Raw genomic sequence first — 260,854 nt, 5'->3', positions numbered from 1 at the left:
TGCTGTATTAGTGTGTCCCTAGTTCTAGATGGTACTGATACTGTATTTGTGTGTCCCTAGTTCTAGATGATACTGATACTGTATTTGTGTGTCCCTAGTTCTAGATAGTACTGATGCTGTATGTGTGTGTCCCTAGTTCTAGATGGTACTGATGCTGTATTTGTGTGTCCCTAGTTCTAGATAGTACTGATACTGTATTTGTGTGTCCCTAGTTCTAGATAGTACTTATACTGTATTTGTGTGTCCCTAGTTCTAGATGGTACTGATACTGTATTTGTGTGTCCCTAGTTCTAGATAGTACTGATACTGTATTTTGTGTCCCTAGTCCTAGATAGTACTGATGCTGTATCTGTGTGTCCCTAGTTCTAGATGGTACTGATGCTGTATTAGTGTGTCCCTAGTTCTAGATGGTACTGATGCTGTATCTGTGTGTCCCTAGTTCTAGATAGTACTGATACTGTATTTGTGTGTCCCTAGTTCTAGATAGTACTGATGCTGTATATGTGTGTTCCTAGTTCTAGATGGTACTGATGCTGTATATGTGTGTCCCTAATTCTAGATAGTACTGATACTGTATTTGTGGGTCCCTAGTTCTAGATAGTACTGATGCTGTATATGTGTGTTCCTAGTTCTAGATGGTACTGATGCTGTATATGTGTGTTCCTAGTTCTAGATAGTACTGATACTGTATCTGTGTGTCCCTAGTTCTAGATAGTACTGATGCTGTCTTTCTGATTATTCTGGTATCTTTGTTTTAGTCATTTCGCTGTTTTCTCATTTTTCCGTCGTACCCTTCTGATTCTCGTCAAATTAGGCTGAATATTGATCCCAGTAAATGTTGTTCCTTGACGGGAAATATGCAATGGAGTGACGTCCTGCTCGTTAAATACCTTGCAACGTGGTAAATCAAGTACTAATTGCCACAATTAATCTAACTATACAGGATTGTCGGAAAAAGGACAGTTTGGCATTCTCTACTGCCAAAGAGACACGCGGTGTTTATTGATAGCAAACATTGTTTCAAGCAGCGATGATAAGCAAATAACACCGACTTTACATGGACATTTAGCATTCAAAATGTGTAATCTGGTCGCATAAGATGCTAGAAACGAGAACAGAAAACCTCTCGGGCGATTCCATTGATATATACGTGTTTTATCAGACACTGGAATTTCGCTGACGTGCGTTTACATAAATCAATCGTGTCCAGTTAGCAAGATACACTGAATGTCTCCGGGATATGTTCTAATAGATCAGATTTAGATTGTAAAGTGTATATGTCTTCGCATTAGCCGTAAAATCACATGGTTTCAAAAAGATCCAAGAGGCCTGGTCATATATCCATTCGTCGAATAGTTCTGATCCACATTCTGTGGAGAAAGAAGTCTTACAAAAAAGTATGAAAGTATGATGTATTTCATCATCGTTCATGAATATTTTCATGGACTGGCAAATAATTTTTGTCGTGCCTTTTATTTTTACTTACATATATGTACATAGGTACCGAGAAGACTTGTGCTATATATCATTAACCTGGTTCCTCTGACACATAAGATGTGAACTGTGATGATTCTAAAAGGAAACAACAGGGTCTTCAAGCAAGGGAAGCAGTGTAAAAAATATCAAAGAGATGACGGTCATAGCTACCAACGCATCTGGTCATTTTCCGGTTGATATTGATTATATAGAGTGTACAAGTAACCGTTCATTATATATCACATTGTCTCCGCTTGGATTCGAACCCGTGAAAACCAGTTATAGTTGTCTTACGCTTAACCTTTCAAGCTAAAGAGAAATTCATCCTCGGCTTGTATTTACCAGGGTTACATACAAGATACATATGAAAGAGCTGGACTTCCAATCATACATGTAAGTCATATACAATGTTGTCCACCTTTAAGACTCGTCACTAATGAAAAGGGCCTAAATTGATTAAGATTCTAGAGGTAAACGGAAAAAAATAGAAAATTTGCATGAAAAATTCCACTAGCCCTATAATTCAACAAATTTCACAATTTTCAAATATCGGATGGTATCAAACGAATGATGCAAATATCATGCTTGATTCTATATGTCATCCAATATTCAAATTAATTGTATTAAATGATTTCATTAGTTCGGGTTGTTTTCAGTTATTTCTGATGCCCTAGCATTGCTACATTGGAATTTGATTAATTCCGGTTGCTGTAGCAGTGAAATTTGCAAACATGTCTGCCATTCAAATGTATCTTTAAATTATGAGCTACTGAAACTCTATATTTATCTTACAGGTTCAATCAAACTGTAATGGAATTGTCAGATTTCTAATGTCAGCCAAAATATCACATTGTAAACGAGCGACAGTGTAACGCGAGTTCGATTTAATATCAATGAAACACTGAATATACATGAACAAAAGAAAAAAATCACAATACCGAAAACCTCTCATTAAAATAATGTCTTTCCATTTAAAAGTAGAGAAGGAAAATATTGGAATTTCAGAAAGAAAACTTTTGGAAAAACGATTAAACAAATGGAAAAAAAAGATCAATTTTGATATACGGTAGCCAGCACAAATGGTTTTAAAGACTAATACTTAACAAATGTGAAATAAAAACAATACTTTTATCAAAAGTTTGATACGTAAGTCAGAATTAGGCTGAGAATATTGAAATATTAATGGCATGTTAAGACGGTTAAGTATGATATTAAGTTGGGATATGTAAAGGGAAAACCTAGCTAGATCCATCTTAAAATGGACGACAATGTAAAACAAAATATAACATTTATGAAGTATCAATTTTGCAAAGAATCATAACAAAGATCAAAATAACAAAAACAAATTGTAAACAGAATCATAACAAAGCTATAATTCAATTAAACCAAGGCAAAATTTTGCCTGATGACAGATTAATACAATGATTCCTTAAAACATACAATGAGAATAAGAACAGGTGTTCCGGAAGAGTAACCGTTTTCTGATTCATCGACGAAACCCTTTCATAAATCTTTTTCGTTCCACCTAAGTAATGTCACGTTTCGAATGAGAACAAGGTTAACAAAAAAGTAATTATTACAATAAGTATATCTTAGACATTACTATTCCATCACTTTGCTGGTTCGCTGACTAAAGAAGGACACGAAGATGTCGTGTGATTACTTGTTTGCAAGTAGTAATTGATGTACAACATGCAAAAGATGAGATGATGGTTTTCATCGAAATTTGATCTAAAAGTGCAATAAAGTACTTCATCATCAATTACGTCCTGAACATAACCTATACATCTACAACAAATCTCTACAGAATATGTATTACAAAATTTTTAATCTCAACGCTCAAAAGCATGTGTATTTGTTTGCCATTTCAACTGGTTCGTCTATTCCATGAGTTTGGGAGTACACGTAATGTTAGTTTGGTAAAACCGCAACACGTTCAATATAAACATTATTTCGAATAATTCCGAATTTCCTTTAACTTTTCATATCGCCTGGCGTTCATCGAATATAAACATCAATATGTTTTTCGGACTACAATATTCTAGGGAAAGGTAGACGACAACGTCTTCGAATGTAACGTGAAGATTTTTATTTCCCTGCCGTAAAATATCCATAGTGTACAGGTTGATAAAACTTATGAGGGAGTTTTACGGTCGACATAGTTATCTTATTGGGAAATATTCCATTTTTTATATGAAATTGGAAATGTTTGGTGCTTGTTAGTATGCCTGCTTGTTCCGTTGTTGTTTAAGTCGATGAAGCGGAAGACGTTTACCTTTACGGAACACCTTGTCCTATTCTCCTTGAACATTTTATCATGGATTCCTGCATAAATCTGTCTTTATTTTAAAGTTGACCATAGTTTCATCATTCTTTCTTTTTTTTCTATTTTTGGCCATATGATATCTGGAACTACTCGATAAGATAACTTGTATTGATTTAAAACCGAAAAAAAAAATCATTTGACCTGTCTTTTAACGTAGATTGTTAAAACATGAAGAGGGATGGTTTTTGTTATACATCTGATTTGTCTTGAGTTATGCTTCCATATTTGTTGATATTTATTTTTAAAATCTTTAACTTACACTTCAATCTCGACCATCTCCAGAGGTAATTTCGTACAAATAAACACGAAGAAATTGAATTCTCGATTGACTCTCCTCACATATTAACGCGAAAATAAATTCGATGCTAAATGGAAGTGATTTAACGTACTATATGATTCCATGACACATGCTTGTCTGCCATGCTGGTTATTTCCGTTGGACGATAATATTGATTATAAATATATAGAGAACACCGAAAATAAATACAGTAGGTTATATAAGATTTTCAATTTCAGCGTGGACTATAGAAATTTTGTGGTATTTTTTGTTTTTACTTACAAAACAACATTTACCGGTTGTGTTTTACGCTATTGTTTATCTGTCATACCTAATAACAATGACGTCAGCACGTGGGCCACGATCTTTCCAATGAACAGCCGTTCCCACGCTCCTGCATTCTGATGTACGTTGTTGACGGCTATACTTGTTATATCATCATCGTTCAATGTTTATTTTTGTTAGTCCGAAGTTCTATATTTAGCTGTTTATGACAATCCAAAATAGAAATATTCTAAAAGAAGATTTGTCTCCAAAAGCACTAAATTATACGAATTTATATAACGTCAAAATACCAACCTAAACGTTGGAATTACGAGTTCAAGAAATGTCAATTATGTCTTGTTTGTTTATATAAGGGAAACATCATGCATACGCCAAATATAAAATTGTTATAAGATATAGTGTTTGAAACAACTGATAGATATTGAAGAGCAAACAAAGCAACATAAACCATACAACAGGGAATACCTACGGATACTTACAGAGTATGTACTACAATAGTGTATCATTGAACGCAAACGTTCTTCATTTCAATACAAGGCAGTTTGTCCTTCTTAATTTACACAAAATACGTCTTCTTAAATAAAATGGGGATAGATTCTGCATTTTACTCAAAGCATCACATACAATGAATGTTCAATTCAAATTCTGACCATTGAATGTTTTTTAAGACCTAATAACTTGATACAATATATTAAATGCATTATTCCAAAATGCCAATGGAAACATTATAAAACAACTAGAAATAGCCATTGGCCCCTGTTATTAGAAAGAGAATATGTCCACAGGTCAGCAGTGTTTACGGCGGTAGTTGTGTCGGCCGGACTAGTTTACACTATATACGACGACACTTGTTTGGTCGGAACAATTTACTTAACCCGGTTATTAGAAAGTGAATACATCATCACGTCAGCATTATATACGACGAGACTTGTGTGGTCGGAACAATTTACTTAACCCGGTTATTAGAAAGTGATAAACAGATTAGTGATTTGTAAGGTATTTGCAGCGATTCGTTATCAAATACATGAATAGGGCAGCAGTATTAGGTACGATGGCACCCCATCTTTAGATATAGACTTTCATCATGTCAAGAGAGAAGCCAGACCATTCAATCTATTGTAGATTAAGTAATATGACTTACGACAAGAAAAATAGATGACTGTTTATTATTTCTATATATATATATTCTTATTTTGAGTGATATCTCTCTTTATATTTTTGCATGATTTCTATGTCTATTTTCGAATTTCTATATATATTCCATTTTTAAATAATGTCTATGTTTATGTTTTTGTATGATTTCTTTGTCTATTTTCTAATTTCTATATATATTCCATTTTTAAATAATGTCTATGTTTATGTTTTTGTATGATTTCTATGTCTATTTTCTAATTTCTATATATATTCCATTTTTAAATAATGTCTATGTTTATGTTTTTGTATGATTTCTATGTCTATTTTCTAATTTCTATATATATTCCATTTTTAAATAATGTCTATGTTTATGTTTTTGTATGACTTCTTTGTCTATTTTCTAATTTCTATATATATTCCATTTTTAAATAATGTCTATGTTTATGTTTTTGTATGACTTCTTTGTCTATTTTCTAATTTCTATATGCATTCCATTTTTAAATAATGTCTATGTTTATGTTTTTGTATGATTTCTTTGTCTATTTTCGAATTTCTATATATATTCCATTTTTAAATGATGTTTATGTTTATGTTTTTGTATGATTTCTGTTTCTCAAGTTCTTAAACTGTTCTTGCAATGCTTTAATTCAATCTATGTTTTGATGATGATTATGTTGGCATGTTGGTATTTTCTTGTTTTTTTTCCAACAGACTATCGGCATACTTATAGAAACTACAAGTGTCTGTGACCGCAATAGATCGTTAAGAAATGTTCTATTTCTCTTTGTGAAATGATGCTGAACATGTGTCATGCTCGTTAGTTTGTCAATTGGTTCCGTTGTTGTATACCTTTTTTCCCATTTGAGAAAGATTTACAAGGCAAGTATGGTCGATAAAACAGATTTTATCCTCCTTGTACATTTTCATGAGTCTCCGTGTAAATCTTTCTTTGGTTCGTATTTTACCATACCTTTATTGAATTTGTGTTGTGATTGTGATCAAGTTGGCATTTACTTGAACATTAGAAAGACAAGGAATGAATTCTTTTAAATATCCATGATCGTGATGTCAGAACACTAATTCCGTCTAGGTCTATATATTCGCAATTGATTCGCGCCGCTATGGGAATCTACTGTGTCTTTATGGACAAGTTATAGAGACTAACAGACGAAACGTTAATTAAGATGAGAAGCTTAAAATGCTAAGTTGATTGTGAATCTCTCAAAAAATAATGAATAGCAAACGAAAATAGCGATTCCATCATATTAGCAATACTACAAGGCATCGTTATGGAACTTTGTCTGCGTAAAAAGTCTCAAAAATTGATAAGCTCTCTAATGGTTTGTTGGTTCTGTAGTACCCCAGCATAACTGTCAGCGTGTATCCTGAAGATTTGCAAACCCAAACCCCAGCTTTCAGTACATAATCAAACAAGTAAAGCTGTACCCAGAACGTTTGATGACACAAATCTCAGCTTTCAGTACATCACCAAACAGGTAAAGCAGTATCCTGGACGTTTGATGACACAAACATCGGTGTCAGTACCTCACGAAATCAAATTAACGTGTAGCATGAAAGATAGTTGATAACAATATAGGTCTGTACTCATAAAGAGTCACAATTTTCTGGCCTCATTACGGCTGACTTAGTTTTGTTCTTTATGTAATGTCGTACATGACATTTTTTTATTCCTTGCAACCTTATTATGATTTAGTGATAAAAATGTATAAATAATTAATACAGACATAATGCTAATAGTTCTGTATTTCCTACAATATATATGCTATTTTAGTGATATTTATATTGTTATGAAAGCAGACAGTTCAACAAATGTTCATCCTGTTGCCCAAATTCAATTTCAGTGAATTAACTATCAGCCCCAGACGGTACAGAGTAGTGTCAATAAGCTATCTAAATTAAGATTATTTTAATCTAATCTAAACTAAAGTACTTGAAGCTAGCGGAGCACATCTTGGTGTCCATTTCACACATAAAACAATCGCATTTTCAACTCATCTTTTTTCCTGATTTGATCGATAAACAATCATCTACAGATACTGTCGTACACTTGAATTATTGACGGTATAATGCAGATTTAATGCGGACACTAGACACGAGGCCTCTGTTATAGATGTCTAGCCGCCCACCTTATGTTATCGGATACACATTACACGCGACTACCAGAAAACCTAGAATTATCACTACAGAAAAAAATTAGGCATCTTTGTTTTGTGAACCTACAGACGGAATTTGAATTGAAATTTTGATTATATTTCTTAAATAACCCAACCTCAGATGGGAACAACAAAACACATGAAGACTGTGTACATGTTTACAACGCAATGCTCTGATTTTTTAAACGTAACGAAACGACTGTTCACAACGTAACGAACTGACTTTGGTATTGTAACGGATTGACTGTTCACAACGTAACGGGCTGACTGTTCACAACGTAACGGAAAAAACTATTCACAACGCAAAGATCTGAGGTTGTTAACATAACGGACTGGCAGTTCCCTCAGTGAACTGTTTTGAACAATTGCACTATTTCTGGTCATCAGCAATGGTCGACCCTCGATTTAACTTCCACTTCTTGCATGTTCGCACATTACTGTACTGAGTTTCAACAAAACTTGGACAGACTGCAGGAGTGGAAAGTGGCAAATGAGCTTCAAATCGGAGATATGTGAAGTCATTCGGATAACCAGAAAGAGGAATTCATTGGTCACAACTTACTCCACCCACTGTCAAGACTTCCAGACAGTGCCGTTGGCAAATTTTGTAGGTATCAACATCCAAAACACCTCTGCTGGTACAAACACATTGATGCTGCTTGCAAGAGAGTCACTTCTATTAATGCGTTCATACAGGGGATTCTGCAGAAATGACGAAGTGATGAAAAGGTCGCCTGCTACATCACCTTAGTCCACCCTATTATCAAGTATGGATCTGTCGTCTGGAATCCACATACTCAATTCCACATCAGTAAGCTGGAAGAGGTCCAGCAGACAGCAGCATGGTACTTTACAGACGATCCTAACAGATACAGCAGTGTCACAATCACATCTAGACGCTCGGTTGGCACCCCTTGCAGGAGCAAAAACCCAGGTCAAGCAGATGATGAAGTATAAGATCGCTCATGGTCGTATCGACACACGTCCGTATCAAAACCTGCTTGCAAAATCAACAGCAAGGACTAGAGGACACGTCCACCGGTATGTCTATCCAATATCAAGGAAACAAACGTAACAATACAGTGATGACCTGGAACCAGCTACTAACGTCAACTGTGGAAGAACCATTTGCTGATGTCTTCCTCCACAGCAAGATCTAGATCATCGAAGAAGAAGCTTTTAACCTGTTTTATTTGAACATAGGCTATTATGAATAACTTGTACATGTACTTTCCGCTATGCGCAAACAGTGCAACAGTATTTCATCAGGAATGATGCGCGTGACTCTAGATAATAAGACCAATAAAAAAGTCAAATACTTAATGATCCTTTGCGTGTAATTTCCTAGCATTAATGATTCGTATGTAAATGTAGCGGATCATTTTATGAAATGTCGGAATCCGTTCAGTGTTATCAGCGAATATGATTTTTATGGATATTTTGTCTACTCTTAATATTGGGAGATCTGATGGGCTAGACAAAATTGGTTATCAGATGATAAAAGCCACAGCGAGAGCACTATTTCTTCTATTATCCGTATTATTTAATCATTCCATCTATGAATATTTTTCCTGGTGGATGAAAGAAAGGTCATATTTGACTGTTTGACAACGTCTTCGTCTACTTTTGTGGTGGTAAGATCATTCAACAGCTTATTGTCAGCCCTATGAGAATTAAATGTGCCCTTCTGTTGGATGACATCTTTTTCTTTCCATACGAAGCTGAATTTATCGAAGAGCTTATCAAAAACAGGTCACAAAGACCTTGCAGTCGTTAGATTTCATTTTTGTATATTGATGACGTCTTGTCCTTGAATTAAAAAGATATATTGAACAAATCCATCGTGAATTAAAGGCACGACGGAGTCTTCTACATCTGCCGCTAAACTCGATCTTTTCCAACGACGAATCCGACATTGCCAACTTTCCTTTCACCACGCTACATGAAAAGCGTGACGATGATATTGAATAATCAATCATCGTGACGCGAGAAGTTTGAACTCTCCACTTTATTTTATAATATTCATAATGGACAAGTATCATAAACATAAAAAAAGAAAAAAAATACCAGTAAAGCAACATTATTATAATTCAAACTCAGATTCAATAAAATTAGAGTATAAAACGAACGAAAGAAAGATTTACATGGAAACTTATGAAAAAAAATACAACGAGATAAAGGCCAGATGTTCCGGAAGAGTACGCGTTTCCTGTTTCATTGACGACATATGCCAAGTAAACCATGGTAAATCCTCGTAAATAATGTCACAACAACGGAACCAACAGGCAAACAAACGAGCATCAAACCCGTCCTGCTCCATTAAGACATAGAATATTTTCTCAATGATATTCCTATGCCGACCATGAAACTTCTCCATAATTTCCATCAACTTACATATTTTGAAACCCTGTATTACAAGTTTGTCGGTCAGTTGATAATTTCTTGCGAGAAAATCGTGATAATGGGATCAAGTATTCAACTATCAAATCAAATGTGATATGTAAATACCATAGGTTAGGGATGCAGGTATGTTTCTATCCAGAAATGGTACATTCACAATAGGGAAATTGAATCACGTTTGTCATCCAGCTTGAAGAAAGCTGTCCATGTCGGTTCCGTTGTAGGAAAAGATCGCGATAAGTATCTGATGTAAAAGAGTCTGTCGTCTTTTTTATTTCAAATTCTGGTACATACGAAGGATGTTGTCAATACATTTCCTGATGTTTAAAGACAAGACGTCATTAATTATCTGAGAGTGAAATTAAACGACTTTGAAGGGTCTTTGTGACTTGTTTTAATCTTCAATAAAACAAATCGCTCAACAACGGCTGTTCCCATAGGTATGATAACAGTAACAAGTTTTCTTTAATACAAGACTAGTCTGATGGCGTTTAAAATCACACCGTGTACATAAAATTATTTTACTTCAGTATAAAGTTTAAAAAAAATTTAAAAAGCTTGAAAAACGGAATAGTTTAGAAATTAGAAGAAATCCCATCTAGTAGTAATTATTGGAACTCGAATCTGTTCGTCACCATGTATGATTATTATGTTAAAGCATCTTGTGGTTTTATATTTGAACGAGGGAAACATTATTCATCTCAAGATATTGAATGTCCTTAAAGCTATAATTCGTATTGCCTTAATTGTAGTAAAGTAAGATTTTCTTTGTTCATGTGTACAGGAAGCCTGGCATACCTCATTTTGTTCCTAAAAGTTGTTGGCATTGCAGTTGTCGATAACAATTAATTATTTTCCCATTACAAAAATTAAGTTATTTGCAAAGCAATATGACAATATCATAGTATTTAGGTTATAGGAACTTTTCATCAGCTATCAATACTTGTATTTTTTGGGTGACGGGAGTGTACCAGAGAGATTGCTCTTCTTGATCCATCCTTGTACATGCAATCACGATATGTCTCCGTTCTTCACTAAATGTTATCAAAAGACGTTTCATTTTCTTAATTCTATTACAGGATCGTCTGTATTCAATTACTATCTGAGTTGGTTCTGAGCGGCTTGTACATAATCCTGCAGGCGAAGCGACTGATACAGATTGCTGTAGACAAAGATACTGACATATGCCCCTGAGGACAAGATGACTGATATAGGCCCGTGAAGACGTAGTGACTTAAATATAGGTCCCTGAGGACGATACTGATACAGATCCTTGTAAAGGTTATCATACTTTTTTGAGGACTTTGTTTAAACTATTTTTACCTATTTATTTCATTTTTGGGACGTTTTTTAGCTATCAACTTGATTTGAGTTTGGATGTTGTGCCGATGTAAAGTAAAGCATCCTGTCGAAGAGTTAAAGGTGGCTAACCCTACCTAATTATAGTACAGGCGAGCTTTGGATTTTCTAAACCAAATCGAATGATCGAGTGTCCAATTTGATGTGAAGTATGCTTTCCTGAAAAATGCGCGATTTCACGATTTATTCTAAACAGCAAATTGAAGAGTGGACCAAAATACAGGGGGAGTAATGACAGAGTGAGTTTGTGTTTAATTTTATCAGGGAATTCATGGACTATACGGTGCATATTTTCGTACAACTAGATTAAACACTTCAGTGCGATAATCAGTACACCAGTTCTTAACCATTAATCCAGCATTTGCTATGATATGCTGAAACATAATAGGGTTCGCATGCTAAATACAACTTCCCTAATTTGCATGTCATTGAGTCTGTCTGTAAAGGTCGACCGGATCATTGGACTTGGCATGAATTCCCAGTCTACTGATTTTGTGATTTCTGCATAATTATTTAGGTACCAACTAGTGACAAGAGAGTGTTTTAACCAGACAGGGAAATATCTACGAAGTGATTTCTACATCTATTTCCAAATACGTCAAGTCATGACTTTACCAATACCTGGTCAAATTAGTTAATCAATAACTCATCGGAAAAATTTATGTAACTAAATGTCATAAACCTTCATTTAAAAAACAAACAAAAAAAAACAAAAAAAAACAAAAAACAAAAAAAATTCTCTTCTAGAAAACCCTTGTCACTATAATACATGAATATGGACCGTTGATTAGGAATTTGTGCCAAGTCCCTGCAGATTGTGTAAGGGTTTTCGTCTTTAGTTATGTAATTAGGCATTTTATATTGGAATATAACATACAGTCAAGGACATAGGCAAACACATGTTTGTTTTTTGATCACCTTTTTACGGAAATTGACGCGTTCGTCGGAGATGACCACCATCCACTTGGTACTATCTACTATCTGTATATAGGACTTGGTAATAACATAAGTATGTATACAATAATATTATTTTTCATGTTCACGACCGTAGCAACTAAATACCTGTTCTGAATACAGTCGGCCATAATGGCAGATATTATGCCTATTTGAACTTAAGAAAGTTTGGTTATTTTTCGTTTTATTTCTTTACATCGACACCACCTACACAAAAACTTGTCAGTTCGGTAATTTCACTAGGTACAATATCATATAAATGATGATTATTTCAACGATGTTAACACTCTTAAACATTCTATTCGTTTAGATGGCCCCTACATGTGGTCAGCGTCACAAAAATAAGAAAGCTCCTGATTAGTTCTCAAATCAGTAAACCCCCGGCAGCATTGGGCACTAGGAGAACGATAACGTCAAAATTCAACAAGAAGCTAACGACATTTGTCTGTTGGTACATGAGTACCAAACGTCGCATGAAGAGGAACCTGTCAAATGAAATTTGTCATCCATTAAGTACAAACCCTGTTATATAGGTTGAGTCTGATAGCGAAAACTCGGAACTAGATTCTTGAAACAGATCTCCACAAACTTAACTTAAAATAATAATATCATTTCTCGAAACTGCATGACAGTGACACTAGCCTTGTCAAACAGACACAGCATCGTCTGTATTACCCATTTACAACTGGTATTTTTCGTTTTCGTAAATCGAAGATGCCGATATTAATCGTGTGTTTAAATATAGTATATATACAGGTCCATAAGTGAGGGACCATCCATATCTTAAATTGGGTCGAATTTTGTTCGTTGTATATTAGAAAATAAATATTCATGACAATTTAAGAGGACACATAGGTACAAGAAGTAAACACAGCCGATATGACGAGAAATTTGCAGAACCAGAACGCTGTATCATTCTGAAGACACAAACTGAAAACAAAACTTCCCATTTCCCAAAGTTTGGGATACGTCAGATACGTCATCAAATCACCAAAGCATATTACTTGATCAGGAAGATTAACTTACTCGATAATATCAATTGTTCTTGGAAAAGAAAAAAACTCTCATAGCAAGAAAGCAAATGCCTTCTTTCAGTTAAGAATGGGGTATAGTGCTGAACACAGCGGACAAATCAAATGTTCTTATAGACAAAATGTTTAAGAAGAGGTTGTTGAAGATTAACCAGAATGTCTCTGACAGATACTATTATCATATCGCCTGCCTATGTGTCCTTATTACTACTATACAAGCACTATAATTAGTCTTACAATTGTCCTTGTGATAATAATTTTTTTGAAATATAAATCAGATGGTAATTTGAAGATTTTGTGAGAAACATTTTAAAACAATAAAGAACTACTTGAAATAGAGTATCAATATTTTCTATAATCGTTGATTATCAAGAATTGTCATATCGTTAGTAAAACGTTATGTATTGACAGAGACTCCACTGATGCAATGTACCATCCACTAATGCAATGTATCAGTGAATGGTTGAATATCTCTTTCACATATTGATTTTTTGACATATCATTAAACATTTAGACTTAAAAAACGAAGCACATCTAAAATCTGCAATTCTACCAGTTTTTTTTTATGTGTAGAATTCCGATAGTGAGACTTATTCTGATTCCAGATTCTATATACCAAGATGTGACAATCTAAAAGGATTAAATAAAACGCGAGGAATTTAAGTATTTCTTCCTTGTAAGAAAATAAAGATTAGTCCCCGACGATCTCCATATATCCATGTTGTGTTTATATAAAGCAAACACGCATGTCAAATTCACGATTTCCGAAGTCAAACAAACTCGTAACTCGTGGATTCATTCGGGATTACAGGATCTGAGTAAGCTGGAATCTGTATTAGTGCCCCGATTGTAGGAAAGCCAAAATGCAAACTGAATAATTGCGCGTACAAACAGCGGAAAAATAATGAAAACGTAATGAAAAACCAATTCCATTCAATTTATCTTTTAATATAAAAATAGGTTAATTTCAAACATTGACAAAACATCTAAATATATGGTCGTGTGCCAGTATGACCATGGGCGACATAGAATCAATGCATACATTGGTCTATTTATATCCTGTCACAAAATGTTTGATTACTACACGGAGCCTTTTTCGGTGTATATAGGATGATTTCTCGTTACAGGAAACATATTTCAATCTCACTATCAATTGGGCGTTATCAATCCCTTTTTACTTGAAAAAACCATGAATCACCATTACAGGTCAGCTCTCTACCCTAACTAGTATACAAACACAGGTATAGAAACACAGGTATACAAACACATGTATAGAAACACAGGTATACAAACACATATATACAAACACAGATATACAATCATATGTATACAAATACTGGTATATAAGCACATGTTTACAAACGCAGGTATATAAATACAGGTAAACAAATATAGGTATACAAACACTAGTATACAAATACTTGTATAAAAATACAGGTGTATCCAAAAACAGATATTCCTAAATCAAAGTGTAAACATACCATGCACCACATGACAGATGCACACTATAGAACACGAAGACGGACTAGTTTCGAGGCGGATCTGCTATCTTTGAGCTCAATTTATAACTTGAGTCCACGCCGCAGGATCTTGTTAAGCATGTAATTAGTGTTTTAATTAGAACGAAAATGATAATTAAGACAAAGAAAAAAATCTGTCAGTATAATTTAGTGATAATTAGGCAAAAATATTAGTTGACAGATGGTTACGGTTTTTTCTCTTTTCCAAGAAGTGATAAACTCCGTGAACCTGGGATTTGAACGGAATAACATAAAACCAGATAAATCAAAGATAAAACAAAAGATAAAACTCGATGAAATCTCTGAAATTGTTTATAACAAAAACATGTGAACCTGAGGGAGTTTGTACGACTCACATTAATATTGGTCGTATCTTACTTTAATAGTAAACAATCAGCAGTACTACTATTGTATCGTTAAAGGCAACGACACAAGATAATATCTCATCGATTCGTGTTGTGTTCGAAGTAAAATGTTGACGAACAGGCACTATCCAGTTACGTTTGCATCTACCACCCCCGGTTTACTGGCATAGAGTGACTTGATCACCAAGAAAATGTCTTAAAATGTAATTAGTATAACAATAAGGCTATTTAAATTGAATGAATACAAAAATCATGTCGCTCTTCAGTCATAATCTGGAGAGAGGCAATCTCAGAAATGGGTCGCCGATAGACCCGTTAGTTATCATTATTAATTTTGCCAGCTTTATATACCCAAAATACTCTCTAACCAGGAGATCCCACTAACACAATTCTGCAAAATGAACGATTGGTTCATCCTCGAATGGGCAACCAACATGGCGACGATATATGGCACGAAAAAGGTACAGGGCACTCTTTAGCAAAACAATGCAGTTATAAACTTACCTAAACATATACATTATTATAAAATGAAACCTGGAGGTAACAAACTTTCTTAGTTAGCCATGTGACAATGTCACTTGATGCAAAGGGTACTTATAACCCTAACTTTTGTATTGCGAAATCTGACTCTGCCACAAAACAGTTGATTTCGGAATCGGTCAAGTACTGATTACGACTGTATGGCAGACCTAATTAAGGATGTACTGATCTGATGCTTTGACCGGAAGTAAGACATAATTCAGTATAAAATGAATTCCAACATAATATCTTGGACTAGTACACTTTGATATCTTAACCTTAAAATAACTAAAAACTTAAAAAGAGCGATTATTATGACATTTTGAAGAGATTTCGCCTGTCGACTACTTTTTTTGACAATATACTTAACGGGCGTGATTGGTTTAAAAGCATCAACAATATCAACGTTTTCTGGTTGTTAAGGCATTTCTCTTGACTTTAACTCTGGAAATCTTGGGTAGATCTCAATTTTATGTTGTATGGATTATCACCACAAATTACAGATTCAAAATTCCTGATTACCGACTTCGTGGGTCACTGTCCCGGATTTTTAGGACCTGGGAACAAATAATTCAGCTTATATCTTGATCTTTCAAAAACTGCTCTTTGGGCAAATTTTGCAACATTAATGCACAGTGACTCTTTCTAATCTTGAAAGGGAGCATTCTCTATTCAAAAATAAAGTATTAAGAAGGATTTGATACGAGAAGATGGTCAAATAAAGGATTTAAATCTTTTGAAACATATCCCTGTTTGGTACCCGTACAGTTTAAAGCTCATTATAGCAAATGAAAACTTTTGAATTATTTTTTCTTAATATCCAATTATCATACCCTTATCTTGAAATGAAAGACAAAAACGTATTTAAAAAAACAATCGCGAAAATAATTGGGGATGCCTGTTATTCTGGAAAAAACTAAAGAATAATTGATGAAAATGAATACTCTCCTGATAAATGGTGTTTTGATGCCTATACTGGAAACGTAGTTCATCGACATATATATTTTAACCATTTTTCTAAGATAAAAACTCATTAAAAGTTCATCATCATAAAAAAAAATAATACTGGATTTTTTTTTTACTTCTCAGAGTGTGGGCACTATGTTCAGTTTCATATCATAGGAAAACCGAAAATATTTTGATTACGCCAAAAAAAGGAAGACGGGGAATAGTTTCCGTTACGTCAAAAACAGGGAATAGTTGTTTTCATGCTATGTCCTTCACATATGGAAAGTATTAGAATACATAACCGTTTATATAACTTTGACTACCAATCGCTCTTCGGTTGCAACTGGTCTCATTGCGCAAATCACATTGGTGAACAAATCAACATGCATACAACCGACCATTCGCAAACTCATCACACCCAATTGTTTGTTTAATTTTTACGTGGTTTAACGTCGTTGCGCCAGTCAAACGCTATGAGAACGGGTGTCAAGGGGGAGGGGGAACCACAAGTGTAAGAAAAGAAAGAACGAAATAGGGCAGATATCAAGGTTCAAAGCGTTACAACGGGGAAACCCCTGTCATTTTATATACTCCTACCCTTATGCAGTAGAAGAGAGCAAACTTCTTGGGTTCTGCGATGTCACCTCAACAGAGGACATTATAAGAAACCACCTCTTACCTGCAAGGGATGTCCTAAAATTACTCACTTCTTATCACATGCAGTTGTATACAACATAGTTCTCTCGTATTCGGCACGGGTTAACATAATAGAAGATGTCTATATCCATATGGTTCAGTACATAGGGATATTGAAAATATTCAAACTTTACGAAGTTCTGTGTTTACGCGTGGATTTGCTTTAATATAAAATGACAACATTTGTAGGACCGAATGTCACTAACGTGTCTCAGACCCACAGTAAGTTCATACCGGTATTTATTATATCCCTTTGTATAGTTGTATTAATATCACATATCAAACTATTCACGACCTGACAGGAGGAAAATAATTCAAATTTAAGTTTTTCTAATACGGTATGTACTAAAGATAGTTATAAATCTAATAACAATTATTTCACATGGACACGTGTATATCAACGTCATAGATTACGTGTTATTCAGCGGACACGTGCAGAGACCTATTGTAGTTTTAAGCTGGATTTACATTGTAAAATTGAGTTATTGTTTTATCGGACAAGTTTTACGTACTGAATAAAACACGGACATGTGTCTATTTATTTTCCAGAAAGTTTACGACAATTTTATAGTCAGTATTTTGTACATTTTAAAGCCAACCCATACTTTTTTGACCCGGAGATAATTGAGTGACATTAAACATCAATGACATTATTCAAGTGTTGTGACATATGGTACTGATGACCTGGAATGTTTCATTTGTTTAATAAACAAACAATTACTCTAAATAACACATCAGATAACAAAACTAAACAGTACAAAGAGAACTTACCTTAATCAAAAATAGATGGCGGTCGTCGATGTTGTTGATCGATGAAGAGAATTTTCCAGAGAAATACCCTCTGGTAATGTTCCGTGTAAAGTTGTTCAGTGACCAGAACAGGTATGTGGTAAAATGAGAATGACATCAGTTGTGTTGGAAACTATCGATCGGACTACAGGCTCTCCTAACAGTCCGCGGTAGATGGAATGAGCTAGAAGATCTATGTTATTTACTAATTGCTGTTGAGGCTAGAGATAGCAATTTGTCACATCTATACAAAATATATTATCTGACGTTACACTGCGTGTTGTTGTATGGCCCTACGGCCTCTTTATGATTACTGACAGCCGTCTTTAGACCTATCTGTATATCGACAATATCGGATTAATCAGTTAGAAATAAGCCAAAGCCAAACTACCTAATTTAACACTCAGCAAACATCAGTCAGCTTAACCTTTTCGTTTCTTCAACAGATATCTAATACAAAGTATAATAAAATAGGTATGTTAACAGTATAGCGGTTTTCCGACATATTATAGTAAATTTCAAGCCATTACATACATGGAAATAAGAATCAAATTCTTCACACTGTTTTGTCAAAGTCAGGATTTTCACAGAATTTTTTATACATGAAGTTAAACAAGAAAATGATATAAATAAAATTCAAATATATCTATAAATGCAGAGTCATCACAGCATCATGAAATATTATGAGTTAGAACTGAGAAAACTGTTCCCATGTACATGCAGTAGAAAAATAAAAGACAGATAATATCACGGCTACCAAGGTATGACCAACAGAGTGTTATATGGACATGGAGGTTATCACAAAAAAATATAACGCATGAAGTTTAACAAGAACGTATGTATCAAAGTTAGACATATATAAATAAATGCATGAAGTAACTACATCATCTCGAAATTTTTCAATACGGATAATATCACGGCTACCAAGGCATTATCAACAGAGTGTAATATGAATATCTTAATAGAAAAAAACAAAAGACGGATAATATCACGGCTACCAAGGCATGATCAACAGAGTGTAATATGAATATCTTAATAGAAAAAAACAAAAGACGGATAATATCACGGCTACCAAGGCATGATCAACAGAATGTAATATGACCAACTTAATAAAATGATCAACAGAGTGTAATATGAATATCTTAATAGAAAAAACAAAAGACGGATAATATCACGGCTACCAAGGCATGATCAACAGACTGTTATTAACTAGCTAAACAAGCACATGATGACAAGGGATTTGGACAAATTAATAGATAATTTCCGGGTTTAGTATTAACCACAAAAACATACATATTGATTAGGAGTGTTATGTGTACATGCATGACTGAGGAACCAAACAGGCACGAGCTAATGGATATTACGATGTAGGAGGAGAACCCCAAGTCAATGGAAGAATTCAACAAACGGCTGTTTCTTTGTTTGTTTGTTTGTTTTCATGGATTTTTTTTTGATATGTAAACCACCAGGGCTATATGAAGGAGGTGTCGTCTTGTAGTAGCTGGTGTTAACCTAACGTGAGACCCGCCATATTCCATCTAGAGCAATTAGGTTGAAGTCTCTTGACCAAGGATTCAACCACACTTTTTTCACTAATAGAAAGAATTTCGCATTAGACAAAATCTGGATAGATGTTTTATTGACATTTCAAAATTAAAAAATATAAAATATGTTACGAGTGCATATACGTGTAATGTTTATTTTACATTATTGATAATACTGAAATGTTCAAGTTGGAGTGGTCAGATTATTTCATCATGATCTGCAACACCAATAACAAGACATGATAATCGTTAATGAAATAGTTGTAGCTAACTATGCTGTATGATTCTGGTATCAAAACGTGACGAGCTAGTCGCATGAACAAGTCCAATACAGACCACTGATGCCGTAAGGATGAAGGCTTCGTCAGGTGTAGTCTAGGAACTACATGTACATGTTTGAACCTTACACGTGGTAGGCAAAGGCCAACTATTTTGCACAACAAAACAATGACATATTGCAACGCATTCATACACTTGTATAACATTCATGGTTTGGTATAAACCACTGCTACCGACGCCATAAAAAAAGCATGACGTTGAACCAAGGAATAATTATCACAATTTTCTATTACCGAAATCGTAAAATATGTTCTATATAGTGCCTCTTGGCATACAATGACTTCCTATCTGTTTAAAAGTACGAGTTTGTATCATCCGAATTTGATTCGTTTCTGCAAACCTGTTAGAAATGCTTTGCTGTTTAACAAGTCCATTTACCATCATACTCAAGAAATTACTTTTAGAGTTGTTTTGTGTCTCATCACAACATTATGCCAAACCATAATATAAACAAAATCTTTTTTTATTGAATTTGTTTTGTAAAGTGTTGTACCCACGTGCCATGTTTTGCGTTGCTGACGTGTGTCATATAACACGTTTGCGTTTTGTCAGACATGAATCACTGAAGGAAGACACCCACGTCAATCTTCGATCAGGGCAGGCATATTATTTAATACTCCTGACTACTCAATTCTTATAATTCAAAATAGCACAATTTCAGATAATTAGAGATAATGCAGTAGAAACCATAGCCATACGCTGGCCAGGAACCCTGGGACAGCTGTTGTAAAAGATACTGAAATATGTTTAAATTTCTTATTCTTTTATGGATCCGTTTAACTTGTGAGATTTTGAACATCTCTAATGAGGAATGATGGAACAGGTTGAAAGAGGTTGGCAAGTTTGTACAGAATTACGAGTCAAATGTGGGACTGATGGTCTCTTCTCTATATGCAACTATAATAAATAATGCACTATTTTAAAGAAATATTTGACATATAAGACGATTAACTACGAGCAAGACTTATAACGGTCCCCGATTTATCTCTTGATAAAACACTAAGCTTGTGAGAATTGTCGAGGACTAATAACACTGAAGACTACAACTAACAACGTGTAGAAAACACTCGAAACATTGTCAAAAATTCCTCAATCCACAGCAAAAAGCTTTTATATTAGATCACAACAGGCTGTTTAGGGTATTGAACAGAATAACAAGTCACTCAAAAGAGGAACTCCGTTTTATAAACAAAAATGCAACACTCTCAATCATTTTCCTTTAAGTTGTAACACTATAAAAACATCGTTAAAGTTATGTCTTATCTTGGAGGTCGGATTTTATCGAAATGCTTGTGTACGTTTGGTTCAGGAAGACATTGATACGTCTGTACAAAATGTCTGGTAAGACATGAACGACTTTTTTGAATTCTCAAGTGCTTAGTGACGCATTGTGTTATGTTATCGCGACAGAATGAGATACTGTAGACTGGCAAAAACATATTGGAGACATTTCCATCACGTTAAAGGGAACCTTAAGACTGACACAACACTACATACAATACATGTACACAAAGGATTCTGTACTGGATGCGATCTGTATGTTTTTCACGGGAATCAATCTGATGCAGGAAATGAATTGGCTATTCTGTATCTAAGCCCTCTTAAGCCCTCTTAAGCCCTCTTGAAATTGAAATGTAATAATAATGTTTAAGACTTCAGCAAAACAGAAACTTTGAAGGCAATTTTAGACAGCCTGATGGACGCTTTATCCCGCCAAAGAGTCAAAACACCAGTTCAAATAAAATAATCTAGCTGTAATATAATTTCCTGGACGGATATATATAGATCTCATTAAAAGTGTTGTGTGATGCATAACAGAAATATCAACGTGATATATCACAGCCATTTACAAGATTGTACAAAACAAAACATGCATGAAAATAGTACTATTCAAAACAAATTTAGAATTATAAACAGAAGAGCCATTCAATTATTTAAACTGAATCCTAATGCTAATTTTGACCTACTAGGAGTGTCAGTGATGATATGGACCTGAATATTGAACAGAAAAGGTAACAAAGGGAAATTTTAAGTGGTTGGAAGAAAAATTGGAAATCTATATAGTAGGTGCGCCAACCCCATAGTTTTGAAGAACCCCAAAGAGCATTTGACCAATCGTCAACACCCTCTTCTAAAAAAACACTTCGTCAATAAGAACATTTGATTTTTCCGCAAGGAAAGGGCTTATCAGAGCAGGTCATGATGACCTTGCCAAGCCGTTTCAACTTAAGGTATATTGATGACGACTTGTCTTTGAATAACAAGAAATGTATTGACAAGGTCTATCGTATACATCCAGCAGAACTTTTATCTCGATCTTTTCCTACAAGGAAACCAACATGGACAACTTTCCATCAAGCTGTATGATAAACGTGATGACTTCAATATCCCTATTGTGGTTTTCCATTTCTTGTAGCAATATCCCTGCATCTCCAAACTATGGCATTTACATATCAAAGTTGATTCATTATTCAAGGGCCTGCTCCCAATATCACGATTTTGGTGCAAGAAGTCGTCAACTGGCTGACAAATTCGTCACACAAGGGTACACCAGATGCAGGTTGATGGAAATTTTGGAGATGTTTGATGGTCGCCATAGTGATCTCATTGAAAAATACTCTATTTCTTTTTTTTGACATGGAGCTGGACGTATTTGATTTTCGGAAGTTTGCCTGTTGGTTTGGTTGTTGTATACCTTGCTCTCATTTAAGAACGTGACATTACTAACTTGTCTATATCAAGGTTTACATAACGGGTGTCGTCGATGGAGCAGAAGACGCTTACTCTTCCGCAACATCCGGTCTTATTCTCCTTGTACCTTTTCAGGAATATCCGTGTAAATCTTTCGTTTGGTCATATGTTGCCCTAGATTTATAGAATTTGAATATGAATTATGATTATGTAGCCATGTTGGTGTTTTCTTGATGCTTTTTTACAAGAGTACAATTCTGAGAACCGCTGTGTCATCACATTTAACTCCAACATGTAACTATATTCTCTACTTCATTTGCAAAGTGTCTCTCAGGCATGATTGGACCCGTATGCCTTTTCATACTTGTTAAAGAAATCAATGAATGCATTTGCAGTGGACACAAAACCATGTGGGTGTACACAGTAATGATACTCCTTCATTGTGGTTTTCATATACCTAAGTTTCATGTTCATTGTTATGTCGTATAGGGCGTCCGGAATCACGGGATCTGGCATGGAATAAGTCCATCCCCATCCTAAAAACTGGTCAGTCTGTCAGATGTTGCAGACAAAAAACAAAAACAAAAAAACAAAAAACAAAAACAAAAAAAAACAAAAAATGAAAAAAGTGAATATAATAGTTACAATTTCTTAACGATAAGTGATGTACCGAATCTGTTGAAATACATTTTAAATAATTGATGATGAAATGCATTTTTGCATGACTGAACGTTTATTTTATCTGTGACTTTGTAAAGTAATACGTTGGCTTTTCCACCATTTATTTTATGCAAGAAGGATTTCGGGGATGGGCAGTACTGATTTCTTGTGAATTCGATGTCGGTTGTGAAGCTTCTATAACACTTAAGGGCTGAATACATAGAAACCTCAATGATATGTGTGTAGGTGTTCCACACGGCAAGGTCCAACAACATCCTTCACTGAAAATAGCCAGCAGGGTGTACCTTCTGGACACAATTAATTAATATGGATCTGACTGTGGCTTCCGTAATAATCAACCTCTCAATCTAAACACCAGCTGCAACAAACAAGACACCGACAAGTCAAAGGAATCTTTATACTAACTCAAATTCTAATCAAATAGGGGGAAAACAATGCAGGTAATATCTATATGTCAACGGAATTATTTGAACTCAAATTCAATAACACTAACAAAACAGAAATTTACATTGAGAACCCAGAAAAAAGTATAATAAACCAAAGGTTTCGGAAGAGTAAGCGTTTTCTACTTTTTAGACGACACTCGCAATGTAAAGCTTGGTTAATCCAAATTAGTAATGTCAAGTTCTCAAAGGACAACAAGGTAAAAAGAATCAAATCCATAAGGTATACTAACGAGCACGAGGCACGTCCAATTTTATATCGAATATGGATATTTCAAAATAAGATCATAATGACAAATGTGAACAAAAGTAAGATTTACACAGAGATTCATGAAAAGAACAATTGGACCAAGTATTCGGAAGAGTAAGCGTCTTCTGTTTCATCGATTATACGACGAGGACACTTTTAAATCTTGGTCAACTAATGCCACATTTCAACACTTTCAAAATACATGTATCTCTATCATAAGCTTGAATGCCAAGATACTTCTGTGACCATAGTGTGAGGGTTATCGACCATGGTTGCGTTAACTGTAGTTAACGTAGTAATATGGCCGGAAGGTCAGCGCTACAGTATGGTAGGGCCAGATAAAAGGTTTTGAACCTAATACAGTCAGGTACGTGCGTGGTCGTAAGACGTGACCGCGGCTGAGTATATGTACTTGCAGGACGAGTTTTAAAGTTTGATTAGCCATACTACACTGGTATGGTTTTGATAAAACGTGATAAAAGACTGTTATATGATAAATTTGATATCACACTCCTTATCAGCCCTTTGGCTTTCGGCCCTCTGACTAATATCAGGACTCGAGGGTTGACTAGGTGTGTGATATCAAAGTGGTCATATATATGCAACGGCCTTTTATCCTGTTTTTGTCTCTAAAAAGTAAATATGAAAACAATTAATAAATAATCATAACATTTTGGCAATTTGACAATTTTGAATTTTGAAAAAGAATAAAAAAGAAAAAAAAAAACGAAAAAGAAAAAAATATTCATGTTGAATTCAGACAGCGATAAGCCGAAGATGCAAAATAAAATGAATAAAAAAAATAAGAGAGATGTGATATAATTTTTTAAACGATATGATATCACTTTCTAGTGGGTATGATATCACTTTCTAGTGGGTGTGATATCACTTTCTAGTGGGTGTGATATCACTTTCTAGTGGGTTTGATATAACTTTCTAGTGGGTGTGATATATATCATTTTCTAGGGGAGGGTGATATCACTTTCTAGGGGTGGGTGATATCACTTTCTAGTGGGTATGATATCACTTTCTAAGGGTGTGATATCACTTTCTAGGGGTATGATATCACTTTCTAGTAGGTGTGATATCACTTTCCAGGGGAGGGTGATATCACTTTCTAGTGGGTTTGATATCACTTTCTAGTGGGTGTTATATCACTTTCTAGTGGGTGTGATATCACTTTTTAGGGGTGTGATATCACTTTCTAGTAGGTGTGATATCACTTTCTAGTAGGTATGATATCACTTTCTAGGGGAGGGTGATATCACTTTCTAGTAGGTGTGATATCACTTTCTAGGGGTATGATATCACTTTCTAGTAGGTGTGATATCACTTTCTAGGGGTATGATATCACTTTCTAGGGGTATGATATCACTTTCTAGTAGGTGTGATATCACTTTCTAGGGGTATGATATCACTTTCTAGTAGGTGTGATATCACTTTCTAGTAGGTGTGATATCACTTTCTAGGGGTGTGATATCACTTTCTAGTAGGTATGATATCACTTTCTAGTAGGTGTGATATCACTTTCTAGATATTACTTTCTAGGGGTTGTGATATCACTTTCTAGGGGGTGTGATATCACTTTCTAGTAGGTGTGATATCACTTTCTAGGGGTGTGATATCACTTTCTAGTAGGTATGATATCACTTTCTAGTAGGTGTGATATCACTTTCTAGGGGTATGATATCACTTTCTAGGGGTATGATATCACTTTCCAGGGGAGGGTGATATCACTTTCTAGTAGGTATGATATCACTTTCTAGTGGGTATGATATCACTTTCTAGTAGGTGTGATATCACTTTCTAGGGGAGGGTGATATCACTTTCTAGGGGAGGGTGATATCACTTTCTAGTGGGTATGATATCACTTTCTAGTGGGTGTGATATCATTTTCTAGGGGTGTGATATCACTTTCTAGGGGAGGGTGATATCACTTTCTAGTGGGTATGATATCACTTTCTAGTGGGTGTGATATCACTTTCTAGTGGGTGTGATATCACTTTCTAGTGGGTGTGATATCACTTTCTAGGGGTATGATATCACTTTCTAGGGGTGTGTTATCACTTTCTAGTAGGTATGATATCACTTTCTAGTGGGTATGATATCACTTTCTAGTAGGTGTGATATCACTTTCTAGGGGTATGATATCACTTTCTAGTAGGTGTGATATCACTTTCTAGGGGTGTGATATCACTTTCTAGTAGGTGTGATATCACTTTCTAGGGGGTGTGATATCACTTTCTAGGGGGCGTGATATCACTTTCTAGGGGGTGTCATATCACTTTCTAGGGATGTGATATCACTTTATAGGAGGTGTGATATCACTTTCGAGGGAGTGTGACATCACTTTCTAGTAGGTGTAATATCACTTTCTAGTTATCACTTTCTAGGGGTGTGATATCACTTTCTGAGTACTTTCTAGTGGTGTGATATCACTTTCTAGGGGTGTGTATCATTTTCTAGGGGTATGATATCACTTTCTAGTGGGTGTGATATCACTTTCCAGGGGAGGGTGATATCACTTTCTAGTGGGTGTGATATCATTTTCTAGGAGTGTGATATCACTTTCTAGTAGAGGGTATAATATCACTTTCTAAGGGTGTGATATCACTTTCTAGTGGGTATAATATCACTTTCTAGGGGAGGGTGATATCACTTTCTAGTGGGTATGATATCACTTTCTAGTGGGTATGATATCACTTTCTAGTGGGTGTGATATCACTTTCTAGTGGGTGTGATATCACTTTCTAGGGGAGGGTGATATCACTTTCTAGTGGGTATAATATCACTTTCTAGGGGAGGGTGATATCACTTTCTAGTGGGTATGATATCACTTTCTAGTGGGTGTGATATCATTTTCTAGGGGTGTGATATCACTTTCTAGGGGAGGGTGATATCACTTTCTAGTGGGTGTTATATCACTTTCTAGTGGGTGTGATATCACTTTTTAGGGGTGTGATATCACTTTCTAGTAGAGGGTATAATATCACATTCTAGGGGTATGATATCACTTTCTAGTAGGTGTGATATCACTTTCTAGGGGTATGATATCACTTTCTAGTGGGTGTGATATCACTTTCTAGTGGGTGTGATATCACTTTCTAGGGGAGGGTGATATCACTTTCTAGTGGGTATGATATCACTTTCTAGTGGGTATGATATCATTTTCTAGGGGTATGATATCACTTTCTAGTAGGTGTGATATCACTTTCCAGGGGAGGGTGATATCACTTTCTAGTGGGTGTGATATCATTTTCTAGGAGTGTGATATCACTTTCTAGTGGGTATGATATCACTTTCTAGTGGGTGTGATATCACTTTTTAGGGGTGTGATATCACTTTCTAGTAGAGGGTATAATATCACTTTCTAGTGGGTATGATATCACTTTCTAGTGGGTGTGATATCATTTTCTAGGGGTGTGATATCACTTTCTAGGGGAGGGTGATATCACTTTCTAGGGGAGGGTGATATCACTTTCTAGGGGAGGGTGATATCACTTTCTAGTGGGTATGATATCACTTTCTAGTGGGTGTGATATCACTTTCTAGTGGATGTGATATCACTTTCTAGTGGGTTTGATATCACTTTCTAGGGGTGTGATATCACTTTCTAGTGGGTGTGATATCACTTTCTAGGGGTATGATATCACTTTCTAGGGGTATGATATCACTTTCCAGGGGAGGGTGATATCACTTTCTAGTAGGTGTGATATCACTTTCTAGGGGTGTGATATCACTTTCTAGTAGAGGGTATAATATCACATTCTAGGGGTATGATATCACTTTCTAGTGGGTATGATATCACTTTCTAGTAGGTGTGATATCACTTTCTAGGGGAGGGTGATATCACTTTCTAGGGGAGGGTGATATCACTCGAACCGTAGGACATAACAGCTGTATAATGTAACATCACTGACGAACCGTAGGACATAACAGTTGTATAATGTAACATCACTGACGAACCGTAGGACATAACAGTTGTATAATGTAACTTCACTGACGAACCGTAGGACATAACAGTTGTATAATGTAACTTCACTGACGAACCGTAGGACATAACAGTTGTATAATGTAACATCACTGACGAACCGTAGGACATAACAGTTGTATAATGTAACATCCCTGACGCCTTTAAGGTCGTATCAGCTGTATAATGTATAATGTAACATCACTGACGAACCGTAGGACATAACAGCTGTATAATGTAACATCACTGACGAACCGTAGGACATAACAGTTGTATAATGTAACTTCACTGACGAACCGTAGGACATAACAGTTGTATAATGTAACATCACTGACGAACCGTAGGACATAACAGCTGTATAATGTAACATCACTTACGAACCGTAGGACATAACAGCTGTATAATGTAACATAACAGCTGTATAATGTAACATCACTTACGAACCGTAGGACATAACAGCTGTATAATGTAACATCACTTACGAACCGTAGGACATAACAGCTGTATAATGTAACATCACTTACGAACCTTAGGACATAACAGTTGTATAATGTAACATCACTGACGAACCGTAGGACATAACAGTTGTATAATGTAACTTCACTGACGAACCGTAGGACATAACAGTTGTATAATGTAACATCACTGACGAACCGTAGGACATAACAGTTGTATAATGTAACATCACTTACGAACCGTAGGACATAACAGTTGTATAATGTAACATCACTGACGAACCGTAGGACATAACAGCTGTATAATGTAACATCACTGACGAACCGTAGGACATAACAGCTGTATAATGTAACATCACTGACGAACCGTAGGACATAACAGTTGTATAATGTAACATCACTGACGAACCGTAGGACATAACAGATGTATAATGAAACATCACTGACGAACCGTAGGACATAACAGATGTATAATGTAAAATCACTTACGAACCGTAGGACATAACAGTTGTATAATGTAACATCACTTACGAACCGTAGGACATAACAGTTGTATAATGTAACATCACTGACGAACCGTAGGACATAACAGCTGTATAATGTAACATCACTGACGAACCGTAGGACATAACAGTTGTATAATGTAACATCACTGACGAACCGTAGGACATAACAGCTGTATAATGTAACATCACTGACGAACCGTAGGACATAACAGCTGTATAATGTAACATCACTGACGAACCGTAGGACATAACAGTTGTATAATGTAACATCACTGACGAACCGTAGGACATAACAGTTGTATAATGTAACTTCACTGACGAACCGTAGGACATAACAGTTGTATAATGTAACATCACTGACGAACCGTAGGACATAACAGTTGTATAATGTAACATCACTGACGAACCGTAGGACATAACAGTTGTATAATGTAACATCACTGACGAACCGTAGGACATAACAGATGTATAATGTAACATCACTGACGAACCGTAGGACATAACAGCTGTATAATGTAACATCACTGAACACTGATAATGTAACTTCACTGACGAACCGTAGGACATAACAGTTGTATAATGTAACATCACTGACGAACCTTAGGACATAACAGCTGTATAATGTAACTTCACTGACGAACCTTAGGACATAACAGTTGTATAATGTAACATCACTGACGAACCTTAGGACATAACAGTTGTATAATGTAACATCACTGACGAACCGTAGGACATAACAGTTGTATAATGTAACATCACTGACGAACCGTAGGACATAACAGCTGTATAATGTAACATCACTGACGAACCTTAGGACATCATCACTGACGAACCTTACGAACCGTAGGACATAACAGTTGTATAATGTAACATCACTGACGAACCGTAGGACATAACAGTTGTATAATGTAACTTCACTGACGAACCGTAGGACATAACAGTTGTATAATGTAACTTCACTGACGAACCTCACATAACAGTTGTATAATGTAACATCACTGACGAACCGTAGGACATAACAGTTGTATAATGTAACATCACTGACGAACCGTAGGACATAACAGCTGTATAATGTAACTTCACTGACGAACCGTAGGACATAACAGCTGTATAATGTAACATCACTGACGAACCGTAGGACATAACAGCTGTATAATGTAACATCACTGACGAACCGTAGGACATAACAGCTGTATAATGTAACTTCACTGACGAACCGTAGGACATAACAGTTGTATAATGTAACTTCACTGACGAACCGTAGGACATAACAGTTGTATAATGTAACATCACTGACGAACCGTAGGACATAACAGCTGTATAATGTAACTTCACTGACGAACCGTAGGACATAACAGCTGTATAATGTAACATCACTGACGAACCGTAGGACATAACAGCTGTATAATGTAACATCACTGACGAACCGTAGGACATAACAGCTGTATAATGTAACATCACTGACGAACCGTAGGACATAACAGCTGTATAATGTAACATCACTGACGAACCGTAGGACATAACAGCTGTATAATGTAACTTCACTGACGAACCTTAGGACATAACAGCTGTATAATGTAACTTCACTGACGAACCTTAGGACATAACAGTTGTATAATGTAACTTCACTGACGAACCGTAGGACATAACAGTTGTATAATGTAACATCACTTACGAACCGTAGGACATAACAGTTGTATAATGTAACATCACTGACGAACCGTAGGACATAACAGCTGTATAATGTAACATCACTGACGAACCTTAGGACATAACAGCTGTATAATGTAACTTCACTGACGAACCGTAGGACATAACAGCTGTATAATGTAACATCACTGACGAACCTTAGGACATAACAGCTGTATAATGTAACTTCACTGACGAACCTTAGGACATAACAGCTGTATAATGTAACTTCACTGACGAACCTTAGGACATAACAGCTGTATAATGTAACTTCACTGACGAACCTTAGGACATAACAGCTGTATAATGTAACTTCACTGACGAACCTTAGGACATAACAGCTGTATAATGTAACTTCACTGACGAACCGTAGGACATAACAGCTGTATAATGTAACTTCACTGACGAACCTTAGGTCTCAAATCTTGGATGATGCAGTTTAATTCTCATTTTGACGATGTATTTATAAAACTCGAAAACGTTATTAAATGGTGTTTTTTTTCCCTTAAGATTTCTGTGAAACTTAAGAACCTCCTTGGTTTGTCCATCATTTATTTGGTCTTGATAATTCTTTTCATTTGCAATCTTTAAAAATTTATAGTTGTCTATAACAGCAAATATATAGGTAAATAACACATTCGAGCCAGCGATAGTAAAATCATATTTACTTGCTGAATTCTAGCCCAACCAAACAGCTCACCAGGTCACAAACGAAATTTAAAAGATAGATATTGTATGGTAGAAGAATGACATCATATTCAGGTACAAAAGTGCATACCATTAAGTACATTGGACAGTAATATAAACGACATCATGTTGTTAAGTTTTATCATAAGAAAACTATTGGAAGATAGAAATTGACCTATAATACCTTGACAAGATTCACCAGTCATGTGATGAGAGAGGGGATACATTTCTTCATATGTAAAATGTACGAGATGGTATAATTTCACAATTGGTTGTTAATAGTTGTTAAAAAACCGATCTATGACAAGAGGACGTCTATTCTGCTGCGATTTGTTTCATACCTGTTCAGAAATATAGGAAACTCTCACAACAAAGTCACCTTGATTTAAAACTAGCGACCGAAGGCATAACAATTGCTGACATGTCCTTGAACACATTGTTTTTTTCTTTTTATCGAACATCCCTTATACATTTCTCGTTATACTATGATTGTGTATTTAAAATCTAATTTATTTACATGGTTTTGTTCAATTGTTATCTATTGAATGTCTTGCCTGCTTGCGATTTCTCATCTTTCTGGTGGATTCAGAATTGAATTTCAGCTTCTCCAATGTACGAATCAGAATAATTCTTGTATCCTCAAGTTTTTTTTTTTTATTTTCGTTTTCAACAATTCTTACCCATGACACAAGATAAAACACCAGAAGAGAAATGATATCTAAAAATAACTAGTGATTAGTCTACTGAGTGCGAAGGTAGAGATCAAAACTGGCCTGATCCACAACTTTTGGAAATAATATAACGAACTCATACAGGATCTTCTACATAAAATGAATACCTCTTTGCTTGATTTTTTCAGACAGGGAGACAAAAACAATTTCTGAAAAAAAATTTACAATTCTAAAATGTCTTGTCACATTGTTCTGCATTTTGAATTAATAAATGAAAATATGTTTATCGAAACTATCGCTGTATAATAATTGATAATAAACATTTGTTCTAAATTTAATTTCAAATGGAAGCGAATGTATCTAATATAATGAACCTCAAAAAATAATATTCGAAATATTCAGCTTAATTAGAGCACATAAGCTTACGGAGGGATATTTATCCAGATGGATAAAGGATTTGCTTAACGCCAAATATGACCCAGAAGGTTGGAATATATTGTAGTGTAGTTTTGGAACACTGACGACGTTCCTGGCCTAAATTTGACTTTCTCCTATAATTATCTACAGTTAATCAGCTCGTGCTATAGTTGTCAATTTGTAGTATGTAAAATAATAGATTGCTGAGTTTAGCTCTCATTTGTTCAATATCACAGTTGGAGTATCTAGAGAAACTATAAATACAAAATCAAAGTCGATGAAAAAACTGAAGCAAATAATTGATTCTGAGACATTTATGTAATTAGACCAGGGCCCGTATTCATGAAACCATTCTCATGCTCAAGCATAAATTTTGTGCTCAAGCGAACGTTTTTATAATTCACCTAAATAATTTAGATAATACAAATGTCAAATTTAAACCTTGAATATAGCTTTGACTTGAAGTCCTTTCAAAATTGTTTTCAAATCTTCAGCAAAATCAGCCTTATTTATTAATATTCAACTTAAACAAGACATATGGCTTGAGTACAAAATTCATGCTTGAGCATGAGAATGGTCAGATATTCTTGGATGGTAAACATCTAATGATTCTTTGACGACAACCGCAATGCATTTCCTGAACAATCGAAAACGACACACGACATTGTGATCATCCCCGATGGTTGGTATATATAAATACAATTCCTCCCCAGAACGTCTACCATACATTTGCACGAGACTCCTGCCTTTGTACTTGTAATGTGGGCGAGAAGCTGTCAGCTCGATGTTGGTCACATGATCTGACATCCATCTTTCTTTCTGATAATGCGCGTACTTCACGATGGTTATCGCATCACGTTGAAGGAAGTGTTGGGAATGTAATCTGTCGGCTCTCAGATAAAACACTTAATCGATAAAATGTCTTACCTCGTCCGTATAAAGAACTCTGGAACACAATCATTTCTGATCCTCTCTACTTAAATTTCGTTTACTACACATGTCAAACATTGTCCAACCTGTTGATCAAGATTGATGTTTGTAATAGTTGCAAGCTTTACATTTATTGATTAACATTTTTCGAGAAAGAACTGGTATTGAGAAAAAACTCATAAATGTAATCACGTGACCAGCAGGTCAGTATTGTTCCTATAGAAGCGGCGGAGGTAACCATAAAGATGAAAAGATAATGCTTTTTGTTGAAAAAATATTCTGAATCGTGTGATGATATTAATGGATTGAGAACCACAGGATCTTAAGGGATTTCTTTATTTCATTACAGATATTATGATACAAGTTGACGAATTGTTCATTTTTTAAGCACTGGGGAAACTTGACGGTGAATTTAATGAATTACCACATCAAATGACAACACATTTAATATACATTCTATTGCATAACTTGGAAAAGTTACATTTTCAAAATGTGGATGTCAAACTTAAATAGAGACAGCCACTTAAATGCGACATTTTCAATTCATGGCTTAATGTTATTTTCCATATAATCAAATCACAATTGAACATCCTGTCTATTGAAGCCAGTGCAGAATGCTTTAAGGTGCATCACATTCGCGACATAAACATTATGCAAAAATGCTATAAATGCACTTGAAAATCGACCAATTGTATAGCAACTTTGAATATTTGCTTGCAAACTTTTATTTTAACGACCTGTGCAATCATAACCTTAACATGTTAATGTTGATATCAACACTCACTGTGCATGCTACTTGAATATCACAAAAGTTGGGTTTTTACATGTAACACTTGATTTGATATTCAAAGGATTGTTCCTATTACGTTTTTCGTGCAAGATGCGGCAACTGACAGATAAACTCACAAACCGGGATTTCGAGAGATGCAGGATAATGAAATTACAGGGGAAGTTTAAAGTTGTGACAATGATCTCATTCTGTATTGAACAATTCGATTTCCTTGTACAACATGAGGTTGGACATATTTGAGGCCTGTCAATATCATGCCTGGTGGTTCCTTTGTTGTCTACATTGTTCCTAGATGAGAACATGACGTTAACTACTTGGGTTAACCAAGATTTACATGGCGGGTGTCGTCGGAACAAGACACGCTTTCTCCTGGTCTTATTATCCGTGTACTTTTTCAGTAGTCTATGTTTAGATATATCATTAGTTAATAGTTTGCCAGAATTTCATTGAATTTGTGTTTGTTTGTGCCGCTCAAAATTCCATTGAATTTTTGTTTGGGTTATGATTCTGTTTTCTTTCTTGTTCTCAATCTGAATTCAAATAAAATGCCTATTCTCAGCAGTGCAATCCGTCAGGACGAACAATCATATCGGTCATGAACCGTTGCTGTTTGTGTGTCCACGATACTGACGTAATAGTGGTCAAGCGTTTTATGTCATTTATAACACCTTATGAAACACTTTCTTTTCGTTATTTAAATCTAAACCAATCACTTTTATTTTAGAATATTCTATATTAATTCTATTGGATACCGTCCCTTACATGTATGTAAGGTTAGTGTTTCATACGAAATTCTTGCTTTGGTAAAGACACGACCACAACAGGGATTCAGGTAAAGGTTGGATCCTAATGAGAACGGTTTGGCATACCGTTCGTTGCCGATAATACCTACAGGCATAAGTATTTATCACAAATATTTACCGTTGACCAACGGGAAATGGAGAGACAGTTATCATTAGCATGTGATGATAAGGAATTGGTCATGGTCATTTAGATTAGCCAGTAGAATGGAAAAATAACGATGCACATATAGGTTTAGCTTCCCACGACGGCAAGCCGAAATCCTGTATAAGCTATACGGTCTGGGTATATATATGTGTGTGTGTGTGTGTGTGTGTGTGTATGTATGTGTGTGTAGGGAGGTGGGAGGGGGGCTTCAAACATAGAACAGCGGCTTACATTGTCAAAGAAGCCACGCAGTAACAGACTTCTGTCACTCGGCCTGTAACTTGTCAAACATAATATAGAGATATGATCCATAATTAGATGGCCTACCATCTAAATCCGGTAGATATCTGACAGCAAGTCTATTGTTGATTACACGGCTCAGTAAGATGTTTTCTGAAAATAGCAAAGACCTGTCGACAACGGCTTGTACACGAACACAGAAAACAGCAAGATAATACATGCCTGTCAACAACGGCTTGTACACAAACACAGAAAACAACAAGAAAATTCTTACCTGTCAATAACGACTTGTACACAAACACAGAAAACAGCAAGAAAATTCTTACCTGTCAACAACGATTTGTAAATAAACACAGAAAACAACAAGAAAATACATACCTGTTAACAACGGTTTATCTACAAACACAGAAAACATCCCCACGAGCTCAACAGAATAACCATGTTTACAATATATTGGAATTCAGAATCTTACAATTGTGTGATATATTAGATATTGTTAGATATGAACCATCTTCTACCCACTATTACAATATTGTTCTGACTTTGAAAATTTGTGTTACAATTGTGAGAATGGAAAATGATCAGAAAAAATGTCATCAGCAGCTTACATGTATGGAAGTGATGGTGAGTAAAAATCAATTATCTTCAATATAACGTGTCACGCCATTGATCTCTTTAGAGATAGAGTTCCCGTTCTTCATCTTTAAATCGAACTCACACAAATGGAACAAATCTTTTCAATAAAAAATAATATTGATTGAATGTATATTTAAACTACGAGTAAGGCCGATTCAAGAATAAAATATCTTTAAGTGGAAAATGGTCATTTCTTTAGAATTCAGAAAATTAAGAGAGATGTTGAAAATAAATGAGCAGGGATCAATATAGAAAACACGAAGCATTCTCTCGTTTTAATGTTGAAAGGATGTCTTATCGTGCTGCCTACGTGTCAGTCTGGTGCTGTAGGCTACAACTATACCTCCTCATTAATGCTTGTTTCATCTGGGATTAAAAGTAAATACGATTTCAGTGTCTACCTGGTATACTGACTGTCTAGTGTCGTACTTATGCTTAGTGATATAGATTTGCCCATGCTCTATTGTTAAAATTGTATAATACTAACGCTTTCGAGTTAGAATTGTATAATACTAACGCTTTCGAGTTAGAATTGTATAATACTAACGCTTTCGAGTTAGAATTGTATAATACGAACGCTTTCGAGTTAGAATTGTATAATACTAACGCTTTCGAGTTAGAATTGTATAATACTAACGCTTTCGAGTTAGAATTGTATAATACCAACGCTTTCGAGTTAGAATTGTATAATACGAACGCTTTCGAGTTAGAATTGTATAATACGAACGCTTTCGAGTTAGAATTGTATAATACTAACGCTTTCGATTTAGACTTGTATAATAATAACGCTTTCGTGTTAAAATTGTATAATACTAACGCTTTCGAGTTAGAATTGTATAATACGAACGCTTTCGAGTTAGAATTGTATAATACTAACGCTTTCGATTTAGACTTGTATAATAATAACGCTTTCGTGTTAAAATTGTATAATACCAACGCTTTCGAGTTAGAATTGTATAATACTAGACGTTAGTGTTTAAATCATACAATAATAGAATTTAGTGATAATGTTTTTGCATTACTAGAGCTTAAGAGATAAAATTGTTCGATGTTGGTGTTTAGTGATATAATTGTAATATACTTACATTGCAGTGATATAAATGTGCCATTTTATAGTAAAAATAAGGCATTCCATTATATTACATATTATATCATATTATGATATGATATTATCGGTTTTTGAATTGCATAATAACATGAAATAAAATTCCAATATGAAAAATCATCCAAAAGCACTGGAAATGACCTTTAATATTCGATCCCGTTTACATGATATGCGCACACAAAACAACTTAAACCCATTGTATAAGTTTTCCCCTATGATCGTTATTTATACATTCATAATATCAAAAAACACTAGCACGATTGAATACCAAGGATACCATTAGCCATTTTATTGGATTGGATCAAATGTTGTAAAAAGCAAAATTGCCTAGGTGTATTTTAAATTTAGATTTTAAAATCTTATAAAACATTGCATGACTGCTGTGATGAAATAAACATTGAACCAGATAGATCAATTTTAATATGATTGTGTTTGTCTCTAGACAGCTCGTAAAATGAAATCAATGATCGCATGACGTTTGTGCACACCTCACACAATTGTTTATTCTGTAGATACAATCAATAACATATCAGCATATTAGTATAATTTAGCGTTGATCTAATCGTTTTTCAAGTGCAGCCTTTGAGCCTAATTTTACAAGGTGTTTAGTGATCTGAATTTTTCACATTAATTACTTAGGGATAGGTCCAATGAATCCAAATTACATATTTGAATCTAATGTATGGTTTAGATTTTTCAAATACAAAAATATTAAAGTATAGAGGTGTCAAAATTATCCTGTAATACGACTACAAACAACGTCAATATTTTAGTTCACCACAGCATTGCCAGACTTGTTGCGGTGGGAACCTTCAAATTACACGCGGAGCGTTTCTCTCCCAATCAAATGCTCAACTTCTGGTTTTACATGTCCTCCTTCAATTCTCGACACGGTATGTTCGATGCTGGCAAGAATACCTGGTAAGTATTACCTCGGTTCTACTTTTAGGAACGTTATATGAGTTTATATGCTTTAAATTGGAGTTGCTGGCGATGCATGGAAGCTGTTTACACACCTGTTTACAATTATCTTGACAATATGAGTAATCTTGTTTGTTTACATGCATGCAAAACGAAGTGAAAGACTGTTAACATATATAATGTACCTGTTCTAAAGGTTTTCAAAATATAAAGTCAAAATGATATTAATAACATTATGTATATGATTTGGAGCATGATAATGAAACATAATGATCTGAGAAATATTCTTACGGTGATATTCTTTATCTTAACATTGCATGAACTCTAAAGAAAACCCTACTTCGGTCGATATAACTATATATTGTGTAGATAATATTGCGTCGTTGTAAGTTGGGCTGAAAAATAATGTGATATAATGTAGATAAACTATTGTATGATCAGCGTTGACAACATATAACGTCATGTGATGTTATCTCATTTACATATATCAATCGTGCTTGGGGTTGATGATGCTGGTGACCACACAATCGATCTATTTAAGCCTGTCTTCTTTTGATGTGCGAAACCATTTAAACTGAACATGTAGTATAAAGATTGAAAATTAACAGAAAATATATTGTTTTCAAATGAAAGTTAAAGCTATTGTTATCTTCATTAGATATACTTTGAGACATCTAAACAAGGGTATCGTTTGGCGAGCCCAGATATAGCATCAGTCGATAAGTACTACATATCCAGACAGAATATATTCTTATATCAAGGTTGTTATAAAAATGCCAACACCACCAAGAAAGAAACAGAAAGCCTTTATCTCACCGCCGGAAACAAGGTTTTTAATGATGGTTTTGTAAATTGACCATCCTGCGTAATGAAGCACTTGGTTAATATATTGATCACTAGGCACTCGCCTACATATAATCCACCGAAAGCATATATTGCTTAATCAGAGAAAAAATTGTTTCTGTATAGATAAGCTATAGATATGATGACCACATATATTCTTATTATCATCAACTAAGTCTACAAATGACCATTAATTCGTCCGCTGACCATCCCTTATCTTATTCCCCCTGAAGTAATGAGCTGCTCTCGTCTGTTTCCAATCATTTTTGATACTCTGACGACATTCCACCTTCCTCCCCTCAAAACTCTTATATCCCCTTTTGCAGAATTCGATATAAAACGAACGCAGATGTGTCGTCTACAATTTGATGCGTTTCCCTTCAAACTCCCATTGTACAATAATCAAATTTGCATTTCGTCTTCACTGACGTGAGGATGGATCTAGATTAGAATCCAATCAAGATCAACAGTGTACAAATTGCTAACTGAGCCAGTTCGGATGTTGACTGGAGAATGACAAACGCCTTACAAAAAACTGTCTTTGATAAAAAAAGGAAAAACAAACTGATCATGTCGTGAACAGTTCCTAATCAATAGAAACATTGGGTTCGGCTAATGATGTAACCGAGTCTTAATTAAAGAACCATGGCGCATGTTCAGCATAACGAACAAGTAATATTGAATCAGCGCCCTTCTTACCGGATAGACCAGTGTCTGACGTTTTACTCGTTTTAAGTTATTAAATGAGTTTTTCTTTATGGTTCAGATTTTCAAACGTTTTAAACAAAATGATTGTAGCACCAAGGGATGTTTTCTATTTATTTCAATGGATTTATCAGTTTTATTACAACTCGAAAACAGGTGACGAATGAACAAGCCCTCGAAAATAACAGAATTATCATATCCATCGAGAGAGAAGCTTTCACTGGGGATTATTGGACTTTGTTTCGGATCATTACCATAGTATTACAGCCATTGGCTTTGTGAATTTATGATACCTTCCTCGTTAACATGGGATTCATAAAACTTCCGAACGCCGTTTTATCGCTGGATCGTCTAATCATTCAATTCAACATTATCAAAACTACTCGCGATCGTTCATAGTGGTACCAAATCAGGGTTTGTTTTTTATTGTCTTAATATGCCTAGTGGTATCGTTGATCGCGACAATACGTCATCATATACATATACAGCGTGTCGTTCTGAACAACCAATAAGAAATCATGTGGTTCCCTAATGAACTGGTTGTACCTAATCCTTATGCAACTATGGACCAAATTTGAAAATGAAGGTCCCAACATACATGTAATGACCAGCTAATGTTACTGTCATTTTGTCCAAACAAAAAGGAGGGGGGACGTTTAAAATTTTAAATATGTCCATTTTCTTCAGTTGAAAAAAAAGTTTACCACCTAAATTCCGAACGCCATATAAGCTTGTAGAATGACGTAGGTCATTTCATATTGAAGACTGTCCTGCCCAACAGCATCCATTAAGAGTGTAATATACCAAACATCTCCGGTCTGATGTGTACATATCCTCTGTGTCGTTGTCCTCCTTATTGTTTGCTCCTGCTCAATACATACATGTAAACTATCCCGTTCAGTGAAATAACATTTAGCCAACAGTGATTACCGTGCCAGAAAATGATGTGCTAAACATGCAATCAGTTAATAACAACATAATCTGATGCCTAGTTAATTAGCGAAAGCTAAATTGCATCCCGATAATTAACATTAACCTCCAGCTCTATATCATATATGATTTTATCTAATCACATCTTGCTGTGTTTTTTTAAGTGCAACGATCTAAATTCCTCACTGGTATAACATTAAACGATAGCATGTCCGTAAAATGAAGAGTAAATTAAGCTGTCACAAAAAATATGATGATCTCGTGCCACGAATTAGAAAAAAGATTTACGTGAATGCTTCAACACATCTCAAAGAGTAACTCTTACACATCATAAATCTACATTAACTCTAGTATACATCACATATTTATCTTAACTCTAACACAAATGACAGATTTACCTTAACTTACAACAGATAACATATTTGCCTTAACTCTAACATTGAACAAAGATTAATATTCACTCTTACACAAGTTTACCTAGACTCTAACACGGATGACAGATTTATTTCGTTATAGATCACATATTTATCTTTACTCTTACACTGATCACAAATTTATATGAACTCAAAAACAGATCACGCATTTACCTTAACTCTAACACATATCGTGGATTTACCTTAACTCTAACACATATCGTGGATTTACCTTAACTCTAACACATATCGTGGATTTACCTTAACTCTAACATAGAAAACAGATTTATCATAACTCTAACATTGATCACAACTTTATCTTAACTCATACACAGGACAATTATATACATAACATCCAAAGCTCTTGATAATACCACAAACTCGCTTGAAAAAAAAAACATCGGAAATACATAATTCTATACATTAATGCAAAAATAATTCCAAAATGTACAAAGACATATCTCATATCTAAGATAATTGTCCCATCATTTAACTTTAATTGGTTCTTTTGTAGCGATTCCCCCCCCCCCCCCCCCCCCCCCCCCCCCCCCTTATGGAGTCTGTTATCAGGGTTAAGTATGTCAACAGGTAAAATACTTCGGCGTACGATTTTATGTACACCAGAGGATCCTAATTACTATGAGTTTTTCCCGACAAGTACATCAAGTGAAAACTTCGGAATAATACAGGTTCATGTACACCAGAGGATCCTATTTATTATGAGTTTTTCCCGACAAGTACATCAAGTGAAAACTTCGGAATAATACAGGTTCATGTACACCAGAGTCCTTGATGGGTATGTATGATGACGGAAATGGTATATAATGTGTTACAAGTAGGTAAGTGTATGTCGGTAAAATGAAAGTAAATACCAGCATGGCAACACAATACTAATTCAAACTCAAATTCCATAAAACTAGGGCAAATATGAACAAAAATGTACAGGTAGACTCATGAAAAAGAGCAAGAAAAATAAGACCGAGTGTTCCAGAAGAGTAAGCGTTTTCTGCTTCACCGACAACACCCGTCATGTAAAACTAACGAGCATCAATATTAGTATTGCAGTATGATATTAGGGGTCGTTATTTTAGATGAAAAACACTACGCCCCAGAAACGGTGCATTTTTAACTGGTTACCGCCTATCACATACCTAGACATATTTAGCAGAGCTTCAAAAAAATTATGTCGATAAACATATGATATTCAAAAATGGTGTTGAATATACAATAGCTACAAATACTAATTAATTCAACATAGTCGACATACTTTTAGAAATAGTTACAGATATTAGATAAACATACTTTTGAATATATGACAGCAATCATTAGCATTGATATAAAAAAGTCACACATGCTATTGAACATATGTTGGTAACCCTTAACGTGAAATAGGAAAATGTCACATTATATATTGTGAACGATGTGATTGATATGACATTATACCTTAACTCTTAAACCGAAAACAAGAAAACAGACTTACCATACCTCATACATAGATCACAAATTTATCTTGACTCTAGCAGAGATCACAGAATTATCTTACCTCAAACATAGATCACAGATTTATCTTACCTCATACATAGAGCACATATTTATCTTAACTCTGTCAAAGATCACAGATTAAACTTACCTCTAGCACAGATCACAGATTTATCCTTACTCTTACTCTGACATGGATCACAGACTTATCCTTACTCTAACTCTGACATGGATCACAGATTTATCCTTACTCTAACTCTGACACGGATAACATATTTATCCTTACTCTAACTCTGACCCGGATCACAGATGTATCCTTACTCTAACTCTGACACGGATCACAGATTTATCCTTACTCTAACTCTGACACAGATCATATATCTATTTTTACTCTAACTCTGACACAGATTTACCTTAACTCTATCACAGATCACATATTAATCTTACCTCTAAAACAGGTCACAGATTTATTTCATCTCTGACACAGGTCACAGATTTACTTTAACTCTAACAGAAATCGCAGATTTGTCTGAACTCTAACTCAAATCTTCAACTACAGTTTATAGGAATCTTAGTACTGCTATGTATTTGGCAAGAAGGTACATGTACATTTATTGCACGATTGCCTAACTCATTTGTAAAATCGAAAGGGTGTGTATTTTACAGGATATTAAGCGAAAGTAAACATTGTCCATTACAAACGTTCAAGCATACTAAATATGTCCTTTGGTATATTCTATTAATTTTTATCCCATAAATACGTACAATCTAATCACTCGTTAATATTAATAGGAAAAATTTGACTTTTTTTTCATTAAATGTCACATCGCATTGAAGCGATACACATCATCAAAAACATTGAGGCAGCACAAGTTTTTGTGGCAGCAGAGGATGCGGTGCTGTATATTGAGAAGTATGTGAGCTAAAGTTGATTTTGGAGATGTGCAGAGCGGCGAGGCAACATATGGGATTAAGCTTCTAAACCGCCATCTGTTCGGATTCATGAATCATGATCAAATTTGGTCTAGAATATTCTGAATAATGGGTTGTTTAGATGGAACAAACTTATACTTTACAAGTGATCTGGATATTTATATGATAATGTATAAAAGATGGACCAGCTATATGCCTTGCTGCTAATAAGTTTAATCGAAAATCATTCTTTACAAATGACAGCAGTGAATTTTTCCAAGTTCCCTCACCCCTTTCCCCTAAAATACTTCCTTTTCGGTATAACTTAACAGGAAATCAAGACACAAAATCACTCTTCCGAACAGGCACGCATCTTCTTGTGAATATGCTACACATGTAGCTCCTTGCCGCAAACAGAGAACTTGTGCGGGATATGCGGCAAATTATAAATATTAAATATTTTCGGAAAAAGAAATCTATGCAAAGTTGTTTTTTTTTTTTTTTTTTTTTTTTTTTTTTGGGGGGGGGGGGGGGGATTTTAACTCACCAACAATAGACAGCTCAGCTTAATCAACTTCGATAGCCGTTTCAAACCGGGTTGCGTGGTTGGAATAAAACACAACATCGACACAACAATCCGAACCAATTGCTTTCGCGGAAAGTCTGGATAGTTACGACCTCAAACTCTGTCCTGCATGTAAAAAGATATAAATCCTAGAGAGTATTTTTTTCATTTACACCATTTTGAATTGAAATATGATAATACAAGAGTTAGTTTCATTAAATTTTAGCTTATCTTATGAAAATGAATATAACAGTTTCGGCTTTCAAAACTACATGTCTATACTTGTGGAATGCCATATTGGCAACAAGTGCTGAGTTACACAGCGAGTTTTTAAAGATTCGACCAATAATTTGAATAAAATAATACATTTATTTTACTTCTGAAACCTGAATGAACGAAAGTCTGACCATTATAGTGAAAAGTATGCATAGTAGATATAATGATTACATTGTTTTCTCCTGGGGGTTTTCAAGGTAATATTGATAGTTCCGTTTAATATTGAACTCTGCCCTTTCATAAAACCATCAGCATGACATTGATAAAATGACATCCAATCCATGACAAAGTATGAAGTCATGATAACTATTGGTAAACATAAACAATTGGTCCACATGACAGATAACACTGCTGGTAGTGTTTTCAAAGAAAAGGTCATGGTGTTTGTCTTAAAGGATTCTTAATGGTGCTGTTACTTGTGACGACTACTCAAGCTCAAACTGTGACAAAAGCACAGGTATCTGATGTGTACTTTAAGAAAAAAACTTTATCTTGCGCGTTGATATAAAAATCTATGTTGAATTGACAAAGGTAAAAAAGCATAAATAATTTTACTCATAGAAGTATGTATTGTTTCCAAAGAGTCCTTATCACACGCCGAAATTAAATGTGATCGGGTCCCGAAATCCCACCATATCTTTTTCACAGCTTCAATTTGTTAATTTCCCTTCTGTTTCCTGTGATATTTTGTTTTATTAAATGCCAAAACGTATTATTGTAAATTGGTAAAATAATTTATAATAGTTCTGTCCTCATGAATATATTTTAAGCACGCCTACAGTTGCAGTAATTCCATTCTGATACATGGGACTTTATCCCGGTATCATAAAATGTCAAACTGAGCGTTATTTTACAATTATGTACCGATTTACATCAGTACGTTTGTATATGTTCAGATTTTTCCTCACTAAATCATAAAATTAAGGATTTTGCCAGAAGGTAGCAGCATTACATCGTGTGGTATCTTGGAGCCTCACCCTGTTTTGTGGTAAATGAATTAGCGCTAGTGTAAACCTGGGCGGTGTTAATATTTAAACATGAATTATAATCGTCTAGTCACATTACACATTTACTAAGAAAAACCGTGGTGGATATAGAAAAATAAGCATTTTTTAAATAAAACCTATGACATATATCTCAAAATGTGCTGGATTGTGTGGGATTACTTGTAAATGGTTTGAATCAGCAGCATAATTTATCTTTTACAGGAAGAGAGTATATGTAAGATGTGGATACATGGGTGTTGACGATCGCAACACACTGGGTTGCTGTAAAAGTGATTTGTGAGTAATTAACACCAAAACGTTAAAGATTAATAACAGGAATTACGGGTTTAGCGTCACAGTGTAATTCATATTCATGATGAAATTTGTAGAAAGTTCATGGTCAGCGTGAACGAGTTATAATTGCAACAAAAACAGAATTCGATCAATCCGGATATATCATCCCTTGGTAGTATTCCTTCGTAAACACGTCAAGGAGTGGAAATACACTTCTAAGTTCATGGCTATCAATTAAACTAGTATATTTTGCAAACAAAACTGCACATAACAAATAGAAGCCGGAATTAGAATTATTCTGTTATTTAAATAAAACTAAGTCAGAACTAGTATTATGAGTTTCCCTCTAATTTTATTCGAACAAAGCGCATTTAAACAATAACTATGCTTTTTGTTAACTTCCTGTTGAAGACCATAATTGATTTATATTTTATACAAATATAACGTAATTTTATTTATCTCGTGTCATATCAATACCGTATTTCTACTAAAATAATCTAATTTACATATATACTAGATGGACGATCCAACTATGCCATTTACTAAAGGGAGATTTGTGTTAACAAGTGCACGTTTCCATGCTGTCCCTCTCGGGGAGAGTTTATGTAGGGAAGTACGTTATTTTGTAGGCGAGTATTGACTAGCGCTGCTTGAGAAAACCATGGCGGGCAAAACGATGACCACGGTGATGGTCATTTTAGTAGTGACCATTGGGATACAAAGTGAGGTAAGTAATATGATTATTTACATATAAATTCAAATATCACAATGTGAAGTGTGAAACTTTGGGTTGTTAACAAAATGGAAAAGAAAATATATTCAAAGCAGTAATAAATAGTATAGTATTATGAGAGAATTTGAATAAATTATAATAAATATTTACAAATCGTTAATGTTATTTCCCTTATCAACATCAAACAGGTATCTTTATCGTATATTGTAGCAAAATAGACATTTGGCAATGACCACACACGATAACAAGAAACACAACTTACGATTTTTATACTGGAGTATCAGGCCAGTTTTTTTATGTGTAGTGACGTTCGTGACGTCACCATTAGACATATTTATGTCCGAAGCGGTGATACATGACAAATTACCATCACCGAAACATCTTTGATGTCAGTTTTACGATATTTCCCCTTTGTGAGATAAAATAATTATATATACTTACAATTTTTAGAGTTCAATATTTGTGTAGTACGCCCACACAAGAAAAAAATGGTGGATTGTGAAGGAATCCTTTTGAACCAGTTCAGCTAAAGATGTGTATTTCTACTTTGCCATGATATGAAAAAGAGAAGATCAGATATTCTTATTGTAGAGCTTCCTAACGTTTTTTCACGTAGGGGCCCCGATATCTCAGTAGATAGAGCTAAGAAGAGTTGTGCAGTTCGATCCATAAGCTGCATCTACCATAGTTGTATCATTTGGCAAGACATTTCCCCCATATTTCGCTCTAGAAAATAAGCCGTGGACACCAGCTTCTAGAAAGGGGCACTACCTCAGTATGATCCTGGCTGTTCAAGAGAATAAAAGTAACTAAATCAATTAAAGAATATGTTGATTGTATGTAAATTGAAAAATACATTCAAATTATACAGCATTAATGGTTTACTCTCCTCTTTCAGGATATCCCCGATGGCCCTTACAGGGATATAGTGAATGACCTTGGCTTTGTAATGAACAAGGGGCTGATAACGCCGTCATCTCAACGAATAGTGGACACAGCATTGGTAAATTAACATAAAGTTATCGAGACATATAACGTAAAAAACACATGACAGTTCAATGTTATTTTCATTGAGTAACAAAAGATAAATATGTTTCGTAAATGGAATTTGTCTTACTCAACATAATTTGCTTGTTTCGTTTATTGTGATATATTGGCCCGTAAAATGTACCTATGTATCTTTAAAACACCAGGAGAAACTTGACGAGGAATGGGTAGATGATGATATCGATGAAATGAAGAACGATTTTCTTGACGATGACTCGGACTTGGTAAGTGTGATGTTATTTTGATGCCGCTTACGTCATGATTTTTATATAGACTGGATTACCTGCCTTAGTGCCATTTTTCTCCGCTAGATTACGCTCGTTGAAACTCGTTTTTTTTCTAAGCGAAAACTAGAGAGTAAAATTAGCTACAGTAGGCAATCTAGTCTAGATGTTGTATTACCGTAACCGGAGATGAGACTGGGTTCACTTTCCTATCGAATAAGGGGTGTTATGCTGGCGCTTGCCATTCTAATGGACGTCCAGGTTCGATCTTCTGTACGGACTGGGAAAGGTGTGGAGTCACCTGTCCGACAACTTGGGTTATCCTCAGGCACTCCAACCAAAGTAAGATCTTTTGTGCGGTTTCCTCCCGGCGAACAAGAGTGTTTAGAATAAGTTGGAAAAGCTTGTTTGCAATTGCTGTAAAATAGATAAAGTTTAAAATCAATAAAAAAGTGTCAAATACAAAAATTAATGAAAATATTCATACACAATATTCAATATTAATTTGATAATTGCATTTGTAAATAAATACACTATGTGTATTCATGTAGAACATTAATGAGGAAGAGTCACATGTGGGATCACGTACCAAGAGGTTTCTACTGAACAAAACCAGTCGACTATGGCCAAAGTGTGTAATCCCTTACACATTGAATATGACAACACTAGGTATGTAACACCTCGTGTTAACTTCGACCTGCAAACATATATATCTATATCATATGTAACCCAACCCAAAAATTATCCACGAAGAATACTTCATCGACAGATACTTCCAAATTTCTATTTGTCATTATCTCACATGTATTTGTTTCCCTTTCTGACGTCGTATGACCATTAATTTTGAAGTTTGATGATTTTAATCGGAAAGAGGATATGATGCAGGACTTGATATGAAATAAAATGTTTCATTCGGTGTTTGCTAACAGAACCGGATAAGATCAGTGCGATTCATGCAGCCATGGCGATGTTTGAATATTGGACTTGTTTTCGATTTGTTCCTTGGACGACGACAACAGGTTATGACCTTGGTTTGGGACACGACAACCATCTGAACTTCGGTAAACACTCAGGGTAACGTTTTTATTTCCCTTACATTTCAGTTACCAGACTATAAATCAGATTATGTAACCTAGTAAAGATAGGGTTATGGTATGGCAATAGTGATTCCAAAGTACAGAACCCTTTGAAAAAACACTATCGCAATATTTCACCCGCGTGTCAGTTTTGTCCTGTTAAGAGTCGTCGATATTTAAAGAATAAACTACTGGACATGCAATGGAGTTAATATGTTTGTTAATCACTTTCTTGGAAATAGAAGGAAACTTGTTTTCATATCGAACTTTTATTTCGAATAGAAACTCAAATCAATCCATATTGTAGTAATATAGATTTCTTCAAACTTCAGTTTTGGATGGTTATAAAATGAAAACAAAATATAATAGAATTAGTTTAATGATTTTTTAAATGTCTCTCCTGTTCTGTTAGATGCTGGTCTCATGTTGGTATGATGTCAACAGGGAAATCAGGGCAGAATATTTCCTGCTGTAAAGGGGTATGTATAAATTGAATTGGCAATGGGTCAAAGGGCATTTAACAGTGTATTGTCTTATGGTCAAAGGGTATTTAGTATTGTATCGTCTTATTGTCATAGGGTATTTAGCATTGTATTGTCTTATGTTCATACGACATTTAGCATTGTATTGTCTTATGGTCAAATGACATTTAACAATGTATTGTCTTATGGTCATATGGCATTTAACATTATATTGCCTTTTGGTCAAAGGACATTTAGCAGTGTGTTGTCTTATGTTCATAGGACATTTAGCATTGTATAGTCTTTTGGTCAAATGACATTTAACATTTTATTGTCTTATAGTCAAAGGTCATTTAGCAATTTGTTGTCTTATGGTCAAAGGCCATTTAGCATTGTATTGTCTTATAGTCAAAGAGCATTAAGGATTTTAGTCTTATGCTCAAAGAGCATTTAACAGTGTATTGTCTTATGGTCAAAGGGCATTTAGCAATTTGTTGTCTTATGGTCAAACGGTTATTAGCATTGTATTGTCTTATGATCATAGAGCATTTAGTATTGTATTGTCTTATTGTCATAGAGCATTTAGCATTGTATTGTCTTATGGTCAAAAGACATTAAGTATTGTTTTGTAGGAACAAGGTAGGCTTGTCAAGGGGTAAATGCATATTTTGCATTGTATTGTCTAATGTTCATAGGGCATTTTCCATTGCATTGTCTTATGGTCAAAGGGCATTTAGCATTGTATTGTCTTTTGGTCAAAGGGCATTTAGCATTGTGTTGTCTTATGGTCATAGGGCATTTAGCATTGTATTGTCTTATGGTCAAAGGGCATTAGCATGTATTGCCTTATGATCATAGAGCATTTAGTATTGTTCCTACAAAACAATACTTAATGTCTTTTGACCATAAGACATTAAGTATTGTTTTGTAGGATCAAGGTAGGCTTGTCAAGGGGTAAAGGGACATTTCGCATTGTATTGTCTGATAGGTCAAGCCAGGTTTGTGACATGGCAAAAGATATTCAGCTTTGTATTTTCTTTTAAAATGAAGACAAGCTGGTACCCATAGGCATTAACTACTTGTACTTTGTACATTTACATATTGCCAACATTTCAAAAGACGATGTAAGGTAACATTTTCTCATAGGATCACGAAAGAGATGTCAAATGACCGTGACCAGGTAGAGTCAAAGAAAACCCTGCAATCTTGTGTTCTCGGTTTTCAGTCGATACAACGAGGAAGCGACAAGGCATGGCAGGGACAGCGAGTTGGCGACATTTAGATTCTAGCTCTAACCTTTCCCATAAGCTACACATATAAAGATCGTGGTATCATTTGTAAATGGATTGTAATTATTCGGCTGTGTCAGAATAAATTGTTGTTAACTTGGCCACACAGATAATGTATATTGCTATATTGCCTATTATCGTTTATATGACTAAAATCATCATTTATAAAGTCCTCCAATCCCTCCAATAATCTTTCTTTTGTATTTCACAGAACACATGTATACACGAGATCGGACACGCACTTGGCTTCAGTCACGAACAGCAGAATCCATATAGAGATGATTACGTCCGAATTAACTATGAAAACATCAAACCAGGTCTGTTCTCGCTTCCATTAGGAGCTATTAGGTCATATAAATAAAGGCTAATTTTAGAATAAAACGGATTACTTAATGGCTTAAATTTCGGTTTTGTTTCGTGTTAATCTCAGCCAGATTACATTGACGTAGTGTGATTAATAAGGAACGACAACTCTGGTTGAGATTGATAGTATTCTACGTACAATGTACACGTATCTTAAGAAACAGTCTTCTAAGCATACATAATGTATTTGGCGTTGTTCACCGTTCAATGATAATATGAATTCTGTCTCTGAATGAATTATCAGAAATGCACTTAACACCAGAATAAGATTTTATAAATGTGCTTGGATAAGAAAAACGACCATTGCGATAACACGAATGTTTATATTTCTAGAAGTCTGTAACACATCTACGTTTTCAAAACTGTGATTACAGGATCTGACGTGTGTAGAGATATAATGTACATGAATACATTTACAGCAAACCTTATCACTTTATTAGAATATACATGTAGGTATTGTAATGATTCATATCTATGCTAATAACTGTAATTTATTTTTTTTTATTTTTTACTTATCAATAATTTTTACCATTCCCCTGATTTTGTGTCCAATTTTGCAATGTAGATAACGCATACGCCTTTCACAAAGTGAAACCACATAAGAGGGCGTTGTTTCCATGGAGATACGATTATACTTCCGTGATGCACTATGGTTTAAAGGTGAGATCACATCAACATAAATCTTATTTCAGTTTTGTGTGTCTAACCAAGTTTTGTTTTATAAGTAAACAATTTCTTACAGTAATACGTTCTCACGTGCTACTGATAATGAATAATTTTCCATCGGACACAGTACATTATGTCCGAACAATGTCTGGAAATCATACAATTTAGGTCATAAACGCCCGCAACATACATTTTATGCACAATGTTGAGAAGGTGTTGCTTTTCAAACATTCACCAAACTAAGTGATAACTGACTACATTATAAGGTTGCAAACCTGTAATCTTACAAGTCATGGGTTAACAAGACTGTAACTAACCTGTATAACATAGAATTGGTTTCGGGTAAGAGATGGACACATTTCAAATCAAAGTGTTGTGGATATAGGATCAAATGAACGCAAACTACTCAATGCTAAAACCGCTTAGCAGCAGTCTAGGTAAAACTGATCAGCACTGTATATGTTTTTTAACGATACTGTTTGGTATACTAGAGTTTATTTAAGTCGTCTTGTGGTGTTTTGTATACATAATTCATAACGCTGTATATATTTACTGGCGATTTTATATGCCATTATATAGGCTTTCAGCAAGAACGGACGACCAGTAATAACTCTGCTTGATCCACATATGAAGTACCTTGTGGGAGAAAAGGATTCGCAGTTCTATTACTTTCTACGAGAAGCTGAGCATGTATATAAATGCACAGGTAGGAAAAGCGGTCATCTGTACAGGTAACTGTAGGATCGGAGGTCATGTACAAAGGTATAAAGGTAAGTAGGTTTTACATCGAAACGAAAGCCATCTGATGGCATGGATGGAAAGTGACGTGTTTAGATTAAGTGGCATGGCTAAGTATATAATGTGTACATGTGATGTTTTTATTTTCTAACATCTTTCATGTAATAAGATGACCCTAAGATTAGTATTGTGAAAACCGTCACCTAAATGTAGCACTTTGTTCACTGTGTTATCTGAACTACAATTCGTCAATATCAGTCCTCCATTATCCTCTTGCTGTTTTTCTCCTTACTTTAAAATATGAGTTTATTCCTGCATATGTTTTTTTTTCAGATGAAAAGTGTCCTAACTTTGACGCCACTTGTGCCTATGATGGTTACCTAACCTTCAGAGAAGGTCGGTGTGTATGTCGCTGTATCGCTGGACTAAATCCCGATACCAACTGCACAAGTATTGAAGGCGTAGGTGCGCAATTTCTTTGTTCTTCCTAATCGTTCTTCTTTCTTCCCTTCTGAACTCTCTCTTTCTCATTCCCATTTATTTGTTCCGCTCGTCCAAACTTGTTTTTATATGTTCATTTATTTTCTGTTTTCCCGTCATGTCAGGTGACTTACTCAGACTTGGTTCAAGTTGTTATGACTGTGCATTTTCTCTTCTTCTATAAGTGAAAGAAAAAAGGGATACCATTTAATATTAGCAAATGTACTTGCCTACTTGCTTTCGAAAATGATGGTAATAACCATTTGTTATAGACAAAACACTGAAAAACATGCTGTGGCCTTCGGGAGGTTTCGCCATCTTGAAGGTTAAGGACGTAGATTGTCCGGAGGGTTCCGAAGTAGGCTCCGTTACCCACTTCGGACAAGGAGAGCGATCATTTGACTACAATGTGGCCGGAAGTGTATCGGCAGAAGCTACTGAACTTGAATTCTGTACGTTCAGTTCTATACATTCTGAGAAGTCGACCGATTGGTCTCCTGGAGAGTACTGTGTGTCACGTGCGGGAGGATCATGTCCGGAAGGTAACGAAGTTTTTTTTATCTAAAACTTGTTATTTTGTCGTTCATTATACCATAGCTTGACATACGCTTTGCTTCTTAAAGTACATTTTTAAAATATAACACTTCATTGATTCCGTATAGGGTTTACGAATGGGTTCTTGCAGTATGCAGATGCGAGACCTCCCATTACATCCGGGACTTTACCCGACGGAAATTTCACACTCCATGCAAGGTTTGAGTTCTGCTGCAGAAGTGACGGAAATAAAGACAGTCCTATAGAACTTCCGGTGAGCCAACCGTTTCTGTTGTGGAAAAAGAATAGACAGGGTTGCCAGAAAGTGAAAGGTAACTACAATTCTGACAACCTGGTGTATTAAGCGACTGGATAATGTAGACAGCGTGGATCTGTTATATTTCTTAATTTGAATTAGAAATGACGACGTCATACGATTTTGAAATATGCAATGTACAATAATTAAACAAAGCTAAAAGTGTATGTCATATAAATGTTCCATTATACAAACATCCTTTTAGTCTTGATGAAGAATGGCATCAGGGATTGATGCGAACCAAAGTGCATTCCGAAAATGAATTCAACGTTTTATGATTTATAAAAAACGGATGATATACTTTTAATGATACACAACTTCATTAAAAAATCGTCATATTCAAGGCTTCTAATATTTTTTCAGGTACGGTTAGCTTTCCACAATATTTTGAATTCGTAAATCGGCGAATGAGACGACTAGCCACACTACAGAAACCATTACCTTTGTTAAACAGACGATACAGAAAGCTGAAGCTTCATGTTTGTCTATACTGGCCGATACAGAAAGGTAAAGGACTCGTGCAAAAGGGATATGTAGCCAGCCTATCATGGTGATATTGCATGTTGTCATCCAATCGTGGTGATATTTTATGTTGTCAGTTAATCGTGGTGCTATTTTTGTTGTCAGTGAATTGTGGTAACATTTTATGTTGTCAGTGAATCGTGGTGATATTTTATGTAGTCAGTGAATCGTGGTGATATTTTATGTTGTCATCCAATTGTGGTGACATTTTATGTTGTCAGTTAATCGTGGTGACATTTTATGTTGTCAGTGAATCGTGGTGGCATTATGTTGGCAACGTTGTATGTTGTCAACAAATCGTGGTGAATTTGTTTGTAGCCTTGAATTAGTGGTCATGCTTTATGTGGTAAGGAAGTCGTGATTGATTCTGCTAGTAATCCCCTGCGCAGTATTACCAATAACTTCAGTGCATGATTTAGTAAGAGTATTGTGTTTTTACTGAAAAAAACTCAACTGATTATGATACTACATATCATACGTGCAAAAACATATTTGTTAAGAGGATTGGTAAAGTATAGATGTTAAATACCAATCATGCACACAAAAACAAAAATGAAAAACGATTCCCTTGTTTTTCACAAATATAGTTTATAACATAGTGGCAGAGTGTGACAGTTGAATAGTTTGTCGTGTTCTGTACCTGAGACAAAGCCTTGTGACCTATAGTGACCCCTTTTTGTCCGGCGTCGACCTCCGTCCGTTGTCCGTCCGTAAACTTTTTATTTTTCAACATCTGGAAAATCCGGATATGGTGGATCGAATACTCTACATGGATAGAAGGACCTAGCCATGCTGTATCGACCTGGCCATGACCCCAGGATCTCATATTCCCCACGCTGGCTGTATCCAATGGCTCATGAACTGTGGTCTAAAAGGGTCACATTCACTCCGAGAATCTTCTCAACTACCAGATATAATAGAATCTATTTAATACTCTTCACAGATGGAAGAGTTTATATTGAAAAATTACATTTCTGAATGAAATGTCTTTTAATTCTGACAAAAGCCGCAGTATGGGATGGCAGTTGCTGATATGCACAGTTTATATTAGCATTACATGTACAATGAAGTATTTTCCATGTGAATAATATTTCTTAGATAATGGTATTGGATGATGCAAATTGTTTGGTAAATCTTATTTCGCATATATATCATCTTATTTTTAAATGTAAGTTCAGGTTGCGGTGACATCATCCATTTGACGGAATCTAACGCTGTCCAGGAACTGACGTCACCAGACTACCCCGCCTCCTACCAGCCGTTCTCCGTGTGTACCTGGGTAATACAGGTATATATATAAATACAATTTATTTACCTTTCATAATGAAATCAGACAGGTGTGCTTTATCAATTTCCTCGAAAGGAGAGCATATAGTCGCCGCTTTGTCCGTACATCCTTTCGTCCGTGCGTGCGTCCGTCATAATTTTGTCCGGAGCATAACACAAAAACCTATAACAGATATTAACATAAAGCTTCATAGGGTACTTATGTGGATAGATCTCAGCAAGGAGAAGTGCAGTGCATCAGAACCATCTCTCTCTTTTGTATGATTAAGGAGTTATTGCCCTTTTTTTATTCTTTAATAATCTAGACGGAATAACACTAAAGAGGTATCAATATGATACATAAGGTAAATATATCTTAATGAGAAGGAAGGTAGTACGCAAGAATCATAACTCTCTTATTTCCCTTGGTTATTTATCATATTTCAATTTTGTCCCATTCAGGTGGCATAACCCGTCACTGACGGTCCTTGTTTTCCATGTTCCATTAAAACTTTTAAAGGAAAATATTTAGAATTGATAAAGGTAAAGATCAGACATCCTGTTATGGAATTTGAAAGGAAAACGATATTTAAGTTTTTTTTACACACTCGGAAGACGCGATATCTATCATAAGATCTACCTTTCTGATAAATGTCCTTTCCTAAACATAAACAAGTTGTTTTCCTTCCTAATACGCATGCGTTGATGACGTCATTTCAGGGTCCTCCTAATTCAACGATACTACTAAAATTTCCGGAGTTCGAGATTCCAGCTTCGACTGTCGATCCCTCTCTTTGTCTGGATAAAATGGAGATTCGATCTTTTCTGCCTGGGCAGCCAGGGATATCGTATGTGTACACGTATATTTAAATATTTATATGTTAACGCCTTGCGCACATTATGAAGTTTGAATGCAAAGCTTTGTCATTTACAATGGATATAAATGTCATAGGAAGACAATCGCTTTGTTTACATTTTTAAATTAAGTTATCGAAATATACTGCTACTATAACTATGACACCATGGTGTTAATGCGGCTGTAGTGGTATCAACGTCACCATATTAACCTCTGAAAAGCCGATAATGTAGATAACATATAAGAAGAACTTTTCTTGTGCAATTTTTAAAACTATGTATTGAGGATGTTGTGTATCGCCTGACAGATACTGTGGTAGCGGTTTCCGGTCTTCAATCGTGTCCCAGTCAAACATCATGTCTCTCATTCTACACTCGCAGACTCCACAGGCTGGGAAACGTCATTTCCGGGCTAGCATATCCATTTCGCCTGAAGGTAAATACATACTTTCTTGTAGCACATCAAACTTTGCGAAGTCTCAAACACAAGGTTTGTGACTGGAGAGGCATTGTGGTTGGCAAGTTCAAAATGCCGTGGAAGTGAAATCGTTCATAAGACTGTGATTTACTGCTAAACGTACGAGGGACATGTATATTATATAGATACAATCGTACTGTCAGTGTTTAAAATTGCTTTAACGGAGAGATAAAAATAAACGGTAATAATTGTTGAAAATATACTTTTAGTTGGTTTATCGGTTTATTTTCAGTCGTCTTATCAAGAACAATATTGCTACAGTTTGTGAAATATTATCGACATTCTGAATTCCCGTCAATGGAACTTTGATAAAGTTCAATGATCATGTTCCTAACATACCTATATATACTGTAGATAAGGAGATGTGCTACCACCCAAGTGACAAGGGCTGGACCTACAGAGGAGATGTTAACTTCACGCATGATTTCCAGAGTTGTCTCCCCTGGCGGAACGTCACCCACTGCCATCACCACGAGTTTAGGGAAGGGTAATATTAAAATAAAATCGACTCAGATTTTTCTTATTCTACTTAATTGTTCACGTTAGTCGTGATCGCCTTAATTGGCTATGTATTTAATATGTGAAAAAGTGTTCATTAAAAAAACCTGATCAATGATTTGCGCGAAATGTAAGTAAATAGGTTTCAGTAATGTTCAAGTTTGACATCATAACGAATGTGATTAATCTGCAATACTGCAACAACGAACATACATATTTTAAAGATAAACCTGAGATCATCGTTGTTTTTTGTTTTTGTTTTTTTTTACTTACTTTTAACATTGTATATTGAAGCCAAATTGATATTTACCAACACTGAGACGAGATATGTACATATCTTATAATACAAGTGATTGGAGGCCATGCCTATTCTCTATTTGCTTGAATATTCAAACTTAAGGCAAAAAAAACGAAGGCAATATCAAGACAGAGAGTAGGAAGAAGAACTTTAGAAAAGTAAAAAAAAAAAAGATTCAATGTTTAGTCGTCTCTTGTGTTTATTCAATAACATAGCTGGTACAGTCCTCACGCTCTATCAGCAGAACAGCACGATACCTCAGTCGGAAAACCGATCCGAGGCGTATAGTCCGATGGTCTTTACACGTGATGGTTTATCGTGGTGTGGTGAATGAGTCTGTGCAATACATGTATCAGATTTGCTGTGGGTGTTATGCAGCTGACCAACTTTATGTTGTTCAGTGTCGTAGCCAATGGTTACAAGTCAAAGTCAACCCTAGCAGATGACGGGATAGTAAAAAAATCCAATAGCTACACATTTTTTTTTTATATTATTGTGTATTTTATATAGAGACCGTTTTGCTGGCCTAGACGGAAACAAATGTCGGAGTCCAGGATCAGGTACACGACCTTGGTGTTATACAAATGTTGAAGACTGTCAACGAGACTACTGTGATGTATGTGGTATAGGTAAGTAATAATGGTGTACCATGCGACGCATGTTAAAAATATTAATCTTTAAAAAGAACGTATCATTGATATACGAACCTCTATCTAATAAATGCAAAGAGAATGTTTTACGTGTGGCATATTTGATTATATCTGTAGACATTTATTTTTTTCAAATTTAAAGGTAGTGTCACCTAGGATATAGTGTGTTTGGTTGGTAGATTTCTTTCTGGTTCGATATGTCATTCGTTTGTTTCGTCTGCTTGTACAGGTATTTAAGCTTTTCAGTGAGTTTCAATTCGAGACTCATTTCATACAATCCCAATTGAAGTAAAAAACAAATTCGTAATAATTTTGAATCGCACATATCAGAAAAGTACATTTCGAGGATTTTTAATTCAAAATGTGGAGAACAATATCAAAAGGAGACCGCCGTTGTAATGACGTCACAATCGATTTCTTACTGATGAAGCCAATGGAAAGCGCTCCAGCTTATATTACAATAATGACATATACAAAGATATAGCATCAGTATTATTGAAGAGCATGCGGATTGCGTGATCAACGACTTTAATGTTTCAGATCTTTCCTTTATCTTTTTTTTTTAATGACATTGCGAAAACACGTGACAGTGGTCCGGCTAATTCGTAAATGTGTAAGTAGCGCACAACTGATATTCAGTTAAACAGACTGTTCCAGTATAACAAAACTCAAATTTGTTTCTGTTTTTTTTTTTTTTTTTTTCTTCTTTAACTTTAGGTGGATGTTTCGATATCCTTGACGACTGCACGTCTTCCCTGTCTGTTGATTCCATGTACTGCTCTCTCGGCCGTCATATAAAGGAAGGGGTAGTCGGCTGTGCACGGACATGTGGTCTTTGTGACACTCAAAACAGTGTCCCAGGTATGGATGTGTTGTGGTAATGCATAACGCAACAAATACTTTGCATACAAGCATCATAAGAACTCACGTACGATACAGTATCGTGCACAAAACTGTGCGATAGGATCGCATATTTTGTGCGGTTGGGGAAACAATGGTTGGCTGATATTACGGATTTAATATTAAACGGAAAACTCGTGCAGTTATTTATGAATAGCGATCAAAAGTTTCCAAAAGACAAATTTCAAAATAGTACTTGACATTGTATTAATTGGTCTTATTATGTATGATTTTACACCCGAGAGGGTGGCGGTGTTGTGTCTCCGGCAACAAAATATGCTCGGAAATGGGTATATACGTGTCAGATCCACATCAGTAACAACTAAATCCCAAAGCTAAGTAACAAACGATATATTTAAGATAATATATTTTTTGTTCATAAAATGATTAAAAAATGAGGGTAATACAAAAACAATGTAATTTCCTTTTTGACGGTATGAAATTTTAGATTATTCATTGCCGACAAAAAAAAAGAGACATTCATTCAATGTTTACATATAAAATGTATATAATGTGTGTCCGTACACTGGTCACATGTGACCCTTTGTAAGCATAACACTTTAAATTACAAGTTTATCTAACTATTCAGTCTGTACCTGATAAATCTACAGACGTCCAACCTATATATCAATGGCTGAATTTGGAAATATACTTAGTTATACTCTAATGTATTGAGAAAATATACGATATCAAACTCTATAAGTAATTTCTAAATTTATATTATCCACGGGAACTTCGCACATTTGTGCGATAAAACCACAAAAAAGTGCGATATCTTGTTTCGTCTAATTTTCCAATCGTGCATACACCGTTCGCATATTGTGCGTACATTGTGCAGACATCGTGCAGATATCGCACGTCGTGTAACGTTACACTGTACATGAATAAGGGTTAGTTTTGTTGTTATTTCTTAGCCAAACGACATCTTTTCCTGTTTTACTTTAAACACAACATAGAAGGAAACCCAAAAATAACCCTGGAATTTTCTTGGGATGAGAAACCTAGCTTAACACCAAATGAACAAAGAGATTGACATATATTCTTATATTGTAACAGCATCGGCCAAGCGATGTCTTAGTCCAGCACTTCCTGTTGACGCAGAGTGTAAGGATTCACTAAAGGCATCCTTCAAGGTCGGTGAGAACGTCCATTTCCGGTGTATTGATGGTGGAAACATCCGGAGCCTTACTTGTTTGACCGATGGCACATGGGCGGGCAAAGGACGTGTTTGTCAGGGTATGGCAATATTTTCGTCAATGAAGATTTGTATAACTCACATGCGCATTTATTGTTGTCTTTTATTCAGTTTGGCTCTTAGTCTTCTTAAATATAAAACAACTTTGGGCAGTCATCAATTCCTCTTTCATAACCAATAAGGTGATATTTAACTACCAAGATGACTATAAGTTGATAATATATCGTTACAGTTTGCCCTGATGACTGGAGAATATTGGGCGACCACTGTTACAAGTTTTTTCCTGACCCCGTTAAAGAACCGGAAGCTGTCACACGATGTAAAAAAGAGGGAGGACAGGTCGCCATGGTAAAAATGCCATCCGAAAAAAAATTCATTCACAATTTGTTGTAAGTAAACTAATGATAGGGTTATATTTGTACCCACGTTATCGAAACAAATGCTTGTTGCCATAAATTGACTGGTTAAATCCCACTTTTGACTAATTTTGAAAATTTCAGTTATAAAAATACAAAAAAAAAAAAACCGATTCGTTGAAACGGGAATAAAACATAAACAAAAGAAATATGGATACCTAGGTAGTGCAAGGGAAATAAGACCATGTGTTCCGAAAGAGTTAGCGTTATTTTACGACTTCCGCTATGTAGAGTTTGGTCAATCCAGGTGAGTAATGCCACCTTCTCGAACAGGAGTCGGGTTTTTAACAAGGAAACCTTCCAGTATGATTACGATTTCACGTCAAAAGCGTTAACATATTGTTTTTAGTGTCATCCTCAGGTTCTCTTTGTTTTTGCTTTCGATCTCGAAATCGCTTTCCTAAAATACACAACAGTTTTAAAAATATTTTTCTTTTTATATTCTTAATGGCATTTTTCTTTAGTGTATCAGGAACAAAGATAAAAGTGCTGTCATTGTTTACAGATTAAAGAGCCCTTCAGATGTTTGGTTAGGACTAAACGACAAACAATCAGAAGGAAGGCTAGTATGGACAGACGATACTCCACTTGATAATGAAAAATCGGATCTATACTGGAATAAAGGTACATTAGTGTAAATCAGGGGCGTGTTTCTTTAGTGTTTAAAATTGTTATCAGACAAAATCCCGCGGGATATGTTATTTAAAATTTCAGGTTGTAGGATATCTCGAGAAACAGTAGGAGAGCAGTGTGACATGGGAAGGTCGGAATGGTTAGCGTCAATATACGATGTTTGGCTCTGCTGGTATAGCCGTGGATTATTATGTCAAGAAAGGAACGTGATCTGTTTAATACATTGCTTGTGTTCCAATACATTGTGTTAAGATGGTGCATTCTTGAGCAGTAATTTCACAGGCGAAACCTTCATTTTTGTAGTGATATGGCCCCTCCAAAACATTTCTACTTCCCCTTCAGCACTTAGTTTATAGGGGATCTAGTAATCACTTTATGCGTCTAATCTTCCGCCCAAAGCTTGCGCACATACATCACGTGAGTTCATGGACAAATAAGATTAATATTTTCACCATAGTTCAATTCTACACCTGTTTTACTCTTAGCGGCCATTAGTCAAATCTAAAAATTAAACGAAAAGGTTACTTTTGACCTCGTTTTAAAGAAAAGATTAAAGTTTGTGTGCGTGATATTTCATGGAAACATATTTTACTGAAACTTAAAAAATAGGATCCGGAAGAGGTGATTTATCTGTGTGAGTCATTGATCACTTCAGTTTTATCTTTCCAGATAAAATGACGAACAGAAGAGGAAGAGATTGTGCCAAAATGAACAAGAGCGGTTATTTGGTGATGCGAAGATGTTCGGCTAGAGAAGCCTACATCTGTCAAATCCCCATTACCTGTAAGTAAACAACACTTCATTAAAATGAAAAAAAGTTTAAATGTTGATTATGATAAACAATCCTACGAAAGGCTAGAATGATGGCGTTACTCTCTCTCTCCAAAAACAACTTGCATCATTTTTTTTTTCTGTTTCATGATATTGATAATTTTATTTTACTTTATGCAATAAAGAGAAAAAGATGTTTTCAGTTGAGAGGTCAGTTGAATATATAGAAGTCCCCTGAGCAAGTCTATAAGTGAAAAAACCTTACCACAAGACGATGCATATATAAGCTGGCTTCCGTTCTTATATTTACTGTCGTATGTACGATAGACATCAGATATACAACAGAAAGTGGTATGTATGTTGACAGGATAACAAATGTGGTTAAAGTTGTTGTCGAATCAATTGTGATACGTTATTGAGAAATCCTCATCATTGATTGATATACTTTTAAAATCATTAATGTTGAACAAGTTAAGTTAAAATGATTCCGAACCATTCAGAAAACCCAAATATGTAATTTACCTGAAAACAGAATGGATTTCGATAAGAAAAATCGTACTAATCTAAAAAGACACACAGCACCTTTCATTAGAATTATTGTACAATAGAATCACAAGTGCTTTAGAAAACAGAAAATATGCTTTTGTGGAAAAAAGGCCTAACTTTAATCATAAGGCTAGTTCACCTCATCTACATTTTGACATTTCCTTCGATCAAATTTGATTTTCGCCAATCACCTCCTTGGTTTAAAAAATTAGGCGTCTATCTGTTTATTAGTCTGTCCGTCTGTCTGTCTGTCTGTTTAATTTATTATTTGCCTTTTCTGTAATACTGCATTGATGGCTTTTGAACATTCTTCATGTGAATTTCTCCTTTAAACTTTTTTAAACTTCTTCCTAATATTGTACTTATATTAACTGATCTGTTCTGTTCCTACAGTTCCGTCTAAGTGTCTCGACGATCGTTCAGACTGTGCATCACTTCTGGAAGATCAACCTGATTTTTGTAACAAATTTCGTGGATTTGCGATTAGATCATGTGCTGCCACCTGTCGGGTTTGTGAAAACTCAACAAAAAGGTAAAGAGGTAAAATATGGTGGCAGTAGTGAAGAAATGGATCTATGTAAATTTAAGATTGTTAGTTATGAACATTTCAGATATATTATCTAGATATACTGATATGAGACTATGTACTTTTCATTGTTGTTTTAATGTTATACATTAATCCAATGATTGCCTTGTTACTTGTAAATATACAATGTATCTATATCATATTTTTGCGTATTACACAAATGTGATATATACCTTGTTTTTACGTCAGATCTAGAGAGGGACATGACATCATACTTATTTTACGTAACAACTGAGACCATAGATACAGTGCGAAATTGCTTCCAGTCTGGTGTGGAAACCATGCTTTCCAAAATATTTCTTCAATTCATCGATCATTCTGGCATTTGAAAATATTCTAAGATCGATTTCCATATTGTATATCATCAAAAAATAACTTGCTGTCACAAGATCATATGTATGTGTGATACTTAGTTTGAGTAGAAGGGATGTCATTGTACTGTCGTAAATATTGCCCTGTGAAATATTCGATGTTTTGTTTTCAAAAATGATGATTTTGTCATTTGTATGTACATTATAAATATAATAAATTGTATTTTTGTACAAATATGCAGGCATGACCTATACCCATTCATTAAGAGAGAATAAAATAATGCTCTGTGAACTTTTCCCCTTAGAATGATGTTAGGTACACTTATTTGTTGCCAGTTTTCACTAATTCATTGCCCGTCTCTCATGTAAATGTAACAATACTTTACAATATGTACACTTTTGTATGCTAGCAGTAGATCTATATAAATGCTATTATATAACTTCAAAAGAAAATCTGCTTCGTGCCAACGGCGCGAATATATTTATGAGATGGGTAATGCATTTTGCAAATTTATTGCATACATTTGTAACTGTATTTTATAGGTGAATTATTATTTCATGTTTTGTGCCCTGAGAAAGTAATGGGCAGCCTAACTACTTTTCGCTGTTTGACAGAAAAAACGGTGGCTATGCCGTTGACATGCTGAATTATCATTTTTATGTAAGCGGTTGTAAGATTGTACAAAGAACACTTTGGCGAATATAATGAAATGTATGTTTTGATAATGAACTATTATTCATACTGGACTATAATACTAAATTGCAGTGTTTTATTAAAGTCTCAGGAAATACACACTCGAAAGGTATATTACCTGTTTGATGTCTTTGCAACTGTTTACTTAACTCTATTAATTTATCCACAAAATGTGCACTGTGTAGAAATCTGAAGATTTACAGAACATTAAACATAAAAGGAGCACATAAACAATTGGATATGACAACGAGACATGTTTATATCAGTCATCCCCGCCCCCTTGAAAAAAAAGATACAAACGGACTTAAACTGCTTTCACTCACTATGTTCTCGCTTACTTTCTGTTGATATACCATTTTGTATTGGAGGAATGAAATTTACCCTTAAAGTTAGATGTTATTTTCGTTAAATGTAAACAGAGTTTTACGAAGTAGTAAACAAGGTGTTCCGGAAGGAAAAACGTCTTCAGCTTCAATGACTACACCATGTTAGTTAGAAATTAAACAAGGTAAGCAACTACAGAACAACAGGCATACTTAAGGGCACCTAAATGATTTGAACTAAAATCGTAATGATCTGTTTAAATTTGATGAAGACCAAATCAAAGTTGTGCATTAATAGAAAAAAAACCCTTATTAATGTTGGAAATTCTAAAGGGATGACGTTTAAATACTATTAATTCATGCCAAATCTACAATTCGATCTTGGTACATTCACGATTAGCATCCTATCTGATTATTGATTAGTGAAGCTGACCCGGAAATGTATTAATTTGGCACGATATTATTAGTAATAAATGTAGATATAGAATGTGACTGATAATTTCTTCTGATTAACCTCACATACCCTTTAAACAATTTAATCTTTATTAGTTTTCAAACAGTTCAAAAACAAATTATATTGGTCTGGATGAAAGCAAACAAGGGAAGCGAACTAAAATAATAGGCTGAAAACCCACGTGGGCAGATGACCTCCATTGCTTTTCACGTCTGTTCGGGAATCGAACCTCGGTCTTGTAAATGGTATCTCGAGTACGTAACTACATGTTATTGAATATACGATCAATATAGACTAGTACCATATCATAGTCTTCCTTCAATAGAACACAAATCCGTGTTTTGTAATGACTTTATTGACAATTACATATAAGTGCATTTTATGCAGCAAAATAACAATGGAAGAACGAGAGTATATGCTTATGTTTGAAGACCGAGTTTAGATATATTTGTTATTGTCACCATTTCTTAATACTTGGACATACTACAAACCCATTCTCTAGTACAATTAAGTTGAAGGTGCTAGTCAGTGTAATTTGCGGAAATGTATTAATTGCTTTGTAGTTGATATAAACATGTGAATAAACTAGAGTCAAAGGAAGATCGGATTAGATTTGTATAAACAAAAGCAGTATATAATTATTAAAGTTTGATATTAATTTATCAGTCTGGTTTTATTTATATTTCATCTTAATAACAGTTCCACCATTGTATCAGAAAAAATACGCACACAAATATGTGTGACTTTACCATGCGAGGAATGTATGTGATATTCCATAAGAAAACACACATACTGGAGGCAGGTAATCAATTTCTCCAAAATTCTATTTATAGTCTTTCGGTTTTTTAAATCGTGTTAAAATGGCTCCAATGCCGGAGACGATGACAAGAGCTCCTCCGATGTAGAATGTGAACCTCCAAGGGTCTCTTTCGTCGATATCCAATATATCCTCTGAAAAGAGATGAAGTTAAACTTAATTTAATTTAGTTATCGTTGAAGGACGAAACAGCTGTAAGATGCAGTTTAATTCATTGTTTGATTCTTCTTTATCAATGTGTAAATAAAATTAAAAGGTGCTATTCATTTGTGTCTCTTTTGTACAATCTCAAACCATCAGAATATCAGAACATGCGTTACTTATTTTGTTATATGCCAGAAAAAAACTTCTCTGTAATTTGCCAAAAGGTCTCCAACAGGTTTCGACAAATGCAATAAAGGTAATGATTGCGATATCCTAGAATAAAAATGGTAACAGGAAAATTCGATAATTTAGGTTATCCTCTCAAAATTAGACAAACATATTTTACTTCTAAACATCATAAGTTATAACAAGGTAAATGTTAATGTCGTATCATATAACAAAATTGTTGGAAACACATATCTACATATTGCACCTTCTACAAATGTCATAAAGAAAGATTGTCCCAAGTCACTAAGGAGATGAAGTTTAAAGGATGTATTTCACTAAACTACATGTAAAGGTGACACTTGATCAAAGGTTCATAACATCGTTTTAAATCTCCACATATAACAGTTTCCAACTAAAATCGGAAAAAAGATTATGTTGAAATCGTTGAACGGCATCAACCAGCAATTTGGAAGTTGTGATAATGCTTGATTGTTTGTAGAGTTGCCCAAATGACATGTCTAAAGTCGCCTTCATTTCAAAAGAGTACCTAATCGAGATAGATTCAATTGTGATGATAACAAACGTATTTATTCTTAGCCGCTCGTTATTATTTGTACATTGTAGTGTTGAAATAAATGCTACGCAAAATAATCTAATCAGTTTAAACTATTATGTTTGATCACAGTATTTTAAATATCTCCAGAACGTCTATGCATTTCATCTGCTTTTTACAAAATAGATGAATTGATCTTCTGAAGATTGATAAATACTGGATACGTCAAACAAGTTTCATCTTGTTTTTTTTTCAGTTTTTAATGTCTAATCGCTATCTTTTCAACTTTGTTTTGTGTTTATCGTGTTATTTGAAAAATAAATCGATCACCCTTACCTGTTGCAGGTGTGACCACCAATTCCGCGATACCAACCATCAAACCAAACATTCCCTCCACGATACGAACGCTTCCTTTACCGAATGTATCCGGTATGGTATTGTCAAGAAGCGAGTTGAACACTCCTGTAAACAATTAACAAAAATAAGTAGGTTAGAAATCTCTTCACACCGAATGGTCTAAACCCATGTAGCATCATACGTTGAAACGGTATCATGAATGGAAATCTTTAAAATGGGACGAATTAATTGTAAAATTATAACATGTTTAAAAGGATTGTCATGTTTAAAATCGAAACATCCGTTCAGCAGCGTATATATGTAAATAGTGGACTATCATACTTCATAGGGATAATAAAAAATAATCCACACACACAAAATGTGTTTTTCAATATTGTATATCAAACTGAGAAAGAGACGGATACAATTTAAGTATATGATTATTGTTTTGTTCGTCGTCGATATCGTTAATTACAAAACATGTGTAACCTTTGCTTAGTCCAAACAATGCTCCAAATGCAGCAATCAGTCCAAAAGACTCGAGGGAGGGTGCGACGCAGCTGGTTATCCCGGCAACAATGTTGACGATACCAATAACAATTAGGACAGTTCCTGTTTCTCGATTCGTCCAACAGCAACACAAAATCATCAGTATCAGGCCTGCCAGCTCACCAATGTTGGGTATCACAGGGGCAACTATCGCAGCATTTATGTCTTCAATCTCGACTGTATTCAGCAGCTCACTGTATTGGTCAATGGGCAAAGGCTTACCTGTTGATAAAGAAAGCAGCTGCCTTATCAAATATCCAGCATATAGATTAAAGCCTTCAGAGTATTGTTTGTATCAAGTGAGAATCTTAAGGACATTGCAGAAAATTGAGCCTTGCTCTGAAGTTTTCAAAACACTGAACCTCCTTGACGACGAAATTCCAACCTTTTTTCTGATTCTAACTGGAAATGAATACAAATACTCATACAATTTACATCTGTGACCTTGAAGATTTGAAGATACTAGAAAGTGGGTAAAGGTCATTCATTTGATCTCACACTGCAGTCCCTACATTCGAACTCTGGGTCCTGAGAAATCAAAAATTAAATATAAAACGGATGATGCATGACGACGGATAACTGGCAATAGCAACTGGTCAGTTGAGACTTTGTCTCGGGTGACCTTACAATATTTTTTTTTTTAAATAGAATGTTCAAACTGAGCTTCCAACCCCCAACTTTAACCGAGTTCCCTGTTTAAAATGACATATCAATTAAGAGATAAATATTTGGAGTAACTTCCGAGTCGTTTAGAAGTTTTGCAATACTGACTCTCGCAAACGCACATATGATTTATTACATGATGTAGCATTTTGAACAAAATGGAGGCCATAATAATACTTAATACAAGCTCGCTGGTAATAAGTAATTATAAATTATAACTGTATCTAAAATGTTGCTGAGTCTATCACCGGTGTTCATTCACGATTTAGAAAAAAAACATATATGTTAGCTGCGTTTTAGCCTATGTTAGTTGTTGCAAATTTAGCCAAAATATTATACATTTTTCTATAATTTGCTGGAATGCAGATGTGTTCGTAATCATCATGTATATTCTACCACGCCGTCTATATGCATACTTACACTATTTAAATATACAATATACTTACGATATAATGTCAATGTCCTTTTGAACTGATTACTCGTATATTCTGGTATCAATTTGTTGTATTCAATAAAACACGTTGTAAAAGGGAGATAACTCCAGACAGCTTGGATTGAAATTTAATAGTGTATATTTCTGCAAGTAAATCTTGGTCAATGTCCCATTGCCTGCGTGTTGTAGGATCATCCCATTTAGTTTAGTTATACTGAGATCAGGTTTTGCATGGTCGTTTCGGTCATTGACATACTTTTTCGTATCATTATATAAATACTAAATACTAATTATCATTAGAACTGTTCGAAATACTGCTATTATGTCACGGCTAATATCATGCAGTCCTTATATATAAACCATGCTAATGTTTGTTTTCTATTCCAAATGAATTTACAAAATAACAATAGAGATATTTAAGGTCTTATGTGTTCAATTTCCTCTGACATTGGTTGATATCGGGATATGAATTAATTTGATTCCATTTGACTGTAAACATGCAAATATCTAGTACCTAATGACATCTTTATTCATCTTAAAAACTCCTTTTAAATTTTACATTTCCAATGAAGTTGGAGTCAGTGAAACTACAGAGCTTAGAATGTTTCATTTGTCAATTAATTTGACCACGCTAACACTGATTTGTACGTATGACAACTTCCTTTACAGATTCTGTAAGGGGAAAGAAATGTCACACTTTGGTGCTAAACTCTGAATGAAATTAATTAAATTTTGCTCTAGGTTTGCAGAATACAAATAGATATGGATAGGTATATGTAATAGAATACGTATATAATGATACAATGTAAATCATCAAAGCAAGATCCAATCCTTAACTATATATTCTTTACAATTGCGGCATTGCTGGAAATCTGTCGCACTTCGAAATATAATAGTCTACTATATTTAGGAGTTAACTCGGCTGTCTTACGTGACTGGCCGTGAAAATAATTGTGCTAAAGATACAAGAGAACGGCACCGTTCAGTAGCTTAGCAGCTGATGCAGAAGGGACAAAAACGAGTTAAACTTTAAAAAGCAAACAGACGTACCAAACTGATCGAGGAAGATGATAATAAGAATGAAGTAAAGCACCAAATCCTTGAACAGCTTCCAATCCACGAGTCCAACCACCTGGCCAATGTAGTTTGTATTGCTGCTGGAGCTCTTCAGTTCCAACGGTGTGAGGGTGATACTACAAACCAACGCGATACCTATCGGGATTAATTGATAGCGGAAATTATGTTCCCATTTAAAATCCAATTCAATGTCCTTGTCTAAATTAGGTGCAAAAGATAAAAGAAGCATTCCTATGACAGCGATCACCTCTCCAGCTCTAACAATTCCAATTGCACGCAGTCTCTTTGACGAAAAGTATTCCAAAGGAGGAACGATCGCTGTGAGTAAGAGAAATGCTGATCCAAGACCTATCAAAACAGATTAAGGACAAACAGAGCAATTGTGATATTTCTTCTGCTAAAGTCTTTGCACAAACATATGCAGATTTGTTAAAAGTATGTGTTTAGATTTTTCTTATGCAATATTTACACTTAATTTGTGTACATAACTGCAATTGTGTTCATTTCGAGTGAGAACCACTGTATTTTTAATAATAGTTGTTTCTAGGATTTTGAATGAAAAAATGCATATCATATTTTTTCTTTGTAGCCAAACTACTGCAGGTAATCAAGGCCATTGACCTGACATGGTAACGCTACATTATTATAATATTCGCCCTCTTACATATATTGATATCAGAATGGCCTGGGTACCTGAAACTCCTCCCAACAGAAAGGCAGCAAAGTCTTCCTGATCTTTTTCGAGCCAGGACGCCACAAATAACCCTCCGCCATACATAACACAGCCAATGATTCCTACAATGCGATATCCCAACGGCACCATTAAGATAGCAGCCACCACAACTGAAAAATAAACAAAACAGATAACAAACTGTATAATTCGTTTAATGTATCATAGGTCAAGTGCTTTAGTTGTCTGACCTGTTTGTTTTCACACAAGGCTGAACTTATCGATGAGCTAATCAGATCAGGCCACCAAAATCTTTCAAAATCGTTTAATTTCATTTCAGATATATTGATGACGTTTTGTTTTTTGACTAAATGGTCACGTCGTATAATCTTGATCTTTTCTTACAACGAAACCAATATGGACAGCTTTCCACGTAATGCTTTTATTTCCGTATTGCGAACTTTTCGTCTCTGGATAGCAACGTTCCAGCTTTTCCAACCTAGAGTGTATACCGTGCATTTTTTCCAATATATTTTTCTTTCTTAATTTTCAAGAGATCGTCAACTGACGGAAAACCACCGTGGATATAAATGTTGAAGGAAATTATGAAGTAGTATATGGCCGTCATTGTGATGTCATGGAGAAATTTTCCATTTTCTTGTGTGATATGAAGCTGGACGTGTTTGATGCTCGTTAACTTATCCGTTGGTTCCTTTGTTGTATATCCTGTTTGAGAACATAACATTATTAACTTGGACTGACCGATATTAATGGATGTCTTCGATGAAGCGGAAGACGCTTACTTTTCCGGAACATCTGGTCTTATTCTCCTTTACGTTTCACATTAATCATTATCCGTCATAACTCTTTCTTGTGTTCATATTTTGGCCTAGTAACAAAATGGTCAACAGTTGGCCATCTTGGATTTTTAACAACCAACACTATGAAGGCTGTGATTTTGTGGGGACATATTTCTTCGCTTGCTTCGGTGATAAATGGACGCCGTAAAAAAACTAATGAAGAGAATCATAGATTGTTTCATGAAATAAGTGAAAAATAAATTCTTTTGTATCTAAACTTTTGAAGGGAACTGGAAAATGAACACTCGGGGTAAAAGTTACAATAGATCGTTACAATATTTATTTCTGTAACAAATTAGTACGTATTCTGTAGGCTTGATGAAGAAGCTCTTATTTGATCTATTTTATATTCCTCGGTCATTCGCGGTTAAAACACTATGGAGACTAGTGTACTAGACTTGAGTGTACATTTGGTACATAAAAAATTGCTCTATGTTCACTATTGGGTCCTCCTCCCGCTTCAGGGGCCAATACCTACTGTTCATATTAAATTAATTTCCATTCACCGGAGCGTTTAGCACACCAAATTGGGACAGATTCCAAACATTCTTACGTTAGAACAACGTTTTTAGATAATTTACCCTATTTCCCCTATTGGACCTAACTCCACCCTCCTCCCTCTGTAGTGGGCTGAGATCCACCGTTTATACAAAATTAATTCACATCCAGCCATGCGCGATTAAGCCAAACTAGGTCGACATCCTGGTATTCCTACAGCAAAAGGATTTAATGGAATTTGCTCTATTTCCCATATTTGACCTGTACCTCCTACCCATAAAGGCCGAATCCCAAAGTTTACAGAAAACGGATTCCTATACTCTATAGGATACTTGTGACTAAATATGAGCAAATCATTCCCACAGGAGGAGTAAGATTTGAACCAATTTGCTCTATTTCCCGTATTAGGCCACGTCCCATCCCAATAGCCCAAGGGGGCGGAGACCAACCTATTAGACACACATGAATGTTTCAGACCAAATTTTAACAATATTCTGTAATTCCTGAAGAACAAGATATTTTTTTCTGAAATTGTCAGATTTTCCCCCACTGGGCACCACAGGGCAAGCGAACAGTTAATACAATTTTAAATTCATTATGCACACTCTGAAGTAAATTTTAACATTTTGGCATATTGATTATGATAGTTGAAGTCAAAACAAATGATTTTGTTTGATTTTGACAATATCTTACCTCCTAACTTTCGAACAGCAATAAATGCTTCCAAGATGTCGGTACTTTTTTCTCTTCCAAATTCAGAGGCGAAATCTTGTGATAAAACAGTTACCAGCATGAACACAGAAGAATTGCACATATGGATGATGAAGCATGCCAGGACAATCATCCACGCCCGACAGCCACCATCGGGGGGTCTATACACAGATCCTACGGGACCAGAGGTGTCCAGCTCCATGTCACCAACCTGCATGGCCTCTGCCGGCTAAACAAAAACAAAATAAATGATCAGGAATAATACCTGGATTTCAGTTCCCAGCCAGTTCTGTAAAATAGTATCTAATCTTCGACCACCTTGCGTGGTAATGGTTCTATTGATACATGCACAGCAACAGACAATAACAACATACAGTCGTTATGTTGACTGCCCCTGTCAATCATTAGTGACTACACTTTAACGATCTATAACATATAGCCAACGTTTAGTTTCGTATACAGACCATGGTTTCACTTCTAGATCAATTAGTGCTACTTCTCCGCGTGCAACAAATCAACAAATATATACATGAGATAAAGATCTGGGTACTATCACTGCCCAAAAAGGATGTCCTTATATGGCGACAACCGGCAACGTGATTCCGGGAAAGGTGTTGCAAATGTATTCATTGAATCCTCTTAAACGCAGTGGCATCGTTGAATCTGGCTGGATGTATCAGTTGGCAAAACTGCCTAGAGAACGATGAAATCTTTCCTGATCAGACTTTTTATTGGCTGTGTAATTCCTGGTAATCACACAATATTATCAACTGTACTGTGTTCACGCATGGAAAAAGAGTTTTCCTTTATTGTGTTAATGATACTCTCTAGCTCCAGCAATGTTGTTTAGACACAACTGATGTGCATTGGACCGGAAATATTGTAAATTGGTGGTAGCACATATACACAACAAATCCTTTTAAGGCATATGTAGGCCAATCAAAATTAGCGTGTTGTTATACTGGAAACCAAAGTCGAATAAGCAACCCCATGTTTAAAATCTGTCGATATGGATAGCTTAAAAAGAAACCAAGTCATGCCAAATATAAGTATTTTATTTAAATACAAGTGTTCAGGTGTAAAGAAAAACGTGCATTTATTCGACAAATTAGGTATAAAACATTCCTCGTGTACACTGTAGTTAATTTCTTGTAATAAAGGAGAAATTTCAGCGACGTCTAGTATGCCTGAATCTAGTGAGAATTCAGAAGTAAAAGTAAGTAGGAATCACCTTATAAGTGATTGCTTATTTTCACGAGACACCAGATTTAATCAACCAAAATAGACCTAAAAGGATATCGGATAATAATAACTATATATATAAAGAAAGAAAATATCTTTATCAAGCTTTTTGTTTCTGTTTTGAAGGAACATGTCTATGATGAACACAAAATATCACGTGTTATATTGGAAATAATCTGGTGACAAATATTCCCGTTCACCAGTAACTAAGTGAACTACAGATGGCTTCTTGATATCTTAAATATCCATCGATTGTTTTGTTATTTATTGTACATAACAAGATAACATTTTGACGTAACAATGTACCGGGGGAAAACTCAAATGATTGGGTAAATGACACCATAATCTTTTTCATATCCGTACAAGATTCGAACCCCGGACGTCTAGCGTTACCGCTGCGCCAACCGACCACTTGTTTCGTTAATTAGTATCAATTTGAAACTCAAATAAAATCCCAAATACATTAATTGTTTACATCATTGCTACTATAACCAAGGTAACATATCCAAGCTGTTAAATGCTATCATCAAATTTTAAAAAAATCAGTTTCTGGTCTCCTACATTAGAAGTTTAAATCATTTTTGTCATAAAAACATATTTTCATCTTGTATCAATAATATTCCAAATACTTTTGTCTAAATTATTAAAAAAAAGTTGAAGCTTGTTTTTGTTTGTCACAATTTTCCACGTTCTAAATTTCTGATAACGGAATAACACCACTGCTACAAATGTCCTACTGATCCCTTGTTTACACAATAAAATCTTTTCTTTATACATGTCACGAATGGTAACTGAGATGAGACGGTCGTTCCGTATGAGCTATTTCTGCAGAGGAATTTGATAACAGAGACATTCATAATAATGAACAAGCTATAATGTATTTCAATGAATAGAACTGGACGTTTTTGGGGATTTTCAATTTTTGTTAAAGTGGCCATCCTGAAACTAGTAATTATAATGAAATGAGCTCAGTATTTACTATGTAAAGGAGATATCTTAAGACGTGATACGCTTTTACAAGTTTCATAAATTCGGGAAATAGGTGTAATGCATGCAGTAAGTATGAGTTGGTTATACAGGTTTTGCACAACGATTTCTAAATTCATCAGTTGATATTCATTGGTATGATGAACTGACTATTCTTCTTGGCTCTTTAAATTATATGAGAACATTTATATAACAAAAATTACGTTCAGCTTGATTTTTGATATGTGGTATGAGCCTGCATAAATGTCACACTAATTCGTAAGGTGCTTCCACAAAGGCATATTTTATCGTTCAAATCAGAAACAGATGATACGTACCCTTTTGAAATTTGAAATATTTAATTACTCTTTTTAAATAGCACCACCTCTCTCTCTCTCCCTCTCTCTCCCTCTCTCTCTCTCCCCGTCTCTCTCCCCCCTTTCTCCCCCCCCTCTCTCTCCCTCCCCCCTCTCTCTCTCATTACTTACTACATTTATCCAATTTAACGCTTAATTTCATTTAAGTTCAAACGCTGCTTGGTTTCGGTATTGTTTATTCTTAGTGACTCCTGCGTATTTCTCATTATTTAGCAATCATAAAAAACTACTGGTAAAGACGGAAATGTCCATTAATTCTTCTTTATTTAAGGTGTAATCATATTTGGCATTCCAGCAATCGCTTGAAATGAAAACATCGTATTCAATGATATTCGAACAAGCAATGAAAATGTAGAAATTAATTTTTTAAAATCATATTCATTAGATGTTATAAAAAGGTATTTTTCTAGATTAAAAATCTCTTCTAAAAATTCAACAGCCAAGTGGAGTAAGAAATGAAACAACAGCCTCATTCTCGACGAAGTTTAATGTTTACTTAAGCGTTTAATTTCCTGGTGTATATATTTTTAAGAATAGCGAAGATATCTCTATTATAACTTTAATCTGTTTTCAGCTTTGAGTTTTCCTATAACATACACAGGTAGAAGGTGCAGAATTGCTTTTCTTTTATATTTATTGTGCTTCTAGATAATGTGTACCTAGGAATTGCATTGTAAACCTATCCCCCCCCCCCCCCGCCTATTATCCTCCCATCCTTCCCTACCCTCTCTTTTGGAACATTTCAAACAGTCATGATTTATACAATGAGTGATAATGGGGAAGTTAGGGTTTAGCTCTCTGCTAGTCTAATGTATATTACCTTCAAATATTCCTCTATAGGGTCGGCTTCGGAAACAAAACTTTTTTTCAATTCACGTGTTTAATAGTTTTTTTTTTTTTCTTTTTTTTTTTTGACTTATAACTGAATATGAATGGTAGATATGCATTCGAAAATTAGAAAGAAAAAAGAAAACGAAAACAATGCTTACGTTTATTTAGGTATACATGCAAATGTCTTTCTAGAGCCTACATACATTTAAATGACATGACCTGGTATATCTAACGATCTACAAAACACCTGTGGATATAGGTCATTGATCTTTGTTAATCATGTATGCATGTAGATCTATATATAGAACGCATTCATCACCACCGATATTGTGTGGCCATCTCTCTTATTACCATATTAGTACACATAGCCAGGTCACGTGCAATACCTATTTCTAGGTACTGTGATTTTTTGTTCATTTTAATTAACATGCAAGGAAATGAATCAATGTTCTACTTACTTGGTTGTTGGGTTGGGCTGGCGGTAAGTAGCTGGGAGGAGCCTGCTGGGGATACCCATATTGAAAGGCCGGGTTGGATTGTCCCTGGTGTCCATGTGTAGGGTATGCATACTTATACCTGGGTGCCGCCATGTTTGATTGTCAGCTCGTGTTTGCTAATGGTATTTCCACTGTCCAGTAACGTAACCTCTTCTTGGTAGAATTGATTTCGTTGAAATCGACCTACTTAACTGTAAACATGATTAATATATACATGTAGCTACGAACGGGTAGGGTGTATACGGTTTACTGCACGCCAGTGTGGAAAGGAATTTAATACAGCCCCGGTAACGTCAGTGGCGCGTGTCCACCCTATCACAGAAACCAGTAAATGTTTCCTCGTAATCGCTTTTTATTGAATTTGTAAATATTGTACAAAGGACGGACATGAACGACATATTTTTTTTTACAAAATGTCACAGGAACAAGATGCATTGAATAATGAATAAAACTACGAGCAATATTGTTCTTGTTGAAATGGATATCGAAAGCTAGAGAATATAAAGGCATCATTTATCATGTCATGGTCACCACGTCCCACTTTCGGGCTTAAGTCTAAACCATGGTACGTACATTCTTATATTGATTAAAATCTTTCACTGCACAATTGCTATATATCTTTGTTTCTTACTGCTGATTTTATCACTGTTTGAAATCATCTGTCAATTGAAAAAAACATATCGTTATCTGAAAATGCGAAAAACTCGGGTACTGAAACGTGTACAAAATTTGGCAGAGGTGAAAGGGTAAATAAGTTGAACAGTTTCTCGATCGTTGCCCATGAAAACATATGTATATTCATTATGGCTATATTTGTGTCCATTATGACCGAAAACATGTCGAAATATCTCGCTTACAAATACGTTTAGAGCAGTAGGCGTCCACAGAGATCTGCGGAGGTTGCACGGGCTTGTAGCTGTAGCTCGGGAGATGTCTCACCTTTACATTGTCTATGTTAAATAATTATTAAATCTTAGACTTGTACGATTAGATCTGTACCCATAGTTAGGAATGTTGATAAATTTACATTTTATTTAAGATCACTCTACTATTATAGCAGATGAATCTGGACATGCTATATCCGTCATACTGTTGTATTATGATCCTTTCACGGAGAAACTGTTCCCCGGTAGCGATATTGTCTGGCGGTCCCCACGTCGAAAACGGCACAGCCTTCAAGAATGACGGGGAACTGACTAAATACTCCATGGCTAATATCCACCAACTACCACGATGTACTGAAATAAAAAAATTCTAAATGTACCAAACAAATTTATGCCTTTTCCAGAGACGTGGAAGTATTCTTTTAAAAACGTGATGCCTTGAGACCTGTTTAGATTCTCTAGCTTTCTATATCCATTTTATTGTCTATTGCTATTTTCGTGTAGTTTTATTCGATATTTAACGCATCTTGTTCCCGTGACATATTGTAAAAAACAATATGTCAGTTATGTTTGTCTTCTGAGCAATATTTGCAAATTTAGTAAATAGCGTTAACGAGGAAACATTTACTTGTTTCTCCGAAGAAAATCGATCATGCAAATGTAGGTCAGAGGTCTATACTTGAAAGGGTGAATGCGCGCGACTGGTTTTACCGGGACTGCTTTAAGTTTCTTTCCACGCTGGCGTGCAGTTAATCGTATTGCGGGCACGTCTCAACGCAGTTTTTTTCATTTCCGAGAAATGCACCAGATTGTGAGAAATGTCATAAAGGATTTCACCTTTTTGAAACTGATGCTCTGCATTATACATTTCTAGTTATCGACTATATTTACCTTATATGTAACATCTGGATTAATGGGTTATTAGACTGCGCAGCACAATGAATCAAGATTGAAATTCTCGACATAAAATGTAATTTGATTAAAGATGGTTTGCAGTTACATACAGCATACCTCTTAATAAAGATTCCTATAGTACATAGGTACCATATGCATTTAGCATACCAAAGGAAAAGCGAGCAGGTTTGAGATGTACTCGACTTTCACGAAAGGAAAAAAGTGTATATATTATGTACAGTTTGTATATATATTGGTAAACCTAGTCAGGGGCGTCCATGCACTGATGATTTACATGAAAACAAAATGAAGCCTCAGTAATGTTTAAGGTAAAAAAGGCTTGATAAATATCTCGCCAGACATTTATATATAACTATTGCTGTCGCTATCTGGCAGGGAAAGTAGCTGGTGAAAAACACAGTTGTAGACAGATAAATGTGCACAAAATTACGCTGTGTTTTGTTCATCAGAATATGTATCTCTATAACGATGTGATTCATGTCGACTTCTGAAGTAAACCATTGAACTTTCTGAAGGTTTGGTATTGAATATCTATTTACGTTTTTGTGTGTGAGAATGTGCATACTTACCAAGTAGTGATATGTACATAGTCCATAAAGAAAGCAGCTAGTCCATTGTTGTATGCAAATCAAAATTTGTCAAATGATAATAAAATATGAAATTTGATTTTGTGCTTGAGTGGTGAAGTCGTAACACATCCACCTTTCAACTGTACAACAATGGTACGTTCCACACACCTTACAGTAAAATGACCGTTTTTTAAAATTCAATTTATTAGATTTTATGTTTAAGGTTTTCTTTGAAAATCCAAACTTCACCTCAGTTCTTAAAGCTAATGAAAGTTTGACCGTCATGGTCATTCGATGGTTGTGATATTCAAACACGGATTTTGGGGTATAAGAGATAGCCTACATCTTCAAACGATGGGTTTAACATTAAATTAAACCTATTACCTATGATACTTTTGCACCGTTATAATGAAATATATTATATGTAACTTTGTTAGCACTGGCTGTTATTTCTTTTGTCACTGTTAATGTCGATAAACATATTTGTTTACTTGGCTGTGTCAAAGATAAATGATAAACACTATGGAAGGTATTGTCCCATTTCACCGGATCTGGTTTCATTGGAATATCGATATCAACTGTATTGATTTTTCGATGTTTGAATGTTGTCTCGTAAGCAGCCATAGCTATTAATCTGAGTGGAAAAAAATGGGGGGGGGGGGGGGAATGGAGATCTTCTGATGTCTACAAAATGAATAAACTACCTCAAATCCGTCTCATTATATCGAGAGTATAAAGTATGTCGTGCCCAAGGCCCACATCAATGCACACCGCTGCATTTCTCCGCTTTCTGAGAAACACATAACACCCACCTCAAATTATTTGGGTTTGTGAGTATTTAAAAAATATCGTTTTACACGCATATGTTTTAAATTCAGAAGTATAAAGGCAACGCTTGATTCAACATGAATCAAAAATGGTTGTTTATGATAAAGGATCGTGTGAATTGAAATATCCCTTTAGGAATATTAAGCGTTGACCAGTATTTAAATGTCCAATTGTGGTTATAATCCCACCTCTGTGTCTGATATGTTTTATATTCTCTATTGACTGTTTAGAACATTCTATATAGACATATACGATATAAGCTCGACTGTCGAAATACTAGAACACCCTTTTGTGAGCCCAAATATTTAACCCTAGTTTAATTCGAAGCAAAAATACATTGACCCAATGACGAATAATTTCCACTGAAGTTTATTGCAAAGACAATGATGGACATTAAAAAAACAATGAAGTTACACAGGGTCATTAAAATAAAGAAAAAGTTATAAATTAAGTGATTTGATTTACTGTATTTCGAGAAATATAAACTTTTTTTCTCAGTATTAATAAACATCTGACACTTTCTGAAACGGGAGCACAGAAATACACATGTTCACTAATTACAGGGGAGGTAATCGATTTCTCTTGTAAGACTTTTCGTCTTTTGATGTATCAAACAAATAAACAAAATATTTTAGCATGACTGGAAATAGAGGGGAGGCCAGAGGGAGGGTGAAACTCATGTAGTACATACAATGCATTATTATTCATATATTGTCCAATAGCTTTTGTTCGACAAACATTTAAATATGGCTGGTGTATAAGTATGTAAGATGACACTGAAAATAAGTTGAGCGTGAGTTCAATGTGAAATTATTCGACTGGTTTAGAAGCTTCCGTGCGTAACTAATGACTATTTTAAAGATATTTATGAAAGTGACTTGATACTGAAATTTACATCAAATGAAAGTGATTTGATATCGACATTAACATCAAATGAAAGTGACTTGATACTGAGATTTACATAAAATGAAAGTGATTTGATATATATCAAATGAAAGTGACTTGATATCTAGATTTACATAAAATGACAGTGATTTGATATCGACATTAACATCAAATGAAAGTGACTTGATTATGAGATTTACATAAAATGAAAGTGATTTGATATATATCAAATGAAAGTGACTTGATATCTAGATTTACATAAAATGACAGTGATTTGATATCTAGATTTACATAAAATGACAGTGATTTGATATCGACATTAACATCAAATGAAAATGACTTGATATCGACATTAACATTAAATGAAAGTGACTTGATACCGACATTTACATAAAATGAAAAAAAATGACTTGGCATTAATATTTACACATGAACGACATTACTTGGCTTTACGAATGTACGTTTACCAGTTATTAAGAGATGGTGAGTAATAGAAATGAAAGCACTTAGTTCCAAATTTACACGTCTTACATTGGGATCAATATATTGATTTATACCATTTACATCACCATAAAAAACTTTATCTAAGGTGTTGACACATTGATTTACTCACATCAACGCAGTCGCTTATATACCACGTCAAATACAAAATTCGAACTAAATCATAACTTAATGCGCTCGGGTATAAACAGATTTTTTAACATTTAGAATTGATCACGGTAGCTTTAAAGTGATATTTTAATACACACGATTCTATAAATAGATCTGTGTTTGGTTACCTTTTGAACAGGGTTTTGAAACAGATATCTGATGAAGGTCACGGATTAAGGTCCCGGAGAAACCTGCACACTGAGAGGATTTTTCCGGTTAACCGCTCTCTTTAAAACTAGCCGAATAGTCTTTACTTCTCCTCCATGAATCCTTGTACAAAATTGAGTGAGAATAACCCAACAATGACGATGATGTCAGATATTTCTTGAAGCGCCCTAATGACTACATATTCATTCTCAATAATGAGTAACATCAGTCTTTATTCACCTGCCATATGAGATAAAATTGTAAAACATGTCGTTCACTTCACTATTAGCAAATATTATGCTTACTTCGGAATCATATTACAGTTTACCAAAATAGCAGAGGTAATAAAAGAAAAAAACACTTAAAAGCAATATATGGGATGATGTGTGTAAACACAACACACAAAGAAAAGACGACGACAAAATTAAATGACCACAATGACAACATCAGCAAAAAGATGACGACATCATGTAAACAAATCAACAACAATGACGACGACAGCTATATACAAACAACAAACCAACGAAAACAATACAAATAACGACAACGATGATAACGACAATGACAACAATAAAATCTAACGACGGTAATGATTATGAAAACAAAAATAAACAACAGCAGCAGCGTTTTCAGCATTACATTTTAACGATATAATAAAATGACCAACCATACAAGAAAAAGATGCACACTCGCTTCCGGCTTGACGTTGAAAACATCGTCTTTGCTTTTTCCGTATATATATATTATGTGACTATATTTAGATCTGTACGTCACGCCATTGTCTTTGCTTATTTTAAATACTCTAGATTGTTATCAATATTCTTGTTTAATCAGCATTGTTCTCTGTGTTGGTATTGTTAGGTCACCAGACCATGCCGTCGTGAGGTATACACATATACACAAAACTACATAGTTCATTCCATGTGTTAAGGAATATACATAATATAATATATGGAATTTCGGATACTTGCTAAATCAGGTGAGGATGCGCCGAGCACAAATATCATTTTCAGGAGCTGTTGACTTAAATACATTTGATCTTCCTGCTGCTGTTAGGAGAAACAACGGGAACCCATTTGCCTTAGAGAAAGAAGCGTACGCCCTCGGCAGTTTACCACACAGGAGGGTGTCCCCTATATTCGATGAAAGGAACCGCCCCCCTCCCCTACCTCCAGAGGAAGAGGACCCCGACTTTCTCCCGATCACAGAACAACCAAAACCACGCAGAGGAATCAGAGGAGTGATGTCTAGCCCCTCTCCCGATGACGAGTCACAGTCAGGGCGGGGGACCGAGAAGAGGGGTCTTCTGAAACTAAGACCGGGGATGAAAGTAGCCAAGTCTGTTAAGGAAGAGGAGGAGGAGGAAGAAGAAGAGAAGGGAGGGACAGCTCGGACGGGATCTAAATTAAACCCATTCGCATTGGCTCAAATGGTAGCGAAGGCTAAGAGGAAACTAAAACCCGGAGAGGTTATTCCGATTCCGGAGAAACCGGGAAAGGTTCAGGTACGTTTTTTTTTTTTTAATTTAAACATATGGGGTACAGATATTAAAACCACATTCTGTTTTGTATCTAAACTTTCAATGAAATGTATTCATTATTTTGACGTTTATTGTGCTCATTAAAAAATAATGGAAAGGGAAAAACACAAATAATACCGAGTTACAGAAGGCACTGGGGCAAACTTATAAAGGAAATTTACACTTAACTGTTTAATAATGTTCGAGTTAGCTCCCTTAGGATTGATTAAAAAGACTCAAGCTGTGTCAAACGCCACACAAACAAACAATATACACACACAAATTTTACATAAATGTTCTTGAACAGACAAAAACTTACTGATTGTTTTTTTTAAAGGAGCTATCATTGGCTATACTGGTAAACGGATTCATGGTCATATTTAATGTCTGCGACCTTGTGATTATCTGCCATTTTTTAAATCATATATTTTTTTCTGTTCATACAAATATGTCGAGAATGTTAATGTATCAGAAAATTTCTTCCTTTCTCATTTATTTTACAATTTTATTTCTGAATGTTATCATTCCGATTGAATAACAACCTTACCGAAATTGTTATAAAATTTTAAGAAATATACATATATCATTTTAAGTTCATGGTGCGAATTTTAGTAAAATTTCATTGTTGTCGGTTGTCAAGAAAGAGTGAGTCAAGAGAGGTAACTCTTGTACATCGGAATGATAATCAAGAGATAGAAAAATATCTTTCACTTATACGGCTAAATTGGATTTTTTTAAAAGACAAAAGAAAAGAAAATACATTTCCATGAATTTAGATTAGAAACAACACACAAACAAGTATTTTTTAAAGAGATTTTTTTTAGCTAGAGTTGCTCTGTTTCATGCAACAGTCTAAGTGAAGATATCACAAGGGCTTCCAGTGTTGACGAAATACATTGAAATGTTTAACAACCAGTAGGCTTTATGAAGCAGTACCTGTTTGTCTGTGATACTTCTCATTGTATATACTTTACACGTACATTGCTCTATGAATTGTTGACTTGTAACTATTTATGTCTTAATAAACTTGTACATAAATAGGTCGACAATCGACAGCAGGGCCATATTGTAAACTAAATTTTATCTAAACATGTCACCTTGTCTAAATAAAATGTTATTATTATCATAACACAGTCGAATATTGAACTAACCTTCACCACACATCTGCATTGTCCTTAGTAACATAAGTAACTTATATCACAGCAACGAAAAATAAAATAAATAAAAAATATCCTTTAAAAATCTATATCTTTATTTTAAAAGTCTTCGTGTCAAATCCCCGTGGTTGTAGGAAGGGACGTATAACATATCTTTATTATAAATAGCCTCTGTTGGTTGGTTGACAGGTTTTCTGTCTCCGTGACGTCTCCCGTGTCCGGGTATCGTCTCACCGACGAACGTCAGCGTTATGGCGACTTAAACGTCCCTGTCCTAAGACTCGTTTCGATGTTAAAGGACTTAAATTTTGAAACATACGAGGCGGCTGAGCAAAGTTATCAAATCAAATGTCAGATTTAGAGTGGGATGTTCATAAGACACGTAACTTAACAAATTTATCGTTTTTGAGACATAGAATAATAATAGAATTTTACAATCTTCACTTCTATTTGACAGCCGGTGAGTGTTTCCTGGCCGGGTCCAGATGACCAGTGTGCACAGAGCTGTATCCTTTGGTGCTGTTGTTGTGTCGGTCAGACGAAATGGCCACCCAAACGAACCTGCTTTCCTGACAAAACGTGCCGTGAATACTTTTGTCCGTGTTGTCGTGTGGACCTTTGCTGTCCCTGCTGCGTGGAATGCTGTGAAAAGAATTCTTGCAGGACGTGTTGTGCAAGCTTCGGAAAATACACTCGGAAAGAATGTTGTAGCGTTTGTGTGGACACCGTAGATGACGAAGAAGAAGCGAAAAATGAAGACGAGAAAAAGAAAAAAGACGAAAAGGGTAAAAAAGACGAAAAAACAAAAGTTGAGACAAAAGGCAAATCATGAGAGATATTGTTACATAACTCCCATGCTATCATTGTAATAATATATATAACATATTGCTATGATAATGGTGATTATTACGTCATCATCTTAAATTCATGGCTTCACATGCGCTATGACGTCATCATAAAGAGATAAAGGAGTTTGTATCCGTCTATCAGAATGTTTGTTTCAAGGAGTTTGCTAAAGTATCAAAGTTGCATCGAATGTATGTGATAAACACAATATCAGTTTCGTTACAGATTTAAATCTATATGCTATTTACTTAATTTTCATTTAATCAGGTCAGATTGTGGTCAAGATAAAAGCTGGCCAGACTCGTCTCCTAAATCTTACATATGGTTATGAATCGTAACGTTTCAGATCCGCTATACAATTTGATAAGTAACCAAACAAACGCCAAATAATGTCAACCTTGTAATCAGACACATTGCCTATTAACCCTATTTACTGACCTAAAGTATATTTCAACAATATAATTGAACCCATTGTTGCACGGTTCAAAAATTCTGACGTCGCTTGACATCTTCGCTGTATCTCAGTAGTTGGTTGGGTTGGATGTCTTTTTACGAGTCATCTCCTTTGTACCTGGAACCACCAACAGAGATTTTTTCAAAATGTTAAACTGATGCATGTTCGTTTTATTCACACACAGATTCATTTCTGTGAATTTCAATATTTGCTTATCCCATTCTAATAGCGAGCAAAGCGAATGCTTTGTGGTTGTGTGTGGTAATTCAAAACCGATACACCTTATGGTGGCGATGAAGCAATGATGATGCAATGATGTCTGGAAGAAGAAGAAAAAGAAGACAGCGACGACGTCGATGATAGTGTAACACTATCTATTACTGCGGTAACACATTGTATGTCGGCGTGTTTCTTGTTAAAATCTTGCAAAATTTAAGCAGATTTTGAAAACCACACACTTCAGTGAAGCCATGAATCGGCAGATCAAAATGTGCAGGTTATTGATCAGCTTGCGCTCGCGTTTAATCGCTGTCTATTTTATATCAAATAATTTTGTTAAAGCCTCGATCTAACAAAGATATTAGTTAATACAGTGTGTATATATACCACAAATCGATTAACTTAAGCAGAAGCAATATACATGTCTAACCAGGGACTTATACAGATATGTCTGCACCTTAATTCCAGATGGACAATTTACGTTACGTCAGTATATCCATTCCTTATGATCTAATTTACACTTAGGAAATCTTGATTTCAAATTAACGAGAATAATAACAAGACATGTGATTTAAGAAATAAAATAGTTCAGAAAACGTCAAATTTATATCATTTTGAGAACTAAGTAATAATACATGTATGAATATTTCAGTGTCGAATTCCGAACTAAGCAAATTAGAATAAGAGGTAGAAGTTAACAAAATCAAGTCTACAAAAAGATTCTTTTACGTCTAATGCATGGATATATCTAAAGGCAATACAGAAAATAACAAAGGTAAGAGGTCACATGAGGTCACAAAGTCACGAGTTCGTTGAGGACGCCTTTGATCTGACGGTGTCAGCTACGTGTATGTAGGTGTGACTTGTTACATTCCTGCTCATTAACATGGACGCTTGTATCGCCCTTCAGGACTCCGCCTTTACAAACTCAAGTGGGAGTCGTTTGTCACCATGATTTAGTTATTTTGTCATTCATTTTTACGCCTTATTTTTAACACAGCATTTGAACTTGTTTTTGTTATTTCAAAAAATGTTTCATCTGTCATAACCATAGAAAAATGGAATAGAAGTAATGAAATATATGAAAGACAGTTAAACAGTTAAACTGTGCTGTGTCATCCTTTAACTACACCTTCCACAATGAATCAAAACATTTGAAAAATACCCAGGTCTATAGTACATGTAAATAAGTATTTCTGAAAAAAACGAACTCAACACGAAAGCTACTGAACTACAATCTAAACTAAGGGTTCTGTGAGAAATGACTTTAGCTTCAGCTGCAAAGAAGCTTGCCGATACAGATATGTTTTGTATCGGAAAATGCCGTTTAATTAGTTCTTAGACATGAAACAATTTTTTAACTTGCATTTACTCTTCCCTGTCAAAGCGTTCAACTCCGAAAAAGAAACATCGGTAAAGAAGTAAATATACAGTGTTACTAATTATTTTTCATATTCATTGATTGATTAGATTTGCTTTGAAATCGAATACTTTCCGAGCAACCATGAATTATTTTATTCAATTACTCGATGTTATAGATAGGTTGTGTCCTTGAGTAAATGTATGCACTTATTTACCCTAATTGTTCATTGTTTCATGTGACTGGCCTTCCGTATTGCTTCAGAGAGGAAGCCACTTACTATATGTATTACAGGGAATCTCCGCCTCAAAATGACACTGGCTGTTCATTGGTCAATACACAAAAAATTATGATTCTGTGTATTTGTCTAGAAGATGAGCATGCATATTTTCATGGCAATTTTGAGATATAAAGAAAACTAACATGAAAAAACATGTTGTGCAACAGGTTACTCCGTCAATTTGTTTGTGTTATATTTGTTAAGAATGTACATTATGACTGACAGGCTCAAATAATGCTTGCCTGATTCTGAACGTTCTCCATTTACAAATGAAAGATAACAGAAAACATGCCTTTGTGTATACCATATTCACAATACAAATGAGGTTTTCGCTATAGTCTACAACACGACACTGTTTCCGGGGTGAAAATGTAGTTGTTCACATGCCAAATGCAATCTACAGCAGAAAAGACTGCTTAAAAAATAAAAAAAGATGTGCTATTTTCTGATGTTTTGTTAAAGATTTGGAATGTTCTTACATACCAACCGACTTTTGCCTTATTTACTTTTAGGGTAAACACAAACATTCCAGCTTTCTTTCACAAACGAGACAAAGGCACTGAGAGAGGTTCACATAAAGTGCATTTGTTCTTCTTTTTTATATATATTATCTTTTAATGTGTTAGGGTTATATTACCGAATATTGTTCAATATAAATGAAATCCTTAAACATTACGTCAGCATCGATTAAAACAAAACAAAAAAACTAAACTTTATACCACATTGTTAACATCAACGGACCAAATCACAATTACATACCACAGCCTCAACACGTACAGACAACATTACAGCTACATACCACAGCCTCAACACGTACAGACAAAATTACAGCTACATACCACAGCCTCAACACGTACAGACAAAATTACAGCTACATACCACAGCCTCAACACGTACAAACAAAATCACAACTACATACCACAGCATTAACACGTACAGACAAAATTACAGCTACATACCACAGCTCCAACACGTACAGACAAAATTACAGCTACATACCACAGCGTCAACACGTACAGACACAATTACAGCTACATACCACAGCGTCAACACGTACAGACAAAATTACAGCTATATACCATAGCCTTATCGAGTACAGATAAAATTACAGCTACATACCACAGCCTCAACACGTACAGACAAAATTAAAGCTACATACCACAGCTCCAACACGTACAGACACAATTACAGCTACATACCACAGCGTCAACACGTACAAACAAAATCACAACTACATACCACAGCATCAACACGTACAGACAAAATTACAGCTACATACCACAGCGTCAACACGTAGAGATGAAATTACAGCTACATACCACAGCGTCAACACGTACAGAAAAAATCACAACTATATGCCACAGCAAAAAAGACAAAATTACACACATACCACAGCGTATATGAAATTACAGCACACAACTATATGCCACAGCCTCAACACGTATAGACAAAGTTACAGCTACATACCACAGCTCCAACACGTACAGACAAAATTACAGCTACGTACCACAACCTCAATATGTATAGAAAAAATTACAGCTACATACCACAGCGTCAACACGTACAGACAAACTAACAGCTACATACCGCAGCTCCAACACGTACAGACAAAATTACAGCTACATACCACAGCCTCAACACGTACAGACAAAATTACAGCTACATACCACAGCCTCAACACGTACAGACAAAATTACAGCTACATACCACAGCCTCAACACGTACAGACAACATTATAGCTACATACCACAGTATCAACACGTACAGACAAAATTACAGCTACATACCACAGCCTCAACACGTACAGACAACATTACAGCTACATACCACAGCCTCAACACGTACAGACAACATTACAGCTACATACCACAGTATCAACACGTACAGACAACATTACAGCTACATACCACAGCCTCAACACGTACAGACAACATTACAACTACATACCACAGTCTCAACACGTACAAACAACATTACAGCTACATACCATGGCGTTAAGATTACAATTGTCAAGCATTGTGTCGACACTATCAGACCAAATCAGATACTTCAATCACAGTAGTATCTTCATCAATTAAGAATTAGTAGTGATTAAGTGAGGAAATGTAGAAATATATGATAACATTTTTCTGTTGATATGCTTAACAAGATAAATCATAATTGATCTATCTATGCATGTGCTTTGAAGGTCTCACATGTACAGCACGTGATGACTTTCCAATATTTTACTAATGTAACAGATGTAATGTTGATTGGTTCATTGAAATCTGTATAATCCCATATGACTGATATATTTATGTACACGATACTTCTTTCTATAGTTATTGTCTGGAAAAATGCAGGAATCATTACGCACGCACACACACACACACACACACACACACACACACACACACACACACACACACACACACACACACACACACACACACACACACACACACACACACACACACACACACATATATATATATATATATAGTAAGTACGATCGATGGTATGGTCCATGTGCAGCTATTTCCACGGGATACCATGGGTTACGTCCCTTTAGCGCTTATCGAGTCATAGGCATGAGAGTCCACAGGTAGAATGGGACCAGGCATGGATGAGTGATTTTTCCGACTTAGTAGGTACCATTTTACTCGGGAACCTCTTACAGCCATATTTATATAAGTTTGTGTGGTAGCCTACATAGAGGTTACACACAGCGGATCATAACAAACAAATGTTCGTTGGATGTGTATTACTAGAATACATATATGAACAAGGTGTCCCGATAATCTCTTCGGCCAATGGACGCCGAAGGCCCCTTATAACGGACAAGAAAAAAACCATCCCAAGTTGTTGTATGAAAGATGGTGATTAAAATATCAAAACTGTACCAACCTCGGTATGCTTTGCACTCTAGACACAGAGCGTATATTTGATCGCAACGGAAACAATTGCATATCACACTCCGAGGAAAGTAGTCTACTGGTATATCTCGGTCAAGTTACATATATAATGTGCTAGTATTTCAGCGTACGCACGGACCCTCGTTCTAGCACAAAATTAAAGTTTTTAACGTTCGGGAATAGAAAATCTTCCTGTTAGAAGTATCTACTTGAATGAATCATTCGCAAATGAAATTTAACATGTCCGGTGTCGATTTCAGTTTGCTTTGAAGAGACGCCTCACACGTGCATCATCTTGAAGCAGACACTTGTATCTGGAAATAAACTTTTGTCCAAGGGAAAAGTTTGACTACAAATAATACTTCTATCAAATAAATGAAATATAGAAAAAAAATCTCATTTAAAATTTAATATAATAATAAAAAAAAAAAAAACAAAAAACAAAAAACAAAAACAATTTTTTTTTCTGAAACATTTGCACTTGAAGTATTAAGTTGATGTTATTCTAGATGAAATTGTAAAAGGAAACAAAAAGAAAAAAAGATCTAGTAATGTCATGAAAAAATCTTTGTTATCATTTATCTCGATTCCAAATTACACAGAACGTATGTACAGAAAATAACTACAAACAAACAATATCGATTAAGTTTTCAAATGATACAATTAAGAATTAGAGCCTACGTTTTAAGTTTTAGAGACTACGTTTTAAGTTTTAAATAAACCGAAGTGTTTTCCCCGAGTTAATAAGTCTAAAACTACAAGATATATATTTTTTGTTAAAGATAGTACCGATCCATGTTTTTGTGTTAATCATCTCAAGAAATTTACACGTAACAAACTCAATCAAGGCGTGCCATGGCAAAAAAGTCTACTCCTCCCAAAGTGCTTGTTTCGATATATATCTACAAACGGCATTTCACGGGTTGGACGGTTTATAGATGAGCGCTGGCTCTAGATAGGCACCAATGCCAGGAAATGGTAAGGAGTACTTGGCGCAGCTCCTTGTAAATACCATTATTTAACAAATAGGCAGTTTAAAGGACATTCTTTCCGATTAGTCTAAGTAGTATGCACCAGATTTGCCCCTTTAGATTTCAATTAAAACCTCTGTATCGTGTGCAGCGGTTGGTGCAGAGGAAATACCTCAAAACCTTGACAAGATGTATTTTTTAAAAATAACATTCTGCTAAGGTGCAATTAGAAATCTCAATTTGCAATGTATTGTCCGTTTTCTATTCCTGTCAAATCCATAGTCAATTTTCTTATTTTATACCGCCTGGGGATTTATCATCAACGTGACGTTCCGTCCTTCGAGCGACGTCACGGATTTATTTATACAATATGACGTCATCAGCTCCAAGAGTACACTTGTGTATCCGTGAGAAGAAAAAAAGCTTTCTCTCTTTTTTCTTTGGTTTGAATAAAGAGATTCTGACCAAATGTTGCCCTTGCGTGAAAGGGGCTCTTATTTAGCCGATGTTCGGAGGTTCTGACTTTCTAAGGTATATCAGTGGGACCCAGTACGGAATTAAGGGGTAATTTTTTTCTGTTACCCTTGTTCTTGTGGTCGTGTTGATTATAGGAAAGAATCTAATGAAAGTTCAGTAAAACTACAAAGAAATGTGAAATATGAACCAAAGAAAAAAATTTTACACCGGAGACTACAGAGAAAAAAACAATCAGAATATGGCCAAGCATTTCTGAAGCGTAAGTGGCTTCTGCTTCAACGATGATACCCGCCATGTAAACTTTGGTCAATGCAAGTAATGTAACATTCCTATACAAGAACACCGTAAACAGCAACGGAACCAAAAGGTATACTAATGAGCTTCAACATGTCCAACTTCCTATCGTAAAAGGAAAATAAATATTTCGCAATGAAATCTATACGACAACCGTAAAACTTTATTAACCTTCATCTCTCGTTACTCTGTGTTGTGAGTTAGTCTACCAGTCTGCGAAAATCATTATATTGAGAACAACCCATTGCATATCGAATCAAATATGATATGTTAACACTATTGGTGGGAGATGCAGGTATGTTGCTGTCCAGAAATGGAATATCTGCAGCAGGGAAATGGAAATTTTCACGTTGATCATACAGCTTGGCTGCCACTGTTGATCCAAGATTGGAAATTCTGTGTAATATACACAAGTATACGTAATATGCATATTTGTTCATAATTGCCGAAAGAACAGAGTATCTATGCAGGCCAAACGAACCTCTCTTATGATCATGAATGTGTTAACATATTACTGTCGAATTGTATCCATGCTGTCAAACTGACAATACAGACCACGTCCCCAATATAATTCAGATTCGGATCGCCCGATTCAACAGCAGGTACTCAATATACATGAAATATTATACTGTAGGTTTTATAAACAAGTTTTCAAACAAAATTGAAGATACAGACCCTTTCTATTATATATTGACATGATTATAATGTTACGCATGCGTTATCAGAGCAGCTGGTAAAATTGAAATAAATCTGAATAAATTAACTATTTAATCTTGTCTCTCAAGCGTACACGATATATTTTTCCGTCGTAGTTATGCAGTTGAAAATCACTTACATGAGACATAAACCTGCCTTGTCAGTTTCACAAGTAAATTTCATTTAAGTCAATACAAATTGTTCTTTACCACCTTAAGCCTGTTTAAATTCCGCTACTAAATTTAAGAATGTGAAACCGTGGCCACCGAAAAAGCATTTTGATGTAAAAAATAAATTTCGTTGCACTGTTTTTTTTTAATTTGAAGATTACTGTGGTATGGATTTTTATATAGAAATGCTCCATCGTACACAATCAGGGAAAGATATTATCAGTGTCAGATGAGAAAATATCACATCATGTTGTCTGCTTTCCTCCTCGGTGTGAGAATGATTTTCATTCATAACAAACGTTTCTTTCAATAGAGTACATACATGTTAAAGTTTACAATGAAAATTGATTACAGGTGTTTATTTCACTTATAAAGCTTAGCTATATTTGTTTGAAAGTCTCATATTTCTGTTCAAGTGGAAAAGGCGTCACATTTGTCTAAATGGATAAAAAATAAACATCTTAGATAATTTGCATTCTTACACAGAGCTGTCTTGAAGATGTGGACATTTCGAAAATCTGTTTACAATTACCCATTGATTCAGGCACGATTCACTCAATCTAATCGCAAAATTAAGGTGGTTTTATTCTCAGTTTTAAAGATTATAAGTATGTGAACTGTTTATAACCGCTTTGAGGTTTTTCCTTTGTCAAGCAAAATGACTGTCAAATGACTGTTCTTTTGTCTTCAACGAGGTGGAAAAGAGCATGTTTAAAATCTTGACACTTGTACTATGTGCAGTAAAAGATAGGGGCGCGTTTTAAATGGATTTGCATCTATGCGAGACGATATAGACATGGTAGTAGATGTCTGCTTATATATATGCTCACATATATGTTTAGTTCATAACAAATTATATGTATATAGCAGTCGGTCAGGGATATATATATATGTTAGCTATAACATATAGTTGATGGAGTTTTAATCCTTTACGCAGAAAATCACAGTCTATTTCACTTTACAAGCAGCTCGGTGACTTTTAAGAGTATTGCTATACACATGTGATTTCAGCGGTGCATTGGTGAAATGCGACGAGTGTGTGTTCATTTCTATTCGCGCGCTGCTAATAGACCACGCGGTATTAGAGACCGCTCTCAACATCTAAGTTTACTGTGTAACATATATGTGTGACCACACATTATACAAAATGTTTTTCATGTTTTACCTGGGATCATCTGCCGAGGGTATTTAAATTGGAAGCATTACAGGTTTGACTTGACTTTGTAAACAATTTCTCTTTAAACTTTTCATTTGTACGGGAAAACCTGCACTACTAAGTGTGCGATGTGAAAGAGAAAGTCAGATGTTTGGCTTTTAGTATAGAATAACAGTCTACAACACCTGTGAACAGAAACATATTACTACCTGTAAACATTTCAGCTCCTGACTGGGATTAGTGTTTTAAGTGATTCAAGAAAAATCTATTCCTTTAATATTTTTTTCGATAATAGCTTTGCCCTGTTTGGAAATTTCCCGTGGAGATGATACTAAAGGATTAAACAGTGTGCATTTTCATCGACACAAGAAATATTCCGGACTACAGATGAAGTTGATTTCACAGTGAGTATGTCATCTTTGCAATGTACTGAAGTAATATTGAAAAGTTTGACAAATTTAAGATATTTGGATCTGGAATATTCGTGAAAACAAATACAGTTATCACGTACATTTATGATTTCAAATATGTATCAAACATGTTCATTTTCATCGGCTCAGCATGTTGGGAGCATTTTGATTGTCTGGATCCGTCGATATGGCTGTCCTTGTAATGGTATTTAAAATGTCGATTTGTATGGTTGTCTCTTGAAAATGTGCATTTTACAGTATATTCTTCTGTTTTGTGGACAGTTGGAAAAGATAAGGATACCTAACCGATTGTATCTGTTTGAAAATTATAGTTTACTAGGTAGCTGAACACTGACTATCGTAGCACGCTTCAGAATTCTATTAGGTCGTCTGTCTTTGAACTGTCGTAAAACGTTGAAAGATGACTGTAAGAATGACAGACTGTAGTTTTGCCAGATTGGAAAATTGGGAACGAAAACGCATGTCGAAGTTTCCATATTATGCATATTTATTTTCGTCTGATAATCAATTCTGTCCAACCGTCACACACTATAACCAATTTTGCCTAATTACGTATCAGAAACTAAAGCTAATTTTGTATCAGAAACTAGAAGTAATTACATTTCAGAAACTGAAACTGATTACATATCAGAAGTTAAAATTATTTACATATCAGAAACTGAAACTGATTACATATCAGAAACTAAAATTATTTACATATCAGAAACTGAAACTGATTACATATCAGAAACTAAAATTATTTACATATCAGAAACTAAAGAAAATTACTTATCAGAAACTAAAACGAGTTGCACATCAGAAACAAAAACTAATTACATATCAGAAAATATTACAAAGCATTTGCTATTAACGAGTAAAAGTGCTACCCAACTCCCCCTAATCAATAAAGAATAGGATGGTATCTTATCTTTTCATAAAGACTGCTAACGATCTAACTTAGAAAAAACGTGCCCTGGAAGATGGTCTGTTAAACGTTCCTGCCAAAAAGTTAATGGTCTTTGAAATGAGCATCTATTTCACTGCAGCACAAAAGTCTGATAAAAAAGTGTCCTCTTCACGTTATGTTGTATCTCAGTAATTACCAATTGACATAAAAACTCTAAATTAACATTATGAAGCATAGATAACGTTCACACAATTACCATGAAAAAATATATAATTCTAGGTCTGAACAAAATATTTCGTTTTGATGTCTATGGACATGTATAGATCTAGTATTGGACTAACTTGTGTCAATAAACATGTATGTTCAGTATAGTATTGGGATAGATTCAGTATTGTGGTGGGTTTAGTATTGTGATGGGTTTAGTATTGTGGTGGGTAAAGTATTGTGGTGGGTAAAGTATTGTAATGGGTAAAGTATTGTGGTGGGTAAAGTATTTCGATGGGTTTAGTATTGTGGTGGGTAAAGTATTTTGATGGGTTCAGTATTGTGGTGGGTAAAGTATTTTGGTGGGTAAAGTATTTTGATGGGTTCAGTATTGTGGTGGGTAAAGTATTTTGATGGGTTCAGTATTGTAATGGGTTTAGTATTGTGGTGGGTAAAGTATTTTGATGGGTTTAGTATTGTAATGGGTTTAGTATTGTGGTGGGTTTAGTATTTTGATGGGTTCAGTATTGTGGTGGGTAAAGTATTTTGGTGGGTTTAGTATTGTAATGGGTTTAGTATTGTGGTGGGTTTAGTATTGTGGTGGGTTTAGTATTGTGGTGGGTAAAGTATTGTGGTGGGTTTAGTATTGTGGTGGGTTTAGTATTGTGGTGGGTAAAGTATTTTGATGGGTTCAGTATTGTAATGGGTTTAGTATTGTGGTGGGTTTAGTATTTTGATGGGTTCAGTATTTTGATGGGTTCAGTATTGTGGTGGGTAAAGTATTTCGATGGGTTTAGTATTGTAATGGGTTCAGTATTGTGATGTGTTTAGTATTGTAATGGATTCAGTATTGTGGTGGGTTAAGTATTTTGATGGGTTTAGTATTGTGGTGGGTTTAGTATTGTAATGGTTTAGTATTGTAATGGGTTTAGTATTGTGGTGGGTTTAGTATTGTAATGGGTTTAGTATTGTAATGGGTTCAGTATTGTGATGTGTTTGGTATTGTGATGGGTTCAGTATTGTAATGGGTTTAGTATTGTGGTGGGTTTAGTATTTTGATGGGTTCAGTATTGTGGTGGGTTAAGTATTTTGATGGGTTTAGTATTTTGATGGGTTTAGTATTGTGGTGGGTTTAGTATTTTGATGGGTTCAGTATTGTGGTGGGTTTAGTATTTTGATGGGTTTAGTATTGTAATGGGTTTAGTATTGTAATGGGTTTAGTATTGTGGTGGGTTTAGTATTTTGATGAGTTCTGTATTGTGATGGGTTCAGTATTGTGATGGAGGGTTTAGTATTGTAATAGGTTTAGTATTGTGATGGGTTCAGTATTGTAATGGGTTTAGTATTGTGATGGGTTTAGTATTGTAATGGGTTTAGTATTGTGGTGGGTTTAGTATTTTGATGGGTTCAGTATTGTGGTGGGTAAAGTATTTTGATGGGTTTAGTATTGTAATGGGTTTAGTATTGTGGTGGGTTTAGTATTTTGATGGGTTCAGTATTGTGGTGGGTTAAGTATTTTGATGGGTTTAGTATTTTGATGGGTTTAGTATTGTGGTGGGTTTAGTATTTTGATGGGTTCAGTATTGTGGTGGGTTAAGTATTTTGATTGGTTTAGTATTGTAATGGGTTTAGTATTGTGGTGGGTTTAGTATTTTGATGGGTTTAGTATTGTAATGGGTTTAGTATTGTGGTGGGTTTAGTATTTTGATGGGTTCAGTATTGTGATGGGTTTGGTATTGTAATGGGTTAAGTATTGTGATTGGTTCAGAATTGTAATGGGTTTAATATTGTGGTGGGTTTAGTATTTTGATGGGTTTAGTATTGTAATGGGTTTAGTATTGTGGTGGGTTTAGTATTTTGATGGGTTCAGTATTGTGGTGGGTTAAGTATTTTGATGGGTTTAGTATTGTAATGGGTTTAGTATTGTGGTGGGTTTAGTATTGTGGTGGGTAAAGTATTGTGGTGGGTTTAGTATTGTGGTGGGTTTAGTATTGTGGTGGGTTTAGTATTTTGATGGGTTCAGTATTGTGGTGGGTTAAGTATTTTGATGGGTTTAGTATTGTAATGGGTTTAGTATTGTGGTGGGTTTAGTATTTTGATGGGTTTAGTATTGTAATGGGTTTAGTATTGTGGTGGGTTTAGTATTTTGATGGGTTCAGTATTGTGATGGGTTTGGTATTGTAATGGGTTAAGTATTGTGATTGGTTTAGTATTGTAATGGGTTTAGTATTGTGGTGGGTTTAGTATTGTAATGGGTTCAGTATTGTGATGTGTTTGGTATTGTGATGGGTTAAGTATTGTAATGGGTTTAGTATTGTGATGGGTTCAGCATTGTAATGGGTTTAATATTGTTATGGGTTCAGAATTGTGATTTGTTTGGTATTGTGTTGGGTAAAGTATTGTGGTGGGTTTAGTATTGTGGTGGGTTTACTGTTGTAATGGGTTAAGTATTGTAATGTGTTTAGTATTGTAATGGATTCAGTATTGTAATGGGTTCAGTATTGTAATGGGTTTAATATTGTGGTGGGTTTAGTATTGTAATGGGTTCAGTATTGTAATGGGTTTAGTATTGTAATGGGTTTAGTATTGTGGTGGGTTAGCATTGTGATGGGTTTACTGTTGTAATGGGTTAAGTATTGTAATGGGTTTAGTATTGTGATGGGTTTAGTATTGTAATGGGTTTAATATTGTGGCGGGTTTAGTATTGTAATAGGTTTAGTCTTGTAGTGGGTTTAGTATTGTGATAGGTTTAGTATTGTGGTGGGTTTAGTATTGTGATGACTTCAGTATTGCAGTGAGTAGTTAGTATTGCTATGCATTAAGTATTTAATTATATTAGTATTGTAATGGGTTGAGACAAACCTTACCTCATTTGTTACATGAAATAAAGAACCGAGGTTCGAGGTTCGACGCTCTCAACCCGTGGCGGTTTTGTGTTTCTCAGGAAGTTGATTCTCAGGTATCTGTGTTTATGTGGTTGTGTTCTTGGCAACTTTACGCTAATTGCTAATGATATCATGCGGCTGGCCTCCAGTATGTTGTTCAGTGAGGTAGTCACACAAATCGACTCCTTATCAAAATGGTTTAGCTGATCACGAAACGACAATCATAGCAAAAACATTCATAAGTAACTATCAATTATGCTATTTTTGATACTCAGACAAAAATATCAGTTTGAAATAACAAAGTGATTATAGAGAGTGCAGTGTATGTAGAACACATGACACATAATGCACCTCTAGTGACTAGGTTAAGCTCTTGAACTATATAGAGGACCTACAAGTGTGATAACCTAACATTGTTTGTTACACATTTAGAAACAAGATACAGTCCAATAGTGTTATTGCATCATACAACTGTTTGATCCTTTTAGAAATCGTCTATAAATCACATGTAATATTTGAAGCTCCTTCACCTGAGAACGGAGTGCATGTTCGTTTCTGGTCATTTTTGAATGTATCAACTTATCATGATATTTGATAGTCCGCCAAAGTGAAATACATGAAAAAACATTTACGATCGCCCGCATCCCGTTCATCCTCAAAACGTCATACTTATGGGTCACATAAAGAAGATGTCCACAGGCGGCATGGTCACTTATACTGAAATGTTGAAACCTAGACATACTGTCAATAAGCAAACCATTAAATCATAACTGTTATTCAGGTAGTCGAATAGGTGGGTACTTAATGTCTCCCAGCTTGGCTACAGCTCAACCTAACGCCGAGAGCGAACTGCTGCCAGAACAAAGCAAAAAGTGCAGGAAATGTGAAGATTACAGATGTTGTACTCAGTGTCATAGATTTGTTCTGATTGTTTCAGTATCTTTATGTTGATGTACAAGATGGAACAAAAACAATATTTACTAAGAAGTTATTTAAAGTGGCTTACCTTACATCTTTGCGAGAAATTGAATTAGTTCCAGCTCGAACATGATAACAAATAACGACCTGTCAATGAAGACAAATGTTGTTTAACAATACACAAAGCCATGCGAGACACTCATAGAAGCTTGGCTGTTGCAAGAACGTTAAATGCCGTAAAAATAGGAATAAAAAAGCACAAACAACCATGTTACAAGGTTAGATCATTTGACTGTGTAGATTCTAAAGAAGATATCTGTGCGAATGAATTAGAATTAACAAGTAGGCTTATTAAAAATTCGATGGTGTATACATGATGCAATAGGCATGCTTTTATTACCAGATGTACTTGTATATCGTATATATGTATCTGGTTGGAGCTTAATGAGGTATCGTGTCCGTTTTAATGTATAACATTTCGAGTCGTGTATGCAGAACGTCTATCTATTTGTATTAACGTTAAGATGAGGGCACATATGTACTGGTTAGATGCTGTCATAACGTAGCATGTAGGGATTCGTTCGTTTGCTGGGATTTTCGAGTAGTTGGTCTCTACCTCGCTAAACACTATGCCCTCAAATCCTGTCCAATGACATACATAACCACGGCAGTCCGGGACACTTTGATTATAAGCTTCATGGGAAAATCACATTGTCTCTGGTTGGGAGAACCGTACACCTAGAATATCTACAGTATTTTTTTAAATGCAGGTTGATGAAAATTCTGAGGAAAAAATTATTGTATACAGTTCGATGTAATGAACAACCAATATATTGGCTTTTAGCAAGTAAGTTGATTTGATACGTTGTAACTACTACCCCGTTGGTTACTTTGAGACCACGACCTTACTTTAAGTGGTTGATATTTCTATTGAGATTTCGTTATCGAAGAAGATAGCTTATTCTTCCGGAACACATTGTCTTAGATTCTGCTAGCATTTCACATTTCGTCGTGACTAGGACTTTCTTGTTTCCACCACAAAGTCGACGTTAGGCGTGAATATCGATCTTAAGAAGGAGGGGAAGAGAGGAACTATTATGTCTTTTAGCATACAATACAAATATACGTACAGAATGTGTACGAGTAAGATGTTTCTGTGAAATGAAGTACAAAATCAGAAATTGGCATGCGGTTGCTTTTTAGTCTCAATTAATTATCATTTCCATAAATACTATTTTAGAAATACAAGAAAGCGTCTATTTCCTTTTAGGAATCCCTATTGAACCTCGTTTTTGCAATTGTGTGGTCGTGTTTGTTTTGTAAATTAGGAAGACTGATGTTTGTTTCTGACGAATGTTTGATGAGATACACGCCACACCATCTTCCTCTTTAATATTGTGTTATGACTATGCATCAGTATCTATCATTAAATGATTACATTTGTTCGCACTTTGTACGACATTGACCTCAATTCGGTGCTAAATGAACATTCTTGATGAAGAACAAATGGTGTGAAATTATGTTAAGCACAGAGCGCACGTGTTACTATCTAGCAGTATAACAATTAGGACAGCCCACTATAAAAAAAGGTATGATGCTCCTTTCTTCATACGCAGTACGCTGCAGAGCCCTGTTCTCCTCGGTGATTTTAGCTCTCCCCTTTGGGTACCGTGTAAAGATGAAAAGACAGACAGGAGAATACTGTTTAACTCAGGTGCATTCTATCGTAAACAGTAAGACCTAGTAAGATGTGGTCGTATGTACATGATGAAACCAATGAGTCACTGCGACGTTCTTTTTTTTAAACAAGCAATAAGTAGATAGTGAAGATAACAAGACTTAAAATAAAATTTAATTAATGTGTTAATGGAGACCTTGTAGTAGTCGATTTATTAGTAAATTCTGTAGACATTTACCGTATAATAATCGAGAAAACATATTCTATATATTCAAAACCCAAAGGGTTTAAGTTACTATAGAGTGATAAGAGCGCAGAATTTATTTTACAAAGGAGCTAAGCTAACCTACATATATGTATTGTTTTGTTCTCTTTGTTATCTTTTACTAATAGGTGATAGTCGCATAACGCCACCTTCTTCGCGAAGGGAACTATTTCGGACTACCAATTAGTGTTACATCATATACGTCATTTTCCCAGACGTATATCTCCCAGTTTTATAAAACGTAAATTAAGATATGCTACAGGAGAGATACCTTCGGTAGGAAGCACCAGAATCAAATTCATTGGAAGAACCGCAGAACACAGAGCAGCTAAGTTTCCTTTTACCTGTATAAACATCCACTTACGCCAGTTTCTTATATCACATACCCCCGAGTATTATATATCATTTACGTACGAATGTTTCTTGTTAATGTAAAACAATCCTTGTTACCGTGTTGTTATTTTTTGTTTACGTAAAAGTACTCCTGGTTTAAATATGGTTATTCCACATTTACAAAGTGGTGTTCCTGGTTTAGATACGGTTATTTTATGTTGACAAAGGGTATGGTTTGTTAGAATAGAATACTATCTCGTTTACATATTGATATATGTTGTATATATCTGTCTATTCGTTTTCGGAAGGTTATTCCTCGTTTACATTTTTGTATTCCTCGCTTGAAATGTCTTTCCTCGTTTTAGATAAGGGTATTTCTTGTTTTCGTCGTTGTTCACTCCTGATTTGCTCGTCCAATCACAGTTATTACTTGCTTACATCAGAGTATTTCTTAAGTATGAGTATAACTCTTTAATAAAAAGTAAATTGAAATTTTATCACATTACAAAATCCCAGTCAGGTATGCGTTTTCGTTTTCACAATGTTGAATACACAGGGTTTACACCTTGGTACTTTCAGTGTTACTAAAATGTTTGACATTAGGATGGTGCAAGTGAATGTTTCAAGATGCGGTAATATATATACATAACATGGTTAATATCTTCTTTTGTGTAAGTGATAATTAGTATTCGTCTCAGTTCTATGCTAGACTTTAAAGATGTATCAAGTTACACCATAGCGAGTTTTTTTAATGAATCCCTTCCGTCTATAAATTGCTACTTACCTTTGCAAAAAGTAATTACGTTTTTAAGCATAACATCAATGTTGCAAGGTTAGCGCTTTCAGATGACGACCATAATATCCATGTACGGTGTCATTGATAATGCTTTTATCAAATCATTCTGGTACAGGGCTAATTTCGTAAATATCCACATCAGAGTGTCTGCAACGGTTCATATATTAGAGAGCTTAAGTGTTAGCAGTTCAACAGAAACTCCATTACTAAAGACAAAATAATTACCTCAAAATATGTAGTTTTTATTTCCTGTTCCTATTCTTTCACAAATAATCAATATACTTGTCGTTATTTCTACATTTCTATACAGATTGTATCTGTATTCATTGTTGTCTTGTTGGTTTAAATTGTTTTGCGTGTTTAAGATAAACACTTCTTTTTGAAACAATAAATCTTTTACTTCGAAGTGGCGAATCTTCAAGCCTATAAAATATAACTTTGAAATAAGATTCAATACCTGTTTGATCAACTCGTGACTATATTTGAATATACTTGGTTTAGTCCCAGAGGTTTTAAGTAACCTACATACCGCATTTTAATTAAATAGAAAGTTGCACGGTTCAGGATATACACATATACTTGGCATATAAATATTGCGAAATATAGGGAATCATGGGGCTGGAACACCTTTCTGTCTAGGTTTTGACTTTTGTTGTCGATTCTCTCTTGATTTCCTTCATCAGCCTACAAGGCTTAGAAATTTAGGGCATTATTTTTACTGACGAGTCTTTTAATGACAAGACAACTTATGCAGTTTCTAACCCATGTATTAAGAGGTGCTGTTCACATGTGTACCTTTTATACAATCTTCAAGATTGTATTTTCATGATTAAAGCATTGACATTATCTGCAGACCAAATTAAGCGACTCTCTTTTGTCATCGTTCTTAAACAAGGAGACGTTTTATAATGAGAGACTGATGATTGCATTGATTAATACACCTAGATGTTTAATGATGTGTTGATGTGATATTAATATCATTCTCAATACAGATATACACATGAAATTTACGTCCTTTTGAAATTATCTAATATATGAAAATTTACAAATGTATTAAATTACGGGGGCTAATGCAGCTTCCTTCCAAAATTCTTTTGTTCAATTTCGTTTTTTTTCTCTGGTGTCTCGAATGACTCAGAAGTCCTTAGAATCACTGATGAACCCTTGAGCACATATGTATTCTCAGCTGTATATATGATTGCATTAAAACATCACTTCGTATTTTCGATTAAGAAATAGAATTAGGATAGACTAGCAAAGCTAAACAATATCTTTAAATTTCGAAATTATTATCAACCAAATAAAAATATATTTATATATAAACAAATCGGTATTGGCATGAAGTATGGATACGTCACAACAGATCAGAACAGATGGCAAAGGCAACAGACACAATCATTATGTGGCCTAGAACAGGCTAAATTTCCGCTTTGACCTTTACAATTCATTTGGAATTTGACTGTCCAATCCTAATATGCATCAGTCGTTGATGCGATATGCTATCATATGAAAAACGATTGAATGATATCCATTACTTTCCTGATGAAAATTAACTATCGGTATCTTCAAATTAGCCTTCCACTGGACATGATGGAACGGAATGTATCCATTATACATCATCAAATTTCAACCTCCCATCATGATAATACGCAGGTGCTTCATTTTCCTATTTTCATCAAAGCTAACTTCGCAGGTTATCTTCGCCGTGGCGTTACGTAAGAACCACAACAGAGCATTTGCCTTAGATACAATCACCCTATTAAATGGGCCGTGCATAATTCCAAAAATCTTAAGATAATTATTTTTTCCCAATATGCAAATCATCATCAAAGGTATCTGATAGCAATATCAACATTATTTCAGTCTACATAAATATAAAACATTGCCATGTTCAGAGCGTACAACACATTGACCGATTTATCTATGCTATAAAAGTAAGCCTCATTTAGCATGGGATATTCATCACTGTTTAATTGACTGTAAAGGTAAACAGAAAAAATAGCATACATATTGCAAGCAATTGCAAAAAAAAAAATGCAAATTGTCGGAGACATCTTAGTGATATATTTACATGTTGAACATTCATCTTGCTTCATTATGCACAGCATGTAATCAACACGTGCTCAGCAGGATTATCTTCAGTACGTATCTCAATTAGTACACGATATTATCTCGTCGTATCAACCTGTAAGAAGGTTTAAAAAATACTTAAGATGTTAGTCTCGCCCTTGACGAATTCTTAAATATGACCCCATGTTCACAGTCTGGTAATTAGCAAACGTTCATTAGCGGTAAACAAACACAGCAGGTTTGATGATGGTATCACGTATCTTATCGTCGAGTATTTCTGGCGAAAAAATGTACAAACAACAATAAATCAACAAGTATGATCGTGACCTCTTCATTGACCTTGACTAGGTAGGCGTTGTACTTTAAAAAGTAATTTTGTGGCAGATTAAGTGAGAGAGCACGAGTGATTAGACGTCTGGTGCTGTATAACACGTGCTTGCCGCGGTTTGAGGGAGAATGTTCGGAAGGCAGGCAGACACTTTCTGAAGTCTGGTATTAGAGTCGAGGTTATCAAATTTACATCATACACAATATAATATTACATTATTTTTGCTGCCAACGATGAAGAAGTGAAAAAAGATAATGGGACAAATTGCTAATAACGTATAAAATAATAAACGTGGTTTAACCTAAGCACTATTAATTTATGACACTGTGGCTGTTATATACAAGTAGGGTAGTATTCGGAGTTTGATGAGTATAAAGATATCGTAATTCAAGCATTTAATCAGTTATTGCCTCTTGTTGAAATCGCCATAACGACAGTGAATAAGGTAATCAGTCTCACAAACCACTGCCATTTGCTGTACGATTGACTGGTGTAGTAAACACTAGTAATATCTTTATCTTTCATTTTGCTTATGTAAGGGAAAAAGATTTGGATATACATTACTAATAAAAAATAAGTTAAGAATAATTTCCGTGGCAAGATTTTGTCATCTTATCTCTTAAGCCTGAAATAGGACTACTTCCTACAAACATACATTCATTGCACGACTGCACATGCTAGGCTAGCACATTTTACAGAAGGATGTAAAATTGACATTCATTATCTATCGTTATAAACATTAATATGAGTTCATTTTACATAATCATACACATTAGTTTCTCAACTTTGTCACTATCTTCCATGCATGTATTTGCCGTCAAAACCGAGTACACTATTATATTTCAATCGAATGAATATTACAACATCGCCCTCAATGATTTATGCTATCCTTTAAAATATATCAAAATCACTGTATGCTATCACAAAACATGAAATATATATAAATAGATAAATATATAATGTTTTTATATAATCACTTCAAAAAATTATGATTAATATCATTTGTGTAAAATATATGGGGGTAGTTTGCTTAATTTGAATAGATGTCCCTCTGCAGTCACCGTGACCTTAGACAGCCTAACGTGATCCATCGCAACAGACAGGATATCAAGTATAGGAAGGCTTCATTAGGTGTTGTAGATTTTGTTACTTCGTTACTCTCTACACTGTGAATGATACCTGGTTACATTGATTGGTTGTTGCTTTTTGAGTTGGAATAAATTGTCGAAGGTTTGGGAGTGGTTACAACTCGTATTGTGTTATTCTCTTAGCTATCCCATACAACCAAGAGCAGATGACAAAATCATGAGCAGTTTTTATTTCTAAAGATATATACAAATTACATAGAAATATTCACATGGCTTAAAATACAATTATAACAACACATACTGTGACTTTCACCAGTGATAATTAAGGCATAGTTGACGATAAGACGACTGAATGCTCTTTGTTTTACACTTGTGCTGTTCAGTAACATGATCGTAACATATGATCGGGGAGTTGCTCTAGTACCAAGATAAAGCATAATTTATCTGCTCTTTTGCATTCTTTAATGATATGACCATGTGAGGTACCATGCTACTACAAGCAGGTTAGTCTGACTGTTGTCTGTTTGTTAGAAAATATTTGATCACTGAGATGCACGCTAAGGGTGTCCAGCATCTTATTAATGGAACTCGTGGTAAACATGTCCTTTTCATTATCTATGAAAAAGTCAAGTATTCCCTAAACGTGGCATTGCTTGTAGTGCATGGTCGTGTTGACCACTGGATACTGGTCATAGCATACTTGATAGTCAACACAAGAATGTTATATTGAGTATGACAGTATGTAGAAAACTGTAAATCTAATGTAACGATAAAGGTGTTCAAAGTTGCAGGTCAGATCATCGTGACATTGCATTACTACTGTTTAGAAAAAGTTATCTGTACGAATATTGTATAGAACAACAGGCCATCAATGGTTCTCAGTCTGTGGCAGCGGTTCCCGGATAACGTTTTAACGTGGTCTGCTGGGTATTTTGGTAAATTGTATAAAAAACGATACCTTTATTGTACTCAGATAATCAAATTAAAATTCATCATTATTTGGTATTTCTTTAATTTTTAAATACCAAAATATGCCTGCTGTGATCCACCAATCATGACTGTTGCAAGGAAACTTTTCAAATACGCTACCCGATATCATAATCTGAGATCTGAAATAATAAAAAATACAAGTTGACGTTAAGAGAGGTGCATCTAACATAATGATAATAAATAATATATGTTGCATCAGCGGTGAAACATAATTGCGAGTAGCTGTTGGATAGTTCGCAATTCAACAAACTAGAATCACTTTACTTTAACTTCTTTTCGAGTTTGTGTATCACACTTCCGACGATTTATGAAGCGACTATTTCTATCGTTGAGTACAAATGACACCCTTTTTAACCATTGACTTCCCAATAGTCTGCGTTCTTAGTTTTTGGCAATAATGACTTTCAATATAATTTTGAACAAATGTATAAATTTCCGACATGGCCTTTTAGGTATGAAGATATCAAACATGTACACTTTAAAGAGAAGAAAAACATTTTAGAACGGAGGATAACATTTTTTAGAATTATTTGATAGATCTGCACAATCTTATATTTGTTTGGAAGTTAGGCTACAGCAACAACTACAGACTTAAAGTTAAAACTCCACATGAAACTTCAAGAACGACCATCTATCAAAATGTTAATTGGGATGCCTAAACGTCAAGTTATGCGTGGAGAAGACGGAATGTAACCCAAACTGGACTCTAGTGTACCAACAAGTACAACGTAGATAATTGCCTGACGAAAGCAGCTGCCAATTAATAGTCATACTCCTACGTCTCTGCTGCTCGGGTTTGATACAGATACAGTACCAGTAATATTATATCGGTGAATTACATTGCCAGGTAATTGGTCTGTAAGAAACAGTACCAACTCGGTGAGCATTTTTTTTCTATCCCGATTTTCCAAGAGCAAGATAACTTAGACTGCGTACTCAATAACGGAGTGGCAGGGAATGGTATTTAGAGAATTGGTACAGCGTGTTTTCTTGAAGTGTTTTGAAGTGCGACTCTTCAACAGTAACTATTTATTGTATTTACAAAGTATGACTCTGCTACAAAAACAGCCTCAGATATAAATTAAGATTGCTATGTTTCTTGCATTTTTGTACAAGGATCATGGCTTCAGTGGCCGATAGGTTTAAGGGGTAAATAACCAGCAGGTGTATTCGCGTTCTTGCGCCTTTGCAACATCCTTGATCTGTAGGCTTAATCGTGTATGCAGTATTTCCCATCTCATGCACCTATGTTAAAAAGCAATATTCAAAATGCCGCGAGATTTCGGGGCAAATGGCATAATGCATCAGCTGAATGCCATGTATGTGTCTGAAAAAAGCAAAATAAAGTCTTACAGCTGAAACAAAGAGTCTCAAGAAAAGAACCAATTCCAAACTGATATTTGATTGAATGAATTGGTCATTTCGTTGATATTTCTGATACTTCGTTAGCCAAGGCTTTCGACTTAAAATCCCCTTAAATCTAAACGTTCCCTGCTTAACACAGAGGAAGTAGAAATGATAAAGTTGAACCATTGCACAGCAACAATTAGTGGATTGATATTTCCCGTCATGCTAGCTTGTTTAAAGAGTTACCACAATAACACGTCTACAATTGTCTTCATTTCTAAAGAGTTCCTTATCTCCATAACTATCATTGAAAGCTGTAATAAAACGTCACTTTCTAACTGAAATACATATCTTACTGTGTATTTGAAACAGCAACTTATATTGACCTAGTCATGTTTATCATCATTATCATCATAATTAGGAGTTTTCAGATAAAGGCAAACTTATTTTTTTACTTTATTTTCCTTTGTTATTGATGCGGTTATCACTTGGAGAACATGACATTTCTATGTATCAATCAAAATTACACAACGAGTTACTTACTTTCAGCATAGGACGATCGACCTTCAAGACACCCTCTGAATACATTTTCTTTAACTATAATAGTTCGTTATCATGTAGACAGATATTCATTGTTCATATCTTGCCCTCTTTATATCGAACGGGAAATTTGTTTAATTGTCCGAATGCTGTTGTTTTACAATTTTATACCAACTCCTTTCTTATTAGCTCAAGAGGGTGCCTATCAACCGCCCCGACAACAATTTGTATACCACTGATACTTAAAGGTGTGGCCGTTTTCCGCAAAACTTATGGCATGGCTGTGAATGTAAATCGTATTTTGGTGTAGTCACATAAAATTATATTGCTGGCGTTCAATTCAGCCAATTTGTTCATGCATGTTTACTGTTGCAAATTATACAACTATGAGCCAAATTGCTTCTTGAACAGATTAACCTGTCTAAAGTAAGACTTATTTCGAAAAACACACACCTTACTGCTTCAGAGGATATTCCTGTAGTCTATAGCAAGTATGTTTTGAAGAGAGGCAACTTTGAAAGTTGAAATCGAGTTGAAAAAGAAAATATAAGAAAAAAGAAAAAGAATATATGCCATTTTGTGATTTTGATTTTATCACGTGACCATCTGATAAGAGTTTAAACAAAAATATTGTAAGTTTTTCCTAATAGTAAGACCCCTCGATCGTATACACGCTATATCACTTTGCAATTAATTTGTGGTTAAAAACACGTACAGTTCAGTGATTTAATGGTTTTTGTGAGACCTAGTCTTAATTCTTAAACATACAATGTACAAATAAGAATAACAAAAATGAAATGGTATTTCAGCAAAGTAGTGTCGATTTTGAAATGGTCTTTAAGTAAAGTGATCTTGGTTTTGAAATGTCCGTACAGATATTGATAAACGATTTGTTAAACACTATTACTGGCTTTCATTGTTTTAGCTACCAAAGCTCCAAAAAGATATGCGTAGTGCCTTCATTTTTCAAAATTTTCAAAGCTTTAACAAGTTTCAGTCACACCAGACGATTGGGGAAGGAATGAAACAATAAACGGAAACAGGACTTGAAATGAAATTATAGTATTTGAAAATGTAATTTGGTAATCAACCGTATGTTTTTCTGATGGTGAACATACGTATGTGACGTGATTGACAAGAAGATGGCTCACACTTGTTTCATTCATTAGTACGATAGATTAATCACAATTGACAATAAATTATTTGACAATCTCAAATGTTGATGATTGGCATTCTTGAATGAGGAACAGTGATTTGAACGAAACAAACGTGCATGCTGTGCCAATCTTGAAGTGTTTGAAGATGACACTTCAGTGATGAGAACAGTGGGAAGTGTACAGCCAATAGGTTATGCAGTTATCATTAAGTTGTTACTTGACTGCCAACACTACAAGTGCCGTGTCTCATCTGTAGCTTGTTGAGGCGTTGTTACATAGATGATGCTTATCGTGAACATCAAACGTCGACATCTGACAGAGACTTAAAATCGTAAATGTCGATTGCCTTGCGACGTCGCAGTTAAGGCAATTGATGACATAGATATGAATGTTTACGGGATTCTTCAAGAGTCAAAACTCAATTGTCGGATTTTTACTTAACTTCTTTTTCTACAACAAAGACTGGAGATTATTTGTAGAAACAACTTTTGAAAATAAAAGCTGAGAAACCATCCGTATTCATAATGCTGATGCGTTGTGTTTTATTTCGTTGTCGTATTGTTTACTTTATGCAGTTTTGATATAATATGTACATTGTAAATAAGATGTTTCTTTCAAAAGCGTCGGAATTGACGTATCGGGCACTTTTTAAATAATATTAGAATGAGGACATTGAATTACAAACACGTTATTTTAGGATATTATTTTAACCAGATGATGCTTGTAAAACTGACAAATATTCTTCTTTTTGGCTGACGTAACTCTTCTCAACTCTCCTGATATATCTGTGAAGACCATCTGTGCACGTTTAAGCTTATCTTGATTATAAATACTTAGGATATGCCCTGACATGACAGTGTTACTAACATTTCTCAACATATCCACATGTATTATATGACAATTGTTTGGGTGGTATGCATGACTGTTTGCCTTAAAAACCAATAAATGTACAAGTATATATATAATATCCAGATCGTTTAGCAAGTCTGGTTAGGCTTCGTGTATTTTAAAGACATCCTTCGGGAATAATGTGAGAACATTGCCTTGATATCTGTGTTTTTAATTTTATCGTTACGTAAAAGAGATGATTCATAAGATTTCTCAACGCAATTTCGCCATAAAAATAGTGATTCATGATTTGTCCAAAACCTTTCGTCCTGTCACAGTTTTTGTTTAATGGCCATTCGCAAAAAACTTCGTTTAAAGCAATTTTCGGGCTGTGATATATATATATTTTCACTTTCGACCTTGTCCTAGTTTTATTCATTATAGATGACTGACCGATGGACAGAGATACAGATACATTGTAAATACCAAAATACCGAACAAATTATCAGAAAATGATATTAGAAAAAGTCCCACTTTCTTCCTTGACAAAAACGAAACATCAACTAGATATGTGCTCGTGATGTTGTAAATAACATTTAAGCAAACCATGCTTTTCAAAACAGTAAACAATTGAATATACGTCCGTCTAAACCTTAAGTTATGTGCACAGTTTATGTTCTAACTGAAAACACATTCACCATGCAGGGATTTCCATACTTTGCAAAAAAAAAAAAAAAAAAAAATGCCGCAGAATTGATGTAAGAGGAAAACCCACGCATGTATTTTAGACATGTCGCAGACATAATTTAAAAGAACAAAATAATATGAAAAAAGTTCACAACTTGTCAGTTTTACTTTCAAAAATGTAAATTATGAGAGCAAAAAACAAAGGGAAAGTGCTTCAAAGTAATTGAAACATGTTTGTCGAAATGTGATATCAAGAGTTAGTCCCACACTTTTCAAAACGAATTGAGTTGCGTGCAATTGTAGTTTGACAGTGTTAAGATGTTCCCACACAGATAGCTTAATCTTAGTTGAAGTTACTTGTTGTGGTTGACGGCAAACCTTCAGGTGTTTACATATCCTCGACCGGAAGGTGTTAAAAATCACACACCCCATTAAAACTTCACATAAGGGAAATAATAACATGTTTCATATCGTGATTGACATATGAGTACTGATTACATCATCTCTGCGTGTTTATTTCAATATCAAATTATCCAAGCGCATCCATGCTATTAGACCAATGTCAAAGTGTATTTAATTTTGATGCACTGTACCTAATTTCCTAATGTGTATTCATGTAAACATTTATTTCTAAGTAAACTAAACGATTGAGAAGAAAAAAACAATATTGAGATAATTTTAAAGTAATTTCGTGTGTTTAACGACTTAACAAGTTTGTGTGTAGTTACATTTTAGGTGCTTGAGTGGGGAGACTAGTCGGCTGGATTTGATTATCATTTTCTCAAGTAAAACTGTTATCAGTTAATCGTGTGGGCTATTTGTACTTGCCAGACACGAAATGAATCTGATAAAGAAACACGGTGATAAAAATATGAATGGGGCGATTAGACCGTAAAAGATTTATGTTTAGAAGTATTTCATGTTTGGCGTTCAACATCAGTATCATAACCGGTGCGAATGACTTGGCTTTTTAAGTAGAACTATGGTCATCATATTCATAAGGACGTTTTAGAAATATAAATATGTTATCATAAAGATAAGGCGACATCAGTATATAAATTGTATTTGCATCCGACATCGCAAGATCAGCGAAACACTGAATGCACATGTAGTTATTTAAAACATTTTCAACAATCGTCCAACTGTATCTCCTGGCGCATAAATGCATATCGAGACATTGCCTTGTTTGTTTTTTTAATTTTTGTAGGGTAACGAAACGACATGTCAACATGTTTCCATAAGGTCTTCAATGTTTCGGAATTCTTGTTAAGCATTTGAAGCACAAGAATAAAAGCTCTAATCCTAATGTGTGTCGTTATTTTCATTCTACATTGAAATCAGAAAGCGATGAAATTATACTCTTTATTTCTACATAAGTACACTGAATGTGTCTTTTGGTTTAACATCAGTTGTCTTCTTTCAGTCAATCATGTTTAATTGTATGTCAAATCTTCATTCGTTCTTAAACGTTGACTGTGATCAGAGTATATTGACTGTTCAATACTGCGATCTATTGACTATACAAGACTATGATCTATTGACTGTACAATACTATGATCTATTGACTGTACAATACTGCGATCTATTAACTGTACAATAATGTGATCTATTGACTGTACAATACTGTGATCTATTGACTGTACAATACTGTGATCTATTGACTGTACAATACTGTGATCTATTGACTGTTCAATACTGCGATCTATTGACTATACAAGACTATGATCTATTGACTGTACAATACTGTGATCTATTGACTGTACAATAATGTGATCTATTGACTGTACAATACTGTGATCTATTGACTGTACAATACTGTGATCTATTGACTGTACAATACTGTGATCTATTGACTGTACAATACTGTGATCTATTGACTGTACAATACTGTGATCTATTGACTGTACAATACTGTGATCTATTGACTGTACAATACTGTGATCAGAGTATATTGACTGTACAATACTGTGATCTATCGACTGTACAATACTGTGATCTATTGACTGTACAATACTGTGATCTATTGACTGTGCAATACTGTGATCTATTGACTGTTCAATATTGTGACCTATTGACTGTACAATACTGTGATCAATTGAGTGTACAATACTGTGATCAGAGTATATTGACTGTACAATACTGTGATCTATTGACTGTACAATACTGTGATCTATTGACTGTTCAATACTGTGATCTATTGACTGTTCAATACTGTGATCTATTGACTGTTCAATACTGTGAGCTATCGACTGTACAATACTGTGATCTATTGACTGTACAATACTGTGATCTATTGACTGTATAATACTGTGATCTATTGACTGTACAATACTGCGATCTATTGACTGTGCAATACTGTGATCTATTGATTGTACAATACTGTGATCAGAGTATATTGACTGTACAATACTGTGATCTATTGACTGTACAATACTATGATCAGAGTGTATTGACTGTTCAGTACTATGATCCAAGTGTATTGACTGTACAATACTGTGATCTATTGACTGTACAATACTGTGATCTATTGACTGTAGAATACTGTGATCTATTGACTGTACAATTCTGTGATCAAAGTACATTGACCGTACAATACTGTGATCCAAGTGCATTGACTGTACAATACTGTGATCAAGTGTATTAGATTGAAAGTACATGTATTAAGGAGGGGTGCTATGGATCACAGACAATAAAGAGTTCGAAAAGTAGCCGGCCGGAATACAGGAACTGTGAAAACGTTAGTCAGCCTGGCTGAAATGTAGGAACGGTGAAAGTATTGGTAAGATTGGATTGAGTGTAAAAAAAGGTGAAAACGTTGGTCAGCATGAATGAATGCACGAATAGTGATAGAACTGGTCAACCTGTATGGAATGCAGGAAAAGTGACAGCGTTGTTTGTCCGGGATGGAATGTAGAAACAGTAAAAACGTTGGTCAGTTTGAAATGGAATGTGGTAAAGATGAAAGCACTGGTTCGTAAGAATGGATGTAAGAACGGTAAAGGGTTTGTTAGCTTGGATCGACTGTAGGTACAGTGAAAGAAGCGGTCAGCTTCAAAATGAAAGATTTGTAAATTTGGATGTAGTGTTGGAATGGTGAAAGTTGCGCTTCGTATGAATGGAATGCAGGAACGGTGAAAGCGTTGGTTAGCTTGGATGAAGTGTGAAAATTTTGGTTGGCCTGGATTGAATGTAGGAACGATGAAAGAGTTGGTTGGCCTGAATGAAATATGTTAACAGTGAAAGCTTTCGTTGTCCTGGATAAATTGTGTGAACAGTGAAGACGTTTGTTGGCCTGAATGGAATTGAAACGGTGATGTTTTGATAAGTCTGGTTGGAACACAGGACCAGTTATAGTGTTGGTTGGGCTGGATGGAATACAGGATAAGTTAAAGTGTTGTTTGGCCTGGATGGAATACAGGACAAGTTAAAATGTTGGTTGGCCTGGATGGAATACAGGACCAGTTAAAGTGTTGGTTGGCCTGGATGGAATACAGGATCAGTTAAAGTGTTGGTTGGCCTGGATGGAATACAAGACCAGTTAAAGTGTTGGTTGGCCTGGATGGAATACAGGACCAGTTAAAGTGTTGGTTGGCCTGGATTGAATACAGGACCAGTTAAAGTGTAAGTTGGCCTGGATGGAATACAGGATTAGTTAAAGTGTTGGTTGGCCTGGATGGAATACAGGACCAGTTAAAGTGTTGGTTGGCCTGGATTGAATACAGGACCAGTTAAAGTGTAAGTTGGCCTGGATGGAATACAGGATTAGTTAAAGTGTTGGTTGGCCTGGATGGAATACATGAACACTGAAAGCAGTTATAGAACAGTGAAAGCGTTTGCCAGCTGTTCATATATAGAGTGTATATATTCAAAACACTGAATACATGGATCTATGGTTTACATCTTACCTCTTCATATATTCTGTATCGGTGTTATAGCTCTTCACTCGTCGCGGGCACGTTTTTTTTTTTTTTTTTTCGTTTTTTGTTTGTTTTGTTTTTGTTTTTGTTTTGTCGCCTGATGCATGTCAAATGTATATTTAACATGACTTAATGCGAGGATAAAATAGTTGATATCAATCCTTTTGATAAAAAAAAGTACAATCAAATATGCAAATATGCTTTTGCCAATCCAACACTGAGAAATTTAGCGTAAACAGATGTTTCCTTTAAACTTTCGAAATTCTAGGTCCATAACTCTAGAAACTGTTCTTGAATCTTTTCTATATAACATCTACATACAAAACTTCAGTTCAGTTTATTTAAATAAATGTGCGGGAACAATTTCAGGGCGAAATGAACAGCAAATAGTCGCCAGGGAAATGAAATATAGTGATATATCAATTTATGTCCCGTCCGTACGGATATCTTATTTCTAATATACATAATACGATGTACACAATGTATGTAAATTACTTTCGTTTCTGTTCCTTTTGTTTATCTGTCTTAAGTTAGTTTAGTTTTTCTCTTTCTCATCGCATGTGGTATTCAAATGTTGAGAGAAATGATAGCGAAGATGAATGCTCGATTACATGTAGGAAAGCTTTTTATGATAGATTTAATAACCCTTGGCTTGAATATTACTTTTGACAATCAAACGAGTTCAACACAATTTGCCTTATAAAACCATTCGTATCGACAGACGAGACCGCTAGACAGGAGTTTTGCATACTTTGGGAAAAATGAATTATGGACGTATGCGTCTTTATAATGTTTTCAAAATCAGTCGCTCGACAAATAGCTATGATAAAAAGTGACCTTGTTTGAAATACCAAAGACTCGTCACCGCGGTATAGAAAATTTAATTTATCATCTACCATAAATGATTTTGCAAACCACGATCAAGATAATTTTTATAACCCTATAATTGGGAAACTTTTAAACGATCACGCCAGATAAAACCTTTAATCGTGTTTTAACTTCAAACATTAAATGTATAAATATCCTCGATTTGGCCGACGTGATAAACTGTATGCACTTATTTGTGTATACTCAAGGAAATAAGCTACATGTATTTCCACTTATTCTCGTCTTCATTATAAATTATAAGCTCATATTGTCTCAGTCAGGTGATCCCATAACTTCCCATGTGCGATCAGGAATTTGAACCACAGTCGTTTTAGTGAGAGGGGAATGCGTTATTATTGCGCGACCCGCCCACCATCCCCTCCCTGATGTTCACTGATGAAGTATTTCTGCTGATAATACTTTATAATTAAGTTCATCTAATAATTTTATTTCTATGTTTTAGGATCAATGTTTATTTCATACACAGACATGTTGTTCATTACAAAATATATTCAGGGATATAGACGAATAATGGGTTGAGTGCCCAGACCTTGTGCCGAAGTTAAACAGCATCGAGCTTAGTAAGCACTTTGATGGGAGATCGTCCTGTTGTACCTACAATGCACGTTATACAAACAATCCTTCACTGAAGATTGAATAGTTAAATTTAATTACCTTCATTCATGATTTATCTTCTAAATATGTGTATATATAGAAATAAAAACCAACAACTGCCTTTTGATGTTGTTGATATGCCTCCACATCCACAAACGTATCGTATAAATTACATGTACATCCTAGCAGAGCTGAATTACAACGACCTAACAAAGTCAGCCGACTTATCCTTATTGAACGTATGTGCTATTTTATTGATTTCGGATCTTTCCTACAGGAAAAAACCAGCGAAAATAGCGATCAATCATCCCGTTTTATGTTTGTTTTCAAACTTTTAAAAAATACATTTCTTTACGTTTCAATACGAGGATAGGATTTTATTATCGCGTCGCATTTATAGTTTCTGTAATAAAAATCTTCATAATGCAATATTTAGTTGAGATGAAAAGATAAAAATCCAGATTGTCACCTTTTATAACGTTGAAATATGATTTCCTTTTTTTTCTTTAAAATACGATGATAAAAAACACGGTTGGTGCAATCACATAGTGAGCTTGAAATATCTTATGTTTGAATTGGAAATAGGATTTTGAAAATTGAATTCATAATCAAATATGTGCGACTATATATGTGTGCCTCCTGTGTTCTAGTTAGTGGTATAGAACTGTTAGTACATTTGTGTGTGTTGATTTAAACTCCGATATTGCTATTTAATGGCATAAGGTGTTTACCATAAATATACGGATTATAAAAATATTGAACTAGCGTTTGAGAGGCAAAGTGATACATGTTTCTCCTAAGGTATCGGAATGTTACTACAAGTGATTTTAGGGTACGTATAAAATCTCATGGGAGGCGACATGGCGTGAATGGATTCATCCAGGCGTGCAAACATGGATCGGTGAACCAGAAAATACGCCCAGGAGTATACGTGTGTAATATAACATGCATTTATTTGTTAACTTTAACAAACGTCTCTACTAATCAGAATTTAATTGTTTTTATATTTTGACGGGGCTTTATTTCCTTGGGTTTTTTTTTCAAATCACTTTTTCGTGGACATTTGATTTCATGGATAAATTTCACTCAATAAATATACTTACATTGATTCTACCAGTTTTCCTGAAATTAATCTAAATAAATTCCCCCGCGAAAATTACTTACTTTACAGTATATATTCGTCAATATAGAACTGATATATCACTGAAGGTTACGCTGTCGAACATGTACATGGACTTGGATTTTCAAGGGACTGAATTCTCACAATTTTGTAAGAGAGAATAAAATCGAAAAAAAATACCTTGTAAATAAAATGCATAAAAAGCACAATTCGCAGCATGATATTCGCGAAAAAATCATTATACCTTCTGTAACTGCTTCTAAATTTCGGTTTGATAGTGAAAAAATGTCATTCCTTTCAAACCAACTCTTGAATGTTGCTGTTGCAGTTCTTCACATGATCGTCAGGGCCGACTTCTATTGGATTCTCTGCCCGATCATGGATTTTCGCCCTCGTCGTTGTTGACAGAGACAAAAGTACTGTAATATTGATTGTTATGCTGATTCCTTTGTATTTTCTAATGGTGTTTCTTATTTGTTTTTGTTTTGTTGTAGTTTTGTATGGATCTATACTCTTGTGTCAACATATTTTATTTGAATCAAATATATGCAATTAGATTGGGCACACGTTTTCAAACTTATACAATATTGCGTCCATGCGCTTCCCCTTCTTCGCCTAAGATCCGTCTAACTTCAAGTTAAATCCCAGTAAAAAACCGATGAAGTATTATAGAAATATGTACGCATGTATGTTACAACTGTAAGTCAAACATAACAAGAAAAAATATGCATTTTACATTTTCATTAATTAATCTTAAAATCGATGAAACGACGGCTGGTTGTGAACTACTCGCGCTGTGACCCTCGGACAAGTACAAGAAGAATAAGATCAAGAGTGCCGGGAGGGTGAGCGTCTTCTGGTTCAACGACGGCGCCTAATATAATTGGAATCTATATTTGGTTGTGCAGTCGTTGACACAGTAAAGTTCAAAAAGACATGCTATGCAATTTACCGACTGACACAATTATTGATGCAAATTACGGTCAGAAAATTCATCACGATAAAGTATACAAGCTATCAAGCTTTGAAGAAATACGTACATCTGAAACGTTTCCGTGTTTGAACTTCAGATCATTCTCAACAGTATATTCTAAATCATCCGAAGTAGTCTGTGAGCCCAGTATGTGGGACTCACATCACTCAGTTAAATGAGAGCACACCGACAGAGTTTCCTTTAGATTTTCTATCCTATCACCTGTCAAGCATTTAAAACCTTGAAATACAGATGCAATGCCCCGCTTGCAATAATCCAATTAGATTTCCATTATTTGGAACTAATTTTACATACGTGATAACGTACATATTTAAACGGTTACCAAATCGTTTGATAGATTTGCACGTTTTAACTTTTAACTTGGGTGTTTAAATGCAGCTCCGAGCAGTCAACACAAGCGATCTTTTCAGAGCTTGAAGCTCGTTACATTTTGACAGACACTTCGGTAGGTATCCAATGTTTGAATGAGGGATAATATAGCCTCACTGTGCAACATTCATATGTCACTTGTATACTTTTTACACAAGAGTCGTGTATGAGAGCGCAAGTCAACTGGAAGCTCTGATCAACCGGAAGTATTGTACCCAGTATTTGCAATCTAATATGATTTTGATTGTATGTCTATTGATTAAATCTAAAGTTTATTTCGATAAAATTACATTTTCAGAATACGTTTTTATGTTAAATCTCCTATTTCTTTTTCATCGTTGTTTCAAGTTAATTTTTTTGTATATATTTTTAGAGGTTAGATACACATGCATGCATTATTTTAATCATATGATCCATATTGCGATATCTTATCGAGTAAATCGAACGTTTTTCTAGTGCCTCAAAAGTCTAAATTGAAGTGGCAAAGTTTTACAATATAAAAGACATGAACATCTTCAAGTTGGACAAAACGAAATCCAGTCAGTAAGACAAATACGGTGCACTTTTTTGACTGGAAGTTTCATTCTCAAACAATCCCGTTCAGTAATGCGGTTTATTCAAAGCTACTCTTTCCATTGTTCGAAGCGAACTTTCAAGTATATCACCGGAAGTATTAGGCTTAACACAATACACATTTTTTCTATCAGATTCATGTAGCAGACATACATTGTGTGATGAAGGAAACGGATATATCCACGCGAGAAATATGTGTTTTACCATTAAGATGCAATGACTGGAAAAAGAGAAATTAGATCACAACTGCTGGTCACATCATTCTGGAGTAATTAACGTCTTAACTGGAAAAGTCATTAAAAGTAAAGTAGAAAAGACGGATTCTCAGCACTAACTTTAAAAAAAGCACTCTGCTAAACCATTTGTTGTCAGGTTTTGGAAGAGTTGTTCTTAACACGGTAATATTTGTTACTTTAGATGGCAGAATCTACCAAAAGCTCGACACAAAACAGATATATTTTACACGGTAGTCTTGAAATGTATCACTTAAGTAATAATTTCTTGATGTAAGTAACTTAACTGTATCGGTTTTCTACAGTTTTAATCCAAAGTAATCAAAAATAAAGTCTATTCTAAAATAACAACTACTTCTTATTTTTCATCCTCGGAACAGAGCACGTGTTATTAATCAGACATATCAGTGCTTAATCACCTCCTATTTTACTTACAATGAACCAGCTTACTGTCATCAATTCAAACCTTACCGTGCAGGCAAGGGGACAAGAATGAAAGCAACAAATCAAATCTCTGTCGCTTTAGTGAACACAAGTACTGCAAGAAAAGCAAATACCGAGCATGTCGTGTGGTGAACGAGAATCATTTCACGGACCTCTTAAAAATATCAGGATTACTGTGTCAATTCTACTCTTACTAAAAGTGTACCCTTACTCTTTCTGTTATACCTCTGTGAAATAGGTAGGCTCTATCAGAAATTGGAAAGTTCACAAAAGTACACGCCAAGTAGGAAATGTCTTTTCCGGAATATGAAATTACGTTTATTGCATAGTAAGCTGTTTATGTTTGAGGCATCTTGCTTCTTGTAGTGTTGGCCTAGATGTCATTATCACTTATGGTACCAGACAAAAATATCCAAATCGAGTTTTGAATGGTCATCGCTTGTTACAGCACAAAATGAATATAATATATCTAGTGTTTATCGGAACAAAAAAAGTGTTTAAATTTAACTGAAATTTGAGCATGACGTAAACTGCTTGGGTGGTTTTTAGCTCTCGTATTCTAGTTGCCAATTTGGGTGAATTACAGTTTCCGAACGAAACGTTCGAAAAATAACATGCATTATAAACATGATACAAGGGATCCAGAGCCGGAAATAGACAGGCTAATTTCCCAGGATGTTCGTTAATGTAAATTAAGATTTTGTGAAGTTATTTTGAAGGATTTTTTTTTTACTCAATTTATGGAACTATGTAAAACATAAGATCCAGTTCGGTTCAAAATGATAAATGGAAATATTTCATGTTTCGTTTAACAGCTGACGTAATGTGACCCATATCCATCGTTCGTTATATCGTATCGCTGTTACTTAACCTAAAACCGAACTGGATCACGTTTACAAGATCCTTCCAAACACTGAAATCTATCTCTATTTTGACGTCTAAAATATTCAAACCATGTCTAAACTGACGTCTTTAACAGGGTTAATTTCTGGTATTCCACGCCGTGTGACTTTCCTGTTTATACAGAGTGTATTTACTGAGTTTGTTACGTAATGGTACACACACGACCGAAATTCATCAAATTTTAGAAGTATTTTGTTCATTCTTTATATATATTAAGTGTTATTTTCCACGTTTTTTCAATTGCCTGTGAAATCTAAAACAGGGAGATACTAAACCAAAAACCATTTACTTGTACGTGTAAACAAAGGAAATTTCAGAATGTCGTTTTTAATTTTCTTTTCTTCCGGAAAAGATTTACACGTTAGGCGGTGTTCAATGTCATATTATTTAAACGGATATATGTCATTTTGAATGTCTATATATAGGTTATTACATGATATCATGTAACTTTGTCCGTTAATGTACGTTGTGTATATATATCTTTCATGTCATCACGTGACTGTCAATGTAAATATGCCGTATCATATATGCGTTTTAAGTGTAGACATGTATAAGTTGGAATACCTTGGTGAACAACCCTGCAATGAACTATGTTTAAGCTAAAACATCATTGTGTTTGATGGGTCCATCTTCGCTATGTTTGGGGGTGCAATAAAGTTGCAAAATAATAACTTGAAAATGATATTTCCATTGTGACGTCAAAAATTTAAGACGTCACCGACGAAAGAGTTATAGTCAGAATTAATATCGTCAAATAGAAAATTAATCTCAAGTCAAATAAAACCACGTGTTCAATTTGAAGATATCAAATTTATGTGATAAACAGAATATTAAATTTGTTTCTTGTTCATAAAAGAATAACGAAACTTGTTTCATTTTACTCTAACACTTCTCAGATTCGTTTCGTAAATTTCATATAAATGGATGTTTATATATGCTTCTTTATCTACATTGTATGTACACGATGTAATCAATGATTCTTTATCTACATTGTATGTACACGATGTAATCAATGATTCTTTATCTACATTGTATGTACACGATGTAATCAATGATTCTTTATCTACATTGTATGTACACGATGTAATCAATGATTCTTTATCTACATTGTATAAACACGGTCTAATCAATGATTCTTTATCTACATTGTATGTACACGATGTAATCAATGATTCTTTATCTACATTGTATGTACACGATGTAATCAATGATTCTTTATCTACATTGTATAAACACGGTCTAATCAATGATTCTTTATCTACATTGTATGTACACGATGTAATCAATGATTCTTTATCTACATTGTATGTACACGATGTAATCAATGATTCTGTATCTACAGTGTATGTACACGATGTAATCACGATCTAATCAATGATTCTGTATCTACATTGTATGTACACGATGTAATCAATGATTCTGTATCTACATTGTATGTACACGATGTAATCAATGATTCTTTATCTACATTGTATGTACACGATCTAATCAATGATTCTTTATCTACATTGTATGTACACGATGTAATCAATGATTCTGTATCTACATTGTATGTACACGATGTAATCAATGATTCTTTATCTACATTGTATGTACACGATGTAATCAATTATTCTGTATCTACATTGTATGTACACGATGTAATCAATGATTCTGTATCTACATTGTATGTACACGATGTAATCAATGATTCTTTATCTACATTGTATGTACACGATGTAATCAATGATTCTTTATCTACATTGTATGTACACGATGTAATCAATGATTCTTTATCTACATTGTATGTACACGATGTAATCAATGATTCTTTATCTACATTTTATGTACACGATCTAATCAATGATTCTGTATCTACATTGTATGTACACGATGTAATCAACGATTCTTTATCTACATTGTATAAACACGGTCTAATCAACGTCATGAAATATACCCTAGTGCACGTTGCACTAGTCTAGAACGTGTGTATTTAGGAATATAGATATAGATGTTCAGATATGCACTAACACCGATATACATGTACTTTCTCCTATATTAATCACAGCGACGCTGTAGTACTTGTGAAGCTACTTGACATTAGAAGTGTCGGGCGGAGAGCAACAGCGTTTGATGTAAAACTCAGATCTATTTATTGACAGGAAAATCGTGTTTTTGGCAACAAGTCAAATGCATCTACATTCAATTATCATTCAAGAAATTTCGTCAACTGTATGAAAAAGAACAAGTAGGCTGTACAATTCGTCCTAATTCTACATGTAAAGACGAGTAATTATTTAGTTAGCCGGTATTTATTTAGTTATCATATCAAAACAACGCGAATCTCATTTTGTCGTTTGTTTATTCTAAGTTATGACGTATGTGTGACGTACGTTTTGTTTATTTACGATGTGACACCTGGTCTATTTGACTTGTCCAAAAACCCACCATCTGGGCACGATTGCGGTTGCCTTAGAGACTATATTGCACGACTGTAAACCGGAAAATGTTCTTGTTAAGGCGAATATAAAAAGGTGGATTAAATTTGAATTGGAGCTGAAATGATGGTTATTAAATTTTAAAGTTGAATTCAAAACTGGGGGACGGTAAATATTTTGATGGTGGGACAAATATAACCCTGGGCGATATACTGTGTAAGAATAAATAGGATGGGGTAGGTGTTTGGTAGTGAGGGAGAAGGGGTGTTACCAACAAAGAATAAATCCTGATTCAAAAGGCGCAAACAAATAAGAATGTATTATGTATAATTGCCAAAGAAAATTGGAGTTCAAGTTTATATGAGGTTGATGTGGTCTATGAAATTCATAACTGTGTTTATCGTTAGGTCCTACCGCGAACCTGACGGGACGTAATTGCCCATGGATAGCTTTGCACGTGATTGCGCGTGAAGTGTATATTATTTTAACATTTAGATTAAAAACATCGTACTAGTATATATAAAAGTATGTTTAAGTAATCTGAATATTTTATAATAGTATATCTCATAATGTCGCAAAAGTTCCCACGGTATCATATAATCAATTTTCGATTTGTGTTTTCCGGAACCTTTTTCCACACCCAATTGTTTATTGCAGCTGGGGACAAAGATTACATTTATCATTACATTCACGCTGTTTTCAAAGTATGTAATGTGTGAAATCTTGCACGTGCGTGAAAGTTTTGTTCGTGTGATTATGAAAAAAACAAGAAATGCAAAATCCCTCTTGATGTCCATTCTACCAGATAAAATCGTAACAAGCCGTTCAAATCTCACGAAACCTACTTTCACATACATGTAATATCGTAAAAGAGCCTCTTAATAAATTGCTATAAGAAAATGCAAATTGACAAATGACAGAACAAATTTAAATAAAGCCTAGCAGGAAGTTACTTTTCGTTTCGGTCCTTGATAAAGTATCAAGGATGATTTGTTTCAATTTTAGATAATATTTCCGTGTATTCCCACTTATGTGTCCAATTAGACACACACACACAGAGAGAGAGAGAGAGAGAGAGAGAGAGAGAGAGAGAGAGAGAGAGAGAGAGAGAGAGAGAGAGAGAGAGAGAGAGAGAGAGAGAGAGAGAGAGAGAGAGAGAGAGAGAGAGAGAGAGAGAGAGAGAGAGAGAGAGAGAGAGAGAGAGAGAGAGAGAGAGAGAGAGAGAGAGAGAGATTTGTAAGAAACAGATTTTTCCACGTGCTCTTTTTCTCTATATTACGATGTTACCGTACATGATTGATGCATATTCATAAGTACTTCGAAAATTATGCATGTACTTATGGACATAAACATATGTCTTTGGTACATATTTGCCACACCTTACTGCTACAGTGTGTAGATATAATATACACAGAACACTATCTATAAATAAAACCTTATATAATGACTGACTGACTATGAACTTTTTTGGTAATAAACAAACTCTGGAGTGCTCTATTAGATGAAGCAAATTCTTGTCAACGATAAACACAAGCGCCAATTTCTTTAAACAGCTTTTCCATTAGTTCCGTTTTGCAATGAATATAGCTTAATGTTTCGTAAAGTACTGATATATCTGTTTCCCGCCCACAAGTAAATAAGATCTTGACCTATTTCAGTACCTCTTCTCATATCTGTATTTCTAATTATTTTGAAGGTTGGAGATGTTGGTGTTAGCTATTTGCCTCGCGCTATCTACGCCAATTACATCCGGGGATACTAATGTAAGTATGACTTCAGCCTGTATGTCATTAAAACTGATTTGTCGATGCTTGTCATGAAAGTGTAAATAGTTTGGATAACTCTTGCAGAAAACGTGAACACCAAGATCAGTGAGCTATATCGTTTTCTAATGTCAGCGCGTCACAGCTAAATCGCTCTCTAATAACAACTCGTCACAGCTAAATCGCTCTCTAATGTCGACTCGTCACAGCTAAATCGCTCTCTAATGACAACTCGTCATAGCGATATCGCCCTTTAATGACAACTCGTCACAGCGATATCTCCCTTTAATGACAACCCGTCACAGCTGAATCGCTCTCTAATGACAAATCGTCACAACAATCGCTCTCTAATGACAAATCGTCACAGCTGTATCGTTTTCTAATGCCAACTCGTCACAGCTAAATCGCTCTCTAATGTCAACTCGTCACAGCTAAATCGCTTTCTAATGACAACTCGTCACAGCTAAATCGCTCTCTAATGTCAACTCGTCACAGCTAAATCGCTCTCTAATGACAACTCGCCATAGCGATATCGCCCTCTAATGACAACTCGCCACAGCTGTATCGCTTTCTAATGACAAATCGTCACAACAATCGCTCTCTAATGTCAAGTCGTCACAGCTGTATCGTTTTTTAATGACAAATCGTCACAACAATCGCTCTCTAATGTCAAGTCGTCACAGCTGTATCGTTTTCTAATGACAAATCGTCACAACAATCGCTCTCTAATGACAAATCGTCACAACAATCGCTCTCTAATGACAAGTCGTCACAGCTGTATCGTTTTCTAATGCCAACTCGTCACAGCGATATCGTTGTTGTCAACTCATCACACCGATAATGTTTTTGTCTACCAATGTCTTTTTAATCTTTACGTCACATGATATCGCTTTTTTGACATCTTATCACATCGACATTGCTTTCTATGGACAAATCGTCACACAGACATCGCTTTTGTGAAACCCATCATAACGACAATGCTGATGCATATATTCATGCGTTATAGAAAAATCGTCAAAGCATATGTACAGGGTCACGATTTGCGTATTATATCGACTATTTTGATTTATTGAATAAACATAACATCTGCCAAACCAATCGGGGTCTCTCTGTGTACTCCGGTTTCTGATGTTCAAATTGAAGTATCAGACCGTTTCTAATTAACGATATCGTAAAGAGTCCCTCTCTCCCGGACCGTGATTTTGTCTTCATCATAGATTTCAAATAACAAAGTTGACACATACAGGCATATATGATGACCAAGCATAGTGTTTCACGAAAGAAGAATGCCTACCTGTCTGTATCAATTAACACAAAAGTATATGATTAGCACACTCGCGATAAGACACCGGTCCATCGAATTCGTGCGCATTGTGTTGAATATTTCGCCGCCTGTTATAGCGATATAAAACAGCTGATAACAAACACACTTATTGTTTGCAAAAATATTTTTCACATAAATTGAAAATTAATGTATTTTGTATTTGCTGCAGGTAGATATGAGAATATATTCTCAAAAAGCGAATGCATCATGTGATGGTATCGGGAGGACATATGCGTGGTGAAATCACCTCCCTCGTGAATGCGCAGAGATAAAGCACCGTCTTTGCTTTGATATAAGAAAAAGGGTGATTACATTAATCAGATATAATCACAAAAAAAGTCTTTTACAAACCAGGAATGGGACGTCGTCTATACCATAGTTATTTTTAGCGGATGATTATCTCAATAAAACCGTTACATGTTTCCACTGCGCAGTAAGATGAGAAACTCTGATTGCAATTTTATGATACAGAAGTCTGTTTTTAAAAGTAAGTGAAATGTACCAATTGTTAGTGTTTGTTTCTAGGCGATGCATATATCCCAAACTTACCTGTAAGCTTCACAACAGAGCTTAACAGTCCGAAGCCCACCTGTCAGTAGACAGCAGCCGTGTCTGGAATACGCGAAACAATTCAACAGGCGCTCCATTGTTTAATTCTGTTGGCGTTCCAGGTGTTACTTGTCGTGTTTTATTGACTTTCGCGGAAGTTAATTTTCCTTGAGTTTCGACAGTAAAAAACTTACACTTTTGTTGATTTTTGTTAACCGGATACTTCAAACCAATAGAAAATCGAAAATTTGGACTGGACAGAGATTTGTTTGATGATGATACTGCAGGAAGTATATTTCGTATTTTGATTCTTTAAATTGAATTCGAAATGAGCTGAACCTCTTGTTAAACATTTGTGTTTTTATTCATATTTTTTCGAATTATGAATTGATTAAAAGCGTCTCTTTATTCTGAATGTTGGTACAAGCAATCTTTCATCAACGATAACATGTTTTCAAATAGAACCAGAATAAAATCTATAGGGCCAGTCCATGTATTACTTCATTAAGTACAGACGTACATGTATACTTATGATATAGTCAGGCAGATACTATGCTAACTAGATAAAGGAGGAAAGGGGAGGAGTACTGCTAACCAGGGGGTGAATGATTGATGGGGCGAGTGATACACGAAGGCCATGATGTCTCGTCACAGACTCGTGTTTCTGTTAGTGTTAAGGAAACAGTAGACGCAAATACATGGATCGGGTGGCCGAAACATCGACCTGGCATTGAACCGTACAAAATCCCGTCTTGTATTTTAGTGCAAGGGGAAGGACGCTCGCATCATTATTAACTTATCAAAGCTTATCAAATAAGACAATAAGATATACCAGAAATAATCTACTAACAAAAGGTAAATAAACGTCATCATTTACTAAACAGACTGAAGCCACATCACAGAATACTTAATAACTTAACAAGTAACTAGATAGACGGAGGCTGCAACAGAACGAAACTTAATTACGTCACAAGTAACTAAATAGACAGAGGCTGCTACAGAACGAAACTAAATTACGTCACAAGTAACTAAATAGACGGAGGTTGCTACAGAACAAAACTTAATCACTTCACAAGTAACTAAATAGACGGAGGCTGCTACAGAACAAAACTTAATCACTTCACAAGTAACTAAATAGACGGAGGCCGCAACAGAACAAAACTTAATCACTTCACAAGTAACTAAATAGACGGAGGTTGCTACAGAACAAAACTTAATCACTTCACAAGTAACTAAATAGACACAAGTTAATCACTTCAAAGTAGACGGAGGCCGCTGCAAAACTTAATCACTTCACAAGTAACTAAAGACGGAGGTTGCTACATTCACTTCACAAAGGTTGCTACAGAACAAAACTTAATCACTTCACAAGTAACTAAATAGACGGAGGCTGCTACAGAACAAAACTTAATTACTTCACAAGTAACTAAATAGACGGAGGCCGCAACAGAACAAAACTCAATTACTTCACAAGTAACTAAATAGACAGAGGCTGCAACAGAACTAAACTCAATTACTTCACAAGTAACTAAATAGACAGAGGCCACATCAGAGAATTAATTACTTCACAAGTAACTAAATAGACGGAGGCTGCAACAGAACTAAACTTAATTACTTCACAAGTAACTAAATAGACGGAGGCCGCAACAGAACAAAACTCAATTACTTCACAAGTAACTAAATAGACAGAGGCTTCACAAGTAACTAAATAGACGGAGGCTGCTACAGAACAAAACTTAATTACTTCACAAGTAACTAAATAGACGGAGGCTGCTACAGAACAAAACTTAATCACTTCACAAGTAACTAAATAGACAGAGGCCACATCAGAGAATACTTAATAACTTAACAAGTAACTAAATAGACGGAGACCGCAACAGAACTAAACTTAATCACTTCACAAGTAACTAAACAGATTAAAGACACTGTAGACGACACTTACTTTATAGGTAACTACCAGACAACGGCGACTAGAGAGACCGCCTTATTAACAAGTAACTAAACAGACTGAGACCGCCACAGACGACATTTACTTCACACGTGACAAATAGACAGAGGCAGCTACAGAGAACGGTCGCCTATTTCACAGGTAACTATATAGATTTAGATTTCTACAGAAGTAACTAAATAGATTGGGGCCACTTAAGACGCTTATAACTTCACGGGTCACTAAATAGATTGAAGCCGTTTCAGAATACGTTTTTTTCTTCCTAAGTAAATAAACAGACTGAGAATACTGCCAAGGACACCTACTTCACAAGCAACTAAACCGTTGCTTTATAAAGAAATCACTTGCTCGATGTTAACCTACATCAAGCTTCAAAGCTTCAAAATTGTATCACCTTCCTTCAACATTTTACAAGACTCACGAGTATGATAAGATGAATATTTCAATACAGGTTTAGGAATTTACGTCATCACGACAGCTGATGTGACATCAATGACGGCAGATACAAGGTAGGATGAACACACATAGTTTGAACATATAATTGCACCGACATCTCAGCTGCTAGCTGACATGCGGTTCAAACTCTGATGTCGGTAACATTATTATTCCTTGACAAGTTGCGCTCATAAACAATATTCTTCCAAAGAATGATTTTGTTTACTTCATCTTCTTCTTGGCCCATGTCTTAAATACTGGGGAAAATATGTACAGTGCGTAAACAAAACGTACTCATAAACCTATAGAAAGCTTTGCCAAAACAGACAGCGAGAGAACAATATAACAATAACATACATTTGTACACTATATCTCTGTTAAGTGATATCGACGTTAAACATCATCACTATCTCATGTCAATGAAAAACGAATGCAGTGCGGCAAAAGCGGGAGAGAAATAGAATCAATTGGTGCATATGGAAATATTTCATTTTCCTATGCATATCAATTAATGACTAATGTGACAGACCCTTGTTTGCAGGGTTCCATAAATTAGTATATCATCACAACAGAAACGTTGTCCATTTCAATCACAATCCTTTTGTCAGTCTCTGTGGTTCATTTCAGAAACCAGTAGCACCCCCTGTCCTCCCCAACCATTCATATCATATCAGCCCGTGAAATTTTATGATCTTTACTAAGCTTTATAAGATCTAAAAAAGATATTAAACGATTAAGGTGGGAATTTTATATTTTATCAGTACAAAAAAAATTATACAAAATTATTCTGGAATGTCTATAAAGATCTAATAATACATTTTACATACCAGAAAACTCCAAGATATATATTACCGATACTGTAGTTAGGAAGCCTCGGTATTACTTTTAAGCCTCTGTAAGTAGTTTCTCTGTGATCGCTGAGGAGATTTCTAGTGAAACAGAAAAGTCTCGAGCAGATGAGTTTTATTCTAAAGCAATAGATAAACAATGAGGGATTCAAGCTGATAAGTTGTCTGCTACAAACAGGAAACTCTCAAGATGCTATAAAAACCAAGAGATTCTGGTGCTTTTTAAGATTTATATGTGTATCATTATATAAACCCCAGACATGGCTTCGGATTCTTTACTCGAAAATAAATACATAACAAACAGGAAAGAAAAAAAGTATTCTGCTGCCATCGTTTTGATTGTTGTACAAGAATGCGTCATGATATATGCCGGAGGTCGAAAGATTTGTTGTTAAAAGTGGTTTGGAGGGGTAATGTTTCCTTCATACCAATGTTCGCTGATGTAGGATAATAATTCAACAGTGCCAAATCGAATTTCGTTAAAGTAAGTTTAAAAATAGTTTTCCTTTTCTGTATTATGTCTTTATCGTCTGTAAAGTAGAGACGTTGAGGAGAGACTAGAATTCTTAGATTTAAATTTGGTTTTGTTATTGTGACTTATTTGCAGCTCAAAAAGGCATGTTTTGTCCAATTATAACAGCCATTTCACCGTCATTATCATGTGATAACCACACAAACCCGACTTTGTTGAAGATGTGTTATTAATAGGACGTGTTACAAATACAACCGATCAAAAACTTTAAAAACATGACAAAAGTTTTACAATGCATTAACCAGGAAAACCCGTTTGTTAGAGACTTTTGACCATATGCGACTCTATCTGAAGAAGAGGAAACAATGGAAGTTAACTTTAATTAAACATGTATTTAGGGTTACTTACAGAGCAATTCGAAAAATAAATGAATAAAAACAAATAAATAAATGAATAGATAAATAAATAAATAACTTAATAAATTATTGCCACAACCATTCTGTCGTTTTTATATAAAAAAAATCCAGAATGACGGCCTGGTCAGAGATTTTTTTACAGTTGCTGACGTAGTGTCTGAAATGAGGCCTACATGAACAGTGTGATATATAAACAACACCACGTTCACGTAAAGGTTTGAAGTTTCCTGAACAATACATGAGCAAAGAAACAACAATGGTGATTTTCCTGTCTGATTTATACCCATGTTTACAACTTTCGTCTGTGTTCTACTTTCTGTTTATTTCATGTAGGTGCATTCGTTAGTACATTAGGGAAGTAATTAGCCTTTTGTTGCTTATATCGAACACACGTGTTTATAAATGTGTTCCACATGTCGCCATCTTAATAGATTCTCTTATTGTCACTTGACAACTAAGTGGCGACAGTTGCGGAGTTGAGGCCAGGCTTTGCAAAGTTGCACACCATTCTCTTTGCATGTGCATTTCATCTTTTCGATAGAAAGCCAAACTAAATGCGTTTTATGTGCATCGTCTTTGTTTAGCATGTGTGCCTCTGTTGTATTGTCCTCAGAAACTGGTGTTTTCAGCACATGCAAATGCAGTTGCTATAGAGAATCTCTAACGGTACAATGCACACAGCTGATATTTTTATAAGCTAACATACTTATCACAAGAAAAAAGATGTAGGAACTACCATTTCCTTACCTTTGTTAAAATCCAGCTAACCAACATTTTGTTATTATGTGTTTTAAGACAATATTGGGTTCAACACATAAGCGCCCATTCGCGTTTCGAATCGTAACGTGGTCGAATTTCTTTATTTGATATAAACGTCACCATCCACGTGATATAAGATATTGTTTTTCAGATATTTTGATGCATTTTGATACTTTACTTTTTATTTCATGAGGTGGTGTCAATGCAAGTAGGTTTACGGACTGAAAATTTATATTACAGAACTATCGCATTGAACTGCTATGAAATATGGCGAATCCACCCTGGCCTGTCAACATCCTACCTCCATTATACAGATAACGTCACAAACCTGGACTTTCTTAGAAAAGATAATGTTGAAAAATTAGATTTATTTACTAAACGGAGTAAATTTGATTTCTTTCAGTTTTTTAGGGAATTTAATTCATATCTGTTAACTGAAACTCGCTTGATTTTACATCTTTTCGTAAATATTACATGTATATGCAAGATTCATTCACACAAATAGCTATATGTGATGACTCGGTGGTCAGAGAGGTCAATCGCCACGCCTTCCTGTGTTGGTGTGATGGTCAGGGATTGGGCATCCTGAGGGGATAGAGAGGTGTACATACAAATGTATCTCTTAGATAACGAAAGAAAGGTCACTTGAGTAAATGACCTCACTGTTCAGAAGACATTTTGATGTTATCTCATAACCACATCTGAAGTCTTCATGTAAACACGTGTCTCGTTAATTATTTATTTTCCTTCCAGGCGCGTTCCACAGTCCCGCTTATAAATCTTAACAGTGTGCACTGCAGCACTGTCAGATATATAACTTTGTGGATTCTGAAATCTGAGATATTAATAAACAATATATTAAAATGGTATATTCCTTTATTTATTTACTTGTTTTTGTTTTTTATTTACGTTGTGGTATCATATGTACTTTTGGAAACTTCAAAGTGTTAATCATTGATGTGACAAAAAAAATTACTGAGAAATTCTACTATTCGTATCAGAAATCGGACTTAACACTATTTTTTCAAACGGCAGTATATATATGAATGTAGATAACTTTTAAGACTTGAGGTAATTACTTCAATGATAACAAAGCGTGGAAATAGCACGATACGAACAGTTCCGATACCACTTAAATACAGGTTCCTTGTTGGAATGATTAGAAAATATGTTACTCTTGCAAAATTCAACCAATGTTTATTGCTAATGTTAAAAAATAGATTTTGCTGAATTATGATTCGGTTTTTAGAGGAAACTAGAGGTTTAACCATAGAAATTGTCAGGAATACACAAATTCACTAACGTGTATCATGGGAATAATTATATAGTAACATTCTCAATTATGACTTTGTTTTTACCATGGATTAATTGCTGGCTCTAACGAGATATCTGTAAGGGATCAATTTCGTTTTTGATGTTATTACGTACTATTTATAGAACAGAAGAGAACAGAAATTTAATTGTGACCCAGACCACAAACATAACACAAAATTGCTTATGTCTAAATATGGCAAGTCAAGAAACTGATAGTATTTTACCAAAGTGATAAATATCATTTCTCCATAATTTTTTTTACAACAATCTTACTGTAAAAATCCACAACAATTACTTAACGATAGGATCGTATCAAACAATCAATAAACTTGAAAAAAAACTTATAAACAGCTATAGGACCGACAAAGTCACACAACATTTCATTCCTGCCATTTGTGTATCTAAAGCCATGGACATAGATACACAGACCTATATAAATATATAAATCTATATATATCTAAGTCCGTGCTAAAACGCTTTGACTTGGTTCCACCGGACACAATTGTGAAGGATTATATTTGATATAAACGAAAATAATGACCATCCCCTCCCTCCCCCAGTTGAATCGAAATTCGGTGTTTATTAGATATTGATTGTCGGTCCTTAAGCAATTTAAAATGTGAGTGGGTGAGAAGCTTTGTGAAATGGACGACATTGTAAATTTTCACCGCTGTTGGCCAAACCTCACGTGATCACAAACTGACCACATATCTAACAGGTATAGTGCTCGAGACGTCGTTAAGATAAACTGTTGCTTCCGGCAAAAATTGTCACTAGATTAATTTCACATTTTTTCTTTAATGACACCATCTCACAGCAGCTTCCCTCTAAATATGCTGTACCTGTACGTCATGTTAGCAAAACGTATGTCGATTAAATGTATGCAAACGAAAATAAGAAAACACATGTACAAATGTAAGCGTTTAGATCAACGAAAAACGTTTGTCAGCAAAGACAGAAATAAGTTTGTCAGGTAAACACAGGTAAATTTATGTCAATTAAACATAGATAAACATGTGAGACTGATAAACACAGACAAACGTGTGTCAGGTAAACACAGATGAAAGTGTGTCAAGTAAACACAGATAAACGTGTGTCAGGTAAACACAGATAAACGTGTGTCAGGTTAACACAGATAAACGTGTGTCAGGTAAACACAGATAAACGTGTGTCAGGTAAACACAGATAAACGTGTATCAGGTAAACACATATAAACGTGTGTCAGGTTAACACAGATAAACGTGTGTCAGGTAAACACAGATAAACGTGTGTCAGGTAAACACAGATAAACGTGTATCAGGTAAACACAGATAAACGTGTGTCAGGTAAACACAGATAAACGTGTATCAGGTAAACACAGATAATGTATGTCAGGTAAACACAGATAAACGTGTATCAGGTAACCACAGATAAATGTATGTCAGGTAAACACAGATAAACATGTATCAGGTAAACACAGATAAACGAGTGTCAGGTAAACACAGATAAACGTGTGTCAGGTAAACACAGATAAACGTGTGTCAGGTAAACACAGATAAATGTATGTCAGGTAAACACAGATAAACGTGTGTCAGGTAAACACAGATAAACGTGTGTCAGGTAAACACAGATAAACGTGTGTCAGGTAAACACAGATAATGTATGTCAGGTAAACACAGATAAACGTGTGTCAGGTAAACAGGTCAGGTAAACACAGATAAAAGTGTGTCAGGTAAACACAGATAAAAGTGTGTCAGGTAAACACAGATAAACGTGTGTAAGGTAAACACAGATAAACGTGTGTCAGGTAAACACAGATAAACGTGTGGCAGGTAAACACAGATAAACGTGTGTCAGGTTAACACAGATAAACGTGTGTCAGGTAAACACAGATAAACGTGTGTCAGGTAAACACAGATAAACGTAGGTAACACAGATAAACGTGTGTCAGGTAAACACAGATAAACGTGTGTCAGGTAAACACAGATAAACATGTATCAGAGGTAAACACAGATAAACGTGTGTCAGGTAAACACAGATAAACGTGTGTCAGGTAAACACAGATAAACGTGTGTCAGGTAAACACAGATAAACGTGTGTCAGGTAAACACAGATAAACGTGTGTCAGGTAAACACAGATAAACGTGTGTGTCATGATAAACATGTGTCAGGTAAACACAGATAAACGTGTATCAGGTAAACACAGATAAATGTGCGTCAAGTAAACACAGATAAACACAGATAAACACAGTGTGTCAGGTAAACACAGATAAACGTGTATGTAAACACAGATAAATGTGTGTCAAACACAGATAAACGTGTGTCAGGTAAACACAGATAACTGTGTGTCAAGTAAACACAGATAACTGTGTGTCAGGTAAACACAGATAAACGTGTGTCAGGTATACACAGATAAACGTGTGGCAGGTAAACACAGATAAACGTGTATCAGGTAACCACAGATAAACATGTGTCAGATAAACACAGATAAACGTGTGTCAGGTAAACACAGATAAACGTGTATCAGGTAAACACAGATAAACGTGTGTCAGGTAAACACAGATAAACGTGTGTCAGGTAAACACAGATAAACGTGTGTCAGGTAAACACAGATAAATGTGTGTCAGGTAAACACAGATAAACGTGTGTCAGGTAAACACAGATAAACGTGTGTCAGGTAAACACAGATAAACATGTGTCAGGTAAACACAGATAAACGTGTGTCAGGTAAACACAGATAAACGTGTGGCAGGTAAACACAGATAAACGTGTGGCAGGTAAACACAGATAAATGTATGTCAGATAAACACAGATAAACATGTGTCAGATAAACACAGATAAGCATGTGTCAGGTAAACACAGATAAACGTGTATCAGGTAAACACAGATAAACGTGTGTCAGGTAAACACAGATAAACGTGTGTCAGGTAAACACAGATAAACGTGTGTCAGGTAAACACAGATAAACGTGTGTCAGGTAAACACAGATAAATGTGTGTCAGGTAAACACAGATAAATGTGTGTCAGGTAAACACAGATAAACGTGTGTCAGGTAAACACAGATAAACGTGTGTCAGGTAAACACAGATAAACATGTGTCAGATAAACACAGATAAACATGTGTCAGGTAAACACAGATAAACGTGTATCAGGTAAACACAGATAAATGTGTGTCAAGTAAACACAGATAAACGTGTGTCAGGTAAACACAGATAAACATGTGTCAGGTTAACACAGATAAACGTGTATCAGGTAAACACAGATAAATGTGTGTCAGGTAAACACAGATAAACGTGTGTTAGGTATACACAGATAAACGTGTGTCAAGTAAACACAGATAAACATGTGTCAGGTAAACACAGATAAACGTGTGTCAGGTATACACAGATAAACGTGTGGCAGGTAAACACAGATAAACGTGTATCAGGTAAACACAGATAAACGTGTGTCAGGTAAACAGAGAGAAACGTGTGTCAGGTATACACAGATAAATGTGTGTCAGGTAAACACAGATAAATGTGTGTCAAGTAAACACAGATAAACGTGTGTCAGGTAAACACAGATAAACGTGTGTCAAGTAAACACAGATAAATGTATGTCAGGTAAACACAGATAAACGTGTGTCAGGTAAACAAAGATAAATGCATGTCAGGTAAACACAGATAAACGTGTGTCAGGTAAACACAGATAAACGTGTGTCAGATAAACGTGTGTCAGGTAAACACAGATGAACGTGTGTCAGGTAAACACAGGTAAACGTTTGTCAGGTAAACACAGATAAACGTATGTCAAGTTAACACAGATAAACGTGTGTCAGGTGAACAGTTCAACTTATGACAGGTAAACACAGGTAATTGTATGCCAGTAAACACAATGTGACAAAAGTTGAAAATACTTAACAATGTGTGAGGTACACACGGTAAACACAGATAAACACGGTACACACGGTAAACACTAACCAAAACGATTAAAAGCTTTTGGCATTTTCAGTTCAAATGTGATGTATAATAGTTTTGATACGATAAATGAAAGAAAAAAAACAAATATTTACATTGTTGATTTTATTAGTCTGATGAAAGCTGTGTACACACGTACAGCGCGGACATGATGGTGACCTTGACATAAGGTTGACCTGCAAGTAATCTTAAAAGTTATATCGTCTTGACTTCATTGACCGCTGGACAATGGCGCGTCACAGTCGCATCTGTTGACCAATTTGTCGTTTCTCTGTCCATTCTCTCGTCAATTGATTGGTGTTGACATTCCGCATTGATCACACAGCGAGGTTCAATTTCAATGATGATTATGTCGTGCATCTTGAAGAAATATTGGTGTGTGTTTGAAGAGTTTGCGGAAGGATGGTTTCTCTGACAGAATGATAAACACGAAACATTGCTGGTCATTCTAGAAGGTCAATTTATCTCGATAAAAATGTCCATCAGTCTTTTTTTATAGAATACGGTTATGGTACACTCTTTGACCATGAGCTAGATTACTTTTGGTCAAAGGCAGAGTACGGTGATTACAGGACATTTCAGATATTTGGAGTACGATCTCCAGAAGACGAATGACAAGTCGATGTTTTGTTATTTGTTATTTTAAAAAAAGCAAAATAGTTTTTACAGGCATAGAAGTCTGCAGATTAAAGTCCCTGGTACCAGAAAGATGTATTGAATGAGTGATTTTTAGAGATATGACCGATTTCAAATACTTTTTCGAGGCTTGCATTTCAAGATCTCGCATAATTGAAATAGATAGAATTTGTATACCAGAGTTTAATGGTACATGTAACTTGAAAGTGCATTTGAAACATTTGTATCAGCAGTTGAACGTTGTACAACATAAAACAAATGTTGAAAAGGTATATGATTTTCATTTCCCGAGAAAACAGGTGCTGTAGTTCATATAACAGAAAATGAGGTGATACGTCAAACTTCTGAAATCTCGGAGGGTGTGTTGTTTATCATTACGCTATAGGGATGTGCATTTCAGTGATATATATCCCAGTGTCTGTAAACACAATATGCAGGTTTATGTGCACCGCTGCAGCGTTAGACGGTTCGACAGCCATAGAAATCTCATTATGTGATATATAAAAATTAGCGTGTTATATAGGTATCTGCGCCAAATATTACAAATATAACGAAATGATATTGGCAGAATTTCCAACTGTCAACATTAGTTAAAACATTCCTTCCGTCTTCGTTATAGCATGTTAGATCCTTCTGTTCCGTGCTGATTATCGTTTCCCCCCGAGTAATTTAGGTCTGGTTCACTCTTGTAACAGTTGAACCTGTCTGAACCGAACTCTGTAGTAACAAGACAAGTAACACGGGCGCCTCTATAAATCAGACACTGTCAAAAGCTACAGGTATCGCACACTGTATGTCTTGCCTGTTTGTGTAAACTCAGGACTTCTAATACACAATTCTTCACGTAAAATGACATAAAACAAGAACTGCTTCAGAGCGAGCACAGTTTGATTGTATTATCAGTATGTATGTCACACTTTGTAAATATAAAATGGGCTAGCGCTGACAATTCTGTATGTGAACTAGACTACCTGCCTTAGTACGACTTTCTCCGTTTTTTTTAGTGCGCTTTAAACCGGACAGTTATATATACTTTTCCGGACATTCTTTTTTTTTTGTATTCGTAGTTCCAGTTTATTATCGTGTATAAAGTTTTATAAGTTTACCCGTTTTTGGAGCATTGGGGCGTCTTATTATCGCCACATGGGCGCTTGAAGGAGTGTTTTGTAGATCTACAGGGAGTGTTTCAGTGTGCCAACTGCCCTAAACTGATCACATATGCAGCTTTGCTGGTTTTGGTTTTTTGTTGTTGGAGATTTTGTGTACTCACTTTAAATTTTCACACACAATATCTTAAAGAGCTCGCTATAAAAATGTATGTAAGTAAAAATAAAATAGATAAAAAATAAACAAAAACAAAAAAAATTAAGTGACACAAATCGACCTCACTTCAAAACATCAAATGGGAATATTTTACCATAGGTTCCAAAACCAGATGATGTCATGATGATCTTATAGGATAAGACTGTTGCATTATTCATATCTTGACATAATTTATGCACTGGTTTCAATTTCATTTTTAAATTGTCCGTGACTTAATGATATGGTGTTGATATTATGAGAATGGTGTTTTGTAATGATATAATACACAGCCATTCTAACACGAGAATATTGCATGAGTATGCAAGCAGATTTTGGGATCTAGATCGTCCGTGTCCCGCCGAGAATTAATCTATAAATTATGTAGGGGAGTTATCGGAGATATCACAACTTTGACTTGTTTCTTTTCAAGCGTGGATATGACCCAGATCCAGAATATGCTGCCTCCCTCTGGCGGGCTGTTCAGATATAACAATTTGTTTTTGCGCTGATATATATAAGTTTTTATTGAAACCTCTTCATGTGTGTGATTTTTTAAAATGGTAGTGACGGCGTTGTCTTTGAAGAGGACTGTTTTGAAAAGTATAGTTTTGTATTGAAAATGCTTTCATGTATTTCATTGCGCTTGTTTGTTGACGTTTTTGTGGTGTATCTAACACTTTGACAGGTTATCAAAATACGTTTGATACGCACGTAAATGTTTGTAAACAATATTGAATATCAAACACATGTATAGGAGTTTAAAAAATGCTCGTGCTGTTACATCATAGATCAACATTTTCTCGTGACACATGTCGAGACGCAGAAAAAAAACCATATGTAGTTAAACTACAGCAACCATTTCGTATGAGATTTATGAATTGAATCACAGATATTTCCCCCCATTTTTTGTGAGTTTTGCGACATAAAATGAAACAAAATCGTGATGATTGTATAGATTTACTAAGAAATGGAATCAAATATCAAATTATTATAAACATAACTTAGAAAAAATATTTGTAAACTGATTCTTTTCTGTTGCTGACCTATTTCATATTATGTTCATTTAACATCTCGGCCTTTCAGCCAACGAGCAATGTCTTAAATATCACCTACCATCGTATTCAAATCCATCTATTCGTTTTCTATCACTTCAACAAATCCTGCTGATCACTGACCGCTTGTTATCAACTATTTCTCCATAACAACCATCATTTATAGCGACGGCATCTGATTTAAGTTAAATTTGATTATCTTTAACAATTTAAAGAAATTATGCGAGTTTCATGTACAAGCGTAATTGTCAGTCCAGCATAAAGCAGACAGTGTGCTCTGGCATAACACTTAAAGAGTACCAAGATAAGATACCTTGTTTTGTCCGATATGAAATCGAAACCTTATCCCTTAAGTCAAAAATAAAAGTTTAAATTTTTTGATCTGAAATAAACATTGTACATGATTGAGGTTGAATATTATGGAAGTTTTTATTTTGTTTTTGCGAGAATCAACACAGACATTTCTTTCGGATGTAAAAAGAAAAAAAAAAACCCGTTTAAACAGCGACTTATCCGATACCTTTGCTTTGTCGATAGTGTCGTGTGAGAGGTATTTGAATAGGTGGAGAGAATCCGCGTTATTTCCTTATTCATGGGACATAAGACTCTAACTGAATACTACATCATATAGAGGGAACACTTTAATTAAAATTCGCTGTGTACAAAGAAAATTTGTACAGCTTTCGAGGAGAGAGATCCAGCAAGATTTCTTCTCGTATATCGTAACTAAGTCATTTTATAATTTAATGCAGTTTGCTGACTGCACTAAGGGAGATAACTGATCTATCTTATTTATCTTATGTCATTTCAGGACTACCTACATCACAACCACGGATGGGGTCCCTGGAGTGAATGGTCCGGATGTAACGCCCAGTGTGGGACTGGGTCAATGACCCGGGACAGGTCATGTATTAGGGAAAACCACGCGTAAGTGTTCAATAAATCCAGGAGGATATAAGATATTTACCATAACATATATATTTTGGGAATTATATTGATATTCAAAACACGAATATGAGGACGTTTTACTGTGCAATGGCTGTTAGGGAAAATGTCGCTCTTAGCAACATTTAAAAAAATTCACATTTACATTTATATCAGTAATGATGTATATTGTATCGGCTGTACATAGAATTACACATGTTAAATGTACTTCCTTATTTGGTTAAAGATATGCACAACAACTATCGAAATGACACTTATTTATCTCGTGACTGGTCTGCCATTACCTAATACTTGTTTATTTTTTTCTAGTTGCCATGGAAAAAGCTCACAGTTTAAAGTTTGTAACACCCAGGTATGACACAATTATTTATATATTTTTCTTTCGGTAATTTTCTCGACATATGAAGGATATGATTTCGGTTCCCTGTCTGTTCCATTTCTCTTTTAAGCAAAGAACTCAGTTGAGAATATGTACGACTTTTCGCTTCCCTGTATCTTAATCATATGACAACTCTCAATATCAATAATACTCTGCTAGGACAGCCTTCTCTATACGGTCAAACCTCGATATACCGTCAGACCTATATCTTAATCACGTGACACTTCTCATTGTCAATAATACTCTGCTAGGACAGCCTTCTCTATAAGGTCAAACCTATATCTTAATCATATGACACCTCTCTTTGTCAATAATACTCCGCTAGGACAGCCTTCTCTATACGGTCAAACCTCGATATACCGTCAGACCTATATCTTAATCATGTGACACTTCTCATTGTCAATAATACTCTGCTAGGACAGCCTTCTCTATAAGGTCAAACCTATATCTTAATCATATGACACCTCTCATTGTCAATAATACCCCGCTAGGACAGCCTTCTCTATACGGTCAAACCTCGATATACCGTCAGACCTATATCTTAATCATATGACACCTCTTATTGTCAATAATACTTTGCTATGACAGCCTTCTCTATAAGGTCAAACCTATATCTTAATCATATGACACCTCTCATTGTCAATAATACCCCGCTAGGACAGCCTTCTCTATACGGTCAAACCTCGATATACTGTCAGACCTATATCTTAATCATATGACACCTCTTATTGTCAATAATACTCTGCTATGACAACTTTCTCTATACGGTCAAACCTCGATATACCGTCAGAATTCAACAAGCATAAGCAGTTTACCAACAGTATATCAATGCCGTTTCTTTTTCTAAGCTTTATATTTCCTTTAAAGATTTCTGCTGATATAGTGTCAGTTTGCTTATGACGATATTAATATCTAAACCCAAAACGAATAGTTAAAGCGATTCGATTTTGACTGAATCTGTGGGGTCCGTTATATATCAGACTAATTATGTTAATTAGAGACAACACATTTCATATCAATGTTGCTTAGACTGTTTAATTTTGGTCATCATCACTGTAACAACCGTTTTTATCGTTGAAGGTTTGTCAACCAGGACAGAAATCACTGAGAGAAGAACTCTGTTCCTCACACGACGGAGAAGACATTGGTCACGGGCGTTATCGGTGGGCTCCATACATGTTGTGTGAGTTTCGCCCCTGATTAAGATTAAACCGCATGTTATCGGAATTATCTCCCCTGGTTAAACATATTTGTTAAAGTGTGATATCTAATGTAGTAGGCCATACTTTGTAGTACAAATATTAAGAATTTGACATGATCGGACAAGAACCTTTCAAACGGAATTATAGATGTACAGATATCGATTTCTCTTTAGTTTTAATCTTATTCATTGTAACCTTTGAACTTTGAAGTTGACGGAAGGTGTGAGCTGACATGTCACGCCCGAGGTCAAGGTTTTTATACAACATTCAAAGATCCTGTGGCGAATGGTACAGTGTGCAAAAAGGACGGGTCATCAATTTGTGTACAGGGAATGTGTAAGGTGGGTAATAAATTGTCACGAACGATGTCACAAATTGTACGTATGACGTCGCTCTCATTGTGGTACATGTAAAGTCATGCATGCTTAGAATTATAACATATGCCGTTAAAACATGTTGTTTTTAGATATATGAAGTAATTCAGTTTCCTTTGAATGTAACATCAATCAGACGATATTTCAAAGTTTGTGGTCAATTTGAAAATACATATTTTTTAAAGTATGAGAAGGCACGACGATGTAAGTGCTTTTCATCACCCAACTTCACGTCGGCAGAAAAAAATGTACCCTTAAAATTTATTATCTCAAATACTCAAAATACTATATGTACGTGGACCCAATGTATACTAAAATGCAATTAAGCCTTTACACATGGAAACTGTTGTCAACATGTCCAACTATACTTAATTCTGCAAAAATAAGAATACTTGCAGTTAGTCAAAGTTTGCTAAATTATACAAAACAGAACATCGACAATTAGGCAGATACACTTGCACATAATTTTGTGTTAAAACCCGTTTTAGCGATGACTTAATATCGGTTCATTTTGATAGGGTTTTGGGTGTGACGGGATTGTTGGATCGCACACAACAAGTGATAGGTGTGGAGTGTGTGGGGGAGATGGCACCACATGCGAAATTATGGTTGGGGTGAAGGACGAACGACAGTTGAGTTATGGGTATAGCTTTGTGCATACTCTACCCGCCGGATCCACTTACATCAACATAACACAGCTGGCCAGAAGTAGGAACTATATAGGTAAGTTATTCTAATTTGCTGGATTGTTAAATTCCTTTCATTGGCTGGACTTGTAAATTCCTTTGATTGGCTGGATTGTTAGATTCCTTTCATTGGCTGGATTGTTAGATTCCTTTCATTGGCTGGATTGTTAGATTCCTTTCATTGGCTGGATTGGTAAATTCCTTTCATTGGCTGAATTGTTGGATTCCTTTCATTGGCTGGATTGGTAAATTCCTTTCATTGGCTGGATTTGTAAATTCCTTTGATTGACTGGATTAGTAAGATTGTTTGTTTGTTTGTTTTTTCCCATTGGCAATATTCATAGCGATCAACATGCCCGATACTTCAGGGTACGATCAGTATCACTCTCTGCACCACTGGAACATGTCATGTCAAAGTTGAAGGTTTCATGTGCGACGTCTTGTAGACAAAACGAAAACAATAGTTCATTGGATGTACATTAAATTTCGAGGTCGAATAACAGGATTTTGTAATGGTTTATATGTTGGATGTCGCTCCTTTGTAACCCTCAAAAGCAGCATATCGGCCTGTTATAAGTCTTTTTTCTCTCTCCGCGAACCAATCGAATTACTTCGTATGTGCCTTCAGTTTTGTCACTTGTTCTAGGGGAGTAGAGAACGAAAGTGATCGTAACCAACAGATAGATACATTTGTCCGACAATTCATTATAAAATATACATTTGTAAAAGAAAGATAAGAAAAATGCATCTCTGTTTGGTTTCTCGATTCCCTAGAGAGAGCGCGGTGACGAAGCATTGCGCAAACCTTACATTGCTACATTTCTTATAAAACATTCGGAAAACCCCAATTGTCAAGGAAAATTTGAATTTCTTTTATAAATTATATCTATAAGACAATAATGCCTTCCCAACTTACTAGCATTTGTTTTTTTCAGCTTTAAAGGTCAAGGACGGACCCTACTTCATGAATGGTAACAGGCGCCTGTCTCGTCAGGGATCGATCACAGGGGCTGGGACTACATTTCATTACCATAGGAGGTACACGCGCAAATGCCCTGGGGAGTGCATCATTTCGGACGGTCCAACAACAGAGAATGTTGATATCATGGTAATATATTTTTATGGAGGTTATGTAATCTCCTTGAAAAAAAATATCATGAGGCTTATGAAACTCGTCATGATTTTTTTCATTTCAGTCAAAGGTTTTACTACTCGTTTCAAAAATCCACATACCAAATGGAAACACATGCATGACCCTGATATTCAGTTCATCCTAGTCTGATTGTTGTTATCCCTGATTACCCGAACAAAATAGTTAAAACAATAAATCCTTAATAAAATCGCTGATTAATACCAATAAATTGACTTCAGAAATTATTTTTTGTACAATCTATTCCTGAAAAGATTTCTCAAGGATAAAAGGCGCCGAAATACACGTTACGATTAAATTACTACATTTGTACTTTGTATATGAAATGTATTTCTTGTTTGTTTGGTTTTTCTTTTATCTTATTTTTGTTTAAACAATTTTTTTTTAATATTATCATAGGTTTTAGCATTTGGACAAAACAGTGGAATAATGTACAGATATGCCCAGCCAGTCATACAGACGGAACCCATTCCGACACTAAATTCATACGCACTGAAGGATATTACTCCGACCTTCACCGACCTATTTGATCAGTCGGACGATGACGTCGACTATGACGTCAATGATAAAGTTGTGACCGTGACTTCAAAATCGGATTTCAATTCCACTGAATACGGGAGTAATGAAACAGACGTGAAAATAGACGGCGCCGTTATTGTCCAAGACACATTTTTAGGACCGGAAGCGGAACTTGCGCCAACGATAATAACTGATAATACGGAAGAGGAAGTCAATACCGAAACTGATTCCGTCATATCGGGAGCAGATGTAGAAACAAGGACTCCAGGTTACACACAGAGTTTTGATTATATAGATAAAATGAGGGAACGACAAAATAATGGACATCAAAATAATGGACACCAAAACAATGGACACCAAAATAATGGACACCAAAACAATGGACACCAAAATAATGGATACACAAGCGGTGACGGTGAATTTGTTAATGCGCCTTTGGCAGATACGGTTGGAACAAATGACAATATTATTGTTGTAAATCCAGAAGAATCCGTATACGTTTCCGGTTCCGGAGATGCAATATCCGGACGATACCAGTGGCGAATTGTTGGATACACAGACTGTAGCAGATCCTGTGGAACAGGTGAGCAAGCTTATACATGGAGTAAGAACTCAGTTTTCAGAATTAGCGAAGATTTATATGCGTATGTCTGATTTCAAATATCACATCAAAGAGATGTTCAATAAATTCAAATAGTGCACCTGTGTCATCATTGTATTACCGGTACGTCTCGGCACTTATGATTATATTTGGCACAATTTTGTATTAATGTGTAGAATATCTCGTCATTTATTATGTAATACAATGTATACAGAGTGGATTTCGATAACTATTTACGGTTTACTACGCATGTGGAACACCTCTGTTTTGTTTGTACAATCCCTGTCTTTTGGATATATAGCGTGTCCCCTGAGCCCATTTGCCTCTTAAAATATTGATTCCAGGATACAAGAGACCAGATCTAAAATGTACTGCATTTGGTTCGCCGGTCAGACGGTCAAAGTGTCGGAATATTCCTATGCCAAACCGGGATGCCATTCCATGCAATGTTCGTCCGTGCCCGAACGACCGGTTAGTATTCATTAGAAAATAATTCGAGATGAGTGGGTTCTGAGAACCGAACATGATATCTACTTGTATGTACACAAAGTGTAGTCGAATCTATTTTCAAAAGCGGCGTCCATTTCGTTCATTATGTTTGAATTCAGTTTGAATTGACCTGTCAATTTAGTTGTCGAATAATGACATATGGCGGCAGATATGCTTTATTAGTAACTTAACACGAAGTCGAAGTTTTGTTTTACGTAGCATAAAAGTAATTAAAACTGGTACTTTAAGAAAAAATGCACTTCGATGTGCTATACATGTACACATCTATATATATATATATATATAAGAAAAGGACGCACTTACAATAGAATAAAAGTTCTTATAACACAACCAGTAGAAGATTTGAGTATAGTTTCGATAACTACAAGGTCACTGTAAACCGTAAATAAATTTCAAAGACCCTTACATCATTTCTTGGCACCATCATTCCAGGCCTGCAAGATGGGAGGCTTCTGATTGGTCATCTTGTAGCGTCACGTGCGGGTCCGGGGATCAAAGACGTCACGTCCGGTGTTTCAAGGATTTAGAATACAACAGTGCCATTGAAGTCAGACCAGAGAACTGCGCATATTCAACTAAACCGAATGTTGTCCGAAGTTGCAGACAGGATGAATGTTATCGATGGAGTACTGGACAGTGGTCTAGGGTAAGATAAGTATGTGAAGTCCTTGTGCCGGAATGATATTGAAATAAACAAGCAAGAAGGATAAAACTTCCTCGGCGCATTCCCTGACGAAAATCTGAAATGTAGAAAACGCTGTATGTTGTATCATGTATGCTTGCTTTTCATTGTGGAGATCGAAACTCTTGTACCTTTATTACCTACTTGTATATTCCGAGGCCCTATCTAAGCTGTCCAAAATATTATGAGTGATAATTTGTAAAGATGATAAAGATCAGCATCAAAGTGAAAATGTACTCAAATGCAACGTCGATTATTTCTGTTGAGTCTTTTAACATGAAGAAAAATGAGAAAAAAAAAAAAAAAGAATTTGGTGCTGAATATTGGTCCAATACGTTTTCCAGTGTTCCGTGACCTGTGGTTCCGGAACACGAACAAGGCCAGTAAATTGCATGACGACAAACGGGCGAGCTGTGGTGGAAAGCGCGTGCCGTCAAGATCCTCGGCCGGTGTCCTCGACCTCCTGCTTCGAGTCGGAATGTTACAACAATATCCCTGCTGGAGACAGCTCCGCCACCAACTGGTACTACACACAGTGGCAAAGTGGGGTATGTGCATGTATGTGCGTCGCTTAGTAATCGCTTAGAATCTCGATACGTATTCTTTTTCCTCTTGGCTTTTTCATACACTTTGTTTATATACTAGTTGTACACGAAAATCATTTTACATGCCATATATATAAATATAAGCCACCCATCCACCAATCCAATCGAGTGCGTTTACGAAATGAAGAATCCGATCTACTGTACATTCCTACACTACCAAATATTTCTCCATGTTTATTATGTTTCCTCTTGTCCAGTGTCCTGTAGACTGTGGCGAAGGAACACAGACCAGAAAGATCGCCTGTTTGAGACGGGACGGTTACGCTACCTCAGAGCAATCATGCTCTGTATCAATGAAACCTTCCGGCTCTAAACCTTGCACGAAAAGGGGAATGTGTGGAGCGTACTGGTTTACCGGTCCGTGGAACGAGGTACTGATCCAATCATGTTAATTCTAAAAATACTAAGTTGAAACTATCTTAAAGATTTCTCTTTGTAGAAGTAAGTATCGAAAAACAAAAATTCCGAAAAATGAACAAAAGCTTATCTACAGTAAGTATATTTGTCATTTTTAAATAAATGGAATGCGAACAACGCTCCTTTCATTAAATGTAGCTCACCGCCATTTTTATTTCAAAGTGCAACGTCACCTGTGGAACCGGAAGTAAAACCCGGGCAGTTGTGTGCGTGCGGAAAGACACCAATGGGATGGCGAACGTCATCTCCGACTATTATTGTGATTTGGAAAATAAGCCAGAGACTACTACTTCCTGTCTGCTGACCAGGTGTATGCCGGAATGGTTTATGTCAGAGTGGGGACAGGTAACCATATCTGTAACGTTTTCGTGTATTCAAGATTAATGATACATCACCGTGTCTGATTAGAACCATCGTTATTGATTAAATTCATAGCAAGTGAAGTCTAACCACTGTATTTTGTTACTAAGAGAAACCAATGGCTGACCTTGTCGAACGTTTTCATGGAATTTAGAACAGGTTTACTTTTGTCACTGTTGGGAATGACATATCAATGACGTCATTTTACTGACAACGTCATTTCAAATCGTATCAAAGTTGCTAAAGCAGCTTCCTTAGTTGCACTGTACGTACAATTTGGCGTCCTCGTTACTCCAGGGGTTACGATCACTTTTGCACCCTTGGAGCATGTCATGGCAAGATAAAGACACAGGCGAAGGAATTAGATTGGTTCCATGAAAAAATAAACTGACTAATCAGAGACTGAAACGCTCCTTTAAAGATTACAAAGGAGAGACATCAAAGCTGTTACAATATACTGTTATGCAACCTCAAAATTCGCTTGATGTGCATCAAAGAATCAATCTAGTCTTTTCCTTTTGTCCACAAGATGTCACACATGGAGCCTTCAATTTTGCCATGACATGTTCCAAGGGTGCAGAGAGCGACTGTGATCGTAAGCTTTGGGGTATCGAGGATGGCCGTATTAGTGGTGATAAGTTTCACATGTACCATTTTACCTTTCGCGAGATTTTTATAATGTAGATTTTTGTTCTTCTTTTCAGTGCTCTGTAACTTGCGGAAATGGCGTGCGTTCTCGAGAGGTCCGATGTCTCGACGGAAACTACAGACCTGTAGGCGGATGTGATCCGCTTCTCCAACCAGAAACAACAGAACCATGCAACACAGACGCATGCAGTGTACCTCCTCCACAGGAACAAAAACGTACGCATGCGTCAAAATCCAAGCGTTTTGTTGAATTATATTTTCAAAGCATTCTAAGGTTACACTGTATGTCATCAGATTATATTCGGAATTATATATAAACATTCTTGTATTAACTGATACAAGGGATATTTCGTATTGATTTGAAAAAATGCCACAACAGGAAATATCAATGTAAAGATGAGGTAACGAGAAATGGCCGCACTTACAAAATGTTTTGATTATTTCATGTTTTGATTCCAGATATTGTATAGCAAATGGAAAGGAATAAGATGAACATATTCAATTTTAGCCTCATATATACTTGCTTTCAAAAAGATAATACGATTATGAATAAATTTTTACACAAAGTCTTATCAAAATTTAGCATATGCAAATAAATGTTATGTTTATATTTTGACAGAATGCGTAGACAAATACAGTCATTGTATCATGGTTCTGAAGACGACGCTTTGTAAATACAGATACTACAAAGACCTGTGTTGTGAATCATGTCTGGAAGCAGGATTTGTGTGATGGTTATGGTGGCAGATGTGACGTCACCGTAGCATAAAACAAAGGCTTGTGTTGCAAAACATGTTTTGAAGCAGGAGAGGTGTGATGTAAGATATGACGTCATGGTAGAATAAAATCCAGATATGCAAATAATGTTTTGAAGCAAAATTCGCGTAAGGGAAGTGACGTCAGATTAGCATTAATGCTAAAAAGGAAGCATATGAGTGATAAAAGACAACAAATGCTCACCATATTTGACGTCATCCATTAGACAAACACTTAAAAGTGAAATTCAGCTTTTTAACAAATCAACAGTTTTGAGAAAACCGCAGTTATACTCTTAAACCTCAAATACTGAATGTGTAATATTCACAGTGACGGAGATATTGCGTTTATCCCGTGCGCCATTTCAAATATTTTCTAAAATAGAGTGCGCTGTTTAACTTTACTTGTAACATATGGTATGTAAACTCGTGACGTAATCAGCAGTCCTGGTGACATAAACTGCACTAGCGCATTCAATTTCACCGTTAACCAGTGACGTTTATTACATAAACTTGTGACGTTTATAACATGAACGTCATTGTAAAAATGAAAGCAAAATAGCTTCAACATTTCATTGAGTCGTATTTGAAGAGGAAAAATTAATTGGTTTGTGTTTGTGTGAAAATTATTTCACATTATACAGACCTTCTCTGTATATGCATTGTAGTACATTATAAATATCGTATAATTATCATCTATACAGTCCCGCACTCTTGTAGAAGATGTACAGGTGGTGACAAAACCTAAACGAGTTCAGAGACAGTGGAACAACTGGTAAAAAGTGTTGTAAATTCGCAATTTTCATTGAAATATCACGTGTTTGTTTGTGATGCTGTGTTTATAGCATAACAGTTGCAGTGAATTTCATGACACGGTGACATAATAGTTGGCTGGATCAATTTCAGATCCACTCTCCTAATGACAAAGATAACACATATATCAAATCGTTTTAAACCATGAAATAAAATGTGTTTCGTCTCCAGTTTCGAAGAATAGGTATACTTGTATATACGTATATGTTAATAATGTGAAGCTAAAAGTTACTTCGAATTGGTTAATATAACAATGATAGGGTTAACTGATACCAATGTTGACCTCAACTATGGACTATAATTGTAAAATACCAGTTTAGAGAGAAATCTTCATGAAAAAGAGATTAACAGAAAGTCGAACGGATCGACATATTTATAGTTAGTGATACAATCTTCAATACAGTTGAACCTCGTTATCTCGAAGTCGGCGGGACTGTGGGATTTCTTCGAGATATCTGAGTTTCGATTTAGGTAAGTTCGAATTTTAGTGTGAAGTTTGACCGACGCATTACTTCGAATTAAATAGGGTAATCGAGTTAGGAGAGTTCGGGTAAACAAGGTTCAACTGTATTTGTCCAAGAAATGAAAATCATAATTCAAATGATAGGTTTTCGAATTCTGAATTTTGGTATTCATCCGGAATCCAAGGAAATGTCCTTTAAAGTGAAATCAGTTGGAGTAAAAAATATAGAGGTATCACTTAAATTAAAGTGATTTTCATAATGTATTGTTGCGTTAATGACGTCATGGTATACACCGTCAATGTGACGTGACGTCATACTATCTACAGAAGTATACTGGCAGATAAAATTGAATTCTAAAAATGTACATGTGATATATGATTGTAATAACAAACCTTGTAATATTTAATGCAATTCTAATAGTAATTGTGACTTCACCCCATACTCGTTTTACACTTATTTGACTGATTTTAAAACATGTGTTTCTGTTACTCATCTTTCTGTGTGTGTATGTGTGTGTTGTATACATGTAAATAATGGCCATAATTCCAAATATAAACTATGTATCGGTATTGTTCATAATTATTGCTTACAAGACAAATAGCAGGCATTGTCTGTCCTAAAGTTCGGATGTAACAGGGTTATTTGCGGTAGTATCTTATACATTGGAATATAATTCATAGTTAGGTAATGTGAAAGGGGTAATATTTTTTGTTGCTTAATGTTTTTCATTTGACGAGCTCCTTTACCGATTGTTTAAAGTGACATATATCTTAACTGACACTTACATGTGTTTATTTATGTGGATTTTATATCGACTCGAAATAGGGAGAAAATTATCATCACTCGAACAACGACATTGCATGATATAAGATAAATTATAATCGGACCCTTCTTGAATGCTCTACCTTATCATGTCGTGTGGCATTTGGTAAGTATCTACAATTTCAATGGTGTTGATATGATCTAATCCTTTGTGTCAGACATAGATGTACTACAGAATGACATCTTTAGATAATGTATTCATCCGCTGGATTGCAAATGAAGTTCATGTAGAAATCCGCACAATAAACTAGTGCTGGTATTTTTGGACAAAACGATGTATGTGTATATTGTATTATGTCATATTCTATAATGAGTATATGCTGTTGGATAGTATCGTTCTCATGATTGGTGCTATTAAATCTGGTTTTCTAAAATCTGGACGAAAGAGAAATATCACGGAAATACGAGAGCGAGGAAATATGACGTCATGATTCAATATTGTAAGTGAACCGACGATTCGAACCGATAATGATGATAATGTGTCTAAATTTCTGCAGGTAGTGTACTGGATACACCAATATTTCTAATTTCCACAGAATGAAACTTATTGTATTATAATTTTATGATACCTAGATATGAGATAAGTCTATATGTAGACTTAGAACATGACGTCAATTGGGATACATGTATTTCCGTTTTGAAATGTCCATTCCTTAACTTACGGTACGTGTTGTACATATGTTCACCGTTGACAGACCTAAGCCTGCGCTAGCACTCAATATGATTGCACATAGCATGATGATAGAAAAACAGGCAATTAATGTATAGCTATCGTTTAGATATTGAAATAGCGTATTTGTAACACACTTACCATATCAATATATTAAAACTAGGTATTTAATAATTAAATTAAATTAAATTACTTTATTTCATTTCAATTCTGACGAGACATACGTAATTTTCATGAATATATTTCAAAATTAGATCGATAAATAAATAATAAATATAGACACAGAAGATTGAAAATCAATACATCTTATGTCTCAGAGCTAGAATACACTGTTTATTTACCTTTAAAATTTGTTTTGTTGTTGTTGATAAAATATACTTAAAACTCAAGCATGTTTTTGTATCATATTGTATAATTGTATTGTCTTGGTGACAATGAAATATCTTTGCCAGTTTTTTGTAGGTTATATTGCGATAATACGCTTTGTATTAACAGCGCCGCAAACGCAAAAGTCTGAATGTATTTGACGAAAATAAACAAAAGCATTTAAAATAATCCAATAAAAGGTTTTATTTGAAATATGCGTGATGAGTTTCATTTGTTGAATTACTTTTTCAGTATCATATTGAAAAAATTACAAGACAAATACTGAATTTATCGATTAAGAATTTCACGAGATATTGATTTGCAAAAGATTTGGTAACCACCTTCATTCCATACCTCGTCTTTAGAATACACTTGTGGGTACATCTAGACCTTTACCGTCTTGTAACTCCAAATCATTCAAAACCCATGTTTATTGCATTTTTTTGACGGGAAGTTGAATGTAATACAAACAAAACTAAGTCATCAAAGTTGGATTTTGAATTGTTATTAATTTCGTGTAAATCTGACAACGATGCCAATGTTGAAACAATGTGAAAGCGCATTTCATTTTAAACTTTGATTGTCCTAATTATGAACAATGAAGAAGTTTTTTATTTCATAATTTTGAAAATGTTGCTCTTTTAAAACCCAGACATACATTTTTTCAGGAAATAATCATCTTCATATGTATTCCGATTTCGGATGCCAAAATAATTTTCTGGTAATATACAAGGAGTAAGGGGAATTTATCCAGACGATACCACAGTAAGGGGAATTTATCCAAACTTTTTCACAGTAAGGATAATTTATCCAGACTTTATCACAGTAAGGAGAATTTATCCAGAAGATATCACAGTAAGGAGAATTTATCCAGACGATATCACAGTAAGGAGAATTTATCCAGATTTTATCACAGTAAGGAGAATTTATCCAGACGATACCACAGTAAGGGGAATTTATCCAGACTTTATCACAGTAAGGAGAATTTATGCAGACGATATCACAGTAAGGAGAATTTATGCAGACGATATCACAGTAAGGAGAATTTATCCAGACTTTATCACAGTAAGGAGAATTTATGCAGACGATATCACAGTAAGGAGAATTTATGCAGACGATATCACAGTAAGGAGAATTTATCCAAACTTTATCACAGTAAGGAGAATTTATCCAAACTTTATCACAGTAAGGAGAATTTATCCAGATTTTATCACAGTAAGGAGAATTTATCCAGATGATACCACAGTAATGGGAATTTATCCAAACATTATCACAGTAAGGAGAATTTATCCAGACTTTATCACAGTAAGGAGAATTTATGCAGACGATATCACAGTAAGGAGAATTTATCCAAACTTTATTACAGTAAGGAGAATTTATGCAGACGATATCACAGTAAGGAGAATTTATGCAAACTTTATCACATTAAGGAGAATTTATCCAAACTTTATCACAGTGAGGAGAATTTATGCAGACGATATCACAGTAAGGAGAATTTATCCAGACGATATCACAGTAAGGGGAATTTATCTAGACGATATCACAGTAAGGAGAATTTATCCAGACGATACCACAGTAAGGAGAATTTATCCAAACTTTATCACAGTAAGGAGAATTTATCTAGACGATCTCACAGTAAGGAGAATTTATGCAGACGATATCACAGTAAGGAGAATTTATGCAGACGATATCACAGTAAGGAGAATTTATGCAGACGATATCACAGTAAGGAGAATTTATGCAGACGATATCACAGGAAGGAGAATTTATGCAGACGATATCACAGTAAGGATAATTTATCTAGACGATATCACAGTAAGGAGAATTTATCCAGACGATATCACAGTAAGGAGAATTTATCCAGACGATATCACAGTAAGGAGAATTTATCTAGACGATATCACAGTAAGGAGAATTTATCCAGACGATATCACAGTAAGGAGAATTTATCTAGACGATATCACAGTAAGGGGAATTTATCTAGACGATATCACAGTAAGGAGAATTTATCAAGACGATATCACATGTAGCGTGGCAACGCTGTTGGTTTGGGGAATTATACTCAGACTTGGCTGATCGAGGACAACACGTCCCAGCTCTGTTTATCCATTTTATTCTCTCGTTGAAAAAAATTACAAAACCGGTCACAGAAATAATCCGGAAACAATAAAATCTGGAAAACTCACTATGAAGGGAGACAACTCGTACTGTCTTATAGCATGATCATCCGCCTAGCCATATCATAACCATAACACACAATACGAATTAATATAAGCGATTCCTCCCGTGCTTATTTAGTTGTTTAGTTATTTAGAAGCTGCCGAAAAATATTTCATTGACAACCTCATCAGACAATTCGTCACTGAGGTACGTGAGCCATTGTATTTAAAAATGCATTCACATTGACATTGTGCCGAAACCCGAAAAATTGAATTAGCTCGTGGCGGTTGAAGTACAAACTAAACACTATATCTCTAATATAAGGGTTCGATAATGACATTCAAAAGATATAAAGGTATTTGCGATGTTTCTGTGATTAAATGATATTGTATTTCTAAGGTTCAGTAGGTAATAGTGGTAGAGACTATCGATATGCCAAAGCGGTAACGCATGCAACACAGTGAAGATGAGACCTATAAGTTACCGTAGTTTCACACTAACGCTTCATAAATAGTTATCATGGTAGTGTCTAGTTTGACCGTTATCTTAAACGTGGACATGACATTCAAGATAAGAACCAGAAACGTGGACACAGAAATCGGAGACTAGCCGATGGTATTACTTAATACACACAAACAAGCTGCCAATTTTGTCAATGGTTCTTATCATTGTGTTTACATGTCCATTTAGTAATAGACCTTATCTATAAATATACCACGGAAAAACTGTCCTTAGCATGCAACATAATCAGGTAACTATATAGATTACTGAAATTTTCTATATACATTTTACTTATGATATGAATATAATTTTTAGGAATAATATATCATTGTTTTCTTTTTTTTTCTTAGTCACAATTAAGAGGTGTTTCGGACAGAAAATTAGTCTATCTGCATATGTCTATATATAGATTAAATCGACTTTTCCTATAAACGCATATACATATATACCCCTCTCTTTCATATCATCCACGTGGTAAACTGGTCACGACAATTACAGTAAGTCCTTATTGTTAAAAATAATTGTGGCCTTTCTGCCCTTGTATTAATTTAGTTACTTTTCTCTCTCAAATTCGTGTAAAGCGAAATAGATTGACATATTGCGAACAATAGATATGGAGTGCTCTTTACAAGGAATATAACACGATACTTGTAAGTTATAATATCAGTGTTACATGTTGCTTTCGTAAGAACTGACATTGTTGTGAAGGATTGTATATATAATAAGAACACACAGTTTCTGTACTTTTTTATATTGTTAGTATTTATCAGTTTTTGAAACCTGTTTGGTATTGACCACAACTATGTATCTTTGTACGCTATTCTTAAGTGTTGAAGTGATATACAATCAAACATGTAGCGAAAGTGATCACCAATTTGTTGACTTCTAATTATTATCATTTTACGTCTGTGGGGTCAATTTTGTTCCGTCTTCCAGTCACACTCATGCATCAATGCTTTGTATTTCGCTATTTACAAATTATCTGAGTAGTACGAGAAATGATAATTTTCTTTACATTTTCTAACACAATAAGAGACATATATACATCACTCTCCAAAATCTGTAACAGACTTCGAATACATGTTTCAGTTGGGTAATATTAAATTATGTGGCATGTATAGCTTTTACAAATGTTTCTCAGACCACACTTGCTGAAACGATAACTTGAAAGTTTTATGAATTATTTTAGATAAGCATATTTAGAATGGAGCACAGGAAACGCATAGGTCAACCTATCAAACGTCTATTCCTATAGATCTTGTGTTGATGGAAAATACTACCACCTGTAAATTTTCTGCTTCAGTGATGATTTTTCTTACTGCTTTACTGCTGATCCATACAGTATTTCCAGGTAAATGAATGCAATTCAACAAATAATTATTTATAAAACAATAGTTACCTTTTGAGTTAGTCAGATCCGGAGACGGTTCTGTTATTAGTTTCTACCTCCGAATGGTTATGCCGAATGTGTGTTATTCATGGAAAATCTTGTATTTCCTTAATGAAGTTGTAATATTACATCGCACCGTTTAAGCTAAATCGAAGCTGCCATCTTGAGGGAAAATTTTTTGGTTAAAAAGTATATTAAACAGCTTTTCACACCCACACACACACCCACACCCCCCACCTCCCCCCACACACACCACACACACCACACACACACACACACACACACACACACACACACACACACACACACACACCCTCACACACACACACACACACACACACACACACACACACACACACACACACACACACCCTCACACACACACACACACACACACACACACACACACACACACACACACACACACACACACACACACACACACACACACATCGGCCAAGTACTTCATGAATATTAGAGGTACTTAACAAACGGTGACAAAAACCTGGAACTATTGGTTTGACCACATTATCGATCTTGATAGCCAAGATCAATTAACCATCAGACTATCTCGTTTAAAATTAAACCAATGATGTAGGGGAAAATTAGTTGAATTGCCTCATATAATTATTGACCATGCTTATAACCCGATATACAGAACAATCTTCCCTGGAGCAAACATGACCGACAGGTAAAAAGACGATGGCCACCACGACATCGTGCAGAGGATCGTTAGAAGATGGTCAGTTTATATAAAGGCTAGCTGTACACAACCACATTTCGTCCAATAATGACTTGTGTATCCATGCTTCGATAAACTAATACAGGTCTAACGAAAGCCCATCGGTCTGCCTTGTCCGGTTATAACAGAAGTGTCACGGGGATGCTTCAGAAACGCAATTAGAGCAGTCTCATTGAACGCAGAATTCAGATCTAGCAAGTCATGCATTACAAATTTATCAATGGCCTCATCGACATCAGACAGTGCACTCGCCTTTTACCGAAGCGACAGGGGTTCGATTCTCCAATCGGACGTGGAAAGGCATCCTTCCCGATCACAAGGATTTTCTCCGGTACCCTAATTTCCAATGACAAGATTAGAGTAATTAATACAGACTTGTAGCTTGTTTCGGAATTGTTGTGAAATGGATACTGTTTTGACATTTATATATACATGTAAAACAGGAATGGGAATGGTGCAAGAAGAAGAAGAAGAAGAAGAAGAAGAAGAAGAAGAAGAAGAAGAAGAAGAAGAAGAAGAAGAAGAAGAAGAAGAAAAAGAAGAAGAAGAAGAAGAAGAAGAAGATAGAGGAGGAATTAAAGTATGGGTTGTTGCAAGTCCATGGTTATTCCTACATAAAAGAAACTTAATCTGATATGCGATGTTTTTATTGTAACTGCATCTTGAACTTTTCTCACTTATAAATAATGATACCACAGACCAGAAATACGGTTAGCTAATATGGAAAACAATATTTTGAATGGCGTGGCTTAAGATACAGAAAAATCTTACTCAAAAGGTAGCTATTGGGTATAATAAAATAAGATTTATGAAAAAAATGAATAAATAAATCAGGACTGAATGATGAAAATGTTAAAACCTTTACGAAATGACCTTTTCAATCTAATGCTTTTTTTATGTCATTTTCATGTTTAAACATTAATTGTTTTACTAGCCACAAACCTTTTGTTGGATATTATCAATATTGGCTGACGCGCTGCCGAAGGTTCAGCACCTTCGGGAATATGATGCTTTAAGGCGTACTTATTTTCAAATGTTAACGTTGTTGATGTACATGTTTCATTCCTAACTGAAGCCTTGCCTCTTAAACTTTTTATATGATGACAGTTTCTTCTGATGGTCCGCAGTGTTTTTCCTGCTCGTTCGTTTCACGTCTAGAGTTCTGCGACACCTACACTCAGTGTGCGGAGGGTGAGGTAAAAATAATTCTAACAAATAAAAAGTGTGGATACATGAATATCTTTATTCTCAAAAGATCATAATTAAGGGGACAACAATGGTGTCTAAGACGTGTGTGTAAAATAATCACCAATACTAAATTATCGGATTATTAGAATACAAATTAATCTAGCGAAGCTACATGATGTAATGAACTAACTGAGATACGTAGTGTAAATCATCATACTGGCATATGATGGAATACCCATGATAATAAGGGCAGTTTGTTGATGTACCTTCTCAACTTTCGAATTCAAACTACTTTACCCATAATTCTCAAGGACAATGTATATTCCAGTACTGGTAAAATGAACATTTGAAAAATTCTGAAAGAACATCACGTGAAAGTACATGTAGATGCTCATCATTTAACTTAAGATATTACTCAATGTTTGCGATGATCAGTAAAGTTTCCGAATTTAAATTCTTAATTTCCAAAAATTCTACATATTAATGAGAAATAAATAGTACAAACACAGTAAAATGCTTTTCTAGCCAGAAAAATTATGCACATGAAATATTATACGACTTTATATATCCAAATATATCCATAAAGAGGGAATTGACAATAAAACAATAGTAGAAATGCTTTAAGATAATTCTTTCAAAGACATTTCCAACAATGGATAGGGGGGAAATTGGCTTTTAGTGCACTGTTAATGGTGTCAACTCATAGATAACATGGTATGGCCTTTTCTATGGTATGTAAAAACATCTTTATTTAATGCAACGCCTTTTATGTTACAGCGATGCCTTGTTCAAAAAATACGAACGCATAACGGTCATAATCAATTCACTTCAAGCTGTGTCCATAATCAGGTAGGTAAATGTATATGAGGTACCTGCACCCTCCCCAACCCCAATTTTTGTAACAAATATCAGCTAAATTAGAGGGCGGTACAAAAACACTATTGTCTTATTTTCTGTTAACTTCGCTTTACCAATACATGGCTAGAAAGTAGCGTTTTCTTGAAAAAAAAAATCACTTAAAAATACCTAAAACTTAAAAAAGTAAACTATCGGTGTAAGAAAACGAACATGGTATTATCAGTCGATGTACCAGATACATCAGACAAACATCGATATATGTAACAATTACCTATAAATACACATATTAATTAATATGGAACTACTACAGGTGTGATGACAATGTTTACTGATTATGCATGCAACCATGTTTTTCATAACTTTTGCATTTTAACAACATTAAACATGTTCATGTTCCCTTTTTATATAACAACGCTACTTTCACTTGAAAAATGATACAAGTTTTGTGACAGCAACTTCATCATACTAAATGTAAGCAGCATGAGTCATTGATATACTTTGAAAGCATCAGGATTTAAGTAATGGATTTTGTTGGTAGAGTTGTACTTTGGACAGCAGCTCCAAACCGTCCTCCGGAGATTCGACACCCTATGGTCAGGTGACTTGTGTGGAATGTTGTGACGGAGATATGTGTAACAACAAGGGGTGCGGTGACCCAGGTTTGTACTTTTGTGGATTGTAAAGGTTGTATTTCTCACAATACGTAGGTGTATGTTAGGTCAAATATAATCGGAATGAGTTCAGGTTTCAAGCGTGAAAAACAAGAAGCAACTCTTGAGTGGTATGGAAGCCGTCAAAGCAATTGCTGTCATCTGTCCAATCGGTGGGGATCTCTGTCTACCCCCTGGTAGGCTAGTTGGTTGGTACAAGTTTGCGTCTCTTAACCTCGTCCTATTTCTTGGCATTGTCTCACCGACGAACATCACTGTTCTGGCGACGTGATCTCTAACCCTAAACTCAAAACACATTGTATCCCTATGACAACCAATGCCTTGACATGGTGAACCCTTGTTGGCTCATACTATATACGTTACCTAACTCTGGAGTTACATACTTCTGACTTGTCCGAGAACAGTGTACTTGTATCCTATATCATAAGCCTTGTAATGTTCAAAGAGAGTCAGTCTTGTTGCGAGATACACTGTAACGAAGTTTGTTTAAAGAAAGACAGGATGATGTCATAAGATAGCAGCTCTAACCACTGCAAATATAGTTGTTTAACATTCTAGATATTTTAATATAGAATAACGGTTAAAATTAACCCTGTCCCTGACCAACTAAGCTATTACGTTACTGGAAAACGCTTAAAGTATACAGTATTTTGTTAAACAAGCAAATGTGCATTTGCATATATTTGGATTTTTTCACAAACGTTTAAAACAACTATGTGTTGTTTTTTTTTCATAACATTCTTTTAAAAAAAGAACTCCGCGGCAATAACAGATCAGTTTTGTAGTATACCGTTGTAATAAGTTTCCTCCCTTTTATAGGCAAAGTTGTTAAAGCGAAATATCTGTTAAACGTGCGATTGAATTCTCAGTTATACTTTGATTACGCCAAATGATGATTCCATTTACTGCTTTAAGTGTATTTTGAATTTGATAAAAATCATTTTGATATTTTGTTAAAAAAGATGAAATAAATAGAAAAAATCAGCGATCTGTATTATGATGTGTCTTTTTTAAAATTCATTATTTTTGTTTTTGATATTATTTCTGTAGGCCCACCTGCTCGTGAATTACGTGGACCGTATTGTTACCAATGTCAACATATGGCTGATCCTACAGAGTGCGAGCGACTTACCATCTGTAACTCTAACGAGGTAAGAAAATAGTCAATCCAAAACAGATGTTAGAATAAACGCTTATTATAGTGGTGATCTTTACTTTCGTTTTTCGTATCAAATACATTTCGCAACGATATAATTGCTCTCATTGCAGTTTTTGATTGTCGCTAATATAGAATTATTCCTCATTGCAGTTTTTTGATTGCCGTTAATATAAAATTATTGCGCTTATGCTAATTTGTGATGGGGCTGTTTTGTTAACATGTAAATTATATTGCGTTACAATTTTAAAAAGTGTGTCAGTCAAAATAAGTACCATTATATTATCAACAGTAATATATACGAAAACATTGTCAGGGTCAACGTGGACAATGTCTTGTCGGAAGTCATTCGAGTATTTCCTGCAATCTGTACACGAGTCAGGAACCACCCAAAACGACAATTAAGTTCACATTACAACGGAAAATGTCCGTATTGATACAGATAATCGTTACTCCATGGAAAAATGATTGAGCAGGCTCATTCAGGACATGTTTAAACCCGGGAGTCATAAGTTATTTTTAAAATTAATGCTATCATCAAGCATACTGTCACAAAAATAAGTCGTTATCATTTTTATATAGTGTGGATACTGCTTACTGAGCTCATGAAATTAGTCAATTACATAATGTTGAAAAAAATTATCACGCAATCAAACGATCTTTTATACGTTTTCGGTTCAAGATAGTTTTTTTTTATCTTAAATAAACGCAGTGAAATTATTTTGAGACTTATTCATTAATCATAGATTATGAAATGATACAGAACTGTGTGGAATGTACACAAACTGTTTGTAGGAAGATGTAAATTTCATTACAATATGATGCTGTTTCACGTGCATATTCAGGTGTGCAGCATAGACGAATCCGTCTCTTTCGGACACCAATACACAAGTGGATGCAAGCGGAAACCGGTAAAAAACAACACGTTTTCATAATGTATAATACAAATGTCTTATTCATTTCTAACCTGAATTAATTTACATATCAAATTTGCCTCCATACAAATATTTGAATAAAAATATTACAGATGTAACTTAATTTTTGATGTGAACTTATCGGACAAAAGTAACAAAGGAATATTGTTAAATTTCTGTCTAAAACAGTTAATATACGTCGTTTGAATATTAAAAGGAATGCACTGGGGAGCATATAATTTTTGGCCGGTCTTTGGAGTTCAATCCTCGAGATTTCCAGCTCTGCCATACCTGCTGCTCCATCGACTTCTGTAACAGGGACTGCCAGCACCTGCACGAGAACGGTAACACAATCACGTGCATTTCATCAGCGATGACACTTTTTAATGTATAGGTCAATGATAATTCATGTAGAATGGTAAGGAGATACGAAAATTGTATACATATGAATATCGTACTAAAATGTATTTGTACTGAACGACAATATCGTCACAATACATAGATAAGCAGACATAATCAGATAGTAAATCCATGCTTCAAATTTGCAAGAAAATGTACCGGGGTTGCAGAGAGCAAAACGTATGTAACCCTTTAATATTCAAGGATGGCTGAACTAGCCCTGTTGGTCAAAGTTGTTACCAAGCCTGGTTTATGCTGAAGGGGTAAGTTGGAATCAAATGCTTGGTACTGTCTGTGTGTGTAGCCTTCAGTATGCCGTAGTTTTCGCCGAACTATCTGAATTCACATAAACGTGGACGTCCAACATAAGAAACTGCATTCAACTGATCTTTACATGGTAAACTCGATAGATGGATTAATGTTGTAGATGCGATGGATGCATCTACCGATTCCCCTGATATAATTTGAACAGAGGTATTATCTATCATGCGTATCTGAACCAGACAGATGGAGAAACCACAGTTATTGAGATAACTCGTAACCTCTGTGAAGAGACAGTTGATCCTATTCCGAATTCGTCGTGATGTTGATATATATTTCATTTGAACGAGAAAGAAGTGGTAGTGAGACAGAATTTCAATAAAATGGAAACCTGCTCTGCTGTCATGGCATTTCTCTTTCAAACTGTAACCTGAATCAAGTCTACTTCTAATGAATGTTTTACAAGGGTACTCTTAACTCATATCGTAAGACCAAGTCTTCCTGCATTTTATGATAGCTACTTTCATATGTAGTAAACCAAACTGAAGAGTATTAGTTTATATTTCAAATCAAGATGTGATATCATGGACTGACTGGGGTTCTTGGAGCTCGTGTTCAGCTAGGTGTTCTCAACAAGGTTCACAGAGCCGAGCCAGGTTCTGCCGAAGTCCCCAAGGAGATATATATTCCCAGGGCTGTGATGGGCTTTCTAGCGAAATCCGCAACTGTACGAATGGCCTTTGTACAGGTACCTAGCGGTTACTATCTTAGTTATATTACAAGAGTAGTCTTTCAACTGATTGGCAGTTATTTCTAAAAAATATTGCCGAACTGCGATAAATATCATTGAGATATATTTCTACAATTTGACAAAATCGATCTAGTTTTCAAATGTTTAACGTCAAACATTTAACCCTCAGAATTCAATACTGGTATACCAGAAAGTGCACCTATAACAAAAATAAATGGTGTATCATATGTTATTTTTTCAACACGATAAGACCAGTATTCCTTAAAATAAATAAAATAAAAAAAACAAAGAAAGTGCTATCATATACGAATGTTTGCAACATATCTTAGTGTACGAATATGTATATGTTTTTCTTATCCTTAAAGGATGTGATCAGTTGTATGAAAGCGGGGTTCAAAACTCCGGCCTCTATACAATAGCCCCAGCAGGAGACGATCGGACATTTCGAGTTGCCTGTGACATGAACGATACAAAAGAAAATGGCGGCTGGACAATCTTACAACATAGAAAGGAAGGCAACGTCAATTTCTCTCGAAATTGGGCTGACTACGTTGCAGGATTTGGGGATCTAGATGGGGACTTCTGGCTAGGCCTGGAATATATTCATATGTTGACATCACATGGGGTCAATCTCATCATTGACATGGTTTCAGAGGCTGGTGAACTGTACCGTTATACATATGAGGATTTCAAAGTAAATAACGCAAGCACGTCCTACCAGTTATCAGTCGGCAATGACACGTCACTGAACTGTACCAGAGGAGGATACGGTCTTCAACTCAACAATGGACATCCTTTTGCTACATATGACAGACCGGATGTAAATAACTGTTCTACTGGTTTCACAACGCACGAACCGGTTTCCGGTTGGTGGTTCTGGAGCTGCACGTTTTTTAATATAAACGGACAGATAGGTCATCCGAATTACGAATGGGGAATGGCGTTAGATTGCCAGGGAGTAACAGTCATGCTGAAAGAAACAACAATGAAAATAAAGAATACTGACATTTAAGATTCTGTTTTTCGGGTGTCGTAATAATATATCCTCCACTTTCGGTAACAAGTATTCCGTTTCCGGTATCAGCATTTCAAGCTAACACTCTCATCATTATTTTGATTCATTGATAGATAACAACAATTTCAAGGTATCGTCCTGCTTTATAGCAGACTTCATGATATCGAATTTCATATTTGTTGAACCAGTAAGAAATTTAACATAATACGCATTAAGTATTCATATAAGTAAAGACAACAAAAATTGAAAACAAGTCAAACGCTTTTATAAAGAATCACAAAGGCAAATAAATCTTCGATACTGGAAACATTTTAATACAAAAAATCAAGGCTCCTGAAAAAGTACAAGACAAATAAGACCATTAATAAATAATTATGGCCAACCCAAATTAGTAATTTCACGTTTTCGAATGAGAACAAGGCAATGTTTCTCATTGAAATAACTATATATGATGACGACAGCAAAACTTCCCCAAAATTTTCATCAACCTGAATCTTTCGAAACCCCATAATTCTCTTTGATTTTCATGGACGTATTTTTCACGAAATTGTCATAACAAAATATAGGTATCTTTGTTTACTTTACTCTCATAACATGAGAACGAAGGCTTCCTTTCAGGATAGAATGGGGAATAGTGATGTATACAGGGGAAAAAGGAACTGGTGTTTTCAAGAGGATGGTGAACATAGGTCAAAAGTTGATGAATGAGAATTATAATTTGCCAGAGGAATATGTAGATAACATAAGGAAAGTATATCAAAATCATTGGAGTGGTGAGCCATTGGTGGTACTGGACCGTGATCAAGCTCATTATCACCTGATAATAGCATTATATATAATGCAATTATAAATACAGCAATAATATTCACGATATTAGCATCTAGACCGCAGTTATGATGTTTGTTATGTTATAAGGGTTTGCTATATACGGCTTGGTGTAATTTACATGTACATGATGATTTAGATAGTGCTGTCGAACCGCTTAGTCCAGCATAAACTTGTGAATGCAATAACGGGTATCGCTGCATGATCATTCGAAAGTATTCAAAGTCTTTAAAAAGATTTTGCATTATGTAGTTATATAATAAAGTAGACAAAAAAATCGAACAAGTCTTCCATAGTATGTCCGTTATCCAGAGAAGATTTAAAGGAGTAATAGTAATTAGGGCACTTAATTACCGTGACCTACTTTTAAACAATGGCATAATTTTTGGTCATTTTTTCTAATGAAAGTTTTGAAATATATCATCAAATGACATTTAAGAGAAAAAAAATTTAAAAATTATGCAATAATTATGAATTTGATCCCCCACTCGTCCCCCCTATAACAACTGAACGGCCTTGAGGTGACCTTAGATTAATGTCATGTCATTACCGTCTGACCTCAAGTTTTTAATAGACAAAAAATAAAAAGTATTCGTCATGGCCACCAGAAGGCCCAAAATGGCACTCCTCCTTTGAAGCAATACATCTCATCTACATTTGAAAGAGAACATATAACTAAGATCAAAACTACAGGTAGCAGGAAACATTTAATTTGCATTTTTCCTGAAATTATTGATCATATTTGAGATATACAGATATAGCAGTTTGGTTATGAAAAATACATCATTACATGTATATATATTTATAAACTACATAACAATTACATTAATCGTAGAGAGCTAAAATTTGTGTAAATAAAAAAAAAATCCTCTGATTTCTGACTTGTGATTACCATGGTTACCTACTTGAAATGCTTAAAGTACAAGATACTGATAATTCCAACCTAACACTACAACTTTATAGAAGAAATTTATTTCTAGACACCTATCTTAAAATCAACAACACTGTGATGGTAACAAAGTACTTACATTTAAGCAAATTCCAACTCGGAAATCCTTCATAACATGACCACATATAAACACTATGAAAATTTCACTTCCTGTAAAGCTGATTTTTGGTGCGTAAACCACAGATTTGAGACTGCCCAAATAACAATCTCAAATGCAGAGCTTAAATATTATTCCGACAAAAAATGAAACCCCACAATTTCCTCTTCAATATGACAAGACCAATTTTAGCAAGTATTTATTTTTAGAATTTTAGTTAAAACCTTTATAATGATGTAACTAATGAACAGAGCTATCACCGATGGCCACACCTAGAAACAGTGTACAGATACCTATGGAATTAAACCAGACTCCAATTCGAAAGTCTGTGTTCCGTTCGGTAACACACATTACGAGATGGTTACAACAACGTGATGGCATAAGTTGTCTGGAAACAGGTTGTATATGGCATAGTCTTAAATCTTTGAAGAATTATCGTTTGACAGCCAACTTAAGATTACGAGAAGTCTACAGCTATATGCTTCGATAAGACATTAAGTCAAGGGGAAACTGCGTTCCGTTTGTGGACATATTTTGATATATAAACCAACATGGTGATAGCGTCAGGAACGACAATGCACCCGATCAATCCAAATATAACAATAGCGGCAACAAACTCCATGAACATACAAGATGGCCTTGACTCGTAAGCACTAATCCGTTTACGACGATAGGTCGAAGTAGCATTCTTCTGAATGTACAACTCTGTTTGTAGCTGATCAATGGTTTTGAGAAGTTCATCATAACTGAGCTGAGTTGCATTTTTGTAACACGATGCTTCGCAGAGAGCTTTTTTCTTGCGATGTCATTTTGTTGTTCGAAAGGATCCATTGGAAAGTCTAACACATTTATTAGTTTTACAAAAACATGGTTCAGAAAATGTGGAGTCCCATTTACTCCAGCTTAATTGTTCACCACTGCTCCAGACATAGTCAGTACAGTTGTTGGTAGCTGTAGACAGGCCAATATAAACATCGTCAGTTGATCTGTATAAGAGAATTCACAAAGACACATATCATTGGTGTTAGCACGTGCGTCGGACATAAAAAATGTACCAACATATGAACAGTCATTATCCGAATTCATTTTCAAATAAAACTAGGACAGTAAACAAAAGGAATATTTAGAAAGAAGCCAAATACAGTCGAAAATAGTTAGTTCAAAATTCAAAGGACTGTGGAAAACAGTTCCTCTGTTCCGAATTTCGACTCAAACGAAATGTATACATAAGGTGGACGATATCAGTTTCTTGACTTTGTATTAACAACTCCAATCAAAAAATGTGTAACCACGACGTTCCGTCCTGCACACGTGTACAATGCCCTTACCAAACACATATATATCATATATTTTACGGAATGATAATAAAACGAAATATGCTACAAGAAAAGATGCATGAAGTTATAGATCATATCAATATGACTTCATCTTGAAGAAATCAACGCATAAAAAAGCGCGGTACTAGAAAGCTTTTACCTGTTACAGAAAACATTCTACAAGCACTAGACTTAATTCAAGCACATAAACTCTATCAATGAAACAAATACTTTCAGCACTTCATTGACCATACCCTAAATCTGACAACGTGCCCGATCATGGGCCTTTAATAGAGAAGCTCAAAATTCGTTTTCGTCAAAAATTTCATTTCTGAATATGCACGCAACCAAGCTAAGTTTTTTCATGTTTTGTGTAAACGCGCTACTTTTTTAACGTACAAGTAAGTCACTGATACGGGATGGTGACACTAATTACGAAGTCAACCTTTCTTTGAAGAAGTAAACAGGCAATTAATCCCCAGATACCAAGTGTTGTGTTTACAATGGACCGATACGCTGTAATTAGCCATGTGTTACGCACAGGTGACTTTCTACGCTGTATATGTATTTATCGATTACGTCAGAAAGGAACGATGTTTTGACAAAAAATAATTTCGAGAACACGAATGACTTTTCCCTTGCTTTACAACAGAAGGGACTGAAAAATCGCTTCGACTCTACCAAATTTTCGACTCATTGGAAGGCAAAAAATCGAAACTTAAAAGTTATTTCAACTAAAACGGAATTGCGACTCAGGTGATTTCGAGACAACGAGTTTCAACTGTATATAAAACGAGATGAACAACAGGTAAAATAACGAGCATAAAACTAATTCAGCTTCATATTGCACGAAGAAACGAAATATCTATTAGTGAAATAAATATGACGACCGTAAAAATAATATAATTTTCATCAACTTTGAGAAAAGCAATCATTTCTTTGCAGAATTATCTGGTGTGAAATCAGCCCTACTGGCCTCTTGTTAGCTTGACCAATCTCGAAATGTAGATACAATAAAATTATTGATAAACCTGATAGGCATTGTCAAATATTTTCCGGAAAATCAAACAAACTTTAGCAAGGTGTATAACGTACTTACATAAAGTTACTGGGACACTGTTCATTGTTAGCCATGACTACATCGTACTTGGCCCGAGTGTCGATCGTTGCCAATCGGCCATTTTGATTTTCACAGTATGCCCTACCAGCAACCCAATTAACGATGTTGGGGCTAAGAAAGAACGACCCTTCTGTGCCTAAGATGTAAACTAAAGAATGGAAAGTTTATTGATTAAACACATAGTCTCATATAGTGTCGAGCATTTGTATTAAAATATCTCATTCCAGGCATCATACAATATGATTTAATCCTAGAAGAATATCATAATGATATATGTTTTAAGATAAGATATATTAACCGTACAACAAATATCATGCAGAATTGCCTGATGGCAATATATATATCTCCGAATTGGATATGATCAATTATAAAACTTAAAGAACTTAAAAATGTAAGACCTATCTCAGGTAAAATCAATGACCTGTAGCTATCAGCTTTGAAATCCTATACGACGAAGTAGTTTACAAAACAGTGTCCTTACAATTCATTATGATTAAACACTAACATGATAAGTTTCAGAAAGTGGTAATTTTCAGGCACATTTATTTTGCTTTAAAGGTTGTTAATAACATTTCAACTGTTATGATACATGGTAATTGATTACAGTCTGAGCGCACACTTGCATTCTCCGTTGAACACAAAGGGTGTGACACAAACTGTTCTACTGTGAAAGAAGCGGGTCGGTGTGGCTTGTATAAAGTATTAGATACAGTCTCTGTCACTGAAATGAAAGAGTTTGTTTCTTTGACACAGTTGGTAGACCCTTGGATTTTCATGTCAGAACCTGCGTTTAATTTCTGTAGGATCACTAGATAGGAATTAACATTTGTCCATGTTCTGTCACAAATGGTGGCTTATACTTGACTTGAAAAAACGGGGGAAAAACAAGAAGGCAAAAGCGCAAGTTGGCGTCCTTTCGTCCTCTCGCTTTGATGCTGTGGCTGATGATCGCTTTGGCGTTTTATATCACACTCACTAAGGAGCTCGAAATTTGGATACATGATTTTGCAAACCTGATGAATTAACTTAAAAACTATCTGTAAAATGCTCTCGTTAACACACTCACTGACGAGGGAAAACTTCATATTTACGATAGCTTTGACCAATTCTCAATCATTATTGTTTTAGACATTTTTAGAAATAAACGTTTAGATGTTTCGTTTCAGGAGCTTAGTATTAAATTTCAAATAAGAAATATAACAATCCTAAGAAAAAAGGAGTCCAAAACTTTATTTGGAAGTTTAAGATACAACCAAAGGGTTAAATACAGTATGATCAGCAATGCATTACACTGTATAACACCTCGGACGCCCCGGCGATACAAGATATAAGGCGGTAGCTGAAAAAAAAGATAAAACTGAATTTGGATGCTCTCCTCCAGCTCAGACGCCTCGGAAATACAAGATATAAGGTGGCAACTGAAGAAAAGCCGAAATTAAAATTTGATGCTCTCGTCCAGCTTGGACGCCTCGGTAAAACAAGATATAAGGCGGTAGATGATGAAAAAAATAACTTGAAATCAAGATGCAACAATTCAACCGTAAACAATTACTTCACACTTAAAAAACAAAAACCAAACCTTTGTTGAAAATAATCAATGTCCCAAAGATGATATACATGGTATCCTTGTGAAGATGCATAGCAAAACACCTGTGTCAAAATCACTGCAGTCTCGGTATTCACATTAACATCTAGAGGTAATCAGTTTAACGTTTGAAATACATTACATATGACAAGCAAAGCGTGTCTAATATGCTACAAGAACGTGTCTTGTGAAATATTAATTCTGTCTATCAGGTACAAACTATTACACCTAGGTTTTAACAGATCAGAACAAAGGGGAATACTTCCATTATCATCTATATAAGTAATCAGAGTTGCCTACGAGTTATGTTGTTTTTAATGTACTAAATCCTGTTAAATGTTGATATTTTAACATAAAGGATAAGATGTTGATACATATTATGATACAATTCATCATAGTATGTATTCTACATCTTATCAAATAAACATTCAATAAAATAAATTCTGGTTTCAGAATTTGTGTATTACACACATGTAGAACGTGTTGCTCTCCGACTGATGTTGATATCTGTTTTCGATAATGTGCATGTAATGCTGTTCTCATTTGAATGAAACATTTAACGTAAGCATCAGAGTTAGTACGTTGAATGAGTTTATAGGATATTTCATAAAATTCTGCTTTTGGAATTTTATATAGATATAAAGATACACCTAGACATGGTGTATTTGATAGACCTAGACATGGTGTGTGTTAGATAGACCTAGACATAGTGTGTGTTAGATAGACCTAGACATGGTGTGTGTTAGATAGACATAGACAGGGTGTGTGTTAGATAGACCTAGACATGATATGTGTTAGATATACCTAGACATGGTGTGTGTTACATTGACCTAGACATGGTGTCTGTTAGATAGACCTATACAATGTTTGTGTTAGAAAGACCGAGACATGATGTGTGTTAGATAGACCTGGAAATGGTGTGTGTTAGATATATCTAGATATGGTGTGTGTTAGATAGACATTGGCATGATGTGTGTAAGATAGACCTGGGCATGATGTGTGTTAGATAGACATAGCCATGATGTGTGTTAGATAGACCTATACATGATGTGTGTTAGATAGACCTAGACATGGCGTGTGTTAGATAGACCTGGACCAGGTGTGTGTTAGATAGACCTGGACCAGGTGTGTGTTAGATACACCTAGACATGATGTGTGTTAGATAGACCTAGACATGGCGTGTGTTAGATAGACCTGGACAAGGTGTGTGTTAGATAGACCTAGACATGGTGTGTGTTAGATAGACCTAGACATGATGTGTGTTAGATAGACCTAGACATGGCTTGTGTAAGATAGACCTGGACAAGGTGTGTGTTAGATAGACCTAGACATGGTGTGTGTTAGATAGACCTAGACATGACGTGTGTTAGATAGACCTGGACAAGGTGTGTGTTAGATAGACCTAGACATGATGTGTGTTAGATAGACCTAGACATGGCGTGTGTTAGATAGACCTAGACATTATGTAAGTTAGATAGACCTAGACGTCATGTGTGTTAGATAGACCTAGACATGATGTGTGTTAGATAGACCGAGACATGGTATGTGTTAGATAGACCTAGACATGATGTGTGTTAGATATATATAGATATGGTGTGTGTTAGATAGACCTAGACATGGGGTGTGTTAGATAGACATACACGTCATGTGTGTTAGATACACCTGAACATGGTGTGTATTAGAAAGATCGAGACATGGTGTATGTTAGATAGACCTAGACATGATGTGTGTTAGATATATATAGGTATGGTGTGTGTTAGATAGACCTAAATATGGTGTGTGTAAGATAGACTTGGACATGGTGTGTGTTAGATATGCCTAGACATGCCCTGTGTTATATAGCCCTAGACATGCCCTGTGTTAGATAGACCTAAATATGCCCTGTGTTAGATAAATAAGACATGTTGTGTGTTAGATTAACCTACACACAGTGTGTATTAGATAGATCTACACATGATGTGTATAAGATAGACCTAGACATGGTGTGTGTTAGATAGACCGAGACATGGTGTATGTTAGATAGACCGAGACGTGGTGTGTTAGATAGAAATAGATATGGTGTGTGTTAGATAGACCTGGACATGGTATGTGTTAGATAGACCTAGGCATAGTGTGTGTTAGATAGACCTAGACATGATGTGTATTAGATAGACCTAGACATGGTGTGTGTTAGATAGACCTAGACATGGTGTGTGTTAGATAGACCTAGATATGGTGTGTGTTAGATAGACGTACACATAGTGTGTCTTAGATAGACCGAGACTTGGCGTGTTAGATAGACCTGGACATGGTGTGTGTTAGATAAACCTAGACATGGTGTGTGTTAGATAGACCTGGACATGGTGTGTGCTAGATAGACCGAGACATTGTGTGTTAGATAGACCTATACATGGTGTGTGTTAGATAGACGTAGATATGGTGTGTGTTAGATTGTCCTAGACATGGTGCGCGTTAGATAGACTTAGACGTGATGTGTGTTAGATTGACTTAGACATGATGTGTGTTAGATATACCTAGACATAGTGTGTGTTAGATAGACCTAGACATAGTGTGTGTTAGATAGACCTAGACATAGTGTGTGTTAGATAGACCTATGCAATGTGTGTGTTAGATAGACCTAGACATTGTGTGTTAGATAGACATAGATATGGTGTGTGTTAGATTGTCCTAGACATGGTGCGCGTTAGATAGACTTAGACGTGATGTGTGTTAGATTGACTTAGACAAGGTGTGTGTTAGATAGACATAGACATAGTGTGTGTTAGATAGACCTAGACATTGTGTGTTAGATAGGCCTAGACATGGTTTGTGTTAGATACACCTAGATATGCTTTGGTTTAGATAGACCTAGACATGTCCTGTTTTAGATAGACCTAGACATGATGTGTGTTAGATATATCTAGAAATGGTATGTGTTAGATTGATCTGGACATGGTGTGCACTAGATAGACCTAGATAATACGTTTGTTAGATAGAACTAGACATGTCCTGTGTTAGATAGACCTAGAAATGGTATGTGTTAGATAGACCTAGACATGGTGTGTGTAAGATAGACCTATACGTGGTGTGTGTTAGATTGACCTAATCATTGTGTGAGTTAGATAGACCTAGACATGGTATGTGTTAGATAGACCAAGACATGGTGTGTGTTAGATAGACCTATACATGGTGTGTGTTAGATAGACCTATACATGGTGTGTGTTAGATTGACCTAATCGTTTTGTGTGTTAGATAGACCTAGACATGGTATATGTTAGATAGACCTAGATATGGTGTCTGTTAGATAGACCTATACATGATGTGTGTTAGATAGACCTATACATGGTGTGTGTTAGATTGACGTAATCGTTGTGTGTTTTAGATAGACCTAGACATTGTGTGTGTTAGATAGACCTAGACATGGTGTGTGTTTATAGACCTAGGCATCGTTTGTGTTAGATAGACCTAGACATGATGTTTGTTATATAGACCAAGACATGGTGTGTGTTAGGTGGACCTAGAGATGGTGTGTGTTAGATAGACCTAGACATGATTTGTGTTAGATAGACCTAGACATGGTGTGTGTTAGATGGACCTAGACATGGTACTGTTAGATAGACCTAGACATGATGTGGGTTTGATAGACCTAGACATGATATGTGTTTGATAGACCTATACATGTTTTGTGTAAGATAGACCTGGATATACTTGTGTTAAACAGATGAAGACCTGGTATATTTTGGTAGAGATCGAGACATGGCAGCGTATTACTTGTAGATAGACATAGACACGGAATGTGTAAGAAATACCTTATAAGTATGCTTGGACGGTTTTATGACACCCTAGATACGCTAGCACATAGTTTATATATAAATAATGGAAATAGTCTTCAGTGGAACTAAACAATCGTTCGTTATCAATGGTTCTGTTTATTTGTGGATTTGAAAACCTTAGTTGAAAGATTGGATAATCCAGATAATTTCTTTCATACAACAGCATACAAAGAAATGATCTTGTTATATCCATTTTTCTTCAGGCAGTTTGTATACGGAATACCTTATATATATATATATATATATATATATATATATATATATGTTGTCTGTATTGGTTTTTCTACAACTTTCGTACTCGACTGTCTATTGAAGTGTTTCAATCGATGTAAATTTGTTGTCATATTGCACCTGTTTACTTTTCAAACAAATCACAAGCGAATGATTCTATTAGTATATTCTTTGTAAACGTCGACACAGATAGGAAGATAGAATGTCACTAAGTGTCATCTTCCATGTCTTGTGAAGAGTAAGAATAAGATGAAATCAATTAAGATTATGACACTCTTAGGAGCTATTTTCTATTACTGCACCTTGTATATGTTAGTGAAACTCTGTAAAGTGACACTTATTTTTGTGTATCCTTAGTAGAAGTATACTTTGGAGGGAAATGGGGGAGTCTCGGTAACCTAAGCTTCGAGATAAATGTACAATGTAGCAGAACTATCATGAACAGTGATGATCATCAGTCAACTACTCACGTTACGTCTATTTACAACATTTGGATATTCTGACATTATCATCACACATCACGTTATTGACCATGCGCCAGTCAGTCCCTAAGACCATATCCGAGGTTCAACCTTATGCCATATAAACACATTAGAACATCTCACAATTCATTTCTAAATATGACTACAGAAGTCCTTAATTTATTTTACATATATCTGTATTTCACATACACTAGTATATAATACTTTTATTTCAGCACGACAAAATATTCAATGCTTTTGAAAGCAACGTTTTCCAATCATTGAGTTTCTAATGAGAACAAACTATGCTCCGCTTTTGTTGTTTCCGTGCAATGCTTTACACAGAGATATATTGAATATGCGCTTGATGTATCATATTCATTTTGTACTTTGTATGAAGATCAATATAATCGTCTTCTTTAATTTTTCACTTTGATCTATATTTACAACATACTTAACACAGACGCTTAACTCTAAACGAAAACATGATGAAACAATTAAAATCGGAAAAAAACCTAGGCTAATATCGATAACAAACACAATAGGAAAATACACCAACACGTTAACATACTCATCATCCAAACTCGAATTCAAGGTAAAAAATGAACAAAGAAAAAACGGATAATAAGACCAGAAGATCATTTGTCATCTATCATGATATATGTTATCTGTTTTATCTAAGATATGATACAGTGACACAATTTTAAACGGCAAAATCACCATGTCATCTCTTCTGAAAGTTAGTCGACAAACTGGTGTAACAGAGGTAATTATCTATTTCAACGCCTCCGCTAGGAAACGAACCCAGGTACCCTGGCTTACTAGTCTGACGCTCAACCAATCAAGCTATAGAGAAGTTCTCTCTAGCTGAGCGGTATGTTGCGGCTAGTATTTTACCAGGGTTACACTGGGTACACACAAAATGGAAAATGACTATGACCTTCGTAGTTGGTGATTAAGAAACGAAAACAACAATAGGATAATAAAAACCGTGGCTTTAAAATTTATTGCAAGAAAGTTATATTCCGTATGGTATAAATTATGAGAGCAACAATAGTTTACATTGACACCACGAGTACTACCGAAAATTAACATTTCAGAAATCGATATCATTTAAATAACACACTAGTGTCCAACTTTTGGAATTTTGAACAAGCGATTGTTTGAACTGAGCAAAACAAGAAGATGACATATCAGAAGTTCCTACTTTTCCAAGGCGAAAAATGACTTCGTTAATATTAAATATAAGTGGTTTGTTACCAAATGGCGAATTTGATGGTGACGAAGTATAATCGGTATGTAGTTTCTCAAATGTCTAAGAAATTCTGTTATATGATTGCAACACTTGATAATTACTATAAATTTATATATATATATATATATATATTTTTTTTTTAAATAATATAAATTTCTCAAAATGTACAGACAAATGGACAGATATTTTTAACATAAATCACATTTAAGAAATGATTATTTTTGAAACCAAAGATCACTAACTTTTCAAGAACACGCACGACATCGAGGCAAATCGGTTTGAAAATCACAAAAACATTCAAATGGACGTATATATGTAGTATATTATACTTTGTCTACTGCACACTACAACACGTGCCTGCGTCTACTCCATTGACCAATCATATATTCAAATGATAACAATTGGAGACCACTGTAAATTACTAATCAGTTAGACAAGATCTGATACCAAGCAATGATAAACAACTTCTATTGCCAAAAAAACCACCACAAGAATATTACGTACCATCTCAGTTTTTGAACCATGATGGTCTAGATGTTCAATATCCTTTTCAATATATATATATTTGTTATTTCTGTCGTAATTGGTTTATAAAAGAAACACTGAGCCCTCATAAAAATGCACAACAATGTAAGGAGTTCAGGACCGTTAAAACGTTGGATGCCTTCGATGAAGTACATAATGTGTACTCTTCTGGAACACATGGAATTATTCTTCTTGTATTTTTTTCACGAGACTCCTTTTAAATCTTTCTTATTTCATATATCCTTTTTTCGTCGTATTTTTATAAAGAAAATGAATAGTCATTCCGTTAGTCTTTTTAGGATCACAGAAGAATGCATCCAAACATTATGTTTTTATTAGACTATTCAAATACACTTTGATCTTTTCAAAGACTGAATTTTAGTATCTTACGGTTGCCCCTGCGGTCGAACACCGCATACGGCAAACCATTTATGCAATAATAAAATACGTTATGAAGTTATTTCTTTCTATGTTCTTTTCGGAAACTATGGATTAACGACGTTTTCCTTGATTCTGCATTTGAATAGAAATACCAACAGTGTGATAATGTCCGGTACGACAATCCCACAGATCAATACAAACATGCTTGCACAGGCCACGCCTCCCATGATCATGCTAGATGGTCTCGATTCATACACGCTGATCCGTTTACGCCGATAGGTGGAAGTGTTTTCCTTATTGACAGAGAGCTCCGCCTTCAGCTGAGTGATGATTTCGAGGAGTTCGCCATGACTGAGTTTGGTTATATTTGTATTTCTGATTATGCAAGACACGTTGGTAATGCTGGTTTCAGAGTTGGATGAGATTGTCGTAGGTTCTATTGCTGTAGCCGTTCCTATTGTTGATTTTGTCGTTGACGAATACAATAGTGACGCTGATATCGGGTTCGTTGATGTTTCCTCAGCAACTGTTGTTATCAGTGATGTCTCCATGTCCACAGGTGTCTTTGTTATTGTTGTTGACTGTAGCGATGAGAAGGAGAATGGTGAAAATGTAGTTGACGTTTCGGTAGCTGTCATTGTAAAGGTTGTCGTTTTGGTGATTTGAGTGGTTGCCATTGTTGTTGATGACGAAGGTGTTTTCGCAATAACTGAAAATGTATATAATAATGATTATCTTCTGGAACTAATAAAATCCAATACTTTAACAATACAAAAAAAAATGGATATAATACGTGTGTAACGTATGTATTTCTCGACATTTACACTAAAACTATATAACAAAGGTGAAATGCAAGAATATTCAAATAAATAAAAAAAAAAAAAAAAAAACATTAAAAACAATTCACTTGATCAGAACATTAAATACAGAAAATATTTTACTGAAATCTTACCAACACAGAGTGCGTACATGCTCATGGCACCTGTAGTTGTTGTAAACATGCCCAAACGTGATATTCCAACGCCGTTCTCCTTGCCACACGTTTTTGGGTTATCTGGTAACCAATTTGCCCAACTTAATGGACGTCCGTTAGACCAAGTGTACTCTTTACAGGTGGAGGGGTCCGTATGAAGACCGATCCATACACTGTTGATGATACTACAACATATCTATAATAGTATTAGTTATGCTCATTTGAAATTCGGACTGCTAAAAAGGACAATGATTAAAAATGCCAATTAGTGAAGCAAATGCTGACATTCTATTTCAGGTTTTATTAGAATTGTGATCATTATCATATTTTGATAATCATTTATGGTATCGTTATATCATTGAAATTTAACTAATACGTTGTTGTTACGGTTTTTTGATATTATCAAATAAACACACGATACTTGTTTTGCAATAAAAAAGGCGTGCATAAAATCATTGCTAACACGCATAGTTGTTTCACACTTAAGAAAACTTACCAGGCTCCTTGGGAAGCAAAAGCGTGAATGTATTGCTTGGTAGTTTCTAGTGAAGCCAATTCACCACCAACTTCTGCACATTCGTCATTAGCTTCTTCCCAGGTCACTTTCCCTTTGCTGCAGAAGAATCGTTCCGTTTCCTCGTAACCTTTATAGTAACAGAAAGATATATATATGGAACATTTGTATATCTGTCTACAATGAATGTAGTAGAATATTTTACTATATACATATTTTCATTGTTTCATCTTATTTCATTTTTTTTCCATCTTTTTTTGGGGAAGGTGGGGGGCGAGGGGGGGGGATATTTTTTTTCAAATTCTGATATCGTTTGTTTTGTTTTGTTTTTAAGTTGTTAATATGTATATAGTCTCGATGTAATATGCGTTTGTTCATTTTGTTGTAGCAGTTCCTTTTTTTAAACCTCCATTGACTCATGTCTTTTCGTGTCAATATTAAGGAGCGGACAATCCTGAAATGAGGATGCGAATTGGCATTCTATGTTATATATTAATTCAAGGCATTTTTCTTGAATGCTCTACATCAATTTACCATATGCAGAGCTTCTTGGAATTTTGTGCCGTTGCTACTGCCACCAGGAAGGTATTGGAATGTTAACATAACTTTAATCCTTGGAAAAAAGGAACACTGAATACAGTAAGGTCATTTGTTCCATAAGGATTGAAAAAAAAAGCATGATGTCAACCGTCATGTATCTTTGGTTAATTCACATTTCCAAATCAGATCTATGTTTATAACTTCCACCAAACCACTGTGCATATACTAACGAGCTTCAACCACATCTGACTTTATACGAAACAAGAACGCAATGCAAGACCTATATGATCCCGAGATTCACAAGGACTTACCGTTTTCGCAGAGAGCTGGGAATGCCTTTAAACAGTCAACGTTTATCCAAACATTCTTTTGGATTGACCACGCAATACATCGTCCATTTGAACAATCGAAAGGCTTATCGAAGTTTGACCAGGTCATTGCCTCGCCACTCACCCAAGTGATATTGCCACACTCTTGTGTCATCAGCCCTAGCCCGATCCAGTGCTCAATTGCCGTTCTGAATTGATAAAATCAGCATAAGCTATACGAATTAAAAAGGGTCAGTTTTAATTTGATTCAAATTGAATTAATCATCTTTCAGAAGCTAGATAGAAAGCAGGAATTTCTCTGAACATGTATTGCGTTACTTTTCTATTTAAAATATAATGAAATACACTTTAGGAAACAAACTCTCTTGTTCAATTGCATGACTACATGACGTGAGTTTACCAGTTTGTAAGTTTTTATTTGGCGATCTAGAACGCGATGAAAATTATCCAAAATCAATCTAATTCTTTGCAGTTTACTAAATCATTCTGTATAAGAGAACTTTATATGCTCCTTACTATCAGTACGTATTGTATTTTCCCAACTTTCCTTGGTTGATATTAAACACTTTGTTACACCTTATTCACTGTCCAATAGCAGGATAGTATCTCCCTTTCCCTCGAGACTAAACCTGTTTTGTCTGTAATCTTCACAATGGTTTTTCTAATGTAATTTTTTTTTCCAGGAACAAGATACCTCATAAAAAATACCGATGTTGAATTTGAGCAAAATGATGAGATTTCACCCTAGTAAGAAAGGTTATGCATTCTGTCCAAAAAGACTTAACATTATAGAAATTTAAATATGTGACTAAATCTTCTCTGTATGTCGAGTAATATTGCAATTTGTGCAGGTTGTAACATTTCAGTGAGATGACGCTATAAAAACTTTCGTCATTGATCCAAACATTTGTGAACACTGTGTTCATATGACCCGGGGATTATGTGGACAAACAGGCACTTTATTCTGTATCATATTTAATTTGATGTAATCAATGGTGACACTCGGATCATTCTCATAGAAACTCTTTGTCTGGCGATACGAAAGTTATTGTTTACATTTGAATGCTATTGGAAATTGGGCGAAACATGCTAGACGGGCCAAAGTTACTGTGTATACAGCATATATACAATGTAATACATATATGCAACATTCAAATCACATACCCGACATTAAGCTCCACTTCCGAAATAGCCTTTGTCTGTATGTCTTTGTTATTTAGAACTAGAAGACGACCGCCGATCATTGAGCAGTAAAGGAAGCTGTCATAAAAGTTCATGGGCTTGGCACTTCTGAAGAGACTGGAGTTGGGAAAGAAAGTCCCTGAAAAAATCATAAAACCAAAAAAAAGCTTTACGATTATAAGGATGCTCTGCACCGATACTCTCAAGCCTGTATTCAAAGTATTGTTTGTATTAGTATGTTTTCATTGATAATGTTTGTATTCACTGGGATGTTTTTATATGATTTTTGAGAAAAGATCTTCAAAACGTGCCGTTTGAATTTGTTGCGAAATTGATCTATTTATTTTTATGACGGAGAAGATGAAAGAATACAAATATGTGATAGTATGTGTTTTTATAGTACTAGAACACTCTTGAAAGTGTATGAACGTGGATTCAAAGAATATGTGCGAAAAATCGCCTAAAATCACGAAGTTCATTACAGATATGGTAAAGAAAATACCTATTTGTAGTATTTACACAGGTATTTAGACAAGAAATGATATCTAAAATTCTTCTTAAACATCGTTGAATAAGACCTAATTTTTTGTTTAGTTGCGTGTTGTCACTGTCCAATGTAATTGACTCAATAACTTACTTATACAGGTGTATAATAAGGTTTTATGTGTATCCACATCCCGTTAAGTTAGAGTTTGCCCATATAAGATTACTATGTCAAACAATTCTACCTTACACAGGATTTCACATCCGTGGAGTAATCTGAGTTCAGGGGAGATTACTCTTACAGCATCGTCTCTTTGTTCCCATTGATCTGTTACATTAATCTGTCAGTTGTCATGTGCTAACGTCATATCAACAAAGTCACAATACTCTGTCAACATTAAATATTGGATGAGCTACCCTATCAAAATTTCTGAGATATACCCGAGTCCCTGTACTGTTTCTTTGAAGCATATCTATCACAACACTTCTGTACATGTTACTTAAACGACCCTTTCTGCTTGGTGCAGCTGCAAAAGCCGAAATGGCTGGGAAATCTCAATAAGACAAATGTTATCCATTTGCCCATGTGGAAAAATATATGCTGGACCATATGATGGGAGTGATGGTAAAAAGGTAAAACTGCGCGGTAATGAATGATTGATCATGAACTTGATGTACCCAACACCCTGCAGGTGTAAGTTTCGGTCCAGAAAAACACAATCAACATGCTACTATAGGATCCAGAACTTTGCGTTTATTTGTCTATTAGTCCGTCGGGTTTACGGAATATCTTATCTCACCATATTTGGACCACCTGAAAGGCCTCTTTGGTTTGTATCATTCCCTTTATTCCAGGTATTATTATGAGTTAGAATTATGATTCTGTTATAAGATCTATATCTTTTTATCGTTCGATGGAGTTTTAAATGATAGTAAACCTTCGTAAACGTACCATATTCGCATAGGGATTGATATTGTTGTTTGCAGTTCGTCGTTCTGAAGAGTCCAAATGAAAGTCTGACACACTGTTCAGATGTGCACTGATCGGGTTCCGAATCGTTTCCATTCACCCGCCATTTACTCCACACCAATGGCTTGCCACTGCTCCAGATGTAGTCATTACAGTTGGTTGACGTGGTTGACAGGCCGATGAAAAATTCCTTTGATAATCTGAAATATAGCAATTAGTTCATAGATAACCACATTTATTGCATTTTTTGCCTGTAAAATATAGAGAAATATCACATAGATAAAACCATTGTCTTTCACTTAATATAACACTTTGTAGACATACGCCAATGAAAGAAGAGAACGAAAATCGTTTCATAAAATTGACAAAATATAAAGTCTGGTTAAACAAAAACAACGCACATCATCTAAATCTTCCTCTCGGTAATACTTTTCTAAACTTTTATCATCAACGATTTGGTACCAGTCAGCAGCAAGCAAGAGTTAGTTCATGATTATATTACTGACAGCAAAGACTATAGAAAGAAGTTCCGAATGGAGCAATATAGGGACAGGGCTTTATCTGCTTGTCTTAATATTGTTGCAGTTCAACTTAAATAATTAAGCTTTTCAAATTAGAAAAATAAAGGGGAGCATAGTTAGATCAAGGGCTAAATAGGACGAAGAGGGAGAGAAACCAAACAATTATTTTTTTAGACTTGAGAAAAGAAATTTTACTTCAAAAATAACTCAAAGTTACAACTTAAAGATGGTACTTTCGTTAGAAAACAAGAAAAGATATTAGTTGAAATGAAAGATTTCTATGAAAAGTTTTATGATTTCAAAATTAATTTAAAAGATATAATTCTTGAAACTTTTCTTGATTTTGAAAATGCTCCAAACTCAACTACGATGATTCTAGAAAACTAGAAGGGCTTATATCCATTGAGGAAGCAGGTAAAACTTTTTTAAAATATGAAGAATAATAAAAGTCCGGGTTCAGATGGCTATACAGTTGAATTTTTAAACACTTCTGGAAACGACTTAGTAGTTTTATTGTTCGGTCGTTAAACTTTGGATACACAAAAGAGGAACTGTCAATTACACAGAGTCATGACATTATTACTTGTATTCATAAAAAAATTAATCACGTCACTTTATAAAATACTGGAGGCCTATAACTTTATTAGATATTGTTTACAAAACAGCATCTGGGGTAATAGCTAATAGGATTAAATCTGTGCTTGGCAAAATTATAAGTAAGGATCAGACAGGCTTTCTTGCAGGTAGGTATATAGGTGAAAATATAAGACTTTTATTAAATGTTATGAGTTATACAGAAGAAAATAATATTCCAGGTATGATACCAATGGTAGACATTGAAAAAGCGTTTGATTCAGTCTCATGGAAATTTATAGAAAAGCTATTGATTTTCTTTGGCTTTGGTAAAGATATTTTAGATTGGGTGAAGCTTCTTCATAAAAATGTAGGTGCATCTGTAAATCAAGGGGGAATCTTCCTTCGTTTCTTAATATCAAAAGAGGTTGTCGACAAAGGGATCCAATAGCACCATCTATTTTTATTCTATGTGCGGAAGTTCTTGCAATTAGATTCAGAAATAACAAAATTATAAAAGGAGTAGAGGTTGATGGTGAAATGACTTTACTATCCCAATATGCAGATGACACTTATTTGACATGAGATGGTACTGAACAGTCTTTAAGAGAATCAATAAATGAGCTTCATACTTTGAAAATATCTCAGGCTTAAAGATGAATATTGATTAAACAGAAATCATATTGATTTGGAGTAAAAAATATAGCCAAGACAAAAGCCTACCAGTAATAAATTTGCAGTGGGGGAAAGAACAGTTTGTTTATTAGGGATTGAGTTTAGTGTAAATCTCCATGAAATGGTAAAGCTAAATTTGATAAAAATATAAACTAAAAAGCCTTATTAATACACGCAGCAGAGGAAAATTAACACCTATTGGGAAAGTTCATTTGATAAAATCATTAATGACCTCACAGTTTAACCACCTATTTATATCACTACCAAATCCAAACAACAAAACATTGAAGACAATTAATACAATTCTGTACGAATTTTTGTGGAACATTAAGATTGATAAAGTGAAAAGGGAGATTATAACCCAAGATTATGCTTTTGGTGGCATTAAAACGCTCAATATCAGCAATTCTATTGATTCTCTAAAATTAAGTTGTGTGAGGAGACTATATCTTTCTAGTAGTAGATGGAAAACTCTTTTGAAGAAATCATTAAATCTGAGAAGACTAATGTGTTTTGCCAGGAAAATTGTACAAATATCTTTTGGAAAGATATCTTTCAGGCATGGTCCAGACTAGAGAGCTGTGAAGATATGAAAAAAATAAAGGGAAAGTTACTTTTGTTAGTACCGGTTTGGCACAATAATGATATAACTATTGGTGGTAAAGCAGTTGTTTTATCCACACTGGCATGAAAAGGGCATTTATGTTATTGGTGACTTTGTCAAAGATTCAAGTACAAAAGATACTTATAATGAATTTATTCATAAATATGATATCAATGTTAACTTTTTTGCAGTATAATTGGTTCGTTTCAGCAATTAGAAGATGTTTATCAAACAATGAGTTACATGACCATCAACTAGACAGACCTGTTTTACCAGTGAATATTTCTTTCTTTATTTATAACAGAAGTTAAAGGGTCAAAACAATTTTATGACTTGTTAAACAGGTAAACCACTCTTGAGGCAAAGGGCAAAGAAAAGTGGGATGGTCTGTTTGATATAAGTAAAGATGAGTGGTTCTGTATTTATTCACTTCCTTATCTAGTCACTAAAAGCTCAAAACTACAGTGGTTGCAATTTAGAATCTTGCACAATATATTAACTACAAACTCTTTCTTGTTTAAAGCAAGATCAGTAAATAATCCTTTTTGTTCCTTCTGTAATTCTAATCGAGAAACTATTGTGCATTTGTGTTAGGAATGTGATGAAGTTCAAAACTTATTTCAAAATCTAGATAGAGTTTTGGAGGCTTTATTTATACCCTTTACAGTAAATCAGCAAACAATACTTTTTGACAAGATGAATAATAACAATAATACTTTAAACAAAGCAGACAATCGAGTCATTTTGGTGATAAAACAATATATACAGAACTAGGTGTCTGCACAAGTCCCTGAATATACGTGCACTTCTTTATTCTATATTTGACGGCTATAAGGTCCAGAAACATATCATACATAGTAAGGAACAGACTGCTAAAGAATGTTTTTTAATGTTTGGAAAAAATGGGAAAAATTGATTAAAATTTTAGAATGATTTTTTACGCATGTAGGAATTTCAGAAATCGCAGGTCTCTGACAAAGTTCCATGTATAGTTTTTTGGTCTCTTACTATCACACACTATATACAACTTTACAGTAACTGCCATCCTTTCCCTCCCTCCATTTTCTGATCTATACTCTCAAATCCCTTTTCTATCTATCTATCTATCTATCTATCTACCTACCTACCTACCTACCTACCTATCTATCTATATGTCTGTGTGTCTGTCTGTCTGTCTGTCTGTTGTTCCTTATTTATTTCCTTTCTAATGTATCAGTACAGTGAAATACATTTGAGTGAGGTATAAAAGTGTAAGAGTGGGAGTGAGGTGTAAGCGTGTACATGTGAGATGTGAGAGTGTATGAATGAGGTGTAAAAGTGTAAGAGTGGGAGTGAGGTGTAAGTGTGTACAAGTGACATGTAAGAGTGTATGAATGAGGTGTAAAAGTGCAAGAGTGGGAATGAGGTGTAAGTGTGTACAAGTGACATGTAAGAGTGTATGAATGGGGTGTAAAAGTGTAAGAGTGGGAGTGAGGTGTAAGCGTGTACATGTGAGATGTGAGAGTGTATGAATGAGGTGTAAAAGTGTAAGAGTGGGAGTGAGGTGTAAGCGTGTACATGTGAGGTGTAAGAGTGTATGAATGAGGTGTAAAAGTGTTAGAGTGGGAGTGAGGTGTAAGTGTGTACAAGTGACATGTAAGAGTGTATGAATGAGGTGTAAAAGTGTAAGAGTGGGAGTGAGGTGTAAGCGTGTACATGTGAGATGTAAGAGTGTATGAATGAGGTGTAAAAGTGTATCAGTGAAATGTAAGGGTGTATGAGTGAGCATAAAACGTATTTTTTATCATATGTGTACAATATATACCGAAAGCTCATGTGGATGTGTCATGTTGTGAAAGTAAATGGTGTCTAAGTGTTAAAATAAAAAATATTAATAATGATCCTGATGATGATTATGATGGTTGCAGTTATGAAAAAACATGTTCATGATGATGAGGATGATAATAATGAAGATGATGATGATGATGTTGATGTTGTCATCATCCTCATGACTTAAGTGTGTGTGTGTGTGTGTGTGTGTGTGTGTGTGTGTGTGTGTGTGTGTGTGTGTGTGTGTGTGTGTGGGTGTGTGTGTGTGTGTGTGTGTGTGTGTGTGTGAGGGTGTGAGGGTGTGTGTGTGTGTGTGTCTCTCCTATATGAAAAAACATTACAAAAAAAAATCACATTTGTGATATAAAAGCTGGATCTTTAGTAAACTAGGATTAATATTATAAAATTTTGCGATTATAACATAAGGTGTCGTTGATGAAGCCGAAGACGCTGAACCTATCTTACGGGAACGCCATTGCGATATTTTTTCTACATATAGCTCGTAGGTGGTTTCAGACTGCTAGAGATACGGCATTATCAGGATCTGGAGTATTCTTAAAAATCTAGCATAATCAAACACACACCGCTACAGGCAGTTCCACTCATCTGAGGGTGATGTAAATCAAATTCGTCGATGAGACAGTGAGACTAACTAACTAACTAACTAACTAACTAACTAACTAACTAACTAACTAACTAACTAACTAACTTACTTACTTACTAACTTACTTACTTACTTACTTACTTACTTACTTACTAACTTACTTACTTAATTACTAATTAACTAACTAACTAATTAACTAACTAACTTATTAACTAACTAACTAATCAACTTATTAAATAACTAAATAACTAACTAACTAACTAAATTTTCCAGATGCTCAATGTTAAAATTCTTTTTTTTTCCATACACCATATCCTCGTTTTATTGATTTGGAGTTAAGACTATTCGAATTCGACTCATGTTAAAATAATGCCTCATTACATTATCTCAAGTAGGTGCAGACAGCCTGTATATAACGATAATCCAAATCGTGATATGACAACAGGTATAACCTGTAATTTACATCAAACAATAAAAATTATTAAAGTGTTTGTTTTATTTATAATTTTCTATCAGGAGTATCCACGAAATTAACATAAAGAAATCCACTGCAAAAATGAATAAATTTACAGTATCACTATCGTACGAAAAGAGCATTGAAAATATACAACAGATGAAGGGAATGCAGCAATCTACAAGCTGAGGCAGATACATGCATTTTAAGTGTGTTATATTAATTTGTTTTATGACTCACAAATGCAGAATGAAACTTATAGTCTGTGTAGCATATCTGAGCTGATCAACATTGAAACAATGGTCTATAAAATGTGTTTACTTACATGCTATTCATGTTCCAATCCAAAATACGGTCATATTTTCCTTGGGTATCTATGGTCACCAATCGGCCGTTGTTTTTCAGACAATCGGATTCGCCTTCTGACCAATCGCCTGTGCTTTGGCTACGGAAGAATGGTGATTCTAATGCATATACTGTAAAAAAAGTGAAATAAAATGCTTAATTCCAAATATTTATTTTTCTTATCTTTTAGACAATATATTTCAGGAATCGTTAAGCTGCAACAAAGTTAGTCACAAAACATCTGATTTATCAGTATTTTGAAGGGTTGGATCAAAGATAAGTAAATGATCCTATTTAAATCCTGTACAGGGGATCCTGCGTACGATACTTTTCCATTTACTAATTTATTAACCTACATACCACGCTTCGATTTATTAAGATAAAAACAATACTCAGAATATACTCATTGGTTTGACTTGTTTTTAATCTATCAGATATATGAGAATTACGTCATTCTTTTTAGATTATAGAACTACTGCATTTCCCAATATCGATTTAGAAATTTCTTTCTATTAATTATAAATCACCTGACGGAAACTGTTTTCTTGTGGGTTCAGTCATTGTCATTAAATACTTTCAAGATTAATTTAAGAAAGGCTTTAGGCTGCTTTAAGCAATTGTATGTAAAAGCAAACCAGTCATGAAATTAGGTACCTGTGAAGTAATTGTCTGCTTAAGACAGTGTTGTCAACTTCCTTTAGATCTTATTGGTATTAAACAGGAATAAACTAACTACAGTTTTGACTCGAACATCTTTATCTTTCATACCTCTCCATCCGTGTACCGTTAAATAGCATGCTATACCAGCAAACGAAATAGGCTTGTAGCCGAACAAAAATAAATATGCTTGTCACTGAATGGGCGGCGTGCATAACCAAAATTGGTACTACTCCTTTAGAATGTGATTTTTAAGGAGAAGATACAATAATTGAGTTTCGTAGTGTGATAACCATGGTAACAAACTCAGATATATATGTATAGAATATGAAAACTTGAGAAGCAATTAGCTAGCTAGAAGAAATGAATCCCAAATATATTTTGTCAGGACTGATTTTTCAGATAAAAGCAAATATACAAACTTGTTTCTAAAATATCACAATGATTTCTTTTAAATATCTTTATCAAATGATATGCTAGTGTGGTGTAGAAATTTTCATGCAGCATTTCGTAATAAACGGTCACATTTAAAGTTTTGTAAACAATAATATATCATCATCATCATCATCATCATCATCATCCATACATTATATAGATGCACCTACTTCATCATTCATATATATACATTATACACGTATATCATCATCATCATACATACATGTATCATCATCACCATCATCATCATACATAGATACACATATATGAAGTTCTTCGTTAAACATGTATTACATCATCATACATACATATCATCATACATACATATATGCACATACATCATCATACATATAATGCTTCATTATACATGTATATCATCACCATCATCATTGTATAATGCATCGTTATACATGTATATCATGGCACACAGTTATATTCTGAGGTTAAATGTCTAATGATTATTACCATTCGTGACCACACACATCGCCAACATTTAATGAAACTGCAACATGTTATCAAAATAAGGAATTTGGTTTATATATCGTTTCTGTTAAAATGTTAAAATCAAGATGAATACTGATAACTTTCATTAAGCGAGGTAGAGAGGACTAAGTACTACGATGAAAATCTTGAACATTTGAAAAATGATGAGTGTTTGTAATTTGAAAAGAATTTAGTAGACACGTCAATAATTTCTGTTCATATTTTATCACAAAAGCATACAAAGGATACAAGTATTATCCAGGAAACATGTTAAATGATATAAGAATACATAATATCAAGGCTGCTAACATTTTAAGAGATCAATTGAGCCAACAATTTGCTCTCTCCTGGTCTGTATTGTGTCTGTGATCACGTGTTTGTATATTGTTATAAATAAGATAAAAATGGCGAACTGAAAAATAAACTGGATAGGGTTTGCTTCTCACATAGGCGTTATTTTGATATTAATTTCTTTTTTTCTTTGATGTTTTACTTCTTTTTCTTCGTATAAAACTGCTTAATGCATAAATCTTGGCGCACAGTATCTTCAACATTTATCTTACAATGTTTAGTCCCGACCAATATCTTGCGTGGCAGGACTCCAATAATATACAGTTATATTTATTTTTTTCTTTATCAATTATTGAAAATAATGTTGATAACAATAAATAAACAAGCCACATGTTAATAGCTCTATGATGAAGTTGACTAAATAAAACCTTTGAAATACCCAAGATGTTGCAATTACTATCCTATCAATATGAGGATTTAAACAAATCAAAATGACTTTATACATACTTCTTTATTTTGAATGTATTGCAAAGTAATAGTCCTTACTTATTATAATTATATTTGTAGTTGAGGAAAGTAGATAAGGTATACACAGCATTTCAGATAGATAAAAGTGTAAGTAATTACATTAAATGTATTTACATGCCTATCTTCCTTGAAGTATCATGGTTAGACTTTTCTTCCAGTAATTACGTCTATAAAGGCATAATTCTATGAGATTAAACCAGACTTCCATATATATACAAAATTTACAATATTTTCACTATAGCTACTACTATTTCTGATCTCCAATGCATTAGATAATGTCACCATGACACGCTAAATAAATAGATATGTTATGGAAATATTTCGTTTTAGTTAATTGAAAATTATAAACATGAATATTTTGGGGTTTTTTTATACGCACTTTGTTTGAAGGAATATTTTCATTTCAAGGAACTTTGATACAAATTAACCTTGATAAATCAGCACAATCAACCTTCATCAAATAAAACTAAAAGGTAAAAAATATAAGTTATAACAGAGTCAACATCATGATCAGTACAGTATTAAAAATATGTCATTCATAAATCATGAGCACCAAATGTACCTTGCCTGCGAAGCGCAAACTTTTTATCTTCAAAAACTTGAAAAAGTGTCATGGCGATTGGTGTGGAAATCCTGAAAAAGTATCATATCGGCGGGTGTGCGCGTAGGACAGTCCAATTTTGTGACGTCTAATGAGGTAAAGTGATGTTATATATTAAGACGATCTTGCCACAACGACTAGGATTAAAGCAAAATTGATGTTCTGTTTGTAAGTTTTGTTTTTTTTATAAGTGCAGTTAATTGATAATTCAAACCAAGCCCCTAGACTAGCTTCTTATCATGGCGCCAACTCGCACGTACAGTCCTCTGTACGCTTACGTCATGGCGAGAATTCCGTAAAATATATAGTTCAAAATTTATCAATAGTTAAACCACACCGTGCTTCTTTTTTTGAAATATATAGTAATCGTGTTGTTATTAAAAACATAAACTAATTTTAGATGCTTTTAAAATAGCGATTTGAAAAATTGCGGCATTATTTTCGCAGAAAATTGCCGCTAGAGGGTTCTATCTCTTTTCGATATTTCAGCTAATGAGAAGGCCAGGATCGGTAAATTTTGTCTGAAAGGCCGTCGCAATAGGCTATGCGTACTGAGTACGTTTAGCCTAAAAATAATAAAGAAAAGGTGAAAATGTAATAGTTTAAACGAAAATAATTTGAAATTACCTGTGTTCAGAAAGATACAAATCAATCCGATAGTGGTAGAGGTATCCATATCTACACAACCTCCATGGAAATCCCTGGAAATGTTATCCGTGTGCCTGCCATCTAAGACGAGGTGAAAGTAGCGGTATATTACGATGTTACCTTCGTTTCGTCTACTACAAAACGTATCTGTTATTGACGGTTGAACGATCTGCAGTCTACTTACTTTAAGAACACATTTTATGTTCCACGGATTGCTTGCCACTAATTGGTTTTTACACATACTACGACAAATGTTGACTTTGACTTTCAAATATATCTAGGCATCCTACAAAATTGTGTATTACATATACCAGGCCAGGTACATTGGCAATTATTCGGATGGAAAATCTTCTATAATAAAAGTTGTAACAATGGCTTAAAACTGTCGTAAACAAATAATAATTATTATAATTCGTGCAGAAAAAACACGTTTTTGTCTGTGGTCGTAAACGAAAATATAATTGCTAATACAAGTGTGATTATATGAGTTTGACAACAAGAGGAAGACACTAACAAGTTATCGTGATTTCATAACAGATGTAGGAATACAACATTTGCTATATCATATATACGAAGTCGGTTATTTTGCATATGTTACTAGGGTAAAAGTTTAGTTTAAACTTCTGCTAAAGTGACTTTTTGTAAATTAGATATGTAGCTGAAGTGAATGAAAACAATTTCTTTCCTTAAACTGATTTTTTTTCAGTTTACCTCTTTAGACATGAATTAATTCATAAAATCTATTATTGCAGAGATTAATCTCTATCACCTGTTGCTAAGGTAACTGATTTATACCATCTGTTGCTAAGTTAATTAATTCATAACATCTGTTACTAAGGTGACTAATTTATATAATCTGTTGCTAAGGTGACTGATTTATATAATCTGCTGTCTTCGTGACAGATTTGTAACATCTGCTATAACAGTAATTAATTGATATCATCTGCTGCTAAGGTGACAGATCCGTAATATTCCGTGCTAAGGTAACAAATTGATAGCATACATTGCTAAAGTTATATTACTTGTAACATCTGTGGCTTAGGTTATTGAAATTAAAAGTCACTACAACCATTTGTTATTGATGTCTAAAAGATAAAGAATGTAAACAGTGCGGTCTTGATCTAATTCATACAATACCGCTCGTAACCCTAATGCTGCGCATGCGTTTAAATCTAGAAAGAAGCAATATGGCGAACGCAAATACGAACAAGCGACGAAGACCTTACAGAAAGTAAGAGTCAGACCAGAAAAAGGACAGGCAAAAATTTATATTAGACAGGAGATCGATATATGGCGAAAGATGAAGGAGGATATTGGACTGAATATGGATTCTGACTTTGCGAAGCTGCTGCTTGACTTGTTAGCTTAATGTTAGCCCCATAATCATAACGTATCCGCGTTTAACGAATGTTATCAACAACACTACTAAAAGTGTCATCTGATAAATGTTGAATGAAAATAGTTGTAATATTCGCTTGAATTTACTATCGACTACGTGTGTTTATTGTTGACTGCAATGTGGGCCCAATTGGGGGTATCCGTTCTAAGTGTAAAAATATGACGTTTCTGATGTTACTGTAAGACTAACAACCTTGATGATAAATATAGCCTTCATAATAAACAGTGCAATATATAATAATGTGTACATACAAAGTATCAATTCCTGTGCAGTTCTGCGTAATGAGTTTTTCTTCTTTTCCGATTGTAATTACCCCCTTTGGGCCCCACTAGTTTAGCACCCGCGATTGACATGGATAATTCTCGCACGACAAATCAGCCAAAACAAAACAACTTACTATGATTGATTGTTTAAAACTATATATTATAACACTATAGAATCATTTACTGCAAACAAGAATTAGCAAAATGGCGCAAAAGCAAGAGTCATAAATAAAACGTGCGTTTGTTTACCTCGTAATCCATTTTTTCTTTGGGGCGGAAGTAAATGACATTGTCACGTGACAAGCCATGTGACCCACTCGGCTTTCTTCGTAATCAACCGAGCGTGAACATGTTTATAAACAACAGTCAAGAAAACCATGTTCCGACGCCGACAATATGTACAAAAACAACAAATTTTACGTTATAGGCGCGTGTATCGCTTTAGTATGGATATATTTTATTATTCATAAGTCGAATTCTCCATTTCCCGATGTTGAAATCTACGTTAATAGCTGCTTTAACTGATAGACAGATTGATAGCGTCCGTTGTTAATATGATTGGTTTATAATAAACAAAGTTATGTAGCTAAGATAGTTCATATAAATTATGATTTTTTGTATATATGATTTATTGAGTAGATGTTTTGTTGCTTTTAATACTGTCTATAAAAAGACCATTGTTGTAGACATTGATTTCACACAACACATGCTATTAAAGTGATAAACATAATTTCGATACAAATACTGTATTTATATTTAAACTTGTCTAAATTCGTTGTCACGAAATTTAGAAAGTTCGTATGACTCGAATTCCATTAAGTCGAAATTTCGGTTGAGTAAGCGATTTTTTAGTCAGTCCATTCAATTGTAAAGCAACGAAAACGTCATTCGTTGTCTCGAAATTATTTTTGTCAAAACATCGGCACGTCTTCTGACGAAATCGGTCAATTTATAGTTTTACCTTACACATAGTAGAAAGTTACATGTATGGGTGTAGTACACGGCTAATTACGGGTACCGGTCCATAGTACACACAACACTTGGTCTGTGACGATTAATTACCAGTTTAATTATCCAATTAAAGGTTGGCGTCTAAATAAGTGTCTCAATCCTGTAGCAGTGGCTTACCTGTACGTTAAGATATAAGCACATTTACACCAAACATACAAACATTTAGCTTGGTTTTGCGCATCTTGAGGCACGACGTATTACGTAGTAATTATGGGGAAAATGCCGAAATGGAAAAAAAGAACCTTTAACCTGAAAAGACCTGGTATACTGAATGCCCATCATACTGAATTTGAATATGTGACTTATGTCCTCTCAATTATGAATACTACCTTTTTTTTGCACCAATGAAGTATTTTTTTCGTATGCACGTTAAAAAATAAGTCTTTTCTCTTCATAGTTATAATATTGAAATACTAGAACCACCCAAGAAGATATGTAGTGATTTGATTTACAAATATATCATTTCAAAAATCATTATTCTTTATTATCTTATTATCATATTTCACTTTTTTTCCCTATTTGACAAACACGTTACCGACTTTACTCTTACTTATATAAACGGTTGGCTGGTTAAGGATTTTCTACCAACGTAACTCCAATAAAATGCACTGCGTAGACTCGCAGGTGATAGAAAGAGTACTGTCGTGATAAATTCACTATACTCTTTTTAGATTCTACATTGAAATTGTTCTCTAAATCAAAACCAAATTAACACAAAATTTATGTAAACTATAAATTTATCATTTATCAATATATGCATTGTCATTGCCGAAGTCATTTATATCTATGACCATCTATATCTCACTCCAACCCTATAACATATTCGTGATTTTTCCACATTACGTGAAATAAGGTTCGATCCTTGTTATTGATATTACTTTGTATTATTTCATTTTGTGAATTTTCGTTTGTAAGATAGTAATAAACCAGCTACCGTGACATGCATTAATAATATTTCACAATACGACGGTCTGGTACCTAACATCCCATCTTTTATGCAGCAACTGTGGAAACATTTCAGCGTTGAGTTTTGAGAGATAAAGATTAAGAGAGATTTTGAAGGAATCATATAATTGATTTTGTTTGTATGTTTGAGAGTCTGATAGATTTATGTGTTGATTGATTCTAAGCAGACATGGAATATCATCAAAAGAAACGATATTGTTTATGACCAATTTAATAGTGTGCATGTTTTTCATTTAGCTCTGAATGCATTATCCGGTACATTAACCATTTAGATAGGTGATACACATCAAACAGTTAGGAACCTTAAATAGTATTGGAAGAAGTCAGATAAAGAATTATTAACAACTTTTCTAGCGACAAATTACACAGTTATCTAATATCAGTTGTGTTTTTGACTACGACAAGAGAGAACATATGTCGTTACGCCTGTACTGAGTTACCTATGGACTTCCACTCATGTATGACAGTAATCGACTAGCTGTTCAACAAGAAAGTAGCAGCAACTACCGATTACATGGATGATATTGGTGAAATCATTTTCGAGAAATGGTCTTGAAATAACGTAAAAAGCACAACAAACATCAACAAGTGACTCCATTTATATACTCGAAGTATAGTTTTTGTTGTTCCAATTAAGTCCTTTATACAGATATAAACTGTTTCTACATATCGTCGAAGTTTGGTAGAACTTCTATTCTATATATTCTTAACAACCTGAAGAAAATGCTTCACAATGTCTGTCCCATTTCTCTCCTTCATCTGACTAGTCAGATACTGTCACCAACAAATCAATCATATATTTCCTTCAAATGCATTCATTGTCGACTTAAAACGACTTACAGTAAAATATGTATGTGAACAGATAGGGTCAGTGTGACTCGGACGTTGTGTTAAATGCAGTATCGGCTTACCAGCTGGTTAATATGCTCTTGTTAATTGCTGGGACCTTTGAATCGTGTTGGAGTCGCGGGTTCGATTCCTGTCTGAGAGCTCAGCAAGAATGTGCCATATTATGTATGCAAGTGATTGGGTATTGCTAGTATACACAGTGCATTTATATGGTCTCATTAGATGCACTTCATATACAGAAAAGGAAAGAAAATATGTTTTGAAGATCCATTTCCTCGAAAGTTTGAAAATCGCTTTTTGCAGTTGATATTTAAGTTTTCATTTTTCATCTTCTAATAATCTGTGACTAGTGTCTGTCATCTCGCTGTACATCAATATTTCACATATTGTGGCACAAATAGGTAATAGAAAACCAGGTTATCAAAATCTGTGTATGCAACCGGAAAATAAGTTTAAATTACAAACATGCATACAACCTTTCGGTGAGAATGCAGTACATTTTACAAATACGATAATCATTCCAGCCTACGAAAAAAAATTAAAACAAACAAACGACCATTCAACTACAGAGAGTGAGTTGTCAGACTGTGTTAAAAGATGTTTCCTTTGTTGACAGAAATACGTACGTCCTGATGACGTCAGGCACAACAATGCAACCATGATGACACAAGCCAACACCCCCCCCCCCCCCCCCCCCAAAAAAAAAAAAAAAAAAAAAATCATGATACTATATGGCCTATATACACGTTCTTATCGACCAACAGCTCTTCTTGAACAGGATATACTGGTAGTGGTTATGTCAGTAACCGGAAGTGGCATTGACGTTCCCATTGCCATGGTTATACCCTTTGAGCTCATCACTGTCTTTACATCTTTTACTGAGTTCTGCTGGTCTGGTTCTGTAAACATAAAAATATATCATTATATCTTTAAGATTATTTAACCATTCAATACTGGTTTTGTCACTTCCTAACTAGAAGTGTTTGACCTGAAAATTCACGATGGCCTATATCAGCCGTCAGGGCATTAAGTAAGGAATGTCTGAAAAGCCAGACGTTTGCCGATACGGCTGATATGGGACACACTGATACATGACAAAAAAGCTTTAGTAAGAAGTAATTGCAACGGAAGCAAAATTACTTTATTCTGACAAATGTTGTTTACTAAAGCAGTTGCCCTGACCATTACCTACAAATTACGGGCAACTCGATTTTACTACAGCAGCTCCTATGATGGCTGATGTGGACCATCGTAAAAATTTGTTTTGCTAACTGTCCTCTTGGCTTCCTCTTGTATATGTTGTAACGAGTAAACATTTTAAAAAGTATTGCTACGAAAGTCCGGCTTTTCGCTTTTGTCGAGCATTTGTTAAAATAACAATCATAGATATTCCTGAAAGAAATGTATTGTCCATTTCATGATTCCCGCAAAACAAGCATTAGGTTTTGGAGGAAAAACAATAGCGATTTGAACCATTTTAGAAATATAACATTAACAGTATAACAGATAGCAAATGACATCTAAAGAAAAAGCGATGGCGTGTGCAAAATGTCTATCAAAAAAATAAAATTCATCGCTAATATTACCATGCCTGCATTACTGGGTAAACAAACAGTGGTGGTGATATGGACTGTTTATGACTTATATCTGCAGTGGGAGAAGTGATGAGTGGACTAATAATTGAACTCAGACTTTTAATCTGTCCTTCTATGAAGTAATCTAGATTATGTTATCCGTATAGCTATTAAACGTCAATATATTTCATTATAATGAGTATACGCATGCATGAGTGCTTGAAGATGGTTCGGATTAGTGTGCATTTCAAGAAGATTTTTATCAAAATTTTCTTTAAAATGACTACTCAGTGCTCCTCGTCAGTGCAAGTGATTCCGTAGGGTCAAGGCTAAATAACAACTCTGTTATTGCTTGAAATTTGTGTACTCTAAGGCAGAGGTATTGTATAACATTACCTGTTGCACAATGCCGATTTACTCTTTTGATTTGATACATATTTTGAAATGAACAAAAAAAATATCTACTCTGTTTTGAAACATTCCTGGTACATAGAGAATTATTAAATCTCTGACTCTCCGGTTTCTTAATTTGTATGAAAACAGCTATTTACTTGTGTGCCTTTTGTACAACCACCGACAAGTGAATTATGTATTCAGCAAATTTGATATCTTTAAAAAATGAATAGTCCTTTAAACGTTTACAAAAACATGTAACAAGTATTGCATGTATTTCTACCGGAAATCTTTCCAACCTTACTCAAAATTAAAAGTAACTCAATCAGATTGTCTAAAACCATTAAATAAATTACAGCGAATACGTATCATTTAAAAATAATTCGTATAGAAGCGATAATATGCCAGGGAGAACAATCAATGAATGTATCGATTGACAAAGGGTCGGATGGGCAGTGACTCGTTTATGGAGTATTTTTGCTTGATTTACTTACCTTATTTACACAAGGCATATCTAGCCAAATGACAGTGAGAGGTTCTGAAAAATCCAAATCTAATTCCATCATATTTGTTCGTACGGCAACGTCTTGGCTGGTCATTTTCCAAGTCTCATTTACTCCAAGCTAATTGTTTACCACTTGTCCAAAGGTAGTTAGTACAATCTGTTGATGTGGCAGAGAGACCAACATACAGATTAAAACAAATTTGTTTGGAGTTTGCTCATTTGGAATCATGTTTGTGGAACAAATCATAACACAACCTTTACCACTTCGTACTCTTTCAACAAAACATACCATCGCTTTTTTCTCAATTTTGCCAAGATGATTTTGCTATATATACAACTTCAAAGACTTTTTTGACAAAATACTTCCCATTTTTTATCGCATTTTGCTATCTCAATATTCCTTTCGCAGCATTCTACATAATAGATGATTATAATGTTTTAGAAATATAAGATGCAAAGAAATGCATGGGAACACTTGATAAATTGATAAATGTTTAGGAGAAACAAAACTAGGCTTACTTTGGGTTGTTGAAAATATCTTCATGCATGGCTTTGACACTTTCGTACTTGATCTGAGTGTCTATGGTCACCAGTCGACCATTTTGATTCCAACAGTAAATTTCAGCAGATGACCAACGCAACGATGCATTGTCAGGAATAATGAAGAATGGCGATTCTGATGTCCATATATATTCTAGAATAGAAATAAAAATTTGTATAAAAGACTAACAAATAAACAGTATCATTCAACGACAGGGAAGTGACAAACGTATGGTATAGACTGTGTTTTAACTGGTGTGAAATATACGTTGAAACAATGTTTCTTCCTCGAATACAATAGATATATCATAGCAGGACCTTGTCATTAACTTTCGATTATTGATATGTTTTTGACTTGGTACAAAACCGACTATCACTTCATAGTAACATATCCCTTTACACTTTTTATGGTATATAAGCATTGGCTTTTTGTTGTTCCATTGTCTCTAAAATAACATTTATTTTCAAATTTGTAAAATTCGTGGCATTAGCTCTTTACTGAGTGGTTTCACTGGTATTTTGTTTCCTTACGTCGGTTTTTTTTTACTCTGACATTTGAAAATGGTTAACTTTTCAACTTCAAGGAACTACTTGACTAATCGTGAATTTACCTCTTGATAATAACAGATGTTCAAAGTAATTAAATCAATCGTCAATCATTGATCATCAGAAAATAGATACAATAAAAATGTGTAAAAATTTCGGAATTTATGATTTAACAAGGAATTACTCCATAAGTGATGTAAAATATTTATGTATACAAATATCCAACAGCTTCGTGATTCATGTGTACGTGATATATTCGGGAATATATAAGGAGCACAGGAAATTGTAGTAACAACTCATAACAATGTGATCTTGAAAATTTGTACATAGGAGAGTAAAAAGCAAATATTATCAGAAATATAGAATTGCAGGACTCATCAATGATATTAAATGTCTACATTTGAAACCAAGGAAACACTTTAATAAAAAAATGCAATTAATGTCATTATGTTTGAAGAATGCCAAATATATGTTTATACCCATCAACTGGCCCAGCCATTGTTAGAATATACCTGCCACATGTATTTTTGCCGTTTTGTGCAGTGACGGAAAACAGCTGCATTTAAGCACGTGCGGTAATTCGATAGAATTACATTATGAATTTATTTTAACATTAGTATGCGTGGTGGTGACTCTATGCCAGGCAGCCCAGTAGTAGGGAGGGGGAAAGGAGTGCCAGAAAGTTGGACAGACCTCCCCGTGTAGAGTAGGCACATCAACGTGCCGCCGGGGCTAACGAGGATGCACAGCCACCGACTGTGCCACCACAAGAGGTCCCAAAGAATACAGGCCTTCAAAGTTGGAAGCTCGGGATCGCAGATAAAAATCTGTGAAGGTATCCCTGTCCTGCCAGAAGGCTGCAGACATGTCCTCAAGGAGAACCCATTGATAAGGGCCCAGGACGTAGCGAGAGCCCTGACCTCATGAGCCCGCACTTTCATCCTCGCCCGAGCCTGATCATCACAAAGATCGTATGCATACTTAATGACCTTGCAAACCCACCTGGAAACCGAGTGGGAGGAGATATCCCGTTGTCCCCATTTGATGGGCAAAAACAGCCGGGATCCAGAGGCCAGAGCCAAAAGGAAGATTGCCTTGAAAGTTACAAACTTTAACGAGGCAAACGGCAAAGGCTCATAAGGAGTCCTAGTGAGGAAATCTGGCACGAAGGCTAGATTCCACTGTCGGGCTAGCTGTCGAACTGTGTATATCCAGAGCGAAGCCTCTGATTAGGGCAGAAAAAGAGGAGGAAGAACCTATCTCTTTCCTGTCGTAAAAAAACAAGGACACTGGCAATAGCTGTACGATAACCACATATTGTGGCAGGGGCCAGATTGCGGTCCATAAATAAAGAGTTGTAAGTCCGCAATCAACTGCACAGAGGCTTCGAATGGATCAACCCCCCTGCCGACACAGCAATCAAAAAGATCTTCCATCACGGCTGGTAGACAGCAGAGGAGGAAGTCCTGATTGATCGCGCGATGCGATCCGACACCTCTCGAGAAAATCCTGCCTTAGCGAGACTTCCCGAGATAGCCTCCACGTGTGAAGTTGGAAGATCTCTGGTCGAGAGTGTGTCGTCCTGGGCCGAGGCTGGCGAAGGAGATCCGGTCTGGTGCGGACAGCCATAAACGATAAAAGCTTCGGAAACCAAGGTTGCCTCGGCTACGGAGGGGTCTATCAGAAGTCAGGAGCAGTGATGCTCCCAGAACTTCTATAGCACCCTGCCCACCAGGTTGAAGGGAGGGAATGCAAATGCATACATCCCGTCCCAGTCTAGAGATAGGGCGTCCACAGCCCCAGCCTTCGGATCTGAGACCGGAGAGACGACGGTTGGCAGCGGATTGTTCAGGAAAGTGTCAAACGTGGCAAAGAGGTCTGTCTCACACCTTACAAATTCCCTTCAAATCAAGGGAGACAGCTACAAAAAACGGCCACACAAAACATCCGACAACGCAGAGAACAAAATATTACGTTACCGTTACGTTAACGTTACCGAAAAGGTGGAACACGTGGTCACGTACTCGAACATGAAGAGGGAAAAACGGCCGAAATATTGGCACAAATAAGCAGAAAAATGTCACAAAAGACAATATAATTGGAAGATGGGTTTCGTTAAGATAACACAAATTGATATGAAATACTCAGGCAACAATGCAAAAGTAGTTCTCGGCGACTCTGTCGTGATGGCTTATGGGATCGTAGGGAGAGCGGCATTTTTTAATTTTTTGTGTTTGGGATACAAGGATGGATGTAGGTATCAAATTTGCATACTAAAGTTATGGTAATTATTACTGAAATGAAAGTGACTTATCAATTGAAAATCTACTACACTATATTAATGGCCCTGATCTTGATAACATGAATATTTGTCCGTACAATATATGCAAAATGCACAAAAAACAGTTTATCATTTAAAAGGCATATTATTTTCCGGACCCCAGCAAAACATTAATATTTTGTTCTCTTCATGTTCTTTTGCGTTCAGGGTTTTAAATATCACATAGCGGGTTTTAGTAGGAGTCTTCAGACGGTAAAATTATTCTAGCAGTGTCAAATTTTCGTTTCATGTTAGAAATGGTTTAAATAATTTGAAATAATTTTGACCATTTAGAGCCATGATCATTTATATCGGATAGAACGTCATAGGTATCTGAGACAAGATAATGAAATATTGGGTAATCATTTCAGCAGTAAAGATAACCGTTCAATGATTTTTCTATTTCTTAACCATTTTCCAGCTTAGAATACAATCGCTATGATTGATACCTCGAATAAAAGTTAAGAGAAACCCATGATGCGTTTCATGAATTCCTTGTTTTGTAAAACCGATGTTATTTTTAACATCAATGATTAAGAAACTGTTTAAAGAAAAGCGAGTGTGATCCATACAGGTCAACTGTTTATTAGTAAATGATGAATTAGTCTGTGTACATTGTTATCAATCGCGCCAAATGCCAGTTCAATATTTGTATCTTTTTACCATATGCGTGTCGATGTCTATTGCCGATATCACTTTGTTATAAACTAAATTAATTCGTTATCGACAATTTAATCTGTCAACTGGGACCGCCACCTGACTTAAAACTGTCGCCGTTTCAATACAGACAATGATGACGTCAAGAGCTGGATATTTAAGTCGAAATTATTATCATCAACTATGTTTTATTCGCATTCATACAAATAATTGCAATTGATACTATATTTTATTTTGGACAACTTCAATGACCAGTGTTACCTCTTCTTTGTCAAAGAGAAAACTTGCCTTTAAATATATGAGTAATATCATCATGTGTTTTATATGAGGCATTCATTTATCTTTTGGTATGAAATCCATGTAGCATGCTAATCGGTTAAAAAATCAAGGTTGCTTTTCAACTTTTTGAAAATCATGACCAACAATAATATTATATACTTCAAACAACATCTCATTTTATATTACTGTTTTATGAATAATACAAGATAAGTTCCTCCATAAGTTGGGTGAGGTTACAAGTCACCGACACTTATCATCTACTCTCGATAATCACTGAATATCTGTGTTTCCGGACTGTGTCTATATCATTTTACCTCTCTCTAACCCCTTCCTGCATGCATGCTATCGACAAGAATAGGAGGCTGGTAAGTTTTCTAGACCATCCACATACAGTTTCACAAATGAGTCCGGATATCAAAGTGTTGGTGACCAGCTGAAAGCTATGATAAAAGTACTGAAAATAAATAATATATAGTCATAATAAATGTTCATTTTTGCAACCAATCAAATAAGATAGCTCTAAGGACATGTCTTGTAAGATGTTATGCAGGAATATTTCATTATGAACGTTTATTTATCCATTTACTTAAGCATCTAGGCAAAATTCTGGGAGATTTAAAGAGGGATGCACAAGGTTGGTGACTGAATCAAAGTTCCATATCAGTTGTTTTTACTTCAGTTATGATTGATAAAAAACGATTATTTGAAAGAGCTAACTACTCTCCGTGCTTGAGATATCAATCTATGCATCAGATGGTGACGGAAACAATATATTACAGGAATTGCCTGTGACATATGCCAATTTTCTGTTTACCAAGGTTACTTATGACATGCAGGTGTTATGGTTATGATATGGCTAGGCGGATGATCATGCTATAAGACAGTACGGGTTGTCTCCCTTGATAGTGAGTTTTCCGGATTTTATTTTTTCCGGATTATTTATGTGACCGGTTTTGTAACTTTTTTTTAGCGAGAGTATAAAATGGATGAACAGAGCTGGAACATGTTGTCCTCGATCAGCCAAGTCTGAGTATAATTCCCCAAACCAACACCGTTGCCACGCTACACAGGTTGATAGGAATAAAATAATACTATGCATTCTGAAAATAGAAAATGACGTTATCCCCAGTATTCCATTGTTGAAAAATAAAGGAAAACAGAAAAAAAAATATGAAAACTGACAATCCATTTAAAAATAAGACAGAAATGCTACTAGCCTTATACAAAACTGCAACTTCAATAGCAAAGTGTGATTAAAGTACTTTTTTGTAAATATGGTCAAAAAGAATGAAAAAAAAATCTTCATTCAATTCGTTTCTGAAAATGCGCTAACAGACAGCTAGCATAAGGTGTGAATTTCTTCGAGATTGGTGAAGCGAATTTTGAGCTGCACTCAAGGAAATTTTGAAATAAAACGTATGTTTTTTGTGCAGACTTATTTCGGGTATTACAAATAAGGGGAGACACTAAAAACGTTGACTTTTTGACTTCTTGACGGCGATTTAGGTGTGAAAGGTATTCTTAAGTGCATATTAAGCGGAAACGTAGACGGAAGTAAATTTCAAAAACACATTTTTATGGAGAATATTGAAATGTAGAAGAAGAATTAAAACATGTTATGTGATTCATCTTGCACTTAAGACTTCCCATAGCTCAATAGGGTACAAATCCAAGCAAATACTATTTTGACACCCAGAGTCATCATGTGTTAGACATATCAATCTGTAGATGACAATCGCTACATGTAAAGGATATTGTGTCATATATCTTGTGATTTATGTCACAAAAGAGAAACAGAGAAAATATTAAACACAAAGCAGTTTGAAACTCGTCATACTTTTGCTTCGGTTGAGTGACTACTTGATTTTAGACATGGATACCTGAAGGTGTTATAGCATGTAGATTTTACAGATATGGTGAAAATAACAAACTATGGTTTGATAAAAGCTCTCGATAGGTAAAAAGGAGTTTATTGAAGATGTTGTAACAGGTCGTTCTTTTTTCAATGCCACGTGAGCCTTTCAACAAAACCTCTTGTTTTATTTCAATTTTGTTTGTTTTTATCTTTTTATTTTTTTGTTTTTGTCTTATTCTTGTACGTTATTACTTTCGCCTTGATAATACTTGGAGTTGCTGTGTATTATTTCTAGTGTACAGTAATATTTCGCTGATTGATAACTTAATTTTATAGTCTTCATAATCATTTCTTTCGGAATATAATATTTCATCGTGAGTTTATTTTCCTTATTATTTTTCCATAATGAAATGGACTTTTTCTGTCTGTACTTAACGTGGTAGCTTTCTAGTTCTAATTGTTTTAATTTGGGACTAAGATTTACATTACTAGTGTTGTCGATGAAGCAGAAGGCGCTCGCTATTCCTGATCATATGGCCGTTTCCATCTTATATTTTTCAGGAGTCTCCACGTAAATTTGCGCCAAACTTGATCGTTAAAATATATTAATTTCAGACATAGGGACCAATAGTTTTACTATATAAATGTTACCATTAATGACATCGCTGTCCACGTTCACATACAGAAAATACATAATGTATACATCTCAATTTAAAATATATTATGACATCATAATTGCTACTTGATGCCTATTTCAGCTGGTGACGGGACGGATTTCGTAGGTGCATTTTCTTTTATATTTATTGTTAGTTTAGTTTAAAATACTAATTTGTCAAAAATCGATTAAACAGCTCTGGATACCAATTCTATTATCGCCCTCTTTTTCATATATGTCAAATCATCTCCAATCTGATGACATCAAGATGATCTAAATATATATATGTCTTCATTTCTAAGAGATAAAGCTTATGCCATTTTCGTTTCAGTGGAATTTTACTGAGCTTGAATTGAGATTTCACTATTTGATATGATCACACAAAATTTCCATGTTGCTATCCGCTGTATTGAACGGGTATACAATGGAATAAATGTTGTACTAATCTGTTTGTGAGGTTAAGTATACCCGAAATTCAGAATATAAAGCTGTGTGCTTTTAACCTTTAAACCTTACCTTGCCTTTAAAATATGTGAAGAAACATTTATTGTTTTAAATAAAAATAGATATATTTTCGTGTAAATATATGTTATTTATATGTTCCCGGTAAAAAAAATAAATAAATAACCGCCAAGCCTCGAACTCTTCCGTCAGGTTCGTCCGCGTTACGAAATTCACATGGACAGAGGGGAGGCAACTCTGATTCTTTAGCATATAAATAAAAACAACATGCCCACCAATCGAAAGTCGATTAGACTAAGGCGGTTTTCCTCGTCGAGTGGCGAGGAGTCGGGACCTTCTCGGCGCAAAATCCTGCACATACAGTCACCAAAAAAGAAGAAACGTTTGAAAACGCTTCTGGATTCGGATTCAGACGATGAAAATAATGGAAATACTGGCATGAGTCAGATGGTTGGTTCACGGATAGGGTCTGTTTACATCTCGTTTACATCCCCAGAAAGCGATGTTTAAGCAAAATATAAGTATCATTTTCAGCAAATATTGTGTTATGAATTGATGTCGTTTAATATGCATAATGCATGGAAATGTAACAGTAAACATTATGTGTTTTGCAAGGAAATCGATAAAACTGATTGTGCCGCGATGTGCGAGGTCAATTGTGAAGGGAAGTAACTCTTCGTAACTAAGACTGATATAGCATTACAACAGAGGAATATATTTAGACAACTTTGAAAAACAATTAATTAGAAGGTATTGTGTTAAAAGAGTGGAACATTTATTAACACAATTTATCGTGAAAAATCGAGAGGATAAAAAAATTAATTAATTACAATACATTTATAATTTGTGATAATGAACATTAACATGATTTAACACCCATAATAATTTCATTTCATTAAAGTCAAAACACTTATCATAATATAATATCTCAAATTATCATTACATTTTGTTGAATTCATTTCGAGATAAAATCTATTGTCGCAACTTTTTGATTAAAAATTTGTTTAATTCACATAAATACATCTTGTATCATAACAACGGTGACAGCAAGACATCAGAATGCAGAAACGCATTATCCAATGAATTAAACAAGATATAGAGTAGATTTGAATTAAGTTAATATAGCATATTTTGATGAGACTGACAACAGGTAGAGCAAACATTTCTGTCTCAAAACTGAGAAATTTTCAGTGACCAGTGACATGTGACTTGTATTGTATTTATGGTTTTTTTAATGACTAGTTGACCCATGGCTAGACATGCCAAACATTCATCTTATTGTCCTGATCATTCAGTGTTATTTGATATTGGTGCAAGACCCAGCATCAATCTTGCCTTTGGTCATGAATCTGATTCAGGGCATGTGGTTGACATTTGGAAATTTTAGAAGTCAAATCACGAATTTGAAGGTCCAGGAAAAAACATATTCGATGTAGACATCACTCATCAGACCCAAGAGACAAAATACATTTTCAGGAGTAAAAAAATAAGCTCTCAAAGGTCTACTCATTGTTTTTTTTTTTTTTTCAGGGGTCAAGAAGTTCAGAAAGAATAAGCAAAAGAAATTCACGATCATTCCAAATGCCGTCACGTGAGAGTGTGTGGAGTCACATACCTACAACTCCTCAATCCTCCAATAAGGCAATAGGTCGTTTGAAACCTAGAAAAGTTTTCGACAGATTGAATAGAGTGTAAGTCTCTACATGGAAAATGTTTGAAAAAATTGCCTATAACTGATTAACCTATTTGTTTCTGTTTTAATATTTCAGAAACTTTGGGAAAGACGCTTCATCAGGATATTTCTGTATAATATTATAGGTTGGCCTAAGGCTCTCTTACAGCTGGAGTTTTGGCCAAATATGGAGTCCATTCCAAACACAAAAAGCCTTTATATTATAGAAAATTCAAGTTCTAAAACTCTCAAAAAATGGTAGTTTGATAATTTTTTCAAAACATCAGGATGATGTTGTCAATGTACAGTGTGATGAAAGTCAGTCCTAGCTTCAGATGATTGTGTATTTGTTACAGCAAAATATAAGATTGATACAAAAAGGAGAAGACCTTTAGATTATGATTAATTATGATTATCTTTGTGTTTTATGATTTTCCTCCAATGTTGAAATTTTGCTGCACACTTTGCCAAATTCAAAGCCATTGCAAAAGTAGCAGAAAAAGCCCAAGGACCTCCCACATGACGCTTAATTAAATAGCCACCAGCTAATACAAATTGGCCTCAACTTAAAAGTAAAATTCTTTCTGATCTGAGATGATAAATCTATAGGAAACAAGCAGTCTCTATGACAAGCAAATTTATTGGTTATGCTATAACAGTTTAATGTAACATTACTGGGTTAGACAGGGTCATGGTAATAAAAAAGGAATTGAATTCAGACCATTTAATTTCCAGAATCAAATAAGAATTATCGTTTAAATGTTTCGTATATGAAGTAAGTCATAAATTTAAGACATTGCTAATTTTTCATCGCAGAACCCATCGTTACAATCAAGATGTTTATGATTCAGAAGATGAGGAGTCTGGTCTGGATGATTTCTTAGTTTCTGATGAAGAAGAAATTACATCTAGTGAGGTGGAGGGTGTGGAGAGTGTTGGATCAATTGACAGAAAAAGAAACCAGCAAAAAGTATGTATACTGACAGTTGTGTTATGTAGCAGAGGTCATTATATATTTCAATGCCTCCGCTAGGAATCAAACCCAGGACCCCTGGCTTACTAGTCTGATGGTCAACCAATCAAGCTAAAGAGAAGTTCTCTCTAGCCGAGTGGTATATTGCGGCTAGTATTTTACCAGGGTTGAATTCTCCCCCTCCAGCAAATAACTGGTCCTCAAGTTTCCAGGGATTACAGCAGTGCTAGTGGGGCATGGCTAAGTACTATTCCTGGGTTCATACATAGGCGCCAATGTAACAGAGGTCATTATTTATTTCAATGCCTCTGCAAAGAATCAAACCCGAGACCCCTGGCTTACTAGTCTGACGTTCAACGAATCAAGCTAAAGAGAAGTTCTCTCTAACCGAATGGTACAGCTAGTATTTTACCAGGGTTGCAGTTATAATGGATATTATCATGTATTGTTTACCATACATCTTTTTTGTTATAACAAAACATTTTGTAAAATGAATAAAGAAAGTCTTTCATGCTATGGATTGTTGGAAGGGACTCTTTTGTACTTTTTATGCCTTGAAAGAAATCTTTCATGCTGTAAAAGGTTTGAAAGAAACCATTGATTTTTCCAAGAAATTATTCTTATTGTAAATTTTTTAAAAGAAATCTGTCATTTTCTTAAGCTGTAAAATGTTTGGAGGAAGTTTCTTTCAAGCTGTAAATCGTTTGAATAATTTTTTTTCCGCATTACTTATTGTTTTAGGGAATTTTTTCCTTCTATGAATTTTTTATTGAACTTTTCACTGCAAGAGAGAGGATGCTATACTCCTTGGTGCAGAAAGTTTTGATATATTGTAGTATATTGTAAATAGTAAAATAAAATATTCAATCCAAATGTATTTAAAACACTGTTAGGGGTTCCATGCATACAATATGTAAGTAGGTGGAGATGTCCAGCAGAGACAGAAAGGTTTCATAAATATGATGAAATGCTAGTAAATCTGTAATATCATATTCTTTCCATATGGAGGAAAGGGTTTTTAACAAAATATGGTTAATAGCTAGTGGGATGGATTAGAATCACTGTTGTCTTCAACCCATATCACCTGAGTGAGGACAGAAAGAACATTCAAACAAGACAGATATGTATAAGAGTGTTGTGAAAACAGAAGAGTAGAGTTTGCTACCTCAGGGGCTTGAGGGAAATTGGTCTGACTCAATGGCTGGAAGAGGAGCATAAATAGAAAAGTAATGTTGGTGTGATGCTTGGGGCCTGAAGGATGGAGGCGTGCTATTAGGATAAAGTGGATGTGACTTACATGGTGCCCTATGAGTACCTCAAGTTTTCTTTTACCCCAAACACCAGATGGAAAAATGTGTGGTGCTGGGCTGGTCCTGTCAGTTGAAATGTTTATTGACTTAATTTCAGTCAAGAAAATTTTGGCTAGTAGCTACTCTATTATTGTAAAGAATCTTTTTGTCTAATTCTTAAGTCACTTGAAATGAATCTCACCACTGCAGTAATACATGTGCTGTGTATGTAAAAATGAGCACATTTGTGTAGTGTGTATGATATTGTTTGCTGGTAAAATAAAAAAAATTATGAGTTCTGAGCTTTATAAGAGGAACCGCTTTGATTCTGTCATACCTGATTATATATTATTCAATTCAAAGGCTCTTGTCTTTTACAAACTTTCCATAACTTGTCATTTTGCTGTATTTTTGAAAATTGAATCAACCACATCTGATTTTTTTATTTTAGGTTTAGAATTATTGAGTTTGTTGAGATACATTGTTGTGTCACATGATTTGTGCATGGCAACACTCTTTATTCTTATTGGTCTTGATGGTGTGTGATGAGCCTCCAGCATATTGTCCATTGAGGTAGACACCAGTTAGTTTAAAGAGCTTGTGCCCTAAAGTAACCCTAAGAATTCACGGGCAATTGACCCAGTTAAAAAACAAAACTATGTAATGAGGGATCTCATTCATTTACAACTATGTGCTATAAAACTTGGTGATTTCTTTTGGATTTGGCCTCTGAATCCTAATAGGTTCTATGCATATGGTCAATATCAATTACATTTATGTAACACCACTTGATATTTCCTTTAAGACCAAGATACAACACACAAGTACAACATAGTTTTCAAGCAAGTATATTATGATAAAATTGAATTGGAAAGTCTTTTAAGTTCTAATCATATTTATTCAAGACTGGCAAATATTCATATTTTATAATCATTGACAATGTCAGGGAAATATATTTGTTTTTCAAAAATAATCTTGATTTTTTTTTTCTTTTCAGAAACAAAGAGCACATAAATATACTACAAGACACCACCGGATCAAAGGCTATCACAGCAAATTACTTGGTCCAGCTAGCTCAAGCAGTGAATCGGAAAATGAACAGAATGGAGCCAGTGTTGAATACAGTGAAGGTGTTGCTGGATTGTTAAAGGGTGATGAAGGATGCAACAGACCTGATGTTCAGGATCCATGTGTTAAATACAATAATATGTTAAATTATCAGCACAATCATCCTGAAGAGACTATGTGTGAAGCAAGTACAATACAGGATGATCCAGAGGATAAAGAAGGCGAGTTGAAGGCTAGGTCACATCAAGGTAAAAGGCGATATTCCCGGATAGCAAGCAGTAGTGACTCAAATCAAAGTACTACTGAGCCTGCGATAACTAAAGGGACACAATTCTGTACAGGCAGTGAAGTGAAAAATCAAAATGATTCAGAAAAGCCTGAAACTGTTGGTACCACTGCCACTACTGCAGGTGGAACAGACAGCTGCAATGTTGAAAATAGTCCTGACAAAGGTTCTAGATCTAACAGTGGTACTAATAGTGACTCGGATCATCAATCTGACTCAAGCTGTGAGTCTGTCAGTACATCTGCCACCAATGGGGACAGTTATTCTGATAGCAAGAGTGATTCTGGCCATCAACTAGACAATATTAAATCCTCACGTGCTAGACATCAAATTGAAAAACAAGAAAGTGTCAAAAAGAAAAGGTTTGAAGCATTTTTAGAAGCTAGACGAAAACTAACCTCTGCTAAAAGAAATTGAAACATTAAACCTTGAGTAAACCTGATGTCTAAAGGCGAGTTGGATCACCAAATATAGTTACATGAGTTGAATAGTAACAAGATTGAACTCACTTGGGAAGCTTGTAATGCCTTTTTAGATGACTATAACTCAACTTCCAGTTTCGCTTTTATTGGATTGGAGCTACCAGCCACTGCCTGCTCATGTGTTACCATTTAGAAGCATGGCAGTGATTGGATGGTCTTATCTGCATTAATTTGATTACAAAAAATGGCCGATGACTGAACTGAACTCAACTGAAATTGATCTTTAAGCTTTATTCCAATATTACTTTATATATGTAAAGTGAACATACATGTACCTATACATCAACTGAAAGACATTACATGACACCATAGCTTACAGGTAGCATACATTTGTAGTATATTGTAAATCCAGGTGATTTCAATTATTGTTTGTGTTGTTATTTTGTTATAATTTTTTAATTTTTTTGTCATGTTTAAGGTGGGGGCAACATTTGGCCCCCACATAGATTTCTATCATTTTTTTCTCCATATGAAGATACATGAAAATAACCTACAACTGCATAAATGATTAGTCATTATAACTACTTAAAGTCATACTGGACCTCCTTGTATAACACCATGATGAGTCATTATAATTACTTATAGTCATACTGGACCTCGTTGTATAATACCAGGTTGAGTGACAAAGGTACCCTAACATAATGACAAATACTTGCTACATGAGAAATTTAAATGAAAATATTTATATACCAGCTTAAAGTACATAAAATGTCTGCTATTTTGATACCACATGTTATATTGACTTAAAAAATGTAAGCATATTGATAACTTTGCTTTTAAAAAAATGCAAAATTTTCACAAAATAAAGAATATATCAAAGTTTGTCTAATTTTGCTGCAATCTCAGTCTATATTTCATACTTCTTTAAAAACTTTTTATGTATATATGCTGTCTATTGAATAAATTTTAAGTGCTATATTTCCCAGTTTTGTGTAGTATCAAAGCACATCAGGTATTTTGTATTGTTTTAGAATTAAATTCAGTAGGTATAACTTAACATGGTGTTTTCTGCACTAGAAATCTATCCTCTAAAGAACAACTGACAGTTTAGTTTGTATCATAAAAACTTAACAATGATTAGATATTACTGATAATATGTTATCGTCATTCCACTTTTCTTCGTTTATCATTAAACATAACAATAATGGATATAAATTAGTTAGATATTCTAATTAATGATTAACAAATGGGGCCAGAAATGATAATCCTGTCTGACACGTGAATGTGCAAGTATGTTAATTTCCTGAAACATGTAAAGGTATTTCTATTAAGTATTCATACAATTTTTGCTAAGTATCTATAGACAATTACGTAGATAAAGTTACACTTAAGTCAGACATTCTGTATTAAATTCAAATTACTACAAATCTCCAATCATGTTTACTAATAATCATGTCAGACGTGTGCATAGGTCGTGGTTGCAAAACCAGGTTGAAAGATTTATTTCAAGGAGCCCGAGCTCAAGTAAGACATGTATATTTACCCCAGTATAATTGGCTGCACCAGCTGCTGACTGCTAAGATCATTAGCATAACAGTAGAAAGCATATTATGTGGAAAGTGGTACACACAGCATGATACACTTACTGCCAACGAGGACCGCCTGTGTACTAAGTCAAGATGGGTCGTGGAGAGCTACCATGGTCGACTGAAACAGTGGAAACTGTTTAGAGAACAACTCAGCTCTACCTACTTTCTTTGTGTGATAGAGGAACTGGTTATAGTAACTGCTGCTTCTTTGAATGCTGTACGTGGACCAATTTATATGTCTACACCAGAGAGGGACTTGAGGGACCATCGCCTTGCTGAGCGAATGCAATCCCGTTTGGTTCTGTCCAACACCTTGGCCTCAAGGGTCGCAGATGAACCTGACATTTCTAGGCGCAACAAGGCCAACTGGGTGAAACTTGATGCCTGTTCAATAGTGTTTCCAGTACTGGATATGGAATATTTAGAAACGGTAACCGACGGATCATACCAGTTGAAAGTAGCACCCAGATATATTGCTGAGCATCTGACTCCTGCTGGAGACTTTGAAGTTTGGGTCTATCAGTATGATGAAAATCTTCTCCCGAGGCCAAATCCACTCAAGGCACAAATCACAGATAAAATACAATGTTTGGATTGCGTTTGACAGAAATGATCAAGATGACCCCGTCAATGATTACTACTGTGTCAGTCCAGCGGGCAAGCGAACCATTGAAATGTGTGCACTTGTTGTGTGCATTTTGTATTTCTGGACCCGTGTTCAGCATCAAGATCAAACTAACCCAGTCCCCATGCAACACACAAGTTCAAACAAGCAATCATTTGGGTAGTTCTGCGTTACTAAAACGCAATGAAATGTGATGCAAACTGCAACTGTTCTTTCTCTCATTAGCTTCTCAAAGTGCCACAAATTATGGATCGGAACTGACAAAGGCAAAACCTGTCACTATTACTGTACATAATCTATCTAATAAGGTCACTTTATTGACCTTCATTAAAAGATTTGTATAAAGCTGCTAACTAAGTCTTCAAATTGTGAAACTTCTTTATTTTAACAAATTTTATTTGTGTGACATCGAACAGAAGTCAGCAATAATAACCAAACTGATACAAATTGAAAGGAACAACCACCTAGTCAAATAGCAAATAGTTTTGGTTATTAAGCTGTCACTATTTCACGAAAATGACAACATGGTTTTTTAAGCAAATGTGTAAAATGACAAATTTACCGGTTTCACTTTTTCAAAGAATCCTCCTTTTTAAATATATCATATTTGGCCAAGTATGAAAAATAGACTGATTTCGGAAGTATGAAAATTCAAATTTGAAGTGTCCAAACCAGTACTTTTTTCAAAAGTAATGGCTTTTTATATGAATTTTGGTTGCATTTTTCAACATATAAGAAAGGTTTCTCCTGCAATAGTGTGATACATTGTATGTGGTATCAAAATGTTGGTACAATGTGCACACATTAATGACACAATTTTATTGGAATTTCCTCATAATAATGCACTAGAGGGAATTACATAACAACTACTTCAACTCTCACCAAGTTGTTAGTCAATAGCTCCCATTTCAATTCCAAGACTAACTTTTCCTTATTTAAGCTTCTGATACCCATTTTATGGTTATCATATTTTGAAATTCCAAGTGGGGGCGAATGCTAATGTTAAATTCCCATATATGTTGACCCCACCTTTATATACATTGATAATGTAAAATTAAGATTTTACGTGATGAAAAATGAAAATATATATATTTTTGTTCATTTATTTGTAAGCAAACTTAATACGACTTTCATCAGATTCAGCCATGCTTGATGAAAGTATATTGATCCATTCTTGATAAATCATATCGGTCACTGACATTTTCTCACCAAGTAATGTACTAATACTTGCCAGAGTTATTGCAAACGCAGGTTTCGTCGCTATCTTTCTACACGCATATCTTTATTATCATTATTTATGAAATAATTGGCATATTATATGGGAATAAAAAATATATTCCTAGGCATTGGCAAAAATTAGGGAGAACAGGATGCCAACCAAGAAGTAATTATGAATTGGTAAAAAACTAGATATTTCTGAGCCTGATATCATAAAAACAGAAGAAGTCACATACTTTAATCAACATTTCACAACGAGTAATTCTGTTTTAAAATAGTTTTTAGTGAATGGATTTTTTATATAGCATACATAAATGCAGGTGATGTATACAGGGTGAAAAGCGGAATGAGAGCAATTTTGTTTCTACCAACCACCTAATGATTGTGAGCTACCAAATCGCCCTACTTTGATAGTCTCTCATCCATCCTTCTGTAAACAATTTTTGTTGTTGCTATAGCTGGCTGGTAATATTTACACGTCAAAATATTCATGATTTCCTTTCAAAATGATTGAATGTTATACTTTAAATGAATTCAGATTGCGCTATGTGGTTGTGAGAAGACATCTTAGACATGTGTGTCTCATTATTTCACTTACTTAATTTTTGTGATCACTTACATGAACAGAAAACGTTCATCCCTGCCAATATAATTACCTATATGGTTCCTTTTGGTCCCTGGTTGTACCCATTTGATTTGGGAGTGATCAGAGCAACAATATGGCCGATTGGCGAATAAACAAAATGACTGACAGGCGACCATCTTTGATTTCCACAATTTTTGTATCACTAGTTCTTGTGCTTGATGAATCTTTTCTCAAATTTTGTATTTAGCTCCCATTGGTCTGTAGTTGTGCCCTTTTGATATTTTCGCGTGAACAGCTAAAAAACTTGAAGTTACCGGGGGCATGTATGCTGTACCGATATGACACAGCATGAACGTCTCGGATGACTGCACTGAAGTAATTAACCTGACTATATCTGGCAAATGATTATATACTGTACATATACGTCTTATTTCAAGTCAATTTATTCATACATGCAGTATAACATGCTATATGTAGAACATAGATATACAAATGAACTGAAAGGATAAAGAAACGCATTTTAGTGTAAACTATTTTATATTGAATATACATAACTGTATAAAAAGCACAAGAATATTAGAGCACCTTATCCACCAATAAATGTTAGGGAATCAATAATTGATTTTTTATATGTGTTTGTCTGTTTTGAATATACCATGGCTATCCCAACTTGATAAAGGACATGCTCTCGCAATGTTCATGGGAGGTAGCACTCCATGGATAATTGCTACACACTACGGAGTTCACAAATCGGCTATAAGTCCACGGGAAAAGTTGATGACAGATCGCGATTCGGACGTCGGACATTCGGTACGTTGGTTTGGCTTGCAACTTAAGTGACAGATTAAGTTAAGGAATGAAGAGTATATTGCATTCATTAAAAAGTACTTCAGAAATTCATTTGACTTAGTTTTACATAAAATGTAATTCATTTAAATCGCTAAGTACTTATCAATCTATATGAAGATTGACACTTTATGAAACAAAAAGGTAATTTTAATCAAACTTTGCAAAAAAAATAGGTAATTATAATCATATATCTATATAAGCATATAGGAAGTAATAATCAAACTTTGTGAAATTTGGCAATTAACATTTTGTAAGCATGTAGGTATTAGTAATCAAATTTAATGCTTGTTTAGCAACTGAAATGAATGTAACGAAACACTGCGGTTGTAACATGGAAATAGTAAGAAAAACGTTACGGTTGATTTGGAAAAGAAAACGTTTAGGTATCTGTAAGTACAAAGCCTGGGATTTTCTTGTCTCTATTTATTGATTTTACTGGAATGTATTGAGCCATGTCAACACGTCCAATCATCTCAGAGATTTATTATCATAAGTAGCAGTGTAGGCTCATTGTCATTTAGGGTCAGTGACAACATCAGACGTGAAACTTGAAATAACACTATAACATTGTTTTATGAATTGTGATCCCGGTCTTATCAGAGACATGGTATTTTAGGCATAGCGGTAAATGTGACAATGGATATTACAACTATTGTCTTGTGGACTTGGATCCTTTTATGCAAAGGTATTGTTTAATTTGTTCAGAAATTTAAGTTTTTTTCTGAGTTACATGTCAATTATTCATCTTTACACTTTAAACTTTAACTTTTGGTGCAAACGGAACAAGGTTTTACTTTTCACGAATTTTTACTCAACATTCTTAAATTTAAAAAAAAAATTACAATTGATGATGATCGGATTTTTCATTTCGAAGCCTTCCGATACCAAAAATCCGAAAATTATCATTCGGTCCGAACGAAAAATACGGTGTTCGATGTTTTATCGTAACCGGCAGATATTTCGTTCAAGCAGATGATTGAGGTCGGTTTTATGCAGTGAATACAATTAACTTCAATCTGAAAGACTTGGCGTTCAGCATCAAACTTCCGGACAAGTAGCCATTTGTCACTATGCACATTTGTTGATTATACAGCGATGTGATCTGTTGGTCACTATGTTCACATTTACACTCATTATATTATATAAATCATTACAAAGTAAATAACATGTCAGTACTCAAGTAATACAGAAAAAAATGATTTGTTTGAATGCACGTAAAACATTGTATTGACCAAATCATGTCACTAAATGTGTTTTTAAACCACACCGTGTTGTACTGTGGTTTTATCCTCCTATACTTCGTCAGAGCCTTATTAAAAGCAAATTCTGGTTATGGTTGATATATTGTACAACTATTGACCTGGTTTCAGGTGAATATGATGATATTTTAATCCTCGAAGGTGATGTTTTTACCGATATTTCTCAAGACTTCTTTACTTCACCCGAGGGTTAATGAATATAGATTACATGATCAATGTCTTAAGCTACATTTTGGCGATGGTGAAGAAAGACAAAAGTGACGGGCCTCTGTCGAGCCACACTTGTCTCTCTGTCCTCCTGAGCCAAAATGCAGTTGATATTTTAAGACGCTAACCATGGATTCTTTTTATCCTGCAACATTAATTGAAAATGAGATCATCAGACTTCAGCAGTCATGTTGTTCAATACAGGCTAATAATTACTTGATGATATGCTGACCATTCGCGCTTCTGATTTTGTCAAAATTCAGACTCGTATTCATCACTAAGATGCCCGATGGGCTTGTGGGCCGTTATATTCTCCTCGCGTGTATGAACATTGCCAGTTTCGGTGTAACATCGCAATATATTTCGACCTACAAAAGGTGATTTGACCAATCAGCATGTTGGGAAAATAAACAACGGAAATACAAGAAATCTCGTAATACGTCTGCTGCCTGTGTTTGTACTTTCGTCTACATCCTGTAATATTGGATACGTTAGTTGTATTGTTGTCTACACTTTTTCATATCTTTTAGTCTGCATTATTTTCCTCTCTTTCTATACATATATGGAATAATCGGTGTTATACTTAATTAATCTTATGATATTTTTGTTTCCTTCTAAATTAATTTCTTCTAACCCTGTTATAGTATGTCTGTACCTCAATGACTTTGTTACATTGAAACTCAGCCTTATGTTATCTATATATCGCCGTCGTGATACGTGAAATTGCGTGGTTTTCCAATGATATACATTTTTGTTGATATTTGATTCGTTGTTAAATCTCCCCAAAGAAATCGCTAGTCCTATAATCCCGGTCATTGCTGTGATTCAGTCTACTGTATGTCAATTGCTATGGAAATGATGCTGCGGATCTCCCGGGTGTTGTTCAGTGAGATAGTCATCGACTATTTCGTGTATAATTTGCTTTAAAGCACGTTTTGCTGTTCATTAGTCTATAAACCCAACAAACATATTTTTTTCGTTTTTTTTTCCTGAACATACCACTCATGCTACAAAATTTCTAAATTTTGTTAGAAAACAATATATCTATTCTTTTAAGATGGTAAGCAATGCAAGCACACGTATGTATATAAGAATTACACTGTCGGGTGTAACCATTATTTGTTATTCTGAAACATTTACCCAAATACATCTTAGGAAATATCGGATATCCTTTCTGGGTAAGGAGAGAGGGAAATCAATGGTTTGAAATGTGTCAAGACGTGAAAAACGTTTTCCGCATGAGCCGACATAGAGGACGGTCGATGGCGTACGACTGTATGGGAAACATCTCCTCTAACCATGCTTGGCCGCACAAGAGAAAAACGTTTTCATAAAAAATGTACGACAGGATTCTGATAAGATTATTTCAAACGAGTTCTACACTGTTAATTACCCACGTTGAGCACATGTTCTCGACAATAACTTCACTTATCCCAATAACAGACATTGTACTTTATATAGCAATCATTTAGCGACAGTAGATATGTTGAGAACGTTGCTTAAGGGAGTTTATTGTATAAGAACTCAAGAATAACGGAGTAACATATTCAACATGCATATGAAATAATATAAATAAAATTGATGTTTTTTAAGAGACCGAAAAGCATTCATTCGTATCATTAAATAAATATCGTACTTTCCTCTTCAGGGTGTGTGATGGCATTTGAATCGCCGTTCTTTTTCTCTCCTGAGGGAAGTAACTTTTCCACCAGCAAAACATACTGTGAGGATAACATAGGACGACTAGTAACGTTAGATACCCAGGCAAAATATGACCGTTTCATGGAAGCAGACAAAACTCACCACAACGGTTTTATGTAAGTAAATATTCTGAGCCGCTGTTTTACCATTAATCAATTTATTTTGATTTCTATCATATTTAGTTAACTTAAGATGGCGTACAATTTTTTTGATATTTCATTTAAAGCATGAAAAAGAGAGTAACACTAACACTGTAGAACTGAAGTAAGGGGATATAAACCCGAGGATAACGGCTCTTAAACTAATAAAGGCAGGGGATTCCTGAATTTTTGTTAATTAAAAAGCCTTACTCCTATAGCTGATATCACTCAATAGAGGATGGAAAAATCTTTACCCCGTTGAACAAGAAGAAACAGTGATTAACTGACAATACAACATTCAATATAAAACAGAACTTGATATAAGTTTGGCAAATAATGGAGTGAAGTGCATCGAATTGATATCGCCTTCTTGGACCCGTTAGCGATATAGTTCTGCTGCTACAATATGTAAAATTGCACATGGGAATAATATGTAAAATTTCGAGTGACTTCACGATAACTTGAGCTATCAAATTGGTTTATTTCTTTGTGTTCATATTTGGTAAATTAACGTGACTCTGCATCAATGTATTACAGAAGACATCACGAAATGTACATTGGTCTGTCTACCACATCGACAGACTGTACTGACTATGTCTGGAGCAGTGGTAAACCATTGGTGTGGAGTAAATGGGACCTGTCCCGTAAGCAGCCAGCAGAGTGTTCAACTAAGCAGTGCGTCATGCTTAAATCAGGATCTTTCAGCACAACAGGTTGCGACACCGTCATGTCAGCTATCTGTGAATATGGTAAATATTAGTTTAGATATGTTATTTATATTTATGATTAATTGATGTAAATTGTAATTAATGTAAAATATTTAATATGCAAGCAACTAAGTCAAACAGAAAGGAATAGACATTCTATTTTTGACCCTATGAACAATAGGTAGACATATACATGGTATGATTCAAGTTAGTTCAAGGAAAATAAGTCAACTAACGAATTTGAAACTACATGTATTGAAAATATACTTCAAATGAACTGCAATGGTTATAATTGACTTGTAACTTATATAACATACAACATCGTTATCTTTGTGACCAGTTCAATTCTTGAAAAATCTGTTATAAACTTGGATTATGCCCAAATAACAGTTTCTCTGGGCTTCGTTACTCAGTGTGGGAACATACATGTACTAATCAAAATCTCGCATCGGAAATATGTTGTTGTGCATCTACAAAATTTGAATTTAAAATGCATGTAAGCATACTACATACACAGCGGGTTCCAGGTGCCCATCATATATACCCACTAAATTTGGAAATCAAGGTCAGGACAGACACTTCTCTATCAACCACTTATCTGGATATTTCTTAAAACGAATCAACATGGACAGCTTTTCACCAAGATATATGAAATAAATGACGATTTTAATTACCCTGTTTTGAATTTCCTATTTCTGTATAGCAACATCCCACTATCCAAAACCTGTGCTGTTACATGTCACAAACATTATGATATTCAAGAGCCTTTTCCCAATATCACGATTTTCAACAAGACGTTGTCAGCTTTCAGACAAAGTCCTTCCACAGGATTTCAAGAGATGCAGGTTGATGGAACTTGTTACAAATTGCAATACGGAGCTGGCAATGTGTGATGCTATTAAGATTGCCTGTTGATCCATCTTGTGTACTCTTTTTTCGTCTGAAAACGTGACATGAACCATGATTTACATGGCGGATGTCTTCATGACCACATGGTCTTACTCACTTTTTACTTTTCAGTAGTCTCAATGTAAATCTTTTTTTTTGTCGTTCATATTTTGCCCTAGTTTCAATGAATTTGAGTTTTGATCATGGTTATGATGACATTTTGTTGTTTTCTTGGCATATTATTATGATTATGAAAGGTTCAGAACCAATTTTTTAGACTAGGCTTCTCTTCTGCTAATAACGCCATGTAATCAAGGTTGGTGAACCATAACTGTTGTCGTAATGTCTTAATAGTTCAAAACCATGATCTGTCGAAAAGTGATAAAACAGAGGGAATCATTATCATCTCCTGATAAGGTTAACGCGAGGCAGTGACGCGCAGGAACATTTTCTTGGTGAAATATTTGTTGAAATTGATTTTAGAATGTCTGACAATTAAAAACAAAGATTGACAATGTAAAAAAAGGTTTTCTACTGTTACTGATGTAAGCACAAATAATAAAATGTTAAAAGTATGTTCAATAGGTGTAAACCAGGTGTTCTGCCTTATGGACGGCATCCCAATGTAATTCTTGGTCAATCAATGTATGTCATGTCACGTTTCCGAATATGAATAAGGTAATCTACATTTGATCCAACAAATAACAAACTGCATCTCTCGAAACCCTGTGTTGAGTGTGTTTTGGCGTTTGCTTACATTTTGCACAAAATTGTGATGTTCAGAACAGACTCCAGAATATCGAATCATTCGTGAAGCAAGTGTGTTGCAATCCAGAAATGGACAATTTACGATTTGGAAATTGTAATCAGCATGCTTTTCGTACAGTGCAGTGGAATGCTGTTCGTGTTGGTTTCGTTGTCCGCCCTCATTTCCAATTCTAATAGGTATATACATGTACAGTTTGCTCCTACAGGTATGACAATTGTCTTTTTGGAGTCCTTACCGCCACACCCAATGAAAATATGATCAACGAGAAATTTAGTCATATTTTATAATTTTGCTGTCTTTGTCTTGGAAAAGAAAGCTCTCTTAGCAAGAGAACGACGGTTTCCTTCAGTTTAGAATAAGGTTTGGTAGTGTACAGAGTAGGAAAATCAAATGTTCTTATAGAAGAGAGAGTTGAAGATAGGCCAATGGATTATGGAACTCTTTTAATCCACATACACTTCTAGAGTAAAAAGCATCACAATATCACAATGAGAATGTACCATATGTTTTGTAGTACAAAGAATCAATTGGAAAGCTATGTTCTACAACAGAATCGATCACTACATGCAAAATATGCAAATTTACCTAAGCTTTGTTTCGTGTGTTTTATAGGGTTGTTCGGGGATACTACAAAATACGCAAAATTGAACTCAATCATACATCTATGTGCTTCTTTCAGAACTCATCAGTGATTCTATGGGACTGTGTAACTATGTAAACAACTGAGGAAATTTAAAATGTAGATGGCAATTATTATTATTACTTTTTTGTAATTGTCAGCAATATATGGTATTGATTACATTCATAACATATAATATTCACTCAGACATCACACAGCTCACATGTTTGCTAACTTGCAACAGTTGATAAAAAATACACATATATTACCTTATCAAGAGAAACAGGAACAGAAGAAAAGTGGAGGAGAAAGGCAGAGAAAGAAAAAATAAAGACAGACAAGGATGAATAAAAAGAAAGAAAAAACAGCAAAAAAAAAAGAAGAAAAAAAACCAAACAAACAAAAAATCTTATTTTTGCACTGTAGCTCATCACTATCCTACGGAAGCGTATTGCGGCCACGTTGTGTTTTAGTTTATCTCGAAATTTTGAGATAGCAACTCAAAATGTCGAGTAAATATTCCGAAATTTTGAGTTAGTAATTCGATATTTCGAGTAAGTCGAAATTTCGAGACATTAACCCGAAATTTCGAGGTAACAACTCGAAATTTCGACTTACTAATTCAAAATTTCGGATTACTAACTCGAAATTTCGAGTGAAAATAAAACACAACGTGGCCTGAATACGCTTCCGTACTATGCATATATTTTGGTATAGAATCAGTTTTAAATAATTTAATGATTTAAGAACTGTGGTACTTTCGGCCTTAAACAGCGAATGAATAGGTCTGACACAATTTACATTTTAGGTTTAAATTGGAAAATAAAATTCGCAATTTTAGTAGATTTTAAGCGCATTTATATGTTCTGAACTGTACCGCTATTTGAATGAATGAAAAACCGGTCTCGTAAGTTACATCAACAACGCGTACTAAAGGTCTACAAGGGTGTCTCCTGCCAGCAATCACGAAGCATCGCTTCAATATACATCAATATCCTCTATTTCACCACTGGCATATAGCCGACAGCCCGAATTAACACGGCTTTAAACTTTCAAGGTATATGCGTCTACTAAGTTTAAGATTACTGAAGTCAACGTTTTGGGGGACAGCAGAAAATCATACGTCTATTTTATATTATGTTTTTACACATGTACAATTCTATAAAATGATGCTACCCCATAGCAATATCTGTCAACTTGAGTAAATTAAAGTTTCTTTGAATTTTCTTGAATTGTCTCTAGTATCTTGGTGTCGTAAAATGTATTGAACATGTGAGTGACATTTGAAGCTGTTAATGTGTTTATTTATATTTCAGGTGAATTTATCGATGGTTCTAGCCTCTTCATCAGTTCCACGGCTATGACATGGGCTGACAGTTTCCTGTACTGTTGGATGCTCGGCGGTCGCCTTGCAATGATTAAGGATACGGAAAAACAAAGAAGTGTTTTGGGAGACCTACGGCAAGAGTTTGTATACTATAACGATTATCATCTTTCAGGGATTATTTTCTCAAGATAATTAGCAAAGATTAGTTTTGAATTACCAATCTGCAATAGTAGGTTCCTCTTTTGGAACAAAGTTAGTGCCAAAATACTTACAAAGAAACTTTTATGGTAATAACATGGACACGAGCTAGATTGTTTTCTTTGGTTATCATTAAATGCTAAACCCAAGTATAAAGCATTGTTTATTTCAGTTGAAGTTTACATTGACGCCGTCATACTGTAAGTCGTATGAATATGTCTATATAAACTTCATAACTAAAAATTCCAACAACATCTGTTCTGCTTGGATCTTTTAAAAATACGGGGTTTGGTTTTTCAGCAAAAACTTCTTTTCTATTGTGCCAAACACGAAAGCACACAAATATTGACTGTTGAACACTTCAACCTTTGCCTGCGGAATATATATTCTCAGATGTACTTTTAAGGAAGAAGAGCAGGCGGGGATAACTGATTTGATTTGAATTAGAATGCTTGCCTGTCCATCTGTATTAAAAGGAACGTTTCTTGATTAGCCAATATAGTGTCAACTTCTCAAGTAGGAACATAGCATACAGCAAGAGCACCACCATTCAAAATAATGAGTATCAAACACGTGCAATTTCATATATATGTCTCGATGACGACTGTAAAACCTCCGCATTATTTCCATTAACCTGCATCTTTCAAACCTTGTGTTACGAGTTTGTCGGTTGACATCTTCGTGCACGAAATCATATAAATGGGAACAGGTCTTTCGATATAAAATAGCGACAAAGATTTGGGTGTGCAGGATTGTTTCTTTGCAGAAATGGATTATTTCCAATAGTGAAATCGAAATCCTCACGCTTATTGTAGAGCTTGGTGGCAGGCCGCCCTTTCAGTCACTAATGGTGTACGGTTTACTGTTTACTTATTTCTATATATTAATTTCATCAATATCATAGAAAAAGTTAAATCTAGGGTTTGTTTTTTTGTCATTCATGCTAATTTAACAGAGACTTTTTAAGTAACATGAAGATAGCAAGGTTGGTCCAGAACCTGTTATTCTAAAAAGATACAATGTAATATTGATTTCCATTCAACCTTATTGGTAAAAAAAACTTTTAGTTACAGCCACAGTGACAGTGACAGTGACTACTGGATCGGTCTGACGAGTGTGAAGCAGTCCTGTATTTGGATCGATAAAACAGCTATCACGTGGTCAAACTTTAACCATGGTATCAACTGTGTTCCTGGCTCTTGCGTAGCGTTGATAACAAATATATGGAGCTTTGCTGAGTGTTCTGGACACGATAAGGCACTTTGTGAATACGGTAAATCGGTCAAAAATGATCTATAATAGCAGGGAAATAAAGGCTTGAACATTCTGGTAATTTCGTAGTAAATGGACTCGCAATTTCCCGATTCTCTAATTTTATTTCTGATTTTATTATTATTATTATTATTATTTTTTTTTTCAGTTTATTATTTCAGGTATATCAATATCATTTGTAATTGCTTTTCTCCCAACCTATTGCCATTTGTAAATTTTGTGAAATTTGCAAAATCGTTCCTGCGTAAAATCTCCGTCAATTTCATAAAATGTCATTCATCATCTCTACATCGTCGTAATTGACAATTCGACGCATCAATCATCATCATCATTTGAAAATATCTGTATCACATTTGCCCTGACTTACTTTTGAAAAAAAAATATGAAATGAAAATATCCCGGTGGCTTTTAGTCTGCGCTTGGTCTCTATTAAAAAGATACAAGTTATGGTAATTATAGAGTGTTTCGTTACGGAAATAACGTACAGCAAATGAAACCCAACAGCTAGGTACACAATTCAACAATTTAATAACAAAAAATAAATTCTACAATAAAGTTACAAATATTGCGATGGTGTACAGAGCTAGCCACTAATTAATCAAGTCAGAACTTATCTTGCGATGTAAGTCCTCCAAATCCAGCAGAATTCACAAAAGATTGTCCCGAAAACAGGGTATCCGAAGACTAATCCAAGAATTGTTTCCTCGTTGTGTATATATAAGTGCAAGTCGACACGGCATTATCACTCAATCACCGTAAAAATCCACACTTCACAGACTGAAGTCTCAGAGTCAAGGCGTTAATACTTCAAAAAGGCTGCTCTAGCTCAGTTCCATCATGTTTATATACACTAAAGGTTTCTAGAAAGTTCTCTTCAAGATGATTCTAGACTAGCAGGTACCTAGCTTGTTTACATGTGTCTCTAGAATTTTCCGGAAACACCCAAGTAATTCGACAAGCCAAACTTTCTAGATTTAGAAAATTCCGGAAACACACAGGTCATTCTAGTAACAGAGCTTTCTAGAAAAATTATTCATACATATTATGACAAATAATTATCAACAGGTTTTTTTTAATGTAAACAATTAATATGATACAATGCATGTAAACTCAGCACATCTTAATTTAGATTAATACACAACATTTATACATCACAAGAGATACACATCAAAAGCGTACTTTTGTGCTTTTGTTCTACCTTTCTGACACTGAACCGATACTTGAAAGAGTTTTTTGTAATATCATTATTATCATCGATTGTTGTTGTAAAGTATATTACTTTGATTGCATCACGTAATATCTTGTTAACTCCTTAGGGTATGAAATCAAGGACAGCTTCCTATTTGACGGAACACCTTCATCATGGTTCGAAGCGGAGAAAAAATGCGAACGACAACTAGGCAAATTGGCTTCTCTGAATACTCCTGAACGATTTATCCACGCGTCTGCATCATATGCTGATTATATACAAATGTAAGTTTGATGTTTCAAGTCTTATTCATAGTCTTGCCGTCTATACACCTTATATATACATTGTGTAGGCCTACAACATACAGTATTTACTTCGAAACCCACAGCAACATTTTCTACCAAACAGTATGGTGACCATAATGATTCCAATATCCTTTTCTATTTTTCCATTTCTGGATAACAGTATCATTTCACCCCGAACCCGTGGTGTTTACATGCAGCAGTTTATCAAATTCCCATTTTTCTCATTTGGGAACTTGACTTTATTTAAGTATTAGGTTTACCATAGAGGATGACGCCAATGAAGCAGAAGACTCTTACCATTTTGTGTTATTTTATTGTATTTTAAATAAAAATTAAATCTGTCTTTTCACATTTATCAAATTAGAATTTTGTTATGTTGATATGTCGGTATTGCCGTTATTGTTTTGTAGTAAAATGAACATTCTAAATTGTTTATCCATTGTATCATAAAATAAAAGGTAAACGGTAAAATGTATCATTACACTAGAGAAGCATCTTATATTTCTGCAAATATGACCAAACATTGATTAATTCACTGTTCGCACAACTTTACATGATGGGTGATGTGCCATGATGTATGTACGATGTTCATAACTGTAATATATCGAGCGTGTTATGTGCATGTCAATTCGATGGTGCAGTGTGCGTACCCACCATTCCATTATATTTTATTCAGACTAATTCCGCGGTAATCCACTTTGGATATCCCCTTCTATAATCATTTAAATGACACTAAGTCTACGAAATGATGTTTGCGGCTGCTGAGACTATTCTGGAAAGATGTTTTTTCGTATAACTCTCCAGATGTTCACTAAAAACATTATTTTTTTTACTTACCAGCTTAAAAGAGAAAAGATAAATAACATGACAGAATCATTAATAATTGATGCACCGTGTCATCCCTGAGGCAACATGCTAATGAAGTCATGTATCATGAACTAAGCTGTTATAGAATCTACGATGTGTTTACAGGTATCCTAATGGTGTTTGGATTGGTCTTTATACGGAAACGCCTTCATGCACGCAATACACTTGGGTCAATGGTGACCAGTATGAATGGGCACCATGGACAGATAATGAACCAAATAAGTGTGAATATGACAGATGCGTGCGGTTGAGTCCTCGTGGTTTCCAAACCACTAATTGTGAAGTTGATTTACCTGCTTTCTGCCTGATTGGTAAGGTTTGAATGGTAGAATAAACACCCCGCCGATTAAATGTTTAATTTATTGACTGTTTTGTACTTTATATATCTTAAATGATATCCCGTGTTGTTTAATTATGATGAAGATTTGATTTATTCAAGATTATAAGATCATGATAATGCAGATTTCGCGCATTAGTTTTCTAGAGAACTAATAAAAATCTCTTTTCAGTGTCTTCAGAACCGCAGTCAGTATCGTTAACGAGAGAACAGACAACGGCAGATACGACTGAAGCGACGACAACCTTAACGTCAGTTCCTGTCGTTGAACCCACCTCTTCAAATACATCATGTGATTGTTGTGCAAGAAGGCAAACAAATATGACCCAGCTCAGTCACGCCGAACTACGCGATGTCATCACACAGTTGAAATCGGAGCTTTCTGTCAGTAAGAACAACACCTCCATCTATCAGCGTAAACGGATCAGCGTGTATGAATCGAGGCCCTCCAGTGTAGTGATGGGGGTCGTGGCTGGTGTCATCATGTCAGTAGTGATTGGCTGGATTGTCGTGCCTGACATCATCGTCATGTTTGTGTCTCTATACAAATTTGTCAACAAGCAAAATGTCGTCACACCCAGAGTTTGACCGCTTATTTATCTGTATATGAAGCAATACCTACTAGCAAGTAAAATTTTGAGTTTTTGTCTCGTGGTTTCAAGGTCACATGAAGAATATATCAACAGATCTGGAAGTGCATCGAAATTTCAAAAGCTGACACTAAGTTAGCTTCTATTGTTTTGTCGTTGTAAATATAATTAGCTGTCATGTGAAATAGTATGTTGTATGCTTTATTTTAATACTTCCATTCTGAATTCTATCATGTCCGGATAATAATATTTTTATGTCGTTTATTCGCAAAGTAGAAATAATGGTGAAGAAGAAGTGAAAAGGTGGCTCAAAATCCAATAGTGATGTTCATTGACTGTGTGTCTGCAGAAGTCTAAATATAAAATATATGTACAGAATAAATATTAGCTCCCGAAGTCGACACATGATGGTATTAACAGCCATAATATGGACTCCGCATTCGGAAATCGATATATGATGGTACAAACAGACTTAATATATATCCCTGTCTGTATCCGGAAATCGAAATATATGCACAATGTATATATCAGAGTGAGTATGAACCCATGTATGTGTCTGAAAATCGATCTATGATGAACAAAACGATATATGTACAGTGCAACCGGATGTCGATATATGTGTAATATTTGATTATCATTTTTCCTCATGAAATATGATGAAATCATGCATAATGTACCGTTTAATGATTTCTATACTTGATGATAATATTGTACATGTAACTATTTATATATTTTCAAAATTCAAAATTTAGACCCTTAACAACACGGACGGGATCTAGGACGAAATCGTTGTATGAAATTTGTTTTGTAGATCATATATCATTTATTTCAAATAAAAAAATACATACTAATTGTTTTAATCTTACATTCTTAAATATTTTACAGAATTTTATCATGACTAATAACTATATTCATTAAGACAACTGACCATGACTGACGTACACCTTTAAGTCACATGAATCAAATATTGATATGTATAAACACTGCTTTCAAATTACAAAAACTTATCAAAGATTTGCCTTGTCATTAATGGCGTATTTAGATGTAACAAATGCCGGTAAAATTGCATGTAAATATATGATTTATGAAATGTTTGAATTTGTCAGACGGGCTGTAATATTGATCATTTCTCTGCGATGAAAGAATTCCAGAGTGTTTTGAAATCTATCGTGGAACATGACAAAACGAAACCAAGGTGTTTGTTGACTCTGCAATATTGTTGGCCAGTACGACCTAATCGACAGCTTCTGCATCAACTCAATGTTGATGAGTAATCCCAGATATGCCGTGAACTCCAGGGAGTCCTAATGCAATTTCGTGCAAACCTTTAAGGATAAATATATGAATCTTAAGTTCGTTGCATAATAGATAATATTATCTATAAATTTCCTACCAGTGGTTCGTGGAATTATAGCGATGCTTTTGTTGTTACGTTTGCTCCATTCTTTCAACATCTTTTTCGACAGATTATATTGACGTTTAGGGCTATGAAAATGAAATGACATTTTAATAAAAAAAAAATCAAGCTTCATTCAGTCTAGATTTTCTTAACTTAATTAGGAAGCAACAAATTTATTTTAAATTATTGAATGAGAAAATACAAGTATATCATTTAAGGCATACTTGTTTATTTCAATAATGTTTTTCTTTACTAGGTTTGAAATGAGAAAAATAAAACAAAAACATCAAACTAACATGAAATATGCAGCGGAATGAGAGTTCCGGGGAGGTCTATTTCTAAGCCCAGTATCCTCATTAAGTTCAAACATACTGTCTCGCCCCTCATCCCTTTTCCAAAATCAGTCTTTTATCCATGTTTCAGGTAACGTAAAATAAGGCAATAATATGTCAAAGATGTGAAATAAATGTTTATAAACACTAGTGGACTTGGAACAATGATGCCAGTGACATCACGTTATCTATGACGTCATTGCTATTTTGAAACTGCCCTTGTCTCGGTGAGGCTCCCTGAGGCTATTTGTCGTCCATGGGAAACATTCAAGATCCTAAATTGAGGCCCTCTAGCATTCTTAGGGTTAAATGCTAGTGGATAGCCATATTCACAGAGTGTTTTATCATATTTCTGACTATCCCAGGCATGTGAACAATGAGTCCCATCCAGTAGCCCATGACACATTGACCCTCTGACCATATGTTGTTAAGTAACCATAAGGTTGAAAGCGAAATCAACATTACATTGGTTTTAACGTTAGATAACAGAGAATAAGCAGTTAAGAAAACTAAAAATTAATTCATCATCTTGTCAAATAAATATCGCCAGCGATTCATTGTTACATAACTCATGGTCGCAGACTTGATTTCTGTCAACGAAGACATAACTACAAAATATATGAAGAATTTTCAAAATTGAACTTAAGGAAATATTCGTTCATGTAGAGGACCGTAGATGTTGGGAACAGTCTTCCATTTAATGTTGTAAATGCAACGACAGTTAAGACTTTGAATATATTCTAGATGAACATTGGAAGAACTAGCCACAGAAGTATTGTTTTAAAGAAAAAATAAGCTGTGAACTTTATTTGAATATAAATTGTATAAAGAGCTGACTATCAAATGATTGTTAATCCCGTACATATTTTCTGTACCTTGTCAGAATAAATCTATATGTATCTATGTATTGTTACAGGCCTGTATACACACGTTTTTCATCGGCGTAAATCCTCTCCATATTACAACTTGGTGCTTACTTACCTGAGTAAAATATCAAAATTAAAACACAACCATATGTGAGAGCGGTTGTAATGCGATGTTAAAATTCAGAATCAATCACTATTTCAATTAGTTCCCATTTGTGACTGAATTAGCACTTATCATAAAATGATGGAGACAAGATGCAAAAAGCGAAAGTAAATGTACAATGTAAACAAATGTATTAGATATTACAAGGTACAGAAAAAGTATACAATAAGCACAACTAAAGAACAAGAAATTTCGAATAAACAACATAAGGTTAAACCAATAACAGAGCATTTAATTCAGGTTGGTAATATCATTAGAATGAAAAATTGCTAAAGCATAACCGGTAGAATAATCCGGTGTTCTTGATGACTTCATGGACACTTTCATCAGACCTATGACCAGTGAGAAGCGTTCTAGCACTGAAGTATGTAATGTACGAGATGATTAGGAATCGACTATTTTTTAACTCAGTGAAAACATATCAGACTTCTGTAAACGATGTTATGCATGGATGAATCAAGGGGAAACATTGATTATAACATATAAACAAATCCAATCCCTGTTAGTCAAAGACGTTAGGATTAGTTTTACATATGAATATATGATTGATTAAAAAGTTAAACCTATAAAACTTAGGAAATATCACAATTGTGTTGCAACTAAGAAATAAAAAAAATAATGTTTTAACACAATGGAAAATTATCGACAGCGAGATACTACCATGATTGATTGCAACCAGTAAATTTCCAATGATTTATAATATATACATCAAATTGCCTACTATGTATCCAGATACATCTTATTGAGCTTTGAAGGTATGGATACGTTTCACAATAAAGTTTAATGAATAAATGATAAATAAAAAAGTACAAAATAACTTTAAAATGGTGAAAAAAGAGGAATCTGGGTTTTTGTTTTTTGTTTTTTTTTTTTTGTAAAATGACTGAGTAAGGTAGGTTAGGATTAAATTAAATTTATTTTATGTGAACACGACATAAAAACAAAAGAGTCTTGTTATGTTATAACGTATTTCCTAAAGTTTTTTCCATTGGTAAGATTTTTTGAGAGACAAATCAAAGTGTGAAGTATCTTCTTCATGGTGAAACAAGACGTCATGTATTGCTATTTTTTGGTTCCCAAGATTTTTCATATGACAAACGTATAAAGGAACCTTAAATCCACATACCATTAATATCACATCTTGAGTAGATGGTATCGCAATAAACCTATATCCCTGATTTGATAGTATTAAGAATTGTACGGCAGGGGGATTGCCCATATTTTTTTTTTCATTTTTCTGACTGTTTAAAAGTACAACTAAATATATTTCCCAATTAAGCTATAAGTCCATAGGTTATACACATGTAGATCTATCAGATACGGATTGAACAGAGAAATACTCTCGTTATTTTGAAGTGTTTTGTATGCAAAGTGACATACGTCACCAAATTTTATGCATCATATACGTAAGTATTAAATGTCAATAGATCATATAAAATTTCATACCGCCGGATTGGAAATTCTATATTCATTTCTCTTACATTACTATACTTTTATATCATTTTGCAAATAAACAAAATACACTCGGGTTAATCGTAAGTGCTGTGCTGTTACACAGTCGACCTAGCTGGTACTGATCCGAACTTGTCCAGGTTAAACACCCGTATACAGGTAATTGTGGTTGGCCGAGGCACACCAATCGCAACTTTAGGATTGAAAGGGTAATCAGCGTTATTTTGAAAACTGTCGCATTGAAAATGACTTTAATAATCATCGATCAATTTCAATACGCTGTTTAATCACAACTACCTGAGTTTTCCGTTTAATTGCCAATCCGTGATATCAGCCAGCCATTTTATTGCATACGTTTGCAATCCTATCGCACATTTGTTTGGTAGATTCTCTAAAGTGATTTAGGAACCCAGTACAAGGGAAGAAGGTGCATATCCTTAAAAGGCAATGCAAAGAATTGGTATACTGAAGCTTCATAATTTCAAGGTAAAATTTGCCCGTTTTATATGCAGACACAGCAATAACATCTTCTGAAAATCATCTGGCTATAGGATGTCTTTGAATTAGATGCTTTTGGATCAGTAGAGTGTACGATCTATAAATCGTGACGTATGGATTTATATCAGGATCAAGTCTTGTGTTTTGTTTCCGTTTTGGATGTTAAGCTGCTAATTCTTTAAATAGTACACTGAATGGATATAACCCACCCTAAAATTTAATATCCAACCAAATATGCTCTTGTTTTGCTCTCGCTCTAGCATATGTTCCATGGAATCAATCATTTGTGTGAAATTCACACTCCAAGTAATAGACGAGGTTTCACGATATCAGACCAAATAGTTTCTGTAAAGTTCCCATCCATCTTCAAACTCAACAGTGCATCAGCTAGATTAATTGTAATGGAGTTACGATTACGTCTACGTTAGTGTTATTGCATCCGGAAAAACAGACGTTCACAGTTCAACAAAATGTGATGATACACAAGTGTCTTTCAATACAAATTTAGAAGTAGATTAAGACGATGAAGTAAACTACATCATAAAGCTCTTTTCTCCTTCTCTGACTCTGCAGTGATACTAAGGGTATCAGGACTGTTGTAATTTGTCTACTTATCTGGAACGTTCCGATGTTTTCTTTAAAAAAAAAACATGCATGCTTATGCTTATGCAACTGTGCCTGGTTATAAGTAAGGACCCATATATGTTCACAGCGCATATCTGTTCATAAATTTTCATATTAATGCCATTCTCTGATCGCTGACTGGCTAAAATGTTCGAGCGATTACGTTTGTTCTGTTAAGTAAATCATAGAAATAAAATATCACAGATATGAATTTGTGGGAAGAATGTTTGAAGTTAATTTTTAAATGGCACGAAAACACGAACAGCAAATTTGAAATAAGACATAAATAGAGCCACAGGAATCGAAGTAAACAAATTGAAACACATTAAACTATAATAAAATAAAATTACAAAGAAAACTAGAAGTTGCCGTCATAATGACTGTCTAGAAGAGGCTTCTGGTTGGTCGAGATTGAAATATTCCCTTTATGATTACTTTTTGTATCTCAGAACGGTACGACATCAGAAAACCAGTGATAACCGTTTCGGGTTAGACAAAACGACCGCTAAAAAAGTTTTCATCGGTAAAATTTAAAATGTTGCCATATATCCATGAAATTTGTTAAATAGGAGTATATGTAATGTAACCAAAGACAATGTCGTGCATTCGATTTTCAAATTATACAATATGACCACCATGAATTGGCGATTAATGTTTGAAAATTGAAACTTAGTGCTATTTCAATCAGATTTGTAAATTAATAATGAAGCGAAAAACTGACAATACTGTTAATCAAGACGCTTTTTCTGCAATACATACAAATACGATTTTGGTTCATTAAGAATACATCAATATATCAGGATTAAATACATTAAAAAACGTATACATGAACTGACTAGACCGAGGTCAACAATTTAGCACTGGTGTGAAAGGAGTCTTATTATCGATCTTACGAACTTGTATCTCGATTAATTATCGTATAGGCATCGCCTGTGTCTACATTATGTACATTTTCTGGCGCGACATTATCTCACTAGTGATTTTTTAATTAATCATGCATATACAGTTACAGAGTTGTGTCAATAGTCTATGAATGATCAATCTGTTGTGTCACATGTATCATATGATCTACGATCACGTCAGAGCCCGTTTCTAATAAAACCGGGTGGATATATATTACGCCTTCGTGAAGTACATGAACAAAATCGATACAGTGAACTAATGACCGTGTTATTTGTTTAAAGTACAAGATACAAGATCTTTGGTTTTAGGGATTGTCGACAATATTGAACTATCAATTTACGAAAAAGTTGTATTGACTTTTTGAGTAATATTTAACAACAAGAAATACAGTCTGCCTTCTTTGTGTACCTCCCCATTCTTCGGAAATCAAATAGGTCGGTATCCCTCGCCTACTCTGTAACTTGCAATGAGAAGCGTTAATTTTGCCAAACAGGAAATTCCTTTGTTCATTATCATGCACAATGGTTTTCTTGGTTTTGGCCAAGGTTCTTCACTTGAATACCTATAATTACTCCTTACTCCAGTATCTTCCTGACCACGATTCATAGCTTTAGACCTTTTAGTGCAAATTGTTCAAGGTCATTCATTAGAACAAACTTGATACATATTATTTTATGATAAACATCAAATTGGAATGTTACCACACCAATATCATGGTTCAAGACCTTTTGGCTATCTAAAAAAAAGAAATATTTTGACGTAATTGACCCTTGTGGCCTTTCATTTAAAAGGATTTCAGCGTACTACTGGCTCTTTCTCTTGACGTTTGACCTTTTGATTATTGAAAAGAAGTGGTATTAAAGAAAGCTTCCATATTGGGTATAGACAAAACAAACGACTGACGCCTCAACAAGGCATAATGGGTCTTAATCGCTCATTTGGTATTCAATGCAAATCATCAATATATTTACATCTAACATCAGTGGTTTCCAACACAGAGACCCTTGTGACCTTAAATATAGGTCAAGGGCATTACATATGCAATATGAGAAAGGACCATCTTTCACTGTCAAAATCCAAGATGGCCCCTGTTGGCCATTTTTCCCCAAACGGCACAACTAGGAACCAAGAAATGGTGATAACAAAATGTTACTGTCAAAATCCAAGAATGTCGCCAATCGGCCATATTGTTGCTCTGATCACTCCCCAAATCAAATGGGTACAACTAGGGACCAAGAGGAACCATATAGGTAATTATATTGGCAGGTATGAAAATTTTGTGTTCATGTAAGTGATCACAAAAATTAAGTAAGTGAAATAATGAGACACACATGTGTAAGATGTCTTCTTACAACCAGATAGCGTAATTTGAAATCAGTTAAAGTATAACATTCAATCATTTTAAAAGTAAATCATGAATATTTTGACGTGTGAATATTACCAGCCAGCTATAGCAACAACAAGAATTGTTTACAGAAGAATGGGTGACAGACTATCAAAGTAGGGCGATTTGGTAGCTCACAATTATTAGGTGGTTGGTTAAAAACGAAATTGCTCTCATTCCGCTTTTCACCCTGTATACATCACCTACATTTATGCATGCTATATAAAAATCCATTCACTAAAACTATTTCAAAACAGAATGACTCTCTGTGAAATGTTGATTAAAGAAGGTGATTTCTTCTGTTTTTCTGATATCAGACTCAGAAATATCTAGTTTGTTTTACCAATTCATAATTACTTCTTGGTCGGCATCCTGTTCTCCCTAATTTTTGCCAATGCCTAGGAATATAATATTTTATTCCCATATAACATGCCAATTATTTCATAAATAATAATAAAGATATGCGTGTAGAAAGATAGCGACGAAACCTGCGTTTGCAATAACTCTGGCAAGTATTAGTACATTACTTGGTGAGAAAATGTCAGTAACCGATATGATTTATCAAGAATGGATCAATATACTTTCATCAAGCATGGCTGAATCTGATGAAAGTCGGATTAAGTTTGCTTACAAATAAAAGAACAAAAAAATATATTTTTTCATTTTTCATCACGTAAAATTTTAATTTTACATTATCATATAAAGTAAAATTTTAATTTTACAAAATATCATGTATATAAAGTAGTTGTTATGTAATTCCTTCTAGTGCATTATTATGAGGCAATTCCAATACAATTTTGTCATGAATGTGTGCACCTTGTACCAACATTTTGATACCACATATCACACTATTTCAGGAGAATCATTTCTTTTATGTTGAAAAACGCAGCCGAAATATGATAACCATAAAATGGGTATCCAAATATGATATCTTTAAAGAGGATTCTTGGAAAAAGAGAAAACCGGTAAATTTGTCATTTTACTGATTTGCTTAAAAAAACCAAAAAACACGGATGTTTTTGTCATTTTCGACATTGACAGATTAATAACCAAATGTCTGTAGGTCTTGCTATTTGACTAGGTGGTTATTCATTTCAATTTGTATCAGTTGGATTAACATGACTAATTTGACCTCTCTGCAATGTCACACAAAGGAAAGGAGGAGTGCCAATTTGGGCCTTCTGGTGGCCATGACGAATACTTTTTATTTTTTGTCTATTAAAAACTTGAGGTCAGACGGTAATGACATGAAATTAATTTAAGATCAGCTCAAGGCCGTTCAATTGTTATAGGGGGGACGAGTGGGGGATCAAATTCATAATTATTGCAATAATTATCAAACTGAAATATTTTTTTTTAGTTTTTTTCTCTTAAATGTCATTTGATGATATATTTTAAAACTTTCATTAGAAAAAATGACCAAAAAATATGCCCTTGTTGAAAAGTAGGTCACGGTAATTAAGTGCCCTAATTACTAATTAAGTCACACTTGAGCACCGTTTTTTGTCTTAATGCATCTATAAACAATACGTTTGCAGCGTACGGTTGTCCTAACACTAACACGGATGGGTTGTCGATGCATGCCGTCGATAAATAAAACTGATTGTTGATTAAATAAAAGTATATTTGTTAGTTTGATATTTTGTTATTAATTCTACAATTAAACACAAAATTGATAGGCTAGCCTATGGCTTGGGCGGTCATTGGAATATTATTCCTTCGTAATCGTGAACGCCTAATACACGGAGTAGGCCTAGTCGTGAATGGGTCCCGGGAATTTTTGCCCGAGAATTTTCGTACTACTATTATATAGTATAAAATAGAATTATTAGAATTTATAGAATAGATTATGCGTGTATAAGGTGTATTTGGATTTTAGACCTTCCAGCAGACGATGTTGTTTTAGTTAATTATTAAAGAACGTTAACATGATCAATATGTTGTTTAGTTATTAATTTTGCGATCGTAAAAATAACAATAAGATCACCAGTCTTGATTTGTAAACACAGTTCACAGTGTAGAGATGTCATCTAAACTCATAATCACACCTGTGCCAGGCTAGGTAATTAGCGCCGCTGTGGCTTGAAAAAACAATGGTGACACCTGTGAGGCGATACGCCTGTCGGCTAACAACAGACGCGTACCAGTACTTGGGTAAAAAACAGTGAAATCATTGTATAAACTTCTAAAACATCACATTTTTATTATCAACACAGGGTGTTATAATTGGTTGTTGACACCCTATCTATATATATATATATCCATAGTGCTACGAAAATTCCCCTTGTACGAAAATTCTTCGGTACGAAAATTCGCGACACTTCGTGAATGTATGCATAGTCTTGCACAAACGCGATTTCCTGACGTCAGAAATTGTTGATCGAGACTTAAAGATAGTAAAATTAGTAAAAAAAAAAAAAAAAAAAAACCACCCAATTTTATTTTGTTTCTTTGAAAAGACGATTCACTGTTCGATGCATGCTTTCCCGACTACTAGTGAGACCCAGTAAAGTACGTGCCAATCTATGTTGCCCAAGCGATCGTCACTTTCCGAAGGGTTATTTTCCTCCTCACTGGATACATCGTCTTGTAATTTCGGTTCAAATCGGTAGGGCTGGATTCCGTCTTCAGAAATATCATCCACACTATAATCAGACTCCTCAAAACTCATGTTCAAATCGCTATCAGTTGCGGTGTCGTTGTCACTGTCAGTCATATTGACTGCCATTTCTGTTGAACTTATGACGTCACGAGTAGAAGCGCCTCTGTTCTGTGGAAATGACGATTACGCTGATTAGGTCTGAGCGGACAGGTGAAAATCGACAACTTTGAGCTTTGATAACTCGACACTGGGGCGACGGATTTTAACGGGATTTTGGTTATGATTATTTTTACGGCATTCTTAACATTATATCTAAATATAAAATTACACTCAGGGTACACTTTAACAATCCATCAACACCTTCACTGTATTCAACACTGACTCCATTCTGTTCATTTTCCGATTCATTTGCTGTGATAGCCTTTGATCCGATGTTGTCTTCCTCTAGTATTTTTATGTGCTCTTCGTTTCTGTAATGAAAAAATCCAGATTTTGTTTTGAAAAGCAAATATATTTCCCTGACATTGGCAATGATTATAAAATATCAATATCTGCCAGAGTCTTAAATTAAGTTAGAACTTAAAAGACTTTCCAATTCAATCATATATATCATAATATAATTGCTTGAAAACTTTTCAAGATTCCCCTGACAGAGGAAAAACCTCAACTTGATGCCATTATACTTTATGATGTAGTTGTGAGTTGTATGTTGGTCATAACGCAAATATCAAGTGGTATTTCATCAGTGTAATTGACATTAGGATAGAACCTTTTAAGATGTAGATGCCAAATCCGAAAGCAAACACAAAATTGTATAGCACATAGTTATAGATGAATGCGATGACTCCATAAAAAGTGTTTGTTCAATTGCCCTGTGAATTCTTAGGGCTACTATAGGACACAACCTCTTTGTACCAGCTGGTGTCTACCTCAATGAACAACCTGCTGGTTGCTCATCACACACCATCAAGATCAATAAGAATAAGCAGTCCGCACTTAGGTGCTATGGGTAGAAGACAACAGTAATTTTAATTCATCCCACTAGTTCTTAATAATATTTTGTTCCAAGCCCTTTCCTCCATATGGAAATAATATGATATCACAGATTTACTTGTAAATGATCATATTTAACAAACCCTTCTGTCTCTACATGACCTCACCATGGAACCCCTAACAATGCTTTAAATACATTTGAATTGAATATTTTATTTGATCAGGTAGCCTTTTCCCAAGTACAGTTGCATAAGCATGCATGTTTTTTTAAGAAAACATCGGAACGTTCCAGATAAGAAGGCAAATTACAACCGTCCTGATATCATTAGTACCACTGCAGAGTCAAATAAGGAGAAAAGATCTATATGATGTAGTTTATTTCATTGTCTGAATCTACTCTATCTTATTTTAAATTTGTTTTGAACGACACTTGTGTATCATCGCATTTGTTGAACTATGAATGTCTGTTTTTCCGGATGCAGTAAAACTAGCCTAGACGTAATCGTAACACCATTACAATAAATCTAGCTGATGCACTGTTGAGTAAAACCGCCTCCATTACTTAGAGTGTGAATTTCAAACAAATGATTGATTCCATGGAACATATGACAGCGCGAGGGCAAATCGAGAACATATTTGGTTGGATATCAAATTTAAATTTAAAAGATGAAGTTATTCATTGTATTATTTAAAGAATTTGTAGCTTAGCATTCAAAACGGAAGCAAATCACAAGACTGTGTTCCTTGACCCTGATATAAAATCCATACGTCACGATTTATAGATCGAAAATAATCTAATTCAAAGACACCGAATAGCCAGATGATTTTCTGAAGATATTATTGCCGTGTCTGCATATAAAACGGGCAAATTTTACCTGATAACGAAGAAAACCCTTACTTACACATTATCGAGTGTTTGTGAAGGAAAACTGTTGATAGGGATTGGATTTGTTAACATGTGGTAATCTATGTTTCCCCTTGATTCATTCATGCATACATATAACATCGTTTACGGAAGTCTTATATTTTTCCAATGCGCAAAAAATTAGTCGATTCCTAATAATCTCGTACACTTCATACTTCGGTGCTTGTACACTTCTCACTGGTCTGATGAAAGTGACCATGAAGTCATCAAGAACACCGGACCCTTCTACTTGTTATTCTATTGATGTTACCAACCAGAATTAAATGCTCTGTTATTGGTTTTACCTTATGTTACTTATTCCAAATATCCTGTTCTTTAGTTGTGCTTATTGTACACTTTTTCTATACCTTGTAACATCTTATACATGTTATGTTATACAAGGCACATTTTTTGAGTGGTACATTTACTTTTGCCTTTAATACAATTGTCACCATTATTAAATGTTAAGTGCTAATTCAGTCATAAATGGGAACTAATTAAAATAGTGACTGATTCTGAATTTTAACATCGCATTAAAATTGGTCTCACATATGGTTGTGTATTAATTTTGATATTTTACCAAGGCAAAAAAGCATCAAGTTGTCATGTGAAAAATTACCTGTATACCAAACTGTAACAATGTTGACGATATTTATTTGACATGATTTTTAGTTTTTAGTTTTCCAGTGGATAACGTTTTCTTAACTGATTATTCTTTGTTATCCAACGTTAAATTCAATGCAATGTTGATCTCGCTTTCAACCTTATGGTTACTTTACAACATATGTTTAGAGCGCCAGTGTGTCATGGGCTACTGGATTTGACTAAAGACCTTACTTGTGCTGTTGGCACAGATTTTTATTGGTCACATATCTGGGATAGTCACGCGACTTTGGCTCAGAAATATGATAAAACACTCTGTGAATATGGCGATCCACTAGCATTTAACCCTAAGAATGCTAGAGGGCCTCAATTTAGGATCTTGGATGTTTCACATGGACGACAAATAGCCTCAGGGAGCCTCACCGAGACAAGGACAGTTTCAAAATAGCAATGACGTCATAGATAACGTGATGTCACTGGCATCATTGTTCCAAGTCCACTAGTGCTTATAAACATTTATTTCTTTGACATATTATTACGTTATTTTACGTTACCTGAAACAAGGATAAAAGACTGATTTTGGAAAAGGGATGAGGGGCGAGACAGCATGTTTAATGAGGATCCTGGGCCTAGAAATAGACCTCCCCGGAACTCTCATTCCGCTGCATGTTTCATGTTAGTTTGATGCTTTTGTTTTATTTTTCTCACTTCAAACCTAGTAAAGAACAAAAGCATCGCTATAACACCACGAACCACTGGTAGAAAATTGACAAATAATATTATCTATTATGCAACGAACTTAAAATACATATATTTATCCTTAAAGGTTTGCACGAAATTGCATGAGGTCTCCCTGGAGTTCACGGCATATCTGGGATTACTCATCAAAACTGAGTTGATGCAGAAGCTGTCCATTAGGGCGTACTGCGTACAAAACAAACACCTAGGTTTCGTTCTGTCATGTTCCACGCTAGATTTCAAAACATTCTTGAGAAATAATCCAAATTACAGCCCGTCTGACAAATTCAAACATTTCGTAAATCATATATCAACATGCAATTTTACCGGCATTTGTTACATCTAAATACGCCATTAATGACAAGGCAAATCTTTGATAAGTTTTTGTAATTTGAAAGCAGTGTTTATACATATCAATATTTGATTCATATGACTTAAAGGTGTACGTCAGTCATGGTCAGTTGTCTTAATGAATATAGTTATTAGTCATGATAAAATTCTGTCTCAATATTTAAGAATGTAAGATTAAAACAATTAGTATGTATTTTTTTTATTTGAAATAAATGATATATGATCTACAAAACAAATTTCATACAACGATTTCGTCCTAGAACCCGTCCGTGTTGTTAAGGGTCTAAATTTTGAAGCCCTGGCGGCGACAGAAGAAAACACAAAGTGTTCGAAAAAAGTCTTAAAATCTATATAATGAGGTGCACTAACCCCATGTTCAGTAAAATTGGTAATTTTTATATATCCGATTATTTAAGAACAACGTCATGTTGATGTGTATATTCTGAACCATACCTCGACTGCAATGAATGAAAGCTGGGCATGTTGGTTATGTCAAACTTTCAAGATATAAATTAGCTTACATATCGGACAAATATGAATACAAAAATTGAAAACAAAGATGTAGAATAACTAATTCAGCAGACAATATACATGAATAGTTACATGTAGAATATTACTATCAAGTATAGAAATCATTAAACGGTACATTATGCATGATTTCAACATATTTCATGATGAAAAATGATAATCAAATATTACACATATATCGACATCCGGTTGCACTGTACATATATCGTTTTGTTCATCATAGATCGACTTTCAGACACATACATGGGTTCATACTCACTCTGATATATACATTGTGCATATATTTCGATTTCCGGATACAGACAGGGATACATATTAAGTCTGTTTGTACCATCATATATCGATTTCCGAATGCGGAGTCCATATTATAGCTGTTAATACCATCATGTGTCGACTTCGGGAGCTAATATTTATTCTGTACATATATTTTATATTTAGACTTCTGCAGACACACAGTCAATGAACATCACTATTGGAATATGAGCAAACTTTTTTATTTCTTCTTCACCATTAATTATACTTTTCGAAATAAACGACATAAAAAGATTATTATCCGGACATGATAGAACTCAGAATGGAAGTATGAAAATAAAGACAACACAAAACAAATTTCATACAACGATTTCGGAACCCGTCCGTGTTGTTAAGGGTCTAAATTTTGAAGCCCTGGCGGCGACAGAAGAAAACACAAAGTGTTCGAAAAAAGTCTTAAAATCTATATAATGAGGTGCACTAACCCCATGTTCAGTAAAATTGGTATCCGATTATTTAAGAACAACGTCATGCTATTTCATTTGACAGCTAATTATATTTACAACAATAAAACAATAGAAGCTAACTTAGCGTCAGCCTCTGAAATTTCGATGCACTTCCAGATCTGTTGATATATTCTTCATGTGACCTTGAAACCACGAGACAAAAACTCAAAATTTTACCTGCTAGTAGGTATTGCTTCATATACAGATAAATAAGCGGTCAAACTCTGGGTGTGACGACATTTTGCTTGTTGACAAATTTGTATAGAGACACAAACATGACGATGATGTCAGGCACGACAATCCAGCCAATCACTACTGACATGATGACACCAGCCACGACCCCCATCACTACACTGGAGGGCCTCGATTCATACACGCTGATCCGTTTACGCTGATAGATGGAGGTGTTGTTCTTACTGACAGAAAGCTTCGATTTCAACTGTTTGATGACATCGCGTAGTTCGGCGTGACTGAGCTGGGTCATATTTGTTTGCCTTCTTGCACAACAATCACATGATGTATTTGAAGAGGTGGGTTCAACGACAGGAACTGATGTTAAGGTTGTCGTCGCTTCAGTCGTATCTGCCGTTGTCGTTTCTCTCGTTAACGATACTGACTGCGGTTCTGAAGACACTGAAAAGAGATTTTTATTAGTTCTCTAGAAAACTAATGCGCGAAATCTGCATTATCATGATCTTATAATCTTGAATAAATCAAATCTTCATCATAATTAAACAACACGGGATATCATTTAAGATATATAAAGTACAAAACAGTCAATAAATTAAACATTTAATCGGCGGGGTGTTTATTCTACCATTCAAACCTTACCAATCAGGCAGAAAGCAGGTAAATCAACTTCACAATTAGTGGTTTGGAAACCAAGAGGACTCAACCGCACGCATCTGTCATATTCACACTTATCTGGTTCATCATCTGTCCATGGTGCCCATTCATACTGGTCACCATTGACCCAAGTGTATTGCGTGCATGAAGGCGTTTCCGTATAAAGACCAATCCAAACACCAAGAGGATACCTGTAAACACATCGTAGATTCTATAACAGCTTAGTTCATGATACATGACTTCATTAGCATGTTGCCTCAGGAATGACACGGTGCATCAATTATTAATGATTCTGTTATGTTATCTATCTTTTCTCTTTTAAGCTGGTAAGTAAAAAAAAAAATAATGTTTTTAGTGAACATCTGGAGAGTTATACGAAAAAACATCTTTCCAGAATAGTCTCAGCAGCCGCAAACATCATTTCGTAGACTTAGTGTCATTTAAATGATTATAGAAGGGGGTATCCAAAGTGGATTACCCCGGAATTACAGTCTGAACAAAATATAATGGAATGGTGGGTACGCACACTGCACCATCGAACTGACATGCACATAACACGCTCGATATATTACAGTTATCCTATCGTGCGAACATCGTACATACATCATGGCACATCACCCATCATGTAGAGTTGTGCGAACAGTGAATTAATCAATGTTTGGTCATATTTGCAGAAATATAAGATGCTTCTCTAGTGTAATGATACATTTTACCGTTTACCTTTTATTTTATGATACAATGGATAAACAATTTAGAATGTTCATTTTACTACAAAACAATAACGGCAATACCGACATATCAACATAACAAAATTCTAATTTGATAAATGTGAAAAGACAGATTTAATTTTTATTTAAAATACAATAAAATAACACAAAATGGTAAGAGTCTTCTGCTTCATTGGCGTCATCCTCTATGGTAAACCTAATACTTAAGTAAAGTCAAGTTCCCAAATGAGAAAAATGGGAATTTGATAAACTGCTGCATGTAAACACCACGGGTTCGGGGTGAAATGATACTGTTATCCAGAAATGGAAAAATAGAAAAGGATATTGGAATCATTATGGTCACCATACTGGTTGGTAGAAAATGTTCCTGTGGGTTTCGAAGTAAATACTGTATGTTGTAGGCCTACACAATGTATATATAAGGTGTATAGACGGCAAGACTATGAATAAGACTTGAAACATCAAACTTACATTTGTATATAATCAGCATATGATGCAGACGCGTGGATAAATCGTTCAGGAGTATTCAGAGAAGCCAATTTGCCTAGTTGTCGTTCGCATTTTTTCTCCGCTTCGAACCATGATGAAGGTGTTCCGTCAAATAGGAAGCTGTCCTTGATTTCATACCCTAAGGAGTTAACAAGATATTACGTGATGCAATCAAAGTAATATACTATACAACAACAATCGATGATAATAATGATATTACAAAAAACTCTTTCAAGTATCGGTTCAGTGTCAGAAAGGTAGAACAAAAGCACAAAAGTACGCTTTTGATGTGTATCTCTTGTGATGTATAAATGTTGTGTATTAATATAAATTAAAATGTGCTGAGTTTAAATGCATTGTATCATATTAATTGTTTACATTAAAAAAAAAACTGTTGATAATTATTTGTCATAATATGTATGAATAATTTTTCTAGAAAGCTCTGTTACTAGAATGACCTGTGTGTTTCCGGAATTTTCTAAATCTAGAAAGTTTGGCTTGTCGAATTACTTGGGTGTTTCCGGAAAATTCTAGAGACACATGTAAACAAGCTAGGTACCTGCTAGTCTAGAATCATCTTGAAAAGAACTTTCTAGAAACCTTTAGTGTATATAAACATGATGGAACTGAGCTAGAGCAGCCTTTTTGAAGTATTAACGCCTTGAGTGAGTTTACTCTGAGACTTCAGTCTGTGAAGTGTGGATTTTTACGGTGATTGAGTGATAATGCCGTGTCGACTTGCACTTATATATACACAACGAGGAAACAATTCTTGGATTAGTCTTCGGATACCCTGTTTTCGGGACAATCTTTTGTGAATTCTGCTGGATTTGGAGGACTTACATCGCAAGATAAGTTCTGACTTGATTAATTAGTGGCTAGCTCTGTACACCATCGCAATATTTGTAACTTTATTGTAGAATTTATTTTTTGTTATTAAATTGTTGAATTGTGTACCTAGCTGTTGGGTTTCATTTGCTGTACGTTATTTCCGTAACGAAACACTCTATAATTACCATAACTTGTATCTTTTTAATAGAGACCAAGCGCAGACTAAAAGCCACCGGGATATTTTCATTTCATTTTTTTTTCAAAAGTAAGTCAGGGCAAATGTGATACAGATATTTTCAAATGATGATGATGATTGATGCGTTGAATTGTCAATTACGACGATGTAGAGATGATGAATGACATTTTATGAAGTTGACGGAGATTTTACGCAGGAACGATTTTGCAAATTTCACAAAATTTACAAATGGCAATAGGTTGGGAGAAAAGCAATTACAAATGATATTGATATACCTGAAATAATAAACTGAAAAAAAAAAATAAAATAAAAAAAAAAAAATAATAAAATCAGAAATAAAATTAGAGAATCGGGAAATTGCGAGTCCATTTACTACGAAATTACCAGAATGTTCAAGCCTTTATTTCCCTGCTATTATAGATCATTTTTGACCGATTTACCGTATTCACAAAGTGCCTTATCGTGTCCAGAACACTCAGCAAAGCTCCATACATTTGTTATCAACGCTACGCAAGAGCCAGGAACACAGTTGAAACCATGGTTAAAGTTTGACCACGTGATAGCTGTTTTATCGATCCAAATACAGGACTGCTTCACACTCGTCAGACCGATCCAGTAGTCACTGTCACTGTCACTGTCACTGTGGCTGTAACCAAAAGTTTTTTTTACCAATAAGGTTGAATGGAAATCAATATTACATTGTATCTTTTTAGAATAACAGGTTCTGGACCAACCTTGCTATCTTCATGTTACTTAAAAAGTCTCTGTTAAATTAGCATGAATGACAAAAAAACAAACCCTAGATTTAACTTTTTCTATGATATTGATGAAATTAATATATAGAAATAAGTAAACAGTAAACCGTACACCATTAGTGACTGAAAGGGCGGCCTGCCACCAAGCTCTACAATAAGCGTGAGGATTTCGATTTCACTATTGGAAATAATCCATTTCTGCAAAGAAACAACCCTGCACACCCAAATCTTTGTCGCTATTGATTTTATATCGAAAGACCTGTTCCCATTTATATGATTTCGTGCACGAAGATGTCAACCGACAAACTCGTAACACAAGGTTTGAAAGATGCAGGTTAATGGAAATAATGCGGAGGTTTTACAGTCGTCATCGAGACATATATATGAAATTGCACGTGTTTGATACTCATTATTTTGAATGGTGGTGCTCTTGCTATTTGCTACTTGAGAAGTTGACACTATATTGGCTAATCAAGAAACGTTCCTTTTAATACAGATGGACAGGCAAGCATTCAAATTCAAATCAAATCAGTTATCCCCGCCTGCTCTTCTTCCTTAAAAGTACATCTGAGAATATATATTCCGCAGGCAAAGGTTGAAGTGTTCAACAGTCAATATTTGTGTGCTTTCGTGTTTCGCACAATAGAAAGGAAGTTTTCGCTGAAAAATCAAACCTCATATTTTTAAAAGATCCAATCAGAACAGATGTTGTTGGAATTTTTAGTTATGAAGTTTATATAGACGTATTCATACGACTTACAGTATGACGGCGTCAATGTAAACTTCAACTGAAATAAACAATGCTTTATACTTGGGTTTAGCATTTAATGATAACCAAAGAAAACAATCTAGCTCGTGTCCATGTTATTACCATAAAAGTTTCTTTGTAAGTATTTTGGCACTAACTTTGTTCCAAAAGAGGAACCTACTATTGCAGATTGGTAATTCAAAACTAATCTTTGCTAATTATCTTGAGAAAATAATCCCTGAAAGACGATAATCGTTATAGTATACAAACTGTTACCTTAGGTCTCTCCAAACACTTCTTTGTTTTTCCTTATCCTTAATCATTGCAAGGCGACCGCCGAGCATCCAACAGTACAGGAAACTGTCAGCCCATGTCATAGCCGTGGAACTGATGAAGAGGCTAGAACCATCGATAAATTCACCTGAAATATAAATAAACACATTAACAGCTTCAAATGTCACTCACATGTTCAATACATTTTACGACACCAAGATACTAGAGACAATTCTAGAAAATTCAAAGAAACTTTAATTTACTCAAGTTGACAGATATTGCTATGGGGTAGCATCATTTTATAGAATTGTACATGTGTAAAAACATAATTACAATATAAAGTCTGATAAAATAGACGTATGATTTTCTGCTGTCCCCCAAACGTTGACTTCAGTAATCTTAAACTTACTAGGCACATATGCCTTGAAAGTTGTAAGCCGTGTTGTTTCGGGCTGTCGGCTATATGCCAGTGGTGAAATAGAGGATATTGATGTATATTAAAGCGATGCTTCGTGACTGCTGGCAGTAGACACTCCTTGTAGACTTTTAGTACGCGATGCTTGTTGTAACTTACGTGACCGGTTTTTAATTCGTTCAAATAGTGGTACAGTTCAGAACATGCATATGCACGCAAATTGCGAAATTAATTTCATTTTGTGGCAATTTATCCCTCCATTTATATTTTAAATTTCCTCAGTTGTTTTCAAAGTTACAAAGCACCATATAATCACTAACGAGTTCTGAAAGATGCACATAAATTTAAGATTGAGTTTAATTATTTGCTTAAATGTGTATCTCATTCTAAATTTGTATTGCTTGCTATTCTCTTGCTAAGAGAGCTTTCTTTTCGAAGACAAAGAGAGCAAAAATGATAAAATATGGCTAAATTTCTGGAATTGGAAATAAGGGCGAACAACGAAATAAACATGAAGAGCATTCTACTGAACTGTACGAAAAGCATGTTGATTTCAATTTCCAAATTGTAAATTGTTCATTTCTGGATTGCAACACACTTGCTTCACGATTGATTCGATATTCTGGAGCCTGTTCTGAACATCACAATTTTGTGCAAAATGTAAGCAAACGCCAAAACAAACTCAACACAGGGTTTCCAGAGATGCAGTTTGGTATTTGTTGGTTCAAATGGAGATTACCTTATTCATATTCGGAAACGTGACATGACATAATTGATTGACCAATATTTACATTGAGGTGCCGTCGATCTTTTCGGTCCTGAACACCTGGTTTACATCTTTTGAATATACTTTCAACATTTTGTTATTTGCTCTTACATAAGTAACAGTAGAAACCTTTTTTGACGTTGTCAATGTTTTCTTTTCATTGAATTTTCAGTCATTCTAAACATCAAATTGAACAATTATTTCATCACGAAAATGTTCCTGCGCGTCACTGCTTCTCGTTAACTTTATCAGGAGATGATAGTGATTCCCTCTGCTTTATCACTTTTCGTCATAGTCTTGAACTATTAAGACGTTACGACAACAGTTGTGGTTCTTCAACCTTGATTACATGGCGTTATTAGCAGGAGAAGAGAAGTCATTGTCTAAAAAATGGTTATGAACCTTTCATAATCAAACTTAATAATCTACTAAGAAAACAGCATGATCAAAACTCAAATTCATTGAAACAAGGGCAAAATTTGAACGACAAAACAAAAGATTAACATTAAGACTTCTGAAAAGTAAACAGTGAGCGAGACCAGGTGTTCTTGACGAGTAAGCGTCTTCTGCGTCATCGAAGACATCCGCCATGAAAATCATGGTCCATGTCACGTTTTCAGACGAAAAAAAGAGCACACAAGACGGACCAACAGGCAAATTAAATAGCATCACACATGGCCAGCTCCGTATTGTAATTTGTTACATGTTCCATCAACCTGCATTGAAATCCTGTGGAATGACTTTGTCTGAAAATTGACAACGTCTTGCTGAATATCTTGGTAAAAGACTCTTGAATATCCTATTGTTTATGACATGTAACACCACAGGTTTTGTATAGAGGAATGTTGGTATCCAAAAATAGGAAATTCAGAACAGGGTAATTAAAATCGTCACTTATTTCATATATCTTGGTGAAAAGCTGTGCATATTGGTTTCGTTGTAAGAAATATTCAGATAAGTGGTTGAAGGAGAAATGTCTGTCCTGACCTTGATTTCCAAATTTAGTGGGTATATATTATGGGCATTGTAAATATCTTGTTACCTCTGAAAGTGAAATAAACGACTTAATGGAAGAGGTTTTTCCGTCTTTGAAAACTTTGCATAATTTACGCGGAGGGGTTCCTTCGTTATCAAGCTAGCCATTTTTTTTATTTTTGTATACAGGAAATGTAAGAACGCCTGCATTAAATTATTGGACGTCTCATCAGCAGGTACAATGACATACCTGTCTTGAAAATTCTTAAGTATGTATTAAACATCAGGATTGTCATAGTTTTTTTTTTTTTTTTTTTTCAAATTGCAAATTATTTTGAGAAATCTTTATAAGACGTTGTTTTTTATTTTACAACTTTCCTGGGTTACCATACTCCAGCACTCTAAAATAACAGTTTCATACATTATATCATTGACAAAAGTCAGTATTGGGATCAATTCATCATGCTTCATTGGTTTTTTCATGAGCCTTGAACACCGGGAACCCGCTGTGTATATAGCATGCTTACATGCATTTTAAATTCAAATTTTATAGATGCACACAAACACATTTTCGATGCGCGATTTTGATTAGGATATACCTACACTGTGTAATGAAGCCCAGAGAAACTGCTGTTTGGACATAATCCAAGTTTATAACAGATTTTTTCAAGAATTAAACTGGTCACAACGATAACGATGTTATATGTCATATAAGTTAGAAGTCAATTATAACCATTGAAGTTCATTTGAAGTATATTTTCAATACATGTAGTTTCAAATTTGTTAGTTGACTTATTTTCCTTGAACTAACTTGAATCTTACCTTGTATATGTCTAGTTATTGTTCATTTGGTGCAAAATAGAATGTCTATTTCTTTCTGTTTGACTTAGTTGCTTGCATATTAAATATTTTACATTCATTACAATTTACATCAATTAATCATAAATATAAATAACATATCTAAACTAATATTTACCATATTCACAGATAGCTGACATGACGGTGTCGCAACCTGTTGTGCTGAAAGATCCCGATTTAAGCATGACGCACTGCTTAGTTGAACACTCTGCTGGCTGCTTACGGGACAGGTCCCATTTACTCCACACCAATGGTTTACCACTGCTCCAGACATAGTCAGTACAGTCTGTCGATGTGGTAGACAGACCAATGTACATTTCGTGAAATGCTCTGTAATACATTGATGCAGAGTCACGTTAATTTACCAAATATGACTACAAAGAAATAAACCAATTTGATAGCTCAAGTTATCGTGAAGTCACTCGATTTTACATATTATTCCCATGTGAAATTTTACATTTTGTAACAGCAGTACTATATCGCTAACGAGTCCAAGAATGCGACATCAATTCGATGCAATTCACTCCAATATTTGGCAAAATTGTATCAAGTTCTGCTTTATATTGAATGTTGTATGTTGTTCAACAGGGTACAGATTTTTTCATCCTCAGCTATAGGGGTAAGGCTTTTTAATTAACAAACACTCAGGAATTTCCTGTCTTTGTTAGTTTAAGAGCCGTTATCCTCGGGTTTATATCCCCTTACTCCAGTTCTACAGTGTTAATTTTACTCTCTTTTTCATGCTTCAAATGAAATATCAAGAAAATTGTACTAAATATGATAGAAATCAAAATAAAAAAAGTCACGAGATCCAGTTGATTAATGGTAAAACACCGGCTCAGAATATTTACTTACATAGAACCGTTGTGGTGAGTTTTGTCTGCTTCCATGAAACGGTCATACTTTGCCTGGGTATCTAACGTTACTAGTCGTCCTATGTTATCCTCACAGTATGTTTTGCTGGTGGAAAAGTTACTTCCCTCAGGAGAGAAAAAGAACGGCGATTCAAATGCCATCACACACCCTGAAGAGGAAATTACGATATTTATTTAATGATATGAATGAATGTTTTTCGGTCTCTTAAAAAGCTTTATTTCAATTATTTCACATGCATGTTGAATTTGACAACACGCTACGATGAAGGCATTTTCCTACGTATTTGACTTTGTGCTAAAGTGCGATAGACAAGCTAAATACTTCAGAGAATGAATGAGATTTGAAGCAATATGTCCTTAAATCATTAATTTTACATATGAAGACTGTAACCTAATAATCAAAATAAAAGCATCTCCACGTTTATTTCTCCGTTATTCTTAAGCAAAGTTCACAACATATCTACTGTCGTTAAATTATTACTATATAACGTACAATATATGTTATTGTGATAAGTGTAGTTATTGTCGATAACACATACTCAGTGTAAGTAACCAACAGTGTAGAAAAGTAGAAAAGCTCGTTTGAAATGATCTTATCTGAATCCTTTCCTACATCTTTTATGCAAACGTTTTTCTCTTGTGCAGCCAAGCATGGTTAGAGGAGATGTTTCCCATACAGTCGTGCGCCATCGACCGTCCTGTGTGTCGGCTCATGCAGGAAACATTCTTCACGTCTTGACACATTTCAAACCATTGATTTACTAAGATGTCTCTGGGTAAATGTTTCATAATAGCAAATAATAGTCATACCCGACAGAGTGATTATCATATACATACGTGTGCTTACATTGATTACCATTATCAGAAAATATACAATGTGCTCTAACAGAGAACCGTTGCGTTTTGAAAATTTTAAAATTTTGTAGCATTAGTGGTATGTTCAGGAAAAACAAAACGAAAAAATAAGTTCGTTGGGTTTATTGACTAATGAACAGCAAAACGTATTTCAAAGCAGAGTATACGCGAAATAGTCGATAACTATCTCACTGAACAACAACCGAGAGATCCGCAGCATCATATCCATAGCAATTGACATGCCGTAGACTGAATCACAGCAATGACAGGGATTATATACTAACGGAAAAATCAAACGCAAGTTTTTGTCCGGTGGTAAATATTTCAAATGTTTAATGGGTGATCATATCATTGTTAAGATGTTGATATAAATTCCTCATTACTGATTAAAATTTGATAAGTTCTGTTGTCTTAACACAGACGGCGTTGGCATGGATAGCGTTTAAACGTGGCTACCCTACGCCATTTCCTGATCAAAATCAATAGCGGGTGTGTCCACCTCGAGCTGCAGTCGCTGCTCTTACTCTCCTTACCATTGACCCCATCAAATTGTTTATGGTCCTTTGTGGTATGTTATTCCATTCCTGAAGAAGGGCCCGCGTGAGCTGGGCGACGTTGTTTGGGACGTTGGCGCGCTTCCTGAGCCTCCTGTCCAGCTCGTCAAACAAATGCTTGATCGGGGACAGATCTGGACTGTAGGGTCGAGTCGAGTACTGGGACATGGTTTTGGTTGAGGAAGTTACGACACACCCTAGCAACGTGCGGCCTCGCTTTATCCTGCTGCAACGTAAGGTTTCGCGCTTGGATTAATGGAAGGACATGAGGAATGAGAATCTGATCCCGATATCGGACGACTGTAAGATTGCCTTGGATGATCACGAGAGATGTTTTCACGCCATGAGAAATCCCCGCCCAAACCATAACAGACTCTCCCCCGAATCGTTCGTTTTCTTTAACGCATGCGTCAAAATATCGCTCACCGCGACGTCGATAGCAACGTTTTCGTCCATCTGACGTGTACAACGTGTATCGAGACTCCTCCGTGAATAACACACGTCTCCAGCGGGCCAAGCGAAACCGATTTGGTGCATGTGCATTCGACGTTGACGTCGCCTGGGTGTAAGTTGCGGACCAACGTAGGGACGTAGTGGCCTTAAATTGAACTCTCGCAACCGATTCCTAACTGTTCTTTGACACACACGGCGACCATGAGTGCCACAATATGACTTGCCGTCTCCGTCGCTGTCTGAAATCGGGTACGTAGGTGTGAGAGATGTATGCTCTGATCTTGACTTGACGTCGTAACGCGTGGAAGTCCGCTCCTGGGACGGTCAGCTAACCTTCCTGTGGCCTGAGACGCCCAACTAATCGAGCTATCGTTGACTCATGGACTCCAAATTGCTGGGCGAGGAGATGTTGCGATTGGCCCTGTAGAATTCGGACAATAGCCCTACCCCTATCAACTTCGGACCTTCGCGCCAAGCTGTTTTTTAATCGCCTTGGAATGAAATGTTGTGCACCGGATGTGTGCTGTTCAAAACTTGGATTTGGTATGGTTTTCAAGTTGATAGCACGTGGTAGTGCTACGGACGCACGTTTTGTTGAAAAATCTGTTCAAATCGTGCAGCGTCGCCCATGGTCACGGTATTTAGAAAGTACACTGAGGTATTTATGTGTCACATTACACAACATTTGGTCTACGATTAAAAAAGTTATATTACCAAAACTGAACTTGCGTTTCCTTTTTCCGCTAGTATAGTAGCGATTTCTTTGGGGGAGATTTAACAACAAATCAAGTATCAACAAAAATGTATATCATTGGAAAACCACGCAATTTGACGTATCACGACAGCGATATATAGATAACATAAAGCAGAGATTCAATGTAACAAAGTCATTTAGGTACAAACATACTATCGCCAAAACAGCTGATGTACTTTCTGTTTATTGATCGTCGAGTGAAGTAAAGAAGTCTTGAGAAATATCGGTAAAAACGTCATCTTCGAGGATTAATATTGCTTTTAATAAGGCTCTGACGATGTTTAGGAGGATAAAACCAAAGTACAACACGATGTGGTATAAAAAAAACTATAGTTTAGTGATATGATTTGGTCAATACAATGTTTTTTGTGCATTCAAAAAATATTTACTTGTGTATATGGTGATCAACAGATCACACCGCTGTATAATCAACTAATGTCCATAGTGACAAATGGCTACTGGTCTGGATTTTGATGTTGAACGCAAAGTCTTTCAGATTGAAGACAATTGTATTCATTTATAAAATTTTATACAACCGACCTCAACTTGAATGATATATCTGCCAGTTACCATAAAACATCGAACACCGTATTTTTCTTTCGGACCGAATGGTAGTTTACGGATATTTTGTCTCGGAAGGCTTCGAAATGATAAGTCTGATCATCATCAATTGTAATTATCATGCACAATTCAAGAATGTTGAGTGAAAATTCAGGAATAGCAAAACCTTATTCCGTTTGCACAAAAAGTTAAAGGTTAAAGTTCAAAGATAAAATATTTGACATGTAACTGAAAAAAAAATGAACAAATTAAACAATACCTTTGCACAAAAGGATCCAAGTCCACAAGACAATAGTTGTAATATCCATTGTCACATTTACCGCTATGCCTAAAATACCATGTCTCTGATAAGAGTGGGATCACAATTCCTAAAACAATGTTATAGTGTTATTTCAAGTTTCCGGTTTGATGTTGTCACTGACTGACCCTAAATGACAATGAGCCTACACTGCTGCTTATATAATAAATCTCTCAGATGATTGCACGTGTTGACATGGCTCAATACATTCCAGTAAAATCAATAAATAACGACAAGAAAATCCCAGACTTTGTACTTACAGATACCTAAACGTTTTCTTTTCCAAATCAACCATAACGTTTTTCTTACTATTTCCATATTACAACCGTGGTGTTTATTTACATTCATTTGACAACAGTTGCTAAACAAGCATTACATTTGATTACGAATACCTATATGCTCTCATACACACACCCTCTCTCTCTCTCTCTCTCTCTCTCTCTCTCTCTCTCTCTCTCACACACACACACACACACACACACACACACACACACACACTCTCTCTCTCACACACACACACACACTCTCTATCACACACACACTCTCAATCTCACACACACACACACACACACACACACTCTCTCTCTCTCTCTCTCACACACACACACACACACACACACACTCTCACACACACACACACACACACACACACACACACACACACACACACACACACACACACACACACCCCCTCACACACACACACACACACACACACACACACACACACACACACACACACACACACACACACACACACACACACACACACACACACACACAAACACACACACACACTCTCTCTCTCTCTCTCTCTCTCTCTCTCTCTCTCTCTCTCTCTCTCTCTCTCTCTCTCTCTCTCTCTCTCTCTCTCTCTCTCTCTCTCTCTCTCACACACACACACACACACACACTCTCTCTCTCTCTCTCTCATATACACGCAATCTCTCTTTCACACAGACACACATCCTTATGCATGACCATGAGCACAAATCAACACAAACAGTGGTGAGAGAGAGAGAGAGAGAGAGAGAGAGAGAGAGAGAGAGAGAGAGAGAGAGAGAGAGAGAGAGAGAGAGAGAGAGAGAAGGGGAGTGAGAGAGTTGTTTGCTGGACTGGTAGCATTTGTGATATGCGATAGAAAGAATCCATGTCTCGAGGGATACAGTTAATTTAAGGTAATACATGTTGATCTATAAGTCTGAAAATGCTATCAGTTTTTGCCATTTTTCCATTCGTCCAAAATTTTCTGTTTAGAATGTTCACCTTCATGAGTAGTGATGCTTTTTTGACATATATAATATTCCCTGATTGACCCAATTACAGCTGTTAGATTTAAGGCTCTGTGCAGGCATCTTGTTTTGTATATATAAAATTTAATTATAATCAAAATTACATTGTCTACCTTGTTTATTATATCCATTCTCTTGCGTATAGAGATACCAAAAATGAAACTTTGTTTATTAAATGAAACATGGATAAGGAGAGCATCAAACAGGGTTTCCAAACTTTGCAGTAGACTCTGTGTTTCGTGACACTCCCATAAAATATGAGTAATTGTTTCCCTTTCCATGTTACATAGATTACACATTGGATTGTTGGTAGCACCAAATTTGAACAGGAAAGAATTAGTTATTAAAATAGTTTGTACTATTCTGTATTGAAACCATTGCAATTTAGTGTTTGTTGTAACTTTAAAAGGTGTGATATAAGTGTCGCCCCAGTTCAACTCATTACCTTCAAATATTTTTTCCCATTTTTTTTTCTGGTAGAAGTAACACATCTACTAATCCTTAAATTATACAGGTCCTTGCAGCCTTTTGTCCTATTCATAAAAACTGCAATATTAAAGGAACTAATGGATAAATTATTACTTGTTTATCAAAGTCACTTTTAGATTTCTGTAAGTAAGCTGTAATGGCCGAAATTATCCCTTGATATTCAAGAAAATTAGTTCTAACTCTGTACATCTCAGCAAATTCTCCAAAAGCGTCGAAATACAAAGCATTTTGATCTTTTACCAAATCATTAACGATTGTTACACCTTTGTTATACCACTCTTTGTAAAATACTGGCTTGTTTTCCTATAGTGAAATTGTTATTATACCACAGTGGCATTTTTAAAAAGAACTTTTCTTGCATTTTCTTAACCCTGTCAGAATCATTTAGCCTTAGCCAAGCTTTAACACATCTTTCCAAAAATTATTTTTACAGTTATTTAGACACTCTTGAATGTACCCACTTCCACATACTAACATTTTATTAAAGTCAAATAATGATTTGAAAATTGATGTCCACTTTGATGACTTATGTAACAGTCTTCTTATCCAACTTAATTTCAGGGAATCAATAAATATCCTAATATTAACCATTTTGAGCCCCCCGTCATAATAATTTTGAGTTATTACATCTCTTTTTATTTTATCTACCTTACTGTTCCATAAAAAATTGAAGAGAATGGAGTCAATATGTTGCAATATATGTTCATTCGGATTTGGTATAGATATAAATAAATGATTAAGTTGTGAAATGAGGAGAGACTTAATCAGAACTGTTTTTCCTAAAGGCTTAAGACATCTTTTACTCCAAGTTTTATTAAGTGTTTTAAGTTTAATCAATTTTTTATCAAAGTTTAATTTTGGAATCTCATGCAGATTGACACTAAAATCAATTCCTAGTAGAGTAAATTTACTTTGCCCCCACTGCAATTTTAATTCAGGTAAAAAAGTATTGTTACTATAGATTTCACTTCCAATCCAAATAACTTGGGTTTTGTCAACATTAAGTTTCAAACCAGATATTTTTGCATACTTATTCAATTCAACAACAGATTCTTGTAAGGAAATTTCTGAGCCGTCTAATATAAGAGTGGTGTCATCAGCATATTGTGTAATAAGAACTGGGAAATTGTTAACATCAATACCCTTAATTCTGTCATTGTTTCTAAATTTTATCCCTAGTAATTCTACACAGAGAATATAGATATATGGCACTATCGAATGGCCTTGAAGACAGCCTCTTTTGATATCAAGAAAGACAGATTACCCCCCTGGTTTACAGTAGCTGAGACATTGGTATGTAATACCTTAATCCATTTTCGAATCTCAGGACCGAAATAAAAACATGTAAATACCTTATCAACATATTTCCATGAGACGGAGTCAAAAGCTTTCTCAAAATCTAACAATAAAAGCATTCCAGGCAAGTTTCTATCCTCTGCAAATTGCATGATATCATAAAAAAGTCTGATATTCTCACCAATATAGCGTCCTGAAATAAAGCCAGTTTGATCCTCGCATATTATCTTATCAAGAACTGTCCTAATCCTATAAGCTATACAACCTGAAGCGATTTTAAAGATAATATTAAGCAGAGTAATAGGTCTCCCGTTTTTCAAGAATTTCCTAGGTTTATTTCCTTTGGGAATGCAAGTGATAACGCCTTGTCTTTGAGTTACAGGAAGAATGTCCTTTTTATATCCCCATTTAATAGATCGAACAGTAAAAACCCCCAACTGCTTCCAAAAACACTTTAAAAATTCAACTGAGTAACCATCAGTACCAGGACCTTTATTATTTTTCATATTTTTCAAAGTTTTAGCTGCCTCCTCTAATGTAATTTCTCCTTCTAATATTTTGCCTCATTGTTATCTAGTTTAGGCACCTCAAAATTGGCTAAATAATCTGTTAAATTAATATCTTCTATTTCAAAGTTTTCAATATATAAATACTTGTAAAAATTGTGAACTTCCTCTAAGATATCATCTTGTTGTGAAATTGTTGTCTTTTCTCTGTTCTCTATTTTTGGTATTATTTTAGAGACAAAATTTCTATTTTCTAAATTGAGGAAATATTTTGTTGGTTTTTCACCTTCTTCCTGCCATCTAGTTCTTGACTTTATAAAATTACCTTTAAATTTAGTTATTCTAATCTTTTCCAATTCTTTTTTCCTTCTTTCTAATTCTTCAATACCTATACGTTCTTGTTCCTCAATTGCCTGAATAGTTTTCCTAAGTGTATCCTCCTCTCTGTTGAGTAATTTCTTTTTATAAGCAGAATATGAGATTGTTTTTCTCCTGATTTCCATTAACAGGGTTTCAAGGAATAGTTGGTCATTAATAATAAACTGAATATCTTTATCTGAAATAGTGTTTATAGCGTTTTTGTTGTATACTGGTAGACTATATTGAGTTTTTTACATGTAGGATAATCTCTTTAACCAACTTTAAATATTCTTCATCATACAAAAGAGATGAATC

General features: G+C 35.0%; 5 protein-coding genes across 5 annotated transcripts; 4 read left to right on the top strand and 1 right to left on the bottom strand.

Annotated features, from left to right (window-relative positions):
• The first annotated feature begins 46,224 nt into the window (after window positions 1-46,224).
• On the top strand, window positions 46,225-63,068 carry LOC132561157 (uncharacterized). The gene is made up of 24 exons (XM_060225883.1): window positions 46,225-46,296; window positions 47,201-47,305; window positions 47,496-47,573; window positions 48,125-48,242; window positions 48,503-48,647; window positions 49,062-49,128; window positions 50,611-50,716; window positions 51,328-51,422; window positions 52,008-52,134; window positions 52,500-52,631; window positions 52,919-53,188; window positions 53,309-53,512; window positions 53,860-54,003; window positions 55,197-55,306; window positions 56,005-56,132; window positions 56,448-56,575; window positions 56,972-57,104; window positions 57,924-58,042; window positions 58,781-58,924; window positions 60,020-60,199; window positions 60,391-60,547; window positions 61,080-61,198; window positions 61,877-61,990; window positions 62,918-63,068. The coding sequence occupies exons 1-24, from the start codon at window positions 46,231-46,233 to the stop codon at window positions 63,058-63,060; spliced, it is 3,132 nt and encodes a 1,043-aa protein (XP_060081866.1). The 5' UTR covers window positions 46,225-46,230; the 3' UTR covers window positions 63,061-63,068.
• Window positions 63,069-65,599: 2,531 nt separating this feature from the next.
• LOC132561158 (monocarboxylate transporter 3-like) lies at window positions 65,600-72,569 on the bottom strand. The gene is made up of 6 exons (XM_060225884.1): window positions 72,354-72,569; window positions 70,326-70,475; window positions 69,606-69,980; window positions 67,400-67,681; window positions 66,911-67,036; window positions 65,600-65,843 (listed from the first exon to the last, which is right to left on the bottom strand). The coding sequence occupies exons 1-6, from the start codon at window positions 72,502-72,504 to the stop codon at window positions 65,716-65,718; spliced, it is 1,212 nt and encodes a 403-aa protein (XP_060081867.1). The 5' UTR covers window positions 72,505-72,569; the 3' UTR covers window positions 65,600-65,715.
• A 21,003-nt stretch (window positions 72,570-93,572) lies between these two features.
• Window positions 93,573-153,473, top strand: LOC132561153 (thrombospondin type-1 domain-containing protein 4-like). Its single transcript, XM_060225880.1, has 16 exons — window positions 93,573-94,060; window positions 125,236-125,302; window positions 141,104-141,219; window positions 141,547-141,589; window positions 142,697-142,799; window positions 143,029-143,159; window positions 143,711-143,915; window positions 144,814-144,986; window positions 145,428-146,130; window positions 146,493-146,619; window positions 147,091-147,304; window positions 147,685-147,888; window positions 148,143-148,316; window positions 148,525-148,707; window positions 149,427-149,586; window positions 149,990-153,473. Exons 1-16 carry the CDS (start codon window positions 94,044-94,046, stop codon window positions 150,100-150,102), a joined length of 2,733 nt encoding a protein of 910 aa, XP_060081863.1. The 5' UTR covers window positions 93,573-94,043; the 3' UTR covers window positions 150,103-153,473.
• Window positions 153,474-158,013: 4,540 nt separating this feature from the next.
• LOC132561154 (uncharacterized) lies at window positions 158,014-165,263 on the top strand. The gene is made up of 9 exons (XM_060225881.1): window positions 158,014-158,053; window positions 159,161-159,249; window positions 160,019-160,090; window positions 160,638-160,758; window positions 161,821-161,921; window positions 162,772-162,837; window positions 163,058-163,184; window positions 164,075-164,248; window positions 164,617-165,263. The coding sequence occupies exons 1-9, from the start codon at window positions 158,014-158,016 to the stop codon at window positions 165,261-165,263; spliced, it is 1,437 nt and encodes a 478-aa protein (XP_060081864.1).
• A 41,320-nt stretch (window positions 165,264-206,583) lies between these two features.
• Window positions 206,584-212,884, top strand: LOC132561155 (uncharacterized). The gene is made up of 4 exons (XM_060225882.1): window positions 206,584-206,766; window positions 207,847-208,007; window positions 208,805-208,958; window positions 211,248-212,884. The coding sequence occupies exons 1-4, from the start codon at window positions 206,584-206,586 to the stop codon at window positions 212,019-212,021; spliced, it is 1,272 nt and encodes a 423-aa protein (XP_060081865.1). The 3' UTR covers window positions 212,022-212,884.
• Window positions 212,885-260,854: the final 47,970 nt, after the last annotated feature.

This window comes from Ylistrum balloti, unplaced genomic scaffold, assembly GCF_031769215.1.
Source record: "Ylistrum balloti isolate Yb309-2 unplaced genomic scaffold, AGI_CSIRO_Ybal_v1 Utg371156, whole genome shotgun sequence".
Taxonomy (NCBI): domain Eukaryota; kingdom Metazoa; phylum Mollusca; class Bivalvia; order Pectinida; family Pectinidae; genus Ylistrum; species Ylistrum balloti.
Note: the sequence above shows the minus strand (reverse complement) of the source record. Positions and strands in the feature narration are given on the sequence as shown.

Excerpts from the sequence above, each read along its gene's own strand:
- LOC132561157 (XM_060225883.1), top strand. The coding sequence starts at position 46,231 with ATGGCGGGCAAAACGATGACCACGGTGATGGTCATTTTAGTAGTGACC. Across the intron at positions 52,632-52,918 it reads CACAAGTATTGAAGGCGTAG|ACAAAACACTGAAAAACATG; the intron begins GTGCGCAATTTC and ends CATTTGTTATAG. Across the intron at positions 61,199-61,876 it reads GGATCTATACTGGAATAAAG|ATAAAATGACGAACAGAAGA; the intron begins GTACATTAGTGT and ends TTATCTTTCCAG.
- LOC132561155 (XM_060225882.1), top strand. The coding sequence starts at position 206,584 with ATGCCCACCAATCGAAAGTCGATTAGACTAAGGCGGTTTTCCTCGTCG. Across the intron at positions 206,767-207,846 it reads ATACTGGCATGAGTCAGATG|GGGTCAAGAAGTTCAGAAAG; the intron begins GTTGGTTCACGG and ends TTTTTTTTTCAG. Across the intron at positions 208,959-211,247 it reads GAAAAAGAAACCAGCAAAAA|AAACAAAGAGCACATAAATA; the intron begins GTATGTATACTG and ends TTTTCTTTTCAG.
- LOC132561154 (XM_060225881.1), top strand. The coding sequence starts at position 158,014 with ATGGCCACCACGACATCGTGCAGAGGATCGTTAGAAGATG. Across the intron at positions 159,250-160,018 it reads CTCAGTGTGCGGAGGGTGAG|CGATGCCTTGTTCAAAAAAT; the intron begins GTAAAAATAATT and ends TTTATGTTACAG. Across the intron at positions 160,759-161,820 it reads CAAGGGGTGCGGTGACCCAG|GCCCACCTGCTCGTGAATTA; the intron begins GTTTGTACTTTT and ends TTATTTCTGTAG.
- LOC132561153 (XM_060225880.1), top strand. Across the intron at positions 147,305-147,684 it reads GTACTGGACAGTGGTCTAGG|TGTTCCGTGACCTGTGGTTC; the intron begins GTAAGATAAGTA and ends TACGTTTTCCAG. Across the intron at positions 147,889-148,142 it reads ACACACAGTGGCAAAGTGGG|TGTCCTGTAGACTGTGGCGA; the intron begins GTATGTGCATGT and ends CCTCTTGTCCAG.
- LOC132561158 (XM_060225884.1), bottom strand. The coding sequence starts at position 72,504 with ATGATTGTCCTGGCATGCTTCATCATCCATATGTGCAATTCTTCTGTG. Across the intron at positions 70,476-72,353 it reads TGCTGTTCGAAAGTTAGGAG|TTGTGGTGGCTGCTATCTTA; the intron begins GTAAGATATTGT and ends TTTATTTTTCAG. Across the intron at positions 67,037-67,399 it reads ATTGTTTGGACTAAGCAAAG|GAGTGTTCAACTCGCTTCTT; the intron begins GTTACACATGTT and ends AATTGTTTACAG.